The 243793-nt window shown below is 28.1% G+C and overlaps 10 protein-coding genes across 16 annotated transcripts; 5 read left to right on the top strand and 5 right to left on the bottom strand.

The window, feature by feature from the left end:
- Positions 1 to 1662: 1662 nt before the first annotated feature.
- On the bottom strand, positions 1663 to 10206 carry LOC114121804 (uncharacterized). Of its 5 annotated transcripts, none has more exons than XM_050199788.1 (11): positions 7577 to 7809; positions 6995 to 7347; positions 6227 to 6498; positions 6002 to 6149; positions 4247 to 4378; positions 4029 to 4175; positions 3589 to 3939; positions 3434 to 3531; positions 3071 to 3150; positions 2815 to 2947; positions 1663 to 1899 (listed from the first exon to the last, which is right to left on the bottom strand). In XM_050199788.1, exons 2-11 carry the CDS (start codon positions 7001 to 7003, stop codon positions 1797 to 1799), a joined length of 1473 nt encoding a protein of 490 aa, XP_050055745.1. In that variant the 5' UTR covers positions 7004 to 7347; positions 7577 to 7809; the 3' UTR covers positions 1663 to 1796. The 5 variants fall into 5 exon arrangements, with proteins under 5 accessions (XP_050055745.1, XP_050055747.1, XP_050055744.1 ...); XM_050199790.1 differs by having other exon boundaries at positions 7273 to 7347; XM_050199787.1 differs by lacking the exons at positions 6995 to 7347; positions 7577 to 7809 and adding an exon at positions 10071 to 10206.
- On the top strand, positions 7947 to 12075 carry LOC114121787 (uncharacterized). Its single transcript, XM_027984245.2, has 3 exons — positions 7947 to 8109; positions 10957 to 11109; positions 11182 to 12075. The coding sequence occupies exons 1-3, from the start codon at positions 8096 to 8098 to the stop codon at positions 12011 to 12013; spliced, it is 999 nt and encodes a 332-aa protein (XP_027840046.2). The 5' UTR covers positions 7947 to 8095; the 3' UTR covers positions 12014 to 12075.
- LOC114121785 (uncharacterized) lies at positions 12010 to 19109 on the bottom strand. The gene is made up of 13 exons (XM_027984243.2): positions 18897 to 19109; positions 18685 to 18807; positions 18381 to 18544; positions 16957 to 17154; positions 16413 to 16531; positions 15955 to 16145; positions 14140 to 14350; positions 13598 to 13851; positions 13207 to 13461; positions 13001 to 13145; positions 12789 to 12940; positions 12560 to 12727; positions 12010 to 12470 (listed from the first exon to the last, which is right to left on the bottom strand). Exons 1-13 carry the CDS (start codon positions 19006 to 19008, stop codon positions 12091 to 12093), a joined length of 2472 nt encoding a protein of 823 aa, XP_027840044.2. The 5' UTR covers positions 19009 to 19109; the 3' UTR covers positions 12010 to 12090.
- Positions 19110 to 19240: 131 nt separating this feature from the next.
- LOC114121786 (D-3-phosphoglycerate dehydrogenase) lies at positions 19241 to 25299 on the bottom strand. The gene is made up of 8 exons (XM_027984244.2): positions 24993 to 25299; positions 23983 to 24146; positions 20463 to 20528; positions 20245 to 20398; positions 20041 to 20173; positions 19866 to 19972; positions 19658 to 19798; positions 19241 to 19480 (listed from the first exon to the last, which is right to left on the bottom strand). Exons 1-8 carry the CDS (start codon positions 25134 to 25136, stop codon positions 19382 to 19384), a joined length of 1008 nt encoding a protein of 335 aa, XP_027840045.1. The 5' UTR covers positions 25137 to 25299; the 3' UTR covers positions 19241 to 19381.
- Positions 25300 to 41025: 15726 nt separating this feature from the next.
- On the top strand, positions 41026 to 46351 carry LOC114121794 (STE20/SPS1-related proline-alanine-rich protein kinase). 2 transcript variants are annotated; one of them, XM_027984260.2, is made up of 10 exons: positions 41026 to 41464; positions 43787 to 43899; positions 43974 to 44224; positions 44300 to 44465; positions 44568 to 44803; positions 44875 to 44989; positions 45070 to 45177; positions 45278 to 45378; positions 45855 to 46041; positions 46102 to 46351. In XM_027984260.2, exons 1-10 carry the CDS (start codon positions 41314 to 41316, stop codon positions 46177 to 46179), a joined length of 1506 nt encoding a protein of 501 aa, XP_027840061.1. In that variant the 5' UTR covers positions 41026 to 41313; the 3' UTR covers positions 46180 to 46351. The 2 variants fall into 2 exon arrangements, with proteins under 2 accessions (XP_027840061.1, XP_027840060.1); XM_027984259.2 differs by having other exon boundaries at positions 44300 to 44474.
- A 228-nt stretch (positions 46352 to 46579) lies between these two features.
- LOC114121796 (O-glucosyltransferase rumi homolog) lies at positions 46580 to 48686 on the bottom strand. Its single transcript, XM_027984262.2, has 6 exons — positions 48300 to 48686; positions 48025 to 48181; positions 47752 to 47953; positions 47374 to 47652; positions 47033 to 47265; positions 46580 to 46969 (listed from the first exon to the last, which is right to left on the bottom strand). Exons 1-6 carry the CDS (start codon positions 48388 to 48390, stop codon positions 46777 to 46779), a joined length of 1155 nt encoding a protein of 384 aa, XP_027840063.1. The 5' UTR covers positions 48391 to 48686; the 3' UTR covers positions 46580 to 46776.
- A 142-nt stretch (positions 48687 to 48828) lies between these two features.
- Positions 48829 to 60793, top strand: LOC114121792 (5'-3' exoribonuclease 1). The gene is made up of 31 exons (XM_027984256.2): positions 48829 to 49274; positions 49331 to 49462; positions 49530 to 50003; positions 50099 to 50260; positions 51961 to 52081; positions 52864 to 53018; positions 53095 to 53157; positions 53237 to 53361; positions 53424 to 53790; positions 53876 to 53987; positions 54061 to 54239; positions 54318 to 54490; positions 54553 to 54678; positions 54998 to 55118; positions 55181 to 55457; positions 55512 to 55663; positions 55724 to 55896; positions 55990 to 56182; positions 56241 to 56361; positions 56427 to 56641; positions 56759 to 56791; positions 57786 to 57872; positions 58494 to 58547; positions 58644 to 58712; positions 58781 to 58855; positions 58921 to 59094; positions 59176 to 59349; positions 59446 to 59927; positions 59996 to 60114; positions 60178 to 60287; positions 60351 to 60793. Exons 1-31 carry the CDS (start codon positions 49200 to 49202, stop codon positions 60483 to 60485), a joined length of 5028 nt encoding a protein of 1675 aa, XP_027840057.2. The 5' UTR covers positions 48829 to 49199; the 3' UTR covers positions 60486 to 60793.
- Positions 60794 to 64998: 4205 nt separating this feature from the next.
- LOC114121781 (LIM and calponin homology domains-containing protein 1) lies at positions 64999 to 118856 on the top strand. 2 transcript variants are annotated; one of them, XM_027984238.2, is made up of 15 exons: positions 65000 to 65460; positions 100432 to 100586; positions 101354 to 101499; positions 110906 to 111714; positions 112127 to 112644; positions 113813 to 113926; positions 114011 to 114122; positions 114210 to 114331; positions 114779 to 114932; positions 115368 to 115564; positions 116809 to 116864; positions 117431 to 117539; positions 117631 to 117839; positions 118309 to 118565; positions 118666 to 118856. In XM_027984238.2, the coding sequence occupies exons 2-15, from the start codon at positions 100440 to 100442 to the stop codon at positions 118686 to 118688; spliced, it is 2973 nt and encodes a 990-aa protein (XP_027840039.2). In that variant the 5' UTR covers positions 65000 to 65460; positions 100432 to 100439; the 3' UTR covers positions 118689 to 118856. The 2 variants fall into 2 exon arrangements, with proteins under 2 accessions (XP_027840038.2, XP_027840039.2); XM_027984237.2 differs by lacking the exon at positions 118666 to 118856 and having other exon boundaries at positions 64999 to 65460; positions 118309 to 118659.
- On the bottom strand, positions 118738 to 122170 carry LOC114121822 (CCR4-NOT transcription complex subunit 10). Its single transcript, XM_027984302.2, has 12 exons — positions 121696 to 122170; positions 121459 to 121609; positions 121199 to 121392; positions 120995 to 121123; positions 120810 to 120913; positions 120594 to 120745; positions 120311 to 120516; positions 120130 to 120242; positions 119802 to 120065; positions 119470 to 119713; positions 119150 to 119228; positions 118738 to 119076 (listed from the first exon to the last, which is right to left on the bottom strand). The coding sequence occupies exons 1-12, from the start codon at positions 121951 to 121953 to the stop codon at positions 119018 to 119020; spliced, it is 1953 nt and encodes a 650-aa protein (XP_027840103.1). The 5' UTR covers positions 121954 to 122170; the 3' UTR covers positions 118738 to 119017.
- A 5557-nt stretch (positions 122171 to 127727) lies between these two features.
- Positions 127728 to 142284, top strand: LOC114121829 (dopamine beta-hydroxylase). The gene is made up of 9 exons (XM_027984308.2): positions 127728 to 128234; positions 130347 to 130499; positions 130802 to 131065; positions 131520 to 131717; positions 131855 to 131939; positions 132029 to 132195; positions 134248 to 134430; positions 137422 to 137609; positions 140041 to 142284. Exons 1-9 carry the CDS (start codon positions 127902 to 127904, stop codon positions 140282 to 140284), a joined length of 1815 nt encoding a protein of 604 aa, XP_027840109.2. The 5' UTR covers positions 127728 to 127901; the 3' UTR covers positions 140285 to 142284.
- Positions 142285 to 243793: the final 101509 nt, after the last annotated feature.

Here is a 243793-nt window from a genome sequence, read left to right as displayed (position 1 = left end):
GTTGATTCAGCGCATGGTGTAAAAGAAAAATCATTAACAGAAGTGTCTGCTGTTTGACTAATAGTAAATGAATTTTCCTGAAGAATTGTATCAACAATATTTAAGTTAGGAGTTAAATAACATAAATTCAGTAATAATTATTATAGTACCTATATATTTATAATATATGTATTATGCATTATATAATAATAAATATAAATTTTAAAATACACCTACTTCCTGCATATGGTTATTTGAAGTTGAAAACAATGATAAGTCAATACAAGTTAATGATGGTATTGCTCCTTTCTTTAATTGCTTTCTTTTATAACATACCTGTAAATATTTTATTTTGACAAACATTCATATGTTTTTCAGGTATTAATAATTTGTTTATTAATTTATTTATTTTATTTACTGATTTTTTAAAATTGTTTTTAATATTCTCTGGACCTTATTAAGTACTTACCGTATAATTATTCAAACCAGAATTCCAACAGCTTATTATGTCGCTTTCATTAAAATGAGAAGCACATACGCGGTGGCTTTTTTTTAATTTCATGCCTAAAGCTTCCTCCCATTTAAACTTTTCCAACTCATCCTTTGGTACTCCAAAAGTGGTGTTTGCCACAGAATGTGGTGAACGTATACAACAAGACATTTTTTAGGGTTGTTATAATTTAAAGAATAAATCACAATTTTTTATATATTTTAAAACAAGATGTTATGTCAATGTGTAAATATCATATGATAAAAAACAGATTCCCGAATCCCAATCATGGCTACTAGCTTAAGAAATATGTAAATACTGTATATAATATACATATTAATAATAATAATAGTATAATTATACATATTTCTATTGTGGTCTTCCGCAATGCTATTTATGATCGCAGTCAAAACCATATAAATTAATTCTTGTGAATTTGTTAACCAATAGAGAGCGCTACCATGCAGTCAGATTTACTGTAAGCACTTTCGTGTCCGCATAATGCCTATACATTATCATACCTCGTCACGCAACCATACTATCTTTAATCGTGCCAATCGTGGTACTTGTACATCAATACTAATCAACCGAGAAAAAATTTAATATTTCAAAAATTACAATTTATAATAAATAATAATTAATAACAAGGGTAATTGTGTGGCAACGTTGCATTTAAACTTATGTGGAATCGTGTATTCCAAATGGAATTTGCAGTCGTGTATCGTGTATGTATATCACTTATCAGTGGCTCACATTTGAGGAATGGATGTTATAGCTGATGAAAACCACCATGACCGCCAAACATTGATAAATACCATAGACCTAAATTAACTGAAGATCTATTAAGATATTTATTAATTATTAAGATCTATGATAAAAACAAATTGAACTGCTGAGAAAATTAAAAGTTATAACTATTTATAACCTATAGGTACCTAAATATCAAAACTAAATTAAACTACTACATTATAAATATTAAATTATAATTATGTAGTAACTAGTAAAATTAAACTTAACTAAATTTCAAATAGAAAATAAAGTACTAAAAATTTGAGGAAAAATATATCTTTTGCCAAACCGCACCTAGGCTAGGCTAGTAGACTATAACTAGTATGGTAAACAGACGTTTCGCCCCCGTCAAAAAAATCAGTCCTCGGACGTTTCGTCCCGGTATAACTCCCAAAATAAAAATGTTATAAATTAAAAATAATATATATTATTGATTTTATTGTTAAAATTATATTACATATTTTTTTTACCTAATTTATGTCTATGTAAAAAAAAATACATTTAAATTAGAAATGATTAAGCCTTCGAAACTTTAAAATTATTCCAATAGTTCCATTCTTATTAATTTCTTGATTATTGCATCATAATCGATTTTTGATAAAACTTCATTTATCAGGTCATCCATAATTGACTCTGAAATACTTTAAAAGAAAAGTCATGAAATTAAATAAATAAATACAATACATTTTTTTTTCTGAGATAAATAGTTATAAGTATAGAAGTAAAAACACATCAAATAAAAGTTAAAATAGAATTTTAAAAAAGTTGTTAGAATAATGGTGGTTCTAAACCACCATTGTAAATACAAAAATTAAAATAAATGATCAGAGACGTTCCCAATAATTTTTTTGAGAGTATACTAAATCATCAAATACCAAAATATAAATATTTAATACAATAAAAATATTTTTCTAATGGGTTATAATAGTAAAGCCCGTAAAAAGCGTGTCATTAATATGGAAAACAGTTCAACAGATTTTTACTTATCTTCTTTATATTATATCTCGTCAATCTTTACAAATACTAAAAAGTAAAGAATATGACTCTTTCAGTCATAAACCCATAGATAATTAATGTAAATATGGGAAAATTACTTAGTTAAATTAATTTTGTTTTTTCCTTTGTCTATGATTTCAGTATATGCGGTATACTTATAATTTTGATATATTGTAAAAATATCTTAGAGTTAAAATTACAAATCTATTGAGACTTGAGAGCATACTCAGTACATCCATATTATTGAAAAAAAATCTTGAGAGTATATACGGCGTATATGTAGTATACCCTATGGAATAACCCTTTAAACTAACTTAGTTGTTAAGTCAACATTAAAAATGTCAAGTTATAAATATCTAGTACCTACGTTGATAATTAAATAATATATTTGGCTAAAAATTTAAATTTACGATAAAGAAAAATATTAATTTGACTCAATTAAAAAGAAGGTTTTGTTCTCGTGAATACATCAATTTTATAAATATTTTGGTAGACTTAGAATGTAAAGAAGATATCTTCCTTACATCATAAGTGTAATAGAAAATTATAAATATATTTACTTGAATAAGATATCAACATCATGTTTTTCTATTAATGATTGTTGTTGGAATTGTTTTTTGTATAAATAATTTTCCTTAGTTTGTTCTGGAGTTATGTTTAAAATCATATGTCCATTTTGAGAGAGCCTTAAATCTTAATAATATACAAATATTAGATTAATTTATTATTTAATTAAACATAGGATAATTAAAATGCTCTAGATTTAATTTAATTAAAATATTTCTTTATAAACTATAAATTAAACAAATTTAGTACTTTTAATAGGAAATGTTCTCCAGATGTTTTCTTGTACAATGTATAGGGCAACATTGCCGGTTGTTTTTAATTGATTTGACCTAAAATATTTATCTATTTAAATTATAACCACAATTAAGTATAAGCTAACAGAATTATAAATTATAATAAATAACACTTTTTTTAAAATAAATTCATTAATATTCTTGAACATGTATTCAAAATAAAAATAGTGATAATCAGAATAAAATATACCTAATTACAAAATAATGTAATTAATTTAACTAATATATTATATAATAAATTTAGATTCAATATGGTTAGTACTCAAAACATTAAAAATGTAAATCTGAGTACTTATATACATTACACACTTATACATACATTAATACTTTTGAAGTTATTGAAAATTTAATTGCTTCATTGGTATCAATGAATTTTTCATTCGGTGTCTGTTCAAAAAAAAAATTATAATTTGCTTCCTGAAATAAAATTGAAAGCTAAAAAATTATAATTATATACATTAAAATATATCTTACATTCAATTCTCTGAAGGGATATTCTTCAATTACAGTTTTGACATTGTCTAAATTATTTTTACTGTTCAAATTACTGTCTTTTTTTGATAAAACTTTATTTCTAGATAATTCAAATGATTTTTTTGACCATCCCTGAGCATAGTATGTTCCCAATTTTGGTTTATCTTGATTATACATACTTAATCGATTTGAATTGGCAGAAAACGATTGGGTTTTAGGTTTACTTAAAGCTTTATTAGAAAGCTCATCTAGTATATTACTATTATTATCACTATAATTGTCAATGTCTGTGTCTTTATACCCACATTCCTCCAACATATTCTCTAAATCTTTGCAATGTTGAACTAAATCCTAGAATCATAAAAATAAAATCATTTTAAATATATTTTTATCGATAATAGTAGTAATCATAAAAGCAATTTAACTAAAATGATACATACAAAACTTTCTTTCTTTTTTTTCTTAAATATTTCTCCATAAATATATTTTCCAGTAATTAATGATAAAGCTGATATAATTTGTAATAAATTTTTCATTTTATTTTGAATAGGGTTATAAATTCCAGCTTCCAAGGTCTTTGAACACATCTTAAAGTGGTATAAAACATTACATGATTATATACTAATATATTATTATAATTAAATTTATTTATAAATACCTTTATAGCACTAATTGCTAATTTATAGCATTTAATTAACTTAATTTGAAAATCTTTTCTCAATGTGACATTAGTTTTATTTTTTTTATTATACAGTTCTTCATGTTTTGATTCTTTTTTAATTTCAGAAAACTGAAAGAAAATGAAACAAAGATTTCTGTTATAAGATTAAGATTGACCTGTTACTCAAGAAGAAGAATACCAATACACAACCATTCATAGCGAGGCATTTATTACATAGATCAGCGGTTCTCAACCTTTTATATATAGAACTTTATAAAGGGAGATTGTCTTCGCATACTACCTATGAGCTTTCATAGGTTGAGAAGCACTGATATAGATAATCAACTTACTGTATGAACATAAATGTTTATGAAACAGTAATACAATATGAAAAATGAGAATTTAAATAGCTGCAAGAGATGGTAATCATGTCATTCATAAAAAAATATGGAGGTATTTTTTTTTTAAAGTAATTTTCCATTAAATTAGATTGTTGTCTGTCATCCAAAATTTGTTTAAATTAAGTTTTTTAATTCAAATGTTTTCATTAAAATCTTTGTTCCGAATTTCTGGTTATCATAGGCATCCTAAGAAAATAAGTTCAACATGAAAAAAACAAAATGCCGTTTAGTACTGCTCATTTTTAAAAAAATTTTCCCAATGTTTTATGAGACTTAATAGTATGTAAGAATTGATTATTTCTAAATAAAATTATTTTCAATAAAAATTACAAATAACAATTTTTTATTATAATTAGTTTGTTTGATATTGATTTTTTATAACTCCCTGGGGTGAGTGAAAACTTTATAGACCTACCACTCAAATTTATTATCACCCTGTCACACAAATTTAATAATTAAAAGTCTTTTTGAACACTGGAAATATAATTCAAAGCATATATTACTTCAGCAATGAATGTTTGATGGTATGCAAGTGTGGTATGAAACTAAACAATGTTTTATAGTTAGATTGCAAAATCGACCAGAAATAACATAAATACATATTATTAACCAATATTAGAGATGGTTATATATTTTTTTCTGGCCGCTGGAAAGCGTATGTTAATTTGCAACAACACAGATTTTAATATAAAAAAGTTAATCATAGATAAAGTTGCATGGACCCTAACTTAGTAGCCCACACAATAAATGTTGAGAGAATGAGGGGTTTAGCCAGTTGGGACAACAAAGCCATACAGGAACAAATAAACATTAACTTGTACATGATATAATTTATGTGATGATCAAAACTAATTAATTGGAATCCATTTAAAACAATTTTAAAAGGTGTAGCAAAATGTTGGTAATCAAAGAAAGACTAAACATTTTTATACATTTTTCAACATTATATTTTATCATATGAATTAATTATTTTATATTTATATGATGTATTTATTAGCTACAACAACCCAATACCAATATTTTAAATTATTTATTTCTATAGTAATTATTTTATCTTGGCCAGTATAAAAACATAGGTATCTACTAAAATAATAAATAAATAAATATTACCAACCTCTCCCCACTAAAGGTTCACTAATTTAAAATGTATCCAGGTACTGAATTAATTCCTCTTTTAAACTATTGTTATAATACATTAAGAAAAATACAGTAAGTAAATAGTTTACTTCATATATTTTTAATATTTTTTCTTAGTCAATCTAATTTTACTCTTTAATAGTTACATACTTAAGGAGTATAAAATACAAAAGTAATATATCAAAGTAATCTATCACAAATTTTAATTATTTACCAATGAGTTTAGATCAAATATATAATTATTTGTTTGCTGATCATATTCTTTTATTTTAATTCGTACTTTTTTAGCACTTTTTAAAACAGGTGGCAAAAGTGCATTTTTTAAAATATTAGAAAACTCCATAAATGTTTTAAACAAACGACTATAACAAAAACAAAATAAATATTGAAGTTAAAATTAATTAATATTAATATTAAGTATTATAATTTTAGTAAATACTTTCTAAGCCCATGTATATGATTAACATCATAAGGATCATGCAATGAGTATAAATTTACTGAATCATGTATGCTTGATTGACTATTTCTACATTTATTAAATGAGTGTTCACTTTGTTTAATGTCCGTGTTATTTTCAATAATGTTTGTTTTTTTGGAGTCTGTAGTTTTAATTGATTCCATATAAACATTCCAACGTCGATCATCTATTTGTTTTTGTCGACTACGATTGACTTTTTTGTAAGTTCTATTAAAATCTTCTTTGGAAATATGCTGAAATAATGACTCATTAATAATAATTCAAAATTTATATTGTGAAAATAATTAAGATTTGAAAACATTTAAATTTAGCCAATTCATAAATGTCAATGTACTTAATTTTAAAATTATATCATTCTACTGAAAACTGTTTTTTTAAATTTATAGATTTTATAATATTAGTAGATTTTAGATTTTTGAAGTGCATGCCAATATACAACAACATAGTAAGCTTATTGTCTGTAAAATATATTGATAATTTAGCAAAAATAATCCTTTGATAATCAATCATGCATCAACTGTTAAAAAATTATTTTGTTAAACTAAATAATAAAATACCCACTTTGAATTTGAAACATTCATCTTCCATATTATATTTTCAGGAATAATTTAATTATTATTTTAAACAAACATAGGTTGCACAATTTGGTAAGTGGTAAATAGATATTGTAAATAATTTAGATAGGTATTTAAAAATTAAAAAGATAATATATTTTTACAATAAAATTACTAGATTCATTTGTTGAGTAATAACAGAATATTCCAAATTTAATATATATTATGTGAAGACTTTAATTTTAAAAATCTCTTGCAATAAAAGTGTACATTTAATGAATTTGTATGAACCATTGATATTCATTTTCATCAATTGAATTTTTTTTTACTGTAAATTTTAGTTGGGTGAATTAATGTAAATTCTTAAATAATTTGTAAAATGTCTAATCCACTTGTTAAAATAGTTAAATAAACATTAAGGCCTATAGGCTATAACTGGCAATTAATTATTACTTTAACTGAAATGATGTTGTTGTCCGTGTCTCGTTTCCTTGGTAACAAGTAACAACAACACTTGACTGCAATAACCTAACAATTAAAGGAATTATTTAAAATTGTAATAATTTTTAACAATGCAATTGATATGCATCTAAGCAGGTGTCTGTGCAGTATAAACACAGAATAGATATAAATAGTAAATACTAGTAAAATACGATACTTTTTAATTTTTTTTTTTTTGTAAAATTTTAAAATGTAAATTACTATAGTCAATGCTTAATTCTATATTTCTATAGTTCTATACAGAGTCCAAACGTACATTTTTGCGCTATCATGGATAATAATTATACGTATTACAAATATTTATACTATCTCTATTGAGATAGACAAGATATACAATACAAAATTGTTACAAATTTCAAACTAATGATGAGTCTTGAGACTTGAAGTTATAATTGACTTATATAGACATTATTTACAACTCCATCGTATTTTCCTGTGTAAAAATAAAATGTTTTGCCCTTCGACAGTGGGATCAACGTAAAACGCTTACGCCGCGACGACTCATTTTTAGTGTTTTTACGGCCGAGTCCGTGCTCCAGTATACCTTATCTATTTCAGTGACTATCTCTCTAATCATTAAATCATTCATGATAAGGTATAAATTATAATCTTATATCTAAGGCCGTGTTATAAACATTACGATTTACGAGTAATGTGATTTAAAATAAATTTATTATTTTATAGTTAACAGTTAAAACTATTAAAACATTTTTTAGTTTAAATTATAAATAATCTTTTAAGTACAAAGGCTAACGGACAATTATTAAAAATTAAAATGAATCCATTAACGTAAGTACAACGTTTTTAAATGATTGTTTGACATTTATTTTCTTACTTAATATACCAGTTTTAAATTTTATTTCTTAATGTTAATATGTAGTTTATCCTACACAATAACTTGAATGTGTTATGAATATATTATCCATAGAAGTATAAAAAATAATATATTATCATTTATCAAGATTGGACAATTAATACCTAAACCAAAATTAAAACACTCTCAAGGGCCGTTCTTACTATGTCCGGTTAATATTCGGTTCTAGTCAGATTTATAATACTTCAATTATTTAATTTTAAAAATTTCAATTATAAATACCTATACTTATAACTATGAATTATTTTTGTTCTTGCTGTGCTGAATATTACGATTAAAACTAACCGTTATTGACAAAATCTTAACAACCAAAGAACTACTTACTGTATTACTGTACTATTTAGTTATCATGACAAATAATAATTTTAATAAATGATAATATAATAATGATTTAAATATAAAACATTTGATGTAATTGATAAAATTAATAATTCATACGAGGTAGAAAATGTCGTGGTATGTATTTGGAGTTTTGACAAAGGAATTATCTGTTTAAAGAGCTTGACATTATGTTAACTCAACTAAATAGCTATCAAATTTCTAACTAGATGTCTCCTAAGTTTTTTGTTTTGCCATTTAGCTGATACCCATAACCGTTAATATTCTGTATGTGAGCACCTGTTGTTGGATATACACAATTATATGACATGTAATTCACTGTTAGATGATTGAAACCAGCCTTTTCTAATTCTTCTGTTGTGTATCCATGCCAACAATCAGATTAGACAGTAGAACAATCCTAGTTTAGCTCCTAAACGATATTTTGGAATTTTTTTTTTCAAATTGTATGTTTTTGTATGCTTTATTAATTATTTAATGGTACTTTTAAAAAGTCGCTCAAACTTCCCTTAGAAGTTATGTTCAAAAAACTTCAAAATGTTCAATTTTTCAATAAATCGTATTTTTGTATTTAAAATACCGAAAATTTGTTTTTTCAATATTTCACCGTCTACCTATGTAAAATTATAAAAAAGCACATAATACACCAGGCGATGTTTTTAGTTCACTATGCTCACTCAGACAATTAAAATCGAAAATATCCCTTGACTTGTTAAGTAAATCCACCTTAAATAAGTCTATAATATATTATTATATTTATATTATACAAATTTATGTTATAGTTTATTCCATTATTACATCAACGATTTCAAATCAAAGTTTTTTTAACATAACTTCCAAAGGGAATTTGAGCAAATCTTTTTCAAAGTACCATTAAATAAAGTATACAAAAACACACAATTTTAAAAGAAAAAATTCCAAAAAATTGTTTGGGAGCTAAATTAGAATTATGCCTAGACGGTATTGCCTAACTTAATATGATTTTTGATTACATCCAATAGTGTAGATGTAGTCTTATTTTTGACTTTAATTAAAAAGCATTCTTTTGTCTCTCTAAATGTGCCTTTAAAAATCTATTTGTTAAGGTAAAATTAGTCCAGTATTGTTTTTATGCTTGACAAAAAAACTTGGTAAATTTAAAATAAAATTATGAGAATATTACATTCCATTTTTACGGTAAACCATACCTAATAAAGTATAAATATATGCAGTTGTGATAACTGAAAAGTATCTGTATTACTAATAATAATGTAAATAAACTGCATGTATAGGCTTGCCATTTGTCCAGGTTAATGAAAACCGAGTGAAAACAAGTAAAAATACATATGATTTAGGTGCAAAACTCTGCATGAAATATAATTTTAAAATACATTCTATACAAAACTATGATTTGACGAAATTACAAAAATGTGAACTTAAAATAAAATTGTTGTTATTTTAATAAGAATGATTTAAAATTAAACTTTGCATATTTCTTAAAGATTTAAAATAGCTTATTTTTTTATAATAATATATATTATATAAATATATAACTTACTTTTAAATCCATAAATGCTAACCTAATTTTATCTGTATATATAAATGTATACTGTATATTATTTATAATTATTTTTTTTAATAAATTTAATTCTTCCTGATCAAATTTAATTTTTATGTTACTACTTTTTATAGATTTTAATAAAAAATAAAAAATTATGATTTAATACTAATAATTTTTTTAATATTTTCATACTTATAATTATTATTAGGCCTGATCAGGGCCACTTTGGCATATAAAACTTAATATTGGTAATCCACGTGTGTGTAGATCATAAGTAATGCATAAAAGAAAAACCATATGTGCAGCTGTTAAAACAGTCTTAAATAATAAAACATTAGCAAATGGGTATTACTCGCTGTAAAGTAGGTGTTGAATGGGTTACTGTGATGGATATATTAAATTTGAATTCAATATTATATTATTATACACAAAAAATAATTCTGAGCTAAGATAGTCTATTACTTATTATATTTCATGTTATATTTTTGATAGTGTTATAAAATTGATTTATTTTACTTTAAGCTATACAGTAGGTTGAATTAACTTTTGTCAAAAACATTGCATTTGAGAATATCATTGTAGGTATGCAATTTTAAATTTCAAATATTATTAAAAGAAAGTTATTCTTTTGTACTCTCTTTGTCACAATGATCTAACTCATTTAAATGTAATTTTATTTTAAAAATGTCATACTTAATACACCATGACCGTGTTTATTTTTGAATTTTTGGTTATAAAATAACAAAAAAAAAAATGTTGTTTAAAAGTAAAAATATTTACTATTTGAAACTAAGTCGAGTATCAATATTATTGTATAATATTTATTGTATATATTTGTTTATAATGTATAATGTGTATTCATAAATTGTATTTTTTTTTTTAGTAATATGAGAAATGTGAAAAAACTCAGTGAACAAGAATTGCAACGACTGCCGAAAAGTTCATGGCACGATGAATATAAATCAAGTGCATGGATATTTGTTGGTGGATTACCTTATGACCTTTCTGAAGGCGATGTCATGTCTATATTTTCTCAGTAATAGCATTTTGTATAATTTATTAATCAAATAAAATTATTTAAAAATTAATAAATTGTTTTTAATTTTAGGTATGGAGAAATTACTAACCTAAATTTGGTACGGGATAAAGACACTGGCAAACAGAAAGGATTTTGTTTTGTATGCTATGAAGACCAAAGAAGTACAATATTAGCAGTAGATAACTTTAATGGTACACGGGTACTAGGTCGAATATTACGTGTTGATCATGTTAAAGATTACAAACCACCAAAAAACTCAGAACCCACTAACAAAATTAAAACTGAAAAATTTGAGAATGATGATGTTCAGATTAAAACTGAATTTAAAACAGAAATTAAAGAGGAAATTTTATCACCACAGTTTCAAAGAACAATTCGCACTCCAGAAATCAAACAAGAAGTTTGTACTCCAGAAATAAAACGAGAAGTTTGTACTCCAGAAATAATTAGAAGTCCTGATTATAAAAGTAATAGAGCAATTCAAAAATCTAAAGATAAAAAACGGCACCACAGGGATAAATCTAAAGAAAAAGATAATATGCGCTTTAAATCTCAAAGAGAAGGGTCAAGAGAAAAGTATAAAAAAAGACATGACAAAAGTGAACAAGATTCTAGGAAAGAGAAAAGTTATAAACATTCCAGACACAGTCAAAGTCAAGAGAAGGATTCTAGGAGAGAGAAAAGTTATAAACATTCTAAACATAGTCAAGAAAAGGATGTTAGTGTAAGTTCTAAAACTAAATCATCTAAAGACTACAGTAGTAGAGATAAATCAAGAGAAAGAGATAGAATGAAGATAAAAGACAGAAGAGAATATAATAACAAGGATTATGATGACAACTATAAAAGAAATAGTAATCAAAAAGATGACAGGAATTATAAAAAACAAAAAAAGTATTAAAATTCTATGTAAATATAATGTGAGTTTTTATCAAAATCAATACTTTTTTTATTTGACAACTATTCATCTATTATTATTTAATTTTCTTCACTTTTTCCAAAATTATTAGTTTCTTCCATTGTGGTTTGAATTATTAATGATTTTCTATTCATCTGTGGAGTTGACATACAACTTTCTTCCTTTTTTAAAATAGGTTTGTTCACATTAGCTTTCTTATGTAAGTAATTAAGTTCAAGAGTAGACTTCAATAAATCAACTTTAGGGAGTTGCAACGATGCACTTCGAAGATCGCTTTGGGATTTAGTTGCTGGCAGTAGTTCTTTATCTAATGATGCTAAAGATCCACGATGATTAAATTTAATCATCAAGCTTAAACGTCTAGCCTCAGCTTCTAAATCAGATAAATCTTCTTTATTGTTTTCTTCGACTCCTTTAAGAGATTCTACTTCTGATGGTTCTAAATTGAAAAAAAAAATAATAATAATTTTAGTTATATACTAATACTCATGCCATATTATACTATTCATTTCAGTTGATAAAATTTACCAGATTTCTCAGTATTAGTTTTATCTTCAAACTTGTATAGCCACATACAATGTAATAGACCATATATAGTTCCACTTAAAATTCCAAGTAAGCCCATTAATCTAAAAGATTGTCTTGTTCCATAGGATCCAATTAAAAGTCCTCCAATAAAACTTCCACTTCCACGACCTTAAACATATTTAGATATTTTCAGTTTAAATAAGTATTGTAACAATTAAAGTATTTTTACCAAGACTGAAGTGGGACATTCCAATAACACCTATAAGTGTTGCTAGAAGATTTTTAGGTGCAAGTAAAGCACAATATGTTGCAGCAGCAACCCACATTAAATGGACTGCCAAAGATTCAATTGCTTCGAATGGAAATACCCACCATGGATCTCTGTGATAAGAATATCAGATTATAAAATAAGTATTTTATAAATATTTAATGTGACCTTACTCAATAAATGAATAACCCATTAATCTAGCTGCATGTGAAAAGAAAGCTATAACAATGATATTGACATGTCCAATTTTTTTTGATATTTTTTCTGCACCATACAAAAATGGAATACTACTAATTGTTGCCACTGACACTGTGATTCCTATAAATTCTGTTTTATTATTTCAACTCATTATTTTATTTATTTTTTATATAAAACTTACCTAATAAATAATTAGAAGCACCCAATTCTTTAAGGTACAAAAATAAATACGACTCTATAAATCCCCAACAATTTCCAAGCATGAACAAAAAAAAAATAAACGCTGTTACATGTGGCAATTTTAAAAGTCTTAGCATGTCTTTTAAGATGTGATCTGCAGGCATTTTAATGCCTACCGGCATCATAAGTAATGTTACCATTGACAAAACAAGGAGTATATCATAGGTGTAGAATGCAGATGAATAATCCGTGTAACCTAATATTTTACAACATTCATCACATTTATTATGTTAATTTATAATTTAAATTTAAGAAGTCATTAATATTTAAAGTGATTAACAACATTAATATTTTTCTTTCATAATAAACCTATATCATATGATTTGTTGTACCTTTTTTTAAACTCATAGAATCAATTAGCCAACCAGTGAGAGGAGAGAACAATGCCATGCCCACGGTTGAAAATAATCTTTCTCTTCCAAACTGCCCACCATACCTTTGTATAAGGCTTAAAGCAATAGGATCCATTACTGTAACTGATGCGGCTAACATAGTGGTACCTATAAACCGCAGGCCGAAATAAATCCAAAACACTTTCTCGTTTGAGGGTTTGTACTCTGGTGGACATCGTTCAGGTCCACCTGTCCTATATTAAAAAATATATTCATTATTTTAGGTTCAGATAATGGAAACAAGGAACCAAAATATTGGATGTGACAAATAATAGTTGTATAATCTGAGGTCTTTTACTAGGTACCAGACTACTAGTATACTTTTTGTACATTAAATCAAAATATTTTAAAGTCGGTATGTATGTGGGCTACATAAACAATACACCTTTTAAACAAACTTATTTACGTAAGTAAATTTATACATGTGTATACATTTGGAAATTTGGAATAATATTACTAATTAGTAATTACTGTATACCTACCTGAAAATACATTTTTGAAGCATACAATCCGCAGCGAGCTCTTTTAGTTTGTTATACGTTAAATTTGTAGCTAACACCCTACCACCACATCGTAAATCATGATCTAGAAGTGCTGAAAAGTTCACTCCAGATGATACCAACATATCTGACGAAAAATGTTGACGAAAATCTGTAACTTGCTCGTCTTGATCGAGTTCTGGGAGCTCCATTCCTATTGTACATAATTTATGACACATGTTATACGTCATAGGCTCATAACTTTATAAGTTATAGGCATGTAATTGAACTAGAAACATATTATTTAGTACGTCCTTACTCATCGATTCATCAACGCAAGAATGAAAACGTGATATAGGTATAGGTAATAAATAATAATATCTTTATTTAGCATCTACTTAAAAATTAAAATATAATAATTAGCTGTAAGGTGGTGGGAGTGTACACCTGCCTCTAAACGTCTCAGATATTCCTAACCGTCTGCCGAATTATTTGCCATAGGTCTGTTAACTGTTTGTATAATCTAATAAACAGCTAGTGGTAGTCATATTGATGGCGACTTTACTGTGCAAGGCGGATTTTTGAGTCTCGTATTATAATTTAGTACCTATTCTATATAGTTGATTCATATCCTTATCCATGGACATCAAGTATCGACTTTTCTGAGAAGAGATGTATAACAAATGACAATACTATAGTGATCCACGTACCAAGTAAACGTGTATGGATGTGTACAGTAACTTTTGATATACCTAATAAATTAGACACAACATTTTAAGTGTCTTTTATCGAAATGATACAATATTAACATAGAAATTCGTGATAATTCTTTCTTTAACGCTAGTAAATCACGTTTAAAAAGCCGCTATCTGGGGTGGTTCTATTATAATATATATAGGAGAAACCCCATTGCTCTTGGTCATAATTAATATCCTTTCTGGTCAAGCGATAAGCACCGTTGTATTCCACGGTTTATGGGCATACGCGTCGCGCGATTATCCTACAATGTTATGCCGCTTGGATGAAGTACGTTCCATTACAAAATTCTTTAAAGACCATAATATTATATGCAGGCGTGAAACTGCGTAGTTTTTTGTACTTGACGCGTTGCGTTATCCGTTATCTCTATACAAAATAGTAATTTTACAGTTACCATACACCAACCTATAATGTCGTATTGGTTGTGATTAATATTTTACGTTTAATTACTATAGTACATACAAAGTACATTACAGGGTAGACATTATATCAGGACTAACCCATAGGCCATAACTATGAATAATATTGTACTTTTCTCCCCCTTGTTATGCACTAGAATGTGTAAGTCTACGTCAAAGACTCTTGCAATAAATGCAATAAATGTACAGTAATATTATTTTTATTATATTTACCGAATGTTATAATTTAAGATTTTTATTATTTTACCAAGGTATAGCTCTCAAAATGGAGTGATCTATCCATCATCCTCATAAAATAGTATTCAATTGGTCAGATGTATAAACACTATAAACTAGAAGTTATTGGTTAGCATAATGAAGAGATCTCTTCTAAAAATCTTATGTGTCTTGCAGATGAATTATAGTATTAATATAAGTAATAGGTACCTTTACCTACTTATTATATATTTAAAAATTATAATTCATTATAAAGCGAAGCCCCCGCTCTGTTCTAACACTGTATTCTTAGAAATTTAACCCTTAAAATGTAGTTCAACTTACGTCACTGAAGTACACACCGAAGAAGTCGAAGAATATTTTACATATAATACATTGCAATCTTAATATTGCTGATAGTATATAGGAATCTTATCGTACCTACCTAATGTTTCAGTCGGATTCATAAGACCTGGGTGCATGTCCAACACCACAAACACAGTGGCTTCTTTTTTGCTAGACGTATCGTTGATGTTGTTTAATCCAGCACCAATATTAGCGATTTCTTTTACAGTTTCATTATTCAATAAAACTCCCATTCTTACTTTGTTTTTCTTTGGTTCGGGTTTTTTTACACTGTAAAATGTCAATTAACGAATACAATAAATATCATTACCTACTGATTTTTTTTTTATCTATTTCTATTTTACAATTTATGCAAACTTATACTATTACACTATGTAACGCGGCTACCTACGCCTTAATTTATACTTTACTTTATAATTTTCATTTTGGTTTGCTATTATAATAATATTAGATAGGTACCTATTTATTAATTTAGGTTCTTACTTTATCAGTTCTTAACAATTTTATAAGTTTATCGTTCATGGTTACAATACTCACATTTGTTTAGTCGCATTTTTAGCTTGTTTAGTTTTTTCGTAAATGAAATATAAATCTGGGTCGTCTATTCCTGGTTGGTGATTGTTAACGGGTGGTACAATACAATTGGGTAGCTGTTGCTGAAAAGTGAAAAACACAAACTATACAAATTGATCTACCTATTCATAATAAATTATTTCCATCATGCGAGTAAATGTAGAGTAGAAGAGATTTTCGATTAAAATAAATATAATATAGGTAAAAATCTTTTTAGATGTAAGACGTCAGTTTATTACATATATCAATGTAATATACCTATCTACCGTAGTCTGTAAGTCTGTTCGCTATACCTATTCCCCTATTCATCGGGATAGGTTATAGCCTATATAGGTAGCTAGGTACATTTATTTTTAAAGTAATCTATTAACTAAGAATAAAAATCTCTAATAGTTCCTAAATAAACATTAATATGTAAATGTACATAACTACCATATTACCACCACAAACATCAAACGGTTAATTATGTTAAATTTATTTTATTATAGATATGGGTATATTTCAATACTTGTTGAGGATTTGTTAGTCCAGTGATAAAAGTCGGTGGTCTAACAGCAATACTTTGTTCAATTTTTGTATTCCCTTTATTTTCATCGCGCGGTACAGTGTAATCTCTCAACAAGCAATGATCATCACATTCATCTAAAACTAAATTGATTTCTTCAGCTTCTGGACATTCTCTGCTTGGACAAGGACTCCACCAAACCTGATACAGCATTAATTGTTTATCAAAATAAGAAAATGCCTTTAAGCTCTTATTTTGTATAGTTATTGTGCAATAAAAAATACATGTATATTAGTAATATACTGCTCTCCTAAAGAAGAATGCCTTAAGTTTTCTACGTATCATTTTGAGTAAAATGAATTTTTATTGGCCCATAATACTCCGACCTTCATAAACATAATAATAAATGTTTTATTATAAAATATATATATACATCTTAATTTTTTAAGTATTTATATGATATAAATTATAAATTATAATTAATGAATTCAATAGAATAATAGGCAATAGGTATTATATTAGTTTTTGCATAAATTTTTTTTTACTTTTTCTTATATAAAGTAACAATTATTTACAACTTTTTACTAAGAAAAAATAACTTTTCTTATAATAATATATAGGAACCTACCTTAAATTCAGTTATGTAGGTACATAATAAACTATGATAAAAACCCAAATATAATTATTAGACAGTTCTTATATCCAGTACTTTTTTACGAAAATTTAATAATAAAATATGGTTAAATGAGAACGAGATTTTCAAACTAAAATTCCATAAGTAAATAATAAATATGGATTATCAAGAAATTCTAACAAAAAAATGCGGTATTTTAAATTTAAAATACCTACAATCTGCCTACGAAATCTTTTTTGCTATTTTTTACCGAATTATATATATATATTATAATAATTATTTGATTACCGAATTGCGACTAAATTAGGTATGTAGGTATGTTGGTATATAATATAATATATTCATAATTATTAATTACGCCATTTCTGCGATATTATTTTTTTAATTTATTATAAGCATGATTTTTCTGATATAATATATTATTATACCTACTATTATTATTTATTGATATATAATTACGAAGAACATATGAAACTACAATACATAAATATTAGGTTTATATTAAACGTTGCTGTCGGTGAGCATTATATCATTAGATATATTTTTTTAAATTTATTGCATTCTTTTTTAGCAGCACAGTGATTAATATCTGACAGTGGGTATCTAAGTAATATATTCTACACAATGTTTTATTTTGTCTAATGAATTTTAGTCTTTTAGATTTAATTTAGAAAAATTATAACTTGTAATTATTGAACATAATGTCAATAATGTAATGAAATATTATTTTTTTAAGCACAATATCTATAATTTTATTTTATTTCTAAATTTAAAAGATTTAATTATTAATTACATCAACTTTTCCAGATTCTGGATGTCTCATGACATATGCTGATGGTATTGCTCCAGGTGTTTCCATTTGAGGTATTAATATCAAAGAATGATGAAATATAGCATTTAATGCCAGTGATATAAATAAAACTGGTTTATAATGACCAAATTTATCTACCAGAAATCCTAAATTCATGTTTTATAAAATACAATTATTCAAGTTCTATAATTCAACTTTAAAATTTACAATTTATTCTATAATATATCTATATACTCGTACTCGTTTATATAAAAAAAAAATACTTGGAATATAAATAGGTAGGTACCTGAAACTGGTGGAGCTAAAAATGTGGTTAATGGTAATGCCAAATAAACAATAGCTATTTCTTCTACAGACAAACCAATGCTTTGCATGTGAATAGTTAAGTATGGAATTAATGACGAAGTTGCTAAAAAGTAAATATTTCATATAAAAAAATCACTACAAAAGTTAAATATATATATTATTAATATTATATTTAACTAGTTCTAAACTTACCTCCATACATCAGAAATAAAGTAATTTTTAACATAATAAGATTATAATTAATATTACACTTTTTACAAAATCTCTGTATTGGACCATCTTCAGTTTCTTTTTTCTCAGACATTTTTTTGAATCTGAAGACTTTCTTGTAGTGAGATGTACTAATGTTTTGGAAATAAGGATGGATGATTTTTGAGGAAAAACATGGATGTGTTTTAAAAAAACTTATCTCTTATGATTTAATATTTTATATAGGTATGCTATTATGCTAATATGCTATTGTTTCATTGTTTGTTTGTACATAAACTATGATATCATAATTTACTATACACTGAAGTTAATTTAGATAACTGAAATAAAGTCTAATAAATGAGTCGTTTATTATGATAGTAGATTTAATGTAAACATTGTGTGTATAATAAAAGAACTATGGTTTTATAGTTATAATAATTAAATTAGTTGTTACAATAATAACAGTGTTAACATTAGCATTTTTATTATGATCCATTTTTTAATTTGTTGACCAATCCGCTTAAAGAATAATTACTGTTTGGGTTAGTCAATGCAACAAATTGTTGTGCAACTTCTTCAGCAACCTGAAATAACACACAATAATAATTCAATTATAACAAATTCAACATGTTTTAATAAATGTATTAACTAGAAATATTTTCTTATTCAAATTTTGATTATTTTATAATAACAAATAAATTAAGAATCAATTAAAAAATATAATTTTTATATGGTACAAATATTAAAGTGACACTATTTACTTTAATTTGTGCTTCAAGAGTGGAAGCTCCTAAATGAGGAGTGGCAATAACTTTTGGATGTGAAATAAGAGTCTTAAGTTCAGAACTTTTGGGTGGTTCTTCTGTCAAGACATCCAATCCGGCACCACCACATTTTCCATCCTATTAATTTAACCAAAAATTAATATCAATTAAAAATTTAAATTCTGAATAAAATTATTCAACTTACATTCAAAGCTCTTAGAAGTGCCGCTTCGTCTACAATACCACCTCTGGCTACATTAATAATCTTTACTCCTTTTTTACATTTATTGAAAACATCATCATTGATCAAATCTAATTAAAAAAAAAAAATGCTTAATATTATTTATTAACTAGTATAGGTATTGAATATAATTACTCACTTTTTGTTTGTTCAATCAAAGGTGTATGTATAGTAATATAATCAGCAATAGGCCAAATCTGTTCTAAAGTTAATAATTCTACTCCAAATGTTGCTGCAGCTTCTTTGTTGATAAATGGATCATATCCTACAGTCTAAGTATAAAAAAATAACAAATTGTATGTTATTTTATTTTAAAAATAAATTTTACTCTTTATTGATGTACCTTCATACCAAATGCTTGCATTCTATAAGCCACTTCACGACCAATTCTACCTAAACCAAGTATACCAATAGTTTTTTCCTTGATTTCAGTCCCCATGTAGAGCTTTCTATCCCATCTTCCTTCTTTTAATGATTGACATCCTTGAGGTACGTTTCTAAATGTAAAATTTAGGTTAGGTTAGGTTACCTAAAATAAATGTTTATAAAATATAAACTTACCGAGCCAATGACAATATCAATGAGCATGTCAATTCACAAGCACTATTTGAGTTTCCACCAGGAGTACTAAAATAAAAATAATAAGTTAGTACTATAATAATTATATAAACAAAGAAGACAGCAATTTTGAAAAGGGGTTGATAACTAATAACAAAATAGTGTTGACAGCTTAAATTTAATTACATAATATTATGTTTCAAAAATGTAAGAATTATTTTAATCAAAGTAAAAATACAGTTGTGTAATTTCAAATTTGGGCCTGGAAACTAAAATTTCAAAGATCCCTCAATCTTGTCAATTATCTAAGTGAGATTCGCATTTCGCATATATAAGTACTGAAATGATTTTATTCATTCTTATAATATTATTAAATGTTTTATTATTTATATATCAATCATATAGATTATAGACCAACTAGTAAATTAACATAATTAAATAATGTTATAAGAGAACATGTAACGTGTTCCAAAAACCAAGCAAACTAAAATACCCTACAGGCTACAAGCTACCATAACAATATATTCTATAGTCAATGACCATAATTCTGAAATTTAATTAATAATAATAAAAATCTAGCTGTATAATGTGTGTATATATTATGAGTGAAACTTTCATAAAACTTATAATATGAAAATATGTACCTATCCACTTTTGTTATTGGTAAAATATGCACAAGCATTAGTTTTTATTAAACATTTTTAATTTTTAGCAATAAGTCATCAGAAAATGGCATTCATAATATATTATTTACAATTATTTCTATAAATTAATAAAATTAAAATCAAATACTATGTTTTGAATCATTAACATAAATTGAAAACTGTACCAATGTTATTAAAAAAATATTTTGAACACATTAGTATTTGTGACTAGGGGCCACTTATAGGCACTAGATTTTAAAAAACTAAAAGGGTGCCTTGGTATCTGTTATGAATGTTACGTACCTATTTAATTATAATATAGTATGTTATTATTATAATATTATGTAACGGGTATTTGACGCACAACACGATAGCCAGTTCGAATTAAATATTAATAAAGTCTTAATTAGAGATTACGTGCACATTGTCGTTTCGTTCTTTCTGTTCTATCCGTCCATACTATTACCTATGTATAGAATTCAAAACATAACGTTTGGCGACAAAGATGGGATATAATATTATCCGGTTATGAATTATGATTATGAATTTCAACATAGAAAAGGGTCAAATATAAATAATGCTGATGCGCTATCTAGATTACCTATAAGGGGAAATATTAATGACGATTTAGGTTCAATAATGTTTAGTTGAACAGTTACCATTAACGTTTCACTAAATAGCAAAGGAAACAAGTGAAGACGTTGTTTTAAAATTAGTTTGCGAGCAAGTTAGGTCTGGTTGGGTTGACTATAAAAATTATGAGTTAGAACCATATTTTTGTAGGAGGTTCGAGTTATCGGTTGAAAATTAATGTTTAATTATAGGAAATAGAGTAGTACTCGTAGTAGTTCCAAATATATTAAAACAGCAAGTGTTAAATATTTTGCATAAAAACCATCCAGGTATAGTACGATCAAAAATGTTAGTTCGGTTTTATGTATGGTGGCCAAATATTGATAGTTGTATTGAAAAGTATATAAAATGCTGTTCACAATATCAATTTCATCAAAACGATAAAAGTAAAAATGACAAAATTTTTGTCCCCTGGCCAAAGTCAGAAAATCCATGGTGCGTATACATATTGATTTTTTAGACGTAAATAAAATGAAGTTATTTTAGTAGATAGGGAAGTAAATGGATAGAATGTTGGGCTTTAAATAATACGTCAGCAGTAAAAATAATCGGGGTTTTGAGACGTTTCTGTACCTTTGGATCGCCTGAAATACTTGCGTGCGATAACGGACCGCCGTTTGGTTCGAAAGAATTTAGTTTAATATACTGTAGTAATAATAATATACAATTTTTATTTGTTGGCGGAGAGAGGGGTACAAACTAAAAAAAATATATTAATTAAGTCATTGTGTAATGAAAGATAGTTAACGAGATTGAAAACAAGAATAGATGATGTATTATTATCTTATCGAAATACACCGTCAGCTGACACAGGGTTGTGTCCAGCAGAACTGATGTTAGATTTTAATCTAAAAACACAGTTAACAGTGTTTTGAATTTCATTACAATAGTTGGTTGCTACTATTGTTGGAACTAGAATATAAATACATGTAATAAATATCCAACGTTCTAATGGGTGCCCAGCATCTCACAATAATTTCATTGGTTGCCTGAGCCCCGAGCACCTATGTACATGGCCTATGGCGCCACTGCATTCTCTCATCACTCTTGGTTATATAACTATTATAATAACATTAATATAAAAATAGGATATCCTAACCCAACAACCTAATCCTTACCCTCCACAACATGTTAAAACAGGTTATAAATTATAAAATTTACTAAACATTTTAATTTTAAAATAATATTATAATGCATGCTTAAACAAATATACATACATATGTATTTTTATTGGTTTGGAAAATTAATTTACTGATTTAAATTATTTATAGTTGATAATAATATGTCACTTAAAAATAACACAAGCAAATCCAAAATATAATATTAAACAATATTAAATTATTAAAATTATTTTTCATTATAAAAACCATTTTAATTTTTAATTTAAAATATTATGATAAAATTATAAATCATTGTACAAAAATGATAATTTTATTAGTAATCAAATATTTGACAAATATTAATAAGTAGGTTAGGTGTCTATGTAATAGATTGTTATTAATGAAAAATTAACGCTTCAATTAAGCACATTAAACACTTAAGATAGGTATGTATGTTGTTACTATAAATTATATTTTTATCTTCAAAGACCAAAGCATGACATTAATATGCATCTATTATAATCTTTTTAATTACTTAATTTAAATGCTTAAAAAAATCACAACAATTAACATCAGAAACATAACTAAATTTTATCTGACACTAGATATGACTAACCACTTAAAAATATATTATTGAGATTATTAAATGTTTGTATGTAATAACTTGTAAGCATATTTGTACAATTAATTCAAGTGGCATTTATTAAGTTAATCATTGATAAATTTTAATTAATGTCAGTATTTAATGAATAAAAAAATGAAATGATTACCTATATTATATAAAATCTGTTATCTGAGTATATATGCAGGCACAGATAGAAACTAGCGAATTATCGAGCATATTAAGGTGGGTCAGATAAAATTTTAATCATTAAACTTAACTGTTCTAGGCCATTTTAAAGGGTTCTAGCCTAGTAAAAATTTGTCTTAAGTCAGAATTGAACATAACTTTTTATTGCAACTATCAAATTGTATAGTTTTGTATAGGTAACTATAAATATGAATATAGAATATATGAATTTATCTGGTTATTATATTGGTGCCTTAAATTGACAAACTGATATTACTCTCATAAATAAATAAATTATTTTCTCGATATAAAAGTAGTTCAATTAGGTTACCTATTCAAATCAACTTTGAACTTACTTAAGGACTAATATCCCTGCATCAGTTGCAGCGTTTAAATCAATATTATCAACACCTGTTCCAGCTCTCCCAATAACTTTAAGGCCATACTGGGCTCCAGCTTCTATTACTGCCTTAGTTACTTTTGTATCTGAGCGAACAACCAATCCATCATATAATCCAGCCTGAGAAAAAAATTTATTTGAACAAATTATTTATTTTTTTCATAATAATTAATAATTATTATATTTAAGAATAAACCAATCTAATTTGCTTTAAACTTATATTTAATAAAAATATGAAAATAAAAATATGTAGATACCTACTACCTATAATTTAATTGTATACAGTTTATACAATTAAATTAATTTATACTATTAACTATAATAAGGCTGACTACAATAAGACAGCACTACTTGTAGAAGACAACAAGAAACCACTTTACAGTAAAATTTTTTGGTACACAACAGTATAAATCGGAGGATCTCAATTATTTATTTATTTATTTTTTGTGTCATTAGTGCATAGGTACTACCTACATATCAAACACATACCTCAAATTACTAAAAATAGAACTACAAAAATTTCAATAACTCATTTAAAAATTATAAGGTAGTAAAATATTATTTTATAATTTTATTTATATTTCTCATACTAAAATTTAAGACTTATCTAATCTCATACTTAAGATTTGTCAATCTAAACTGAATAAAAAAAATACTGTTAAACATTTTACCTAAATACTTAAACTAAAAATAAAATACTTATTTACAATGCACCATCATATTACACAAAATATGTCCATTTCCAATTGATACCTATAATAGTTAAGCCAACTGCCAAGTTACAAATAAAATTGATTATTTAATGGACCACAAAATTGATTTTAAGGTATCATTAATCCAGTAGCCAGTACCTAGGCATTAATTTATTAAATGTATATAGTGATTGGTAACGTAACCCGGCATAAATTATAGTACTAATTACCACGGTACATATTGTAAATAATGAAATAATAATTAAAACGTTACCTTTAACTCTGCTATAAGAGCATCAGTTGGCAATTTGTATTTTGATTGAACTTGAATGCCATTTTTTTCAAGAAGTGAAGCACAAGAGGGATCACAGGCATCGCTGATGAGTACTTTTTTTATGGATACACGGGGAGTAGACATGTTAACAGATGAGTGTACGAGACAAGAATGAAGAGTTTTAAACTGTTAAAACTGTTTAACGAATTGTACGTTCAATGTTGTCTGTTGTCTCCAAGTGTATTGAATATCGAGAGTGAACAATAAAGTGGTCGAACTGGTTTGAACTGCACGAGTGGGTGAGTGGTTGTAAATCTCTACAGACGGCAGTTTTTGTCTTTTTTACGATCGAACAATTTCAATTGGTATTTCTTATCGAAGTATATTACTATATTCATATAAATATAGTAATAAACATAAGTAGGTACTAATTATTCGCAGTCTTAAATTTTAACTCGATTATTTTTATAATCACTTTTGATAAACATAATCTTTTTTTTCTATTGGTTTGGTCTTTGACCCAAGTATCATAATTATTTTATTACGATACACATGATTATATATACATATTGTTTCATATGGAACCATGGATAGGATTATTGAAGAAATGATAAATTGATTAATATAATATGAATCTAGTAAAATTAATTACCTACTATACACATTTATTGTATAAAATTGTAGGCACCTACATAATCAGTACAGATTTAGAATAAACTAAGCATTTTTTTGTCAAAGAACACACTTTAAAAAAATGTTTATTTTATGATTTTTTAAATTACTTACCTACCTACGTATATATAAAACATTAAACCGCTTGCTACACAGTAGTTTTGCCTAATATTTAGGAAATATATAAAAATTTAAATTGACATACCTAGGTAATTAACATTTGTCATTTTCCAATGATATTTTTATAATTTTTGTATATTTCTAAGAAACATTAAATTATATATTTTATAATTGTATCACTACAACTATTCACTGTATCAGTGTTGTTAAATATTTGAGAAACATTATTTATACTTTTATTAAATACACAATGTATATTTTTATTTGTAGTTTATAGTACAAAATATTTTAAATACAATTTTGAGATACCTACTATTTTCTATAGTAAAATAAGGAACAATTATTATACATAAATATTAAATACAACTGTATGAGAAAAAAACAGAATTATCATTTCAGTCAGATAAGGTTAACTTTTAAATATTTATTTTACATGGCACCAAAAAAAAGGTATTTATTACATAATTTTTTTTTTACTTCACACGCGTTATACCTGCAGATAAAATGAATTCATATAAAATCATTTTTTATGATTTTTCTAGTAATCTTAAAATTAATCTACTTATTTTACAATAATTAAAGAGAATATATTTTTGGGAATCTTACTATAATATATTTTTAACATGGGTTTTATATTTTATTAATATTTGACTTAGAAATAAAAATACCTAATAAATTGATGAAATTAAATAGATATTTAATTATTTTGAGCTAATATTTAGATTTAAACAAACACAAACTTATAAGTAAACTTCTGAAAAATTTTAAAATATATATTTATTATCAAAAAAGAGAAGTCAAGTTGGTTTCGTTCTACTGTACAGTATAGGTATCGAGTGAACCTCGGACATAGGTCACTATGATAAATATGTTAAATTTGAACATAATGATAAAATTCTGAACAGTCTATATTCTATAAGATATATTATCCTATTATAGTTTTATCTATAGCTATTTGAAGGAAAACTTAGTGTTAATATTTAACCTTAGATATAAATACAAAACATTTTATGAATTTTTAAATACAAAATTACTTGTAAATTTTCGCTGACATATTTCGTAAAAATTTGAACTTTAAAGTAAATGCTTATAAAAAAAAATTGCAACCAATGATTTTTTTTTATCTATTATAAGAACGACTTATGAGATACCTTGTATTAAATTTTCAAGTTTTTTTGGGTACCTAAAAACTTTTTATCGATACTTAAAAAAAAAAAATACTCAGAAAAATCGAAAATTTCAGCTGTCTATATAAAAGCTCAAAAAAGTCAAAATATTTTGGAAATTTTACCTTTTATAGATAAAAATATAAAAACATTTAGTGAAAATTTCAAATATTCAAAGTGATTGTTTTTGAAGTACAATAATAAAAAATATATATATATATATTGTCCTCTATATAATGCACTAAGGATATTCAATTTGCCACCTGAAACCACCCCTGAAGTTTTAAATTAAAGCATTATTTCAACAAAGCTACCATGTGCACAGACACAAAAAACACACAGTGTTGTAAAATAAATACATTCATCAATCCGTTCAAAATATAATAGATAATAATAAAATATCTTAAAATAAATAAAAATTATCTTAAAGTATGAAACCTAGATAATTTTTATAGTTTTGCATTTGCATTAAGATACTTAACTTTTGAAAAGTTGGGCAGGTGGGTCTTATTCAAAACTCACTGATTAAGAATCTAACCGAAAGTAATCTGATACACTTTCTATGATGAATGGATATAGTCATATAGAGAAGTTAAAAATGCAATAGAAGTGTCAGAAATGGTCAGTGGAACATAATATTATGTTTATTTAAATGGCAAGGAATCATGGCAAATGGAAAACCTATTGGTAGTATCGCGCATAAAGGTCTTTAGTTCGTTAAGCTATGAATGATGAATGATAGGTAAAAAGTATAAGTGAAATACTTTATTGCAAGACATAGTTTATAATTATAATATGAGTCACTAATTTTACTTTCAAATTTTAAATTATTTGTTAAACCTGTTTTAATATTTTGTTTCATTTTATTTTCTAAAATTTTCAAGGGAAAGTGATCATCGATAAGGGAGAATTTTTTTTTTTAATGAAAAAATAATTAAAAGGCAAAGTGTATGTATTTTTCTTAAATAAAAAAGTTCTATACATGCAGTTACATTATATTAAAATGTATACTGTTATCGTGGAAACTGGTATAAATGTTCAATGTATGGTAAATTAAATCTTTATTATATCAATCTGAGCTATAATACCTACCTATTATATTTATAACAACCATTACCTTATGTTCTTATGGCTTATACATATGTCCTATATATCTATTTACTATTTTTATGACTGAAGAAAAGATCAGTTATTATAATATGTAAATGTATTCTTTTCTTAAAGACATATTAATGAATAAAATTTATTATTTAGCAACACCTATACCACTGTAAGTCCTGCACGCGCCTAGCCTTATAGAAAATACGGAAAAATATTTCTGAACGAAGAGTCTGTCAGCCTAGCACACTTAGCAGATATTTAACAAGGAATCTAGCGCCAAGCATTTAAATATCATATCGTATAAATTTAAACTTCAAATGTCTAAAAAAAAAACTGTTGAAAAAAGTTTTAAATGACGATAAAAATCTCAAAAAGAGCCAAAATATTTTGAAAATTATACCTGGTAATTATTATTACCTGTAGATAATGCAAGTATAAATATTTGGTATAAATTTTTCAAACATCTATTCTTTTTCGTTTTTGAATTGCCACAAAATTGAAATATTATTTGATAAAAAATCGTTATTTTAGTATTTTACTTCTGAATAATGTCTAATTTCATCAAAATGTATTTTTCAAATGCTCATAAAATATATTTGGAAATTTAAGCTCAAATTTTTTTTTATCCTGACAGTAATAAGTAATTACTAATAAGGAACCTTCTATTAACTTTTCAAATATTAGATATGAATATAAATTTTTTAAGAATTTATAACTACAAAATAATTCACCAAAATTCCCTTTTCAATCAATTATAAAAAATATTGTGAATAAAGATTATTGATGTTTTATATTTGGTAGATTAACTTCTTATGAGAAACTTTGCTACCAGAAATTACCCTTAAAGTTTAAAATCGAAGTACTTTTAGAATAATTATTTTTAAAAAACACACATCATTATAAATGTAAAATTAATATTAAAATTCTTACTCGAAAGTTAAAATTATAAATAATATCAATTTGATTTCCTAATATATCACTAGACGGTGATCCATGCGGGCGTAGGTAAGGGGAGTGTTTTTGGTGTTAACACCCCCGGAAATTAAAGATAAAACAATTTTAAAATAAATATTGCAAATTTAATTTAATGAATAACTAGAGTCTAGACCAAAACCCCCTCTGAAAATAATTCCTACCTACGCCTATACGGTGGTTATATATGTTATGAATAAAACAAAAGAAAAAAAAAATTAAAAAATTCATACCTAGGTAAACCGTATTTATGCAAGTTCATAGAATTAAAAAATATATCAGCTTTCCATACACTAAAAATCATTTTGTAAAATTTACCCAATATGTTACTTTAAATTTTTACCACGTTTTATTCTAAGATTCTCCATAGTCCATTTGAAGGGCAATAGTTTTTTCTTGTACTCACGGCTTTGAGCACGATTTTTAGATTTTGAATGAAGTGATGAATCATGAATATATTGATTTTACAATTATGTGTTTTTTTTTGTATGTCTCTGTACAACATAACTTGTCGAAAGAATGCTTCACAATTTTTTATAAGCGTTTATAGTTCAAATGTTTACGAAATATGTTAAAATCGCGAAAATTTGCAAGTAATTTTGTAGTTGAAAAATCATAAAATTTTTTGTGTTTATAATTACGGTTAAAAAATTCAACACTGAGTTTTCCATAAGTTTCCCTTTAAATAGCTGTAGAAAAAACTCAAAACATCATTATAGAAAAAAATTAAGTGCGTTTGAATTTTAAAGTTTTACAAAATAGCGTAACGATAACGATTTATCGTGAAACGTTTTTAAATACTATTTGTTCAGATTGACATTTTCTTTTTCATAATTTAATTTTCAAAATATTTAGCCTTTTTAATGCTATTTAAAAGCATTTAAAGTATTCGTTTTTGTTTAGTTTTTTTTTTATAAATATCGATAAAAAATTTTTGGCTGAGTCAAAATACTTGAAAATTTAATACAAACGTTCCTCATTAGTTAGTCTTATAATGATTAAAAAAAATATAAGAATTCATAAGCACAATTTTTTTTTATTAACATTTGAAATTCAAATATTGACAAAAATTCATCGCGTGGGACGTCCTCAGATCTAAACATGCCGACTCGACATAGCAGAATAACTAAATGAAGTCTAAAATATGAAAATAATCAAATTTTTAAGTAATCAATGGTATTACTAATGTTATTAAGAAATTGTAAATTTAGTATGTAGGTATTAAAAATAAAATTGTAAATTTTATAACTTAAAAAACTAACTATCATAATACTAAATAACTTAGAAATAATAAAGTAAAACTCAATGTCAAGCTAGTAACCCACGTCCCACGATGTTGAAGTCTTAAAAAAACGTTATTATAAAGTTATTTATCTATTACACAATTTTATTGTATATTACTTTATAATTTATATGTCGATCCATTATTTTTTAAAAACCTTGTTACATTTTTGAGATTGGAATTTCAAAGTTCTAATACTTTTACGTACCTGTAAAAATAAATATATAAATGTAGGACATAGTTACCTTTAAAAATTGTATTATAATAATTTTTTTAAACTAGGTACATGATTCGACGGTAACGTTACAAGTTTATGACGCCTCAATGATGAATAATACTAAGTTATATAATATATAATATGTTATATGATATTATGGGAGTTTCTCAAGTGCGTCCCGAAATGACCCTTTTTTAATGTTCCTAGTGTATCCAGAATAAGGTATAATCCGACTAATCCGAGTGCGCCCCAAGAAAAAAAAGGTCATACTTTTTACATAGCCCGAATGCGTCCCAGTTCATTTAGAATTACACAGGATGCGCCGCGAGGAGGTGAACTGGCTTACACCCCAAAAATTTCATTTTTATTATTATTATCAATTTACTTAAGCTTATATTGTTAAGTTTAGGTGAGAGTACAACTTATTAAATAAAAAAAAATTTTGTTATTATTATATCTATATAGGTTGGTGTTAAAATGTTATTCTTTTGACAAAATGTTGTCAAACATTATTTTATTTTAAACCGAGGACGCAATCAGGCTATTCATTAAAATTTGTCGATAAGACGGCGGGTTGCACTTGGGCACTGTGATATTATAATATGTCGATTAGACTGCACTCGGGCTATGAAAAAGGTAATAATTAAAAACAGGATGCACTCGAGAAATCCCCAATTTTCTACCCACGTCTTCAATTAGACAAAAACAAAATATTGCTTTCATGGTCTAGGTACCTATACTAGTACTTATTTAGGTATAATAAATATGGAATTCATATTATAACTGTATTATAAGTACCTTGTACCTAAAGTACCTACTACCTACTACTAACCAAAAATTATATTATCATACTAAATAATAAGAAGTATAGAGGTAAATTAAGACAATATTCTTAGAACAAATAGTTAATAAATAATAATATAACCACCAATATTTGTTTATTTTTTTATTATAGTCTGTGGATTTACACTAATCCTAGTGAGTACTGGTATATAGTATTAAATATCATATAATTTCCTAAAAATAGAATAGTTGAATATTTTATTAACAGCTACTGAACTGTACAGTATAATATAGGTACTACTATATATATATATTATATATATATGAAAGTGAAACAAAACTGATCAATCTATCAACACAAAACTCAAACTATTGGACAGATCAAGTATTCACTATTCAGACTGAAATCTGGTATGCATATAGCTGTTATGATATAATATAACATAATGTAGGCCAGGTCAGCTTAAAAAAATAGGGGATTGAAATTTATAAAAAATTTAAGTGTACTTCTCGGTAAAAAAATTGTCGATGAAAAACTAGATATTAGAGTAAAAATACTTAAAAGTTAATAAATAATCCCGATGGAAACCGTATTTCGTTATCTCCTCAATAATGCTACAACCACTATAAATCGTACACGCATGCACATGCGAAAGTCGCACATCGCTGTCGCCACGTTAGCGTAGTTGTTTTACTCGGCGTGCATTGTAGTTTCAATTATTATTTTTTACTCGTCATAGTCGCCTGTTATGTTCATGGTGTTTGTTTTTTATAATAATAAATAATATTTTAAAATAATATCTAAACGATAGACCATTTACATCGTGAAAAAACAACTGAAGGATTGTGCTGACATTTGGCACACAGATAGCTATTTTGAGGTAGGCATTCGTTAATAAAGGATTTTTAGAAAATTCAACTATTAATGGGGTAAAATACGAGGGAAATTTGTAAGAAACCAAGTTTAATGGGAAAAGTACAATCTAACATACAATTAGGATAAATGATAATTCAAGTAGTATATAGTTGGTAGTAATCAGTTAATAATTATTATTTATTACGTAAGTTTTGTGAATTATAAATAATAATAATAATAATAATAATAAAAATACCTACTATTATACTAAATCAATATAATATTATAACATTTATAAAATTATAACTTATAGTTTAGGTATAACTGTATAAGTATCTATTTGACAATAGGTATATTTATATAAATTATATAATATATTATATTATACATAATATTATGATATACGCTATAAATAATAACATAAATTAAAATATTATAAATTTATTATTTTATTTTCAAAAGGTTTATTTGATGGTTAAGCACGATTTCGTACGTTTACCTTTTTGGAAACACGATTTGATCAAAATGACCTCCAAAACAACATGATTATTGATTACCTATAATTTTCTAGACGTTGACATTTATTATTTATTATAGTCAATTTTTTTAATTTTCTTAAATAATAACGTTATAAAAGAGTTGATGAATTTGAAATGTCAAAGTTAAAAAATTGTCAACTGAATCAACTGCAGAATTTACTGAATTGAATAGTATAAATTATATTAACATTTTATATAATTTTATAGTTTGATACCTTGGTACTTTTTACAAATATTTTATTTGGTGTATTTTGATGAATCAAATATTCATTATATTCGTTGATTGTGTGATAACTATCAACGTTTGTCGGCTACTCTGCTAATAGCTTTGATTGAAACGTTCTTTAGATAGTTTAGATGCTGATCTTACTTTTATGTAAAAAAAACGTACGCAGTGCTAAAAATAAGTCAATTAGGTAAATACTTATGTAACCTTATGGAAATCCGGCAACATTTCATGAAAATCTTGGGTACAAAAGTACAAAACGTTCGGATTACGGAATCGAGTTCTAACTTCTAATCTTATTTAAAATCTGTATTTTAAAAGTCTATACTTACGCTTTCTTCCTTTAAGGAACTTTTAAATTGTTGTTAATAATTTTCAAAACTAATTTTATTTAAAAGTTTAAATTTAAAAAATAAATCTGTACACTAAGCAAAAGAGATTATACTGATCAGTGCAGGCATTGAGGCATAAATATAAGTTTATAAATATATATTTAATTAACATCATTAAAATAATGTGTAGTTTATTTATATGATACTTCATCAATAATTTATATTGATAATTGTAAATTTTTTTATGAACCTTCCCGAATTTTTTTTTGTGTTTGATTTTAATAACACATAAATTATGAAAACTAGAATATTACATATTAAAATAAATTAATCCAATTTTCGAAGCAGGTTTGCAAAATTATTAATCATTTCTCCAGTGTAGGTATATTCAAATACCTACTGCGAAGTGCGATTAATTGACATGAAGGCTAATCCTATCACCCTTATCTTAATCATTAAAGCCGATACATACATATTATCAGTTACGAGACGGTTCAGTTCCGAGATATAGATATAAATAGAGATTATCGACGACGCGCGACTGTCCCCATTATCTCAATTACTTCATAGAAATGAAGTAATTAACTACTATTTTTATTTACACACCTGCTATTTTCATTTTCATTTTTTTTTTTTTTGATTTATCCCGTATAACACTGTTGAGTTACTCATAGTATTAGCACATAGATTAAAAAAATATGTACGTATGCCATACCAAAAATAATTTCGAGGAGACAAGGTTGACCTTCTAAACCCAGTGGTCCAATTAGGAAAAAATATTTAGAGGAGGGACCCTCTAATAAAAAAGATTTTTTTTTTAAAAATTATAACATGTTGGTACGTTGTACATTTGTACATGGTTTTAACTGTTTTTAGGTTATTTGTATTTCATCAATTCTGCAGATTTTAGTAATTAATAAATAACAGTAATAAGTAATAAGACAATTGAACATTATCCATTTATTTAAATAAATAGATATCTAGGGATATCTAATGTACCTAATTGTATACGTCTTTCAGTTTTTTCAAAAATGTTTAATGTTTTCGTTGTTGTCTATTGATACAAATATCATTTTCTATATTCAAAATACTTAAATTGTTGAATCTATCTTGATTCATAACAGTATATACGTGTTTGTATACGTCGCATAGTAGAAAACTAGAAAATGATCTCTCACAGGTCGCTATATATATACCGTTATATATTTATTATAATATTTATATATATACAGATATACTTAATGGAAAAGTAACAGCTTCTTGAAATATCTTGCAAAAATTTAGAAATACTTCACTATCATATAATGTCAAATGCTATTTAATTTTTTTCAAACTTAGAGTTTTTATTCAAAGGAAGCTTTGAGTGATTTTTTTCTGGGGGGCTAATTTTTTTACTAAGATTTTTCTAAAAAGTCATAACAAAATGCAAATTATTATATCATCTTTAAATTTCTATAAATGTTTTTTAATTTTTACAAACTTACACCTAGTATTTGGTAATTTCACTAGATCTATATAAAAGTATAGGTTTTTCATTGTATTCTTGCGTTTCCTTCATTTTTTTTTGTCATTTATTTTTAGTTAACAATAATTATTGGTAATTTGTATTTTGTATTATAATTTATAACTGTGGCAAATGATAATGTTTAATTGAACAATGAACATGTATTTTTTAAAAACGTTTGCTTTGACTTTTTACAAACATTTTTGTAAAAAATAAAAATATGACGTTATATTATTTAAAAACCAACACCAACTTAATTTTGAAATGACTAAAATGGCTTTGGGCGAAACAGGCCCTGCCCAATATCATAAAATAATTTAGGTAAAAAAGTACTACATTGCTTTTTTCGTAAAAATACTAGAAAAAAATAGTTATTATGCTCTGTCAATAAGCAATACCTAGCTATTGTTATAATAAGGCACCGTAGTTGCAATAAATATTAAACCGTAACTAACGTTAAGCTTAAACTGCGATTGTCCATTTATTTACACGCATAAATAAAAGTTAAAATATGTACCTAGCTAATTACTAATTAGTAAATACTAAATAACAATTTTTTATTATAACTTCTAACAGTTCTAACAAGTACCTAGCTAGTATTAGTAAACTACGAAAGACATCAATTTATGACAGTCGCGGACACAAACAATTAGATCTGCCTTCCGCAGTCCCATTGGTTTCAACACTGTACCATGGAATAGATGACTGTACTGCCGAGTCGCGTTATTGCTGTATAATTATTATCGAAATCACGGGCACGAAAAATAAACGCCGACGCCCGAAAACCGATAGGTGTTCAATATAACAGTACATTATTACATTAACAATATTCAATAGACCTTATCCTTATGTCTTAATATCCTTTAGGTATAAAGAAGTTTAGATATAATTTTTCTTTGTTTTATGATTTGAATCATGGCCACTAACCTTAAGTGGCAATAATTGATCTTCATCGGGTTCTATCAGACCTGCACAACCAACAATTAAATCGGCTTTAATTGACTTTAGTAAAGTCAGCTTTCGTTTTGGACATCGGTCACGATTAGAAAAATTTCTTTACGCAGGATTAAGTAGGTAAATAATTAACGAAGTAAATTAGGTTAATTAGGTAAATTAAGTAAGAGGATTTAGAGTTTAGAGTTAGAATAATAGGATATATTACTATATTTATGTACATTATAATAATAAAATACAAATATAATAACAATAATATGTTATTGTAAGTTCAGATATGTTTAAATATGTACTCTGATATTATTGCGGAAGATACGAAAACTCATCACTGATTTCACGACGTATTGAAAACGATACAAAAGTACAGCCTTCTTTGTCTACTTCGGACATTAAGAAAAAAAGTCACAATAGTCGAGGTGGCCGAACAAAGAATTGAAGATCCATCACTGGATGACTACATACGTAGACACCGGTCACGAAATGTACCACCGCTGGTATTATGCTACTATGATCGGATGTAACGTAAATGATTTTAACGCCGACCCAACACTCGAAGGAAGGCAAATGATTATTTGTGACATTATCTCGGGAGCGCACACAACACTGGTAATTATTTCTGTTATTTCTATTATGTCTGCAGGAAAGTGTACCTATCAGTGAGATTGGAGTTATGTCTCCCGCAGAAAATGGCAACGATGAAAATATAGAGAAGATGCACTTGCAACAGATTTCGGTCCATTTTAAAAACGTACAGGGACAGAATTCCTCATGTGTACTAATCGACGGGTTAGATGTCGAGATAATGGAGGAGCGGCATAAATATGTGGCAAATGCATCTTTTCTATATTTTCATCGTTGCCAATTTCTGCGGGAGACATAACTCTAATCTCACTGATAGGTACACTTTCCTGCAGACATAATAAGGTATCGGTAGTACTGCGTAGTAGGTACTTTCCGGTTTTCGAACTGGGATTTCTAATTTCCATCGAAATCTCCTCTAACTCCAACAGTTTTTTTAATACAGAAGTGTAAGTCCATGGTCCGTTTACTTCAGATGACTCCGTAGTACTTCTGTTACTAGAACTCGACAAAAATTCGTCGTCGTTCGGAAATAGTGAAACAGGAGGCAAAATTAATGACCTCCGATTGGCCGCCTCGAGAATAGCTCGTCAGTTAGCTCGGCCACACCTTAAAATCTACTGAAGCCAGTGATGTACTGATGTCAGTGATGTCAGCTGGTTGTTAGGAAGTTGAGAGATAATATTTTATGAAAAACTATGCAACAAATCATTTTACTATAAAAAACTGCATTTGACCGTTATGTATTAATGCTTACACAGTTACACATGAGTATATGACTAATATTATATATTTATATCAATGGCGTAACTTATTTTTTTGGCGAGTTGGTGTTTGTAAGGCAAAATATTATAAATATTTTTCACATTAACTTTATTTTCAAAAAGCACAATAAGAGATATATTATAATTAAACAAACAATATTGAAAATCAATGACAAACCATTCAAATATACCTCCACGGCGGGCTACACCTAATAATTATTACCTATAAGATGAGCATCTGATGTTGTCTGGACGGGCATGCGTACCATACAAAAATATCTATATAAAAATCCTTTCGGACTTGCAGAAGTCTCTAGTCCCAGATGGTAATCATTCGATATCCGTGTCTGGTGTCTCAACGCTTTCTGGCCAATTTGTACAACAATTTGATTCCTAAGCATTTAAAATAATTTTCATCTGAATATTTGAGTACTTAGAATAATTTCATTAGTTTACTCTAATAAAGTAATACGGTCATTCGACTTTATTCATTTACTGACATTCGATCGAATACCAAATGACTTGCAACATTCGCAAGGCAATTTTCAAAATATTTAAAATTTATATTCATTTTATGCTATTCGCATACCAACCAAGAGGCACGAACCTATATTCACACTATAATTTTACGGTTCGTCGGTATTGATTAAAATAATATCTCTAACAGGCAGCAAATCAGCGACGAAAAGAGATGATTTTTTTGGGGGGAGGGTAATTTTTTATGATATAAATTTTAAGTTATTAGTTACACTAAACGTCATTTTTATTTTGCTCTAACCAATATAAAAAGATTTTTGTTTGGGCGGTTACCCCTTACACCGCCTCCCCCGTAACTACACCACTGAATATTATAATGAAACATTAAATATTAAAATATCTTTAGACTGAAAGATCATCTTCGATCAGAATCATTTTTCGTATTAGAATAGTTTAGACTATACAATTTATTAATCAATTAAAAATTTGTATTCACTTAAAGATTGTGATAGATATAAGTACACAAAATAGGCTCAGTTTAATGATAAAATAATTATTTATATTTCTCATTAAAAAAAAAAAAAAATACAATTGCTTATGTTTAGAAAATATTTTATCAAATTCCTATTGTGATAATTAGAAATAATTAGATAAATATTATCTTGTTTCCTTTTTTTATAATTCATATTCAGTTTTTTATAGTCTTATTCATTAATTGAAATTAATTATAAACTAAAAAAAAAACTAAATAAAATAAAATATTGCAGAGGTATCAAATAATTTATGATATTATATTTAAAATTAATAACCTATGAATTGTGATCATAATTAAATTTATTATAATTTATAACTACCTAGGTACTATATTATTGTAAGTTGGTTAATGGTTTCAAATTTCTAAATGTTTCAATTTATTTAATATGCATTATGCATATTATATCACTTTCAAATTGGCTAAAATAAATGAAAAGAAATTGATTACTGATTACATATGTTATATTCATTATTTATTATAATTGATCAATGATCAATTTATGTGTTGCAATTTTTAACCATTGAGCTTATAGAAAGTAGAAATTTGCAAAAGAATTATTTTAACATTCATTTTAGATTTTTAGTTGATACTATATTACTATTTCAAATGTTCAAAATTAGAAATGTCTAATATGTCATTAACCGAGAACCTAGAATTAGTTGATAATGTCCTAAAACAATTGGAACGTGTTCCTGCAGGAGAAATTGGAGTTTTAACCAATTCAAAATGACAAAATATAATGGAAAAAACCCAGGATTTAAGGCTGTGACGTCGATAAGGGACATACTAAAGAAACAAAACTATAAAAAACAATTTGGAAATAAAATACAATCCAAAAGAATTAACATGTATGAAATATGGCATATGCATCTATCACGTCTGTTGATGTGGATAGGTCACTCAGCCGTTATAAAACGATGTTAAGATCGAATCACCATCATTTTAAATTTTTAAATTATATGTCGTTTCTAACTGTTTCTCACGAAGACAATTTGAATGATTCAGAATAAAAAAATTGTTAATATGTATTATTTTTAATACATTATATTATTTTGTTTTCAAATTTAATATTTAAATATTTTTAATTTTATACTTATTAACATCTGTTCCCTAATAATATATTAATATGTATATTATATAATACTGCCCATATGGGTACTGCAGTATAGCTGCTACTGGCCATTTCCTTGTACCTACATAATAATTATTATTTATTAGTGTTATTACTATTAATTTTCTACTTATATATTTATAGTTAATGGACGGTCTTCACTTGTCAATACTCAATACACTCCAATACTCTATGTATACGATATGCTATAAATGTGGAAAATTATTTGAACGCTACGTACCATAAAATTTTTTTTTAAATCATATTCCAGGGGTAGCCAATTTGTGGCACGCGATAAAATTATTATAATATTGTATAATTGAAGTATTAATATAAAAAATTTAGCAAAAAAAGGTAAATGAATCTATATTTAATAAAAATAATACATATACCTATACTATAATATATGGTTCGGCGCGGCGCTGTGGCAACATGACAGAGAATAAGTAACGTCGTAGTAAGTAATAAAAATAATTAAATTTTTTGCGTGCCCTTAAAATCTTTTCGCGTGCCACGGATCTGCCATCCCTGCTGTATACTTAGTTGTCCGTCCACCTATTTATGGAATCGAATACTAGCCACTAGCATAACCGCCTAACGAGAACTGTTGAGAATCAAATCGACTGTAAATAATATGATGCGTTGTACTCGTGTAGATAGGTACCTATATCATTATAAATTATTATTACATAATACAATATATTATTATTTATTATGTATTAGCTACATACACAATAATTTACACACAAGAGGCCTTTATTTAGGTGTGTTTAGGAAAAAGACGAAAACGCACTAACCGAGATAATAATTAATGTTATTGTAAATAAATACATTATAGGTAGGTATCTATTATCACGTGTCGATGTGTGCGCTGTGCAGTAGTTGTAATAAATTATGTTATAAAAAAAATTTAAGTAGGATATTATTATTACGCCGTTTCGTGTTAAACGAAATAATAAATTACACGCCCGTGGCTCGTCTAATTGGATTGGATTTGTCGAAAACACGAAAAAAATTTATCAAAAAATCGCATCGTGTGCGCGTGCAAAACGAATTACGAGACAAATTATTGAACATGATACATAAAAATAATTAAAAAGCGCGTTGGCGGGGGTGCCGCCGCTGTGGCGTGGGAGAGCGCCAGGGCGTCGCGACAACCGAGGACGGCGGCGGATCGGATATACGAGTTATACGACACGCGGCACGCTTTTTTTTCAAATTTTTTTTTTTTACTTATCGCGCCGTCGGTACGTTCGCGTTTTTGTCGTCGCTCATCAGCTACTCTCCCGTAAACCCCGCGGTGCAAGCGTGTGCGACGAATAACGAAAACGCGCGCGCATCAGCCGACCGTATTGCACCAGCGACCGATCGTACGTTTTCACTATTTCAGTCGTATTATTATCATTACCGTTTAGAACGCTATTGTACACGCGTGCGCGCACGTCGTCTCGCGACACGTAATTATTCACATTTCACAGGCGGAGCGTTGTTGTTTTTTGTAACACTCCTCGCGCCACGCTTGACGCGCTACACACGACCGACGATCGGCAGTTGAGCGGTAACTTGTTTACGATCGGCAGAACGATATCCGAACGCGAAACGTTTTACGCGCATATGGCTGTTCGAGAACGCATTATTATATAAATAATATCGTAATTAATTTGCAAGCACCGTCGTAGCGTAATTTTCGTAACGATACACAGACCCGTTATCGTTTGTATAATCTGTCTGTCTGAATGTATATATATATACGTGTGTGTATGTGTACGTGTGAGTGCGCGCGTGTGCGTACATGAAGTCATGAAATAATAATATCGTATTATTTATAAACGCGCGCGCGTCAACCGACGACGACGACGACGCCGCCGACGCCTGCATTGCGTGCGCGCTCCAACCGAGTTGGAACGACGTCGACCGCCGCCGTCGATATCACCGCAACCGCACACGACCAAGCCGCCGCCGCCACCAGTGCATTGTCGTCCGCACTCCGCCACACCAGTATTTTACCGTCCGCCGCGCACTGCAGACGGTGCAGTCGTAAAATGCCATTGCGCCTGTTCAGTCGGCGTCGTCACGAGTCCTACCGGAATATCAACGGCACCGGCACGTCGTAGTGCCAGCTAGCGGTAAAATGGCGACGCCGTCGTCGACGACCACTACAACGGCGACCAACGCCACCAGCAACAACGCCGACAACGCGCCTTTGGCAGCCGCCGCCGCCGCTGCGGCTTCTAACGTGTGGCCAAACACCCGAGACAGTTACGAACTTCGCGAAGTTATCGGTAATCATATTATATTCTTATCACGTAAAGTTGTTGGTCGGTAGTCTCTGATCGCTCTGCTGTAGCAGCAGCCCCGTAATCCTTAGTCCTCCTATCTTGTCGTGGGAGGTCGTCTACTGATGCTCCCCTCGAAGGATCGGGTAAGCGCCGACGATTAACACCTGGTCAACTTCCCACTGGCCGACACCGGTAGTCGTCATTATTTTCGTTTTAAATCTTTTTTTTTTAGGTTATATCGCGACGATTTCTAAAATATATAATAATAATTATTATTATTGTTTTGCGTTTTATTACCTCGGTAAACAGGTTCGATACTACAACGGTCGCGCAGTGTCGCACCGAAATCGACGATTTCTACGGATGCCTCAATAATGTGTCTGCCGACTGCTCCGTCAACCCGAACCCCCGTCATTACCTTGTCCACCCCCTCCTTTGAGATTTACCTCCACATGACCGCATCACTCGTTATTCATGTTGTACTTCATTATCTATCTCATCGCTTATTAAATTATCGTCATTATAATATTAATATTGAGTGGCATATCATGTGATAGTATTACCGAATACTGATTACCGTTGACCACAATGTCCGGTGAGATATCAGATTTTTTACCCGGTCAACGTGTTTTATTGAAATTAATTTGCTAAAACGTTAGTAGTAAATTATTCGAAAACCATTTTTTGATTATTGCTCCTGGAATATTATTCTGTTGAGTATTATTTTTGAGTATAGAAAAAATAGGTACAGTGTATAATATTAAATCGCCAATCCTCTCATCAAATATATCATAAATTTCAAATTGTTAGTTCAATATGATTGAGGATTGACCATAGTTTATTAAAATAACAGTTTTTGTATTTAAATCAAATAGCATTTTTACCAAAATATTTATTATTTTCAATTAATATTTAATTGGGTTTTGTTATAAATTGAATATAATACAAATATTCAAAAAAATATTAAAATTAAAATCAATCTTATAAATTTAACCTCAACTAAACATTTACAGAGCAATATTATGAATCCATAATATATTTTTATTATGAATTTATATTGTTTATTATCTATAGTATCTGTGTCTTGTTAAATCTTATTATCTCTAAGGGTATTTATACAAGTATTATTTACCATGATAATTCACTTTTATAACATAAGTAAATAAAATAAAGATACAATTTATGTAATATATTATAGTACTTTTAGTACTTCAAAACATTTTTATTAATAAAAACTAATAAATTGTTGAATTTGTTAAACTTTAAGTTATATAACACCAAATTAAGTTTATTTAAACACTAAGAGCAAATAATGAATCATTGATGCCATCATATTAATTTAATATTTTAGTATATCCGTCTGTTAGACATATAACAAATATCATTAAGTACCTTATACCTATATAACAATACTATTTTTTGAGGCCAGAACAGATTAGCCACTATCTATGCAAAATAACATTGTTTTAATTAGTATTCCTTGTATATTTAATTGTTGAAATTCAAATCTGAATGTATTTATTTAATTTCTATAAGCTGTATACCATCATACCAGTGCTGGTTAAATTTTTATATGTTTAAATAAAAATTATAAAATAAATGCACAATATTGATATATTATGTATAACAAAGCAGGTAGATAAATCAAACATACTTTGTCAGGATTTATGAGGAGTTTCAGTACCAAAAATAGTATTTTATTCAATTCACAATGATTTATCAAATTAATGATTTAACCAAGTCTTATTCGACTAGCATTTTAATAAAATTAAATTTTAATATTTCTGCATAATATATTGGATTAAATCTACTTATTTAATATATTTTGTAATAATTATCAATTTGAACAGACAGAAAATTAAAGTTAAGTTTTTTATCACTTACAGTGTTTTATTATTTTGTCTATTGGACTATAGCTTTTAAATAATAGTTATACATTTTTGAAAAACTTTTTCACCATTTTTACAGATAAATTGTTGCTAAATATAGTTTTATAGTAGAATTGTATATTTGTAATACAACTCATAATTTTATTAGATAATTATAGAGTATCAATTTTTGTTATAAGAATACATAAGTTAATATAGGTATCTCTTGAGTTCAATTTTTTTAAAAAAAGGTTTATTTTTTTTTAGAAACATTTTCTATAATAATATTACCTATACAATTTTGTAATTTTAATTTACATAAATATTTATGTATTTTTTGCCATGAATATAATTAGTTAATAATAAAAATTAATTATACTTATATCAGTTTAGTATATCTATTGATATGTTTTGATTATTTGTAAATTATATTAATAAATAATTACTTAAATTGTAGGTGTTGGTGCAACAGCTACTGTTCATTGTGCTTTTTGTAAGCCTCGTCAAGAAAAATGTGCCATAAAGAAAATAAATTTAGAAAAATGGAACACCAGCATGGATGAATTAACAGTAATGATTTGTTTTTATTCTATACTTAATGATTATGTTAATTTTTTTAACATTATTTTACATTCATTATTTAGAAAGAAATACAAGCCATGTCATGGTGCCAGCACGAAAATGTTGTAACATATCATACTAGTTTTGTAGTTGGTGATGAATTATGGTTAGTATTACGTTTGCTAGAAGGGGGGTCATTACTCGACATACTAAAACACAAAATGCGCACAAGTGATTGTCGTCATGGTGTTCTTGATGAAGCTACCATTGCAACTGTTTTAAGAGAAGTTTTGAAGGGCTTGGAATATTTTCATTCTAATAGTCAAATTCATAGGTATTCTTTCATACTTGGCTATATATACATTATAGAAAAAGGATTTATAATAATTGTTTACTGCTGTATTTATAGAGATATAAAGGCTGGCAACATTCTTCTGGGTGAAGATGGAACAGTTCAAATAGCTGATTTTGGAGTAAGTGCATGGTTAACGACTGGTTATGATACTAATCGTCAGAAGGTTCGACATACATTTGTTGGCACACCTTGCTGGATGGCTCCGGAAGTCATGGAACAGGTACACACGGTAAAAGCAAAACATTTAACTAAAATTAATGCAATCGGTAAACACCGACCGCTAAGCTCGAAACCCTAAACTGTCCGACAAAAAATACATTAGGATCACGGATATGACTTCAAAGCAGACATATGGTCATTGGGAATTACAGCCATTGAGTTAGCTACTGGAACAGCACCATATCACAAGTATCCACCAATGAAGGTTCTTATGTTGACTCTTCAGAATGATCCTCCTACATTAGATACTGGTGCTGATCAAAAAGACCAATACAAAGCTTATGGTAAAACTTTCAGAAAATTAATTACTGATTGTTTGCAGAAAGATCCTACTAAAAGGTGATTAAATTTTTGTCTCTTTCCTACTTAAGACCCTCTGATTAAGTATTAAACAATGTTTATTTTTATAGGCCTACAGCTACTGAACTTCTAAAACATCCAATTTTTAAGAAAGCCAAAGATAAAAAATACCTTCAATCAACTTTAATTGCTATTGGTCCTAGTTTAGAAACTAGAGTTCAAAAGGTACATTTTATATTATTAAGATTAATCCATTTATATTTATGTTTTAAATGAAATATATGTATTTAATTTATATGTAATAGGCATCTAAAAGACAACCAGGCACATCGGGTAGATTGCATAGGACAATAACTGGAGAGTGGACTTGGTCATCTGAAGAAGAATGTGATGGACAGTCATCAGATGATGAAGTAAAAATCTTGTTTTGCATTTATTATTACTGTTTGATAATTAATTTTATAGTATAAATACCTTTGTTAACTTAACAACTGTTTTGTGTTATTATTTTAGTGTCAAGAAAAACCATTAAATAAATTAGTTGAGGTCCCTCAATCATCTGATAGTGAACACGAAAGTGGCGACGAACACTTAAATCTTGTCCTGCGTATGAGGTTTGATTTTTTTTTTATACTTATAGTTAGTTAAATATAAATGAGAAATTTAAATTAAAACATATAATTTTCTTGAATTAATTTAAATCAGGTATTAAGTGTAGTCACTGGGCTACTCCTTTATTCAAGTCAAGTCATTCATGTGAAGTACTTATTTCTTTTAAACCATTTAGTCTAATGGTAAAATTAGTTGACTGATTATACATTTTAATTTATAATTAATAGAAAAACAGAAAAATTAATTTAAATAAATTTTATTTCATTTTTGAAATTTTATTTTGAATACTGGCTACATATATATATATAAAAAAAAATTATAGTATTTAAGTAATTATATAAGTAATAAAAATATTTATAGAATATTGATATTAAGTGCCAAGATCTATATTTAATATTTAAATAAACAATTCTGCAAAATTCAACAGCTATATCAAATTTTACACTCTTAAATATTATTAATAATTATGTTTTTTTAGAAACTCTAATCGTGAACTTAATGATATTCGATTCGAATTCTTATTGGGCAATGACACCCCTGATGGTATTTCTACTGAACTTGTGGGAGCTGGTTTGGTAGATAGCAGAGATGCTGATGTGATAGCTATGAATTTACGTGTGCTAATAGGTAATCAAACTCGAGATAGACCAGTTACCTTTGCCCTAGTAAGTATACATTTTTTATTTTGCAATGGAATTTTACTATAATTATTATTCATTACTTAGGTATCTGGCTGCAACAGTGATGAAACACCGGATGAAAAAATGCTAGTTGGTTATGCCCAGCTGTCTTATGCAGATTAAAAGCTTAGTTACTGAATGACTTTTACATCTGTTGTGCCACTAAAAAATTTAACTCTGTATGTCTTAAATAAAATTTTGTATGCATATATATATTTAAATAATATAATTTATTTTTGTACATAGAATCTTAGTTCAGATTTTGAATAAAGATATATATGCTTTAGCAACAACATACTTGTGTTTAGTAAATTGTGTTCCAGTGTACCACATTTTTTATAGTTGTTACTTAATTTCAAATAAATTGTTTCATTATTATGCTGTTTATTATTATTATTACTTACATCATCTTTTTTTTTCAAATGTTTTCATTTCAATATTTGTTTTGTTTCTGATGTTTGCATTTAAAAGTATCAACATTTCTCAAATTATTATTAAAATCAAAGTCAGTAAAATAGCACAATTCATTTTAAACTGTTATAATTTTTTTTTTTTTTTTGAATTTAAATTAATAAAACATTTTTATGATTTTAAAGATAAATACAATTTTGTTAAGTACAGCAGTCTTCATAAATTTCAAAAATTGTTAAGTTATATATATATATTATTTTTCATACAGAATGAAAATTTAAAAACACTTATTTTATACCCAGTGGAAGATCACCTATTAACTAGGTTAAGTTCATTGTCTAGTTTTGGTTTGTACTTCAATAATTTGGCATATTCTTGCAGCAGTTTTTCCCAATACCATGTTATATCTTTCATTCTCAAATGAGTTCTGATAAATCTATAACCTCGTTCTGAAATTTCTTTGGCTAAATCATCATGCTCTTTGAAAAATAATAAAATATTTCTGCAATATAAGGATAGAATAAATTATTACAAATTGTTAAATAACATTTATAGAATAAATTACTTAATATCTTTTTCGGACGCATTTGGATTTATTGGTACATAATGATACCAAGGTTTCATAAATTGATAGAAAAACTCTTTCCAGTCTTCTCCAACATGAAAAACAAGACTTTTACATAAAAAAAGATGTTTGAAACGAAAACTAGCTGCCACACCTCGAAAATTAAACAAGTATTTGTATTGACAATGGTTTTCTAATGATACTTCATCTGCTGGTGGAGCAAAAAGTGTATCCTATAAATTTAATATTAAATATTTTTCAAGTTGTAATTTATAATCAAATTATTATTATCATACAAGTATTAACTATTAGATAGATATTGTAATACAGTGTGTAGGTACCTTATCAGATTTCCAAGCTTGATTTTTTGTATATGCTGCATCAACTAGTTCTGGTTCATTTCTCGATAAAAGTATGAGTGAATCACGTTGTTCACTAGTTCTGGAACCTCGAAAAAATCCTTTAGAACTTTTGTTTTTCCATGGCCATTGTTCAGATTGTTTCAAAATAGATTTTCTCAAAGAATCCCATCGACCAAGACCTGATGGATGCAATTTGATTGCTGGTCCTCCACTCCAAAAGGACCATGCAGGGTACATTATGTCAGCATAATCATCTGTCTAGGGCACAAATTATCAATTTATTAAAACTATTGGACTGAGTAATATTATAAAATACATGATACATCAATAAATCAATACAAAAATTAGTACTCTCACCTTGCTAAAAGAAAAAACAGGTTTAGGATCCCCATAATGTTTTATTATTTGAGGCCAATCTCGTGTATTTAAAATGAATTCTACATCTGGAGTATTTAATTGAATTTTAGTTAAAAAATGTTCGATGCCTTCACAACGGGCTGGAAACATGCACTTTGTTTCTCTGTATAAGTCATGATTAAAGATCATATAACGAGTTCCTCTAAAAATAAAAATAATGATTGAGTATAAAAATTACAAATATAATTGACACTTGTACATTTTTATATTTACTTGTCTGCTGCGGCAGTTATCATTTCATGAGTAATGCCATCTTTAAATGGCTCAAGATCTTTCAAGATGTTTGGAAAAAAACATGTTCCATTCTTAGTTTCACAGGGAGTGTATTCTTTTTTAGCTTTGTTAATTTTGCTAATAATTTGGTTGGATACTAAATAAATGTACGAGAACAACAATTTCATAATAAATTAATGGCTTTATAAAAAGAAATCACATTTAGTGTGTAAAGCTAATATAATTAAAACTATTGAAGACAAATTATTACTTACATTTGTCATACATTGCTTTGGAATGACCATGATCATGTTGACATACAGTAACATTGAATAAATAAAATAAAACAATGAACACAGTGTACATAATTTAAATACATTCATTTAAACAGAAACGAGAAATTTTATAAAATATTTTATTTTTTTATTTATGGCGTATCCTTTTATGGATAATTTTTAAAGTCCTATTTTTAAAAAGTATTGTATTACTAAGGTCATTAAAATTATTTTAGATGCGTTAAATTATAAAAACTGCTATACATTTTTACTAAATGGTAAATTACTAAAAGAAATAAATTAACAAAAATTTTACTTCATAAATTAAATAATTATTTTAAACTCAAACTAAAAATAAAATCTTTTAAAAACCATTAAACAAGTACCCAACTAAAAATTAAAAATATTGTTATCATTATCCAATAGGTAGTTATCAGTTAAAAAATAATATTTAAGGTTATGTTTACAGTTTGTCTTGTTGAACAACTTGTCTGATGAATGAACCACTGAATAGTGAATGTAATCTTGAACTTCCGAGTGGCCGTGTCTGTAGTAGTCACTACAACTACAACTGTACAGTGTACTTGATAACTTCAGAAGTTTAAATCTGACGGTAGAATAGTAGGGTATACTGTATACCATAGTCTGTGCCCTGTGGTCTACTATCATGACAAAATAATTCAGTGTCATGCGTACTACAGTTGGCTCATACTACTTGTATTTCCTAATACTGTTTCGTGTTTAATATTTATATATTTTCTTTACAAAACTACTTGAGTCCATAAGCTTTGAGAAAAAATTTTGATTTTTTCAATTCAGTTTTGAGAAAATAAGTTAATATTTTTTATTTTTTTATGAAATAAAAGTTTTTGAATTAAGTCTTAAAAAGTTTTATTCAGTATGGGTGTACCAAAGTTTTTCCGTTACATGAGTGAACGCTATCCTTGCCTTAGTGAACTTGTTAAAGACTATCAGGTATTAATGTCTTGAAATTAATAAATTACTTCTATTGACTTATTAATGTGTTGCAGATTCCAGAGTTTGATAATCTGTACTTGGATATGAATGGTATTATTCATAATTGTTCACATCCAAATGACGATGATCCACACTTTCGTATAACTGAAGAGACTATTGTTAAAAATATTTTCCACTATTTAGAGGTTTAAGAATAATAATTATTGTAATCATAACACCTGTAATATTTTTAATACTTATTTTTTTGTGTAGGTATTATTTCAAATGATTCAACCACAAAAATTATTCTTTATGGCTATTGATGGTGTTGCTCCTCGAGCAAAAATGAATCAACAACGTGGTCGACGTTTTCGATCAGCCCATACAGCTGCTGAACAAATGAAACAAGCTATTTCGAGAGGTGAAACATTACCTTCAGAAGAACGCTTTGATTCTAATTGTATTACACCTGGTACCCCATTTATGGTACGCTTGCAAAGTGAGCTTGAATATTTTGTTGCCGACAAAATGTCCAACGATCCATTATGGACTAAGGTTCAAGTGATATTATCTGGACACCAGGTTCCTGGTGAAGGTGAACATAAAATTATGGATTACATAAGATATATGAAGTCCCGTCCAGGGTATAACCCTCATACAAGACATTGTCTTTATGGTTTGGATGCTGATTTAATAATGTTGGGACTATGTACACATGAACCATATTTTTCATTACTTAGAGAAGAGGTAATTTTTTTATTTTAAAAATAAAGTTAAAAAATGCCAACTGATTATTCATATTATGTAGTAATATATTATACTATATTTATTGTATTGTATAGGTCAAATTTGGACGTAAATCAAAAAAAGAAACATCTGTAGATGAAACACAATTTTATCTTTTACATTTATCATTAATGAGAGATTACCTTGGGTTAGAATTTCAAGAACTCAAAGAAACCTTACCTTTTGAATATGATTTGGAGTCCATTATTGATGATTGGGTAAATTTTGTTTATTATTTATAATATTTACATAGTATAAAAATAGTCCCAACAAAATAAATTTATAACAAGAATTAACATTTAATTAGTATTCTATGAATAGAAGAAAATGTAACTAAATTAACTTAAGTTGGTATAATATCAATATTTTTTTATTAATTCAGTTCCAGCGAAATTTAGATTTTATATATCATGTTTTTACTTTTTAGTTAGTATTATTTGATAGTATTTAATTATTTTTCTTCCTAAATTGACAGAAGTGTTTTGGAGTATTTGATAAAAGGTGACTACAACTGTATATATGCAGACCATAAGGTCTCCGTGGGAAAGACTCTTTCAATCAAAAACATACCCGTTTATGGTTGATTCACTTTTCGACCAAATTTAAAAAAGGTTGATTTCCTTTTCTACTTAATCAAAATTTTTTATTTATACTTCATGTTGTCTTATTGAAAATTATTAAAACCTATGTATAATATTTGTCATAAATTATTTGATCGGTGGTTGTGGAGTTCGATTTTGATTTGATAGCAACAACCACATAAGGGCTTGTGTAATTTGTATCAAAGCCAATTATTATAGGTATTTTAAAGAGTTGCTACCTTTTATAGCCAAGATAAAATATCAATAATTGATGTACAATTAATTGTATACATTTTGTAGATGGATTTATATTTTTAATAATTTTCTATTTTCTATCAAATAATAAAGAAAAATGACATAATTATTTATTATATTATGTTGTAAATAAAGACCTGAAGATAAGTATTATAACAAATAATATTATTGTCAAACTTTTTGTTTTGTCCGAAAAGAGAATCAACCTTTTTTCAAATTTGGTCAAAAAGTGAATCAGCCATATAGAGAAGGGTACGTTTTTGGTCGAAAACAGCCATGCTCATCTTTGTCTTGTAAATGGTTAACTTAACAAATTGTCCAAAGAATTCATTAACTCCTTTATACTTAATATTACAGTAAATTTATTGTTAAATTAAAATTTAAGAATATTTTAATTTTAAATAAGTACCTAAATTTTATTACTTTATTATAATAGGTAAATTTACTATAATATTAAGCATAAAAAAGTTAAATGAATTCTTAAGAAGATACAATTTACTGTAGTATATATTTGTAAGCCAGAGAAAATGCAAGGAGGTACAGTATCTTAAAATTTAAAGTGATGTTAGCTTATTTGGTGGTCAGTGGTTATATTTAACAGACAAATTCCCCAATCATACTTACCTCATATTTATCCTTTAATAATGCATTTATTTAAACTCTGATTTTGAAATTTTAAAGTACACTTTAAGAACAAAGATTGAAGACTATTTTTATATTATTTATTTTAGAGGTTGGTGAATTTCATTTTTTTTAAATTGGTATTATCATATACTATAATAAATCATTAAAATGATTATTTTTGTATATTTGAATGTTAATAAATTTAAATTTAAACAAGTAGCTTCTAAGTTATTACACTTTGTGTTCTAAGGAATATGTCCATGTTATTAAATTTTATTCATTGGTTTTTATTTTTATTTTTTTTTCATTGATAGTTAATTAAATCTTATATTATTATTGTTGGAATATGAAATGTATAAAAAATAAATTAGAATAAATAAAGGTAGTTCTGATCTTAAAATTAATATCTTATAAACTAAAAATTTATTTGCATTTATTTTAAACATGTTTCTTTTTAGGTATTGATGGGTTTTCTAGTTGGTAATGATTTTATTCCACATCTACCTGATCTTCATATTTCAAAAGGAGCTTTGCCAATATTATACAGAGTTTATATGGATATTCTACCTAAAGTAGAAGGTAATTTTGTATTATCAATTATTATTTTATCAACATTAAAGTTAACAAATTTATAATCTATTCAATAATTGATGTTGGTTATTTTTTGTTATCAGTAAGAAATCATTTAAGTACTTAAACTTGAACAAATAAAAGTTTTCAAACTGTTAACAATATTTTAAAATATTAATTAATTTATAATGTGATTTAAGTGAGGGTAAGGAAGACCCTGGATAGTAAGTTAGGGTGACCATATTAAAAAAAAAAACAGGACACTTTTGCAATGAGTAAAATAAAATATATATTGATTGTCAAAACATGAAATAATATACAATACTTAAATATATGTATATATAATCCTGCAAAAAACAGGATAATCCTGTTCAAAATAGGAATATGGTCGCCCTATAGTAAGTCAACAAACAAAACAAAAAAATTTAAATTGTATTTTTAGTGTATTGATAATAACTTTGAAAAATGTCGATGTTTTAATATTAAACAAATTTTAAAATATCTATTATATTATAAATCTAATGGTTCTATGGTACACTAGCTGTTATTACATAGAATTAAAGTAATTTTAAAATATAATATTTTTGCTAGTTTCTAATGTTGTAAGTACTCTATATTAACAATTTTTTTTTAAAACAATAGTTGATTTTTTGTATCAGTTTAATTGAATCACTGTTATGTTCAAAAAATATATATATATATTTATGTATTTTTATATTTCTAAGAGTTATCATATTTATATTATTGACATTTTTTAAAATTTTTAACAAAGTTTAATTGAACATTTAAAGGTTATTTGAATGAACAAGGAACATTAAACCTAAAGCGGTTTCAAAAATTTATGGAAACTTTGGCTAATTTTGATTACGATCAATTCAGAGATACTTATGCTGATATAAAATTTTTAGAAGGGAAACGTTCTGCAAATACTACAACTTCTAATAAAGTTAGTTTATTTTGTACTAATAATCAAATGTATAAAATTAATAATATGTTATATGAGTTAAAAATATTATTTTTAGGTTAATAATGATCCTGCTTACAAAGATGAATTAGCAGCATTAATAAAAGATACCGATAGAATTGTAAGAATTTTCATCTAATTTTTTTTTATTAATTGTAAATAGTAATACAATGAAAAATTTTAATATGATTTAATGTTAGCTTTTGAGTGATGATGACGAAGAAGATGAGTTTGAAGAAACTGAAGATGAATCCATTATGGCTGAATTTACTTTGCATAAAGAAAATTATTATAAAAACAAACTTGATTACAATGTTGTTACAGAGTAAGATTTATTTAATTTTTCTTTAAATCTTAATAAAAGTTAATTTAATTTATTTATTTAAGTGATGTTATGCGTTCACAAGCTGAAGGATATGTCAGGGCATTGCAATGGAATCTAAATTATTATTATAATGGTTGTTGCTCATGGTCTTGGTACTATCCACATCATTATGCCCCATATATATCTGACATTAAAGGGTTTGAAAATCTTAAAATAGAATTTGACTTGGGTCAACCATTTTTGCCATATGAGCAGCTGTTAGCAGTGCTGCCATCACTTAGTAAAGAATTGTTACCTAAACCTTTTCAAGATTTAATGACTGAAGAAGCTAGTCCTATAAGATTATATTATCCTGAAAAATTTGAAACCGATCTCAATGGAAAACAACATGAGTGGGAAGCAGTTGTACTAATCCCTTTTATTGATGAAGTAAACATATATTGTTTTAAGACATAATGTATAACAATCTTATATTACATAAATAATTAATAAAATTTGATTTTTTGTTTATTAGGAACTTTTAATTAAGTCCATGAAAATGGTAGAACATAAATTAACAGCAGATGAGAAAAGTAGAAATACTCATGGTCCCATGCATCTTTTTATGTATAACAAGAAAAATCTTGGTATGTGTATGTTGTATATATATTGATTAAATCCAATTTAATATTTTATTCTTCTCTTTTCAAATTAATTTAGGCACCGGTTCAATTTCTAAATATTTCCCATCAATTGAAGATAATCATGCCGAAAAAATAGCTATAACCCGTGAAGATATTTTTGTTGACATAGGTGATCTAGTTAAAGGCTTATATCCAGGCTTAAAACTGGATGTATATCATATTGGATTTCCATCACTTCATCTTATTCCAATTACAGTAAATTAAAAGGAATATTCAATTTGAATTAAAATGTTGATAATATAGTTTTATTTAATATTTTAAATATATTATTAGGCAAAATTACAAAGACGTAATGTAAAAGTATTTCAATCTCCTAGTTTGGGTGAAAATATGATAATAACAATTGATAATAAAGATGAAAATGATAATGAAAGTATACAACATATCGCTAAGGAATTACTTGGAAATACACTCTATGTTAATTGGCCTCACCTTGAAGAAATTAAGTAAGTTATATTTTTTGAATCTTTAACAATATAGATAACTAATAATTTCTAAACATTATTAGGGTTACTGCTGTTTCAAATACAACAGTAAAATTATCGTTTAATGAAGATGAACAATTGATAGTACGAGAAATGAGTGAATCAGATGTACAAGAGTTTAATTTGCTCGCTCAAGGCATTGCTAAGCTGTTAGTAATTATATTTATTTGATTAATTCAACCAGTGATGTTACAACCTGTTTAATTTTTGAACTTCGCCCAACACCTATTAGCTTGATTTTATAAATAAAAATTTAAAAACAGAATTTTAACACAGTTTAATAAACATTGTAATAGAATATTATAAATTGTATTTCTGAAATTTATTTATAATTTTTTTTAAAGTGAGCTTTGGGCGGTTTCATAAAAATTAAATAAGTTCTGTTTATTCTTTAAAATTAAGTTTCATATTACTATTAGAGTCAATCAGTACAACTGAATTAAAATTATTATAATATTTATGAATCAGGTTTATTACAACACGTGGTATTGATATTGGTAAGACTCATGTATTATTGCGTGGTCAAACTTTAAAAGGAACTAAATATGTACCAAGGCCAGATGGAAGTGGAGTTGATCTTATAAAAGTTGTATGTATTTTGTTATTAAAAAAATCTTTCTTAAGTATTGTATGTTTTTAATTTTTTAATAGTGGAATGATATATCAACAACAATTGCTTATCAAACATCCATACCTGGCTTGGAAGTAATTGATCCAAGTCTGAAAGAAAGTTATTTTTCATTGGAAGAATACTTTCCTCTTGGTAGTAAAGTGTTTGTGCTTGATGCTCCATTTTATGGTTGTCAAGCAGATGTTCTTGGAGGTTTTATTTCTTCACGAGTTAAGATAAATATAACACTTGAACCAGAACCCTACTTTTTTGATTTAAAAGAACGCCTAGAATCTGTTTCTACAGAACTTTTTTATGGTAAATTAAAAAGATTTTATTCTGAAACTTTTAAAAAGTAATTTTTTTCTTTAGCAAATACTGCAGCATCTAAACTTTCAATCAATTCTCATTTACTTGCTAAAATTACTGGAACAATATTCTTAACAGTTGAGACTTATGAAGATAGGAATGAAAAAAAAATGAATATTGGAATGAACCTTAAATCAAATAAACGAAATGAAGAAGTATTGAATAAAGTTAATGTATTTATAAATATTGTATTTATTTAAATATTTATTTTGTAGGTTGTTGGATTTACAAAAAAATTTGATAATGCTTGGATGTATTCACAAAAAACAATAGATTTGTTAGGTGAGTATATTCAAAGATTCCCAGAGTTAATAAATGTTTTAATAAGTACAGAAAGTGCCAAGGATACTTTTAAATCTGAAGATATGTTTCCAGATCCAAGTACAAGGTTTGTTTTATTATTTTTTTTAAGAAATCTGATAATTGCCCTTATTTAATTTGATGAAAATTGTACAATTATAATTTTTAATTGTTTACACAGAAAACAAAAATTAGATGATCTAAAAAAATGGCTTGGTGAAATGCGTTTACTAACTAAAGATAAACAAACTTGTGGATCAATGGAACCATGTAAAGTAGCTGCTGTGGAAAAATATATGGACGAATTTATCACTGAAAACTTAAAACACAAAAAAACTGTGACATTAAGTGTGAAATCACAAAATCTTTTTAAAGTAAATTAATTGTAATTAGACAATGAAGAAATTAATTATCATAAAATTTATTTTTTAGCCAATATCTAAGCTAGACAAATTAAAAGCTGACGAAGGAGCAGACACACGAGTTTTAGACCGTGTAGTATGTATTCGATCTTCATATCAAGTCCCTCTTGGTTTGAAAGGCACAGTAATTGGTGGGTTTTTTATTAGGTTTTGCTTATAAATAATAATATGCTTTAATAAACTGTATTTTATTTAGGTATTTCTAAATCAAATATTGATACTGAAATTGTATATAGTGTTATATTTGATAAGGAATTTCCAAATGCTGTATCATTTGGTGGTACTACTAGCCGTGGCTATAAATTGTGTAGAATGTCATTCATAAATTTATCACATGCTATACGTAATGGATTATATAAACCTTTGGTTGTAAAAAAGACAGTAAATCAGACTCCTAATTCTGAGAAACAGGTTTGTTATTTTATTTATATTTTTAAAGTAAAAATTGATTAATTGTTTACACGGTCTTACTATGTACCGTTAAATAAAATATTTGTTTGTAATTTTAATTTTATTTATTATTTTAAGAACACTCAACTAAGTATATGGGAGCATTTACAAGTAAGTTATATTTTTATATTTTTGCTAATTTATTACATTCAAATGTCTTTTAGAATATGGAAACACACATATTGACCTATTTTTACTAAAATATAAGAACATCATGTATGTTTTTGTAATATTTTAAGTTTTACAAAAGTATGAACATGCAATATTGCAATTTAAAAGTGTTATAAACACATTTAAAATTAAAATAACATGATAAATTGAAGTAAAAATATTGATAATAGCCTTACCTTTAAGTTAGATATTGGTCATTCACTCTAATATTAAAGTTAATATTATAGTTCTATCTATCAAGGTAATAATACACAATATAATAGTGATGTCAAAAACAATTTTTTTTTTAAATGTACCTAATTATATTTTTATAACCCAAATCCTAACATTTGAGTTAAATAACGTTTTTCTTTTTCATCAATATTTGAAATTGTATTTGAATTAAATTAATTATTGATATGTTAAATAAATTCAATCATTTTGAAAAAATAAATTAAATCCCCTTGATGACTTAAGAGTTAAAATTAAGTATATTGATTACATATTTTAAGATGAATGTTTATTATTGACATCTTGTTCACAAACCATTAGTGTCATGAATTATAAACCATTATTAAACAAAGTAGAACGGACTTTATTTTTAATAATTTCACTGTCAGTATCATCATATTGTTTTACATTTTGTATATTAACATTCTATTTCTTTAAACTTTTTAATTATATTATTATTTATATATAATGTATTTAATCTGTAGACTGTATTTATGTGTAATTTGTAAACTGAACTCAATTTTCCAATACAAACAATAGGTTATAGGGGATGAGTAATTTATTTAATGATTTACATGTTTATATATTATATTTATTATCTTACTGGTTACAAAAAATGAAATAAATTATAAAAAACTATATAATATCTGCTTTGTAAAATTTTACTGTTTGCTTCTAATATTTGTATACATACATTTATTAATAATTACATTTTTTGAAATAGTCAAATAGTAATGGACCAGAAATTAAACTTAAATCTCGAGAAGAAAAAATCACATTGGCTCCAAAAGAATCATGGCGACGTCAACAAGTAAAGTTTTTGTTTTTACAAAATTTTTTAGAAGTATATAAATGGAAGAATATGGATTACTTTGTCTATTACTTATACTTTTTAGATACTATTTATAAATTTAATTATAAATTTGTGGTATTTTTTAGAAGTAATAGAAGATGAAATTCTATTATTGTAAAACATTAGAATTTTTAATGATTATACTTGACTAAATAGTTGCATTCATTTAAATGATTTGAAATAATACAGTCAAATTATTCATACATGTGGCCTAATTATTAGATTGATAGAGGAAAATAGAATACAAATATTTCTCAAGAAAAAGTTATATTTCATGTTTTTTTTTTAAAGAGTTATAAATTTGAAATTTGAAATTATTTGAGTACTTTTAAATCATTATAAAATAAAAATTCAATGAAAAAATAAAATTCTTTGTCTCGAGCATAGTATACAAATTTACTCTAATGTTAACTATAAATTAACTTAAGTTTATATTCAGTGAATAGAATCATTAAAATTCTTATGTAACATGTGTGATAGAAAAAACTCATGTGGATACAACATTCTTAATTAAATAGATTATTCAGTTATAATGTATATAATGTATATCTTAATGTATAACATTTTTAATTTTTTTAGAAAAAAGAATCTCAAAGTCTACACAAGATTAATAAAATTCTCCAAGCACCTATTGTAAGGTTTTTTTTATACATATATATATATATATTAAATTTTATTGTAGAATAAAAAATACTACTTACATTTGATTATTGCTTGTCTTAAATTTAGGAAACAGTTAATGATAGACAGCATATTAATAATAATTCCATCAAGATACAATTGAATGCTGAAGCATGTGTTAGTATTTAATTTTAAAACATCTCAACAATAATTTTAATACAATTTTTTTTTTTTTTTTTTATTAGGAATTTAAGACAATGGCATTAAAGAAAATGTTAAAAATCCAACCGGAAGTTGATTATGTTCCAACTCCAAATAAAGTAATGATATATTTAATATTCTTCACTTTTTTTGCTAAATTTGTTATTATTATTTTTTTTTTTAGAATGAACCAGAATATTATTCAAATAAACCAGTAAATTATTTACCAGAAACTTCTCTTTGTGATTTAAAAACAGTAGAATCTCAATGCTCTAATTACAATATTAATGAACAAATTAATGAAAATGCAATTCCAAAACTTGACAATTCAACGGAAAGCATAGTTCAAGTAACTAATGTATGTGGTAGTTTAATAATTTTTTAGTAGTTTGACAATATTAACTAATATTAACATAATTTAATAAAATAAATTTTATAGGAAAAACCAATGGTTACGGCATTGGAAAAATATTATATACAGAAAGGTTATAGTCTTCCTAAGTATAGTTTTACAAATTCAGTAGATGACAATGGCTTTAAAATGTATACTGCAGAAATGATTATACCAAGTGGTGTTACAATACGAGGAGAAGCAAAACATTCATATATTGAGGTTTGTGTGCTTTATGTTATTTATGTAATATTAATATTATATTAATATAAATTAATAAAATTAACTTTACTTTTATCTATAATATATTTTTTCTAGGCATCTGAAGAAGTTGCTGCTCGTGCATTGGTTATTATTCAACAAATGGATGCTAACAAAAATAACGAACACTCTTCACAGAACAAGCCACCTAAGTCAGATCGAAGAGCTATGTCTCAACAACAAACATCAAATGTGTTTATGAATTGGATTACATCTTTCAATTCACAATCTCCTTATCAGCCACAACAACTTCCTCAACAACGACAACAACAACAAAAATTACAGCAGCAGCAGCAACAGCCACAACAACTACAGCAACAACAACAACAGCAACTACAGCAGCAACAGCAACAGCCACAACAACAGATATATCCACAAGTGCCCCAATATTTTGAGTACTCTTCACAGCACTTTCGACCACAATTTCAGCAGTTCCCACCTGGTTTTTCAGTTCCTGCTCAACAATCATTTCAAGTACCTTATCCACAACAAATCTATAGACAGCAAAATCCTGTTGGTTTCCCACTTCAACAGCAACAGTATGTTTCCTTATTATTTTTAATATTATATATAATATATTCTTGAAATCTAACCACATTTCTTAAAGGTTTTTGAACTATCAACAAGATTTGCAGTATTCCAAAGCAGTACCAGTTTTCACAAGTTTAGTAAATCCATCACAATTACCACAACCACCTGTTCATTGGCAACCCACCAACAGAAATTGTAAACTAATTTTAAATGTTATTATAATACATTTTTATTGTTAATGATATTATTTATTTTCAGTAATAAATAATGAATATCCAATGAATACTGTCCCTAACGCCTACCATCAACCTCAACAAAATATGAATTATCAACAATACATGCCAACAACACCGAATGATATGCCAATGGTAATAATCAAAAAAATATACCCATTTTAGTACATTCAATGTAAATATAAAATAATTTTTAAGAATGAACAGTACATGTCAAGTAACAGAATAATGATTCCAAGTCCTTCGAGTGCATTTTCACCTGCAGCTAATGACCAGTCCACATCCAATCGTAAAGTTAAAGTAGCTGCAAATTTTAACTCTTCACAACAATAAATGCTTGTTCTTACTTAATATACTAATCTTTTTATTTTCATATTCATTCATAAATTGGAAAGTAATTTGAAATTGCAGTTTATTTATAGGTATAATACACATTAATTGGGTATTTTAATATATATTTACAAAAATTTAATTTTAAAAATAGACCTAGCCTATTCCTACCCTGAAATATTAGGTTGATATTAAGCATTTTAATTTATGTATTTTATACTGATAATTTAATTTAAGATTGTATTATTGGGTTAATTATTATTTAAAACTTGATATGTAATTTTGTACTTTTTTTTGTATTTTAAAAAATATATAAAACAATGTCTTTTTTTTTGTAAATATTAAAAATGTAAAGTGTGAAATAAATCTCACATGAATTGATTTAAAAAGTTTTATTTATTATACCATCTTTATAAAATATAAATTAAATTAAATAGTGTTATTAGTGTAAGCCTCAGTATTCAAATACTGAAATAAATAACCAATTTATGTTTCACCCGTTATACAATTATATTAAATTTTGTCAATTATATCATAATACAATTTTGAATTTTGTAAGTTTTATCAGAATGAAAATTTAAAAACTTATGTTGAACTATTCAAATTTGTCTAAACATTCGTAAAATCACATGTACCTAATTTGTATTTATAAGATTTATTCTGGATTTAAAATTAAATGTTTTAGTACATAGTAAATTATAGGCTGATTAAAATTTAAATAAACTTAAATAATACAAATTATAAATATCAACTCTATATTTTAAACCTTAGGTTAGTAATATTAAGGCTATATTCAGGCATTTTGCATCCCATATTTTTCTCCACTTTTTAAGTATATTGATAATTTATATAAAATAATTAATATACAAAGTAATAAATGAAAAAAATAAATGAATTATTTTTTAATTCAAAATAATTATTACCATAATAATATTCTGTCATGACTGATAATATAATAAATCTTATAATATTATTACTGAATAATATATAATATAATATTATAATCGATTATTGATTAATGATTACCATCCTCAACTACTATTTAAATAATATATGATTCTAGTAGTTAGATTATTACCTGGGTAATGGGCAGGCCTTAGGTATACCTATCGAACCTTACTATGGTTACAAGTGCATTTTCAATTTTAATACATCTCCAAAATCAAGTTATTCGACTACAGCAGTCAGTGATACAACGAAATATGAAAGGGGTCAATTTTGGATTTCTGTTATACAGCACACTATTTTTTTTTGTAGCGTACTACGAAATACATCGGCATATGGCAACAAAATCCTTTTCTAAATGATAGCCTGTACGTAAAATGTTTGATCTATAGGTGCAAATTGGGGAGTGCTTGGAGCCTGGAGGTGCTTCGTCGAATTTTTGTGTGGGGGGTAAAATCCACCCACTTTGGTCAACTTAAATTTAGCACCCCCATAAATTAAATTCGAATTGCGTCTATGGCTAATCGTTTTGACATTTAAATTTTAGGTGAAGTGAAAACGTTTAGTGTGGACCACAACTACTTATATGATATAGGTATACTGACTACCATAATAATATTATGTATTACACAGTACCTACCTATGGTACTGGTGTAATTTGTAATACATCGAAAAGGCGACAACATGGTCTGTACTCTGTAAATACTTTGGTGGCAACTACAATAATAATATACTCGCAACTCGCGCAGTCAAGCGATGCAAATGGACTATAGGTTGTCTATTTTTACGCAAGTGAGTGTGTGCATAGGAGTAACGATAAAAAAACGATTCCACCAATATGTCGTCCATGGTGAAAAAGGTTTCTTTTGAGATACCTATATATTATTATTGTGTAGATGATGTACAGCGACAATTTATTTTATTTTCGTCCAAAATATTGTGAATTGTTCAAGAGCTGCCCTATAGCGCACAATTCGGTGTGTTACGTGTATACTGTACGTGTTATTTTTCCCTACAACGAAAAATAGCTAATGAGAACCACTGGTTTAGTTAAATTATTTTCACAATACTAATAATAATAAAGAGTTATGTAGTAAATACGTATTAAAACGCATAATATGTTTGAATGCATGATTGTACTATACAATTTATAATAAATCGTGGTTTATAAATATTGTAGGTATTTTCTAAAAATCATGAATAATTCCCATTATTTATCACAAAGGTTAAAATAGCAACTATGATCCGACTGCAACGAAATTATTTAATCGTGTGTTTCTTTACTAGACCTTTTTAGAAACTGATTTTTTCTCTGTATTAGATTCCTTATATAATCCTTATTCCTTCTAGGTTTAAGAGTGCGATTTATTACAAACAATTTAACCTATATCAGTATTGATATTACTTATTATTTATATCGTAGTCTGCAGATAAAATGGTTTTATATGTGTTAGTTAATGATTATTGTATTATAAATTCTTATTTAAACCAGAATAATAGTATGTAATATATAATAAATACAAAATAAAGTTAATTGTGCTTCTTAAAAATGGAAAGGAAAATGTAAATTAATCTTTATAAATTTCACCTAAATGATACATAAAAATTAAAAGCTTGACTAAACTATGCGTATATTATATTAGACATATCAGGGGGCCTGGGGGCCGTATACATACTTGGCCCAAACCATATGTTATTTTGGGTAATTCACTCAAATGAAAGCCACCCTTATATTGTACGTACCTATCGTTATCGTCAATAGGATCCTAAGAGAGGTAGGTACGACACATCGTTTTTCCTCTTCGATCGAAATATACACTGTGGAGTTTAATATATTATATTACTATACATCATACAACAAATTGTTTTTTCATAAATAGGTTTTCACACTTTACGATCGTATAAATAATAATAATCTAACAAACGCAATTTAGCGACATAGTTCGAAGGACGCATACGTCCACTTATGTAGTCATGCTGACGCACTTTTAAGCCCACCCACGATTAAAGATCTTTAATCGTGGGCCCACTACAAACAATATTTGGCCCAAGTACTGTAAATAATCAGAGCTTTAATTCATATAATATAATAAGCAATTATTATTTTTATTTTTAACATTTAAATATTATATAGAGCAATTTTTAATCTTCAAATGTTGTGTACTAGACAAAATTATTATATGATCCTCTAATTAATATCTACTTACTGAAGATATTAAATAATAACTTCATATTTATTTAAAATATAGGTGATATGCGCCTACAAAGGTATAGGTACTTCCTAATATTAAAATTTGGGCAAAAAGGGGAGGTTAGGGCAAAACGGGAAGAGTCATTTTTGGGTGAAGCGAGTTCCGTCTTGTTCATTAAAGAAGTTGCAGTACAAACGTTGAAACTCGAGCGTCTCGAGCTTAAATCAGCAAAAATGTAGCACAGACGAAAGTCTTTGGTTTGAACCAAAAATACAAAGGTGGGGTGGCAGGGATATGCATCTTTATTATTGATGTAATGATGTATAATGTATATAAGCTGAGGTATAAGCTGTTAAAATAATTGGTACTTGTTTTTTGTATATATTATAATATATACATTGAATATGCGAGGGGGAATCAATGGTGCACAAAGAATTGTCTTTTAAATTAATTTGTCTGAAAGTAAATGGCTACTTACGATAACCAGTTACAAAAGTTGAAATGTATCATCAACTGAAATTCTAATATTTTAAAATAGGTAGTAAAATATTTTCTGATATTACCTATTGTTTTCAAGTGTTCCATCACTTCAGTTGTGTCATATGTGAATATATATAAATAAAAATGAAAGTTCGTTCATAAAGTTACAAAATAAAGAAAAACTCGTCATCCAATTATGTACCTAATTATGTATATAAATTATTATAATATTTTCGGAACGAAATTAATTATTTGCGTTAGATAATAAAACTATTACTAACCACATTTATTCACACAGATAATTAAAAATTGATATTTACTAAAATACTTAAATACGGCAATTTAACGACTCAACGTCGAAATCTAGATTGATATGTGACTGACGGCTGACGCAAAAATGTGTAAGTACTACCGAGAGTAGTATTTTTTATACCTTTAACCCTATCTGCTATCAGTTATCGGTAACGATCATTAATTAAACCATGATTATACTGTATTTCAATATAATAGTCCATATTATATAATATGGCAAAGTTACTTTAATAAAAACGTATCCTGTTTTTGGAAATATTGGCCAACTTGTCTATTATACATATTATTTAAATATAGTTTTACAAACAACACATGTTATATGTCAAATATTTTACGAAAACCTAAACCTATAACCATAAAGCATAAAGCATAAATCACTAATGATGTGTTTATTTAAAATTATAAATTATAAATTATATTATGTATTATTATTACAATAATATGGATGCTGTTGGTGGACGTTGCCAAATTGTTTCCCGCGCAACGTTCGGAAAGTGTCCGCTAGAGAGCGCTAGCCGTTTCCGTAACAAGTCGTGTTTGCGACCTACGTTTGCCTCCGCCACTACTCCGAGAATCTTCTGGTCTTTCCTCCGGGCGGCACACCGGTGCGTCGTGCATGTTTGTTTTTGTTGTTTGTTGTGGCACAGTGTCTCGACGAACGCGTCGCTGGTCGTAGTTCCGTGTTATCGTCATGTAAATTTTTTTTTCACTTCGTTTCATTCGCGATTTTTTGTGTTCTTTTAGCTATTCTTCACTCCGACTCTTTTCGCCGTTTATTTAATCATTTGTCTATTGTATTAAAATTATATTTCGTTAATGCACACGCACATTTTACTCACCGAAAATATTTTACGTATATTTCGTGCACGCATATCGTGTTGAATACCTATCCGTTGTACACTCGCACACGGTATAGGCAGTGTGGTCCAGCCGAATGCAATTTGTCCAAGAACTGTCGAAGATCAGAACAGACGGAACCAAACCTTGTATAGCACTCAGCAGCACCTGTCGGCCGAGGAATTTAAATGCTGGGCTATTGATCGTATAAGGTATTATTAGAAGTTTTATTTCAATATTCCATTATAATTTATAGTAGGTATAGAATATAGATACTAGCACACGTCATTATTAGTATACGCTAAATCTGCACAGTTTTATACAACGATTTTTGCAATGCATCTGTTGCAGTATCATATTATCATAATTTATACTAAATTGTAGTAAACTCGTAATGTCGCCGGATCGCTCTGATGTCTAAAACCCCTTTGTTTATAAGATACCTAGTATACTTAGAAGAAAAGATACTGACGAATTCGCAATCTTTTTTGAAAAAACGTTTCCAATTGCTTACACCAATATCATTCGTTAAAATAATGGAGGCAGTAATATAGGTTAAATGTACATTTATTTTTCTTAGTAGTTCTCCCTGATAATATTTACCCACCATAAAAAAGGACTAACTGTCGAGTCTACAAAGGTCGAGGGTTTGAACTGTCATTGATTTGTAATCATCCAAGAGGTAATAGTGACATACGGTGAATTGAGCCTATGCCCTATAGTATGGTCGGTAAATAATTATCGCCGAATAATAAAAAATAAACGGAAAGGGTTATAGTCATAGAGTTAATGGTGCAAAACCTACGTGTAGAAAGCTATTAGTGGAAAACCAATTTGGAATTTTTACTTTAATTTTCGTTCGTACGCATTTGCATTATAGATCTAACTAAAATACAGTAGGTACCTATTTACATTTGAACATTTATTACGATTTATAAAAACTCAATCATTTATATCACGCTTGTTAATACCTACACAAATTAATTATTACGATAATATATAATACATTTTAGAAATTTTGAATCTATTCATTATAGGGAATTTTCTATTTATATGCACATTTTCACTACCTAATTATGTTTTAAATTATAATGACAAAAACAAAAAAAAAAAAATAATTTGTTATTTAGAAATTACAATATTTTATAGATCATATTTTTTTTATGAAGAATTTTTATATGATTTATTAAATTATATTATAAGCACGAAAAGTAGTAAATATTGGTAATAATATGAATCTATTTTAAACACGTACTTCGTCTTTCACGAATACTAATACCTACTACCTAATTTACATTTTAAAGTTAAAGTTTACAAATTTAGAATGGTTAAAAACATATTATTATTTTTCGTTTCAATAATTAAATAATATTTGTAAAGTTCAGTTAATTTAAATATAGGAAGCTATTAAAAATAGAAATTAAAAAAAAGTTTAGTTATACTCACAGTAAGAATTCTGAATTTGTTGTATTTTATGTGCCCTCGAGAATAAAGTGTACCTACATTGTTTGGTTTAAAAATTATTATTTAAAATTGAATGCTTCTCAAATTATCAAGAAATTTAAAATTGCATTTTAGTAATAACGGGATTTTATCTTTTATTAATCTGCTGCATTTATGTTCAGTAAATATTAATATTTAGTTCAGAATCTCATGAAGAATGGAAAGTTTTTGACATTATTGTTATTGACAATAATTGTCTTCCAATTATGTATTTGGTGTTTGTCCAAAAGGATATTGTTAATGGTGAGAGTTTAGTTTGAAAACAATTATGCGCCAAAAAGTTAGAAAGTGTATATCAAAAATATTTTTATTTTATATTACTTATCTAGGTATGATATTTTATATAAATAATAATCTATAAGTAGGTAGGTATGTAATATTATGAGCGATTTATTCGTGTTTGATACCTTTAAAAAAATGATAAATATAAAAGTAAGCTATCTGTAGATGTACATCTATTAGTTATTTTATTTTAAAATATTAAAAAAAAAAACGAATCAACGGTTTAGAAATAAGAATGAAAACAAATAGTCATTATAAATACATTAAGATTCTACTAGTATTAGAAGTCAGTATATTATCCCCAGGTATCTTCTTGAATTGACTAATCTCCAGTATTATAATGTGTTATAATCTAAGATGACTGATGGATTTTGCTGTTATTATTTATTATAACTTATATAAAGTAGCTTATAACATCCACTAGATCCTTTGTAATGCGTTTCTAAAAATAGTTTTGTAAGAAATATATATATCAATTAACAGTTTGGTTCAATACTAAAAATAATGTTTAAAGTTTAAATTAAAATATTGTAATTTTTGCTTGGTTAGTTGACTAAATAGTAAAATATAGATTTAAGTATCATTTTTATAATAAATACGTATACATTAGTATCGATTTTAATATTACATATAAAATATTTTTTTATGCACATTCTACCTAATTGAAACTATATTTTAAAATTTTTAAGTTTTCGACTAAGAATGTTGATAGATTACGTAATAGATAGTGAGGGATGGTTTGATATTACTACACTTGCAAAGAATTTCCAAATCATAATATAATTATGAGAAAATTAACGTAATTGTTACCACACATAATATATAATTTGTTGTTGTTGTTGTTGACAGTTGTAATTCCGATTGAAATAACTGTAGATACGTGGAATTCTTACCAAATATTCATATTATCAGCACTTTATGGGCATAATAAAATGTTCTAATTGTTTTGGATCTTATTTAGTTATTTATAGACAAAACACAAAAAATAGCTAAAAGCTTTAACAAGGTTCTAAATTAAGTGATGTTTAAAATAGCTAAAAAATATTGAAAATATAGCTTTTCAATTTTGTTTAAACTTTTTACGTTCAAATTTTAACGAAACTTGTCAGTAATCAAAATTTGATTAATGGTAGCATACATACTTCGTGCTCCATCGTTTCTCGGTGAGATAATTTCGAATATTAAAAATCATTGGTATTAATGATATTGATATAGATATTAAAATTAAGTATACCTATAGTGACTTATAATTTATACATATATATTTACTTTTATGTAAGTGTACAAATTTATAATTGTTTAAAATAGGCGTTTTAATGTATCCCCTTAATTTAAGGGCTTGTAGTGATGCTTTGTATACGTACAGTTACTATACTATCAAATATAAAGTATCACGATTTTAACAATGAACTATCATATTTTCAAATCATCGGATGGACCATTTATACACTATTTTAATGTGTAATTCTAACTTAAAATATTGAAATCTTAGTTGGTAATTATAATATTTAATGAAAATAATAATTAAAAAAAATATTGAGATTAATTACTTATTTAATTCAAAAATTAATATAATATATATGATATCGGATTGAAAAATTGTTTTTATCATAAGCCTTGTATTTATAGAAAGTAATATAGTTTGTTACAAAATGCAAAAACCTTTTTTAGGTATTTTTTAAATAACTTAAAAATTAATAATTTATTAATATTTCAAAAAATACCGATAGGGTTTTACTATTGTTTTTTGATGATGTTTTGTTTGTTATGTGTGGACATGATATAAGCACTCAAAAGTCAAAATAATTGGTTTAAGCCTTAAGGTATAAAAAATGTGCATACTAATATGTAACATAGTACCTATGTGAAACATAAATTTGTACCCTTTTATATTATATAAAAGGAAAGGTCTTTTTTATGTACCTACCAAGTTTCTGATGATTCTGACGACACTATTGCATTTTTGTACGATTTTTTTCAGAGAGTAGTTTCTGAGTATCCCAACGTTGTACATTTTTTCGTTTTTTTTTTGTCGTGTAGAGAGGAAGGGAAGTAGCCAGTAGGTATTGTATTTAAATATTATGGTCTTTGGCGAGGCAATTGAATAATTTTATAATTTTTTTTCACAAAGTTGTTAAATTATAATAATTATAGTATCATACATATTATACTATACATAATCGTAATTTAGTTTAACTGTGCTCTGGGGAATACAGATAGTGTTACGTATATAATATAAGTATGTGTTATTAATTATTATTATTTAATAAAAATATTTCTTATAGTTATGAATATACACGGCAATATTATATTTTTAAGATTTTTCTAAAAAAAAAAAACGTTATTCATAAAATCTCTTTTTTTTTTTAAAAAAAAAGACCACGAAGGATTCGAATAAATTTAAATATACTGTTGTATGTATTTGTTGATTAGTTATCAGCGACTACTATTGAATTAAAAATATCTTATTCTGAATATTTCTTCATATTTATAATAATATTAACAAAATAAATTACTACGTATTATATCTATAAAATCCTTAAAATAAGGTAATTTTGATTATTCTCTTCACCATGCCACTATAACTCATACGACTCATCGCAGTATTAAGATTTCACATAAATGTATAAATGTTTCATTTATTAACATAGCGAGAATTTACTTAATTAATGTATATTTTGTTGTTTGTTAAATTCAATGTTAATTTGTATAGTGTATACTTGTGATACCTATATAAAGTAAAACAGACACATATTATTTGTCATATTACTTTAAATAAATAAATTAAAAATATATAATATATTAATACTTAATATAATACTTAACTATTTTTTACGTGCTTTTAGTAATTATAAATATGACAATATAATGACAAATTATTTAAAATAAAATTGTTTAACTAAGGGAATTAGTATAAATAAATAGGTAATCTATTTTATTTGTTTTATTTCATAGACTATTATATTTTAAGCGACTTAATATGAGCAATTATTTAGCCTATATATATATACACTACTAAATTTATCTTGCGTAGTGTATCACGCGTATGGTTAAGTCTTTTGAGTACATGGTAATTTTATCTAACTGTTTAGTTTATAATAAAATACCTTAGTAAATAATGCTTCCTACTTAATTAATACTTAATACTTGTCGCTTACCTATATGTGAAATTCGTGATCTTATCAGCTTTTTTAAAAATAATTAATCATTTTCAAATAATTTTAGTGTTAATAAAAAGATTAGATCATTTAATTCATAAATATTAGCTTAAGCCCTAAGTTAAATTTTAACAATAATATATTGTATAAATGTACAAGTTTATTAAAGCTATTTTATTTATATGTACGTAACATAATTCACAAGAAATTTAAAAAATACTTCTTAGTGAATATCATTTTAAAGTAAATTAACTGGGGAATTTTGATAATTAACTGTTAAACGTCCTTATTTTAACAGGGATAGGTTAGGTTAGATAATGTTAAATGTTGAACAGTTATTTATAGTGTAACATCAAAATTTTACCAGCAGGTGTTATTTTGTGCTAGTTTCTCTGAAGATTTCCGCAATAGGTCATAATCTAGTTGGTTTTATCATTAATTATTTAGTGAAATAGTTACTTTTATATGTTATAATTTATATTTCCTGAAATTTGGAACTATACAATTGATTTAAAATTGTATATTTTAATAAAATTAATAAATTCAAAAGTACAGAACAATACTTTTGCATTAATTTTGATTAGAATATTGTATCTAAAAATAATTATCACAGAAAATAACGTTTTAGTTATTATTTTATTAGTAATTTTATTAAGTATTCATAACTTGATACAGTTATTATTAATATCTGTAGTGTTAAATGATTCTTAACCATAAATTTTTGATTTATTTTAATATAAGAAATATTGTATCTAATGCGAAAACAGTTGTTTACAAATATTTTCATTATCTATAATATTAACGGTTACCTATTGTTCAAATAAATAATAATACAACATAAAAAATTTAAATTCATGTTTATTGGCTTACATATTGTAAACATACTAAAAAAAAATAAATAGTTCGGGGAATTGGTTGAAATGTTGGCATTTACGGGGAATTATACGTCATAATTTACTATAACATATTATAGTATATTCAAAACAATATGAATTTTGTTTGTATATAATAAATACGAGTTTTAAATAAAAAAGAGATGTTACTCGAAGATTTTATATGATTTGTTCATAGTCAGATCATATTGGTGAAAGTATTTTTCGGAGCTTTTTGCATTGTTTTAATGTCTCTATTGTTTCTCGTGACGATCGTCTAGAGATTGCTTATCTCATATCTGTATTCTTTAGTTTATTTGGATCTTGAAAATAAATAACGTCTGCGTTTAACGTTACCGTTGTCTGTAGACTTATATCGTTTAAACTTTAATGACGTGCGAGTAGGTATACAATATAATAATGTGATACATAATATTATATTATACTTTCTTAAAATCTCGGTGGCTTAGCCGGATGAATTATTGTAATTAAAACTAGATACACGAGTAATGTTGCAGTTTTATCACCCGTCATCGTGATAATATTTATTATTATTACATATTATAATATGTATATTAATATCCAACGTGTAAGACATATTCTCGCTTACTCGTACTTACTTGAGACGGTATTGTGTGGCATAAACTTAATACTAATACTATACCTGTACCTAGAGCGGTTTGCTTGGTATAACAACAACAACAACAAAAACAGCGGTAACAATCACAACAACAATTATTGTAAATATTAGAAGTTTAAATGACAACTGTAAATGTGTGGTGATCGGCATGCCGCGCATTAGAGTGCAAACCTTATAATATCGTATAGACGTATTATGGACACCAACGCCCGTAAAATAAACAGGATAATTATTATTATATCGCACCGTGCGGCGGCGGCGGCGGCGGTGGCGGTTGCTGCGACGTTCGTGTGGTGTTGTGTAATACAATCCCGATGGCATTTGGGAAACAAAGACTGTCGGAGAAACATTCAGGTTGTGCGCGTTCGACGAAAGACGGAGGTGAGAGAGAACGAGTGTGAGCTGGCGAGAGAGAGAGGGAGCGAGCGAGCGCCGCTGGTCGGATAAAATAGGTGCTCTCCGGTCTGTCTTATCTTTGGCGTGCGCGTGCAAGTGTGTGTGTATCCGCGTGCGCGTGTATTGGCCGATGGGAAAGAGGGAGTTAAAAATAAAATAAAAGAGGAAAAAAAAAATACCAATCCAGTTTTAATAATACCGTCGCGCGCGGTGCCGTTTGCGTGTGCCGTGGTGTTCCGCGCGTCTACTTTAAGTATATACAATAAAAGCGTGTAGTTAAATTGTCGCTGCGGCTGGACGCCGTCGTCGCCGTACGGGCCGCCGCGCGCCGACATCTGGCAAGCTACTTTTTCCCCCTATAGTTATGTCACAACGCCGCCGTGAGAACGGTCGTGGGCGGAGGGAGGTCTGCGGCGTATGAAAAATCACAACTCGTAGCGCGAAACGTATACGAATAACACATAATAACATATACGATATACCTGCGGTCATGCACTTATGTATATATATATAAGTATAATATTTAAATTTTAACTCATTTCTATATATAATTCTATTTTGCCACGTGATGAGGTATATAATATCTATGTTATGCGTCGAATAAGTATGCGGTGTGTGCGGTATCGGCCTTGAGCGACAAATTATTATCGTTTATTGGGCACAGCCGAAATAATAACGTCACTACTATGTACGATATTACGTTATACAGCCACACGGGTTTATGTCATCCGTGTGTCCGACCGAAAATTGTTCACAGCGCGAAAACTCGCGATTTTCATCACGTTGACCTCGCGCCCGTAGTTTGACCGCCAAACGTTTGCGCTTAATGATATAATTATTATGATTATAATTTAATGTCGAGTTAAGGTACGGCCCCACTGAACGCGATTTTTACGGTTTTGGTATGGTCACAAAGCGATTAATCGCGCAGGGAAACAAGCTATTTTGATTTTGACGCGATAGAAGCGATTTATCGCAAAATGCAAATCCCAAAACGCGCTCTGTGTGGCCATGTCACAGCTGCAATTCTATAGTTTTGAAAAAAATCGTAGAATCGCTAAATAAATCGCTCGCATCGCAAATCGCGTTCAATGTGACCCTACCTTTATCCGTTGACAGATCTGTTTTTTCGCCTATGTCCTTCCTGCATTGTTTGCGCTCGCCCATAACATCAGAGTCATCAAACACCTGTGTTACAGTCATTTCTGGAATTTAGAAATCAAATTGTATAAATTAAAATAAGTAAAACCTCTAATACAGTATTATCCATCAAGTTATTTAGCTCAATATATACATTATATTATATACATATATTACAATCTAATACAATGCTCAAATTAATTATACCTAACTACTGACCCATCAACTACTACATCAACCAAACTCTTGTGACTCTTGTGGCAAACTCTTATGATGTTTACTTGTGATTTATAATAATGTAGACGTGTAGGTTAGTAATGTAGTACGTGTATATATTTTGTTAGGACAGTTATATAGGTACCTACGTCAGTTTTCAGAGGTGGAAACATGTATATATATTCTGTATTTTTCGCGTACTCGGATAATAAGAGCGGAACGAAAGGCGTCAATGACTTATCCGGTCTTGCGGAGTTTTATTATTATTACCATATTATTATCATTTCGGTTTGGCGTTTCGACCGTGTATGCCATTAGGCACTGACTTACTGTTAACGTTGTCGCGAACATTATGTCTATACTCTCTACATAGTGTTATTATTTATTACTATAGAAGCAGAATATAATCTTTCGTTTGTCCAAACAGATTATGGAACTACCATAATACGATGATATTATAATACCATGGTAATGTATCAGTGCGCTCGAATAGCTGTAAACAGTGTTAGGTATACAATATCTACCTACTACAAAAAATTTCCGGACTCGCGGTTGATGGCGTGGTGGTTTTCGAGTTCAGCAATTTATATTGCGTAAATTATCATCGTGGTAAACGGAGTTGGTAATGATGTATTATAATTTATATTGTGTATAGGTACTAGATATGTATTACGTTATCTTTGTGGTTAACTAATATAAGTAATAACCAATACGTTGTCGCTAAGATTAAAAAGTTTCAAACTTGTGTCGACTGAACTATAGTTTTGATTGGAAATTATTTAGTTGATTACGTTTTCATATTTGTATGGAATGGATTTTAGTGATAAATGATCATATTATTCTCTATTACACAATTTTAATTATTTTTTACTGTTTATTTATATTTGTTGTAAATATTTCCTATGTACCTACAACTCATTTGTGTATAATATTATACAATATTATAACGTAGTTACTTAATACTTATTTGTAAACAGATCTAAAAAGTATAGTATGGTATACTAGTTATCGGAGATATATTAAAAACGATCTACCATACCTCATAAACAAAATTGATTTGAAAAAAGTAATAATTAGTGGGTTCTAGATACCGGTTTTGTATATCTAAAAAAATATCTATATAATAATGATGCTTACGATAGTTGGAAGTTTAATACACTCTATAAGAACAAACGTCATCTTCACATCTGTATGATTTACTATATTTAGTCTTTTATGTTATATGCTGAGAATACCGAAGTGGCATAATTAGAAATAGTATAGGTAGGTATAACATATATATAATACTTATATTAAAATATAAAATAATAAAAGTTAACCATAGTATATACTCTATTGTAGTAGTATTGAGTATGTTCTAAAAATCTAATCTATTTCAAGATTTGTTTAAGAATTTTTTTTTTTACAATAGTATAATTTTTATTAATATTATAATAATATATAGCTAATGGTTGAATACTTGAATAAAAAGTTTATATTTGAGTCAATTTAAAACATTTATGTAATCCAGAATTCTGTCAATCGATGTTTGTGTTTCAGTTAGAAATTTAAGTATCTACGATTTTAATAGATACTTATGATATTTTTTGCATAATAATATATTTATTTTTATTTTGACCGATGAGTCATAATGTAGATTATTACTCATATAGTCACCAATATTCATTACTATGAGTTATGCACTTGTACTACCCACAGATTACCACATGAAAAAATAATAATAATGCTTAATAAACTTGCAGGATTCAATATTAATTTATTAAAATATACAACTTATTTTATTTCTCATCGTTAAAACATTTAAAACTATATTTATTTTTATTGTGGGATATTGTTCATTACATTTTTATGTTGAAATATATAAATATAATGAATTACATTATAATGCGTTAATGTACTATATATTTTGTTGTTTATATGTATATATATATTTAAGATTATTGGTTATAATTAAGTGATTTTTGATTTGAATCTTGTTCAAAATAAAAAAAACTAAAAGTAAAAATAATGTGTTGTGATTGCGTCTAAAGTATACCTATTTAAGAATTTCAACTATAGCAAATGACATTTTATCCGTGAAGTATTAACATCATACATTATACTAGGTGTATAGTATGTACACATTGTACAATATATTATAGTAATTAATAATTATATACATTATGCTTAACCTACGTGGTGTTTTAAAATTTCTTAGTTGTATGTTGTTAAAGTAATACCTGCGTCAGTTATTATTCATTAAATTTTGTTTGTAACAATATAATTTTTATATAATTGATGCGATCTAGATAATACCTACTTGTCATAAGGTCATTATTCATTTTTTTTTTTCAAAAACCTTGTCAATCATTTTATTCAATAATATCAATATTGTCAATAATCACTCATATAATAAAATATATAATAATATGTATGCATCACAACGATTGATTAAAGAGAAAAAATATTATACATTTTTTCAATTGTAAATTACCTACTTAGAGTCTTAGATAAATAAATATTTTCAGAAATATTCCTTAAGTGTTATTTAAAAAAAATGAATATTTATATATTTTAATTTTTAAATACGTTTACGTCAGTAACACACCTCTAATTGTGTGGGCGCGATCAAACTTTCCGCGTACGCATTTTTAACTGGTATATCCAGGCTTCGATTTTTTGTTCTGATAGCTTGTTAATAATATCAATGAAACTCGTAGAAAAATATGTAAAATACTTAGTTATAAGTATAACTAATTTTATTTGTTTATGGTTGGTGAGCTTCTCTTTCGAGTGGGTTCAGTGCAAATGTATCCCATATCATATATGTTCTTGCATAATATAGCCCGTAAGTGTATACCGACCAGAAATTAACACAAGTCCAGTACATCTAATAATTATAGTCTATTAGTCTGACTTCTAAGTCTTTTATTAACGCCATTCACGCTCATGAAAATATTCCTACGTATTTATTTATATTATATTTATTATGTTTTGCGGTTTCGTCGAACGATTGCATTTTCTCTATAACTGTTCCGTGTCATCATTTGTTACGTTCAGCAGCATCAGAGTTCGTTTTAGAATTATTTATTAGTTCTCCGGTAGCGGCGACAGCAATACTAATAAAAAAAAAAAATGAAAAATAAAATACAGGGGAATCCATCGTCGTCATATGACAAACAACAACAATAATAATAATAATAATAATAATAATAATAATAATCACGTTTTGTGCCTTACAAAATATTTTTTGGCCACGTCCCGAACAAAGTATTCGTTATGGAGGAGAACACAGTTTTAATAACGAAATATTACGCGTGTATACCAGTAGTGTATAGTATATATATATGATTATATAAAATTTGAAAGAGAGAAAAAGACCAATAACCGGAGGAGGATTATTTCGACGGAACGCAGAGCACATGTCACGTTCACATCACGGCACATTATCGCGGAGACGGGTCGACGGCCAATTGACATGGCTACTAATCGAAAATATCGATCTACACACCTTCGCCATCGTTGAAATCATTATTATTATCATCATCACCATCATCATCACTATTATCATTGTTGTGATGTACGTTGTCGTCGTCCTTGTTATAAACGTGTGCGTGCGTGTATTGTGTGTTGGATATATTCTGCAGCATCTTGTACGGTAGCGATGACGGCGGGAGGCGTCGGCGATTATAGAGGCGCCAAATATCAGAAAAAAGCTTCTCTTTTGTGTATTACAATATGTAAGCATAGTACCATTGATCGTCCTTATCGGTACCTATATAGTATATGATTGCAATCTGAAGTTTTTGAAAGAATTTGGACCTGGACGGCTTCGGATTTGTTATACTTGGGGCTGTGTATAATCTAAGCCTCTTATTGATTTTAGTTGTCGTCATTTACTCGTCATTGACATAGATGTTTGTCTATACTATATATTATACAATATTGATACACTTAATACGTCGTCTGGACGAATTTAAATGAGGACAATAAAAAATGCGGCTGTTATATATTGCATATAAATAGGTACACGCTATGTACCGGTCTAATTTTTTTCCATACGGTGAAATTTGTCACATTTCATACTCGAACGCATGGTTATAAATACATGAAATTCGAGTAGAATTGAAACATTCCAGCAATGCTGTTTATTTAAATAAAATCCATTTGCGGGAAAAGGTAATATTGTTGTCAACGATGTGGTACGCGATGCTGGCTGACGTTTGTATTTAAAATTATACATTTTTTGTGTAGGAAATTTAGACTAGGGTGACTCGCTGTAATGATTGTGTACATAAAGTTGGGCGTTGGTCACTAATTTTCTTTTAAAAATTCATTGAATGAATTGCAAATAAATTGATCGTTTATAAGAAATTCGATAAAATTAGTCTGTACAAAAGGAATTTAATGAAGTACTTCACCCATACAATCTATAGGTTTAGATCAGTTGATTTAAATATTAACTTAATTTAGATTTACGCTTATATTCAATTTATTTTCTGAATATAGTATAGTTGAATATGCCATTATAATTACAATAGGAACGTATCCGTAAATTTTATCTGTTAGTCGTTAGCCCCTCATGAGTTAGAGTGGTGGTTATAGACTATAGTAGTACCCTTAGGTTACTTTAAATTTTCATAATTTATTGTATTATCGTATAGTTTTTTAATATAAATTAATATAGAGACCTTATTTATTTTCTTTTAAAAATGAGATAACAATTTTTAGTTAACAATATAGTAATATTACTTGTGTAACGAATATAATTTTAGAATTGGACTTGCACAATAGTTTTTGTTTTGTCTTTTTAATAATTAATTTAAATACCATAAATGTAATTATCAATAGATTTAAATTATATTATTTTAATCCTTACTCTTGTGTTACAATCAACTTTTAATAAGCAAATGGTGACCATGAGACTATCATAAAAATATTTTTGCAATAAACAGACGTTTAAAGATTTATTTTTTGTTATTCATTATAATAATAATTTTTTTTTCTTTTTAAGAAAATTGGTGTAAACTATATATAATAATTAATAAGTATATTTTGACGTGGTAACCAATTATTTGATGTTTTGTTTAGTTAATCGCTCCTATATTCTGCAAGCTAAATTTTAAAATTACAAGTTTTTTTTTTTTTTTTTTTTTTAATAAAATAGTAAAACACAATATAAAACAGGAATTGTTACCTATTTGAATTATTAATAAAACTAGAATCAAATTATTATTGGTACATGGAATCAGATTAAATAATATAATATTAGGTATTATGTATACATATTTTATACATATGTATGTATAAAATAACATTGATATATTCTCTTATACTTGAAATATGATAATAATACATTGAGAAATATTAATAAATATGATACTAAAAATGCAGTATTATTGTTTTTAAAATATATAGTATGAATTTGAATGTCTCAAGTTGTATTTTTCCCTGCTGTATAATTATATAATATTGTTATTTTTTAGAAGGCAGGTATTAATAATTATTTAGTTTTGTTTTGAATTATATTGATTAATAAGAGTGAAGAGAGGATTTAAATGAAAATTGCATTTTTACCTAAATGTATTAAAACATTGATTTCTAAACAAACAAATTGTTTTGTACATCAAAGAATTTAATAACAAACTTTTATCTTGTAATTTTGTAATTTTTAAATATATTTTTACATTTTGAGGACAGTTTTGTAAGTCTTATAAGAACGGATACAATTATATAACAATTTAGTTTATCTACATCGCCCCTTCCTAAAAAGAAACAAAATATCTACTTAGAAAAATATTGTTTTTAGTTTATTTATTTTTCTTTATATATTATATTGGAAATAATATGTTAGTTATAATAAATAATAACTTTAATTATTATACGATAATTTTACTTTTTTATTTTGTTAGATGATGAAAAAATGTATAGAACATATCTTATAATAATGTATTAATATTATTATATTATTATTATTACTATTATTATTATATTATTACATTTTATTATTAAAACGATTGTTCTGCTTGTTCTGTTATACAGTTAGTCGTGTTGAGATCCAATTTGCTATCAAAAACCACCCTCAAAATACAAACAGATACAAAAATAAATTAAATAATACAAATTATTTTAAAATCAATACATTTATTGCTCTGCTCAGAATCTAAAATGTATATTATTATAGGTTTAAATTTATTTAAAAAGGAGGAAACATGTATTTAATACAAAATTCCTTATTATTAGAGCAAATTTTGTTTTTTTACGTCAGAAGAATTCACATAGCTAAGAATTTCATACAAACTGATGTGGTTCTGAGTGATACTTATTTCTTATTCCGCTATTAAGAGGAATCTTCGGTTCTTTACGCCATAAACGATAGACGTTCAATATTTTGTACTAATTGGATCTATACATTGATACATATTGATTATATTGTAATTTACATGTATAATTATATGACAAAATAAGTATCAAAAAGAAGTACGATTATAAAAATACTCCATTAATATAAAAAATGAGAAGTTTTCTTTTTGAAATATTTTAAATTAATGAATTTCGATTATCGTATTATTTTATAAATTACCTACCTAATCTAATGTTTCAACCAAATTTGATTTAGATTCAGTAATTCTAATTTATTATTATATGGAATAAAATACTAATGACTTATAGACTTTATGTTTAATGACGTTGTTGATAAAAAAAGTCAATGAATATTAATGGTTTTCTGTTGGCCTACACTCTATTTATGGATAGACTGAAGTGAATAAAGCGAAACGATTTTTCAACTAAATCCGTGACCTTCCATAAGTGTGATTTATCTAATGAAGTGACGAACTCTGGTGAAATAATTAACTTTATAATTTTATTAGTCATTTTAACTTAAATTTCTTAATGCATTTTATTGTCAGCTATTATTAGTGTGTATTTCATTGATCACCATTAGATTGTTGTTATATTTTGTACATTAATACAGTGTCCTTTTTTTTTTATAATATGATGTAGATAAACATATTTTGTTTTGACTTTTTTCGGTTTCGTGAGATAAATGCGACTTATCAGTGTCTAATGATTACCACAACTGTTAATTGTTGAATTTACAGTTTATTAGTATAATAATGTTTAAATGTTATGGTTTATGAGTTTTGACTTATAACGTATGCAGATCCTATATTACGTATGAGATCGTAAATGAACGTTAGTTGACAATACGTATATTCGTAATATTGCAATAAAATATAAGGTTTGGACGATGGGTATGTGTACGTCATTTTACACAGGATACCTATACATCGCTATCGTCAAGGTATATATATATATATGTATTTATATTATGTAACGCAGTGGCGCCGAACTAAAATTTTATTGGGGGGGCAAACATTTTTTGTTGACCACCCCCTCTTGTGTGATACACTGATACCTTTTTTATTTAAGATAGCCGTACTTCAAAAACTTTAATTAGTATAAAAAAAATATATAAGTATACATAATTTATCCTTATTAGTGACTAGCAGTGACGTGCGCAGGGGGTGGGGTGATGAGGAATATATCCCCATATCCCCCATATGTTTTTTTTTAGTCTCCAGACATGATTGGATTTTGGATCTTTAGTTCACCATAATAATTAATGTAAAATAATATTTTTATTTATGACATCCCCCCCCCCATACCAAGTTCCTGCGCACGCCATTGGTGACTAGTGTTTATAAACAAAACATGTTATGTATTTTATACATAATGTAATGCCTATGGGCTGTGTACTGTTTTTTTCAATAACTGGTTCCATAATTATATTGGCTTCTTATATTAATTCTAAATAGTTTGGTATTAAAAAAACTAAAAATAACTGGTAAAAACAACATTTATTTATGTCTATGAATAATTTTTAATTAAATTTGTGATAAATTATAGTATTAATGTTATAAATTGAAAAAAGAAAACATAAAAACATTGTTTAAATCAAATATAAATAATTCAAGTTTATTTTAATTTTTATTACAACAATAATTTTCTGAGAACTGAGCTATAAGATGAAAATGTTTTAATAACATCATATGTACTTATTGGTATATCTCTCTCGCAAGATATTAACATAAGACTTTCTAGTCGGTCTTCACACATTGTACTTCTCAAACGTGTTTTGATAAGCTTGAGTTTTGAAAATGCTCTCTCAGGAGATGCACTTGAAACTGGCAATGTTAAAGCAATGCACAATGCAGTGTAAATTGCAGGAAACACTTCTTTCAATCCAGTAGAGTGACAAACTTTAAAAATTGAGTTTATTGTTTTCTGATCATTGTTGAATTTTTCTACATTTTCAGCTCTATATTCATCATCTGTATCAGTCTCTAAAAATGTGTCTACACTATTATATCCATGTTCATGTAATGACTGAGGAAGATGAACTATATTTTCAAAACTAAAATATGAATTAGCAAACTGTACAAATTCACGCCTTAAATCAGAGGCATTAAGAAATTTTCCATACACATGAGCAAGCCCATCAAATGCATCAATAGGTAGACTAGATGCATTTTCTGCTACTTCATGTAATCTTTTTATTTGAAAAGTGATAGGTCCTTATACAATGGTGTTGAATCTTCATTAAATCGTTCTGTTATCTGAGTAATAACAATATCTATTATTGAATAATATGTTTTTATTCTAAAGTTATCAATGGGGGAATTTAATTGTTCATCAGCAGCTATTTCACCTGGCATTCTTTTAATTTTCTTTACACGACTAATTTCTAGAGAAGTAAAAGAGAAGTCATTGAGTTTAGAATTAATAAAATTATCTTTGTCGTTTATAATGTTTTTAAAAGATTCATCACTGCGAAGAATTTGTATTTGAATGAATATGCTTTGAGTGTAATTTATAGCACCCAACAAATCAATATCTTTCCCTTGCAAAAATTTGGTAAATGGATGAGTGATATTAAATATTTTTTTAAAAGTTAAAGCTATTAAAACAAAACGTTCTGATAACATATAATTAATTAAACTGCTGGCTTTTACACTACATACACGATCAGTGGTAAGATCGTTTTGGATAAAATTTAATGTATCGATGATTGAATCATAAGTGTCTAAAACAGTATCAAGTGCCGATAAATGAGATGACCAACGTGTAGTATCTACTCGCTTTAATCTACGCAACTGTTTACCAGGGTATCTTTGTTTTTGATATTCAGAATAAAATCCAACTCGTTTTTTACTGCTTCCAATAAAATCGTAAAGCGTTTCTAAATTTCCAAAAAGTTCACGAGCAACCACACAGGTACTAACTGCATCTACAATTATAAGATTAAACCTATGGGCCCAACACCAAACATAAGTAGCTCTAGGATTTTCCTTTTTGATAATTGCTTGAAGTCCTTTATAGGCTCCTCTCATCGATGCAGCACCATCATAAGCTTGACCAATCAAGTGTTCCTTCCAATTTAGGTTCATATCTTTGCAAATATTGTCAAACATACTAAAAAGATGATTTCCAGTTGTGAGTAAAGTTTCACGAACTGCTACTAATCTTTCACAAACTATTCCTGATGTTTTATTTATATATCTAAAAACCAATGAAAGCTGTTCTTTACGTGATATGTCAAAAGTTGTGTCTAACGAAACACTAAAAAAAGTAGCACTTAAAATTTCTTGTTGTATCACATTACGAATATTAGTAGATATACTTTGTATTAATTGGTTTTGTCTTTGCCATGATAAAAAGTTATGTGTTTTTTTCCCTTTAATTTGTACTTCTGTAATATATGAAGCCAAAGCTGGAGAATATTTTGCTAAAAGCAAAGCTAGATCTTTAAAATTACCTTTCAATTCATCTTTCCATCCTTCTTTATGTCCCCTAAAAGGGAGACAATGTCTAGCAAGAAATAAAGTCAGATCCACTAAATGGCTAACTATTTCTCTATTTAAAGCAACATTACACCTATTTTGTTCTATTATTGATGGCAAAAGAGGAAATGAAGCTTCTTTGTACATTGCTTTAATTGACGCTGTTATATGTGTTTCAGAGGTTTCATGAATAATAATTTTAGTAACTCCATTTTTCCAGTTTGAAAAGCCTTCACGTGTCCAACTCTTATTTTCACGATTTCCAAACAACGCACAGTAGAGACAAAATATTTTATTTTTTCTTACAGAATAGGACAACCATTTCCTGCAAATTATTTCTCCACTTGGTTGTTTTTTATAATACCAATTTTCATGAAACGAACGACCCAGACAATCTTTTGGAAAACATTTATTTGGTAATTCATTAGGGACAGGCTGAGCTGGCCCATTTTTGAAAATATATTCTATAAGATCAGGATTAATTTTATCAACTTCACCAAAAATAGAAGGATCATTACCAAATTCAACAACTGTAAAAAAAAAAAAAAATGATTTTATCATTTGTATGTAATATGTATACTAAAATAAGATTTAATTTATGTAACTGTAAATAAAAACTAACTATAGAGGCCGATTTTTTTTATACAAGTTAACATTAAGCTTCCTTACAAATACATACATATAAAAGTCAGGCACATTAATTATCATTTTGCCGTTCAATCCTAAAAATAAAATCATAGTGCCAAAATCTCAAAACTGTTTTAAATGTGGTCAGTATTTACTGTTTTGTATTATTTTTTTCAAATTATAAATTTGAATAGAACGCAGGAAAATATAAAATATAATATAATAAATATAAAATATAAGGATAGTATATAGAAGCCTGAAAATGACTTTAAAATACCCTTTGAAGGTTTGAAGATTTTGACACAAACAATTAACTTGAAATAATGCGCCTAATATATTATGTAGGTACATACAAATATGATAATAATAATGAAGAATTTATAAATTATAATAGTTTAAAATGTTTAAATATTAAGTCTTACGGTTTATTTCAATTGAGTCTTTTGACAAAGTTTCGTGATTACCCGGATCAAGATATACATTTTTGTCAACTGGTGTCTCAACATCATTGTCATCAACATTTAATTTTGTATTTAAGATATGCTGAGTTTTTGCCTCTTTAAACGTGATGCTTTGCTTAACTGAAAAATAAATATAAAAAAATTATTAATTTTTCCAAAAAGTTTAAGTAATAACTTGCTAATGACTAATTGTAAAATGTTTAAATTATAAAATAAATAATCAAACTATTCAAACTTAACCTAGCATTAAATATTATACTTATTATTTTTTTATATTCTTCTAATCCTACATCTTAAATTGTGATTCTTACTTGAAAGTTTAGATGTACATTCATCAGCTTCACTAGTATTTGCATTTACATCATTGGCGGTATTATCTATAAGGTATTAAAAATAATTGATTATTTTGCATGTTATTTACATTATTTAACATCTACAGAAAAAAAATATGAATTTAACACTGTTTATTATTTGCCAGGTAGGTAGTGAATAACTAATAAGTGTACATAACACGTTAGATACCAATTCAAAATTATAAAAACTTTATACAAATAATATAAGTACCTTCATTTTTGTGTAAAGATGTTGTTGACTTAAAAAAATTTTTAATACTGCTCATTGATGAAATATTTTTTTTCTTTTGACATGCATCCAAATGACGTTCCCAATTTTTACTATTAATACTTCCCCTTTTTTTGCCACAATTGCAGATTAAATAATTGTCTTGGTTCATAACTGGTACCTATTTAGTTTGATGTTTAAAAAATTTAAAGCAAGATATAAAGATACTAAAAAAATGTGTAATTTAACTTTCACTAAGATATTTTAATTCATTTTAATGTTTTAAATTTGTATTAAATACCTAATAAAACAATTATATTAATTTTTGAGCTATTTTAAATATTTTTTAAATGCAAAAGATAAAATATGGAGGAAGCAATTACATTTTTACTGGAGGCTATGAGTAATTTGATAAATAACCAAACAAATTTTATTTTGAAAATAAAAATGAAATGATTGATATAAAAATATTCATATTTTAGAATATGAAAACATCTAAGTATCTTGAAACTAATAAGATAATATTTAAAATGGATACCTATGTAATATATGTTTTCTGGTAGATATATTAGATAATTAATTATATAACATAGGTATCTAGTTAAATCTTAAATCTAATATTAATAATTTGTTTATTAATTATTTATTAATACTATTAAGGAATAACTATTAATTATGAATCATAAAAACAAATAAACTTACCTTAATTATACTTTGAAGTTTGAAGAGATTAGACTCTAATCAGGCTCTAATAAGAGAACACCAAGTTACAAACAAAATATGTAATTTAAAAAAATGACTAATACTTTTAGTACGAAGTACGATATAATAGGTATATTAGCTTTAGCCTTTAAACATTAAAACATTATAAACAGTGCCACTTATGGCTCACTTTTTGTAGTTAATAAATTAAACAAAAATGAAACCATCTATGTAACTATTGTAACTACTAACTATCGAAATTGAAACACATGAAACAGTAAATAGATCTGATTCTGAACTCTCAACTCTGATAGGTACTTTAATATTTTATATTTACATTCACACTGCTTCGATTTATCGATTACAATGGATGGAGACGGAGAAATATGAAAACCCATCGATTTCTATTTATAACATTATACTTATCAATAATAAATTAATAATATTATACACAGCTGATTTCAATATAGTATAGATATCTGTGATATTATACAAAGCCTGATATTAATATCCACATACGCATGACGCATGGCAGTGATTGCCGATTGGTCTTTAGATCTACGACTTACGAGTTTATTGGAACTTACTAATGTAGTCGTCGCCGTAGTCTGATTACGATGTTGCGAATAGGCCTAAGAGATTAAAACAAATAGTACACTACCTACATATTATGTTATTTATCAGGCAGTATCGTTGTTTATTCCTTTAATTATTCCTGCTACTTATAATTATACATTTATAACTTAGGTAGGTACATAAATATTTTTTTGGGTACCCACGGACCCCACCCACCCAAAAAAAGGGGGGGCGGTCGCCCCTCTTGGGTTATAGGTTCGGCGCCACTGATGTAACGTAAGAGATTTACTTTTGAAGACTGTCTGTTCGGGGAAAAAAATTATACGCAATTTTTTACGTTTGCTGCGAGAACTGTCATCGCACGAAAGCCACTTGTTGCGTTTTAATCTGTACATGTACATCACACGGAGTGGATGATGAAAATTGCGTAAATACGTAACACGGATAAATCGGAGTATTATTTGTCTTTTTTTTTTCATATTATGTACATCGTTCTCTATGATCAGGGGCGTGATTGACTTGTGCGTAACTATTTATACATATACATAATATTTTCCTTATAAAGTTTATGTACACACGACTTGGTGGCGGGTAAACTGTACATATACATATAAACACGAGACGCGAATATGGTGCACGGCACGCCGTTACCCGAGAAATATGTGTGACAGTACGAACGACATCCTCGTCTGGTGGCCTCGAAACGAAACCGGTTGTGCCGTATATGTGACCCGGCCCGCGTTCGCTCGCTGGCTTTAGCTCGCGAGTTTGCCGGCTTGGTAACGGTAGTGCTGCTCCGTTACCGGTCCATGCAAATATCTTATGAACACATTTTCTCCCCATCACAACGGTAGCCACCATTTTAACGCCATACATATTATACACATTTTATTAGATGATCGATTTTTTATTTGTTTTTATTACGATTCTCGTTGTTGTGTGTGTAAAGTGTAGATTCACTGGCACACACACACACTTATTTGGAATGTTATGGTGTTCTACACAAATAGGTATACATAATTCCTTGCACCTTGATTAATAGGTTATTATACACTATATAGGGTCCAGGAATTTAAAAAAATCTAAAACCATTGAAATAAGCTCTTTAAAAAGCGCGCAAAAACTTCACTGTAAGCACTTAAACACTAAAATAAGTACAAAATAGTAATTCAACTCTTTCTATCTAAATCTTAAAAAAATAGGGTCTCTTTTCGTAGAACGTGATATAAGTGTCTACAAAGCACTCCACTATATTTTATGATGACAAGCTAAAAAAATAAGCAAATACTTAAAGTTCCTAATCGTAGACAGGCTGGACCTGTGTAACCATATGGTTATTAAATATTTATAAATATATTGTATGGGCTACATGTAAGTAGCTATATTATACTTTTTAATGTATATTATAAACTATTAAGTATAAAGACAATAAAAATATTATACCGTAACGTATCGGGTGGCATAAAATACGTATATTATAATGCATAATGTGTATTGTGTGTATAGTGGAACAATGAGGACGAAAAATGATCAAGAACCGGAACGTCGCGAATTATATACGTGATCGCTGATCTAGGCTGGTGGTGGAGGTCTGGTGGCGCGGGTGTATTGTGTATATGGGTATGGAATATCATTAAGCAGTTTGTGACAGAGGTGACCGATTTTTCTGGTTTAAACGCCGACAAAATGATAATAAATAATATTTGGCATTGTACTTCTGTCGTGTTGTGTTGTCACCACTTCTACCTCTTACCAGTCGCCACCATCATAAATTCATAACTATCGTTTGCTTGTCGCCGGACGAACGGGTGCGAGAAATCGTAAATATTTTTTCGGCTTACAAACTGTATTATATGCGCTGTACTGTACAGTGTACATCGCCGCCATCGCCACTGGACCGCGGAATGCGGGTCAAACCGTTCGACGTGTTTCCGTCATTCCTACAACCGATTATTAGCATTTATTATTATTATTATTATGGACTGCAATCCGCTGGACGACTCCGCGTGTGTATATAATATTATACACGTTTGTATATATTATTTAGTTGGTAATATTATTATAATCGTTATTATGGCTGGAGCAATGCACACTTCCCCGGGTGTATTATATTATTATGCATATAATGGGGATTTGTATATGGTCGAAACGGCATTTTTCTGGAGTCGTTTATCGTAATTTGTAGTGCCTACTATCAGACTGTTGCTGTTGATGATAGGTAAACATTATGCCGGGGGGATTAGCACTAGTGGGGGCACGCTGTTGCTCTGTAGGAGTCGTCTCCCGGTAGGGAAACAGCGGTAATCTTCACGATAGCGGGCGGTGTGCTCTGCCGTGGTTCCCCTTCTCCATACCAATGTTAACAATTTGTAGTCCTACACCGCGCGTGCGTAAATTATTGGTAATATTCGCGTGAAATGGTAATTTTTTGATGTTTGTATTCGTAAATCACGCGAGAGAGACTAAAACTCTTCACGAAAAAGCACCACGTGCTTAAATAATAATAATAATAATAATAGTATCGAAGAATATATTATATTATTATGTTCACTTCTCTTTGTAAATTAGCGCATCGTATAATATATACATTGCACGTCACTGCGATGTTATACTACAAGTGTTATTTATTATAGGTATAGGAAAAATACAAACCGATGATATTAATTGTGTTTTAAATAATTTGATCTTTGTATTAAATTATTAAATGATTTACAATACTGAGCTATATTATTAGCTAATACTAATAAATGACCAATATATGATATAAAAAATAAGATGTCCAATTGTTCTTGGAAGGAGGCGGTTTAGGAAGTATTTTTGCGGGTTTAAGTTGCTGAACTTTTAGTGATAAAAAAAAAAAAAATAATTGTTTTGTACCTTATACAGGTTACACTTTACTATATTATATCAGTATGTCACGATAATCATGACATTATATTTCACTTCTAATGTCCGAAGTACAGAGCGTTTAGATATTACTTTGGAGATTTATTTATTTTTTAAATAATCTATCTTATGGATTAACCTATAGATAGTTCTGGAAAGTGAATAATGTATGTTTTATCTTATATATTATCTTATTATATTTTTACGTATTGCACTTCAATTTTGTAGTCGTGGTTATATGCAATTATTTTTTCAAATATTTAGTTACTCAATATATTATCATATATTTATCTATTTAATTTGTAGACTTAGCTACGACGTTGTCTTGTTATTCATAAGTTATTATAACCGTGTGTAAATATTATATAGTACTGTTAAACTTAATACCTGCACAGGTATATATTTATACTTTAAATAATACCTATGTGTTAAAAAATATTACATTTCACATTATATCATGTTATGATTATTTTAATGACTTGTTGTGATGACGGGTCTTCGGTCATCATGGTTTTGCTATTCAAACAAATTGTACGTATTTTAAAATGTAAAAAAAAACAACTATCGTGGAACCAAACACGCATTGATTTATTATGCACGCAAGTGTACGTATTTTAAATATTCATAATTTCTGGCGAATGGCACACACTAAGTGTACTGTGTTCATCACTGACCGATATATTTAACGATTCCGATTTTTTAAGTAAGGGCCCCGCCATGCCGTTCTTTCGTGAGCGGTGTTATTGTTGTGTATAGGTAATAACGGAAATAAATTCGTGCTGTTATTTTCTTATGCGATCGGAAGCGGGGACCTCCGTAAGTTATATTATTATATTTGGTTATAACCATATGGATGTAAACGAATCATCATTTGCGAGTAATGCCCGACCGTATTTATAATTTTTTTTTTTATATCTTGGCCATTAAATGCCTCTCGCACATCTTACCTCATGCAGATTCTTCAAAATGTCCTTATATTTTTTGTTTAAATATTAGCAAAATAGTCATTATTTTATTTTATTGATCAAATTATAAAACAAATATTAAAAAAATTGTTTTAACAAAATATTTTTCTGCTCAGCCTCTTAAATAAGTACCTGTCGGTACTAATATATATTATATATAAGTATAATAGGTATTGACGATATTGTACATAGCTATCATATCATAATATTATTTCCTCAGATGACTGTTGTTGCAGTTTTACTCCTTATCGAAACTCTATGTCCTATGGTGATGTTTGAATTACCTTATTACCTTATCGAATAACAAATAACAATGTTAGTCCTACCATGGCTCTAGTATTGAATTATCGCGTCTCCCTTCGCACACTATAATACGTGTATTAAATTCGAATAATGTAATGATATAGTGCTTGGTCGTTGGCGAAAAAACTAGTTTTTAATTTTGTGATGTTGAAAATGAATAGTTATGACTAGGAGCAGAAGTAATAATGTATATGTACACATAGATTGATTATATATCAATACCAAATGAAATTCTTCGTATACATACGAAGGACGATTTGTAATAAACTATGTACCTACTTCATACTTGTACATATAATATTATCATTAATTCACGTTGTACCTACAACTTGTACATAGAAAAATAAACTTTTTCATATATTTACTGATTTTTTTTCCTATGCAGTTCTGTATGTTATCATTAATTTCTTTATACACATTTTATTTCCCGTTAGCTTTTTTTTTACCTTTTACGGAGAATGATCGATGTATGACGAACAAAATTAGAAACAATGAACGCAGGTCAGTATATAATATAAAGACAAAATAGCGGAATATGAGTGTCAGTTTGTCATCACACGTAAGATATGCGTATTGTAAGTACTATGATCGATGTGTATGTAACAAATTTGAAAAATAAGACTAGTTTATTCGTATTAATGTGGTTACAGGAGTTAATATTATATATATAAAAAAATAATGACCGAGTTAATATTTAATACCTAGAATCCAAGACGCGACTATTATTTATAACGTCTATTTTTTTACTATAGTTTTATTTACGGATGATATGTGTTTATAAAAATCGTCTCGAAGGTAATTAATGTTTTGATCTACGGTTTCTATAAAAAAGTGCTTACTTTTGTGTTCATCGCAAATTTTGATAGTCATTCATATTAAGTAATCGAATTCGGTGACTGAAAAAAAAATTTAACCGTTACAAATTATATTTTACTCATCATATATTAAATAATATTAAATAAAAAGAATAAATAAACAAAATAAAATTTAATGTAAGAAACCATTTAATAATGATTGCGAGGTTAATGTTCTACAAAGTTGTGATTCAAGTACGTTTAAGTACAGTAAAGTGAAACATATAACAATATTAAAAATGTAAAAAAAAAAAATTTGAATAGTTTATTATAGGTACCAAATAGAAATTATTTACACAGTAAAATATCGTTTACAAAAATCATTAAGAAAATAAAAAAAAAACTTTTGGCAAGATGATTAATGTATTAGATACAATGTAATTATGATGTAATACTAATTTATTCTAATATAGGTAGTAGGTATACCGACTATAGACTATACTCATAGTATAAATTATATTTACGTGTATTATATATTTTATAGCGATTAGAAAATTCTAAGTTTTTCTGTTTTCTGTGAATAGTTGATATCTTAAATAAATTATTATTATATACGAGTACATATACCTATTCTTACTATAGTTCTTTATTGAATTTTTATGTTTCTGTACATTGTAGTTACAAAATACTTAAAGTTAATGCAAAAATGTAAAATAAAATATTAATTATTTGATAAATTAAAACTAATAAAAAATACCTACATATTCAATACATGTAACTATTAATATGACGAGCACACTATATAGTTATTGGACTTAATGTATAGCAAGTATTATCAAGTATAAATCTGTAATCATTTTATTAACAATCAACTGCCAAATCGGTTATTATATCAATTAAGTATGTATAATTGATGTTTGGCGTAGGTGGATTTTAACGAAAAAAAGAGATCAGATATAAATTATTACAGATTTATGGACAAAGATCTGACTAATGCCTTGGTTTGCATTATTAGTCAATAAAGTTTTAAAGCATTAAAGCAACATGCTTATCAATCATCATACTTGATTAAATATTTAAATATACATCTGTAACTAAAAATTAAAATTAAAAAATATTAAATAAATAAATTTAATATTCATATTTTTATTATATTATGTGTCGATGTGGTATACTTAGTTATTTAATTTATCACAATAAATTAATTATCATAATATTATTAGATATTTCTTAAGCACCGTAATTATTATTATTATACTGCGGATATGTGAATTAAGCTATAACTATAATTTTTTATCATGTCTGACGTCTTTTAAAACAGGTGAACTGTTATTATATTAGCCGGATTATATTATGTTTGTTGTATTTAATCTTGTTAAACGGACTTAATTCTTTATCTATGATTACATCTTTTTTACGATAAACCATTCTAAATTTAATAATACATTATGTGTTTGTATGAATTAAATTTTAACTAACCTATTAATAAAATGTTTCTCAGTAGATGAACTTTAATATTTTATTCGATCTATAATTAGAAAAAACCGTTTTACGTAATTAATAATGTTATAATTATTGCATACACATATTACGTATAGTTATTTCATTAGGTATTTATTATGCAGGTAAAATTTTTATTATCGATATTAATATTTTATTAGGCTAAACTATTTAATAAATTATAATTGCATGGCTCAATGACATCTTAAATTATGCAAAGTGTCTCAGGAAACTATTAGGGTTGGAAATATATTACAAAAATCCGCGTCGTGTAATATTGTATTCATTTGAGTCCTGATAGATCATACTTTAGTGTGCTATAATTAACACACTTATGTTACTTCATTTTTTTTTTCGTTTCGATCAATAACTGAAAATGAAAAACATAATTGCAACCAAGGTCTGTATGCCCATATAACCTATATATTTACCGACGAGCTTGAATCGTGTCGTCAATAAAATCCTTTACGATTATATATTTTATATGCCCTCGAATAGGACTCATATAATTGCATCGATGGTCAGTGGAAACTCGACTTTGACCTGTTATTATTTATTATTAGCAAAAGTACAGTCGTTTGTTTTCCGATGGACCTTGAACGACAGTCTAACGTCACAGCCATTATATCGGCTTGGGCACCATGTAATTTTTAAAGAAGTGATGGATCGACTTCGTTTAATTTTCTATCAGAAAACCTTACATCGAGCCAGCGCTTTGGAGAAGACCGACCGCGACGCGCTATTGCTTTTATTCGTATAACGACTATAACGGGATAATGTCCGCGTACGCTAAAACGTTCGTTTGCTGAGTGTTTATGTATAATGTACTGTAATAATACACAATTGGGAAATTCAAATTTTATACTTATGTACGCATATTATTTTATTGTTGTTTTGACAGAGATGCCTCGAAAAACGATGACGACGGCGGTACACACGCCGATTCCGTTTTTCTTCGATAGTTTTGTGTTTTTTCTATTTTCATTCCTTTCTTGTACCATCATTACAATTATTATTATTATTATTATTATACATATACGTATACATAGACCTACGGGGCTTCACGTCCTATACCTACGTCCTACCTATTGGCGAACACCCGAAAACCCATCGCACCGGAACGGAACGGTAGCACTGACAGGGTTTCTCATTTTGTCGTCGACAAGGTCAACCACACGGCAACAAATATGTATTACGAGTATAAGTAATACACGTCCGATCGCATTGAACTCTTACCACACGCACACATTTAATAATTTATATATATACAGCACACATACACACACACGCACATCGCATGTCATTCGTATAATGTGTTCCACAAGTTTATGATGTACTATTATATTATATTATTGTTATTTTTATTATTTATTGCGTTTGCCGTTTCACGTATAAAACCTATTATTTTGTTTTTTATTTATTTATTTTTTTTTACATAACTTTTTTCCCGGTGGAAATCGACTTCCGGATTTGACAATGACGAATATAACGACTAATGCGTTCAGTAGTAAAACGAACGAAACATTGAACGAACATTCACACTTTGGTTTTTCGTTTTTAAATTGGATTTTGCTTTTCTTGTTCCCCGCTCCTTCTTTGTATTATAATAACTTACAGCAGTGTTTGCCATCATCGTTATGACTTAACAACGTGTGTCACGACGTAGCAGTCGTTGTAAGACCACGAATCCGATAAAAAAAAATTAATAATAATAATAATAAACTGATAAACGGTTTGTTGTTGGAAACGAGGCTATGTTATAAAATCTGTTGCATGTAGCCTACAGTTGGATTGGTGTTAAACGGGCCGTTTAATATAATTTCACGGGCACGCTAGCCTCAAGAAAAATGTGAATATTTTCTTTTTTTCGTGCATTTCCGTAAAAATTTGGAAACGAGGTCGGTTGTTGTTAGACATAATAAAACGACCCGGTAAGCAGTCTTCATTATACAAATTATTGTATACATTTCAAACAAACTTAGACCACATTATACTCTTGTTTAAAATACACCTAATTTGTACATACATCATTATTTTTACAGTAGGTATATATTAGTATAGTTATTTCTACTAATATAGGTATTATTCTTGTTTTAATGGTACACTGGTACGGTCTAAGTAATTTATTGCGTTCCTTACTTGTAACAATTGGTTTTAAAGTTTGTTTAACAGCAAAGCAGCACAGGTGTAAGTTAGTAATGACTCGATTGGGAAATTTTGAATTAAATCGGATGTTGAATAATAAACTAAAATACAGTTTTGTCATTGCTGTTGATTCATTATGGTTTTAAAAAGCGAAAGTTAATGTAATAGTATAATCATTATATGCCATTATTATTGTATCATAAAAAAAAAAACAAAGAAAAAATCTCACGTTATTTTTCGAAAACGATTACAAATCGTATTCAGAGTACCTATCTATTAAAGTATGAGATGTATACGAATAATAAAATTATATAGAACAATATTTGGGTGTTTTCTAAAAATTATCCTCTATAACTTAATAATACTCGTGTAATATTTCGAACTAATGATGTGTTCCGTAAAGTATTTAAATTGAAGTATTATAACTGAAGTCAAATTATCATCATTATTATAGGTATATACTTTTAGATATAAATTATTATGGAAATTATTCCGTTATCTTTTAAATTGTTAAGTATATTTAATAATATTTCATAAATTAATTTTTATAGTATATTCTGTTTGTATATTATTATGTTTGCTATTTATTTTATACATATTATATTGTATATATAACTGAGTAATAAGTTAAAAATTTTATTTATTTGTTATTACTGACAACATGACTTATTGACATGATATTACATGACTAGTTTTAAATGTTACAAAACATTGTTTGGATTAGGTGTATTTAATTTGTGTGTATGTAAAATGATTTATCTATAAGTATATTAATACAATGTCATAAAATGAATACGTAGATTTTTAATTAAGAAAAACTCCTTATTAATATCAAGCTTGCATGCACTTTTAAGTTTTATTATTGTTAGATAATTGTAAATGATGCACTATATGACGTGCAAAATAGGTAAAACTTAAAGAAAAGAAATACTCAACCACGGTAATGTTGTTGTCGTATATACCTATTAATTATGTAACGAATCTCATTAAGAAGTTATTAAAAGATTAATATTTAAATGTTGATAGTGGTCGCGTAATGCATCATTAACAGAGAAAGCAAAAAAATGTAGGTACTAGGATATATATTACATTATATATTTTCCTTGGATTTAATATCCTTTTTTAGTTGAATTATCATGACTAAATAGTTTGTTTTAAGGTTATTAAAATTTTTTAACAAGACATCACACATCTGCTTTTTAAGCTTATACATGTTAGTATATAAACTATAAACATATAAAATATATAATTAACTTTAATTACAATTTTAATAAAAATTTTAAAATATTAATTTATAGTACCTAACTTACAAGTGGTTTCATGTCAGTACCATTCTTAGTTGTTGCGAAATTTTATGGCAAATAGTTTAACGTGAAACAGAACCAGTCTTATAGTTTAGAAACTAAATAAATAAATAAAGAAGATTAAAATATTTAATGCATCGTTGAATTTTAATTTTTTTTTGATATACCTAATTTGATAACATTTTTACTGTATTAAAACCAGTTATTTTTATATTTATTAAACTTGGAATTTTTGTATATTAATTATTTTAAATAAATGACAATACTATACAGTTTATACAACACAAAAAATATTGTCTTTTATATCGTGCAAAAATTCAGTTTCTCTATAATGACTGTAGTTTGAATGGTTCATTCTTATGTGGAATTGATTTTACAAACAATTTATGTGGCATTTTCTTATAGAAATTGAATTCATGTTTAAAAATCTCTATTTAAATCTATAGTTACTGTATTGATTGAACAGTTTGTTTTTGAGATAATTTATTTCTTAAATTTGAAATGGTCGAAAATCAAATTGACGATTACTAATAAAGAATTAAAGTATCTAAAAATGTAATCATATTATATTAATATTATGATTATTGTAACTCGTTTTTATAGCAGATATATATCTATGTATGTACTGTATATTATTATATTATAGTGGAAAATTAAATTTAAGATATAATATTAAAAAAATAAGAAAATACTGTAAATTTTTAATTGTTTTTGAACTGTTTAAAATTATGATTACAAAAAATAAAAAAATATTTTTATTTTATTAATCTGTTTTGCCACGCGTTGGTTAGATTTAAATTTAAAATCATCTATATTCAATCAAGCATAAAATTTACTACGAGGTGTTTCATTAGGTAGAAATGTAGGATGCAAATAAAAGAAAATATACGGACAGGATACGGTGGTTGGGTGTTGGGCACTTTGTTTTTGTATCGCTTTCTTCACCTTGGCAATCAGCATAGTGTCTTTGACTTTATCAACTGTTTTTATGTTTTAATATACAGTTTGAATACAAGAATAATTTATCGTATTTTGAAAAATTTAAAAACGTCAAGAATACCTATAACAAAACTTATTTATTAATATTAATTTTTAAATGAATTGTATATAATATACAAATAACTATATCATATAAAATATTTTATTAAAGTGGATTGTTCACTATGTGTGTTGCTAATTAGACACAGTTTATATAGTCTGTTTACTATTCAGTTCAATATAATATATAGTTATTTGTCGAAGAATACATATTAAATCGTAAAAAATAAAAACAAGTGAGTTATATTATAGTATAATATATACTAATATGTAAATCAAAATTATGAAATAAATAATAAGTCAAGTTAATAGTTATTAATTTCAAGCCTTTAGATTAAATATATATAGTTGTAAAATAATGCAATAAGTTTCATTTAACTAATGCATGATAACGTATAAATAAATTTATAAATGTACACAAGTACCTAGTACAGTTATTTAGTTTTTGATTTTTGTCGTGGTTTTCTAAAACTGATTGAATTACGAAAATTAGTTAAATCATCGCTAATTGTTTTTATTTTCTATTGTTTACCAATATTTTGACAAATTCCGAATTTATTAAACTTTTAGAACACTTCTGTAACATACAAATTAGTTTAGATACATTTTTTGGTAATTCGGTAAAATATTTATTATTATTGTAGTTATAACATATTGATTAAAAGATTTATATAGTAACACATTGCCAAACTATAAAAAAAAAATTTAACTGGACTAGGTAGGTACATGTACATTGTAAATTATATATAACAATTAGGTAGTAGGTATAAACTTCCCCTATCATAACGATGCAAAATATACATAATATGAGAGATTTAAGGTTTATTACTATATTTAGTACTTACTAAAACTACAAATTACATGGATCATGGAGAGTGACAACTGCATTACATTATCTAATATAAAATCCTCTGGTTCAAATTAGTGATGTTGGGTTGTGTTATTATCACTGTAAAACGCTCATACTATATGTGATTTCGGTGCGTTATTGCAAATAAACCGTATAAAAAAGAACGTGACCAATGCATTTGAGTTGACAGAACGGCTGTACGTATATATTATAATATAGAAATATATATATCTTAAATTGTATCTACACGAACAGCTGAATCCAATTAATCAAGACACTGCGCGAGGTCTTATATTATGTACGTATATAGGTACTATATCGTATATTATATAAATATTATATGCATGCGTGCGGCAAATAAAACTATATATACCTATCCTATAGGAACATTCACGTTTTTACACCCACCGAATGTGTTAATGTGTTAAACTGTGGTAATTTATTTATTTTTTTCAATATAAAGAACTGTATAATATGACGTACCTACATCATAATAATATAATACAAGTGGTTTGAAAAAAAAAATCGTTTAATTCATATATCACCCGGATAGTATATGTATATATCACCTCTGTGTGCATGGGTAGGTACCCAAGTCTCGACGGTGTGAAAAAAAAAGTCGTCTAGATGATAATTATAATAACTGTATATAATTATAATAAAAAAAAAATAGTTGAATGTGCATGTAAACGATGTATATATGTATATTGTATACTGTATATAAGTATGTATACTATAATATATATATATATTATATATCCAACCGCAGCACTCGTTGACTGTACGACACATACAAGGTTGTCGATTCGATGGCCCTCGAGGTAGCAAACGAAATTTATCGAGTGGTCTTATACGTCACGGTATATATACCGTTTATATATCTACATATATAGGGCCAACGTGTCGAGTGTCCCGAAGCGAATGACATGTACGCGTCGTGTACAGGGTATATTTAGCTCCTATACAATATATATCAGCTATTATCTACACATGAAATGACCTGGAAACAAATTCAAAAGTGCGTAAATATAGTCAATGCGTGTGATGTATATGTTGAGTATTATATATTATGCTTACGCGGAATAGAGAAAGGCTTTGGACTTTTTGTAATGAGTTTTTGCTGCAGTCAGTATATAAGCGTACGGCTACCGGCTACCTAATATACCTGGTGTAAGTACCACTAATATGCATATCCATGGTAATTCATTTGGTGTGGCCCTATACGACGGGTTTTATGAGCGTAATAAAGGGTGGCTTTTTAAGTCTGCTTACTCCCATTTTTCCTTCGATTATTTATTTAGGTACCTATTCAAAATATGGTTTTCAAAATTGTTATGTATTATTTATTACAGGGCCATATTTTAAAATATTTGAATTTCTTATGTCATCATTATTAAGGCGTGTTCTTTGGTGATTCATACTTATTTTTTCCATAACTATCAATATGTTTTATTTACATTTATCTAGTATACTATATCTACCGATTTTTTTATGAAAATTTTAATGTCGGTTATTCCTAAATCTAATTTTTAACGAATTATTTCTAAGTTGTTAAATTTTATGTGCTTATTAAGGTTTAAGTATAATGCTTAATACTTTATAATCATAGGTTAGACAATTTTTTTAAAAAAATCATGCAACTATCAATTACTGCTCTGCTGCTCACTAGGTGTCGACTAGGTACTTCGTCATTGAGAAGTAAATTGTAAGAAATGTGTTAAATACTTAAATTTGAATTTAATGGTGATTCATTTTGTACGATGAAATACGAGTTAAAACAAAGATAGTTTTTTTTTAATATTTGGTAACCATAAGGTTTAATAATATAATAATAGGTAATACAAATGATTTAGAAATTTAGTAATTTAAAAGTATATGGTCTTAAATTGTATTAAAAATTAAATTACGAATATCATAAAATTGATAAATGTATTATTAAAAAAAGGAGAGTGACGCTCTCTAGCATGTTGGGTAAATCGCCCTGTATAAAATTTTTGTGTGCAAATCTTGTTTTGGATCGACGTTAAATTGTTTAATATGATGCAGTGAATATTTTAAATTATTCTTGTTTGTTTAGCTTGTTATGCTATCTGCATACTTTGAAAATAATATCTCATATGTACAGTACTGAGTACATGGTTGTTTATTATTCATATTATAAGTTTTAACTAATAAGTAACAACCATATCTGATGTACAAACGTGTGTTTAGAACGCGTAGTACACAGGGCGGACCAATAATTTTTCGTTTGCTTCTATGTGTTGATACTTGATTTCATCCAAATGTTTTGTTGTAGATTCTCAATTTAAATAATTAAATTTTCGTGGTTATAATGTATTATGTACCATGTCACATGCGTTTCATTTAGAGATTACAAATTATTGCAATTTCAGCATAATATAATAAATTGTTAATGTATGGTTTTATTATGTGTTTATAGGTGATCCGATGATGTCGTCCATGAAACCGGCTCCACTGCAGTTTGTCAAGCTGGCACCGTCCGATCTCTATCGTTCGGCGCAAGACCAGCTGAACAAAACGGCTGCAGTGGTCGTCAAGCCAAAACCAAAAGAATTTGATGCTGACTGGCAATCGGTGAGCTGCTGTTATAATATTAATTCATTATTATGTAATAAAAACTGCTTACAATTTAATGTACCGTTGTAGCTTAAAAAATGATAAAAATAAAAATAAATTCTTACAAAACTTGTTAGGTTTTCAAATTAAATTTTATTAAATAATATATACATATCTAGGTAGATATTATTAATCTGAAAAATGTCAGTTAATTAATAATTTATAAGTTCTTATTAGTTTTATTAAACTCGATCATTGTTTAAATTATACGATCTCATTCTTAATTTAAACATATAAAACAAAAATCAAGAATATCTGGTTATTATAAATAAAAAGGACACTGAAATAAACATTAAGATAGTACCTATTGGCTTTTTTTCTTTTCTTTTTTTTTTTTTTAAAAAAATATGTAAATTATTCAAGTTTTATTATTCTAAAATAAATATATAATTTATTTATGTATATTTATAGATTAATTTATAATTATAATATGGTCGTTGGTTAGGTTAGGTGCTATGTGTATATATGTGCATCTATGTATGTTGTAAGTATTCTAATTTGTTGTGGAATGGCAATATTGTATGTATTATAAATTTGTAAATCTACTTATCTTTTTTATATTATGAAAGTGATAGAATCACGATATTCAGTAGCTCTGCAGTATAATAATAGCGGTAATATGACAACTAGTATTGTAACAATTATTGTTGTGCGGATCGTAACGAACGTATATATGTATATAATATAATATCTAACTATTACACTATTATTATATTTATTCACAGGACTTGGACAATTGGAAAAGTAATAGGAGAAAACAACAGGAGCACATCATTGAGCGACTAGTTGAGGTGAAGAAATTTGAAACGGATAGGTTGGACGATGGGTTCCGGAAAAGGAGTAAAACGTTTAACGAGATGATACAAGAAAGGTAAGGGTAACCATAACTGGTCACATAATTTCACGGGTAAACGACACTTTTGAATGTAGCTATTTCATATTTCCAATTTTATTTTATTTTACTTTTTATACGCGATATTAAAAAAAAAAAATAATATTATTGATAGAGAAAAAAATAATTTTTTGAATATTGTTAAATTAAATCTATTGACATTTGCATAATAATTTTATAAACAATACACATTTAATAAAAGAAATCATTTAGTTATCTATACCACCGTAGTCGTCCTAAATTGATGTTTTGTTTCGTAATATTTTCTACTTGTAATCGAAGTCAACATATTTATAAATGACTTGCATTTAAAATATAACCCTTAGAATCTAAAATAAGGATATGACTGAACCATAAAAAAAATGATCAGTGATGTGTAATAAAAAAATCTAAAATAATTATATGCATGCAAAATGTATAAAATCTATCCTTCGAAAATAAGTTTTATGTGCTTAAATCATATAAATGTATGCAATAACGTGCTTTATTTCATAATTTTGTTTTGTTTAATATTAGGTATATGTCCTAGCCGCAGTGAAAGTATTTTAAAATTGTCTTTATTAAACCGTAGGTTTATTTATCTTTGATGACTTATTTCATGGTTATATATTAATATTATTTTATACAATGAAATGTAAAAGTAAATCGGCTTTTAATTGACTTAAATAGCTATTCGGTATAATGTGTGTATGGGTTATGTTTATGTATTCATGAATTATGTTATATTTATTCAATGATTATTTTATCCAAATATTATTTGGAACTCTATGCAAGAAAACCATAACTACATTTCAACAAAAATATGTTAAAAATATATTTTTTAATTACTATATTTATGTTTTCAATAATACATCATTTTCTCAAGATATAAAATTAAATGCTTAATTATTCGTTCTAATGATGAATTGTTAGTATGTTAGAGATGTGGTCAAATAATAGAAGACTAGTTGTAAATCACGTCGATTATATGATTTAAAAATTGTTATTCTTCAAATAATTATTATAACCACAAATACAAATACTTTACGTGTAGTGGGATTTAGTTAAATAATACATTAAATATTTAATGGCTAATAATTTTTGATTGTGATTAATGATTATTGATTAATGATATTGTTATTATTATTTAAAAATATCTCGCTAAAAATATTATACAATTGTTTATTTTAAAAAATTCTTTGGCATTTATAATGTACTACAGGTATGATTTGTTTATTATAATTAAAATAATACAGAACTTGAAATTTTTAAAATACATAAATTAATTTCGAATTTATAAGATATTTTCTAGAATAGTATAATATAATGACTCATTGAATGCATTGTTATTATATAAACATAAAACATAAATAATTATAATTTATAACTAACGATTATTGTAGTATTACATAAGCTGCAGCTTAGTAAATATTATGTTAAATACATTGAACAAAAATAATAATAATAATAACCGACAAATTGAAAGTAAACATATTCATAATACATTGAGATGAAACTATTATTTGTCCATTTTTTTGTTAAGTTCTAAGTCTTATCTCAAATGCAGGCTGTAATACGGAATATCATTTATGCTGTATGTTGTATAAAATAAATGTAGATTGTAGTATACACAATTATTACACATACATCTTATATAGTTATATATATCTAAATTAATTTTACAACGAGTATATAATGTGTGTGTGAGTAATGTGCTCTAAAAGTAGGTACACTACCGATTTTGATTTTGATTTTGCTTATGATTTGGTTCAACTTAAAATATTGGATAATTCATATCTAGATTAAATATATATAAAATAAATATATGAGAGAGAAAGAATTACCAGATTTTGGTTAAGTAAATAAATAGTTTAGTATAAATAGTTATTAATAGTTTAGTATAGCATTAACTCAACGGGTTATAAGTTATAATAGCCAAAGCAACGCGTGGCCGGGTCAGCTAATATATATATTTTTTGAAAATATCTAACCTATACATAGGAGTAATTATTATTGTCCAATGATACTAGCGTTGTTCAGGTCGAAAAATGATCCATTTACGTTCTCTTTCTATTCATTTTAAAAAGTGTGAAAAATAACGACGTATTGTATCTCCAAAGATATGAAACGCATATTATGTATGTACTTACAATTAATACACATGTCGGAAAAGAAGAAATACATGATACATGTAACATGTGTAATATAACCACCATGCGATTGGTATCTAACTAGTACCTGACTATCGGATATAGCCATCTAGGAGTCAAATGTCTACACGATGTAGGTCCGGTAGGAAATAATATATATTATATATTATCAAATGTCAAATGCAAACGAGAAAAATCGGTTCTTGTTTCGATTCTGCATTACTAACACAAATATAAAAATAAAAGCAACAGTTATTATATATATCTTCGAAATTCACCGCAGGTATATGTAATCGTGGGGATAGTAAAATTTCAATGATGAATACGTTATATTATGTGTGTATTGTGCAATATCCCATTTGATATAATATATATATTGTATAGGTACTGAGCTTTTGAATAATTTCCATATAATTTGTTTTTTTGTTATTATTCGAAAACCGAAAGCCTAAGGGCAGTGTGTATATTATATAGATATAATATTCGTACATTATTTAGGTATTTTAGACGTCGCTCAATCTTGGACGCGAGTAAATCATTTGCATGATTATTATTCTATTATGATGTAATATTATGGACAGATTAATGGTATTGTGTGGTATCTATAGTTTTACAAAATAACAAAAACTGAGTAATTGTTTTGCTGTACAGGTTTTGAGTGAACATCGTCATCGAGTAGGTCACTGTAATTGATGCGTTAAAGTTAAATTTTATTTTAATGATAAATATTACACAAGTAAAATGTTTTTGAGATAATACAGCTTGTCAGTATTTAATTAAACCTATATATGTATACATTTATAGTTACAAAATAACTTGCGAGTTTTTATGATTTTCCAAAATTTAAACTTCATACAGTTACAAAGAGAAGTTGCTACTATACTTTCAATATTTTTTAATTTTTGTAAGAACAACTTATGAGGAACGAATTTAATTTTAATAATATTGATTTGCATACAAATATTTTACTATAAATTTATTGAAAAAATAGTAAAAATCTAGTAAATTTAAAATATCTCAAAAGGTCCAAGACTCAAAATATTAAAAAAAAAATAATATATAATAAAATACTTTTACCTTACCTAAAAATGTTAATATTAGATTTAGGTGAAATTTTTCAATTTCTATGGTTATAAAAAAAAAAACAAAATAAATGTTGTCGAAAACTAGTTTTTCTCAAATATTTTTGTTTTTTGTAATTGTTTATAAGTACTAAAAACCACACTCAAAATTAAAAATTGACGATATACTGGGACCTATAATGGTGAAGCCAAACAAAATTAAAATACACGTCAATACATCATTGTAAAACCAATACATTTATTGCTCTGATTTCTTTTCAGAATCTAAAATATACCATGGTGATTGGTGTCACACGTGTATATTTCATAAAGGTCGACCGTTGCTACTGTGTGTCAGTGTTTATATTAAATTATAATCATTCAATTGTATATTGATCGTAAATATATTTTTGAATATTTCATGAACAATTTTTCATTCGGACAACGGTATGTTGTTATATTGTGCTTTAATACGTAGTGTTTGAATGTACATATAGATACAAAGATCGATAAAAAAAATAAAACTTTTGTCGGTGTTGTTCTCGTATATATCGTGTTCCAGGTTATAATTATTTATATACACCTAACATTTTTTATCGTAACACCATTGATTATCAGTTGTAAAAATATGTGCATATAGGTATTTTATTCGAGGTCGTTTTTTTATTTACTTATCACTATCAACTCAGACGGTTAATTCAGATTGGTTATAATATTATTTACAAGATTTTCTCGCTCAAGTTTACAATATTGATTAATTATCCGTTTTTAATATCTACTGCTGCAGACTGTAACTATGCTGTATCTATTTTTGCACGCGGCTATCGAAATAATGCATTTTTAATATTATTAATATAATATTAACTTAATCTAATATTAGGTATAATAATTATCGTTACGTTTTAATTAGTGTTTAATATTATGTTCTATGTTGCATTCTTTGACGTTGAAATATTATAATTTTTATTTTTAAATGCCTTAATAATGTAGTATAAATATGTATGGTTTATTACACATTATTATAATTATATTGGAAATGCAAAAAATATTTTATTTGATTGATGTAAGCTATATAATATAATTGAACGGGTATATAATCGAATGTGTGATTTTTGTTAACTGGGACAATGTACAGCTAATGACGACTAGGAAAAAAACTCCGTTCTAGGTATAGAAAAATGTATACTCGTAAGCATGTTTTTTTTGGAAATTTACGCAAAAAACCGGTTGAGTAGATTCTCGTGAGAATCTACACTATGGTTGTGTTGTACAACGATAACGTACTATGCATGTTAAATCACTGTTACAGCAGTAAAACTATAAGTGCAATGATTACAGAAGTAAACAATTACCTACAATGTATACTTTATCAAAAGTCAAGTTTGGAATTGTTTTTTCAATTTTTAAATATTGCATGAGAATTTCTTGTATTTGTTTATTGACGCAATATCGCATATATATTATATTAGTTGTATTAGTCATTATTATTACTTTTTATGTAAAATATATGTACCTATTCGTAATACTGATTATATTAGTGTTTGCGATATTCAAGTTATTGAATATCCAATAGTGTATTGAATTGTAAAAAATATCGATGTTTTCATTAGCATACTATAGCATATACAATTTCTATCGTTTTAAATTAATTTAGTTTAATGTTGGTGATTTTTTTTTGGATTATTTTCTAAAATATATTTTATGTTAATTATTTTTAAAATTATGTAGGTCGATTAGAATAATAATATTTGAATTTTAGGTCGTTAAAACTTAAAAACTCGATTGGCGGTAGCTAGGTATATAGTATATATATATCTATATACCTGCACAGTCGTATATAATAGTGGACGTGATTGATAAATTAATTAAACCAGCATATATATAGTTGATTGGAAATATAGTTATTATATTACATTCGTGCAAAAATTCGATCTATTTGTATCTTTACTCTCGCGAGGACAGTAATTTTGTTAAAAAAATAATTATTATTGTTCGGAGTTCAACGAACGCATTTAACCTATCGGTGATACTTATAAAATAAATGTAGGTATATACACATGTATAAATATTATCGATCTTGAAAGTTTACCGTAAAATCGGTCAGTACGTTCGACCTTGGATTGCCGATGGGAAAATATAGTATATGGAAACACACAAATTATTATTGTATCTAGTCTTGCACACAATGTATTTAAATTAAAATCGAACTTTTATTCCCAGTATATCTATGTCTTCATTTTTCCATGGTTTAAAAAAATAAAATAAAATAAAATATATATGTATATTGTATTTATAATGTATAACATTAAATAATATAACATTCAAAAAATTTTTTGGTCTTTTAAAACTTTTTTAAAAATATACTGAGTTTCCAAATAACACTTGCTTAAAACTGACGTGTATAGTGTTAGCTCCACGCAAGCGTTACACTCCCCAGGACAATTTCCTTACGATGATTCGAGTAATGTACAAATCATAGAATTTCTCTCTTAAAAGAGTTGAAATTTAAACTATTAAATTTAAATAAAACAATTATTTTTATATTTTAATTTAACTATTATTATTAATTGAAGTTATTTACATTAGTAAACATTTTTAATTTTGTCGTAGATTATGTAATGTATACATTTTAAAAAGGGATAGTTCTGTCACAGTTTACATTCAGCCTTCAAAATTCTCTGTATCTGTATACATTTTCTCGATAGAACTATATGTATACATTGTACGTATCTCTCTGTTTGTCTGCAGCATGATTGGAACCTTTCAATATAGGCAACTAAATATATCCGCGGACCCGACCGATGCGTGATTGTGTAATAATTCTGCCGATATATCTCAGTCGCATATAATATTATATGGCCGTTTATGGCAATCATCCGCGTGTATTGTCTTTCTCCATTTATTATCGTCTGATCGAACCGTGAGCACGCGGGCTAGGCTTATAATTTTTCTACCACCACTTATAGTTCGTTCATGAAACTTTTTTTGTACCTATCGTATATGTATCATTATGGTAGTATACAGATATTTGCTGGACGCGTATACACAACATAATATCTAAATCGAAATCGCGGCGATAGAGGCGTGGAAAAATCGCTGTATTCATACCTGACATGCAAATAATATACATGTATACACAATTCTTCAACTTTTGGCTGTATATATCGCGTATACACAGGTACCTATAGATATTTTTTCCGTCCACAATACAATTATAAAATTCTCCACAAATTATATACACTCATCCGGTGTGGTATTATACACACGCACCACTCTGCTGATCAAATAACAGTATAGATTATCGCAGAACACTGACAAATCATTGTACGTTGTTGTGTCGATGACCTCAACAAAGAAAAGGGCATAATTTTGGTTTTCAAGTCTCCGATGATGATAATTATTGCAAAATCCATCAACATTAACCATTAGCATAATTAAAAAAAGATAGAAATCGAAAAACCAGAATTTAACTTTGAAAAATTTACATTAATTTGTTGTATATTTTTTTAAACATGAGCATTAGTGTGTATAGGTACGCAGCTGCTGAAACTTAGTATCATACTAAAGTTTTTAGTTGTAACCAAACAGAAAATTTAAAAAAGCACAATTCTTCCAGTTACACATGTATAGTATTATGTAATGTTACATACATTATGTTAAATCCGTCGAGTTTGAATGACTTCTATATAATATACATATTATATTATATTATACTATTTATACTACCTCGGAGATCGTTGCTACGATTGACGTAGTCTGCAGCGAGTACCGACCTCTTATAATGATTATGATCTTTGAGTCCTACGTTGGTGTAATGTTTATATGTATATTATAATATATGGTCAATTGCGTGTGGTTCTACACGCCATCGTCTCCTTTCTGAATTTTCTACGTTCTTACGTCTTTTAATTAGTATTATGTATTTTTTAGTTCTCATTCATTGCGTTTTCGTAGTTTTTTTCTCGTCAAAAACCGTCAGCCCGTGCACACACACGCATTTCGACTGTGTAAACTTATGGCGAAATGGTCGTTGTGCAGCAGTTTTGCAGATTAGATCGGTTATTCGATTGCAATACGCAACAACGAAAATCGAACAAGAACGGCTAGGTATAGCCTTGTTTTTATTTTCAATCTCATTCGAATGTATATATTATTATTATTATAAATGTTCGTTATTATGTCGACGCGTGTATACTCGTATACATAATAAACAATACCGCAACGCAACTCTATGCCTCGCATATCCTATTCTTGTTACCGAGTGATTATTCGAATAGAGTTAATCCTCTCGGTCCGCCCTCTGGCCGTGACACTTTCCACCCAATATAGGACATATTATTACTAATCCAATTTCATACGAAAATCGACCAAAACGCGACTAAATACTGTAACGGTGGTGACTTATTTGGATACAGTCTAAATAGTTTAGTCCATTAGTGTATGACGTTTGTATATTTTTTATTGGCCCAGATCTATGTATTTGTCGTTTTACATGATTTCAATATGTTAAAATACCACTTAAAGAGAACTTTTCAAAACTAAATAATTTTAAGGATGACGTATAAGTTATCTGGTTAATATTTATTATTTTCTTCCATCGGCCATAGCATATATGTATTTACTAAATGTTATAAATGGTTTTAACCAGTTTAAGAAACAATGTGTCCACGTAATACATATTTCAGTGAAAAATAACTTGTCAAATTCGTCAATAAATTATAGTTATGTAATAAATTTAAAAAAAATATTTACTTATAAATTAAAATCCATTATCAAATCACCATTATTCAGATTTGTCTTTATATTCAATATAATTTTGAATGTATTGGAAACTTGGAAACTAACGTATATAAATAAATTGTTTCGCGTACGATACTACGATTAACACATTACTAAAACCTTTTAAAATATCATACAGAATGATTTTCGTTTTGTTTGAAAAGTTTCTTTTAAGTTTGTGAAAACATGAAATTTAATACCTCCGGTTGTGATATTTCAACAATATATACATCGAGAAGAGAGATTAATTAAACGTCTTCAAGTCTCAATTCTGCGGTAGTTGTTGAATATAGTCAATTGCCGGTAGCTGTTTTTATGTGTTAACCATCTGCAGATAATGTCAATAAGTTCAATTAGCGCGGTCGGTGCTTTCTATATATATATATTTATATACAATATATTTTCTTTGTGTATAATACATCTGAAATCGCCATTATTCGCGACTATTTACTCTCAGCAGGAGATCAGTATATAGCTGTATTAGATAGGTATTTATATTTCATTATTACCGAATATTTTCACATCTTTACCACCTTAGTCATTGCTACTAATGTGTCTATTGATTGGCGAATTTCGTCGTCTTTACGCACGGTAGGTAATATCTTTATACTATTAATATAATAATATATTACCCATGTGCATGAATGACCCCGCTTTCTTTCCGTGTGATCAATTATATACATATAGGAGCTGTTATATTGAATAGGCGCCTCGTGCGTATAGATCGGTCGGTGGAAAATTACTTTTGGACTGACGTGACAATCAATATATGGTGGATAGGTGGGAGAGCAAAGAAGCACTTTTTTCTAATTTAATATAAAAGCATCGCGGCTGCGACGACGATATTCAGGCTAACAAAAACGATAATGGGAATTAAATTATGTAAAGTTGTATTATTACATCAGGACATATGCGTTGCAGTGCAGTATACAATGGGATGCCAATTAAAGTGGCTAGGTGAAAGTTGTATTATGATATATCCAGGATTATGAGAGAACTGCAGTTCACAAACCAAAACGACTCACGTTCTAATAATAATAATAACGAAGTACAAAGATACACATACACACATACCACATAATAATATTAAACATAGTAGTATTTATAATGTACTATACTATATTATATAAATATATATCGGTCAGTGCGTTGAGCACAAAACGACGAATGTTAATATATATTATAATAATGTGCTGTCAGGGCAATGTGAGTTTCCAAAACGAGTTTATGCCGCCACTGTTATTACCTAAATGTTTTTTGGGAACACGACTTCACTAAACACGTTAACGCCCTTGTTAGACTTCGTACTTTTGTATTTTTTGTCTGTTGACTTGTCTCGATCAAAAAAAATATAGTTATACACAATTAATTTTTTATTAATCGTATATTATTTATACTTGAATGTTGTCTTTGCAGGGGTAGAAGCGGTCGATTGAGGAGTTTACCCGCACTATATCAGGACGACGACGACGGTAATGATCTCAGCGATCTTGGCCTGAGCACGAGTAAAAAGAACTGCGTCGACGACTATGATGAAGATGAGATGCAGCGGAATCACACGACGGAAGATGACCATCACAGTCATTCGAAGGACAGCAGTTCCGAAGAGCGAGTGCTGCACCAGTTGGATTTCCGGAGCGAAAATTTGGCCGAAGAGGATGAAGACGTATTCCGCGGAGCCAAAGAACCCGCAGCTGTGGCTGTCAAAATGGCGACGGTGCAGACGATTGCCACTGTCGTGGGGCCGGCGACTGAACCGGTTGTAGTCGAAAACGGATACGACAGGGCCATCAAAGACTACGTTGATTTCGCTGAATCCAAACGGACTTCCGTGGCTAAGTGTGAAGAACAAACGCTACCGTGTCGTAAGCCCGCTGTGGCCGAGATAAGACGTCGAATGTCAGCGCCCAAAATCGAGGAGAAAGTCATGTTACTCAAGACGCGATCGCAATCTACAAAAGACTTGAACTCCGCCGCCGGTGAACTGCCCAAAGTGGACATTGTCAAGCGCCGGGAAATATTTGAGAAGATTTGTTCAGAAACAAAAGCTACCGATGTACAGCATAATGTCGCGGCTAGACAACCATCACTTGTGAAAAAGAAATTTCTCAAAGAATCACCGACATCATCGCCACCACCGGCAAGTGTTGCCGCTACTGTTACGGACGTTTTTCCGGAACAAATGGTCGAAGACATAATTTATTCGCCCGAATCGCCATTACCAGGTAAAATTTACAAATATACGCAATAGGTATTTTAATATGTATTTTGGCATTTATTGTTTTTATACTTATGTATAAGTAATATTTTTGGAGTTAAAAGATGAACAATAATAATAAATATAATATAAATAATGTAGGTACCTATGCACTGTTTTTTATACAACTGTTCGCAGTGAGATTTAAAAATTGGAAATAGTTTATTTACTTGTATATAGTTAATTATGACTTACGTTTAATTTTTAATATCATGCCAATAATATTTTATTAGTAAACATCTAGTAAACCTATATTATATTAACAAATATAGAGATATAAAATATATACTTATACTAATTAAGTATTTTTTTTGCAATTATTTAGAGTATTAAAATGTCAAACCTAATAGTAATATATATAACGGTGTTTTCGTTTTTAGAAACAGAGCCATCGAAGGTTGTAGAGACGCAAGACGAACAGCAAATGACGTATAGTAGCGAGGAAGAAATACAAATACAACATCGTGGTCTGGCCGTTGACTCAGAAGTGGAAAGCGAAATTACTGCAGTTTCGACCGAGGAAGAAATGATGACCGAGGAGGAAAAACCTATAGTAGCGCTGGAGAAAGAACGTGTTTGCATGGTAGAGGACGAGTATCACCATCACCTGGATCACATCCGCCACCATCAGCAGCTTTCGTCCCTTTCCGATCTGGTCAGCCGGCACTCGATCGACAGCTTGGACCAGGAGTGCGGTCACACAGCCGAAGACCCGGATGACGGCAACTATCCTGGTTCATGCTTGAGCGCCGAAGACAGTGGCGTGCACACCGAGGACATGTCGAGTTGCGTGAGCCAAGCCGACGATGAGGAACGGTCCAACTTGCAGCCCAGTCCTGTGCTGCTGCAGCAGCTACCGAACGTCGTTCAACAACACGTCGATGACACTTACAACATGGTAAATATATATAATATATGTATATACTATAATGCCATAATATTGTATGAGTTATAATATGTGATTGCACTATATTGCTTATCATTACTGGTGCTTATTGCACTATAGTGTGTTGTATACGGGACTGTATAGTATATAATACTATTTATAAACGAAAAATAATTCCAAAATGATACTCAATGTTTTGGATATGCTTGAAAGTTTTTTTTAACATTTTTTTATTTTATGCATTTTGAAGTATAGTATATTATTAAGACATTCTTGTAAAAATACTAAACACTAATATTTAGGACATTGACATTTTTTTTTTTAATGTATAAAATTTGTAATGAGTGGATCTACTAGAAAAGATTAGTTACAGATACTCGTACATTAAACAACAAACAATTATACATTAGAATTAAACTTGCCGCGGTGTCCTTATACTGCAGGTTAGTATAGGTTAGGTATAAAACCAGCGATCTTCAAAAAAGCACAGATTTATAATTTCATTCAATACTCGTATTATTGTGCACTTTTTTGTTTCAATTTATGTGACTAATAACACAAAAATATTAATATTATTTTTATTATTATTAACTCGTATAACATACATATTGGTATATAACTTTATATTTCCCTATTTAAAAAAAAAAAAAATTTACCATTTTGATTTAAATAATTTTATTGATGGAAGATATGGACCATAATGTTTCTATAATAAGGAAACCACGAATCTTAGGAGCTTAGAAACTGCTATTTTATACACCTAATGACGCACGTGCTTTGTAACTGTTTAATATAAGAACATACCTATATACCAAAACCTCCACCCGAGTTTCTTACATATTATACTGTACTATATTATAATATTATATTCACCGCATCACGCGGTTTAACGGATCGCTTACAAGATTTGATCGCAAACCGTAATGTCCCTCGATTGTTTGGGTTATAATATTGTAACCGCAAATTTTTTAAGATTTAGAATATTTATATATAGTAGATCAGTAATAATTTACGATTATGTATATAATAGGTTCGCTCGAATTACGCTCTCGCATGTATATTGCAGATCATTTTATATATATATATATTTTTTTTTGTTATTGAGTAAATTCTTAACCACTTTTCCGGTGTATTTAAGCTTACGAGATCAGACTTTTGACTTATGCAATGTCTTCTTCAGGTACTTGAATTGACGCCCGTTAATGCACTGGAACCGCCCAAAGAGAAACCACCGCCACCACCCGTAGATGCGTATCCTGACGACGATAGCCAGGTACAACTTCCGCTGGAACCCGTAAGTATTAATTATTATTTATTACCTATAATTAATATATACGATACTGAATTCTGTGTGTTGTTATTGCGTAATGATGCATAGGCTGTGGATAGCTTGGAGTCGGCCAAACGCATAAAGAAAGAAATGTGGATGAAACGTTCCAGTTTCCTTGGCCTGGAAGAATACACTAACGGTAATTCCAGCTACGAGCACGGTAAGTCTCCGATAAAATAATTTCGAAATGAATTATCTCACGTACCGTGCTCTATCTTATGCTTCTGTTGTATATTCTGTGTTAAAGATTTGGAAAATTTGAAGTCCAAACCGCCAGATTTGACGTCGTTTCTGGAAGAGGAACGTCGGCTAGAAAAACTTTTGTACAATCAGAACAAACCCGAACGACAATCACATGATACCACCAGAGTTAGTTAAATTTATCGTATTTGATAATATTAATATTATAAACGATAGTATATAATGTAAAATATATGCTGGATGTTTCAAGGTTTTTCGTGCGACATTAGAATAAAACAAAAAAATAAATAAATAAACTATAGAAATATAGAATCCATTTTTTGTTTAAATAAATCTTCAAATACTTATTAATTAAGTATCTAATAAAGCTACTATACGTAAATACTCTAAATTATTCTGCATTTGAAGAACGCTAATTTGGTTTTCAATTCTTACTCACCAGTGTGTGCAGTTCTTTTTCGAAGTTAATAACAAAAACGTGAAACCTATATAAGAAATACCCTTTATAGTGACATATTATGTCGTAATCACGATTATATTGAAACTCATGTTTATAATATTTATTATATATTATTATGACCTTTTGTCTGAGTGTAAAAAATTACGACGTTGCAGATTTACGAGAACGTCAACAGCATTCCGTCGCAGAACGTGTATGTAGACGACGGTGGCGACAGCGAGAGTAGTCAGTATATGAGGGACATATTACAGGTTGAAGAGCAAAGTCGATGCAATCAATTGAAGAACAAAGCAGCTCAAAATAATATAGGTAAACGATGGTTTAAACGTTTTCGTCTATATATTACAACCTATCTGGTATTAGGAGTAATAAATATCCTGTACTTACTAGTTACTACAATATCCAATGGGGTTAAAAGCTCAACGGATAGGACTATATTAAATAAAAAAAAAATGAAAATAGCCTGTTTAAAAAAAAACATAAATTATATTAGTATTATATTTTATTTTTTCATATTTTTTTCATTGGATTTTTATGCTATCTGTTGGTTTTTAACCCTAAATATTTTATGGGTTGGATATTTCAGCACAGAATATTTTGACTTAGAAATTTGTAACCAATATAAGTACTATGATCCCTTCATACGCCATAATAGATACTATTTTAAGAACTGGAGTATTTAGTCATAAAAGAGAAATACAATATTTGACGTGACCAAACTTATTAAATGTTTTGTTTCGGTAGGTGAAAAATTAGTTAAAAAGTTAAAAGAACTCGAAGAGGATCTAAATAACCAAGAGTGCGCTCGGGTTGGATCGGCGCATTGGTTACCGCCACCCACCCGTCACTCTATGCAAGACATCTCGTCAGCAGCCTCTGTCGCGAACGCTGGACCAAAGCCACCAACACTGGACCACACTCAGTCCATGCCAAACTTGGAGGTGAACATCGTTTGATATTATTTTAATTCACTCTGGATTTATTTTGTCGGTCTTTATAAATTACTCCTAATCGCTCCGGTTATAGACTTTTTCTATAGAATTATAATTTTTATAACGTTTTTTATCCTGTTAATTATCGCCTTAAAGAACAAATAGAAGTGATATTAAGTTCGTGCCATTATCTACTCGTATATGAAACATTTACTCCTCATCTACCATTTTACCAGTCTTATCTTTTTTTATAACTTACTCAAAACAACTTAAATACTTGATGAAAACAAAAAACGAAAAGCTATTATATTAAGCTATTAAAGTTTTCTAAAATTTTGCATAACATAAAAAAAAATTATTATTATCCTAGTTATAAATAATATTCATGACTGGAATATACGCTGTTCAATAACATAATCATTATTCATTAATAATGATATTATAAGTTATAGAGTATTGACTTATTTAATAATAACTTAACTTCACTTTTTGAGAGTCAATATACATTTCCAGTGTTGTCGAAAAAAAATGTTTGTTGAATTCTCTAACTAAAGTTGACCCACCCAAGTTAGGTTAGGCTTATCCGCTTTGTTTACATAACAAAACGATCAACGTTAAAGTAATATTACAAAACATGTTAAAATAATAGAATTGCATTTTTCTCTCGCAATAATAACAATAACATTTATACATATTTTACCAAAAATCAAATGTATATATAATTTATACTACAAAATTAATAGCGTTTGTATTATGAAGTCCTTTCAATGAATTTTTTATAATTTAATTAATGTAATTCGATGGCCTATTTGTAGATAAATATTAAAATACATATACATAGATACAGTAGAAGTATAAATATGACATGCTAAATTACTATTATAAACCAATCCTCATATTATAACATTACTATATTAAGTACATTGACGAAGGTGGAACCCCCACACAAAAATTAAATTTTCTAATTCCCACCTTGTACTGAGTTGTACGGCTATAATAATTTATTATTGCGTTTAAAGATTTGTTTTTTTTTTCAAATATTTATAAATTAGATATTATTTTGGGAGTAAATATTTTTTGTCATTAATCTTTCGTCTCAACCATGGAAAAATAAAATACATTTTTCTGAAGGTATATAACAATAGAAACAACTCAAGTAGGTGTACTCGAAGCGTCCACTCCACTTATTATTTGTGTAGACATGTAGATTCGTTAATTATTAATCAAACATTGTCGCGTTTGTGTATTTACAGCAACAGCAGCCTGCTCATAACACCAGTCAACACCATCAACCCGAAGATTTTACATGGTGCGTATCATTTTCGTTTTTTTTTTAAGCTTTTTACCTATTGATTAATTTAACACTTTGGTATTTCATAACTTAATACTTATAAGATGTAAACCCGATACGTATACGTGAAAAACGGCAGGAATACTTATTTTATCACTTTTTTTTACCATTTTCGTGTCGAGCACTTTACATTTTATTATTGTGACACTCGCCGTTGACAAATGTTGTGGTTTTTACCTCGCGCTAAAAAGCAAACAGCCAACGGTTGTTACAAATTAAACGAAAAACGTGTTAGTACACGATACTTACTCAAAAAAATTAATGTTTAATATTTCATACGCTCTACAACAGTCATGCGTTGTCTTGTGTGAATACTTCTAGTTGAAAGTGGAGGTTTTGTTGTTTGTTAATCACAATTTGGAAATCACATTTATTGCACGCCGCGATCATATTATACAATATGGCCATGTTCACAAGCGTGAAATGAAATACTCATAATATTAAACATACACTATTCATAATTATATCAATTGAATCAAATTTGATGTTTTTTTTTAATACATTTTGATAAAATGATGTTTCAGGTCTTCTCAGAACGGTTGTCCCAGACCGGTCCAGCAGAACGTCTACGCCAAAAGAAAGCCGATTAATAATCAGTCAGAAAAATATAATTACCAACATTGGCTTATTCAAGTAAGTCGAATCAAATTTCGTAACATTCACTGGAGTGTTTAAAGTTTGTACGAATTATAATATTGTTTGGCATTTATCACTTTGCTTTTAGGAAGCAGAACACCGTCGTTTAGTCGATCGGTGTAACCGCCAAGTGGTGCCGCCCGGCGCAATTGCATCAAATCAACCACGATCGCGTACCAGACCGGCTTTGCCGCCTCCTCCACCGCCGGCACACAACAAAAAACCTTTGCCAGACTCAGTCATTAACACGTTGACTCAGCGTGTGCAAGACCGTCTATCGTTCAACGATTTTCACAGGTGACTATTCCGTTTAATATATGTATACTTTTAAAAACAAATGTACGTTACCGGGCTCTATCTGAATTTCTAAAATTTCCAGAAAGTTTTTGTATGTTTGATTTTGAATTTAAGTGTTTAAATATTATGCAAGAAATAAGAATAAAAGAATTAAAAAAAAAAAAAAAACAATATTTGTTTAGATGTCTTGAATTTAACTTAAAAATTTCTAAAAATGCTATTCTTAGTTCAACATTCTTGACTTATTAAGCTTAAAATATGTATTCTTCAATTTTCTATGAAACACTGTAAAAATCTTAAAATATTTACTTTCAAAAAATGAATTTCTGAATTTAGCTTTGAAAATACACAAAAATAAAAAATGAAATTTAGAAGGGGGCCATCGTAACGTACACAGCCAACTTTTGTCTCTAAAACGATACGAAAACACTTATTTTACGATGGATTCTGTTGGACGCGACTTTTATAGACATGATCACATTGCCAGTGATGCTGCTCCACAAGAATCAATGTTGAGTGTCAGTGGCAAGAAAAAGTGTTCGCACTGCTCAGTGGAACTTGGTCGAGGCGCAGCCATGATCATTGAGAGCCTACAGTTGTTTTATCACATTGAGTGCTTCAAGTGTTGCGTGTGCTGCGTGCAGTTGGGCGACGGCTTGATGGGAACTGACGTACGAGTCAGGAACAAAAAGTTGCATTGTCACAATTGTTTTTCGAGTGATGATGGTACGTCTTGTTTGTTAAATGTTAATCACACCTACTTTTAATAAATAAGTAATCAAGTGGTCGCCGTGATTATAATATTTTGCCATTGATGTGTTTGCAGGAGTAAAATTCAGTTGCGTATAGGAAGTACGTTAAGTGAAATAGTATTTAAAACATAAAATACGAATTCAAGTGTTAAATTTTTAAAAATATTTTATTTATGTATAATGTAATATTTTATAATATTATAAAGAGAACGAAGGAGAGAGAGAGAATAAAATTGTATTTTGTTGTTGTTGTGTTTTTTTTTTTTTTTAAGTGATGTAAACAAATTTATTTTTTCAATTTTTATTGATATCTATACTATCATATACTTACATATATAAAATAAAATATAATACATGCAAGTATGTTATTGTTGTTATTAGTAATAATATAATATAATTTAATAGTAACATATAATTTTATTTTACTTATCGTTTTGCTTGCGGACAATTTTGTTTTATTAAGGTTATTGCAATTTCTTTTTGGCCTGGAATAGATATTAAGAAAATATTTAAGAAACTTAAACAAAATTTACCTTGAACAGTTTCGTATTTACTTACCTAATCGTAAGTGAATGTATAGGGCCAATATGACAACGTGAACAGGTACTGAAACATGTTCGATTTTCGATAGCCATATCTGAAAGAGCCACAATATTATACTTTTTAATAAAATAATAATAATATTAAAAAAGATTATACTCAAAACACTTGTGAAAATAAAAAAAAATGTTGATTGTTATATTTGTGTGATTTAACTGTTGTGTTTTACATGTATTTCACAAGATAAATATTTCATTAGAAATAATTTATATTATAATATCTGTATGGTTTGATTTAATTAGATAATGAAACACATAGCATTTTAATACGGGACTTACTTGTTTAAGTAATTCTCCAGCTTTATCAAGGTCACCCCTTAGTGTTAATGCTACAGCTAAGTTATAATAAAGAACAGCCTTGGCAGATTTCTGTTTGTCTGGTTTCCATTGTTCAGTTCTAAGCTGTTCATGTATTTCAGGTTCAATATCATCAAAAGCATTGGATTCTTTTAACATATCTATTGCTTCATTTGGTTTATCTGACAATATTAGTGCTTCGGCTGCATATAAATGACCTAAAAATCTATGAATAAAAAGCATATAATAATTTGTAAGATAACAGACCAAAAAGTTACTTTAAACTGACAATAATAAAAATTATATTAACTTACTTATGAACTTTGTTAATTTTGTCAGACTTAAGTAACTCTTGTGAATACTTCAATGCAACCACTGGATCTCCTAGACATAAGGCTATATATGCTCCAGCTGATTGAATGCAACCGAAAAGATAGTCTTTGTGTGGTGTATTAATGGGAGTGTGAGAAGGTGAACAGTCAATAGTATCATTTTGAATTAATAAAACAGCATTACGAATACATAATGAGCCAAATTCAAGACTTGGCATTGGAATGGATGCAGAAACTGCTTCACAACTAAGGTTTGAAAAATAATTAAATTTAAAGATTTTGCAACACAAAATTTGTTTTAAAAGCTAACCTGTATTTTGTGTCTGGAAACAACTGTGACTTCAAAATGATTTTCCTGTGCTTACCAGAGCCAACCACACCTTCAATATAAGGTTTCTTGAAATCAAAATCTCTGTCATTGCTCTAAAATCAAATGATATAAGTGCATTTCCATATTTTATAGTTAAATTTAATTAAGCATGTCAACTTACTTTTTTATGAGTCATAATACAACATTCTGCTAATCTTAACCAAAGCCTAGGATTCATGTGATAAGTTTGTACAGCTTCTATTAGACAGTCAAATGCTTCTTCAGGTTTTCGAGCGTGTAATAAACTTATGCCCAAATTGAACATAAGTTCAGTTTTAATACTTGCACCAATTATATGAAGTGGTTGACCTGATAAACTACCTTCAGCTACTCAAAATCAAATATGTATTATTGAATAAATAATTAAACATTTACAATATTTATAATTGATTTTTACTTCATACCTTGAGTAGGCTTTGTAACATCAACAATATTTTTTTGGTGTTGGACAATTGCTTTGTAAATAGATGTGAATGATAAGGTAGGTTTTTTAGCATAATGGTACAAACAAGCCACATTATTATTTATTAAAACTGAAGAACATTCTCCAGTTTCTCTGTAATAGAAATGTTGATGTACAATGAAGTTAGACTTAAATTTATTATGTGAGAAATTCTTACATAAAATCGTCTTTTACAGGAATTTCTTTCAAAATTGCAAGTGCTTCTTTATGATTCCCACGAAGGTATTCTAATTTTCCTATTAAAAACATTGTAATAGAGTCCTGGAAAAGTATACAAAATAATTTGTTAACAATTCTTTTTTTTTTTACTTATTTATATAACATAATAAGCTAATATTTTACTTGTTTTTCTTTGATTGTATTTAATTGTTGACTACATTCATCAAATAAATTTAGCTCCATAAGAGACCTAACTCGATACTGAATAAGACTGACTCGAAATGCATCAGTAGCAGCATCTAAATTGGCTTTCTATAAAATTGGAAAAATTAAAACATTTTTTGAAAATTTGATTTAATTGTAATCCAGTCATAAAATATATTATACTTTTTCTGTTTTCTCTGTTTCGGCATGAATAGGACCTCCTTGATCTGCACTACCAGTTAATATGTTAGTGGCATTATCTGTTGATACAAATTGACTTTCAATGTAAGTAATCAATTTCAGTGCTTCTGCATGTTTATTAGTATCTATATGTAATTGGACTATCAGCAAGCATACTTTATGAGCCAAACTTTCCTCTATAACAAATTCAATAATTATTACATGTGAACATAAATTAAATATCACGTGCAATAAATGATTACCTAGAGATTCTATAAATGAGTAAACTTTGTTTATCATAGCCAGTGCTTTGGTGTAATGTTTTAAGTGGTATAAAAACACAGCATAGTTATAATAGTAAATGCAGTTTTCAACGTCTTCTAAAGAATCCAACTGTTCTAGATTTAATTCCACCTGTAAATAATGACATTATTGAAAAATAAATTAAAAGAAAATGAGCTATCTCTTACTAATCAAATGGTTACACTACAATAAATTACCTGTTTACAGACATCTATAAACGACTTTTGAAATTTGTCGGCAGTACACAGACCGCTTTCATAGAATTCAACGATGGCTTTATTGAGTAGTACTTTGGGGTCATTGGGCCTCGTTTCTTCAATTCGTTGCAGATGTTCTAAGCAAGATTTGTAATTTTTTTTTTCATATTCGGCCAATGCTTGTTGAGCCAAATCGCGTTCTTGGTCTGTTATATTGGTAGCGGACGCTTTGCCGTTCGGTTCCTGTTTGTCAGACATTCTTCTCTCGTCGTGAAACTTGAAACTATCTAAAAAAAAATTATACACTCCCGATGTATATTTCTAAGCAGTAGAACGTCCGTTGTGTAACTTCGGAGCCTAATAAATATGAATACGAATACTTTTTTTTAAACGTTTCAAACGTTTCAAATTAAAATCTAAAAATTTCAGATTCTAGAACTAGATTGACAATAATTGTTTTGTCTTTAATCAAACAATTCTGTTATCACAACAATATAAACAACTTTAATATTATTGAAATCGTGGTTAAAGATAGTACGTGGTACGGTTATGGTTATGGTTTTAGCTACAGGACAATAACAATAATATGGTTTTAATTATTGATTTACGTGGCGCGCTCTACCCGTTTTAATAGAAAATAAAATGTGGTTCCTATTTCCTATTCCATTGACTACCTATTATGTTGAAGTGTTTTAAATTTTAATGCCACAAAAATTCTATGTAAAAAATTTAAAAATTCACAATATTTTAAACACGAACTAGTTGGTGATTTTAATGTTTTAAAGCACGGTCTTAGAAGATCTGGATCTTGTAAAACCGTGTTTTATATTATACTATTTTATGTTATCTAAGTAGTATCATCATAAACAATGTTCATAACTGAAAACACTTAACACAGATGAAAAAAATTACAGCGTATTAGTAGTTCAGAAATTTCTCGACAGTTTCAGTATTCATGTTTATTGGTAAGCATCTTTTAAAAAACTTTTAAACTTAGTAGGAGAGTTAGTCCCCAATATTATGTTTTATTAAATCTTGGATGATGGAACCTATTTTCAGTTTAATATATCCTATGCATTGGGTACAAAATACAAATTTAGAACTAAGTATTTTAAAGTTAACGGCTAACAGGGGTACATGCCAGTGACGTATTTAGAAATAATATGGCAATATTGGTGCAAACTGCGAATGGTGTCCCAAGGAATGAATCATATACCTAGCACCTCATTCGAAATGTCCATTAATTAAAAATACAATTTATATAAGCATAACATAATTATAACATTTATAACTTAGAAACACCAAACACAATAGTGTCTTTTTGTACGAATTTATTTTACACGCGTTACATTAAATGAAATGTATATTTTACTAATTAATAAATATAATATATCAAATAGAAACCAATTAAATAACATAACAAAAACATTTATTTATATAACTAATACAAGATTAAGGTATAACTAATAAGGTTTGTATATTGTAAAAAATATATTATAGAGTAGGTACCTATCCTAATTTTCTACGAACCATATTACACACCGTAGCTCGTAGCAAAAAATGCGACGTAGAAATTTTTTTGCCCGCATCTACAACGAGCGACGTTTGTGCTTACTGCGACAAGTCAAAGAGTCGTGCGAAACTTGAATTGAAGCAATGCACTCGATTTCGGTTGCACCAAATTTCATCATGTTAGCTGTTGAAATATTAGGCATGGAACAACACAGTCTTCTGCACCGATTGCAGTCGAAATTTTGAAGCGCGAATTTGAAATTCACCTCTGCCAGGCCGTCGTTTGGTATCTCGACTTCTGCGGCGGTTTGTTCCATCATTGCCGCGTTGACCATCGCAATATAACGCCGAAATTTTGGTCCAGCGCAGTTATAGCCAATATGATTTCAGGTAATGTCTGGCAATCTCCAAGCAATTCAGTCGACAACTGCTGCACCGAAACGGCAGTCCATTCCGCGGCTGTGTCACCATCGCCAGTTGTTATAACCTTTATGTTGGGCATCGACACATACGGTCGGCTGCTCGTTGAACGAGATAAATCGTGACTTTTTGCGACTGCCTATTAGACTGATCGTTTTGTTGTTTTCATCATAACTGGCTCATTCGGCTCAATTACTGCAGAGACCTTTAACGGCGATAGAATCTTGTGACCTGAGGATGCGATATTCTCTATGGCTTTTATTTCGATACTTTGAAAATAGAAAAATGATTCTGTGTATTTTTTGTAGCAACAATATATACTGAAGACGATACTGTGCAATTTGATTCCGACGACATTAAATTTATTTCAAAACTATGTAGTTGACAATAGATGTTTATAGTTTTTGCAATGGAAATACATTTTTTTTTCAAATCATATGAACAATTAAAATTCTTTTTTTAATTAAATTGTATGTTAATACACCACTTTTTAGAAAATTATCTATATATATAATATAGGTATATAAATGTTTGCAGGATGGATATAAATGATTAGGCAAAATGATATAATATACAGCTTTTAATTTAAGTTGTAATTATATTAAGTATGTTGAATTAAGCATTTTCTATTTAATATAATATGTCTTTTTCGTAGTAAGTGACATGGGTGTCTCCAGACATTTTTCTAGGGGGGGGGGAGCAAAATTAATTTAAAAAATAAATGAAGATTTTTTCATACATTTTATTATAGTACATTATTATGTTTCGTCATTATTATGATTAGGTATTATTATTATACATTATTCTTTTTCATAAAATATAAATTGCAATCTTTGTGGACATTCTTTACCTACCAAATTGTGTCAGTACATTTTCAATAAATTTTCTTTATCTGTAGACATTGGTAGACTTATTTTTAGAAGTTAATTTCTCATTGGGAATTTTACCAATTGCTGTAAAAAGTGAAAATAACATTATTCTGTCGGGGGCAAGTGCCCCGTTAGGGGGGGACTGGGGACGCCAATATGTTATATAAACCTATACAATATTATGACTATCAAAAAATTTACAGCCGTTAATTAAACGAACAGCAATAATGTTTTAAGCGATGCTGTAATAACTAATAGGTATCAATGTGACAATGTAGGATGGTCATAAATACATCTTAAAATGGTAATTATTAATCGGGACTTTGGAACACAACTTTGATACAACACATAAAAACATAAGGCAGCTAGTAATCGTTGTACTTGTGTTAATACCACAATATAGAGAACCTAGATAATATTATACATATTATAGTATTATACAAACAGGTTCTCTACCACAATAGATTAAATACCTATCGGTAAACAGTGGTAGGTACATACCTAATTTAAATTCTAATTTATACTAATCGTATTTAAAATAAAACCATATAAAAAAAAGTTTCGTATAATAAATGTAATACGAAAATATGATTCTTTCGAAATAAAATTACTCGATTATTGTACTATTATATATTTATAATATTATAACCTTTCATTTTCATGATGCGAAAATTTTATGCGGCGAACAATATTGTAGTTTCACGGTTTTTCATAGTCGAAGTACGCGTCAGGAATGCGGACGAAATAACTGCAGCAGCCGATGAAGATCTGTAATGAAATTCTTCAAGGGATTCCGATGTGTTTTATATTTTACCATTAAAATATGATATATATATATATATAACATACTGCAGCCGCGTTGTATAAGTAATCGATTTCTCATATCTTAATATAATTTATGGATAGTTCGCGTATGGCATAAAATATATAATATTTTGTACATCAACCAAATCATTGGACGTCGATCTCTCTTACTCTCTCTCTTTCTATTGATTCCACATACCTACTTTAAAGTTTAAAGTGACTCAAATTGTTCGTAAACGTTTATTTTTTCTTAATTTAGCATACCTAGAACAATATTGAACATTAAAAACTGCGTGAGCATGATTGTCAAAATAATTAACTAGCATTATATTATTACTTATAAATTATAATACATCAACTATATAGTGGCTATATAGTACTAAATAAACATTTATATAAATGTCATATAACTAAGGATATTTTTGATAGTAATACCTACACTGATACTGATGTAGTTAGGTATATTTCATCATAATGATGCATGCACATTAGAAAAACATTTTAAATTTTTGACACAAAATTAGCAAATATCACGTGGAATTGTATGGAATATAATTTTCAAATCTTATGGTCAACATTTACACATATGGAGAGTAAAAGAATGGTGCAACAATTTTAAAATCCATTTTAAACTCTAAAATATCGTCCTTAGGTTTTTTTCTTATCCTAAAATATGACATTAATGTTACAATTTTACTGTTCCAAAATATGATAACAGAAAAGATAAATAAAAAAAAAGTAGGCAAGTAGGAACTACTCTCCTGTACATAAGGTGTCGAATGAGTAATTTTATGGGTATGTTAAATTTGAATTCAGTGATATATGATTTTATATGAAAAACGATTCTAAACGTATATACCGACTGCCGGCATATATCGCTAAGTATATTTTTCAGTAGAGTCAAAAATGTTTACATCGCCTCTAATGGTTGAAGATTATTGAGATATAGTATTCGGTATATTTTCAAACGTGGCTAAATTATAAATTTATACTACTTTCTAAATTTTTCTGATATTTCTAAGAACAATCCCTGAATTTTTCATAAAATTCTTTATCGATTCTTTTATTTTTGTTTAGTCTACAAGGTACAAAAAAAAAAAAAAAATGATATTGCATTTTGTCGTATATATTTTCAATAACTAATAATATATTAAATATTATTTTCTTATACTTAGAAAAAAGAAATAATATACCACGCATGGTGGCTCAACTAGTCTACACAAATGGAAACCCTATACAATACAAAAAAAATATAAAAAAAGGATTCAACTTATGTGAACTAAAATTAAATCCATACGTAAGTCACTCTATACCAACTTATAAAGCTTGAAAAAACAGTTTCAAGTATTTTATTGATATACATTTTATTAAAATCGATCCAGTAATGTCTTAGAATCAGGCACACAGACTTTTACAACATACACTATATGTATTCATGTGCTAGTGCCTAATATTGCGATTTTTGATTTAATATGAAATATTTATATTATTGCTTATTAGTGAAAATCATCTTTCATTGAAATTATAAATAATACTTATACGTTTTGTGATATTAATAAAAAGCATAATATTATATGCATTTTCAGTTGCTTGTCATTGTTTATTAAACAAATTTTCATTGAAAACTGAACAAAGGTATTCTCGTCCAAAACTGAAAGTTTAGAAAATGTTCAATACACCATTATTACTTGTGCACTACGGGGTTAATATAATAATAGGTATGCTATATTATAATATCAATATTCACTATGATAGAGTTTTATAACTTATAACGATATTTATAGAAAACAATCATCATACGTAGTTATATACTATGTACACTGAGTTTGGTATTTAGAAGCGTTTGTAGAATAACAACAAGTTTATCTTTCAAACAACAGAATATAATTAATTATTTAAGTTTATGTGATTGAAATTAGTTGAACTAAACACAGTTGCAAAATGCAATATGCGATCATAAATCATAATATATAAATATATTGCACATAGTTTATGAACACTTTATTTTTGAAATGTATTACATGATATTTTAACGGAATTTTGGTCTTTATGAATTATGATTATAATTATTCTAATTCTAATATGATTGATAAATTAATTAATCGACAATTTCCAAAGAATTAACTTTAAGTGTACATAGGTGATCGAAAAAGTGGATATTAGCTTGTTTGCTATGTTCTACGCTTCATAAATACCTAATTAGGATTTATCATTAAAATGTAAAAATATTAATAGTAGAAAAATAGTCTTTAAACTATATTATAAAAAGTCGAGAAACAGCTTAACAAATATTTTAACATTTGCAAAAAAATTTAAAAGTACTTCCCGGTAATCCGAAATTAATATGTATTCTGATATCCGCCGCCGTCAAGACGTGACACGACGTTTCACCCACTCCGACCCCAACTCGGAGAAGTCACCACTCTTTTGGTCCGGCCGGCAGAGCGTCGCCGTCGATGAGTCGGACTTTGCGTGACCGTACAGAGCGTCACGTCGTCGTCCGCAGGTCGCGAGAGTGCCGCTTATCGTTTAGCGCGCATCAGTCGCACCGTCGACACGGAACAGTCTTACACGTAATATAAATCATATTTTTTGTTCGTTATGAAAAAGCGGTCCGCTTCACAACGGTCGTTCGGCCACCGATGGACGACCGTCGTAGCGGCCGTCGTCGTCTTTCTGTCGGCCTCATGTTTGGTTGGCCACGCCGGGGCCGAGGGACGTCGCGTGTACACCGCACCGCTGGACGATACTGGTCGGACGGCCGTCTACTGGACGGTGGACTACGGGTCGCGAACCGTCAAGTTCGAAGCACACTTCCCGGGCAGTGGCAGCCCGTTCGATTGGTTCGCGGTGGGCTTCTCGGACCGGGGAAACCACTCTGGGGCCGACTTTTGCGTCATGTGGGTCGACTGGAAAGGCGTCACCGGCATGTTGGTGAGTGTTTTCAGATAGGAACACGTTTACGATGATGATCAATAATATATTATGATACACAGTTCCTACACAAAAGTAAGTAGTCATCTATATTGGCTAATCATACACTACGCAGTAATGACTTCTCCTCTACACTAAATGATCATCTTAGCCGGGGCCGGATTTAGGGGAGGGCTAAGCGAGCTGCAGCTCAGAGTCTCTCACAATTATATGATATTTTAATAAGTAATAAAATATATTTTATTGTGTATATGTATAAGGGGCCGGCATAATTCATTCCGCCCATGGGCCAGCATATATCTAAATCCACCCCTGAAAGAAAAGAATTATTCTTAGTTCCAATATAAGCTTTTATAAAATGAAAGAAATATAATTACTAACCTACTATTATATAAACATATTATTCAAAAATAATTATTGTAAATTAATTATGTAATAATTACGACTCATAATGTTATTACAAATTCAGTAAAAAAAAAAAATAATAACAATAATATTTCAATGAAAAAGAATAATTGTGAATAAATAATATTCATACTTTTTAATTGTTGTAATAAAAACTCTGTAAATTACATAACATTTTAAAGCTATTTACAAAAAAATATCAATATAAATTGAAAAAAAAAGTTTTTAAATAGAATGAAAACAAAACATATTTTGAAAAATATAATATGAAAAAAAAATAATACACATATTATTTAATATATATGTATATTATTGTATATTATAGTATACTTTTAATAAAAATTTAAGTCTCAACGATTTTCATTATTTTATGTACAGTATTATCAGTAAAAAAGGGTAACAAGTAACAATATAAAAATTATATTATTAATAAATATTAAATTAATCAAAAATTTTTAATGTTTTTAAAATCTCTTATACATTATTGATTATATTCATTTAAAACTTATTCGATTATGCTCAAATTTTATATACACAATTTTTATTATATTGGAACATAATTAGGGGAGGGGGAATCGATCACAAAAATCAAAAATGTAAGTATTTAAAAATAAAGATCACCCTACCAGACCAACTACACTATATCATGCGTTGTTTACATGGTTACCGACTCATTAAATAAAATACAACATTCATAATTTTTTAAATGTTGTTGGAATAAATTGTGCTTATTTTATCATAAAAATACTTTTGAACAACTATATAGTTGTCCTAGTTACCTATATTTAAAGAATAGAGATATAAGATAAGTTTTTAAACTTTAATATATTATGTTTGGTATTAACATAATTTATATGTAATATATCTTAATAATTTCGTTATCTACTCATTTCTAATAAAAATTTACATTATTGCAACTGTTTATAAATTAATAGTTCATTATTATGGCCCATGTGTGGAATTGACCGAAAATAAGAAAGACGATACGTTAAAATATTCGATAGGGATTAAAATGAAGAATCCTTATTTTTATTTGTTTTATTAAATTCAATTAGGTATGGCTAATTGGTTAGATAAAATTACATACTATATAATATATAATAATAGACAATAGTATAATAAGCATTTTCTTTTTATTGTACATTATAAACATTTATAGATAATACGTATATACTATTTAGTTTGATATTTAGTATCAAAGTGACTGTGATGAGTATTTAATCAATAATATAGGTAGATATAAAAAAGTTTTAAAAACGGAATTATATTTTATAAGTAGGTACATAATGTATTTTGCTCTGAAAGAGTCATTTGTAAAAAAAAAAATTTCAATCGTATCTTATACTTTATAGTGTGAACCTTATAAGGAATTAAAAAGATTTTCAGAATTAAAATCTGACAATTAAAATAATGAGAAGGTCAGAGTATTTGGAATTAATAGATGAGAAAAAATAATTATATTTTTAACATATAGAGCTATAAGGTTTCTTTTTAACATCGCCTATTTATGTATGCATATGTATAAATGCTACATTATTGTTAATATTTTAAAGTTCAAGTTCATTTTATTCTAAATAAGAATAAAAGTATTTAAAAAAATCAATTCAATAATTCAAAAACAAATTTTATAATTAATTGTTATTTTTTTATATTGATAAATAATGTGGGTATAATTTAATAAAATACACAATAATATTTTTTATGCAGGATACGTGGACCAACGATGCTGGAAGAATTTCTGTAGATGAGCGACAGGATTGTGAAGAATTTAACGTGGCGCGATTTCACGGAGGTGGGACTGCTTTGACATTTACTCGAAAATTTGATACATGTGATGACGACCGCGATTATTTAATCCAAGTAAATAACAGTTTTTACATACTCAATTAATCTTATAACATGTAATAGTATATGGACAATTATACTTGGAAACAGTTAATTTTTTTCATTCATAAGGTTTTATAAATTATTTAGTTTAAATTTGAAACTTAAAAGTGCATACTACCAATAAACTAAGAAAAAATATCTTTTTTCGATAAATAAGAAAATAGAATTGATGTTAAAACCATGAGTTTTCACAATTAAAATAAGATCCAACTATATTTATAATATAGTACGTATGTATAACAATCAATAATATGAAAATTAACAATTATATTTAGGATGGTACTACTCACATAGTGTGGATGGTGGGTGGTGGTCCATTATTTGCAGTAGAAGGGTTGTTGGTGTCGCAGGCCAGAGCTAAGGGTATGCAAAGAGTTCAGTTGTTAAAACCAGAAACGCCACAAGTCAAATTGCCGGACAAAGTGTCCAAAATAGATGTGCTGGCATCTAAAGTAAATATTCCCGCTGAAGAAACAACGTATTGGTGTCACGTGATGAAAGTTCCTCTGGATTTATCGTTCAAACATCAAATCGTTAGGGTAAGCATCACATGTTAACATACTAATAAATATATATTAAACATCACAATCCACTCCTCGAAACTTCTAAATTCTAATCCAAAATTTAACCAACAATATGTGTTGATATTATTTACAATGAAGGATAAGTAGGTACCTTTTTTTTCCTCTCGGTTCCAGTAGGTATTCCAAAATCGTCAGTAGACTGTCAGGTATAACAGTAAAAAATGTTTGCCAAATCGGTTTGTTAGTTTTCTCGGTTAGCGCGGTCATAGAAAACTCCTTACAATTTTATACAATAGTATAGATAGATAAGCACTAAAAACGACGTAGGTTGTCTTCTAAGCTCTTTTGATTTTATAAGTAATACCTACTTATGAGTGTTTTAGCTCTAAAATCTAATTTTAGAAGCAATGTATAAGTATAATAGTCGATCCGCAGTGTTTATTTATTTTACATTTTTATTTGAAAACAGTTTGAGTCGGTTATTGAAGAGAGTAGTCGAGGTGTAGTGCATCACATGGAGGTGTTCCATTGCGAAGCCAATGCTAACAGTCGAATTCCACTTTACAGTGGACCTTGTTTTTCGGAAAAACGGCCGTACAAGACACAAGTGTGTAAAAAAGTGATGGCTGCCTGGGCTATGGGTGCAGCTCCTTTCGTGTATCCCGAGGTAATTTAAATCAAAAATTCCACTTATTTATGTATACAGGTATACTTGAAACTTTTCCACTAGACTACTATTTATAATTTCAAATATTGATGCTAGCAATTTTTAAAATATGCTCTATATGTATTTTACCGTGATAGGAGGCCGGACTACCCATTGGAGGTCCTGATTTCAACAGCTATATCATGTTGGAAGTACACTACAATAATCCCGGATTAAGAAAAGGCAACGTTTTTCATTTAGATTTTCTTTATATTTTTCTACCGCTCCTAAACTATGGTTTTTATTTGTAAATTATATCTGTGATGTTGCAGGCATGGTGGACAGTTCTGGAATACGGTTGTACGTAACGCCTAATGTGAGAAAATACGACGCAGGAGTGATCGAACTGGGCTTAGAGTATACAGACAAAATGGCTATACCACCTAAACTGGAGGATTTCACGTTGAGTGGATACTGTATTGCTGAATGCACGGCTGTGGTAATAAATAATATATATTACTTATGCTATGCATATTTCTACTGTTTTAATGCGTTTTAATTTTAATATAATATCTAATTATTAGAGCTTGGATTTTAAAGCATATAGCTGTATGATTTTTTTTATTTATGAAATAGAAATCTAATTTTTATACATAAATTCGTCTCACGTCATTCTGATTCCAAATAAACCAATTTATTTTGGCTTTTTTTTATATTGCTTTTTAAAATTATTTCAGCTGTGGATTTTTATATATTTATTGTGCTATTGTAATAAAAAAAAAAAAATATTAATAAGTAATGTAAAAACCCAGAATGCGGATAGTGGATTATAATTTTTTCGTTATCAGCTTGTTTATTAAATGTATTAAAAGTAGGTATAGATTGCTAATCTGCATATTATAGCCCGCAGTATCTACCTATACGTATGCCTATAACATTGATATCGACTATTTTAAAATTTAAGATTTAGTGCTGTTATTTTAAACCTCTTATATGAAGTATGCACCGATCACTTCAGTGGATATACTGAGTTCGTTTTCTACGTATAAAAATATTCTGTTGGACAATAGAGTCAGTACCACTACTGAAGATCTAGGGAAATACATGGTAATTCTTTTTTAAATTTAAATTAATATTTTAAATTATTTTATTTATTTTTATAATTAGTTCATGTTAATTTTTGGTCACAATTTTTCTTGCTTATTTTTAAAAATAAATAGGCTTCTTTTTGATTTTTTAAAACAATCATGTGCTTTTTTAGTTGCTTATTATGCTTTAAAATCTTAGCTCTTCTAATTATTATATCGATATTGTGTAATGGGTACATTTAATATTTTAGTATTTTACACGATAAAAATGGCGGATATTAGGTTAGAAAGGTTGCATATTTTCCACCATTTTGGTCACACATAGTTTGGAATAACTTATATAGTATGTATATAATATGTCATATGTGATGAAAATATAAGAGTAATGATGCTTATTATTGCACATACTTGTGCTGGTTTAGAATAAGTTAAAATATATAATGTTAACTTCTTCATAACTTAAGTGAGTATTGGGTTATCAACAACCGTACAACATAATGAGCTTTAATAAAATTCAACTTCAAAATAAAATTATTGTTTTAAAGCATTTAAATAATGAAAGGTTATCATAACTTTCTACTGAGACATTGTAGATGAATATTATTTTTGAATAAATATTTTAAATTAATTTCTGTTTATATAGCGCGATCTAGTGATTGAATGTTGCCATATAAAGATGGTTTATAAATTTATAATTTAAATATCTGAGAAATTCCGCTTACTAGTAGGTACAACAAACAATAATTTAATAAAAAAAAACAAATCTGCAATATAATATATAAAATAAGTTAATATAGTGTTACCTATGTCAAAAAATATTAGATGGCTATAATCATTGGATAACATATTATAATATTATATTTGTATTTTACTTTTAGTTAATTTTTTTTTATTATAATATCAAATTACTCATGATAAAATATGTGTGAATAATTTTTTTCTTTAACTTTTAAATTAACTTTTTTTATTAACAATAACAATTTTAGTAAAAAAAAAATAATAATAGGTAATCAATGAGAAATGATAGATATTTAATATGTTATATTGGTTTTATTTTGTTTGAAAATAACATAGATTATAAACTATTATTAGTCTATATTATAATAAAAATAAAAACATTGATACAAATAAAGTAATATTTTTTAGTTAGAAATTTTTTTGTAGGTAAATAAAATGAAATAATTTTTAAAACGTAAACCAGAATTTTATGGTAATATACCTAGTTAATAATAAAACCGCTAGATGTCGTTCGAATATATAATATTACGTTTTAACTGTCTTGATATAGATGAATCATTTGATGAGATGGAACATTCTCAGTAATAATATTAAAGTAATATTATATCTTATACTTGAAACTTTTTGAAGTGTTACAATTAAATAACGGTACTCAGACACTCAGTACATTTAGATTGGTGAAAATACTTATAATAATTTAGAACTAACTCTTTTTGAACTTTTAGAGTATCCCTTCGGCTGGTATTGAGATCTTTGGTTCGCAATTGCACACTCATCTTACTGGCACCAAAATCTACACAAAACACGTACGGGATGGACAAGAATTGCCGGAACTTAACAGGGACAATCATTACAGTACTCATTTCCAGGAAATTCGTTTACTTCATAAACCAGTGCGAGTGCTTCCTGTAAGTTATGATTTTCATATTAAATACGATATCATAAGTGTACCTAAACGCATGCGGGAGGCTGGGATGTAGCTAAAAGTTAAACAACGGGATCTTAAAGGTTTTCTATCTTTGAGATTTTCCATCAAAGTATTTAATATTTAAAAGAAAATATTTTCAATATTATGCATTAGGCGAACAAAATACTAAAATAATATCGTGCAATTATATTATTTATTATATATGTTCATATTTTCTAATTATAAGACAGCTTCATAACATTTTTATGTAAGAAGCCAATATATATCTTACACACGGGTATGTATAAATATAATGTAACATGAAATAATGCACAAAATGCAATTTGTAAGTATAGGTAGCCTCTAATCTATTTTCAATACCTAACCATTATTGGTGGCGGTCTGTATAGGTACTCTGTGTAGTTAAATAGGCGTGTATAGGAGGTATCTATAATATTATATTGTACAGGTACTTACTAGTTGCTACTATTTTCTATCTTTAAACCGTCTTACGGGTTATCTGTAGGTAACCGCGATGTATATAGTTGCTGCGGTCGTCTAGCGTTAACCGTACGAGATGAAAATACAATGGCTCTCGTCTTATTGATAGGAATTTCGGCGGCGACCGGGTTAAATGTGCAGCTCCTATAATACCGGCCAAGGTGCTGGAAAACATTATAACAGTGTGATTATTAATAATAATAAAAATAATAATTATAAATAAATACGAATATAGAATAAAGCGCCCAGCGCAAACACCCTCGGGTTTCGCCGGTGTGCGATCCAATCAACTGACGACAGAACGGCGTAATATATAATTATATCGTGTTATACACATAGATCGGTACATATTACATAGTCTATTCGTCGAATTTTTTCCGTTTTAATTAATTATTAACAATGCCTGAGCGATCAATAAACCGAAATCAATCGGTCGTCGGCGGCTTATTCTCATCGCTCATATATATATATATAACAATAATTGTATTATACTATATTATATTTAAGCATAATATAATAGACACAGGAAGATTCGCAGCATTATAGCACTGTTTGGATAGCTTAATCGATGTGCTATAAGATGGGTGGGTACATATATAGATTGATTCACCAAGTATGCTTACCATAATTTTTTCTTCGATAAAGGGATTAATCAAATTATGGTTTTTAGAATTTCTAAGAATACTTACAAGAATAATAATATTTTCTAATATATTTGAATTTTTTTATGTTATTTAAGAAGTGTCTTGTACGGTACAAACTTTATTATTTTTTTTAAAAAAAAAACAACCTTTTTGTTGTAAATTGTTAAGCAAATGATTTTTTTTTTATTTGATTAAATTATAGGTACATCGTTTCTAATTTAAAATTCAAACGAGTAGTTTCTGAATTATTAAAATGTATATAAATAAAGTCTAATATTTAAAAATAGTTTTATAAACATTATAAATATATTATTATGTAATATTTAACGTAATATTTATTATATAAACTTGGATAATTTTTACAAATTATAAAATAGTAATACATTTCTTTAATTTTAAAGTTAACATAATATTATATTATAGCCCCCTATCTTTCAAACCAAAACTCGTATTATAATATAAACCTATTATTATCTTTATTATTACACAAACTTAAATATTCAACTTAAAAACCACTCGTTTAAATTTTGAATTAGATCTATCAATATTTAAAAAGAAATATCTGCTTAACAATTTTAGAAAAAATGGATGATTATCATTAGTTAGTATCAATTTAGTATCACTACAGGTAACTCAATGGCATACAAAATACAAATCTAAATATTTTAAAATATACGATAATTAATACTTAAAAATTCCTGAAGTTATAATTTGAATTAATTTATTTTTAATGGAAAAAGTAGTGAATCACTCTGCATAGTGTATATAATACTAACATTAGCCAGCGGTGTATTTGAAATTTTACTATAGGTAGGTGTACTAAAAATATTTTTAAATTGTTTGTAATAGAACACTTGATAATATGATTATAAATTAATTTCTTGAATTTTTCAAACAATTATTTATTACCATTGTATAAGTTTGTATAGTTTCACTATAATTACCGGTAAAATTATTTTATACATACATATTATAACAGTATTGTATTTGCTATAGATACCTATGTATATAATATAATATACCACGGCTAATGGAAACGTTTTCATGATTACCCAATTTAACGAGTTGTATGAGAATTAGGACAATAAATAATAATAATAAAAAAAAACAATAATCCTAATGGTGTTTGAAACACGAAATGTCATCAAATAGCTAATTGAGTTCATGCAGGTAAATATGTGATTAAATTTAAAGTGTAGCGGTGGTTGGTTTAAAGATCTATATACAATATTGCAGTAAAAAATGAAAACCTATAATAGAGGTAACTATTACTAAGTTGAAAACTTAAAGTCAAACACCTAACTAAAGACGTAGCACAAATTGTATTAATTGACTGCTGCAAAAATGTAATAATAATTAAATATTATTCAATATGACTAAATTATAATGAGTGGGGAGGATAGTACAAATAAATTGATTTAGTGCAATAAAATAATTATTTTTTATGCATGTATTTATTTTTATTTGTAATTTGTGATGCGTGTACAGTAGTTGAATACTGTTGTAAATATGAATTAATTATATTTAAGTATTAGAGTTTTATATAGGTTATATTTAGGGATAGATAGGATTTTTAATTTTTACTTTTGACCTCCATAATGCACCAAGGATATTCAATTTACTACTGGAACCACCCCCTAAGTTTTTAATTGAAGTATCATTTTGATAAGTTATTGTACACACTATATTCAATACATTCCAGAATCTAAAAATATTAGTGCTTTAAAATTTATGTTGGTATGAAAACAGGTTTATGAATATAATTAATATTAATATATTTTTTAAATAGTGTACCTAAAAAGTATTAATATTGATCTAAATACAATAATGAATATTATTATACATAGGGTGATGCATTAATAACTACGTGCCATTATAACACCGAAAACAGACAAAATATTACACTCGGTGGTTTCAGCATTACCGATGAAATGTGTGTCAACTACGTTTATTACTATCCAAAGATAGAGTTAGAAGTATGCAAGAGTTCAATAAGTGATCAGAACCTCAAGAGCTATTTCAAATTTCTGAACGAGTGAGTATTCGATTTCAGTATTCACTATTATATTATGTAATAATATATAATATTTACAATAATATGTAAATGTATAGCAGAGTTATCTATTATTTTTCCATGTATGTGTTAAAATATGGATAGATACTTTAATTATTATTATAAGAGTTTCCAAACTCATTGAAAACCTGTAATAATATGCATTATATTATTACATAATTATACTTTGATTGGTTGTTATAATATGGACGTCTTCATTGCATGTCGTGTTTTATTATAGATAAACCACATAACTGTTTTGTCTTATATTTTAATAAGTATTCTACTATATAAAAATAATCCATAAATACGAATAAAATGTTAATATATTGTTAATGACAGTTTCGTGTCAACAGAAACGAACATGCGGTACCATAGGCATTTATGAAAGTTATACTTTGAATAACAATATGACTATGAACATAATATAGATATTTTATGAGTAGGCCAATTTTCTATACCTTCAAACCGAAGTTATTAATTTCACTCGGTGTAAGTTGTTGAACGATTGGAAAGTCAATGATCGTATTTCAAAACATTTTCTCTTAATCAGGTGCGGTTTTTTTCATGTGAATCAATAAAAAAAAAAATACACGTACCTATCTACGAACATTATAGTAATAATGATATATATGTTCTAAAATTCAGCTGTTTTATTAAATGTAAAAAACATAAATAAAGACACAAATTTTTTGCTAGGAATGAACAATATACATTAATAGAGTGTTTGGTAGATTTCTAACTTTCCATGTGGATTTGAATTTTGTGTCTATCATAAAAGTTTGGTGTATTATATTAAAATGATTATAGATATACTATTATAATTAAGTATAAATTGTAAATATCTATTGAATATTATACTTTATTTTTGAATATTTTGATAATTTATCGTGTACTATTATGTATATTGTATATTTGTATAGCTTTAGTTAATATAAACAAAATATAATTATTATGCAATACGCAATATAATACATTGCTGTTAATGCATCAATATAATATGTATGATTATGCATTTACTTTGCAACTCTGCACCAGTACAGATATATTATGAACCATTTTAGTTTTGAGAAGCTATTATTTTTAAGTTTTTTACTTGATTTTTATTAATTTGTCCACGTGATAGTTGTTATTCAACGATGATTATAATATTATGAACAAAACTTTTCACTGTTTTAAAAAATATTCAGCCGTCTTTGCTAACTGGAATTTATAGTTAATTACTTGAAAAAAATGTATTTATTCGACTCGGTATGCTAATTAATCATTAATGAATTAAATTGAAGCATATAATATGTATCTAAAGCTAAATAAATGTAATGACATACATAATAATAATTGATAAATAATAATGGATATTTAATAGTACTTCATATCTACTACAATTAATCTATTTGATTTATAATTATTTTTATTATTATATTATATATAATACCATCATACTCGTTTTCATTTTTGATTGTTTTGTGTTATTGATTTATTTGGTTAAATGACTTAAATGTTTTAGTTCCAAAGTGAGTCCAATATGTGGCGAATACAACTTACTGTATAGTACAATATTCTTTATATTATTATTATTATTAAATAACGTGTTAACTGTTAAAAGTCTATTTCAATTGATTCATATTAATTTCATAAAAATATAAAATGTATAATATGATGCGTGCAAACAAACGCTGGCAAGATTAATATTTACTACATTTATTTCAATAAAAATGTGTATAAAATGAATAAAAACAAATTTTAAGTTTTACGTATAAAGATCCCAAACATAGAATTGACAAATCTGCCTCTCAAATGTACCCTTTTTATCCCTTAATTTTTACTTGAAATTTCCAACACAGCGGATGAAATTATAATAGTTTTTAATCGTATACGTAGTTGAGTATACGACGTACCCATGGGACATTACTCATAGTGCTGGATTATGATACTTTGCAATCCAGGGTTGTTGATTAATAAAGAGCAAATTGTCTCACGGTTAGTTAAAGTAGTACTTCTGTATTTTAAGTTCCTTTTTACAAATTAAATATAATTATCTTTTTGTGCCGTTGCAGAATTGAATGCAGTTATTATAATATAATGGTTGGAAACAAACTTAAGGATTTTGATTTTTTTTTCATTCTCTCTTCTCAGAAATGAAATATGTTTAAGGAATAAATTACAATTAATAACCCACAAATAATGTGTTCACCACACAATGGTATACTTAGCTTTTATAATCGTGTATCGTGCATTTAATATTAATAAACAACTACTATAAGGTTGTTGTATATATTTTATAACTTGTATTTGTAATCTGCTGCATCCACTTTGGTGTTCATATACAATAAAGACGATCAAAAATAAAATAATAATATAAGATTATAATGTGTTAGTATACATAACACGACCTGCTGTTACGTGTTCGCAGATGGGAACGACAGAGGACGTCGCCCGAGCAGGCGGTGAGTGTCAACTACAACGAGCCCGAATGGACACCGATGCGGAGTCAAGTGCTGCACCAGGTATACGAACAGAGTACGCTGTCTATGCAATGTAATAGGAGCACCGGCGAACGATTCCCAGGCGACTGGGAGAACAGGCCGTCCACTAAAGTCCTGTATACTCTGCCGCCGCCAGCCAGGAGCTGCAGTGGAGTGCCGCCATCCTTATAATTTCGGTGTCTTTTACTCTTGTATTTGCACATTAAAATATTATAATTATTACATAAGTAGATACTTGAAAAACCCCTCTCTATGGGCAATACCCTCTTCGACCTCAAACGATCGATGTGCCCATTCAATGCGCGATCAATGAGGCATTTAACCGAAAATAATTTTTATCATTCATAGCGTTTAATAGTATATAATATAGTACAAAGTAAGCTTAAAAAGTATTTTGCTAATTACAGCAGTAAAAAATACGTAGATTGGTTGTCTTTACAAATATTTAAATATCTAAAATAATACTGAAATGTTAGGTTATTATTACTTTTTTTTTTTGTGAAAATTCGATGTCATAAATAAAAACGAAGATTTAATAATAATATTAAATTTAGTTTTCAAATCATGAAACTTAACAAAGGAAATAACTGTGTCTCGGATTATTATAAATGAATAATCATCTCATATGATATTATATATAATTGCATACGTTTCATAACTTGATGTTTATTAATTATATAATATTATGTTATTACTATATTAACTATCTTTTTACATTTGCGAAGTCTTAATATAAATAATATAGATTATAACATCACTACATTGTAATATAGTAAAAGGTAGCACCTCATCAACTTCATCACCCTTTTGCCCTTACAAAGGACTTCTCTACGAATACGAAATATATTTTATGGTTGTGCGCCCTTGCATTTAATATCTATTATATACTTATTTTACCTATTTTTTTTATTCACCATAATATTTATGATGTGTCTATTTGACATGACGAAGAAAACATGACAAAATATTTCGATTCCTACCCATGCATATAGAAATTAAATCGAACCTATTTTTTTAAACTAAGTATCATGACTCGTAACATTATTTCGTTTTTTGACAGTTCGAAAATGTTTATAAAGTTCATTTTACCCCCTTCGAACTTTGTGAGTTACCGATAATTGCAGTGTATAATGTAATATACATGTTGTTTTTAAATTTTGATTGTAACGCAAAGCTTTGCAAACATCGGTGTAGTGTTAATATTATGTCTTAGTCTAAGATTTGGATAATGACCAATGAGCAATGAATTAATTTGTGTCCTTTAAATTTAATAAAAACTTTTTGTGTGAATATATTATTTCAAGTAAGTAAATTTTAAACACAAACTTTATATATAATATATTAAAAAAATATTTAATAGATTTCCATACATTTTCATTACATTTTGTGATAAATGCACAAATAAACGTATTTAATGAAATACAAGTTTTAGTCAGTATTAAAATTATAAACAACATATTATACAATTGGGATAGTTTAATTGTTCTGATCTACTTACGACTGCAAAGTATAATATATGAAAACATTAACTTATAACCGTTTAATTTATTAAATGAATAATATATCTTAAATCTAAATATTTATTTTATTCAGTCTATAAGATGTTTTATAAATGTTCATAAATATTAAATTATTTAAGAATATCATTAAAAATTGATTTAATATTTAATAGTCTGAGAACATTTTTCTAAAATATTCATGAAATGATGAATTAAAATTAAAACTTAAAAGCTTATTTTTACAGAATCCAGTACACAAATATGAACCTGAATTTTGTCAAATATAAAATTGCATAATGGTTAATATTGAATAAAAATTCATTTTCTTCGAAGTCGAGGGCCCATATAGTTATGAAATTATTGATGATAATAACTGTATAATATTTTATGATAAAAAAAGAAATTATCAAGCTTGTATACGTTCAATAACAAAATATAATAAAGGTATTAAAATATTTTTTTTGTACCACGCTAATGATTATATATATATGTGTAGTTTATAATACTGGTATGCACCTTTATATGCTTATCTATATTATAATAATATTTAATGTGAACTATCATAACACGTATGTACTTATAATTATAACATATGTTATTCACAAATATTTTATAAACAGAAACTGAATATTTGGTTGTATAGATATATTAATATATAATAACATAACATTATTTTGTTGCTTTTAAAATATTTTATGACATATGTGCGAAATATACAAAAGCAAGTAAAAATTATAATTTTTCATTGAATTAAATATTGTTAAAAGACATAACATCTTAAGAAATAGCTTTGAGAGTACCTACATAACCGTGAAAATAAAGTATTTATAATTTTGCTTTGATAGTTCCTTCTCTTTAAGTGACGGTTTTGTTAATTGTTTTGTAAGTTTTTTAAGGCATTAAATCATAATATAGTCTATAGTCAAGAAATGCCGTTAAAATATATTAATATGATATTAAACATAAATTTAACATAATAAAGGCTTTGAAAAAAGTTAACAATGTATAACAGTTCATAAATATTATTAATAACTATAATAAGTTTTAAATATCCAACTGGTGTGTTTGCCATAGAAAAGTAATTTCAAAATATAATTTATGTTAATTTTATTACTTTTGGCAATAATAACGTGTAATTACTTTTTTTTTCAAATGTCATTATTTTTTAAGTAAAAATCCATGTTTACGACGCACTCTGAAACACTGTACAGTTTGGTAGAGGATAAAACAGAAAATTTGACCAAAAGCACGCTTCAAAGACTCGTATACAATGTGTTAGGTGTGGTTTAATCTTTTTACAAAGCTCAAATCTATCCGTAAAAAGTTTAGTGCTGAGAAAAGAGGGAGAGGTAAGAATATATAGCACGAAATGTCACTAAAAATCCCTAGTGACCAACCTCATCAAGAGTTAGCGTGACATTTGGCGTTGTTTGACTTTCACAGTATGCCAAACTTCGGTCAATTCTACAAAGTTTATATCAAGTCGTTTCGGTGTTTTCAAATTTGAACTACAATAAATAAGTAGGTACCTACACAAGAGAATAAAAATAAACTCACAGCGTATGTATTATTCAATAGTATATAATTTTGTGTGAGACAAATACAATCTACAAACAGAATGTAATAGGTGGAAATCTAATGGAGTAGTGGGGTGGGACTTTTAAAGGATCGAGTATTCGAGTCCTTTGCGTTCAGCACCCCTATTTATACTCTTATATAAAATACTTGACGTTCGACTTTTCAAACGTAAAATTTTTTGCTCCTCGATTAATGTTTGAGATCATTATAAACAACCCAACTATTAATAATACGTAAAAATAGTCGTTACTGTATAGTTACTCGTTACCGCTAATATATGCGTATATATAATTACAACAATAATTACCTATTTATAAAATAATGAGTTATCAACAAGCATATAATATGATAGCTGCACAATACGCTCTGGTCAGTTACATGTCTAAATCAAGTTTTAATTATTCTAATTATGCTATTTTATTATCAAATCCGCCGGAGCTATATTTTTCAAAACTGAAGTGACCAAAAACTAATACCATTGATTATAAATACTATTTTTAATCAATGCTAATTCATATTAATTAGTTGCGACAGGGGTGGTATCTCGTGCAGTATATATATATATTGCACGATATCTCACCCTTGTCAAAAATACATGTGGGTAACTGAATGGGATAAAGTTACGCGGTCAAATGACTAAAACGTGTTTGGGATGTAATTTGCTGTTGAATACAACTCGGCGATTTAGCGGTTACTATAATAATGTATACTTTTTTTAGATACACTATAAAGCCACCGACGTTCTATAAACACATAATAAATTTCAACGTTTTACGCTCAAACCGTATTATTACTATTTTAACAGTACTTCCAGGACGTGTTTGTGCTTGTTACTGTGTTGAAAAATATTACTGTGAGCGTATTTATATCTTGCACAATACGTTTTGCAGGCGGTTTTACGGCTACAAATCCTTTGGCCGACCATTGAATTTCATTGGATATTTATCGACCTAACTGTAGTGTAGTTTTTGGTTGTTTGTTTATTTTTGAAAATATATTTCAACCGTATATTTATAAACTACTTAATTAAAATCCATTCATTGATATACGTATAAAATCACTAATAATAGTATTTAAAGTATATTATAGATGAGCAGAGTAGTTGACCAATATTTCGCGGAATATCCATGTACATTTCACTAAGCTTATCTAAATAATATTAAGTATTCGTATTTAATACTACTCAAAAACTTGGTCGAAATTCAATTTTCATGTATCACAATTCTTAGAAAAAAATTGTGTATTGCAGTGATTTCATATTATGTAAAAAAAATTACGTCAATACTTTTTCAAGTTAATGAGTGTTTAGAATTATTATTCTAAACATAGTAAAGATATCGCATTTAAGCGTATTAAGTGTTAATGTTCGATTAAATATGTCATAACTGTGATTAACTGTATAATAGGTGTTCTTTTTTTACTTTGGTATTATGGTTAAAAGTCTTTACAAATGTAGTGGAATTCTTTACAACCATATTTAATTAGTATAAATGAGCCAATGAGCGCGTTAAAAAAAAAATCATGTTAGATATATTTTAGTTATTTGTCAGTTATAATCTTGTTATAGTATTATAACATATATAATCTGTACTCTGAATTTCTAACTTCTCACATAGATTTGGAACAACTAAATTATATAGTATACAACATAAAGGGCATAATATAAATACACGAGGAGGTATTTAGAAATAATTGTTTTGAAAGAAACAGTTGATGCAGAAAAAAGTTATTAATAATAAGTTACATTTTTTCAATTTTTTTATTTTTTAAAATACAATTTACAATCTGGTTCTAGCTAGAACAATAAGTAAAAGAGATGAGTGAGTTTATGGCTTGAGAAATAATGGGTTAAAGAAGCCTTCCAGTAGGCCTAATAACATTATTACGTAAAGGCTCTTTGTAAATTACTCATATTATGTATAGGTTTATGCGTTAAGTTAAAATGAAACATATTATTGAAAAACAAATTTTAAAACTATCATTGCATATTCGCATCACTATAATTGAAAATAAAAAAAAAATGAAAAATGATTAATGCGAATCAAGTGTAAATTAGTTATTTATATCATTGAAATAGAAAAAAAATATTTATTTAAATTTAAATTTAAATTCAAAATAAAATCTACTAGGTACATTTGATAAACATAATATGTTATTTCCGGAAATAATAGTTCTTATGCATGTTTACAATAAAATATAATGCGTTTTATATGTTTATAGGTTTTTTGTGTAAATTTGTCGAAACATTGAGGTACTTACGGATTAACGATGTTCACTATAGGTACGTCGTCATTGTGTGCCAGTTTCAACGCATACCACATGCAATAATTATGTTAGCAGCTAATGGTAAGTAACTACCCATTTACACGATGACTTAATGTTAAATAATATTTTTGAGTAAAACATGTATATTTATGATGGTTCATGGTTTTAAATCATATTGTAACAATATAGACATAATTTTTTTGTTCAGGCACGATTTATAGCGGACGTCATTGTGCCGTGTACGTTTGAATGTTAAATAATATTTCAATTATTGTGGAAATCATTACACAGACAAACGATGCGAATTCCACTTGTGCGGAAACATCTCAAGACTCGTGTTTTATAAAATGTATATCATTTATAGTAGTAATAACTATAACAAGCAAATATTCTTTGACAAGATTATGTTTGTTAAAAATACATTTCCTCTACTTATTAACTATTTTAAATTTTAATACATAACACATTATCAATAATTGTTCAATCGGTGATCGTTAATCTGTGATTAAATCTGGTATGATATTCCGACCACTTCGTATGATAATCAAATATTTGGATTCATACCAATTATGTATATATATTTGTTGTGAAGTCAAACTTCATACACTTCATCGTTTGCCGTACATTATATTGTTATCATGGAGGGTCTCAAATCAAACATTAAAAGGCAAAAAGCACACTAAAAAAAAAAAAAATATATACTGAAGTTTAAATATCAATGAAATATTTATTTATACAATAATTAAGGTTAACATTTTTTAAATTATATTAATGTACAGGAGGGGATAAATGTCCGACTTGTCCGGGAATTCACGATGGTTTATTTTTACTGTATAAGACTTATAAGGTTATACCTACAAAGTACACATAAGTGTCTATGTACTTTGGGAGTACCTACGACACTTGTTAACTCGTCTCATCAATGGTGAGTAATAAAAACTTAAATTACAATTTGTACACTGAGGTTCCAAGTTTTAAAGTAGTAACATTTAAACTGTACCCTGATTTTTTAAAAATTAGATGTTTTTTTTTATTTTTGGGATTCATCTAGTATTTATGATTTATACAAAGTACACGTGATTCTTATTATAGTGTATATAAACCTTTTTATAAAATGTAAATAATTTGCAGCGATCAAGTATTGTAATTGGAAATGTATAATGTATATTGTATTTATTCATTTATTTTATAAATATTTTATTATATTTATGTTTTAGAAGCATAATAATTTATGATATATTTTTAGTTGTCTCAATGTTTGAGTTTTGTTAGTTGTTACTAAACTTATTTTCTAAGATTATTTATTTTAATATTGGCTATTCGGTTTGTATTTTTTGTGTTTTGTTGATTTACTATCAGCTATTACCAGATCAAATAGATACCATACAGAATTGCTTAGGAAAAATTAAATAATAACAGTAGATTTAATTTGTTTTAAAATGAGAAAGTATATAAAATTACGTATAATGATTTTTATAGACTATAGTATTAGTATTCCAAAATTAAAAAAAAAAATCTGATCAAGAAATAATGTTTTCTATTTTTCCCCGTTTCACAGCTTTTAACCCCTTAGGGGAAAAATCCTTTCTTAATGGGTCTTTAAATTTTAAAATGAAACTACCTACTGATCAAATTTTATACTCATAGCTCTAGTGGTTATAGGCAGGTGATGATGAATTCATAAGTTATAACATGTTATTTCATACATATTTATAGATAATACTAAAATAATAATAAAAAAAAAAAAAAAAATGAAATATAATATCTCACATCGTTATGTATAATATTAACATAATACTATGTAAATCATTGTAATTGAAACTTAAAATAATATTAATTAATGCATATTATAATCACAGATATCACATTTTAACAACACTTTTATGTATTTAAAAGATTAATAAAGAAATACGATGTCATCACCAGGTCAATATAATTCTATCTTTTTATAAATAATAGCCATGCAGTCTGTCCTCAACAGCCTAATTCTCACGAAGCAGCTGGTCTGGCTACTGTTTCCGACACACATCTCGTTGAAATGTTATCACGATGGAGTGCTTGACATTATTTTAGGTCTTAAACCTATTTTAAATAAGTTAACTCTCATATTCAAAGGTAAAAAGCTATTGGTTTATTTATCATGTCATAAGATTCTCGAACCAACTTTCTGAACTTATGTAATTACTTTTACTAAACAACTTATAACAAATTTAATAAATTTAAAATATTTTATTACGTACTATACCTATTTAATATTTTTATAGCATACTTTCGTTTTAAATAATTAAAATAATATGTTATGTTATAACTTTACAAGACTGATATCGTCGGTCCGCATAGTACCGTTATACCGGGTGAATATATATATATATATATATATATATATTAGACTGAATGGTGGGCGAATGAAGCTATAGTTGAGCGTTCGCGACTACGAACTGGCAGAAGGTCGCGCGGAATTGAATTATTTCGGGCGAAAGGAGAGAAAGAAAAGAGGTCTCTGGCGGCGGCGGTGGTGGTGACGGGGAGGTCCCTTTTGTCGGTGTTTTATAAGATTTACTCGTTTTTGAAACAGGGCATGTGTGTATATATACACACAGAGGAGTAGCAAAAAGAACGATCGTTCTTCATTTGTCACGGGTCCGTGGCCACTGGTCCCTGACCTCAGTGTGTAGTTATGAGCTTGCATCTGTGTGTGCGCGCTTGTGTACAACCGGACCGCTAATACATCATAGTCCTTTGGGAAAAAGCTCTCTCCACCCCCTTGTCCAAGATTCCGGGGCTTGCTACTATACTTCTACTACTACTACAACTACTGCTCCCTTTAACCAATCAAACACACGTCGTCGCCTTTGCACCTCGATTAAAGTATACGGCGGCGTCGGCAACCGACCAAGATCGATTGTGTTAAAAGCCTGGGTGTGTTTTATTTATGGCCGTACAGTTTATCTTGTTTATCCGCGTGTGTCGATGATGGGTGAGTTTGGGGGGGGGAGAGGTCTTGAGGGCCATTATATGTGTATTCGCGTATATTGACCGACGAACATTTTTTTTTTTTGCTGAAAATCAACTTTTTCACACGAAAAATCTACGCCAATATAGAGTACATTATTGTGGCGACTACGAATATTGTATATATATTGTCTATATATCGTCTCTATATCACACCCTCCGTAAGCTGATTTTTGGTAATGAATAATTCAACGTGCGGCGATGGCAGATTCCTGAAAACACACTTTCACACATAGATAGATTATTTATTATTTTTTATTACTATAGATACATACACATTATAATACGATATTCGGTAATCAGCTTTATGAATTATGAGACACGTCATAAATCTCCGATAAATGATAATGTTCTAGTCAATAAATGTATAAATGTATGTGTACCAAAGAAGTTGACACGCAGGAATCATAAAGCAATTGTTGACTTTTAACGTATATCTTATAGAATGTGTATTTGTTATACACAATAATAATATTAATGCGATTAGTGTAGGAAATATTATCATAGTCGTGTCTCACTAAATTAAGTAGTATGCTTTCGATTCTGCAGCATTCAATATAATATATTGTTCGTTGTAATAATTTTATAATCTGTTCATAGGCATTTTATATTGCCACTCGGAATAGTCATAGGTAGTACGTAGGTACTATAATAATAATATATAGTTATTATATTCATTCACTTAACTCCATTCGAAGGTGTAAAAAAATATCTATTGGCTATATATATTATATACATAATAAATTTCGTCAAATATCAATAGGTCCAGACCGTTTTAAAAAACCAAATATTAAAACGTCAATTGTGTTTTCAAAATAATATATTATAATATGATCGCTCAGCAGTAATATTCAAAAAAGGAAAAACAATCAAGTGTACTTTGGTTATTATTATCGAATCATCCAACTACTTAACTGCACTTGTAGACAATTGCAAAAAGTCATATCAATGTTTTTTTCCCCCACGGTAAATTAAGTTATTCTATTCGTATACATATGTCCAAGTATACTACATATATATTTGCATTTTACGTATTACATATATAACATCGATTAAAGTTTGCGCAAAGTTTTTGTTTGATAAGTTTTTATCTATGATAAAATGTCAAACTTAAATAAAATTTAAACCATAAAACATAAAATCGACTATTTTAAACTTAAGTTAATGAATTGTAGCATTATTATGTTGTACATCTTACCTTTTTTTTCTCGACAAATTAAATTTACTGTTATTTATTGTATGCGTGTCGTTTTTAAGTGCAGTAAATTTATAAAAATGTTTATTTTTTTAATAGATACGATATGTGTATTTTTGTTTTAACCTAACCTTAACGTACAAAAGTCGAAAAAAATATTTTTGTTACGTAGTATATTTTATGTAAAATATACCTATAAACTATCTTTCTCAAGAATAAAAAAAAAAAATACTCAATAATTATAATATGTAAAATTGAATACAGTACATAAAATATGTATTGTGAGAAAATTGGACTATATTTGCGGAATCGTGTTGATTTTAATAGTCACTGATAAACACGACTCTACAAAATCCATATACCTATATATATATATACATACATTATTTCGCATGATTTTAAATGCAACGTTGCCATATTATTAATTACTCTTGTTATTATGTTAAACATAAGTTTTATGGCATGACATTATGATGCTATATTGTATACAATTATAATTATATTAAACGGGTAATGAGTAGGTAGTTATAAAATTCATAAAAAAATGATCAGCTATTAATATTATACAATTTAAAAAATTGTTATAATAAAACATATTATATAAAAATATAACAACGACACTTTTATTCGTTATATCGTTATATATACGTTACATAGTGTACAGCGATTTTGACGCGCGGTGAAAACGCTCGTCGCTCGTGTATCGCCGGAGTACAGCGCGTCATTTTGACGCGCGTTACCGGGTACCACCGTTGTATAATGCTTACCGCGCGTCAAAATCACTGCTCGGCCCTTACAATAATATATGATTTATTTTCAGAAACGTTGAATTTAAAATTTTGCTTAATCGTGTCTATATACATATATATATATGTTGAATTTGCGGAGTCGTGTACATACACACGCATACATAATACACCACGTTACAGTTATCGAAAACCTATCGACAATACTCGAACTACGTTCGTGTGCGCTGCTGCAGCTGATGCGTTTTAAATGTTCAACGAATTAGATGCAATTGAAATGTTATATACATGTATTATTTTTCGGTGACATGGAAATGAGTGTACAACAATCGGTCACTTGAAAAATCTACTTCCTTGTAAAATAAGGGCATTATACTTATATACATAATATATAATACATTGTATATAACGTATAGTACCTACTACCTATTATGAGCATTTAGTCTGCGTGTCTAATCGCCTTTATTACATATGTATTACACAATAAATTATACACATAAAGGCGGTCATTAATATTAGTTAAAACGTATTTATTTTTTTAAGTTTTAACTTAATTAGCCAACTAATTATCTAATTAACTGAATAATTTAATTGTTCAAACGATCCATTGTAACAACTAAGCTTTTTTCAGTTAATTTAATAAAAATACTACATAATATATACATAGATAGATAACTGAAGTACTTAGTTAAAACCAATTGTTGTTCACTGTATATGTTTAAATACATTATAAAAATATATTAATATATACCTTGATTAATAATTTAGTTGATAAGAAAGTGCAATTGCTAAAAACCATTATAATTACGTGCAGTAATGCAATAAGAAGGGACCATTATCCTGTAGTATCAGTAATATGCATTTTAAACAAAATATTTAGTTATTTATTATTATTAAAGATTGAACTTGTAAAATGACATGGGCTACAAATTAACTTATTTTTAAATGAGTTAAGTTTGTCCTCTTATTAATTTACAACTTTTAAAGTTAAACACATTATTAGAGTTATTATCTGAGATTCTTGGAGCTTGACGATATTTAATTGAAATTAAAAGTTAAGTTTATTTAAGTTTATTTTAGAAACTAAGTAAGATGATAAATATGTATTGATATTACAATGATTTTTAGTCAGCTCATACTTTTTGGAACACTTAAATACATTAATCCTCAACTTCAATATTTGTTCTGATAAGAAAGGGAATCTAGTTTGAATGAGTAAAATGGGTAAAAATGGAGAAAAAGTAAAAAAAATTGCTCATAGTTGATAAAAATAAAAAATAAATTAGAGAAAAACGGTTATTTGTATGTAAAACTATTTTTCAACAAAATCGATTTTCTTGTTTTGTTGCAACTTAAAAATAAATAACTGTAGACTTTTGAATTATTGTTCACCAAACGTTTGAATAATCATTTCTATATCATTTTTAAACTTAAACTAAGCACAAAGCAAATAAAACCATTGTAGTTTAAGTATCTCGTGAGAGATAATCTAGATTTAGGCAACCGGCAGTCTTATAATCTGAGCAAAGTACACAATGATGCTCGACAGTGACTTTGGCGGTAACATATATATTATATTTTATGTGTCACACAACGTTCGTTTAAGCTTCGATTTGTACAAAGTCACTATATATACATACATAATATGTATTATTCGTGTATAATGGATACGTATGTGTGTACAAAGGCATTGAATAATTCATGTAACACGACGGCGGGGTAGGGGTATAAGGGGTGGTTTATGAAAAAATTACTGTATAGCAATGATTTGTACTCCATTTCCGAACGCTTCCGCTTCATTAACAACAACGACGACGTCATTGCGCACAATTGAATGCGTAACCACCGCCGCCGCTAAGTCGTCGACGAAAAAATAACAATAAAATACTACATATTATAGTATGTATTTGTTATGCACAGGCAGCGTATCAAAAATATGGCATAATAATAATATGGGTGAAACGCCACGACTGTCGTCGGTGGGTCGAACGAGTTTTTAATTGTTAACAATGATCATAAAAAAAAAAAAAGTCGAGTGCGGTGGCGGTAATAAATCATTAATGGTCCGATATAATAATAATTATTGCTATATACGTACTTACAAGTACACGGGGGGAGAGATGAGAGCGAATTACACTTGCATATTATAAAATATTGTAACGTGGCGGCATTATAATATGTATAATGTAATATACTATGTATATATTTAATATAAGTTCGTTAAACACGTGTTTCGAAACGGTCACCGCAGATGGTTGCGTTTTTTATTATTATTATTATTATTATTCTTTATAGTGTTGTTCCGTACGAACGACGTTTCATTGTAAATACTTTTCGATGGGCCACCAACGCCGCCTCCTCCGAAGTCAATACGCATAAAATGTATACCTATTATAATATTATTTGTCGAGCGGCAGCCACCACCGCCGCCGCTACAATACTGCTGCGTGGTCAAGAGGCCACTTCGGTGGCAGTGTTTGAAACCGCGACTGTATAATAGGTAGGTATATATGCCACTCGACTGGGGTATAGTGACTAACAACCCCTTTTTACGTTATAATAATATACATATTATGTGCAATAGAACACTTTTTGTATTTTCCTGTTCTCGTATAACGATGATGTATATATATATGTATACATTATATATAATTGTACACAATTTCTGTTTATTCGGCCGGAAAACACATTGACAATGCTTTCGTGCGCATAATAACAATCATTGTTTTATATACTGTTTTTCAATACGAGTGTACTGAGTGTATAGGTAATAGCAGTGTTGTCCGTATAGTATCGAGTTTGACGTTTGCTGTTGAGATCAAAAACAACCGATACAAATCTGAAAACATATAACATAAAACCTTTTTTACATATTATTTTAAGTGTTAAATGTTAATATTATGTCAAATTATAGGTATTATAAATACATGTCTGTTAAGTTTAATACGGTATACTTCTTATAAAATATATAGTATAAGAACTGGATTGTGTAGTGTATTTTGAGTACGTAGTGAATATCTACAAATTTAATGTGAAAAGCCACGAAACACTGTTTTTTTTGTTGATAAAATCACATAATGTACAGTACTTGACGAAGGAGTAAGTTTTCATATTCAAAATTTAACATATATGATCTAATGCGATGACTAATAAATGTAAATGCATAAAAATGTAAAAAATTTCAAATTTATATTTCTTATTGAGCGAACAGCCACTTGTTGTCAGTTTTTAAAAAAAAAACTAGTTTTAGGTATTTTTCACAGTGTAAATTAAATGCAATCATTTTCCAAATGCAATATTCAACTAAAATTAACGCCACAGTATCTTTTACAATATTAATAAAATGGAATATCTCCGAATTTAATGTAAAAAAATACGAAATACCGTTTTTTTTTAAAAAATCACATTATGTACAGTACTTGACGAAGAAGTAAGTTTTCACATTTTAAATTTAACACATATGATCTAACGTGACGACTAATGAATCTATATTACATGCATTAAAACGTATAAAATGTCAAAATTATTTTTCTTATTAAACCCTTACCCCTGCATAGCCACTTGTTGTCAATTTATTTAAAAAAAAACTAGTTTTACACGTTTTTCACAGTGTAAATAAATTTCCATCATTTTACAAACGCACTATTCACCTGAAGGGAAGGGCGCAGTATCTTTAAGAGTAATAATAACATGGAATATCTACAAATTTAATTTGAAAAGCCACGAAGTACTGTTTTTTTTTTGAAAAAATCATATTATGTACAATACTTGATGAAGGAGTAAATTTTCAAATTCAAATTTCTCATAGGTATATGATATAATTTTTTTTTTTTTTTTATTATTTTAAAGAATATTTACTATCTATAATGCTACAAGGCATAATAAGTAAATTTGAATATACAATAAATTATACAACTTGGAACATATGAGGAGGGAGACCATCCAGTGGTAAGACCCAACGTTATTATTTTTTAATTTCTTTAATTCAATTAATTTATAATAATTTGTTAACCGCCAACCATTAGTAAAGTACGACACCATTTTCCCTTAAGAAGGCGTGGAGGATAACTAAAAAGCTAGTTGAATGCAATTTCAGAAATTCAAGGTTTTGAATGAGACCGTAATTTGAATGAAATCTTTTATAATGTTTTGTGCTAATTGATTTAATATTTCTAGTTTGAAGTCAACTTGAGTCTTGAAGTGTGGAATTTGATACGTACTATGGCGAAGACAAGATAATGCGGAGAGTGATGGATTGGAAAGTTTGGAGAGTTCGTTTTAGGGATGGTTTTGCGCAACCTCAGATTTGGATTGCATAAGCTTATTGCATAATAGAACTTAATAGGGATTTGTAGATGGTAACTTTTGTATTCTAAAAATTAAAAAATATATTTATATCTATATATTTTTTTTAAATAACTTTTGGAGTTTTGTAGATATAAACTTATCCATTACAAATTAGGGTCATGATATATCTATTTTCAGATGAAAGCGGAAAACATAAATTGATTATCTTGTGGAGGGTAAAATCATTTTCTATCCTTTGGGATTTTGTCAAGATATTGACGTTTAATTGAGAAACTTGTATTTCGAAGTAAATAGGTTATAAAATATATAACCTATTTATCATTTGTTATTTTTCTAATTGATTAACATTTATCGGGTTCATCAAAATTATGAGCATAAATTTTATAATAAATGATAATTAATTATACAGAACTTAAGTGCTTTCTATACTAAGTCAACAGAGAATTACGTTAAGCTATCTTTCAACACTATTTAGAAACATAACTTATGTGAATTAATTTTATTAATTTTTTTGTTGTATCAAAAGACACAATAATTCCAATAAAACATGACTTAAGTTTGTTCATTATAAGAGTTGTACTTTAAATGAAAACAAACTAACATTAACATTAACATTCATTAACAGAATAATACTAAATGTGTCTTTAAACAAACTCATATTAGAAGTATAAATTAATAATTATCTAAAATACAGTTATTTTTATAACAAAATTGTTGTCACATAAGTGATTATATGATAATATTTGATGAGTTACTACGTATTACAGTGTACCTTATGGCTTATTACATATTTTAGCATAGGCCGTGCGGTCGGTCTATATTGAGTGAAAAATTTAAGAAGTTCTATATGTATAATCAAATTGCAATTTTAGGGTTTCAGTTTTATGAAATCGAATACGTGACACAATCCGCTCGTGATCGTGTTATTTTATATTATTATTACATTTTTATATCCCACATCACACAAAGGCGACAAAATAAAAAAAACCTGCGTAAAATATTATCCATCGAGGGTGCTGTACAGTGACGCGTCGTCGTGACTGATGCGTTTCGTGTCATATGGTCATGTCACAGTGCAAAACATCGCATACAACATAATAGTTTGTACGACTACATAATATATTTACGGTCATCCGTGCGCGATTGTCATATTGACAGTATCAATTAGTAATCATTTCTGTCACGCGGTTTTTTTTATTTTTTTTTTTTTAAAAACGCCACTTTACATCCCTTTTAACTATTGTATACATTATCCATACTTCGTTTATTATTTATATAACATTTGAATAATGTGTTTTATCACTTCCGCCAGATCTATTTGCTGCAGCGTTCGCGTCCAACGCATTTCTGCAGCGCATATTGCACACACGATATTAGGTCCACCGAAAAGGATTTATACATAAACACAACATATACAACCCGTCACTAAACAACACCATCAGATGCACACCCATGTGAGTGTATAATATTCCTACTCGTTTTTGAGATTCTTATCGCACCGCGCAAATGTATACATTTTATATAGTACAATATACTGCAGTGGGTCGCCGTGTAACCTGAACTATAATATCGACAAATTCCCGCCGGAGAGTATATTATTATATGGCTGATCATCTGTTACGGACTAGGGTAAATTGTGTATTACTACTTCTCTCTCCCTCTCTCTCTCTCTCTATATATATAATATGTATAATATGTATAGAGAGAGAGCTATTAGATGTACATACTGAACACTGGGTGAAGGAGGGAAGGATTTAGTGTCCGCGAGCGCTGTTATCGAGATTGTTGCGGTTCGTTAGTTTTGTTCCTTTGTCGGTTTCTCTTCGGGGATCGGGGATGTGTGTGTGTGTGTGTGTGTATGCGTGTGTATGAGTAAGGGGAAGTGAAAGTAAGACTTGGGGGATTGCGTGGCGGGTAAAGGGGAGGACGGCGGTTGGTTATTCTAATTTATTCCTTTTAGCTCGGCGATCGCGCGGAACCCATTAATCCCGGAGACTTTGGGACAGCCAGAAAATCCACCGGAATTGGTTGCAGCATTTTTCCATCCTCGCCGCCGCATAGACTATTTTCCTCGTATTTTCTCCATCCTTGCCCCGGCCCGTTGTCGAACATTATTAACCCGTAAAAAGTTTTGCGTTCCAAACGTACACACACACACATATATAGTAAACGTATACTTTTGAACGGAATTGGTATATTCATTACTTGTGTGTGTGTGTATCGGAATATATTACCACGAGACTGCAGACAAGCTCCATTAGCTTCCGGTTTTCGAAAAACGAGACCGAATTGTCCTTGTCCTATCGCTTTTCTATCTCGCACGCACAGTATAGAAGGGGCTGGCACTATATAAATATATATAAGTGCGCGTTCGTACTGCCATCACCATCAGGTTTCTTTTAACTCTCAGTATAACTGCAGGGCTGGTCACAATAAAACTCAGGGACGCATAAAATGCTCAAATCGTTTTCCCAATATGAAAATCACTTTAAACGGATCACTTTTAGATATTTATGCGTACGTACGTACCTATATATATATATAACATAATGTACTATAATAATATGTTGTATTGTATGTAATATATATTATACATTTATACGTATATAACTCTTTCTTTGCAAGACGATTATTGTATCTATTTTGCATGCATCGTTTGCTGTGAACTATATATAAATGCATATTTACGTGACGCAAACCGCTAAAAATGACCGTCGTTAAGATGTTATATATTTTTTTTAAATACGTATTCTTGTATAAACTATTATACCCGGGACTTTATGTAGTTATTAGATAACCACATAAAAACTATAAAAGCAACAATAGTATGAAAGATTTTTTATTTAAGTATTTAGTTACCTACGTATATTCTTAAAAGTTAATAAAAATTCACCAGATTAAAATATATATGCTACAATATAAATTAGATATTGTGTAGTATAAGATAATTAATAGTTGAAATATAGTTAGATAGTTTTATGGATGCTGTTATGTGAAACTGTATACTGCAATATAATATTATGATGATATAATACATACATAAATATTTAAACATACTAATATATTATATAATATAACCATTAAAAAAACCGCGAAAAAGCATTTCTGCAGCATGCTTATATAGACGCAAATATACAAATGTCTAAACCACACACGAGCTATGTGTATAAAATTAATGTAATAAATAATAATATAGTTAAAAATGGGCTTACAAAAATATATTATATAGAAGAAAATATCGTGAGTGTACATGTATTTGTTGCTGATATTGTTTAACTTTTAGCGTTAATATTATTATAATTACAGCTTACAGGATTATGATTCATTTAAAATATGAAAATATCCATTATCTTAGTCAATTTTTATGCTTTTTATGAGAAAATTTAATTTAATTTATTATTTTAGGCGAATTAAGTTTTTAACTATTAATATACTATACAAATAATATATTTCAAATAAATTAGCTTTTATTAAAGATTTTTTACTGTCTATTCACTTATACAAATCCTCTTTTCAATAATTTGCACAATCTATAGCCTCTTTTAAAATATCCTGTGTCTATAGCAAGACGTCTATTAAATATAAGTAGTGCTAGAGTTTTGTGATTTTTTACAAGATTAAAAATATTATCTACATTTAAAGAGAAAACGTCATTGCAGAGAGATTACATTAATGAAAATTATATTTTTCGTGTTTTCTTTATACAGTTAATTTATATATTTACATAAAAAAAAAAAAAATAATAATAATAAAAATAATCATTCTGTATACGCTCTATATATAAATACACATTTAAATTTATATTTTATAAGTATAGTGTGGTATAAATTTGGAACACACAATTGTGGAAAACCACATCAGAGTGCCGGAAAGACGCGCGTGCGGTGGAAAACAATATTGCCGGAGGTTTAACGCCTCCTCCCCTCTTGCATGGGATTTATATATTTATACATATATATATTATATATATAATGGCGGTATAGAGCTGAGCACCGACCGGCCAGGCACTGTGACAGCAGCGGAAAACTGAAGAAAAAGAGCTTTGGTTTTCGCCGCGGGGGCGTCAGACCGATACCACTTAACCGTCTATAACACTAAGTAGCTTAAATCTTTTACGAGAAACATACACACACACACACGCTTGCGTGCAGTTACTATTATATTATATAAAAATTGTCTACACAAACACACACACATTGCTTTCTGTATACAAGCTGCAACGCTGCGGAATCATCTACCCACCACGTTCACTATACGATGCGACGGTAAAAAGGGTGTCATCATCCCCTTTTTGCGCACGCATACATGTACTCACACACATATATACATATAGTGTGGTCTATATAATTCATAGGATAACCGAGATTTTCGACGTTCTTCCGTCTTTTTATTGTTCTTGTGTGTATCGCCCCGCAAAATAAATTGTGCAAATAAATCAACGGCCCGTTGACGACTATATACACCCGTACACGCACACATATTATGCGAATACACGCTCAATACGTATAGTATATATATATATACAATACAAATATATGACTTTACCACTCGGGCGTGTACCCAACGCATATACGCAAAAGTCGGGGCACGCGCACTCATTCCTCGAAAAACCTTTGAATGTCATCGCGCTTCTATGCAATACATATATATATGGTGTTTATATGCTATCACTGCAGTGAGCTGAGTTGTTTTACGCTCCGGAGAGCGTATGACAATAATTTTTCCCTATACACTTGTATACCGATTTATGACCGTATATACTATAATATTATAATATTATATATTAATATGACGTACGCACGTGATTTTATATACTATACTTTGTAAACTCGTTTGACATTATTATACAAAACATAAATAACATCAACTGCTGCACTATATATTCATACATTTATTATTATATTATTTATAATGTGGTATAATGGATTGCAAAAAAAAAACCGTCTTTAGAGGTTTAGAACGGACATTGATAATTTTCTACAGAAGTCTGATTGCCGATATGTTTTTGTTACAAAATCAATGATTTTATTTATAAATTTCACACGGTTGTGTGTTATATCGTACCTATAATCGTATAAAAAATGTATTATATGCACTCTTGTATAAATTGTTAGTACATACAGGTACCTAGCATATACTAGAGTATATAGAGCAGCTGTTTTGAGTTTTCCATATAGCTGCCCTAGTCTTATGTAAATAATATGCACTATATTACAATATTATATATCCAAGTACTTAAATTTGTTTGAGGTTACAATCCACCCAGAACTTTGACCTTAGTACGCCTTCGGTTGCCTAAGAAGCAGTATTTTTTCACCGTTCCGTATAAAGTAATATTATTAAATATCTGCTTATAATAAAATGTAACATATTTTGTAATATATTGCTGAAATGATGAACTATCATAAATATGAAAAAGTAACTAAATCTACTCAAAGCCATAATAATTCTAAATCAAAGATGTATTTAATAGATTTTTGTATTGTTATACCCGGATATCCATAATATTATTGTTCTATAAAAAACATACTTTGGTTTTTAAATATTTTATGAATTGGAACAAAGTGAATTGAAATTATGCACGACACATTTATCTCATAATATATATTATACATAAATTTATTATAAATAGTAGGTAACTAATGAAAGAAAACTTAGTAATTATTAATTAAAGCGAAATCGCAGTAAACTTTAAATTACTTAAATACGTTTCGAGTGAATATGTTATTATGGTGTGATTACTAATTAGAATGTAAGGAGAGGCTACCTCGTTACGAACAAATTGTAATGACACTCGGCAAGTAAAAGATATTTGCACAACGACCCGTTAGCGTGTTCTGTTTAACGAGGATTTTGTATCGCACCCCATGCAGTTCGTATTAAATAAACCGTCACGTGCACTTTGGAGTATAATTACATTATTTTATTATGATTGCCTCACAGACACTGCGCTGTTGTATATGGTTATGAGTTAATATCACACCTATCGCACAAAATAATAATAATAATAACAGGTATATTGCACGATTATGTGAAAGGCTAACGCGAACATAATTGCTTTTGATCAATTGGTCCACTTTGAATGTTTATTTGATGTACCATGTACGCCTTTAATATATTATTAAAATATAAAACAAGAAAGCACTAAAACAGTTTTACTAAATCAAATATTAGTGGGTAGGTCTACTTATAATAGTGTAATACTGTAATATATAATAAATACATTATATTATACATATATATAATTAAATTATATTTAATTTTTAATATGTATAGATTTAATAAAAATGTTGTGATAGCTTGACTTAGATACATCGATAAGATAGTATAGGAATTTAATTAGATATACAGTAACATTTAAATAATAATTTGTCTTGGAAGAGAGAGAGAAGGGTACGAGCTTTATTTTCAGTACATTATTATATATTTTTTCATCTCTTCTCCGTTTAATAACTCTGATTATCTATAGTTTGTTAAATTTATATGGGCTCGAAAATGTTTTACGTATATTATAGATCAGCGTATAGAGTTTATCCAACGGCTTATTAACAAAGTTTTTGTATAGTTACTGAAAAGTTAATTTCTATAAGATTCTGGTGGTTTGGTATCAATATTAAAGTTGTTCGAAAATAGCATGCGAATCAACAAAAATGAGAAACTACTATACCTTACTACAATTTATATTGTCATACTTGGAATTATCATTTTTGTAATTTAATAAAAAAGACTAATTCATCATAATCTTATATTATTAAATAGTGTTGTTTTAAGTCGAAAACAAGAATATTTTTTTGCAAATTAATCTGAGAGAATTGTTTGACCATGAGAATTCATAAATTGCAATGTATAAACTAATAAAAGTACCTAAATTGTAATAGTTGCAAATAAAAGATAATAGTAATACATTCTATTGAAGTTTAACAACCTACTGATATTTAATTATAGCAATGATAACTGAAAAAGTAATATTAGATTAAACTTCTATAGCTAATGGGCATACATAAATATATATTATTATATTATCCATATGAATGTATATGACATGAATTTAATTATAAATTTAAACTTAGATACTCTAATGATTGTTTCCCATGATTAGTGATAAGTCATTATTTTTCAAAACCCGTTTTAATGACATGTAAAAACGAATATAACGTTTCATAAAATGTTCTAGTTTAACTTCAATATTTCAAATAATTGGTTAGGTTTTTATTTCACCATGGTTGAATATTTCCTGGAGTATTTGATTTCCGAAGTACTGCAATTATATATATTAGAAACTGAACGTAATAGCGGCTCATAAAATTAACATCTATAAGATAATCCACCATTATTTTTTTTTTTTTTTTTTGATCGTAATAACTAATACGCATCTGAGAATCGAACATTCAGAGGATTATACCAATGGAAAAATGATACACATACCTGTATTAACATTACAAGCATTAAAAAATAATATCGTCATAAAAAAAATGTTTTCAGCATCACTGGTGCAGTGTGTTGTATCATGCATGATATTTAAACATAAACATTATTGATATTGAAACTATTAACTAGGTTAAGTAAATATGTATGTAATTTTAAGGCTTAGTCAATAAGTTTTTATTGATGTAGCATAATTTAAACTAGGTTAAATAATAATAGTATATATGTTATAGGAATAGACAAATTGTGGTCCTTCAGTGGTGATCGTTTGATGCGGTAACCTGTGACACTTTTGGACAAAACAGTGAATTACGTCTTAACCTTTAATTATCGTTGTGTGTTTTAAATAGTGCACTATACGTACATGTACGTCTGAAGCGATCGGCTGTATATACATTACCGTCTATAAATGAGCGCATCAAAATGTTTTTGTAACGTTATGACTTATGAGTAAAACGATTGGAATCAATAACAGATAATATATCGGTAAACGATAAACGATTAAAAACAGATAACGAAACAGAAACAAAAAACGATTAAAATTATTATCGAATAACAAAATAAAAAACGAAAAACGATTAAAATTAATATCGAATTATATGTAACGATAAACGATTAACGATTGAAACGTAAAATAAATTGCTACGGAAAAAATATAAAACGTTAAATTGTTCCAAACGTTAATAACGGTGAACGGAAAATGTTATAAATGTTTAAATTTGTATATACTTTAAACAATCAATTTCTTATAAGTTATAACTTATAAATACTTATAACGTTTAAAATTTAAATGGCCTACATAACAGTAAACAAAAATATTTTTTTGATTCAAGCCTGCTATAAATAACTATTCATAGAAACGATTTTTCATAAATCATATAGGTAATTTAAAAAACTAACGACGTGATAATAACGATTGTTTTGATATAGGTAGGTAATAATAGTTGAGTATTGGATTGAAAGCATACGAATTTTAAATAAAAAACGATATTGTTTTAATGCAATTTTATTTTGTTGTATCTTAAAACTGTTACGGGCCGCCAGTTGTAAGTCGTAACCCTTAGGCTGGGAAATAATTCTGGAATACACCACCTTTATACTACACAGCGAAATACGAACAGTTTGTATTAGGTAATAAATATCAATATTTTATGACTGTAATATCAATTAAAGACTTAAAATATGTCCACAAAAATTATAAGCAGAAGTGTGAAGGCATTTTAACGTTGAATTTCGATGATCCGAGAAAGTCTACACGTATAAAAACTAAAAATACGAATTACTCTGTAAATGTATAGAACGGTCCTGCAGCGTATCAGCACTGTGTACACACGTCACACACTGTTCACTGTGATGCCGTATTATTATGTTTATAGAGCGTACGCTATACCTATATAAAATACGATAGATACAGTAATATATACCGTATACACGAGGACGGAATAAAATATAATATATCGGAATCGGATAAAACCAATTTCGTCCGCGGGTCGATGATTTCCAAAATCGTTTCCGGTGTCAGTTCGAATTTGAATAATTCATCTCGAAATAGCCTATTGAAAGGGAGACGACCTTTTCTTCCTTACCGCATGGTGTCGTCGTAATATATATTATATATTACGTACACTGAAGATTTTTTTTTTGCACCTTTCAATTTATCGACAACTTTGGTCTCTAAGCAGTCTAAGCTAAGTATTATGTTATGCACATTATATGTATTGTACTGTGTATAAATCAAACACGCGTTGTTCGCATATAACATGGCAAATGCCTGGTTTTGCCGTATTATCACACGCGTAAATAGTATACAAGTACTTTTAGTTTTTTAAGTCTTAACTATTTAAAATAAAACGTATACATAAATTAAATGTGTAGTATTCATGTGCTTGTATCACACTTATTTTCCTCGACGAAAATATAGCAAAATTATAGCCAGTCGATCATACTTTTAAAAGTTGCATCAAAAGATTATATTGAATAAACTTAGTTAGAGGGGCTAAGCGAGTTTTCTGATCTTACTAAAAGTAGGTAACATCAAAAAACGCCATCAGTATTTTGTGAATGTATTATGTATGTAGCTAGTATACGCGTATTAAAATTGTAAATTATATAAACAAAGTTGTTGCAAAAGTCTAAAATGTTATAGATAGTAATAACTTATGATCTTATATGAGTGAACTTTTAGTAGATTTTTAAAAATAACAGTAAAATCTTGTCTACAGCACTGAATTGGCGTATTTATTTTTAATTATTGAAAAAAAAATAATAACAATCATAAACTATTATATATTTTGTCTGTCGCATTCAGTAACATAAAATGTTAATCATATAGATTAGTTTGAACGTTTTCTTTGAAAAATTTGTTATGCTAATCGCGTGTAAATCATCTGACTGTTTTTGTACTGGGCCCCAGGTATGGTGATTAGTCGATTAGATATTATATCAATGAGATGTGCGAAAGAAAGATTGATATAAATATATTATATTCATAGAGTTTTATTCGTTTCCAAACCCTAGCCATAATAACTGCAGTAGTCTGTATCTATAAACTACCTATATAAAGATTAAAACTATTTTATTCAGCCAGGGCGTAGTATACCCTCCGACCTGATCCAATTATTATATACGTGTCGAGTCATATTATGCTCGCATGTCCCTTTCGCTCGACGTCGGAGATGGTGGCATCATTCGCTGCCGGCGTAGAGGTGTATACGCGTAGTATATTATAATATAATATTATGGGCCGACAAATGGGCGGGCGGGCACTGGTGCTAAAAACACTTTATGAATACGTAATAAACCCGCGAGCCGAGTCTGTTTAAATCTAATATTGCCTCACGTCGTATTATAAATGTATGAAGTATAATATACGCCTGGTAGATATATATAAAGCGCGTTAAAAACACGGACCGAAAAGCCGAGGTGTATTGTGCACGGTTCCCACATTACTCGTATGTATGTATATATAATATAAATTACGGTGATGATAGCACTACTACTTGGTCATTTAGAATTCTAAACATTAATATTATATATATTATAATTTTTAATCCAATCAAAACAACCGTGTCGTTCAGAACCCGGGGTGTGATGAATAATGCGTGTTATATAATGATGTATTATTATGGTACTTATCGCAGGTTGTGAAACTAAAATTAAAAAATCGATGATCCATAGTCTACAATACAAATAATAAAAAGTTCTGTAAACTGTTCAACTGCATTTAGATTTAAAGACCGCTGATATCGTTTCAATGTATAACATCAATGTATACGTTGGTACGTATATTTATTATCACGCGTAGCTAGAATTAAAATTTATCAATAAATTTAATACAGTATAAATATTATAACACTGTACATTTTAGTGCCTTAGATTCTAAGGCTTAGAATATAGATTTTAACGAATTCTTATAATATTACCTAAAATGAGATTTTTACAAATTTTAAGTTATGATTTATGACTAAATAATACTATAACATAGCTAGAAGAAACACAAAAATAACTATTCTATTATTTTAATAATAAAACTGATTTTTAAATGAATTTATTTTTGGACTGTTCAAATGTTTTTAGTTAGTAACACACCAACATATTTATGGTTTTACTTGATATTCTTTTTAGACTTTTAACTATAGGTTCCTACTATATTAATTATTTTAGAATTATATAGTAGCAAAGTAAATATATCGTAAAATATATTTATTGATATAGGCTGACTGACTATCTTCGTTTAGAATTATTTTTTGGTGTGTGATTGTTAATCGTTGAATTCGAATTTAAACTATATATTACAGTGATATTTTTAGACATGGAACATTTAACACCAACTGCTCATCATAGTGGTTACCCCTTCCTTTTTTTTAATTTTAAAACATTTAATTGTCATTTTATACATAAGACATGTATTTATTTGAACATTTTATCATGTTTTTAAAATTTTTTTTTTGTTATATTTTTACTACTCATATATGATATAAAAAGCTTAGTAAAAAACATTTGGAAGATTAATAAGATAAAATGCGATGTTATTAAGTTATAATATTATGCGTTTTCAAATTGATGAAAATAAGATTGTTTACAATGCAGAGATATCAAATTTTAGTATACTAGATAATATCAAACGCTTTTAGTAAATAAATATACACATGTTATACAAAACATTATACAACCCCTGAAAGAGAGGATTTACTAATTTGTTATATAGTATTGAGGGGTGATAAAAGTTTCTATTGTTCCATTATTTCAAATTAGTCTATTCCCTTAGGCATTTTCGACAAACCGAATTAGTGAGTCTTGAGCGATTGTATTTAAAACAATTTGTAAATTAAGTGTACGTTGTACGGCCATATAGTAAAAGTTCTTATAAATGGATAATTTTAAATTATAGTTTTTTATTGTGCAATAGATTTATTAATTCATAGTTTGTATTACCGTAACTCATAATGCATACACCGTAATAATATTATACTATATAGTAGTAAGTAATAATGATACTCAAATATCCATCAAAATTATATTTTTACCTTAATATTATCTTTTATAATTTTTACTAAATCTAATATGCGTGTAAAATATTCAGTTTTTTTTAATACACTCGATACATAACATTGATAAGAGCTAAAGTTGTAAACAACTTAAAAATCACAAAAATCTGACTGATTAAATTATGAGGATTCATGTGTCTATTTTTCATTCGGACGGTATGTTAAAATGAATTTGTTTTACAAAATCTAATAGTGAATCTAAATTTATGTTAGATTTTTTAAAGTCAAATTACAATTGTTGTTAAGATTGTTATATGTATTAGAGTCGATTTAATTTTTTTAATGTATCTAAAAATGTATGAAAATCTTGATGGAGTAAATAAAATAACGAATAACTGTATTTGGAATAGAAATTTTCATATGAATTTATTTCTCTATAAATTTATAAAGTCCTCTAAGAAACAGGACTCGCTAAAAATACGACTGATTGCAATGAACCTATAAATAGTGACGATATAGCTATAATCGTAAAAATCGTTTAAATTAGTATAATATTTTTATATAATATCCACAAGGGAGTCAACGGCGGTCTCTAATACACTTTGAAAAAGCTTATAATATAATATACTTCACGACGGTCTGCAATAACGCACGTAACGCACATATACACCGCACAGACGTCGATTCTCGGTCACCCCACACACACACACACATAATATTAATGTCAATGCGTATAGTTTATACAGTATACACTTATACATGAATATAGCTATTAAGCCATATCGTGTATGTATAGAAGTCGTGGGATTATATTATTATATATTATATTCGCGAACAATGTACTCTTTTGCGGCGGCGTCGGTGGTGGCGGCGGCGGTCTAGCGGGGTAATGCATGCGAAAACTATATCGTATCAAATTAGGAGCATTTAAAGCGTTTTCAGTGTCCCATAGAAATTAATGACCCGTGTTGGCTGAAGAAAAGGGTGGTCATTGTTACCGTGACTAATTTTCACTTTCCGTTCGCGGATGGAACACAAACGCGAGAGCGCACGCGCGATCAAACCCCCGCGCCGTCGTCTGGGGTGGCTGCGATCGTATTATATATATAATATATACAACTACATACACTATATGATGAGAGATTATTATTGGCTACGGCGTGCGTGAACGTTATATGGGTTTTTGCGTCGAACCACGGCGAATCGCCTAAAAGCGTCTCTTTTGTGTGTATATACCGTACAACGATGGTATTATTATGAATGTGTGCACATAGAAGATAAAGTACCGATGTGACGTTTATATGTTCTTACACTCAATTATTATTATTATTATTATTAGTGTATAAGAATATTATTTAACTGTTTATACACGTTGCAATGATATTTATTTAATATACAGGTAATGATAAATATTCTATACACCGATTTAATATTTTTTTCAAACGAATTAAATAAAAAGAAAAAGTGCCCATGTCAATGGACACAGAAATCAAGCGAGTACAATTTTTAGTTGATATATTTTTTTGGTAATGATAATAATAGTTCAAAAAAAAAGTACAGTTTCTAACCTTAGCGAATATCGTAAGCGAATGTTTGATATAGTTAATAACCAATAGCTAAAATGTATAATTTATCCTTTAACACGAATCTTCAGGAAGCAATAGTTGTAAAAAATATAATATAATATAATAAAATTTATAATTGAAAAATTAAATTTAAAACAAATACAAGTATTAGTAGTTACCTAATATAAAGTTTGCCAAATTAAAATAAATATGAGTGATAATATTATTAATTTAACTGTATAAATAAAGTTTTGTATAAAACAATTTACTCTTTTATTGCTTTATCATCACATTGTTTAAAGTGCATTGATCATTGATCATAATATCTATAGTCAATATTCATTGTTTTAGTTAGCTTAGTATAATTTCCTACACTTATAAGGTAATCTCAACAATTACTAGGAAATAATATAAAACACTAAATTGCATTATTGCTTAGTCATTATTTCCTAATTATCATCAAAGCCAGTACACATTATATCAATTTAGTTAAAATAGTTGTACCAGTTATTCTTCCCATCATATTTCGTTCAGAAAAATGTTAACTTTTAATTCCAGATAATTATGGTACGTATAACTTAATAATATAGATCATAAATATGTTGAATAACTATAAATAATCAAAGAGACAGGTGAGTTATTTTATTTTAAAAGTATATATCTTAGCCATAAAAATATTTAGATATTCTTTGTTTTAAAATAAAAAAAAAAAACAAAATTTAGATTTTAAATGAAAATACGCGCATATTCTAATGGAATTTAAAATTGCTTAAATTATATTGATAAATAAAAAAAAAGATAGAAATAGATATTTATTGATTATTATTTATTATTTCATATTATTTTAAATAGGTTTTCTATTTTTTTTTTCTGATAACTTTTCTAACTGCATCGCTCATTAATATAGACTATAATTTTAAATCAAAGTATTGGTTATTACTCTATTATACATAATATACAATATAATAGTTTAGTCTGATGGCCGTGCTTTGAGTAAACTTTGAGTATTTTCATCGAAATAAAATCAAATATTAAATTGTTCAATTTAATGTAGGATATAAAGTAGTATAGAATAATATAGTTTTAAATTTATAAACCTTTTATATTAACAATATAATATTTAATATTAATTTATATTAATGATTTCAAAACAATGTTTAGATGTTTAGATTATATGCTGGCTGCGAATTCGCGTTAAATTACCAGACAGTTAAAACATTTATAGAGCTTTGTCCACTCATTTCTAAATATAAAATATATAATACACGAAAGTAAATTAGTGTGGCTTAATGGCACATAATATATTAGTATGTAAATACTGTTGAATGGTCATGATGGATAAACATATTTTGTGTTTGTATAATCATAATAATAACCAATAAAATAATGTAATTATTATTCGTAACATTGCCAGCCACGGCGTTAAAAAAATGTTTTAATGGCCATGATAATATTGGAACGGTTACAGGTATTTAGATTATTTATTTTTTTGTGCAACGTCCATAATATGCACAGGCCGCAGTCGACAGTATAGTGCAGTACACACTTATTATGCGTTTATACATATGATAATAATATTATTGGCATCGGAGTCTAGACCGTATTATATACACTGTGTATATGTGTATAATGTGTATATATATAATATAATGGATTTTCATAATATATATTTTAACTGGGTAAATATGGACATCAAAGCAGTTCTGCATTCATAACAAACACACACACACACGGTACTCGACAGTCGTCATCGTAGCTATTTAATATTTGAGAGGAAGCTATGCACTGCACTCTCGTGGTAGATATTATTATAATATATTATACATATTATATATATACACGTGCCCGTCGTGACCATTCGATTCGGTAACGTTCAGCTGGTGTGTGTCGCATAAATAACAATAAATGATGCTAAATTCGTGTGTCATATACTCGAGTATTTTATAAAATATAAATAGGCACGTCGTCGTCGTCGTAGTCGTCGATGATGGTTGTAACCCCATCAGATAAAAGGGATTCGTTACACACCATACACAGTACACACACGCGCGCGTTTAAACTCACGTATTATATGCACACAAGCGTGCATTTCTCTTATTCTCGGCGTTTATAAAATATAATATATATTTATATTGTAATGTGTTGCCTGCACGCTTCTGTTAAGGTTTTCGCAGGGTATTGGCGGACTTTTAAAACTTCCGGCTTCGTCTCATTGCTTATGCCCCTCTCCTTCCGTTCGCGGAGTCAGTGCTGAACGACGCCGGCTTCCGGTTCTCGTTTCCAAAATGTTGTTAAGGCCCATCCGGGTCGAATATCGTCCTTTTGTCGTGCGTTTATCGGCTATGCACGCGCCTCGCGCAAAAGGGTATTTCGTATTAATAATGCGAATCTATATTATATTATAGATGCCCACAAAGGACAAAACTGCCGATGTCCGAAAAGGACCGTTTTGTGTACGTGGCGTGACGACGACAACTGCAACGCTGCCGACTGTTGTCTCCGTCCAACGGAAACTCTGATACATTATATTATATTATATACACACACAGTCAAAGTGTTATACATATTTGACACGATGAGTATATTGTTTCAGACGTTTCCTGTTTCGAGACTTTCGTGCAGTACAACTGAAAGAAAAAAAATATAGCACAATCGGAATTCAGCAGAAATAAGTTTTGATAAAAGTTTTTAGAGAAAGTGATTGTTTGTGAAAACTCCATTATCCTCTCTTTTCCTCTAGAGCACTATACTTAACACACACACGCACACATGTATATATATATATATATAAGTACGTTATATACCTACACCTATAATAGATTTGTGGTATACTTTATACGGACTATGTAGGTACCTACATATTGCAGACAAATGCGTTTAAGTGTTGTACGTCTTGTACCTATACAATGTTTAAGTATAATGTTATACTACAGTAATTGAGTAATATATACAATATACATACACACATATATATGTATATATTATAAGTGTGTGTTATTTCACTTTGTGTTAGCACTTGACAATAGACTGAAATTTCCGGGTGTTATCGTTTTCAATATATATTGTGATATATTATACAGTAAGAATTGCATGAATATATTATATAGGTTTACGTAATCCCTTTTTTGCAGCTAACAAAATTTAATCTCAAAAGCGAACTTATCGCGTGGGTGGACGGGTCCAATGCTGACGTATAATATAATGTATATGACACTATAATACTTAAGTGTAGGTTCCACTGTGATAAGAGATCATTGCGTTATTCGTTTTATATTTCATTAAAGAAACGTGCCAAATAGGTCGTAAGTACACACACAAAATATATATGTAACGTTTTATCCCCGAACTCAGTATATAAGTAATATAGTATACACCACTGTAATTATTATCATTATTCTCAAACTGAAATTAATTCTACGAAATTTGTTTCGTGTTTATTAGACGTGCACTGACTTCAGTCTATAATACTAGTACGACGATGGCTTGAAAGCCGACAACGTTGTTTTTTTCAAATATTGTTTTTTGTACTACAAAATACATTATATACGAGTAATCGCATTACCGCGTTCATGGTACATGCTATATTATTGAATTATATATTAAATTACATCCATGTCATTGTCGTGCTGTTCTCTAATTACTACCAGGACACGCGTGCAATATGCGTGTATGCTATATAAACGCAATTTCAATTAATTTCAATCCACGTTTTGCGCCCACCCGTCACCCGTGTGTATATTATTATGGTTTCGCGGGAATTGAGAAATATAGTAACAGAACCATTGTGATCTAATATTAAAATAAAATACGACTATTTATCTTGCATAAATTTAGTGGATGCACTTGCGTGAGGTGCACATAACTTTTTACGCACGTTTCAAAGAGATTCATGATATATTATATATATATTTATGATATCACATAGATATATAATATAAATTTCCGAATGACTATTTGAAACTCACGCATCGAGAGTATTATATATTATATCTATATAGTATATACGTATTAAAATCGCGAAATATATTATAGTTAATTTCGATAAAATATGTTCAATGTTTCGGTATTTTTGATATTATCAACATGTTTTAAAAATTAATTTAAAATTTAAAAACACTGTATATTGGCCTCAAATTAGTATGGAGGTATTATCGTCTGCCGTTTGGGAGTAAACAAACAATGGATGGGAACCGAGATGCGTCGACGGTTTTAAATGTTGTCTATACGTATTTAAGATAAAATAAATTCCAGTTTATTTGATTTAATTTGTATTGTTTTACTTTTGTACATATAAAAAGGTCCAATAAGTTAAAATAATATTTTTTAATTTATTTAAATTAAATGATGATGGACTTTTGAATGTTTATTAAAAAAGGAAAAGTTTTGTGTAATAAATGTTAAACACAAATTAGATAATATCTAATTAAAAATATATATTTTTTATCAGATTGCAGTTAATAAAATAAGGTCACTTAATTGTTCACAGCCTACCTACGGGTACCCTGTAGTTGGTCTTAATCTGGACATGATTTATTACATTAGTACCTATTTACTTATATAAAACATGTATCTATGACTTTTGTATAAATACATTTAAAATGTACAACTACGCTAACAATTTTCGGCACAAAAACAATTTACGTATTTCGTTTGGTGTTACATTTTTTGAGATTCTTAACATCGCAATCGCCAAGATGCATGCAATTGGTGGGGTATTACTCGTTTTCAGCAGAAAAGGGACATCATGTCCCTTTGCTGTACACTATAAATAAATTATTCAAAGGTAATAATATTATATTAAGGGTTGCAGGCGTTGTAGCTCATTCAATAGAGTCCTATTCACATGATACGATTACTGCGATATTGGTGACAGTTATCCGGTTTCTTTGTCGTTGGTACACAACTCACAATCCATCTGCAAGACAATACAGTATATAATATATTAATAATAAAATATGTATATTATACCATACCTGATAATTGATGTATAATATAGGTTACGTTCAATTGGTTGGTATGTTAATATCATATTATCTAGAAATACATCGTCGACGTGTTACTCGTATACTTATCGATGTACACGAATCGTATATTATATCATGTGTGACTTTCCACGTATATATTACCATTAAGTCAATACATATAGGTACTTGTGAGTGTACGGGCATACTGTATATTATACGACTTAAGTGTATATTATTTTTATAATACAGTGCATAGTATCAATCATAGACGCGTATGGGTTTGTGCGGTCAGCTGTCCTATTTGTCAGCCACCGCGTGGAAATATGTATTTTATTATTTGTCTCTCGTAAAAAAGAAATGAAATCACGATCGATACAATAAAGAAGCTGTAATCAGATATATTTATTCAATATACGTAGGATCGGTGAACTGCGGTTTTCCACGGTCAATATTGGTTACTATATATACCTATACATTATACATGATGGGTACTTATTACACATGCACATACGCCACGCCGCGTATATTATGACGTACATGAGACGTCGAATGGTGTGGTACAGTATATACACTGCTAGATATATTACATAATGTTATGTACACGGATATTATAGGTAGGATTGCCTATAACGTGTACACGATTCTACACCCCGACCTATAACGGTTTAACATGATTTACGGATCGTATATATTGGATCATCAGAAGCGTGTTGAATGCATGATTGTTTTTTCTCTCCCCTCACACTCTTCCGAATTCATATGCGTATATTATTATAATATAGCGTCTCCCGACCAACAGTCTTATAGTTATATATATGTGTAATACCGCGTATAATATGTATCGGTAGGTAGGTTTAGCAGCGTCCATAATATACGCGTTCGTCTCGCACTCACTAATCAATTAGTTCTATAAACATACACACGCACACACGTACCTACCTTTATATATTATATTATTACATTAACCAAATGTCGTTCGCTTTTCATACAATAGACCAGACGGATAGTTATAGGTACATAGTTGGTTTTGTTAACCTTAATTTGAACTCCTCGTTATAGTATATATATTATACTATAATATACTAGTATATGTTATAGGTAGGTATTGTTTACACGCGATAGACGATATAATACAATATATTTTAACATTATTACATTAATAATAAGTGATAGCCGATGGATAATAATAAATAAAACAAATTAAAAACGCGTTTCAGGGTGCCTATAATATACACTTAATATTTTACATTAATCAAACGAATTAACATTAAATGCCGCTACATGTAATACTTTAGTGTATATGCCTGTTTTGAGAAAGCCAATAAAACCTAACTAAAACCTTCGAGCGCAATCAAATGTATATTATAATACACATCGAAAACTGAAAAGTGTCTAATATGTTATTATAATATTATAGAGGTATTAGATAAGTTCTATACTCGAGTACTTAATTTCAGCTAGAAAATAAATTGGACATTATTTTGATAGCATAATATAGATTAGATAGAATAGATAGAATTTATTTGTAACACACGTGATTAGTTTATTTATATTAACTTCTGAATAAATCCAATATAGTTAAATTGATAATAACTTAATGTACTTTTCTTAATTATAATTTAAACGAGTTATTTAATTACACCATAAGAAAAAATGTAAAAATATATAATAATTTACAACATTGTAAAATTTCAGTACGAAAATATGTTTAAATTATAACATTAAAATATTTAAAAATGAAAATTATTTAGGTATAAATTAATATACATTTTTCTATTGCTCATCTATTATAATTTATAGGTACTCACTAATACCTATTATGTCTCATATATAAATAAAAATTAAATGTTTTGGTGTTATTGTACAGTTATTATTCAGCACTAATATAGAGGTTACAATATTGATTATTAATTGTACAGGGTTATATGAATAGGTATAATATAATATTTGTTGACTGTTGTATTGTATTATGCAAAATTATATATTATTGGAATCACGGGATACTTCACGTGAGTACTATGTATTTTTCTTACACAGTTATTATTTTTTTCATGGTACCTTTAGATTTTAATATGAGCTCATCGTGTGGTTAAAAAAGGTATCTATTGATGGATTTTTTTTTACTTTGCTTTATATTTGCTTTTGTTAAAAATAAGGACTATGTAATCAAACACAATACTGGTATGTGCGTTTAATCCTAATAACAGATTACCAAAAAATAAAACTACATAGATATAACAATGTATAAACCGGAACAAATGGTTTTTTCCTTTCAATGCAGCCGTCAGAAGTCGGTAGTGTATTAATATATGTGTGTGTATACACAAATTAAAAGGTAGAGGCGCCAGCGTGTACGGACAAAAAGACTGTGCGAATCGATAATCTCGATTTATTTTTTTTCATTTCTGATCAATATAATAAGGGCGCAAACTATAATATGTTCGCTAATCGTGCTAGAGGAAGTGTTTTGCCTTATAGAAGCCGACACATATACACGAAAGGCGTGTCTCGTTAGTGGGTATATTCTGGACATCGTGTCTTCAGACTCTGGACCGCAGTACCTGCATCAGTCATGTATATCATATATATATAACGACCTCACACAACGCGAGGTTTTTTTAACTCAACATAAAAGGCCAAAAAAGTAATACCGCCAAAATTGAGGTTATATTATACTGGCCAATAGTGTTTATAGAAAATGGGAAAAAATAAATTAGGTCTGTTATTAAATATGAAATGGCAAATTGCTCTATATATAAGTGGTTTTTTATATCACTATACAATATACACATACAACATGTTTTGTTCGAAATAAAAGACGTTTAATTTATAAATATTTATTATATTAATACCTATAATATTAACTACTTTTAAAATGGTAAAATTAAGTATTGAAATTTGTAGCCTATTAATGTTTATAGGTACCTACCTAATCTATGTATTTACTGTATTATATTTATGTATTATTGTTAAATTTTAGAGAATAATTCCAGGTAAAAAGTTAAGCGGAAATGATACATAGAAAAAAGGACAATCGAAATAAAAGACACACAAAAAGAAATTTCTATGAAAATAGTATTCTACATTATAGCAGTAAATTTGATTTTTTGATTTGTAATATTACGATAATTATTAATAATAATAATATTTCCTATATTTTTAATCATTATATGTATGTTTATATATACAGAAATTAAACATACTGTTTTTAAATTATTATTAAAAATTATTATATCAACTTTAATAAAATGTTTTTTTTTTCTTTTAATAGATTATAATAATAATAAAAGAAAAATTAAAAGTTGAGGTTTTTAAATGTTTTTTTTCACATATTAGTTAAACTTCAGGTTTAAGTGTATTATTGTGACGTACTGACGATATGCGTGTTGCGTATAGCAGCAATTCTCAAACCTTTTTTTCGCAGGGCCCTTGATATGCAAAAAAAAAAAATTCACGGATCCCCAAAAACTTTAAATTCTAATTTTACAACTCAAACAATTATGAATCAATAAATTGCTAAAATACAAACTATATACAATAAAATGTAACTTGTAACAATTTAACTAAAAATAATATATGTAGGTACTTAATTCAGATGTGCCCACGAAGCCCTAGCTAGGTCTCCGCGGATCACAGTTTGAGGACCGCTGGCATATAGTATTAAAATATATATAATAATAATAGTAGTAATAATAATAATAATAATAATAGTTAAAACTAGTTATAAGATATACCTACGTGTATAACATTATTATAATGTATAAAATATGTTTATAAATGAACCATGAGATTGGTAATTTATCACGAGATCATTTTTACACGTCTGTTTTCTTAATATTTTACTAGAATGATTTTTTAAACCCATTTTGTCCGTATTAGTGTAATAACACTTATAACTATACAACCATTTTACAATCGAGCAAGCTATATAATCATTATGTTATGTATATATGTGTATATCAGTTATTTTTCTGTTTCATGAAATCGACAATTTCATAAATTCGGCGTTACATATATTTAGTCGTTTACGTGTATAGCTTTTTATGGTACACCATCCCTACCAACGGATGAAAAATATATTGTGTGTATTTATAAAAAGGGGTCGCCACCGCGACTGCCTTTATATATATATGTCACTAGCTTCGCTCGCTGCAGCATCAGAGTATACTGAAGGTATGCGACGAGACGGTGCAGAGCGTTAATTAATCTCCGTCCGATGACGGTTATATTATTAGGTTGACTTAATGAATTCCAAAATCGCCTCCGGTTTAGGATCGAAAAAGCTCGCTAATGAAAGCACTTAGGGGGTAACCCTTTCATAATAATTATCACAAAAACGGCACTCCTTCCCGTACACCGCGACCTCCTCGCCACGCAATCGGAAGTTACGCGACCACCGCGGCCGCCTCGTCCTGGACTCGCGACACCTTTTAAAACGATTTCCGTCGCGCTCACGATGAGATGACGCATATACACGCCTGATACCGTATTTATATAATAATAATAATAATGAATACGTGACGTGGCTGTGTAGCTTTTCGCGCGGACGTCCAATGGTAATCGATCGAACGGGCCGAGACCACGCCCTGCAACCCGGCCCGGTATTCGTGCCGGTTGGGCGTGTGCGTGTAAAGCACTCTTAAATAATTAAGTCGGATCGTCGTCGCCGGAAAATAATGCGAAAGAGATGTTTTCCGACGGGCGAGAGGCGAGTGGTGCGGCAGGGACAGCGGCGCCACCCGGCGCAGGTTCATTCGAACCGAGACCACGGTAGGAGGTGTATAGCGACGATGGCGAGGATGAGGTCGATAATAATAATAATACAGGCGCCGGGCGATATGATAAAATATATATATAGGTATATGCGGTGGTGTATATTATATATAGTGGGAAAAAGGGTTAAAGCTCGCGCATAAGGCTCGCGGGGAGTGCAGGCAGCGGTCGGTGTATTTGTCGCCGCGCAGAGTGGAGAGGGTGAGCCCATTAATCATAAAATGTTTTTGGCGCGCGCGTTACGCGGAAAACACAATAAGGGGAAATTCGTGTCGATCCGCGTGATAATAAGCACCGCTAGGGACACGTCTCTCACTTTATCTCTCTCTCTCTCTCTTGTTTACTGCTATATCCGAAAACACTTCGCGCTCTATACATTATATATTAATATATTATATAGTGTTATTATTATCATTATTCCTATATAAATGTGTATAATATCAAACCCGGGTGCAGTGACGGCGGCGGCATTGTTTACGGCTAATGAGGCCGTTACGAGTGGAAATGGACGAAAAATAAAATAAAAAAATAAAACACAACCGTTTTTAGCCACTGCGTCATTAGCGATGACGGCCATCGCCTGTACCGTAATTAACTTGTGTGTGAATTTTTTATACACACGTGGCCGCGCCAAAGTGACATGTCGAGTTATTCGGCGTGTATGATGTAAATATAATAATAGCAGCTGTGACACACGGGTTTTAATTTGATATATATCCATAACTCCATATAATAATAATGTATTTTCTTTGTATAATATAATATGTGTACGCACAGACCACTGCAGAGTGCAGTGTATTATTATCGAAGATATAACATGTTTTTAACAATGTATATAGTTCAAATGTAAAATTTTCTTCCTAATACGTCTTTGTACGATTACTCTAATTATGTTTGCAGCAGTAAACGAAATAAAATATTTATCAATCTGCAAACTAGTGTAAAATATTATATTAAAGCGAGTAATATTAACATGTAATAATAACTAATATTTATACATTATACGTAAAAGTTATTATGGTCTCTTTAAAAGAGACCAACATAATAATATTATATATATATTATTATGTAATAATATGTATATTATACTCATGAGCCAAGTATATAAAATAAAATATTATATACCAACTATAAGTTGAAAAATAGAAACGTTTGACTAAAATCAACTTACTTGGAGTGAGAACGTTTAGGCATATTATTGTGTTGGTCATCTAGTGATCACTTAATCTAGAGCTTGTATATAACGAGCCAACGATTTTCGAAACTTAAGATATATTTTATTATAAGTAGATAACCGAGGTCTTGCCAAATATTGTATTACAAATAACATGCAACATAATAAGTAATGTAAACTCGTTTCGACCAATAAAGGCATTGTATAATATAATACTAAGCTTCAACTATAACAACACGTGTACGAATTATAGCTATTCGCGCTGGTTGGTACTAAAAACTTTCTGAAGACGCGACAACGAGGTGGTAGTTGATTTATGGACCTCAGGTGAAAAGAGGAAGTTACATGTAAGAAATCCCTTCGAAGAGCATGTGCAGATTTACTAAAACCGTTAAGTGTACGGCACCTTCATGCCTCACACTTAGGTACACTTCATAAAACTAACTTGTGTTAATTAAATAGACAAACTATTTTCAATAACAATTGATTTAAACAATTATTTTCGAATTTACGACTTGAAAAAACAAAAAGTAGGCATTCTACAAGTTGTTGTACTCTACTATTTTCTATTATTTATTCGTACAATCGTACTATTTAAATTCATAATAAACTAGCTGTCGCCAGCGTGCTCCACCCCCGTGAATAATTGTTAGTAAATTTTGGGGCTCTTTCTTTGCCTTTTATGTAGTTATTTCGATAATAAAATGCTATAAAGTGTATACATTTTTATAAATATGCTTATAGATAATAAAAACAATTTTAATATCATTATTCTTACACCCAACAAATATATTATATAATAATATTATAATTTTGTTAAATGAATAATAATAATTATGATTTTAAACAAAAACATTGGGAATAGCATCTGAGGGGTTTCGCATTATACAGCCAATCAGCGCGTTACTGACTTACTATACTACTTTTCTATTGGTTATTATTATTGGATGCGTTTTAATATATCTCAACTACTCGAGGATCAAAATTAAGTACGTCAGTCGAAGTCAGAATGCAGTGATCTATATACTTCAAAACCCGCAATACCATTCCAGCATCGATCCGTTGTAACACCTCATATACGTCGACTGCAATAATAATTGATTCATCGCCGATTCTACATACACCTTCTGAGGTGGGTCATGGGTGATTGCTTAACTATAAGAAATTTAATACTAAGCAATTATTTTAATATAATATTATAATACCTATACAATAGTATAATACATATACGTCGAAATTCAAATTAATAAGTTACTCAAAACAACTTATTTTGTGTAATTTATTATGTTCCTTTTTCGAAATAAATTATATAAATATACATATATTGCTAGACTATAGGAACACGTAGACATGTTTTGTTTTTATCGATACCTACTATAAACGCTTAAAGCAAGTCCCAATTTTTTTTTTATCACGCATTCAAATCCACACTGTTCAACGTATCGTCACCAAATGTTTTACTGTTATACTTGACAGTTTGCTAAGGTTTTAGTACCACTTTAACTTGACATTTTCAGATTTTTTTGTATCTAAACACACTATTTGGTGGTGTGTAATAGTGATTACTAATAGTAATCACTGATTAGATATTAATAATATATTTCTGTAAAAATTTGAAAATGTCAAAATTTTAGACAAGTTCCCTAACAAAAGTGTTATTATAAAACCTCCAGCAAAATGTCAGGTATAATAGTAAAAAATTTGATAAAGTTACGTTGAAGGGTGCGAATTTATATGCGTGAGAAAATATCGGGACTTACTTTTATAGTATAGACTATATAGATAATCTGTACATATATCTAATAATTAATCTCTTAAAAATATCTAAATTTATACTTTTTTCAACCAATACATTCATTTATTAAGTTTCTAAGTTATTGAATACTTTTTGAGTATATTAATTAATAACTATAGTTTTAAACCTTTGGATTTTTATATGATATACAATTTAAGTTTTTAAGTGTTTTTTGTAACAGTACACATTTTTTAATTCATTCAAATAAAAGACAGCCATTTTAATTTAATACTTTTTAGACTCCTACATACTAGACTTAAGTTCTTATAAATAAAAAAAAAATATTTATAGATTAATTACTAAAATTTTTCAAATCATCTATCTCTTAAATCTTTCAACATGTTACTGTGGACTTATTTCTTTAAATACACTAAGTTAAATAAGTCAAAAGTTTCACGTTTGAATTTCAGATTATGATAAATTGATATCAGTCCTATTTAAATGGTATAAAGATATTTCACAGTTTGAATGTACCTATAAGTTTGTTAAATATACTTATAAAATTTCAAAAATTTTAATTTGGATAATTTTGTTACTAAAGAAAAAAGAGGGTGGACATTATAATATCATAGTATATATTCTACACAGAAATAGACACGAAAAAGTTTTTATTATTTCGACTGAATATAAGACAGCCAAGGAGTGGAGTGTAATAATGATGTTATACACTGTAAAGCTTAATAATTAGACGTATAAATTCGTGTTCTGCGCTAGTCATTATACAGCGGTATTGCAGTTGACAAAGTACACGACGGCGGTGGTGTAGCGACGGTGGTGTGGCAATCAGTGGCAATCAGTGCACGCGCGCCTAGACGATTCCCTCTACTATAGCTGCGTTACCCACTCGTCGAACATTTCACCTGCGACCTGCAGTCGCTTATTTACGTATTATACGCATCTATATATATCTATAGTGTATACTTATATATATATATGTATATGATATATATTCTATAACTAACTTAACTGACACAGTGGCGCTGCATACAGTGATATGCGTAGTTGTGTGCGGGCGTGTATATATAATACGAATATAATAATAAAAGTATAATAGGACATCTGAAACTCCACAAAAGGATGTTTTAATTACACGCCACCGTTGATTGAGTATACAATATACGCATATTCCTTAACCACGATCTGTGTATATACATCATAATAATAATAAATAAAGGCGACGACGTTAATGCAATAATAAGCTCCACCGTTGGGTGTACGTGTGTACGTGTATGTATATATATTAATTCACGATTGACAACACGTTATACAAAGTAAAATAATATAATCTGATAAAGAAAATTATTTCCGCAAAATAAAAATTAAGTTGACTGCGCGAGGTCCTGTAAGACTAATCGCGAAAACTATAAAATATATTAACTATGCCTAATATAATTATATTTAATGCTCATTATACATCTACAGGTACACTATATTACGAGTACTATAATTATTAGTATATTACGTTATTATGAGCACTTACATTGTGTATTTATGTTCACAGTTATCAGTAGGACTAGTAAAGATGTAATTTTGATTGTGTTGATTGACTATTTTAATGTCAACCTATTTACAACGATAGGGACGTAAGTATAGATATTAATGGGGAGGGTTTGGACTTTAAACTAATAGTAATAGATTGAAGAGAAAAACAAATAAAGTATAATATTATATTAATAAAATACATTTTTAGTGCTTAACCAAAAAATTCTTTTTGTCATTTGTAGTAGGTACCTACTTAGCCCATACGTTAATTTTTTCTTCTTATGATTATTTATTTACTAATTGGAATTTGATTGAATGGGGGAGGGGGGTATTTGTACCTACGCCACTTTACAAAGATATATAGTTGACATGATGAACGACAATATTCTAAAGTTTAGAAATCTAAACGAACGTATTATGTTTATACTTTATATACTTTGAAATATCGATAAAATGAACATAAAAGAATTAAAACGAATATATTGACATATTGTACATTTAATGAATAGATGGTAGAAAAATAGAAAAGACGAAGATTACAAAAATAAACTGAACAGCAATAAAACAAATTAACAAATATTTGAAGCACTTAAATGAATAAAACGACAAATGTGTTTCGGATTGTGATTACGTATTTATAATTATATATTATTATTTACAAACTAAAATATATTATATTAGCGTCAACTGTCTACATAATGATAATTAGTTATTATACCCATACTTTTTAGAACATTATGTAAAAAGACGAACGATGAATTCAAAAATTATAGTGACAAACATTGCAGTTTTCCAAAATTATTATGATAGTTGCTCAATATGCATATTAGTAAAAATCAATTTTTCCACCGTAGATAATATTATTTTTAAATTAACAATAGTTATATTAAAATTATAATGCAGATAAAACATAAATAAAATTATAATTAAAAAAAAAATACGCATATTTTGTTTTACAGTTTTATGTTTTATTTTGTTTTTATTTTTGTTTAGGCGAAACCGGTATATTAGAATTGGTTAATTAAATTGTTCATCTTTACAGTTCACATGATCTATTTTGTCTGTTTTTTAGTATAAATAATATAATAATATGTATTATTATGTCCTCCCTCTTTACAAATCGGTCTCAATACGAGACTGTTACAAAGGTGGTTACTAATTAAAAAATAATAATAAAAATATAGCTCATCCACGAAATGTATGTATCTATTTCATATTACAACATATTATAATGATGTTACGTATTTTCGTAACGAATGTTACGATATATTATTATAATATAGGTATCGTATATAATGTATAGTCATACACCTAGTTGGTTAACGTTTCAGTAAATATAATCATAATAATATAAACATTATAAACGTCTTATTACGCAGCGGAAAATATATTCTGTATTGTTTCACCTCTGTTAAAGAAGCAATGTAATTTGATGTGTGAAAGAAATAGGTAAAAAAAAATATATAATAATGATCATCGCGATAAGAATCACGTAAAAATGTTTTATCTTTATTATACGTAGGTACTATAATATATAAATATTTAATTGAACAGCAATTAATTTTGTAATATTCGGGATTAATAATTTAAAAAAGTATGCATTCGGGATTTCTATTTATATATGTAAATAATGAAAATATCGACATGTGCAACGAATAAATCAGTGACTTAATTTTACATCTTCTTAGTATAGAATAATAAAATAAAGTTATAATTACAATAATAGTTATTCATATATTTATTTTATTTTATTTAAATGTTGACAACATTTTGTTTTTTTTAGAATATTATAACATGGATTAATGTCAATTTTATTTAGTTTTTTCTAAATTTTATTAAGATAAATGTATACAAAAAAAAAAAATCAAAGTGCATACCTTGATCGGAACTATACTCATTTATGTTTACCTTTATGGCTTTATACCGATACATATATATATATCATTGCCTTTTATGCTATTATCAATAAGCATAAAACGTCATATACGTTTAGGTAACTTATGTCTTTCACCCTATCATATTCAATACAAAATATACTCCAATAATTCCTTTATAATAATATAATATAGTATAGTAGTGGTTTCCAACTTAACTCAAGTTATGGATCACTTTTGAAAACTATATTAGCCACTTATATTAGTAACTTTTTAATATCACTTCTTTTTTTATTAAACACATAATTTTATTGAACTGTAAAGTAATAATAAATCTAAAAAAAAGCTTTATTGGACAGGCATTATCATTATTGTCTAAGTCTATGTAATAAATGACAATTTAGTAAATAAAAAAATATCAAAGTTATGATAAAGTAATAATATCTTTTATTTAGAGATAACGATATAATATGGCGAAATCTAATTTTATTACTATGCAATACTTTTATAGAGATTACCTGATGTGTGAAAATCACTTATTTTTGCGTAGTACTTTGATGTATAAAACACTTATCAAATCGACAAGTACATTTATTTGTTTTGAATTTTGTTCTGCAGTGCCACTGTTGAAAATATAAAATTGCATAAAAATCCGTGATCTATATATATAGATTAATACTTAATAATTAACAGTTATCACAGACATTATATTTAACTCTAAAAGTTTAAATTTAATATGAAAAATTATTTTTTATTAATAATTATTATACTACGGATTTTTTAAATAGCTAAGTGTTGAAGAGAAAATTAATTATAACTATAGTTATATATTTTTTTAAAAATTAACTCTTTAACTTTTTAGTGTTCAACTTTCATAATTATCAATTATGTTCATAGTTTCGTACTACATAAGTACTTAATTTATATTTTCAAACAAATTATTTCACAAACTTGAATGTGTTAAAATCATAAAATATACCTATCATTTACTATAAGACAATCAAAAATGTTATTGTGACTGGCCAATTTATCAAATTATAAATCGCCTGATTTATTAAGTCAATGTCATAAATGTGTGTGTATTTTAGATTATGACTAACCCATTCAGGCATTTCATGAATTGACTAATCAATATCATCATTGCCTGAATTTACGACATTGACGATAACGTATAATTTAGGTATGTTAGTATAATTATACGTATTATATCTACATCAAATATATTATAAGGACGTCATTGTTTTTTGCATTATTTTTTAAAAATAAAATTATAACTTATAAAAAAATATTGTGATGATGTTGGTGTCGTTAGACTTAATTTAAGGTGCATGTTGAATAACTAACAAAATGGCAAGCATTTGATAAAATACGTATAAAAGCAACATTTCGGGAGCATTTACGATGTATGTATACTTTACTATTTAATGTTAAATTCACGTGTACATTAACGTTGTTTTAAATGTTTTTGTAATATTTTATACTATGTATTTACTATATATATAGGTACCCCGGGTACTTTTACACATTTCTCTGGTGGCAGGCGTATGGCTTTTATATACGATTGTGATTACGGTTTAATTAAATTTATTTTCGCAGTACTTTATTATTATTTTTTTTTTCAACCGCTCCCTCCTGTACTGAGCCGCCGCCAACTGTACATAGAACATTTCCTTTCGACGTGTAAATGCGTTTTAAGGGCTCACAAAACGAATGTTTACCATCGGCAGTGATCATTAATAACGCGTCCGCGGCACAATGGGTGCCGATCCGGTAGGCGATGATTAGGCGACGGTCGCGCCGGCAATACAATGAACTTCGGGTTCATTAAATGCGGTTTGTCAGGCGACTCGTTGCCGAAGTCTATTATCAAATCGTCCGGATAATTTCGTTAATAACAATGACAGAATGGAAAAGAAAAATAATAACGATAACGATAATAATAATAATAATAAATATGAAAAAAGCCGACTGTGGTGTGGCGTTTGACGTAGTGGCGGCGGCGCGAGGTGTGAGGTGTATATAAAGAAATAATAATTACGCGGGCGCGCGCGCGCGCATGTGTTAGTGTGTTGGTGGGAAGGTATAGTGAGAGTGGAGAAAAATCGTTCCGTAAATGAAAAGCTTTGGTTGTAAATGAGAGAAGAAAAAAACGAATCGCAACTGACGTTTTTCTCACGGCACAATTAGCTTTTTGAAACGCCCGCGTTGTCGCGGCGGCACTACGGTTACGGCTTTTATGATTATTATTATTAATAATAATTTTTCGTTATCGGTTTGATTGTATTGTATTGCAACAGTATTCAACCCTTGACAGAAAATAATAATAATAATGATAATTATGGCCACTATATATTTTGCTGTTGTGAATAATTCGGTTGTAAGTGCGTGCGGTGCAAGTAGTATTAAATATAATTTGTTCGATACATTTTTTAGCGTAATAATGCACTATTTCGATCGTGGTTTAAGCCGAACGGCGTAAAGCCCGATTCACAGCTACCTTATTTGTCGTTTCGTGTACCTACCCTATTGTTCGTATCGTGATTGTAATCACTAACCATGATATGACGGCAGCTCAACTTTTGTACACTACATGACAGGTGGTGTATATCTGTGAACCCGGCTTAACTGCGAGCGATACAATTACTTTAAATTAGTGACCACTTAATTTGTGTAGGTATCTGTGTAAATAATATTGTTATAGACACTATAATAATATGAAGTATGTCACAAATATGCGTATGAATGGAAAATGCGTACCAAGAAATCCCTTTTCTCTCTTGATACGTGTAACGTATAATTTCACTAAACTTTTTTATATTACAAACTGAATTCTACTCATGCGCAGTTTTGATTTGAAATACAATTATTTATATAATATAAACTAATATTTTAAAATTTAATAACTTTGTGAAAAAAAAACCGTAAAATAACTTGCCGAATAACCATAGCATTTGAATATAATACGTTCTCTGCCCTCCTATAACCTCAAATAAAAAAATGAGCGACTCGAGGAGGTATTGGAAACAACCCTGTGAAAAATTCTATAGTATTGCCAGAAACTCGGTAAGTAAAAAAGTCCTGTTCTTACATATACATATATAATGATAAAGATTTATGACTTTTGGTTAGCCATTAGGTATAATAGTTTTTCTCCTAAAATAGTAAATACCTACTTTTATGGTTAATTATTTAATAGATTAAATAATAATAAAACAATAATTTACAAATATAACATCCCTAGAAACTGATTAATTTCATTTGTAAACATGCCAAAATGTACCTACATAAATATTGATAAAATGGACAATATTTTATTCTATATTATATTATAGGTACTTATACTCACTTGGAGGAAGTCACGAAATTCCATTTTATTCGGTTGTCCAAATTTATATTTTATGTAATAGGTAGAGGTACAATGTAACAATAATGTTAAAAAAGAATAATATATATATATATATCAAACCACCGATTTTGCGGACGTTTTCCCCGGGGAACGACGTACATACGAAGTTTATAGGTCTTTGAAGTCAATTGTTTTACACAATTGATCAAACTAAAATGGAAAAAGGGACGTTTTCTTTTATAAAATAAAACTGGCAGTTGAAAAAAAAATAAAAAAAAAAAATAGAAGAAAAACGAGATTTGCTTAAGTGGTAAGTTCTTTTTATTGCCACCACCCGGCGTGGGTTTAACGAATCGTTTTAATTTCCATTAGAAATGCGGCTGGGTTCCATTTGTTTTGTACGTGGGCGTTGTGAGATGAGGGGATAAAGTGAAAATTCGGCGGCGATAAACAATGGAAACTCGAATATTAGACGTCCCGTGGATAAATAAACTGCAAGGGCATGTTGTGGCATCAGCTTTTCAGTCGAGTCGTCTTGTAGAAGATATTATTATTGTACCTCACTTCGGAGAGGTCTTGGCGTGTAGTGGTCACGAAGGGCAGCAATGCAATTCACGAGTGGGTGTAGGTCGAATCGAAAAAAGTTTTAAATGGAAAAAAATGATCGATATTATATATACCGTTACGGGCATTCACTTCACTTCGTCAAATTTGTCCAAAGTACATTATATATAAATAGCGTACCTTTACCTACACTCGTACGGTGCCCTCGGCGGGTTTAACGTTTCAATTGATTTATTTTTCGACAAACTCGCGCGCTCGACATCCAATTTTCTTCGTGTGTAGTATCCTATGTATGCGAATATATATATAAACTTTTACATAGTATACATAGGTACCTACATATACGCCAGCGTGTTTGTGCGTATAATAATATATATACGTTTTGGGGCACGGCATATACACGCGGAAGTGGTAGTGACGAGGTGGGACGAGAGGATGGCGACGCGAAAAGGAAAAAAAGGAAAGTTTTTGCCACGAAAAACGCACTTTGTTTAGTGGCCCGTAAAAGCCCCCGCGCGCGCACAGAGTCGAGGATTTTTATTTGGACGTCTCACCGTCGTCGGCGAACGTAACTCGATTTGACTATTGCGAACGACACAAAATGGGTCTTTCTCACATACACACAAACACACACATTCCGAGTACACGCATTATATATATCCTCCGTTTTCTTTCTCATATGTATGTACTATAAATGTACTGATCACACAAACACACACACACACACACACACACCTTTAAAACGATTTATGCACTTACTAGCTATATCATGTATATATATCCATCGATACATACACTTATATACTTATATAATACGCATGTGCAGCGTCAGCCCGCCCGAGGCAGAGATATCAATAGCGTTTCGTTTCATACGTCATTTATGCGAATACATTCGAGTAAGTTGTAATTTCAATTGCTTGGAGTTCAGTTATACGTATAATGTATGCATTTATATGTATGTGTACACACAATATCGTTTTGTATTGTACAAGTCGTATTATGATATATAAGTGTTTTCTGTATACAATATTATTATATAGGTTATGTACATTTCGCCTGTGAGAATGAGAAATAAACAACGACATTTATAGATTCTTTGACAAAACAAGTTCAACAAAGTGAGATGAATACGAAAAATAAGTAATAAAATAACTTGTACCTCACCGTAATCTGTGTAAGTCAGAAACTTTTTTTGTTGAATGGACTTACTGCTACTTACTAGCTACCTATATATGTGTATCTATTAAAAATAAATACTTGCAAATATTACGCGCTGCATAAAGTAACACTTATACCATGTCGGTGTAACAAACCAACGTATATTTATATAGTATAAGGTATTGGATATAAGCTATAAAATATTACTCTTATATAGAGTAACATGTTTTATGTACCAACAATCAACGACACTATAAATGTGCCTTAATAGTTAATATTTATGATTATTTTTTTTTTTAGTTTCTAGTATTTATGATTTGAAGAAAAAAAAACTCGTTTGTTGTCAGATAATAATGGTTTATGAGCTTATGACATCGCGTGGAAAATAAATACAACGAAGCACAAAGCTTGATATTTATTTTTTTCGTCGAAGCCAGCAATAACATTGATAGGTAAATAATATAATGACCGATGAACGACTTATAAATAGGTTTTTGAGCGAGTCGGGTAGGGGATAGTGAGAAAGGGCGAACGATATTATGTGTATATACCGCAGAGAATAAAAAAATAAAAAGGAGGAGCCCTTTGCTCTACACCTGTCAGTCACTTTTGTAGTGGTCTACCTGTCCAGGAGCCGTGCACGCTGTTTTGATTTCCCGCCGCCACCCGCAGGTAAATAATACATAGGTATATAATATAGTATATATAGGCGTATATAGTTGCTATTATATATACAACAGCAATTTCGTATTTTGTTTTATTATTATTTTCACTCGCCGCGGAGGGGCCGCGTGATAGGAAATAACGCAATTAGAGGTCGATCACAAACCATAAGTCCCACCGCCGACCGGTCACAAATCACCGGTGAACACACAAATTCACAATTATTTATTGACCGTATATACACAGTGACGGCGTGACGATAACATTTTGAAACCTATTGACGGGGCGTCGTGGGCAGAGGGAACCCAATCTGTTGTCTATTCGACTATTCTCATTCCATACACCAACTGTACGCAATATTGCCCTTCCTCCCCTCGCGTGCAGTTTTTATTTTCATTTGTCACAAATCACGATATTATTATTGTAAAACGTATAAATATCATGATTGTTATACGGTCGTTCTGACGAACATGCATTATAATACACCCACGCGCGCATATATTATTTTATATTATACAAACATGCATAATATATATGTATATAAGTACGCACTATACGAACGGCGGTCATTGTTTCGTTAATTTTTTTCGATCGAACGAAATAGCGGGAGCGTGCAGCGATTTTCGAGTTATAATAGTAATATAGTATAACGCAGTCTCGTTTCGTTTCGTCATAAAAAGTAAAATAAAAATATAAAATAAAATAAATAAAGCACGGAAAAAAACACCGGCTCCGAGGGTGAATTCCATCCCTTTTATATTCGCATCCGGACATCGCTTGTCGTATTGGTTTATTTCATTTAGTCCGGATGCGTTCGTTTTTATTTGCCGTAAATTGTGCCAACAAAACGTTGCCTGCTATTTTTTTTTTTTTGTTTACTGCCTCTAGTTTTTATGTGTTTTTTCGTTTTTTTTTTTTTTGCTCCTTCTCTCTTGCTCTTCATCCACTCTCCTAATATGCACACACGCACCGCTGTTGTTCTATTATCAACGTTTTTATTTTATCGCTTTTCCGAGTTACAAAAAAAAAAAAAAGAGCTCAAAATAAAATAATAATAAACATGTATACATATACATCAAACGCTGCACGAGGAAATCGAGCTTTTCGGCGGCAGAGAACGGACGAAAAAAAGATTTACGAAAAAATAAATAAATAAAAGTCGGTTTTAAATTCACCATTCATTTTTATTGTTCTCTTAATTTATAAACACACACATTTTTGTTTTGTTTTTTTATTATTATTATTTATTTATCTAAAGGAAACCGCATCGTTGAATTTTCATTAAGTTAACTATATGGCGTAAACAAAGCGAATATAATAGCTGTAAAACACTGCTTGTAATATACTCCATTACTATTATTCAGTTATAATAATATATATAAAGTCATTTCATTGTAGTCGTAATACTATCAAATACGACAATAAAATCAATTTTAATTCAAGACTTGTATATAAAGAATATATTATGTAATATATACTTTTTAAACTTGTTTTTGAACGCTAAAAACCAACTACTGTAGACTGTAGTCCCATTGTCTGTCAATACGCCAATAACTGAAAATGTCTATAAAATTAATCCGGAATAATATGTTGTGCGCTTATTAATCCGGAAGAGATTATCACAAATAGATTACTAATCTGCTATTAGACGGATTTCGTTGTTGTAATATAACACGTTAAAACTGTTCGGTCCTATTTTCAGTTTAATAGGTACATTATTTGCCGATTGTTCAACCAGAAAAGATCTTAAACGAATAATATGACCAATTTCAATTTTTTTTTTAAATTTACCTAATAAATAATAATATATATCATGTAACAATAAATTATTGACGGGTATATAATAAAAAGATTATTAGGATTATTAAAGGAACTATATTAATTATATTTTATGCAATTATTATAAAAGTATGATTGTACTACCTTCAGAAATTAATTTAATACGCTCATATACTTCTATGACACATTAGGAAAGGACTTAGTATTATGCCATCTATTAAATACAATTTACAGTATAAATTAATGGAGTAGGATGGAGGAGTTGCAGCCGTTCTCGATATTTTAGGAAAATTTAAAAATGTTTTTGTATTCTGTGAACGTATTATGTAAGACATATCCATATAATACTGAAATTGTAATTTTTATGAAGATTTGAGAAAAAGTATAGAGTTATATACATATAATTATTCATAGATAATCATCATATCACCAAACTTATAAGTGAACCAAATTAAGATACTAGCCCAACATAAAACTAATTAACTGCCATCCTCAAACGATTCGTCACTGATTTAAATTACATCAAAAAACGTGATCATGGATTTATAATTTTGGAAATAAATGATATGGTATCTACAATATAGATTGAATGGTGATATAAAATTAAACTCTTATTGATTTTGTAAATAAGTAATGTTTCATATGCATTTAATTTTCTTTTGATTAATAATTATTGGAGCCTGGAGGGTTAATATATATCTATATGAGTATGAAGTATGTATTGTTATATTTTTTCGGAAGATTTACCTATGTCATATGCCTATGGTATATGTATAAAACGATTATGGTGAAACGATAAACCGATGGACTATTAATTTTTGAAATCCCAAAAAGCGATTCAGCGTAAACGCCTTCTACCGCTTTGCGATTAAACCCACCCTGTCATCATTAGCTTTGGTTTGGTAACCGCATTAGTTTTAGTTTAATTTTTTCCTTTTTTCAATCTTGTGCCTATACCTATACGCGACGATAATATAATATTTTTTCCCGGTCATTGTATTGTTTAGTTTATATTGAGTGTTTAATCGAACTTGGAATGAATACCTATATATATATTATAATGGATAATGATGAAAAAAATCCGAAATCCAATTTCTCGTACAAATAAACCATTAAAAAAAAAAATTTTCCGCATCACGGACGGTATTATAAAAACCGTTTTTGTTTGTTTTATAAGCCGCCCCGCATGGCGGCTTAGCCGACAAAAGGAATCGTATATAGGTACTATACCATCATCACCCCTCCGCCATGAAAGGCGTGATATTATGCCGTACCCGAGAAGTCCTTTATTATTTTGTGTTTTTTTTCCACTCTACGCGGGACGTAAATCGTTTAACGTCGGACCTTACTCGATTTATTCTCTCTCTCCCTCACCAATTTATTATTTTTAATTTTAATTGATCCACTTTCGGTATAACAGGTCGTTCGAGACAAATTACGATTTCCCGTATACAAGGCACAAATTACGATCTATATAGTATAAACTCATATACACTAATACACACGAATGCTCGCAGTTAACAATATTATAATAATAAATCTTCGGTGGCATATTATATAATAAAAATACGTCGTACGCGTTCACTAAATACGATAGTTCGAAGACGATAATAGTATAAAACACAATATTAATATACATACACACTCGTAATGCACGTTACAATGTGTGTGAAGTGAATCCTACAGCAGCTCGAATTATATTATATGATTATTATTTCCAATGGACCGATATAATATAATGTAGACTCGTGTGAAAATATTGCGTTATCCTCGCGATGCCGATACGATATCATTATGACTGTACAATATATATGTACCTATATATATATGTAAGTCAGGTATTAGTACGTTTAATTACTATAACGACGACGAGATGGTCGATTTAGATGTATGTGGTATAATACAATCTCTGTATGAAAGAAGGAGGCGCAAACACTCGAAAACGAGATGGGATTCGGTCTCTCTCGCGGGTATTGAGTTTTAACGCGACTACCGCGCGCGCGTATCGTTTCCACGACGTTATTATAATATATTAATGCGTGTCCCAATGGTTACGCATAAGTTGTATATCTATACATATAACAATATGTACACACAAACGTACAACTGGCGTATTATAAACAGTTTGCGGTATTGAAATCGATATAAATGTAATATTTTATGATTAATCATCATTATACTATTCTCAATAAAATATATGACCTAAAATAGATTTATTTTGTTATGATGATATTGTGTGTGCGTGGTTTTACGTGCATTACATTATTATATAGGATGGGCCACCGTCTTACTGTCTTGCCAGACCACAAGAAATCCTATTAGTGGCGCGTATTTGCAGTGCATATTATTGTAGGTATTTTATACATCATCGGGGCTTGAATTTTTTTTTTTTAAATCAATGATATATATATTATATGTGTTCGTCATATTAATAAAATATGTTTTTAAATTTAACTTTAAATATGTGCACGCAGTAAAAAATGTATATTCAATTTACTGCAGGTATTCAAAATATAGATGATCATGGTGGTGTACTGGTGTATGATGGCTTTTTATTTTTAAATTAGATTTTTTAAAATTTTTTTTAATAAGTTTTTTGTTGATTTATAAACATAATATATATATATCATATAATTTTGAATTTTAGTTATATGGATGTGAATAAATAAGCGTGAAATCAGTTTTTGAAGGTTACTTGGATTCCTAAATTTTTAAGAAGCATTATTCAAATGAATTAATAACTTCTCTTACCGTATATCATTCATCATACATAGACACATTATTGTATATATTAATGTATCATTCACGTAATATTTCTTATAAATATATACCTGAGTGATATACAAATACACGATTAAAAGTTAGGACATCATCAAAAGCTATATTTTTAAATTTTAAATTATAACATTAGTTATTAAAATATTAATAGCTACAAGTTGTTAAAATTTTTCGAAAATGTGTATTAAGCATTCAAATATCAGACCAAAAATATTATTTTATTTCACATTTTTAAGATAAGTACTACTAAGTACAATTAGTAGTACACGAAAATGTTTAGTCTACATGTATAAAATAGTATATTTATTCGTGTTATCTTTTGTTTGAAACAAACGCCTAATAAAAACATTTTTTTTGTAGCTCTTATAGTGACCATTTTCTTAAATCGATTATTTTAACGTTAATGTATTTTATTTGCATTAAAATGAATAAAAGTTACATGGGCTAATATTTGTTTTTTTCTTTTCAAAATAAAATTTTAAGTGTATTTTAATCACGTTACTTACCTAATTTTTCTTAAAAACGCTTTTATGTTTAAAATTACATTAACGTTTTTAAAAGTAGTGAATTAATGTTATTTTTTTTTTTTAAATAAAAATACTGTAAAAGTTTATTTTACTGTAGGTACCTACTTTATTCTTAAATATATAAATTTCCCGGACGCATAATATAACGTTGTGAAAAAAATAATGATAATGGAATAACTTTTTTGGTACCACAGAAAACAAAGATAGAATAAGTTTTTTAAAAAAACCTCGTCGATCGAATGAAACGAAACAAGCATTTGACCCAGTTAAATAGCGTGTTCTGTAATTAATTCTTACAATTACCATAATGAGATGGGACATATAATAACCGAATTTACTCCGGAATTTATCGTCTTTGCTTATCCTATATTATATATATATATATTACAAAACTAGAATTCACAATGAATTTTATATAAAAATGTCTATAAAATGATGTCTTAGACAAACTAATATTCACGAATTTATAAAAAATATATTATAACAAAGCCTATAATTTTTATACCCTGTACTTATACCTAAATTTAAAAATGTATGTTATAATATTAACCTATATAATGTATTTTAAAATGTAAATTCATAAACTTTTAACGGTATTATATAGTTTTAAACGAACAAAAATATTTTGAATATGTTTAAATTTAATTCAATAAAACGGACGTATTACAATTTTGTCTTCTATTACAAAACACGTATTTTTAAAAATTGTAAGAAAAACACGAATTTTGTAATGTGATGCAAGTACATAAATACATAATAGTATAAGATTGAACAAAGACAAAAAATTTTGGTGTGACCATCTTCAAAATAAAATATACATAAAGGTATCTTTTGTACTATACAATGTCCCTTAATAATTATTTGTAACACACAAATAGATGTTTTCTGGAATTATACCCGAGTAATTTTTGTTTAAAATAAATATACACCGGCTTGTAATTATACGTATTTGTCGTATTATTTCAATGTTTTCTATTTTTTACCCTCCGAAATTATATTGTTATTCCCAAACATCTGCTAACCCACGCCGAAAAGCAGTGCAGGATAATAATAATATAATGTTGCAAGTCACGATACCATATTAACGTTCATTTATTCATGTTATAATCTATGGTATATTGAGAAAATCGTTTTCTACTGTTATTATTTGTGTTATTTTAATTAGTCCTAATAATAATAACATTTTTATTTGAACGTGTATAGTGAGTAATGGTAAATTAAAACATTGATGCCATATGCTTAATAATAATTTGGATTCTCAATAACGATTTTATTTTATAAAAACGCATAAACCTACATATTATAGATTTTATTATTTAACCAACATAATAGTAAGGTACAATAGAACTTATTGAATATTAAAGATCATATTATAATAATAAATTAGTATTTAATAACAATATCATGTTTAGTGCAGAAGTATTCATTATTTTGTTAAGTTTTATATGTAATAGAAATGGCCAGATCATTATTGAGTACAAGTTTTAATTAAAATGTATGTATAATATGTATCTTATATTTTATAGAAATTCGTAAGCAATAGATAGTAGTAAAAAGAAAACAAAAATTTTAACCATTTTTAAATAGCTCAAAAATAGTCAAAATATTTTTAAATCATTACTCATATTATATAGGAAGTAATACCTATAATAAAGACTTAATAAAAATTTCAAGTCTCTATGTTATACGTTTTTAAAAAACAACAAAATAAAGAAATGATTTAGTAAAAAAACTCGTTAGCGTATAAATATCCAATTGTTTTTAATTTTTTTTTTTTTAAATTAAAGTTAAGAAGGTACTAGAAAATTGTTACAATTACAACCTTTTCCTCCATAGCACCAACTAGTTCCAATTTTCTAATAGAACACACCCCAAAAGATAAAATTACAGATATAAAAAAAACACACACATTAGTGTCAGCTCAAAATATAAAAATGATTATTGTTGGTTAAAAAAAGTTCAAGAAGTTTTATACAAGGAAATAATACATAAGCGCATTATTAAAACGCGTATGCACATAACAATGCAATACAACTATATTTATACATTACTAACTAAATGGTTCAAAAGTTCTAAAGTGACGAGACAATAACAATATAGCAGCACTAACGATGCGCATATTATATTAAATAATTTAATGTAATAGCAATGCTGCATTCTATAATCTCCAGAGCGTAAATCGCAAATTTGAGTTTCTATAGCATAAAAGTATAAATCTATAAACTAATACTTCTATTTAAACAACCCGAGTGTAGAACTTATTCGTGTATCTGTTAAGTCTATCAAAACTAAAAAAACTTATAAATAGCATTAGAAACTCGTGTCTCGTTAACATTTCACGTTCAAAAAATAGTACTTAAAACATATATTATATAATAATTCAAAACATGGCCGAATTATCACCGAAAAAAATATAACTTGATTATACTCGATTAAATTAATACGAATATTTTATTGAAATATTTAAGATAAATTTTATCATTATTTTGCAATAGGTACTGCAAGTAACAATATAATATTAGTCTAAATTGGGAATGAGTTATTATAGTCATACGCAAAAGAGTTGTCAATTTACAGATAAAAAATTGCGTACTTTGTGTAAATGAGTATCAGCAACTCGCTTACCAACCTGGTCAAGGTTTCTTTATCGTTTGACAAAAAAAAAAAAATAGTATTTAATGGCTTATTAGAGCTTGATTTTTTATTTTGTTTGTACCTATGTCCTATATAAGCATTACAAACTCATTTAGATTGCATAGAATGTAGTATGGTTATCACTAGACTTTTTGATTAGGTGCTATGTAGACTGATTTACAAAATAAATTTATTTGTTTAAAAACTTTTATTGAATAAAAACAAAAACGAAATACTTAGAAAAATAATAAAATAAAGATATACTTAAAAAAAATGAATAATCGTTTGTATAATATAATATTTTGACAGTTAAATTTTTTACTTATTTTAGATAGACTGTGGCGAAGTGATTGACCATATTTTATACCTATTTTGAGGGTGTCACATTTAAAAGGTTGTCAAATAATGAGTCAGACCAACCGACTGATTTCGCTATCACTAGTTTAATCGGTTCTGCACAATGATAGTATAACGCTATAGTTTAACTTCTGTAGTCTCAAACGTGACAGTGCTAATATCATGATTCATAACAGTTGAAAATCACCACCAATGTGTTGACAAGACGCGCAAAATAGTCGATAGTGAGCTAATGGGCATGAGTCTCACCTAAACTTAATTTTTCATACACTAATGAGTTTTTTTAGGGCATTATAAATACCTCAAAACGACTATTTGTTGTACATAGGTTACGTAGGTTATACGTAAAATACACGCCCTTAACGAAGTAGATATATAATATAATTCGAGTGAACGTCGAGTTTATTTAGAGTTTTCAACTGAATGCAATAATTATGTAATAATTATTAGTATAATAATATTATGTCGTTGATTATGAACTATGATAGTTGTGACTAGTTCATGATTATACACATATTGTTTTAATGAGGTCTGATAATCGATTTTCGAGTATTATCGTTAACCGGATTATAGGTCTGCTGTAACCACGCGGACATTATATATATATTGGTATATTTTTTATATAGTTGTATATGTAGGTGGGCAATAGGTAGGTAAGTGTACATTTTGTTCAATCATTTAGCGCCGAATAGTTTTTTGCAAACGCGTTATTACCGCCACCATTTTTATATTATAGTAGTATGAAATCTTCGGACTGGAATTTTTTTTATTATTACTTTTTGCAAATAGTATATAATATACTGCAGTATACCAAATCGCTCGAGGTGTTTACACCATGCTACCAATTCTACCACCAACCTAACCATGTTATTTTCAAATGATTTATAATGTGCGTGAGTTCCACCACACCATAGTCAGAGATTTGTGAGAAGTTTACGGGTACGGGGGAAGGCTTAGCCCGTTTAAATAATTTTCAATCCCACCCATTTTGTATTTTTCCTTTAATGAACATTATATTTTAAAGGAAATTAATTTAGAGAATTTAAGGGAACGATATATTTTCATTTAAATATGAATCTATTATGGAATATTTTATTATTGAATAGTTTGTACCTCATGTCGATCCATCTTTTGGAATATAAAAACCACATATTTTATTTAAGGTTTTTAATAAAAATTATAAATTTTATCACATTTTTAGTTGTTTGTTTATTATTTTAACTGTACTTTATATGTTTTACTGTAGTAGCTACCTATTGTTGTTTATAGTAGTATTAACTATGTAATGTACTAATGTCCATTATTGTGTACGTAATAAAATAAATATGGTCAAAAATGAATGGTGTTGTATATAGGGTGGCGTGGTTTTGCGAATAGTTTTGAATATTTATATAAATAAAAGGTTTGTTTAAAAAAATATAAACTACCCTCTTAACAATTGTACTAAATCTCTGACCATAATGACATATGGAAATATGCGTTTATTATATTTATTATATTATAAAATATTCTAGGTAAATATATGGTATATCATTATTGTTTATGAAACCAGATACAAAATCAGAGAACAAGAAAAATAATATCAAAGTCGATGTAATATTATAGTAACACGTTATAATATTATAATATGATATCATAATATTTTCCAAAGGATTTAAAAGGACCGCATTAATTCACGCAAGATAATTTTCAATTGATATAGATAACTTAAAAATATCATTAAAAACATATTCTATAGTATGATTTACCTACTTGACACTAAGCACTTACAATATCGGCAAATACAAATATAATAAAGGAAAGTTTAAATTTTGGTTTTATACACTACGTGTAATGACCGAGTATAATAGTCTAATACATGTTATTATGTATTGTTAGAACTGTTAGAAGAAACTTTCACCATTTAACTAAAAGTTTATCTTAGCTTAATCGAACATTCATGATTTATAAATAAATATATAAAGAATATTTAATATACTAAGAAACAAAGAAAAAATATGAACAGAATATAAATAATAATTAACGTAAAAATATATTTATTGGTACTTACATTTTTATTTAAAAATAAAAAGTCATAACGAATTTATATCGATATACCGATGATTATCGATTAATTCATAGTTATATCTGTAACGTGATGGTTTTACTGACAAGTTTTTTATTTAAAATTGCATGATTAAGAATTTGAGATAAAAAGCATGATATCGTCTGGCAGTATCTATAATTTGATTATATATTACACGCTATTCACAATATGGAAAATAAATACGGATACACGTCGTGTTATAGTATATTATACTACGCATTATAAAAATTGCAAATAACAGTTATCCACATAACAGTGAACAAAAACTAATAGTTATTAGTGAATAAAGAACATTATTACTTTCTCCTCGTCGAACTATATAATAGAATTAATTTTCTAGTCTAATATAATAAGTGGTTTCTTGTTTTTTGTTGCAGCCACCGAGAAGATTACCGAATGGAATTTCAGAATTATTACACATCGTGTTTAAGCTGCAGTACTGAGTCTGTACTAAAAAATGATTAAAAATCGAGTCAATACATTTTACCATGGGTATTGACTCGATTTTTAATCATTTTTATTTTCACGCCAGACTTATTATATTATATTTATTTGTTATTACCAACGTGTGTCTGTATAGGTACTTAATTTAAAGCATGAAACCGTTTAATGTAATTTATAAACATTGTTATTTAATACTATTTTATTATATATTAATAATCTTATCGAAAATGGTGTGACTTATATTACTACATAATAATATAATATGTTATAACTTTATTACAAAATCTATGTAACATAAAGTGTAAGCAATATGAGCACAGTACAGATACAGTACGAGGGTTGAAAAAAAACGTTACTAATAACTTAACCGATGTTAATCTTAAAATGGTTACGTAATCATTTTCGTCACATTATATTATTATAATAAGAGAGCAATACATTATTTTCTTAATCGTTTCTTTGGAACTTCATTCACGTATCAAATTATTATATTTGCACGCTAAATTTGAAATTTCTATGTAATATACTTTCATGTAAACACGATGTATTATTATTTTTATTAAAATAGTAGATTTTGATAGGAAACAATTGTTAAATAATGAACTCTACAGTATACACCTGCTAGCTTTTTTTTGAACCGATGATGTCAAGACAACTATATTATATTCTCTACTCCGTGGATAGTTGTTTGCAAATTCCGGGGCTGTTTCTTTGTCTTATAGTTATTTCGATTATAAAATGTTATAAAGTGTACATACCTTATACCTCTGCAAGATAGTAATAATTTAAGATGCTCATAAATTCTCATAAATATACTAATAAATAATAAAAACAATTTTTTCTCACATTAATATCATTATTTTTACACTCGGGAAATATATTATTATATAATAGGTAATATTATAATGTCGTTAAACGAATAACAATAATTATGATTATTAAACAAAAACATTGGGCCTAATCTAACCTTCTGTGGGGTTTCGCATTATACAGCCAATCAGCTTTCTACTGATGTACTATACTGCTTTTCTATTGGTTATTATTATTTTTGGATGCGTTTTAATCTATTTTAACTACTCGAGTCCCAAGATAAAGTTCGTCAGTCGTAGTTAGAACGAAGTGATCTATACTTCAAACCCTGCAGTACCGTTCAAAGCACCGAGTCGTTGTCTCATCTCATATACTTCAACAATAATAATTGATTCATCGTCGATTCTATATAGACATTCTGAGGTGGGTCGTGAGCGATTGCTTAACTATAGGTACAATTTAAACAATTATTTTAATAAATTATAATACATAATATATGTACTTCGAAATTAAAACTAATAGGTTACACAAAATAAGTTTTGTGTAACTTATTATGTTCCCTTTTCGAAATAAATCAAATAAAGATATTTACACATACTGTTACTATAGGAACACGTAGATATGTTTCGTTTTTATCTATACTATAAAAGGAAGTCCCGATTTTTTGTTACGCATACAAATCCACACCATTCAACGTAGCGTCATCAAATGTTTTACTGTTATACCTAACAGTTTATTGGAGATTTTAGTACCACTTTTGTTTGGAAAGTTGTCCAATATTTTGATATTTTCAGATTTTTTTTGTATCTAAACACACTATTTGTTGTGTGTAATAGTTTTTAGATACAATTAACATATCATTTCTGTAAATCTATGAAAATGTCAAAATATTGGATATTTGGTGACGATACGTTGAACGGTATGGATTTGTATGTGTGACAAAAAATCGAGACTTGCTTTTATAGTATAGATTAAATTGGTATTTTAAATTATCATTTAATAAGATTGAGAAAAACTGTTCTTCGTGTTCTTATTGTTTATTGTTTATATATCGTATTTTTAAAATAATTTAGATAACATGTTATATGAGAATTTTATATTTACGGTACATATTATATGAATATAATAGTGCTTTACTATTTACTAGTAACTGGTATAAGTGTATAACTATCAACTACCATATTCAAATAATCATTTGAATTGAAAGAAAAAAATACCATTAAATAAATAACTATTCTAAAATTATATTAATGATCACATTTAAGTTTAAACAATATATTTATGTATACATGGTCGTTATTTACAAAATTAAACCTATATGAAAAAAGTGGTTATTACATAGTCAGTAAAACTTCGTTACAGTATTATTTTATTTAGTTTACAATGGTAAAGACCAAATATTTTGAATATTGCATGTTGTCTACTCGTAGTATAATACCGTGTATCAACATTGTATTATCCAATAACACTTATCGTGAATAATAATGAAAAATTATAATTGCGTATTACACAAATGTATACAATACACTAAAGTACATAATGAGTCAAAATATTGATTTAAAGTTTATTCAATAAAATGTAGATTTTCCATGTTGTTGGTTTGTAAGATGGAGACAACATAGGTAAGGATCGATGTCCTTTAAAGTCACTTAGCTGTCACTTCATCAGGGATAAGGCGCATGGCTTATGCAAATCACGTACCCACGTGCACTTTATACGTAACATTTTTTAAATATTTCACAGGAACATATTTACTATTGACATTTTTCGGTTTTTAAGGTGGATACAAATAAAGCTTTTTTATAACATCTATATTAATACAAAAAGTATCATTTAAAAATTAAAAAACTAAATTATTTTAATTTAGATGTGCTTCAAGATTTAAAAGTAGTATAGATCATGATTAATTACATGCATATGTGTTCTATAATAAAATATTATCGATGAAAATATTAAATATGATTTTAGAACTCCGGATTATGTAGATATATATTGTTTTACATCATTATTTTGTTTGATTATGAAATTTACGCTCTTCGGTAAATAGTGATCAAATTGTTCATTGGATTCCGTCATTACTTTACAATAATTTTATTGTTATCATATTTTGGAATTTTTTTCAGTTGATTAAATAATATTTCCTTTAGGGTTTCACAATTTTTTCCTTTGATTAAAAATAAATTTTAAAAGTTAAGATAGTCACTTCAAACTATCAAATTTTAAATATATCGTAATATAATATATTACTTGAATAAATATTTAAAAATAATAAAAATATTAATAATAATATAAACAAGAAATTAATATTCAAGAAAAGCAATCACTTGTTATTAATTAATCACTTTAATGGATTTTGTTAAATTAAAACTTAATTTTTGACGATAAATGATAATTCATAGTATACAATAAGAACAATTCCGATCAAAGACTGTCTAAATTGTTATAACCATGGCTATAATATAATATTGAATTTGCGTACATATTCCGTTTTTCCTTATTTGTTTGTTTTTCCGGATGATAAAAAAAAATATTTTGAAATTTTGAAATTTTACTTCTTTAAAGTATAAACTTAATTCTCGTTACTCTAAAAATCTAAAATCAAATTTTTGACAAACAGTTTATTAATACATATTTAATATTTAGATAAATAGGGTAGTAGCCCAATATTTTGCGGTTATTAGTTTACTAATCCCTATAGCTGTACCACTCCGCTAATCAAACTTAAAACACTTATTTCATAAACCACTTATCTAAAACTCGATTTTTATGCATCGAGGAATCACAAAAAATATCCTGATATTATAGTAAATATAATAAGAATAGTAAAAAATATTTTTAAAGTATATTGTTTTTTAACACTTAAAATGTTTTAAATAAATATTTTCAAAAACTTTAATGTGTATCTCACGTTTAATTGATCACCCTGTAGTAGTGTAGTGTATACATAATATAATAAATGTATAACAATAATTTGTGAGTGCATATTTTAACATTTTCTGTATAAACATTTGGCTGGTTCTTAGTTCACACAGATAATATACAAATCTGAGCTTTAAGTTTAATATATACCTAACAGCTATTATACATAAGCAGCGGGTAATATATTATATTAGTATTCAAATTGGATATTTTGACTCGTCTAAGTGTATACAGGCAGCACGATGCACTTGAATATAATATCTCTGGTATCAGTCAAGCGGCAGCGAAACTTTGCAGGGAAAAGTCATCGACGCCGAGGCGGCCGTGTTGCGACGGATCATGTACCGTACAGTCATCAGGCTTGTTTGATATTAGTTTTGAAATGTGTATAATGACTATAATATGTATAATATAATATATTTTATATTTTTACAAGACGTCGTCGTACGACATCGTTGAGCATAATAATGTGTTATATTATATTATAATGTATATATTATATAGTTGGCGGTTAGTTCTCTACCACCACCGTTTTCCGTTATTTCGTTTGGACTGACGACGATGTCGACGCGGCGGCGCTGTCTGGAAAACGGCGATAGGTATAATATACATATATACACATCATCTGTCTATATATAATGATATTGCACTACATTTAAATATATATATGTATGAAGATATTTATTTTATTAGATATATATATATACGAATATGTGTGTCTGTGTGTGTGCATTCAACGGCTGTGGCATCACCGGGATTTGTATATTATATATAGTTTTACAACAGTGTCGGCATGAATGTTTAATGGCGAAAATGGCAGTTTGAATAAGGGTTTTGTTATTCATGGTTTGGGAATAAGAACGGGTCCCCGAACATCCTATACCTGTACCACTGCCGAGGCAGCTATATGATGGGATGAGAATATATATAATATATATATATAGGTAGGTATATCCAATATATATACATACAGCTCACCCGTATATTATTATTATTATATACCACGAGCGCGTTAAACCACGGCCGATCGAAAATATCATATTATTTTGCTTTCCGACCTTATATACCCTTTCCCTCGTTGCATCTATACGCGCCCTTCTGCCTCGCGTCCCCTCCCTCCGTTCACATCTCTTCGTTTTTTTATTTTTTTTTTCACCTCTCGTGTTATATGTATATTTTTTTCACACTTTACACATTGGCACGACGTGTACACGTGTATAATATATATATATATATGTATATGTATCGTTGTTACATCGCTGCGCACGGCACCAGATCGACCACCACCGCTGCCGCCGCCGCCGCCGCCGCCGCCGCCACACGCCTCATTTTGACATAAAAGTGCGATTATTATTCGTCACGTGCCCCAGATTACTTATAATATACGTGCGCATATTATTATTATGCCGTTGTCGACGCATATATGTATATTTTATATATACGTATACAACATACGAGAGCGAAGACATTGGACTGGAATAATAATTAAAAACGAATTTCAAAAATTCTCCTTAGCGCTCTTGCTACTGCGTAGACTTGCAAGAAATGAGCGGTTGTTGATTTATTTATTTATTCCGTCAACCTCGCCCCATATGCATGACGTCTAAAGCTCATACTTATAATACGGTGCGATTTAAAAGTATTTTTGATTGTTTGATGTCTGTACTAGATATATATAAGCTATATACTATATAGCACATTATTTATGGGTTATCCTTATAGGCGCGAATAGGGTGGAGATTGAATGGCTTATACCACCCTGCCAATGTGAACAATATTTTGACTGAACACACAGAAAAAAGTAACGATGACATAAACTTTTTTTTTAAGTAACAGTTAATAATATTGTTATCAATGACCATTTGGTAAATTTATTTCACATTGAGACAATGTAGTATTATAATAATAATTGTCGTTTTATGTGTATTACATATTCGATTAATAGTTAATCTTGTTTTTTATTAATTTCAAATCAAACTTATATAATCTACAAGTATAGGGTATAGACGTATAGTCTTAACATTTTAAACACTTAATCATAATTAAATAAATATATATACAAGAAAATAATATACTTGCATCGGGGCTTAAACATCTTAAACCAAACACTAATAAATTATTAACAACAGAATATGATTTAACATAATATTATAGTAGCAAACTTTTAACACAATATTAAAACTTTAAAATATATACAAATTCTTGCAAATATCACTTCTAATAACATTTATAGTAATAAAGAATATAAAATGAATTAGGGAACGTATTGGTATAATTTAAATCGAATTAATTTTTATATTGCTTTTTATAATATATGTTTAATGTCAACATATCGGTAAATTACTATGATGTTGCCAATAATGGGCCTATAATATCTTTTTACTTATGTTATGTTAACATTTATTTTTTTTATTATTCTTCACTGTATAATACATTTTTGATAGTTTAGATTTCTCTCATAACGATCGCGCTGGTGTTTTTTAGAAAAAAAAATAGGCGCGTAAAGTATAATATTAAAGGTAAACATGTCATTTAGCATCGAATAGCTTATAGACGTTCTAGGTATATTATATATATATATTAAGATGTGGTGTTCACTGTCGCAAGAATTTAGCCTAATTGACGTTGACTGTTACAATCTCGAATGTTAATCAGCACCCGGAGCGCTGCACTTCCGGAATTCGTAAAGCGTTTCTCGAATGGTTTACCCCGAAGAAATAAAAAAAAAAAAAACGAAGACGTATTATATTTTTTTCAGTGTAATTATTTTTTTATTACCCAAATTAGTGGTGCACACGACGGCTGATCTTGTCCGGTGGCCAGTAATTTCTGGATCTGTACGTACACCCCGCAGACCATGTATAATAAAATATAATATGTATATAATAATATGCGCATATACAACCGTTGGGCCTAATGCGATTTTAAGCACCTAATTTGTGTTTTGCTACCGCTTCCACTACAGCTATGTCCTCGTCATTAAACACCGCGGATCGGCGGGTCGTCGCGGGTCCTCGTTTATATATAATAATGTGCCGGTCAGTGTCGTCCGTATCGGTACACTTGATATCGTCACATGAACTATAGGTATATTATAATATACCGTCTGTAAGTTATTGTCTGACGAGAATATTATACTTAGGTTTCCGTCCGTTATGTATTATTATATGTTGTTATGTACATTTGCGATTGTGAACGCGCCAAAACATTACATTATTGCCATCATACGCGTAGCGGGTACGGATGCGTATAATCTTATATTATATTATAACAATATGAATTCGTATATTATGGCAAATAATTAACCGAAACAATTGAATTGAGCGCGAACGAGTTTTTCCCGCTAACGACTTACACGAGTATTTGACATTAAGTCATAATTTAGTACTTGAAATTTCCTTTGAAAAATTAAAAAAAATACGTTTTGAATCGTTTTAGTTAGGTTAATTATTATCATCAAATCTTAATTTACAAATCCCGAATAAGCGATACAAAATGCTAACGTCACTGCAAAGTACTACATAATATTTATATGATTCACATAGAACAATTTTATCCTGAGTAGATATAGCTCCAACGCTATATCGTTCTCTCCCAAATTAATTCATCATGCAACATTGTTAATTTAAACAGGAATAGCTGAGCGGTATTTTTCAACATTAAAAAAAATTAAATTTGAGGTACGATAAACACAGAACTATTAGGTATTAGTAAAAACAATAATAAATATTTTTAATTAATTTTTATTTCGAAAAAGGCTTGATGTTAATGGATTTGCTTATTATACATTCATTGATAATTAATTTTTGATAGATGAAGTAATTGACAAATTAGCTAGCAATAAAAAGAAAACTTGATTTTATTTTATAATTTTATGTATATAACGTTATACATATAATGTAATACAATTTTCAATCCTACCCCCTAAAAAAAAAAAAAAAATTGTAAATACACCACTATATGTGAATAATCGTAATTAGCGGAAATGTCTGTATGACTAATGTCAAAATACGAGTGTGATGCTCACATAATTTATATTTATATAATCTTTCCTGTTCAGTACAGTATGTATATATAGTTCCTTTAGTTTGAATAATTACCAAAATTCAAAATTAATCTTCTTTTTTATGTTGAACTACAAAATGTGTGTTCGAAATTTGACTCGGTCGTTATAGCTCATATATAATAATATAAGCAAATGGTAACTCGAGATGTTACATTTTCATTTCATGATTTCAACTACTCATCATAGTTTCATAATTTATGTCTATGTACGCAATGTGTTGCATTTAGATCTCTATTTTGTTTCATTTATTCTGTTAGGACAGTTTAAAAAATATTAACTAACGTTATATCAGTAATATTATTATGTAAAGATCATTTTCTAGCGAATTTTAACAAACTAGAATAATTTTCTAGACTATAGTCTATATTATTTCAAATCAGTTTAATTAATTTGTAATAATCAACTTATGTTCTATGTTAATACTAACTTGCACCTATAAGTCAGCTACCATAATTTAATACGTTTCTTAATAACCTATTACTCTTCTTATTATTGAAAAAAAAAATTAAATTAATTATTAAACACATCTTTGTTGTTTGGCAAATAGTACTCATTAGTTTCGGTGACCTTTTATACATAAAATGTGTTTGTATATTATGAATATTTTCAGCAAAATTTATCTCCACGTTAAATTAAATTATACATTCATACTTTCAATTAATTGTGTTTAATAACATCTAATAAATTTTAAAAGCCATACGCCAAGGTCTTAAAAAATCATGAATTGAATATTATAAAGTTTTTTAAAGAATGTCTGCACGAAGTTTAATTTATATCTCCTAACGGAATTTTTAATGTATTTTCATTCATTTACTGGCGCAATATTTCCAATTACTTTTCAACACGAATATTTTTAGTATACTCATACACTATACTGTCTATCTAACTACAAATTATATATTTATCGTTTTGATAATAATTCTTTTTTTTGAACATATAATATCTCAAGAAATTCCAAACATACTCTGTATTAACGAAATCAAAGATTGCCAAATGGTACCCAAACAAGAATAGATATTCGAATTATTAGGTAGGTACACTCAATCCGATTCTTTTACAGAACTTATTAATATTTCAATTTTAATTTAACAACGACATTATTAAAAATAATAATTAACTTTTAAATTATTTATTAATATTGAAAAAATAATATATTTTTACATTATTGTTTTTAAATTGTAACTCTACGTAACTATCATAATAAAAACAATACAAATTAAAATATTAAAATATTAAAATATAAAATATCATTTTTTCAACTGTTCATTATTATAAATAGGTAGGTTTTAAAAAATTTATTTGAACTATAGTACAATCTGCACCCCACTTTTTTAAGTTAATTGTTATTTACGCATTAATATTTCTGTCTTCAGTGAAGTTTTACACACGATATCAGTATCTGATTAACCCATGATTAATGTGATATAATTAATATATAGAAGATACGGTATTAAATTCAGCTAATCTAATCTTTATGATATAACTGTAGAAAGTAAATATATAAATGTATTTTTTAATTAACTTTTTATAAATTGTTTTAACTTATTGCTAGTACAAAGTGGACATTTTTTAACTTTTGGAAAACAATTAATATTTATATAAGTTGTAACTGACGTCATTTATGATTATTTTAGTCAAATTAGTTGTAATAATAACTAGGTAAGAATTGATTAATAGATAATCTAGCACTTTAATTTTTCTGTGTAATTCAAAAAATATATAAAGAAAATAATAAGGCCAAGGAATTCCTTAATTTTGGTGATATAATATATTTAAGAGTATATCCTTGAAATTTTCGATATCACGTTTTTTTAAACGAGAAGGCATTGTGCTTACATCTTTTTAGGAACATTAAATACATTGTCGGTACTGCTAATTACTGATAAAAATAAAATATTACATAAGTAATTATAGAGTTTTATGAAATATAATTAAGTCAATTAATGCAGTTTAACATTATACACATAAGTATGTTGTATATATTATATAAAATTCGTACATGTACACAGCAGACGTAATCCATTATTTATAAAAACAAGAAAAAAGAAAATGTTTGTAAACACGTAACTGTTCTTATTTGTGCGTATAATATTATTCTATATTAATTGTTTATGCATTTGCCTAAATAAGGTAAATCTTTATACATATAATAAGACAATTACTTTTGTAATAAGTCGTTCATATAACCTTAAAAACGGTTGGTCATAATGACTTCATTAACAATGAACAAACCTAATTTATTTTATTTATATTATGTATAAATTATCTAATTTATTGTAGGCATATATGATAAACGTATATTATGTGTACAGCTGGGCGTATAGCAGAGACAGTAGCAAAGCTAAGCGTAAGACGAAGGGAAGTGTGTGTAGGAATTATAAATGTATCAGTTATTACTTATTGCATTAAAGAAATATCTTACAATTTACTGTAATTATATTTTTGATTTAAAATCTGTATAACTGCACGACAAATAAAAATTAGGTTATTATTCTACCTGCTATTTATTATTTCAAAATAACCTTAAAGAAAACTAACTATTAATAAATAAATTAAAAAAGTAAATATAAGTAACGTAACAGTAATATATAAGATTTGTTGTAAAGTCAACACAAATTAACTTGTAATTTGATAATTAATCATTACATTAATGAACAAGTAGATGTATTATATATTTATTGTATCATCAATAAAAATTAAATTCATTGAACGGCTATCAAATATTACAAATCTTTTACCATAATATAATTAACAAAAAAAAATAAAGCAAATATTTTCAAAATATTATTCATATTTATTATAAATAGTTCTATTTCATAATTAATTATTAGTTAATACTAAAAGAAATGATTCAATTTTCATTGTTATTATGCAAATATTAATGTGTCGTTTTATCATTACAATAAAATATTGGATGCCACATCAACTACGCACGATGTATTGTAGTCTTAATACGGTTTTCTAATTATTACCATATAATTGAAAACTAAACCTACAGAATAAATAAGTTTTACAGTATCACAAGGACTTTTTCTTGAACTTGATCAGTTTTACATAAAAGTAATAAATACAAATATATATTAAGAAACTACAATACAATACGATATTGGACGGAATGGGTAAAGTTGAATTTTTGCTTGTTTACTTTTTTGAAAAATTAAAATGTTTAACCTTTTATTTTACCCTTATATAGCACATTAAATTTGTTTGAAATTGTATCTGAATTTTTTGTGTATGAAATTCATTTAAATTATTATCTTAAACAATTTATATAATTTTTGTTTATCTTAAAAATTGTTTGATGGTAGGTTAAATTATTATACACATATTTAAAACATTTTTAACAGATTATTAATTCCTATTTTAAAAATGTCCATCTTCCATGGTGTAATTTGTTTTATCTCACTCTTGATCAAATAATTAGATAAATAGTTATTAATACAATTTTATGTAAACGTTTTTGAAAATAAAATTATGAAGTCAAAGTTGAATTTAAAAAAAGGGGGGACTGGAATAAAAATTGTTGTTTTGCTGCGTATGTACTGAAAAGAATAAACAGGTGTAATCTACATTATTAATTAGTATTAAGTAATTAAAAAAAAAAAAAAAATCAGAAGTAAATTCTTGGTCATTCAGCCGAAATATTTAGCGTATTATCAGCTTAAATGGTGACCATACTGTGTATTTTTAGTGTTAAGTATTTGCAACGCGCAGCGGTTATATATTTTTATAAGTACACGCTACGCGTGGCATAAGTATCATTTTTCACGACTTTTCTCGCTCGACGATTTCCATAAGGCTTCTCCGTCGCGGCCGCCGCCACCGTCCGACACTAGGCAATCTGCTGCTGCTGCTGGTGGAGCAATATCATCCCTCTGTCGGTGGTGTCTCGTCCACAGATTTGCATGCCAAAATGAACGGATTCTCCGAGCCGTGACGGCGACGGCGGGCCCTTTTTGATTGTCAAACCCCTTTGCTATGCTAATGTCCGTTTCTCCATTTCCCGTCATACACACGCACACACCTCGATGGCGACGGCCGTCGACTTCTTTATATATAAATATATATATAATACACACACATTCATTTCTTCGCCTTTTCCTTTACCGTGTATATTCGTCCTAAACAACCCTCTCTGTATATCGTTTGCCGTTCTCGTCCACGAAGTATTTGTCGCCTCCTCGCAAAATATTTATATATACATAATAATAATATATACACCTACATTATACGTATATTATGTATGCGCTTAAAAAGCTGCCGAGGGCTTCATGTTTTACATTTTGATTGCCATTTTAAAACTCTTTGCGCACACAAACCGTATTATGTATATATGCTGTATATATATTTATATGTATTGAGGTGGAGTTTCGATCCACCACCCACGCGTAAGGGATTCATCGGTTTTTCTCGTTACACGCAGTGGTCCAGAGACATATTATATATTATATAATGCATATTTCGAAATTCACACTCTATATATTAGGCAATCCATTACCGTAGGGTCCTTGTCTCTCCCTTCCATCTCGTCGAATATCTAATATTAGCTGTATAACCACCAAAAAAACATCAATTCAAATGCTGTCAATTGTTCATTTGATGTTTGCTTATGCCAAAGTCAGTGATTATTTATTGAGTTAACCGATTTTAATTTTGAAAATAAATTTGAATTTGTCAGAACATTTTCGAAGGATATTGCAGTGAACATATTGATGATTTTTTATTTTAGATCTTTTTGTATAACAATTGTGTGAATAAAAGCAAAATTAACATTTTATCGAGGAACTATTATACTCCTCCGCTGTGCCGACGACAATGACGCTCGTCCTTTAAATAATAACTACTTTATATATATATATATTGGATAATTTTAAAACATGTTATATATATGTAACTATAGGTAGTTACTATCTTTCCAGGTCGTCTACTATAAACGACTCACAACGCACGTGTATTTATCATTACATATAATAATATACAATTTCGTACAATTTTGTCTCGTCGATTTCATTATATTATATAATAGTCTCTTTTCTTTTTTTTTTGTCAGTGACTGTCCCACGTGGGGTATACGAGGGCAGTTGTATATGATATTAAGTGCGATTACATTACGTTACAATATATATAAATACATATAATGACATAGGACGAGAAGGATGGCACAAGACGGTAAAAGAGAATAAGCGCTCGCTCGCGTGTGTGTGTGTACGATCCGTAGTCGAATCGGTTTAAAATGACGGTCGGAAACAAATCGAGTCGGAATAGTCGTTTCATTTACGGAAAGACAATAATAATTATTAGGACGTGGATACCAAACTCGGTCACCACAAACATGGCAATTATTTACCTATATATATATATATACGTATATACGATGAATGTACGTGTGTGTGTCTCTGCTGGTAAGTATGTACGCTTATATGCTGTGTACACGTGTGTGTGTGTGTTTATAGGTACCTTTACTTTAGGCCCGCCACCATAGCACAGTACCATTGATTATATACCGCAATTATTACACAAGCCCCTGCTGTATGTCTTTTAATGATTATACTACTTGCCTCGTCGTCTGCAATCCCTTATCATGTAGAGAGATACATCTCGTTTGTACGTGACGCGGAGCACAATAATAGGTTTTTATACGTTGTTTTTTTTCCCTTGAATTTCCCTTCTACATTTTATTATCATTATTATTGTTATTATTTTTGTTTCTGTTTTTTTTTTATCTTTTCTCCACTCCTAAGTACCATTAAAATGTATTTTAGATTCGAATTATAATTAAATATCATTCTATTTCGGTGGTTATTATAATAAACAGTCAGGACCCAGTGTAGGAAATTATTTTCGTTGTTATTATTAGGTACTTGTGCCTATTGTATTTTCTATTACTTTGTCGACGAAAAGTCGTAGATATATAAACGAACTATCACAATTCGCAAGTAGTTTGTAATGATTTCTTAAAATATATGATTTATTTAAATGCGTATTTTTTTGTATTTTTCACTTATTACTCTAATTTTAATGGCTCAAGTAAGTACGTCTAGTCATCTTACATACTTGTATCATACCTACTTCAATTTTATTTACTCGTAAATAATAATTTAAATTTAAGTAACAATTTAAAATCTTATCTACAGTCGTTCTCTATTTTTATTCCTCCAAATAATACAATTGAAATCAATGCCTATGTAAAAAGTTTTAGGTCAAACTTTCTTGATAATACTTTTATAATATTTATTGGTGACTTTAATTAACCTGATATAATATTATATGGTAAAATATTAACCATAATCATGATGCTATTCTATTTAATCTTTACTTCTATAAGCCTAAAATGTTGAAACAAATTATTACCTTAGAAGTTTGATTCAAACATAACTTAATAGCTTTTTAAAAAATAAACGCCCACTTGAATACAATTGATTAAGTTCTTTTAGTCATATTATGTTAAAGTTTTCATTGATTATTTTAAATCTTTAATCGATAACTTTCGGCGCAATTAGATTTTAACACCAAAGTAATTCGACCGTAAAACTTATTTTCCTCAATTTATAGTTCAGTTGTAAACTTCAAATGTTACTTTTTAATAAGACAAAATGACATAAGGAGTTGGAGATTATTAATACGATTGTAATATGTTGTGTCTAATACATTTTCTCGTTTACGTACTTTATATAAAATGAAATCTAAAAGTTGTCGCTTTCGTTATATTATATTATAATATAATGTAATATAAAAGTTCAGACCATCATTTTACTTCTTAACATAAATCTTTTTGTGGTTTTATCCTAAACTTTGAAGTATATTACTTACTATTGTTACTAAGTAACTGTAATCAATTTCGTAAGACCGATTCATACCTATATTACTTCATAAAATATATGTATGCAAATTGATACAAAAAAAAAAATTGTGAAGCCGATTTGGTGTTAAGTACATGTTGAGTGTATTTCGCCATTCTGTAGATTAATATAACATCCATTACAAATGTATTAAATTTGAATTCAATAATTCATTACATACGAAATATAGTTTTCAGATTAAAATTATTAAAATATTTGATTAAATTATAATTTTTTTAAATTATAGTAGAATAGTTATACAGTAAATTTAACTAATTTTTTCAAAAAATAATCACATATTATATTATATTGTATAGAAATTAATATAGATAATGTTATATTTTATACAATATTACTAGATATCTACTTATAACTTATTATGTTCCCTTTTCGAAAAAAGTCAAATAAAGATATTTACACATACTGTTACTATAGGAACACGTAGATATGTTTCGTCTTTATCTATACTATAAAAGGAAATCCCGATTTTTTGTTACGCATACAAATCCACACCATTCAACGTAGCGTAATCAAATGTTTTACTGTTATACCTGACAGTTTACTGGAGATTTTAGTACCACTTTTGTTTGGAAAGTTGTCGAATATTTTGACATTTTCAGATTTTTTTGTATCTAAATACACTTACATACTATTTTGTGTGTTTAGATATAAATAACATATTCCTGTAAACATCTCAAAATGTCAAAATATTGGACATGTTCCCTTACAAAAGTGGTACTAAAACCTCCATCAAACTGTCGGTATAATAGTAAAAAATTTGATGACGATATTGGTCGTTGAGCGGTGTGGATTTGTATGCGTGATAAAAAAATCGAGATTTACTTTTATAGTATAAATACCTAATTTATATTCATTTAATTTTAATAGCTAAGAATTTTCAACATAAAAGGTGTTTTATTTAGAAGTACTTAAAATTATAAGTGATTTTTAAAATTTTATTTAGAGTATTTTGATACTTAAAATCAAAATTTGAATGAATTTAGATTATAAATAATAAGTATTAAAATATTAGGTGAGTAGAGTATTATAGTAGACCAACATTTTTTGGAGTGTCTCTGTATACCTACAACTTTATTCCGCTCATCTAACCTTTAAAGCTTTAAATACTTATAAGTTATAAATTACAAAATACATGTACTAATTTTGATTTTTATACATCGAAATATTCGAAAAAATGGTTCACATTAAGAGTATCAAAAAATATAGGTTTCCATTTGAATATCTTAAATTTACCATCATATAAGTCCCCTAAAATATTGTGAAAAAAATATTATAATTACTAATCATTTTAAATAATATTTTTAAATGATAAAACTTTAATGTTAAAATGTTTTCATTATTGTAAATAATTTTACTTATAATAAAATGGCTACAATATACCTACATTTTGAATCACCCTGTATAATATATAAATATGTGTTGTCAATTAAATGCACTATGCAGTTGGGGCGATAGTTTTATTTTCTAAACGAGTTTAGATTTTAATTCTGCTGTTTGAAATGATTGCGATATTTAAATATACTGTAATTCAATGTATATCTATTTTGGCGGAACAAACAGTGTTAAAAAATTTAAACCCGTTTGAGAAGTAGTGTACCTACCTATATTTATACGTAAGTAAATATATAGCTAGAGGTGAAGGTTCGAAAAACCTGTCATTTTAAAAATCGTTTATACTTCAGCGAATTATACGTGTTATTTTTAACATTTTTAATGTAATTACAAGTATGATTGCATACATTATTTGTTTAAAATTCTTCAAATTTATTCCTGAGATTTTTCCTCAGTACGTTATTCATATAATGGGAATTGTGTTTACGGTAAAACAATTGTCGCATAATATAATATAAAAAAAAATCATAGCTTTATGAATTATTATTTATTTTAATAAACGATATTATTTTACATTACACCTAAATGTTTGTCAAAAATATCACCGGAATCGTATTCGTTGTTGTATTAATACGTATAAGCAATAAAATATTGCAAGTACCTATATTTCCTTTTGCTTATATTACGTTCAAAGAATACATGTCTTATATTACATCACACGGAAATTTCGAAAGCATTTTCTGGTTTGAAAACTTGAAATCATTCAATATAGAAAACTTAAACGAAAAAGCAGATAAAAATATTTAAATTTATACGACTTACTATATATTTTATTATTATGTTATGCAAATCAATTGTGTCGAATCTTTCGAACGGTGTACTGCAACGGTTCATTGCGCTTCTAGTTTATTCACGAACGCTGAATCTCTCCACCCTTTACTGTACAATATACATATGTACCATATGTATGGTAACAAAAATATAATATGTACGTACAAGTCTCCAACCCTCTTGTTTACCTTTCTGTTGTTGGAAATTACAATTTTACGATTTTGATACACGTCAAGACCAGTGTGCAGTCCTGTCTTCTATGAAAAAAAAGCAGAAACTATACTTTTACAATAATAATATAGTATATTGATGCTGCTTCACCAATCAAGTGTAAATATAATATTATTTATACAAAGTTAAAGGATGAGTTTACCATTTATTTTAGTAAAATGTTCTAAAAAAAAAAAAATGTTAATTATGTTATAATATACCTAAATAATTTTAAATAAAATTTAATTTGGGTACGGTACCTAACTATAAATTGAGTCACACATTTTTAAATCATTAATTAATTTAAATTTTAACGTAGCTTAATAATAATCACTAGTCTAACAAAAAAAAAACTATGACATAATATTATACGTATACATATTGTTATAGAAAAATGTAAAATAATTAATACACAATATTGATTGACAAGAATCATTTATTTAAGTACCTATAATAATATGCTTTTTTTGAACTTGTGGTCTGTTTTATAGACTTCTCGTCACTATTAGCTACATTCAGTCACTTGGCCATCTTCACTAAACAATTATTATTCTACTATTATTCTTCGTGAGCATATTTTGGTGGTACTATATGGTAATGTATTTTATAATTTTTTCCAAGTCAATCGCATTATAGTAATACAATAAACTGATGTATAGAGATTTTACAGAAAATGTTCATATATTGTGTAGTTAAAATGATCAAATAATCAATTAATATAACAATTGACACTTACATATATTAAAATATTATATAAATTCTATATCATAGACACGATATGAACAATTGCTGACCAATAAACAATAATAAATTTTTAAATACGCTCAAATTTCTACTATTAGGTAAATATTTTTGACGATTTTCATCAAAAATTTAGGATTACTATCAAGCTTAAATTACACTGATATCTGTTACTGTTTTGTAACATAATTATTAATTTTAAAAAAATCAAAAATTTAATTGACTGTAGTTTCGCCAGTATTTATAATCAATTTCAGTGTTTTTCTAGTTTATTTATTTATTTAAAATATATATTATATACCTATTATATTTTTTTGAGTTTTTGGAAAAAATGTTTAAAATGGTTTATAGATTATTCACGAAAAATCCACATTAAAAATATTAATTTCCACTGATATTCTTAGGATGTTACGGGACTTATAAACAAACAGTAGTATTTATATAGGTATAAGTGTATAACTGCTGTTCCTTTAGTGGCATAATTTCTTTGTGAAGTTTCTCTCGATTCCCATCTGTTGTCAATTAATATTATAGAGATCGGTTTAATTTGTCAGATCAGTATTTTTAAAATTTGTATTAATATTGCTCTATAAATTATATCTTATAAAGTCACGAGTTTGTCTGTTAAAAATACTTTGGCCACTATAGATTTGTTTAAATCTCTCTTGGCTGGAGTGTCTAAAGACCTCTTTTAAACCCATCCTGTTTACGTTTATAATTATATAATATACATACATGCATAAAATACATGTTTTGTTTTTTTAATATATTCCATTTTATTGTAATCATTGTTTACTAGTAGTAGTTTATGAGGAGTGTAGGATCTAGAGCATTACACTTAGACACAAATCTATTCCCAACCATAATCGTAGATTATCAAATGTGAGAATAACAGTGGGTAATCGTTGTGTGTAAATGAATGAACTGTAAGTATACACCTTTATATAATATTATATAGTATTAATATTGCCGCGGGGTGCGATTTTAATAGCAATAATCGTCAATGGATAACCAATAAAAATCCTGGGAAACTATCGAATGACTCGATAGCCAACACAGCCACCGACATCGCTGCAATATAGGTGCTTATAATTATATAGGTATTAATGATATATTATGTATGATATTATGTACCAGTTGTAGTCGTCATCGCGGCGGTAAAATACATACTATTAAAGCCATTTTGATACAGCGCGCGTTTATGCAATCAAATAAAACGGAAATGGAAACGGAAAAAATCAAATTAAACGCAGTCTGCGCCGCCTTAAATATATCCGCATCTATATATTAAACTAAAATATTAAAACATCTTCCCTGCATTTTAACTGAAATCGTATACCCGTCTATGTATATATTAAATTATAGAATATACCTACCTGCAACGTATGGGAAAAGACACAAGGACACCGAAAATTCGTATCATTACTACACACGACCGCGATAATACGTTTTAATATAATATCATACCGTGGTCGTCGCCTGAGCCGGATTTTTTGGAGTCACGTAGTATACATTATATTGTATTATAGTCCTCGTACGCATATAATGAAACTGTAAATTAAATATCATTTCATTTCGACTCGTCCCACTTATATAGCGCATAGGTAGTCATACGTATAAGCACCTATACATCTACCCCCGTAGTCGCATCATCTCGTTGCTCATAGGTACATCCCGCAGTGGTCGTCTTACGATTGTAGTTGTACTCCGTGGGCGTGGATACATGAATCGATTTCTATGTAGTAATCACAGTCGCTTCGCCTCCCTTATTCATGTCAGCCCGTCAATTATTATAACCCTTACGACGCGTAAGAAGATCGGGTTATAATATATATATATACTCGTACTTCCATAAGGGAAAACGTTCTGGCGACGGTCGTCATCATTGACGTCGCGCCACAGTATCATTACTACACCCCTGAATATAGGCTGAGACGCTGAGTAGAATGAAAAAATAAATTTACACCGAATATTATGTATAAGGCGTTAACGAAACTCTGTATGACATATCTGTATATGTGTATTGACGATTGTCGATTATTCATTTTGATCATATTAACGAGAATTAATTATGAGATAAGTTTATTCATGTCGAGCAGTGGAAGTGCGACGTGTGGATCTCACCACTCGAATAGGGTGTTGGTATTTATATTTATAACTATAGTACTTATAACAATGTAAGTATCTATATTACAGTATAACTATCAAATTAGTATTTAAATAATATAAAAATGTTATCTATAACCTCTGATGAAGACACACTTATACCTATACTTTTAAGTATATTCGTCGCCATAATACTATTGTGATAAAATAAATAAATTTAAAATTCGTGCGATTTGTTATTAATTTTTATCATTATTCTATAGCATTAGGAGAGTTTTCTAAACACGTTATAAGCCTACTGTAAATAAATCAAAAAACCACCACAACCGACAACACTGACAACGGCTATAGTCATCCTCAGGCGCATCCGCTGCAACTGGTGCTCTTCAAATTATATACCTTTGCTTACACACATCTATATAGGTATATTATCCGCATACACGTTGAGTCGTTATATCATACTCGTAACGTGTTCGTTTTCGTCCACGCCCTTATTATTATATATTTTATTTCATTCAATCTTCTTCATATAGTAATATATTATTATTAAATAGTATTTCATTCACTAATAAAATATAATTCATTATTCCTTCATCCAACACTCATTCTTCCCTTCACCGATCATTCTTCGAATCATTCCTCCATCACTATATTTATTTTTTACTATTACGCATTATTATTGAAGTTTTCAATTTTTTATAGGAACATCAGCTAAAAAACTGTAACGGAAAAACATAAAATATTATTGCGTATTGAAGTGTTAAATTATTGCAAATGTATCACATGATTTATAAATATTTTAATTTTAAAATTTAAATAATTTTCAATCGAATACGCAGTGATTAAAAAAACGTTTTTTATGATGTTTTGTAAAATAATTACCCAATTTTTAGGTGTTCATGGTTATTTTTTACCTTATTATTTTTTATAGGTGTGTTAGATAGCTAGAAGATAATAATATAATATGTTACATATATTAATTTGAGTTCCACCGTCAATAAACCGAAATTAAATGCTGGAAAATATATCATTCATCGAAAAAGGTACCTACCTATAATAAGTAATAACAATTATACTATAACATAATGACGACAATACAAGAATTCTATACAACCCTTACATAAATTATATATAAATAGGGGTTTTATATTATCATTGTTGAGCTGAAGATGTATGTAATATCCATCGGGCGCATAGCAATAATTTAACTGCGGCATGGATAAATATACGGTGGTGATTCGTGATGCAGTTGTTCGGAAGAAATCGAATAGCGCATTAACCAATTAAAAAAAAAAATCGATGAAGTAGGTATACATTATATCCATTGACAATTGTTATTATAATACTACTGCGGTCTTCTGGGAGGGTGTATACACGGAAATTATTGTTATTTCGGAAACGCATACGTACAATATAATATAATACTTATCTGCGGTCAATTTGTCTCAGTCTCACACAGCGTGCACGCCGGTGATGAGCATTGTCTTTCTCTCCCCCCATTCCGACCAAGTAACAAATACACACGCGTAGTACATGTATATAATATTATTAGTCTATAGGTACATAAGTATATCGATTTTTTTTTTTTTTTAAATATCAATTGTTTTGTCCATAGAACCGTTAAAAAGTGTATCCAATACCCCGTCATTATAAACCTCGTACGTTTTTTTTCGGCTCTTTCATTCACATGCGCCATCTGCCAAATCATTAATGCGCGCATGGGAAACTCGAAAACCGATCATTATAAAATTATTGTATACGCATTATATACGCGCGCGCGAGATGTATGTTATTTTCACGTGTGATGGGTATTTCATTATACGAGTATTACACATTATTATTATATACTCGGATAGATACGTGAGGGCATCGATGTATAGATAATATTTCTTATATTGCCGAAAACGTTTATTATTGAAAATCGTTAATGTCCATACACAATCAACTATTAATATTAAAATATAATAATTATCAATAAATCGTGCGTCATAATATTTTCATATCCATTGCCGAGCTCTGATGCAATAAGTCTTTATAGGTATAATAAATAGGAATAAAATATATAGGTTATTTATTTTTGACTAACCAATGACCACGTATTATATCCTTAGCCTCAACAATATTGGCGCATGGTATAAATGAATTATGTTATTTTAGAAATGTCTAAAATTATACTCTTAGGCGAAGGCAGAGTTTTTCGAAGAGGCCGAGCTTTAAATCGTCTATTAATAGGTATAGTTATAGTATTTAAAAAATATATTGCTAATTGCTATACTTATGTCTATAACATAATAATTATTTTCTCGTGTCTGATTTTGAAAAAATCTTCACTTTTAAGTAAACTGCGTAACAATAAGAATATCCGCTGTTGAAACAAATTAAATTTAAAGACTTCGTATTAAACACGATGAACTACATTTCTATATAAATGGTATTATGTTTATATACATGCTTATAGTATATAGGCATATTATAGCATACAGTAACGTGTATCTATATACAGTTATGCATAAGACATCTGTCTTGCTTTACTTACAGGAACCGAACGCGCTTTCACCTCCTGTGAGTTTCCCCTCCTTCGCGAGAGTGCGATAATTGCAGATAAAACAAAAAACCCAACTTTAAATCTTACATAATCATTTCCACATATATATTATATTATATACTATGTCAGTATGTTAATAAAACGTTATGCACAGTGTACGTGTGCGCATGAAATAAATATTATAATTGTTCGGCACAATGATATGACTATTACAGTTCTTGTATACAATGCCAATAATTTTTGTGTTAAATTATGAGAATCGGTGAGCATCTATCGTGTGTGAGCGTAGATAATTATATGTGCTAAGAACAGTGCGCCGCTCGGTTACCGACTTACTATTTGTTTGTAATATTAACTATATATTAAGTATATTTACATTAAACATCACAAGTTTTGAGTGAGATAATACTACTACAGAAGTTGGTGTGCTACGTAAAATAATAAGATTGGACCATAATATTCAATAAAAATATGATAGAGAGAAAATTAACGAGGTATTTGATTTTTGAAGACGATTCCTAAAATTCGTTTTCACCACTAAAATAAACCTCATATTTTATCGTTATTGTTATTTTATATCCACAAACGGGTCCACTCAATTTATGACATAATAACTTTTTATATTTATTTAAAATTTTAGATGTAGGTAATATCATAATATTCATAATACAACATAAATCTAGTTTTAAAAATTGATTGATAATATTGATATAAATATATAATACATTGAATTTTATTATATTTAATATTTTACGACACTAGTTAAAAAAATAAATTTATGTTAGATTGCATTATTTAAAACAAAAACGTTAATGGAGAAAAAAATTTCAAAATTATAAATTAAGTAAAAATATATCTCCAAAAGTATAACATAAAATGGAAGAAATATGCCTTAAAAACAACAAAAATCTCAAAATACGCATTTATGTATAAATACAATTTTTAAAGTAGCTTTATGAAAGCATGAAACATATTTGTTTCGTACTCTGCTGTTTTTGTGATTGTGCAAAACAAATATGCAAATGCTACGATTCCGCTGCCCTATTTATCATGATTCATTTTACGTAGGTAAATCGATATGGGCCTGAGCCCTGGTTCAATCGATATTATTGTTTGTAAACTATAATGATTAATGATATTTCTGCAGTACCATAATACAACGTTTATGTAATTAATCCGACAACCAGGATTATACAATTACACATACATATAGTATTACAGTATAACGCACAAACTGTTCACTGGGACTGAAAGCGATGACTTTTTGTCTTTGTCTAACAAAATCACAACATTCAATGATCTAATTAGATCGGCAGATGTATTCTATTTTCAAAGTAACGATTGATCTAATAAAGCAATAAGAATTCTAAAAATCGATTTTAATTTTTAATCAAGTCTATTTTTGATCTTTCTTCTTTTTTTTATTTTATCTCTAATAAATCATAAAAAATCAGAAGTAAAATTTGACGTATTTAAGTTTTCGAAGAAAAATCAAAAAATGTAAAAAATTTTGATCCTAGTATACATGTCGACAAATATTTAAAGCTGTTTTAATAATTCCTATCACTATGGTTCATTGGAAATAGAAGACATCTAAATACCAATGTTGTTATGAGCGCGTGTTTTAGATAAAGACAGGAAATCACCGCTTTCAATACCCTTAAAAAACTGACTAGTACCGTTACTTATTTACTATAAAGCTAAGTACAAATTGTAATATAATGTTGTCTTCCGGTGTCCGGTCACCCTGAGACTTAATATAGAGAATTCTGAAGTAAATACCTTATGTCACTTACTATAATGAATATAATATATTATTTAAATATTACCATAATGCTTGCTTCGGTCGACCACGATTAATATACCGTTTTATATTTTAAATTCGGATAGAGTTATAAAAAAAAAAAATCAAAAAAATATATTTAATTTCTATTGTTCTCCATGCCATTTAATGTTCATTTAATAAGTATGCAACGCAATTTATTTTTTTATTTTCGTTTAAACGTATTAAACCGTTTCCATAATTTACCTAAAGCGATCTTTGTTCCGGCTGGCCGCGTAAATTCTTACTCCACTTAATTGGCCCCACAACAGTTTTTTAGGAATTAAAATGGAATATCTAATAAACATTTAATGAGCTCAGTTGCCACAGTTAACAACAACAACAACAACAACAACAACAACAGCAATAACGATAATAATTATAACGATATAATAATATAGGTGATAAAATAATCTTCATGCATTATTCATCAAGCATCTATTTTATGATGGGGTGGTATGGTGGCGCAGTTTGTATATATTATAGTGAATATAGTGATATTATATACACTATACGTTAATTATTATATTGTAACCATGTTTTTTTAATTTTGTATGTACAACACAATAATATCATTCCTTTTATTCATTTAAATATAGGATAATCAATTCATCTCCTAAAACACTGTTGATGCGCGTCAACACAGGTGTGTTCTATATTCTATACCGTATAATGTCCTATTTATAAATACCGTCGTCCTCAATTATTTGCATTTTGCAGCGTGTCGTGCTCGACGAATATTGTAAAACTATAATCCTGCTGTTGAGATGACTGAGTCGCGTGCTTTGCGTTGTTAAAATAATGTAATCTTTTTGCGGGTGTTTAATATTATAGTGAATGAAACGACGATAAGAGTGAGGAGTACAATATAATATAATGTCTCGAAATCGTACTATTACGTGGTATTTATTTCGTTTTTTTCCTACTTCGTTTTACAAAACGAACTATATATTAGATGGAACGAGGACGGTATAATATAATATAATATACAAAAAAAAAAAAACTATAATCGCATACCTATTTTTTTTATATTTCATTATATGTATATATATATAACATATTACACAGTTATAATATCGCTTTTCATTGATGGCAATTATTATTACCTACTATTCGTGCACTCGTATAATGTGTGTACGTACTAAGCACTTATATATCCATCGTTCTGTGTAAACGCCCGAGGCTTTACAGAATAACCACTAGTGTTCGAGTATTAAGTATCCGACTATATAGGTGTATATATATAGAATTATATATACGTTTATTATATATTTTACGATTTGCGCGCGCGAGTTAGTGGTGAATGGGAAGTCTGTCGTTCGTGTGCGTGTATAATATTTTCGTACAGTGCAGTTCTCTATAATTTTGTCAATGAAACGCTACAGCGGGCGTACCTTTTTTTTACCCCAACAATAATAATAATAATAATAAAACGTTTTAATTCAAAACCGTATCTCATGTAATACGTATTTATTTTGTTTTTCAGCCCATTAAACGACCTCTTATATACAGATCACCGGCAATCTCGGCTGCAGCAACGCTGCTGTCTTATAGACGGGCCATTTTTTTTTTTTTTTTACTCTTGATAGTACCTACCTGCTGTAGCATGACCGTATATATTATATACTCGTACTTATCCTTTTTGCTAGCCCCCGCAAAACTACCCCTGTTCAATTTATCCCCCAGGGCCGAAGTCGTCAAACACCTTGCACCTCGTACGGATTATATTAAATAATACAGGTAGATACACATAGGTATATGTTATATATATCCACCTACACTACTACACGCTTTAGTCTCTACCCAACGTGTATCACCGATATACGTGTGCCGTAAATATGGTCATTACTATATTTTATACGTCGTACCTATATAATAATAGTATCCACATACTATAAATAGTATTATTTACTATAATGTTTCATCATAACACATGATATAATATAACATAATATCATAATATTTTTGCTTCCACTATATAAGTAAGTCGGGTATATAGTTACCTAAATACAAATGATACAATACTAACCTAACCTATGTACAAACAACGTACCTAACTCCCACACCAGCCCCATCGAGGAATTTTTTGGTATTGATTATTAAAATATTTTGATTTCCATCTGTATGACAGATTTTAGAACTTATTTGACCATATAGTATTTGTATGATATCGAAAATTAAGAAAAAATACTAGAGACATATCTATATAATCAACTAATTATTTACGATTTAAATTTTATTTTGGTTGATTCGAGTAGGTATTCTTTTGATATGAATATTTCCAATATTTCTAAGTCCTCTTCTTCTGGAATATACAAAATAGGTTAGGTTAATTAAAAAAAAAATACCCATACAGGTGGTTAATACTTCGAATATAGGTGCTCAATCATCCCACAACAGTTTTCGAAAGATTATATTATATAACTCGTACATAATATATATACACGCATGATGGTAATTAAAATATTTCGAAATGCGATTTGTATTTTATTAATACACATTATTTTTTTATTCATAACAATGCTAATCATAACATTGGTAAGTGTAACGTAATTTAAGCTTTCGACAAATGTATTCATATTTTATTATTTTTATTATTATCCGGTATTTATATACATTGTAATATACTTTTCCGTGATACTCGTCAATAACACTTTTTTACGCTTACATGTATTACTACATCTACTATACTTTTAGATACAATCGTATAAATTACTATGCTCGTTATGTATATGTGTAGGTAAGTATAGTAAGTACCCAGTTATTGTTTAATACCAAATACTAAACTATACAATTATTATGAACACGGCAAAAATCGAATAACCGAAAAATATTATGAAAAAGCTGTATATATACGTAGGTACTAACAAAAACTATAATAGCATCATGAATTTTTTTAAGGAACTCGAATATTACTCGAATATAAAATATAAATTAATATTGTACACGCTATAGGTGCTTATATTTTATCTGAAGCATTTATATTTATAGAAATTTATCAAATGTTATGTTTTTAATTTTTATATTGTCTTATAGTTTATTGTTATCAATTTGAAAAGCAATCGATGTTGTATATAGTGTAATTTTTAAAACATATCTAATTATCTACCACATCATATGCAATGCATTATACATTTATACTACATTACACGATGTTGTTAATAGATACACGCATGTTACTTACTATTTTATATTGCCTAATAATTTCAAATAAAAACTGGAATATCAAGCAAAACATATTGTAATATAACATTATAACAGCTATTTGTACAAAACATAATTTAGTGTGTGCACGTAATAATTCAAGAATTAAATAATAGATTACGATTACATATTAATTATTTATGCATTCGTGTTGTGTCAACTATTTTCGTGATCACATGTAACCTGAACCACTCTTGAACCAAGTTACCATGGTATAAAACTGATAGTTCATAAAATACAATTATTTAATTATATACTTACTTAATTTATAACAAACAATGACCACGTTAAAAATCAATACAATTATTTTTTTAAATTTATTATTTAATCAAATATGTGTCTAGAGGTATATATTATAAATTATAATAATAGTATATTATATAACATATGTTTATAAAAAAATATTTAATTCAAATAAATTATCAAAATGCTGTAATTTAAATTGACATATGATATTGATAGATGGTTTTTTAATACTTCGAAACATTGTAAACATATTGTATAATATATTAAACGTTATGATAAAAGCTGTGGCTGTATTATAATTATATAAAAATATTTACTTATTATTTGATAACTAACGTATAGACCTATAAAGTATACTTTATTATGAAATCCCAATAAAATTAGAATTGTAAAAAATGTACAATATAATTAATGATTAAACTAAAAAGTATAAACAAGCATAAATTTAAAAAATATAATTTTCATTCAAATGAATACACACGTTAGTAATGATAGTGATTAATATACTAATAATAATGTTTATGGTAAACAAAACGATGATATTTATGCTGAATAGATATTATTATGATTAAGATTTGGATAATATAGGTATATTATATTACCTTAAAAACTAAAAATTCATTCAAATATGTATACCCAAAAAATATATTATTTTAATATGTAATCACACGATTATAGATACATCCGAAATAATTATTTATTTTTAAGTATAGATCACTCCATCAGTTTTAATACGTCCGTAATCAGCAAAAATAGTAATGAGTAATAACTAATTACACAACTAACTCATTTGTTAGTAGTTTTTACTATGATAATTTATTTATATCTATTATAAATTTTATAAAATTTCTAAAATGATGATAATTTTATGGGTTTACTTGTTTTATCCTATGCGTCTCATCATATACATTAAACACTGTTTTTTTTTTTTTTTTTTTTTTGCTTTTTCAACCCATATAATAAATAATAACCATGCGTGAAAACTGTAAACGACTCACGTCATATAATACTAACAATAATAATGATAATATTTTGATAACGTCTTGGGGTAAAAGGGAAACGCTACAATATAAGTAGTGGCGTACCTACATATTACGAGGTTATGGCGTGTCGTATTGCGTTTTTAGACTTTTAAAAATACAAATACCTATATTATTTCGGTTCACTTATTTATATATATATATACATTTAGTTGTCCCTGTATTATATGTATATATATATTATATTATGAGTGTTCACACGCACACACATACACATTATAATATATACAAGTTGCAGCAGATGTTGTACTCAGTGCGGGAGTAATTAGCTCAGATTACGACCCGATAAAAATACGTGTCCGGTCAATTACCAGCGCAGGTTCATAATAAATTTCAAACTTGGCCGCGCACAATCATCATGCAAATTGAAAACGTTTTTTTATAATTTTGTTTTTACTTTTTGTTTTTGTTTCATTTTTTTTTTTCTTCGTCGAATCCGAATTCGCGTCTTACCCATTATACACGTAAGCATACTCCCTGCAGACTGTGGTCACTACAACACTCCTCCTGCTATTTCGCTTTACTGAAGGTTCACACTGCTGTCGATCGTTTACACAGTAGCAGCAGGCCGCAGCAACAGCAATAATAATAGTAAAACGACGTTACAGTAATAATAATTACAAGACATAAATGTATAATAACACGCGGAAACGAGTGTCGCCGCCGGGCTAAACGTCGGTACAAAACAAAATTATTCAAATGTTATAATACACGCATACTAACACACTTATTATTCCTCACGCTCACACTCAAACACACATAATTTACAGCGGGCGCGCGCGTGTTCTAAATATTATATCTAATTTAAATTTTGGTATGTTTTTTCTTCCCTTCGTATATATTGCAGGTATACTAGAACACATAATTTAGTAAAACGATACATTGGCCACGCGCTCTATGCCAACCCACAATCGTCAACACTGTCGTTTCATACAATGCAACAATATATTATTATAATTTTTCGTTTTAGATGCAAAAATGATATGAGTAATCTATATTTAACTGTGTGGTATAATTATCTGTCCATTATTGCAAGCAATATCCGAGTTGAACTAAATTATTTGATTTCGTAAGTTTTTTATATCCTAAATTTTATAGCATTACTAGCGAGACTGCGAGAGCAATATTAAGAGTCGATACTGATAATTAAAACTATATATTATATTAGTAATTTATTAGTATAATATTGTATTATAATTAGGTACGTATAGGTATATTTATAGGTGTATTTATGTATATACCGTTGTTTAAACTATCTTTTGGAGGTTTATATTATAGGTAAATGTAAATTTTACATTTGAAAAAAAAATCACTTTCTACTTGTATGTTTAAAATATCAGTTATACATATGGATATGCAGTAAAGACATATTTATTCACCATTGTTATGATTATAAATTATTGGTGTAGATTAAATTATTATTAATTATTAATTTTTTTGTTTCCACAGTTATACGTCAATATTATTTTTATGTCCCCTACAAACAGCATAAGTATTTAAGTAAGTATAAGTAGCATAATATTATTATTATCAACGCCGTAACTGGAGAGGGGATCCAGGGGTCTGTACCCTCCCCCCGAAATTTTTAAAAGTAGAAATATTTTTTTTATTATTAAACAATCAACTATTATGTAAATTGAATATTTTAATGACGACATATGTTTTAAATAACGATAATAATCAAATTTTATATTTTTAATGTAAAAATGACAAATTTTCAGTATCTATATATTTGAAAAAAATGTTGGACCCTCCGACATTTTTTCAGTTACGTTCTTGATTGTTATTATAGATGTCGGACGATTCGCGTGTGTGCAACGCTGAAAGAAGTATAGTATGAATCTGTTTTAAACTCGCATTTCGTAACAGTTTTGTTTTTTTTTATTGTTATTATATAATATATTATATTCTCTATATGTATATATTTATCTATAACGCGTTCACCGCTTCGATGATGGACAACAGTTATTGAACCAAATGTACACTCGGATCAAAGAATCATTACAATACTGTTATTATAATATACTTAATAATAATAATATAAGTATATACATTGTTACGTTGGAAATATATTGTTTATAGTATGTACTACGCAATTATAGTTCGTATACCTAACCTATAATACCTGTATAACTGAATAATATGATGAGATCTTCTATAGTGTAACAAAACCGCGGCGGCAACAGCAGAAGGAGTGAATATAATATAAAATTACTCGTATGTATAGTGCCTTGCAATAGAATATATTCTCGTGGATCTATCGTGATTAACTTTCGAAGAAGTCCGCTTTATTTTAACCTGCGGCGCACGCCATTTTTTCCTATGCTCTTTAATTTCACGTAATTAATACTTATATGTACCCAATAATATACACACTGTATACGTTATTATAATATTATGTATTGTGTGTATAGCTAGTAGTATTACACTACGACGCACTCATTACGACGATCGCTTCCAGAGAAAAAACAATACGAAACGGGTGCCAGGGAAAAACAATATATATTTTCTTTTGTCATAACATCAACAATAAAGATAATTTTATATTATAATTCGATATACATAGGTATGTTGTATGACGTATATAATAGGCGCACGAGTGTAGGTACTATTTCTCTCTGTGTCTTATATAGGCACGCAGTTAATTTTTTCCTCGTGTCTGTTTTACTATATTATACCCATTAATTATAAATTTGTAATTTTTTCTCTTATATAATAAAAAAAAAATGAAAAACGCCATAATGATAATTAACGTGATCACTGTTTATATTAAGTTATCGGATTTCCGTCATTCGTCGACCGTATTATAATAATATATATCGGCAGTACCTATCTACGCACGTGCGCGTGTAACAGTTGTTTGATTGTTTCACGACTTGTTGTTATTGCTTAGGTAATAAATACAGACTTAAGTCTCATTACACGCATAATAATAGTATATACAATATACATAGCTTTATAGGCAGTATATACTATTTAGTATTATAGGAATGATGGCCAAGACAATTATTCCATGCAATCGCCTATTTTATACACGCAATTTATTTAATCCACATTTAAAAGCATTAATTATAATTATGTAAGTATGTATTATAGTAGGTACCTACTGTTATTGAAAAATTTTAATGAAAATAATTACCTACCAGTGTTAAGTTTAAAAATGTATAATATAAATACATATAGGCAAATGGCTAGAGTCTATTATGCGCCTGTCACAGCGCACAGTTATAGTTATTTGGACGTTATATTGATTGATATTTTTGTACAAAAAACATACATTTTAAACTCTTAATCCAAAATTTATAAAATTACTTTTTATTAACTGTTGAAATAATAGTTTATAGAGTATTAAAATACATAGCAAAATTAAATTCACATTGAGATCGGATAATCGACGAATGCTTTTAATGTCAAAACTCATGATATATATATTATTTAAAACAATTAGGTTATATCAATAATGGATTTCAATGGACAATAATATTATAACATGTGCCTGTAAAATATATGGAAAAACCTTTATGCTTACAATATTTATTAACTTTAACTATTGTCTATTACCATATAAATTAGACTTTTAGACTAGAGAATATAAGTAGATACATTAGGTACGTATTTGTGCACCTATATACAGTAATATAGTATACTTATAAGTTATAATCACAATTAAAGATAAGATCATCTTTAAAAGTGCTTATAAAATATATATTAAATGTACCTATATACATATTACATGAGACGTTTTATAAATGGTTGATTATAAGCGGCTGTAACAAATTCGTGCGAATAAAATGTTTTTGTTTAAAATTTGAGTTAATTAGAAATTATAATCATAATAATTATCCATGATAAAATGTTTATTTTACACTTTAAATACCGACAATATTTTTAATGACTTTGCAAAACGTATACCTATGTTATTATCACGTTTTAGTAGTATTATTTTTATAATTTTTTTAGATTAAATTTGACTTTGATATAAACAATTTTTAATGTTATAATTATGCTTACATTGTTTATATATTATATTTTAATAAAGTCGTTAACATTCGTTATACCTATATATTTATAAGTAATAATAAAGATTCTTTTTATTTTATTATATTTCATGGGTTGTGAAAAAATATGGTACAATTTTATGAATACATAATAAACTAATACCTATGTGTATTTAATAAAAAAAAAAAAAGTGGGAAAGTAGGAACTACTCACCTGTACAGTATAGCTGTATAAATGTGGAATGTAAATTGTCATTATAAGTATCATAATAATATTAATAGTATATTATGTAATATTTAATTTGTGTTCAAAGACCGTCTGTCAGCCTAAATTATTAAGTATATTATGATATATTATATTGATTCTACCATCATAATAAGATAGGTTGAATTTATTTTTACCGAATACATTGCATTTGAAAATATATTTATGTATACAATATAATATAATATGTAAAAGTTTTAAGTCCACACGATTTCATGAATAATATTTTTGAATTACAAAATAACAACTGAAATCTTTATTTACCGATTAAATTTCTAATTTAATTGACATTATTTTTAGTTAAAATTTACATTCTTTTTTAAACTTTTTAGTTTAAATATCAACTACTTTATGAATACTACACTAATGAAGAAAAGGGTGAGCATGCTTGTTGAATCCAAAAAGTTATAATACTTATATGTAGGTAGAACAAAATGACTAGAAAATATGATCATTGGTGTACTATATAAGTACATTATAAATCATAACTCCAGACTGTATAGTGTATACTATACGATATAATAAAACAATATAAGTTTTTATTTGTAAATTTTGAGTTATAAGTTATAACATATATTTTCAATTTTAAATAGGTTATACTATAGGTAGGTATATAGTATTTTTCTTCACTTTTTATGTTATGAATGTTTAATTATTAAAACTATAATTTTTATTTATCAATTTTTACTACAGTGGCAAAAAGAAACTGAAATCCTGACGCAAATAGAAAACGATAGCCGTCCGGTCTATCTTTTTATTTCAATGATGAATATTTATTTATTTTACTAATATCTTTCAATATTGGACAAAATGAGTATAATAATTAAAATTAATATTGTCTATATTTTGTTATTTTAATACAATATAGTATTAATCGTATTTTTAATTTAAAATTAATAAATATTAAACCAGCTGTCATACAATTAAAAATAAAAAATACATAAACATGGAGGTATAAGGTATAACTTATAGACGATTATTAATAATTATTAGATTATTAAAGTACAATTTATTCGACCACGACATATTATTATTTATTAGGTTGGTAGTAGTAGGTACAATATTATTTTATAAGCCCATTACAATGTCAATGTGGTTTGGTGTGGAAACGTTTCTAAAATTATAATAGGGGGATAATATATAATATTATTAGTTATTACTGTCGGCGTTCACCAGTAAACATAATTATATTGTGATATTATATTTTCATAATGATAAGCACATGATTTTATCTAAAGTTGGATTTTTGTGTCCACTTTTGCGGAACAAGATCGCGTGTTTGTGGACTACTGGGCAAATGAAACAAAATATAACCGGACGTGCGGACAGGTCTTGCCGTAAATGCGGTTGTGCGCCTCCTGTTTTGGTCGTTTTAACGACACGCAACGTTTAAACATATAAAAGTACCAAACTTCATCAAACGGTAGATCCGGTGTTCAGTAATAGAACTTTAAATAATATATAAGCTTGTATCGTAGTTGATTTCGTGCATACCTACTTAAGTATTAATTTCTTGTTTGTGCTTTTTTACAGTACATCAGTGCCGCCTGAGGTTTATATTGTAAATGTATTATAAATATTTATAATAAAGAGTTTTAAGTGATGCATATCGAAATGTATATATATACATAAAAATGTAATTTAAACAGCTGTAAAATTAAAATTGTATAGAAGTATCTACAAAGTATATTAGAATTAAAATATTTACAAAAAAATTAAAATAGTCAATTCACAATTATTGGTTTTGTGTGCAAAATCACAAAATCTGTTAATTATGCAAATTAATATTAATTTAAAAGAGTTCTTAATGGCTATTACAGTTATTTTTATTATATAGTTGTCAGGTATGCAAACAATTACTATAACTGATAATTGAATGAATGCATTTAGATATATCTTAGCTTTAATAAATATTACAATAATTATGTATACATATTATAAATATGTATAATACATTTCATGTTAAGCCTCGTTTGTTAAAATATACAGGGTAATTTGGAACACCCAATATTTGCAAAATATTATGAAGATAATACACTGCTTTAATTTTTAGAGTTACACTTGGTGTGTAATTTTGAAAATGACGCATGCGATATGATATTAAAATTTTGAATGGCGTTTATTGTGCAAATAAAACGCTCTTAATTTAAAAACATAAGTTTCTAGATCGAATATAAAATTGTTGTCAGTATTTTTTTTTTTTTTTTGTTAACTATTTTTTTATGCTTGCTTAAAGAATCGTTAAGCTTTAGATTCGGCGGAGACGCTAATGTTGTATATTGCTTTTTTTTCATAACATTACGACCGCGAACTGTAGCCACAACTGTCTCATTATGTCCGCTAATTACCAGTCCATCTAATTTTACCCGCTCTTTACGACGATTTCGTATATCCGGTCGTCAAAACCTGTCTAGTCCGACGTGTATAGGTCGTCGGTATACTTGGTATTTTATTATATATGTATACATTTTATTTTTTATTCATTTCACAAGCAGTATAAAGTATAAACGCATATATATAATAATAATGATATTGTTATAATATAAACTAAAATCATAGACGACGTACATAAATAAAGGTCGTATACTGCGAATAGGTACCTATGTACATAAATAAAATATATAATAAGTATAATATAATAATGGTCGCCTAATTGCATGCCAAACTGTCATTTCAACGAGTACGACAGCACAATAATGATAATTGTCGTCCGTAAGATACGTTCATCCGCTATTCAAATTATGTTTACGAGACAATAATAATAATTTCATAATTTCTGAAAAGAAGTTTATACGTCATAAAATGTTATGACTTTAATACTTTATGAGTAATGATTATAATGGCATCACAAATGCTACATATTATATTCAATAACATCTAAGTAAAACCATTAACTATATTGTCTTATTGAATTATTATACCAATAATTATTGGCCTACGCGCTGAGCTGTTATATTTGTGCTTATTTTTCGAAGTATATAATATCATATTGGTGCATATTTTATACGTTAAGAGTGTTATGACCGTAATAAATTTTGTCGATCAACTATACACGAGCTTTGGGGTACACTTTCTTCTTGCAAAATACAATAATAAATGCTAAGATCTTGACGTGTTATTGACATTGGTATGGTATACTACCACCATTCGTGTTATGTGAAATTACAAATGTCTAAATAAAACATTATATATGTATTGTTACTTGTTAGGCTGTGTATTGATGTCAGATCGCGTGGTGTGTCTGAGATTAGATATTAGTATTTATAATAATATTATATATAATATATATATTATATATGTACGTATATACTCGTATATAAGTAATGTAGCGTATATGAGTTATTTAATGGTTATGTGTGTATAGTGTGTAGTATGTATACACATTATAAGAAATACTGAAATATATATCATATCATACGTATAGGACTACCGAATTCCAGTTCATTCCTAGAAACGTTTTCGATTAATATGTCAAAATTCGTCGAGAGTGTTGATTTAACGTTTCCGACGGAACTGAAAACGAGTAAAAGGTTTCATTCAAAATGTCTAATACAACATATTTTCAGACGAATGTGAATGTTTTTTTTATTTGCACACAGCACATAGGATAATAGGTATGTAAGGGTGTGTAACAAAGAAAAATGTTGAAATTATAAAGATTAATAACAATGAACGACTTCATGTTAGAAAAAAAAATCACCTTAGTTTAGGAACAGAAACATCAAAATAATTATGATAACGACTTATTGAATTAAATTTACGTGTTTCACAAATTTTATAAGTAGGTAGGTAGGCGTATTTCATTATTGTATATTTTTGAGAGCCGAGAGGTATTTTCTTCTTTTATTTTGATAAAATTATAAAGTTAGTTTATGACTCTATATAGTCTAGTTAATTTACGTTTGAAGGCACATTATATTTTTAATGTCCGCATTTTGAAATCTCTAGTTTAAAACGTTGACGATGACTGTATCTAATTTTCGAAAAGCAATTCATTTTAACCTTAATCACTGAAGACATTAACACAATTATTTTACTTCGATTATATTACATTGGCCCTACAACATTCATATTCTTTAATTGAGGATGTGTACACGATGGCCGCAGTGGCGTGGTGTGGAGTCGTCATGTGGTGTAAGCAATCACGAAATATTTTATTTATTTCTTTTACAGAACGCATGAATCTATGAGAAAAAGATAATTATAATATTGTTCTTTTAAGTTTACCGCACTCACAAATGGTAAAATTAACATTTTTATTATAAAAAATAATTAAAATTAAAAATATTATACAATTTTTTTTTTAAATAATTGATTATAATCACTAAATAAAGAATATCGACTATTGAGTAATAAAAGTTTAAATTTAGAAGTCAATGAATGGCGGTGGCCGATGACAGTCCCGGTGTCGTATTAACGCGTATAAGAATAAATTTAATGATGTCGATTAAAAGTTAAAACCACGATATGAAAGTAACACAATTAGAAATATCTTATAGCCAATTCCACCATCCCTCAAACAATTCTTTACATCATTGATTATAAAAAGTATTTATAATTAATGAATATAATATGCTATGTTATGATGTATATTTTACTTTTCTAATTAATTAATTTCTATTATTTTCAGTTTTATCATACTCGCCATTCTATTCCGGCTTTCTCTGCTGCTATTCTGAGATGGGCTTGCAGGAATCCTAATTTCCTGCTCAATTCCACACCAAGATATCTTAAATTTTCTTTAGGTATAATTTTTATTCCATTCAGGATAAAATAAAATGATTCAGGTATCTTCTTTTTCTAGTGAAAACCACTGCCTCCGTTTTGTGAGCCACCAGCCACCAGCCCATTGTGTTCCAGTCATTCGGCCACCGCCTGCAATAGCGCTTCGCACTCCAATGCTCCAATGTTTCTGTCATACGACCAGTCGTTATGATCTCCGCATCGTCTGCAAACTCCACTAACATCGCGGACATCCAGACATCAATGCCTATGCAGATAATATATTATGTTTAGGAGGTCGTCATACAAAATATTCCACAGGGTGAGCCCAAGGACCGAATTCTGCGATATCCCACAAGTAATATTTCGACTTTCTCTGTTTCCGTAGATTAGTTTACGGTCACTCAAATAGCTCTGTATTATTCGGGTTAGATATTTTGGGGCTCCTTTTCTATCCAGCGCTTGCTTTATTTTTAACCAATAAGAGAAGTTGAATGCGTTGGACACGTCCAGGGTCACGGGCGCACAAAACCGTCTTTTGCTTAATGGTTCCGTGTTTGACACCTCCACCATCTCCGTCGCTTTTGAAATCGCATCCACTGTTGACAGTTATAATGCTAAAGACTAAAATAGATACCATTCAATTTTATTAAAATTCTAAAATTATTTTTTTTTTAATAACTAAGAACATAAAGAATTTCCGTAGTTTGTAATGGCTGTATTTATAAGATTATATTACTACGAACTATGGTATATTTTAACTGTTTTTATCATATTTATAATCTTTTCCACTTAAAAAGATAATTATATGGCCATATTAAATACCATATAAAAATATTATATTGCTTTAAAATTGGTTTCAAAAAATAATTATATTTAAAAAAAATTAATTATTGAAGTACCTACCTACTAAACATTCTTTTAGGTGTATTTAAACATATTATACATAATAAATAATTTAATTCTAACAGGATGAAGCGATTCATCTTGAATGGGCTTGCTAAAAATAAAATAAATTGGGCCTATTGTATGTAAAAGAGTACTTTACAGTTAATAGCTATTACGCCTTAGCGATTAAATATATTTTAAAAAAAAATCAGTAATCGTGTTCAAAATTAACTGCTAGACATATTATTTTAAATCCAAAGAACTACAATATTCATTATTAACTGGAACAATTAAAATAGAATACATTATTCTGTTCAATGATTTTAAATAATTACGTTTTTCACCGTTTATTTAATTGTCGGTATATGTTAACCCCTGACACAATATGATAATCATTCCGTATGCTTAATTAATTGTTTTAATTTTCAGTATTTAATTTATTTGTTATCCGGAGGTCAGTTAAAAAAATACGTCCCTGCGTTAACCTAACTATTTTTGTGTATTTATTTTATAAACATAAACACTATGTATATTATACTCGGTACTTACTGCAACAGCCTACTAATTAAATCCAAAATTTAATGACCACTGGTGAAATTTTCTCATAATAAAAACGTAATAGAAACAACAACTGCCGCACAATATATTTAATTGACCGTTCTACTCCCCCGCCTATTGTTATGTTATCCGTAGATACTATTTTTACGACATGTGTTTCATAATAAATTTTACATACATGCGCCCGTTCAATGTTATATTTAATTTAATTATCTACTAGTGAGCAACTGACCGACAAACTGTAAATTTCTAAGTTATGTCACAAATTCAAAATGATACCTACAGTATTGTGTACATCGCTAAATATGTTATTAGAGTTTTAGTTGGCTAGCAATTATTATAGTTACGCCGCCGCGCACCGCGCCAAATATAATTTAATATAGCTTTTGTTGTAGCGCTAACCTAAATCGCTCAGTACTCACTTTCGTTAAATATACCTAATATTATTATTTTATAGTAGTAAGTACCTAGTAAACACTAGTAAGTGATTGATATCAATAATTCACTGATTTCATTGTTAAAATTGATGTACGTATATGCGAGTCGCTTTGTGTCTATAACACATGATTCAAATTTGTCGTCAAGTTAACTTGAGGCAGACAATCTCTCCTGTTTGTTTTTTATCTTTATTCATTTAAACTTCATTAAATTTGTTAATTTATATTTTTTTTTTCTTATAATTCTCTTTAGGATTTAGAGAAATAAAATCAAAAATGCAGGAAAATAGTAGAGTTAAAGAAAAATTTAAATCAGTTTCCAAAAACTATATTTAAGTATTATACAAATTTATAGATAAGTACCTTGCATAAAAATACGTCTAAATAAACGTAGTATGTGCATTCCTTTGGACATCAATTTAAATTTAGTATTTATAGTTGTAACCTTGTAAGTGATTCATACTTTTGCCATAAATTTAACGTATTTACTCACTGATATATCTTTATTTTTATATATATTTTAAGTTTTTGAATTACACGCCTAAGTTAACTACGTATCAACTGATGATGCACTGTCTCACACATCAGGCAGAAATATAGCATCTTTTCTTATTTAGTTATTTATGTATTGAATAAATAATCTGGAAATTTAGTATCTCGATTGTCATCAAGTTTTGATTCTATTAGGTTTAGAGTAAAAAAATGCTGAAACATTTTCTAGATATAAAAACATCAATTCTTAACAATATTAATCAACTATAAAATGTTTATTTCCGAATCTTTTGATTTGTTGTCTTTGCTTAATCAATTTTGTTGTATATACTATTGTCTATTATACTATACTCACTATACTCATACATATATTCGTCTTAATTTATCGAATATCACTTACCTGAAAATTTTGCATGTCAGGTACATTATTTACTGCAATACAAACAACTTTATTTTGCCTAGTGCAGATATTTTCTGTTTCTTTGAGTTTAGCCACGATGGTAACACATTGTCGTTGTAGTATTTCCGATTTTGTCCTTGATAGATTCGTGGTCATGATCATCACTTTTTTTTATAATATTATTACTGATTCCAAAGTTTTTAAAAATGCTTTACATATTTTATTTTATGGTTTTTACTTTACCTAAAGCTAACGTAGGATTTACTTTATAGAATATTTTAAATTTTCTAAAGCTAACTGCGATTATCTACGTTAGGACTTAAGACTCAACTACGCGTGTCATCGTCATGGTTGTGTAAACACTATTGGAACGTCATTTCAAAATTCCAATACGAAAATAAAATAATTTGTCGACCCATTTTATTACCTAAAATTATTGGGATGAGTTTAGAACACAAAAAGTTATAATAATCTTAGGCCCAATTTACATTTTCTCACATTGTTGTAACCAAGTATGTGGTTGATACCAGGTATAATAGGTTAATTTTCTTACAATATTATAAATAATATACAATTTCAAAAGATAGTGTATGCAATTTTAATTCACAAAATCAAAGACTATTGCGCCAAAATTAAGTATATAATTCATCAAAATAATTGCAAAAATAATAAGCAAATCATTTTTTTGACGAATTTTAGAAATAAGTTAGGCGTAAATGGTGTCTCGCCAACTTTGAAAATTAGATTGCAAATGAATCTTTTTGTATTATATGATTCGAAATCTTAAATATACATATAAGGTAAGGTTACTGTTATAAGTTTTCTATAAATCAATATTTTTCAAGCAGCTTATTTCATATTTTAGCAAAAAATCTAATATAATTGTTACCAATTATTAAGTTATATAGACTCAAAACTCATAGGATAATTCTGTGAAAAAAAATGGAAGAAAGTTAAATAGCGTCGTCATAAAATGGGTACATAAAAAAGGCCTGTTCTTTTATATATTATATAAATATAAGGATAGTTACCAATAGATATATTATTAACCTAACTTTTATTTTTACAAGTTGAAACAATAATGTATTATCTTAATGTTAGTATGAGTATTTCTTTGGATCATTGTTAATATTGAAGATCAGAATTCCACCAATATAACGATCAAGGACATTATCCACCTGTCACTACTTCTACATCAGCTGTTATCTGAATTGTCACCTGCGTTAATTATTTTTATTTCCTATATTCTATTCTGCACTTGTTTTTGAATAAATAAGGTTTTGCTCTTCAAAAAATTATTTCCATATTTATATTTTTATACATTCTTTCATAGGATCCAGGGCTATAAAATATATTAAATTATTCTATAGTAATTTATAGCCTCACAATTTTGCTAAATGATTTTTTTTCAAAATATAATATTTAGTATTTACCTTGATGTTATTAATTTTTAAATGTTAATTAATGAATAAATTTAATGCATTTGCTTAAACATATAATAATGATTTTTAATTGCATTTTTTTTTTCAATTATCTAATATTAAATATAAGTAAGGATATATATGGTATTAAGTATTATTGTGTAAATTAATAAATTGTATATATTTGACCTCGAGCAATCATTACATGAAATTAAAAAAAAAAAACATAAATAGCAATCAAATGTATTATAATTTATAATTAAATTTAATCATGACAATGCTCATTTCACACTCAAGTGAATTGAGTAGGCATATATTTTTAAAAGTATATAGTTGAAACTAAAGAATCCAATACTAAATATAGGTAGTCATAAACATTTTGACTCCATTAGACTTTATTTTGTATTTTTAATATCTGATTTTTATGCATTCTAAAAAATTGTTTAAATCTATTTAAATAAAATCTTGAAAGAGTGAAAATTTAGATAAGTTGAATATTATACTGATCCACATTTTGTGAGTCAGGTATGCCTGTATTCTTTTAATTAATTCATCTAAAATTTAAATACTTATGACAATATGACCTATAAGTTATAAACTATGAATTTTTTTTAGTTCTTTATAAAAATATGTTTATGAAATTTAAATTAAATTTAACGAAATATAAATTATAATAGTATATTACATAGGTATATTTATGTAAGTAAACGTAAAAATTATAATTAATTCATCAACTCGGGTTACATTTTTTTTCATTTGTTTTCATTTGTTCATTTAGTTCTCTAGATTAAAAATTATATTTTTCAGTATAATTAAAGTAAACTATACATATCTACTGGAAAATAGGATTAGTATTACGATCTTACCATTAATTACTTATCAGTTATCATTTTCTCTTTTTTTAGTTCTGTGGTAAGATGGTAATTTGAACTACAATGGTTGAACACGTCATAGTTAGTTTTAATTCACTTTTTCAACAATGTATATTTTTACGTCATCATATACTAACATATTATTATTCAACATAATATGCATAATATTATATTATTATCTTATATTCCTATATGTATATACCTATAGTGGGTATAAACATTCGCGTCTTATAAAATATTTAGCTATATTGTATTTAGTTATACGTCTGTAATAATAATTCCACAATATGAATTATTATAAATACTTGATACTAAAAATAAATGACATTTATTTATAATTTAAAGTTGAAAAAATATAGGCTAATTATTTAAAATATATATCTGTACATAAACGTAAATACCAGTAATTTCGTTTCA

The sequence above is a fragment of the Aphis gossypii genome, chromosome 2 (assembly GCF_020184175.1).
Source record: "Aphis gossypii isolate Hap1 chromosome 2, ASM2018417v2, whole genome shotgun sequence".
Classification (NCBI taxonomy): domain Eukaryota; kingdom Metazoa; phylum Arthropoda; class Insecta; order Hemiptera; family Aphididae; genus Aphis; species Aphis gossypii.
Note: the sequence above shows the minus strand (reverse complement) of the source record. Positions and strands in the feature narration are given on the sequence as shown.

What these genes read in the sequence shown, in the direction of transcription:
- LOC114121804 (XM_027984277.2), bottom strand. Translation starts at nt 6,853, where the DNA reads ATGGAAGATGAATGTTTCAAATTCAAA. An exon ending in TATTTGATCTAAACTCATTG is followed by an intron (nt 4,379 to 6,001) that starts GTAAATAATTAA and finishes ATTTTCTTTCAG; the next exon opens with TTTTCTGAAATTAAAAAAGA. An exon ending in GAGAACATTTCCTATTAAAA is followed by an intron (nt 2,948 to 3,070) that starts GTACTAAATTTG and finishes TATATTATTAAG; the next exon opens with ATTTAAGGCTCTCTCAAAAT.
- LOC114121787 (XM_027984245.2), top strand. An exon ending in GTCATGTCTATATTTTCTCA is followed by an intron (nt 11,110 to 11,181) that starts GTAATAGCATTT and finishes TTTTAATTTTAG; the next exon opens with GTATGGAGAAATTACTAACC.
- LOC114121785 (XM_027984243.2), bottom strand. Translation starts at nt 19,008, where the DNA reads ATGTCTGAGAAAAAAGAAACTGAAGATGGTCCAATACAGAGATTTTGT. An exon ending in AATGTCCCACTTCAGTCTTG is followed by an intron (nt 12,728 to 12,788) that starts GTAAAAATACTT and finishes AATATGTTTAAG; the next exon opens with GTCGTGGAAGTGGAAGTTTT. An exon ending in AACTAATACTGAGAAATCTG is followed by an intron (nt 12,471 to 12,559) that starts GTAAATTTTATC and finishes TTTTCAATTTAG; the next exon opens with AACCATCAGAAGTAGAATCT.
- LOC114121786 (XM_027984244.2), bottom strand. Translation starts at nt 25,136, where the DNA reads ATGTCTACTCCCCGTGTATCCATAAAAAAAGTACTCATCAGCGATGCC. An exon ending in CTCTTATAGCAGAGTTAAAG is followed by an intron (nt 24,147 to 24,992) that starts GTAACGTTTTAA and finishes TTTTTTTCTCAG; the next exon opens with GCTGGATTATATGATGGATT. An exon ending in CACTTCTAAGAGCTTTGAAT is followed by an intron (nt 19,799 to 19,865) that starts GTAAGTTGAATA and finishes TTAAATTAATAG; the next exon opens with GATGGAAAATGTGGTGGTGC.
- LOC114121794 (XM_027984259.2), top strand. Translation starts at nt 41,314, where the DNA reads ATGGCGACGCCGTCGTCGACGACCACTACAACGGCGACCAACGCCACC. An exon ending in TCTAATAGTCAAATTCATAG is followed by an intron (nt 44,225 to 44,299) that starts GTATTCTTTCAT and finishes CTGTATTTATAG; the next exon opens with AGATATAAAGGCTGGCAACA. An exon ending in AATCTTGTCCTGCGTATGAG is followed by an intron (nt 45,379 to 45,854) that starts GTTTGATTTTTT and finishes ATGTTTTTTTAG; the next exon opens with AAACTCTAATCGTGAACTTA.
- LOC114121796 (XM_027984262.2), bottom strand. Translation starts at nt 48,390, where the DNA reads ATGTACACTGTGTTCATTGTTTTATTTTATTTATTCAATGTTACTGTA. An exon ending in CAAAGCAATGTATGACAAAT is followed by an intron (nt 48,182 to 48,299) that starts GTAAGTAATAAT and finishes ACATTTATTTAG; the next exon opens with TATCCAACCAAATTATTAGC. An exon ending in CTGTTTTTTCTTTTAGCAAG is followed by an intron (nt 47,653 to 47,751) that starts GTGAGAGTACTA and finishes TTTGTGCCCTAG; the next exon opens with ACAGATGATTATGCTGACAT.
- LOC114121792 (XM_027984256.2), top strand. Translation starts at nt 49,200, where the DNA reads ATGGGTGTACCAAAGTTTTTCCGTTACATGAGTGAACGCTATCCTTGC. An exon ending in GAGTTGATCTTATAAAAGTT is followed by an intron (nt 55,119 to 55,180) that starts GTATGTATTTTG and finishes ATTTTTTAATAG; the next exon opens with TGGAATGATATATCAACAAC. An exon ending in GCAACCCACCAACAGAAATT is followed by an intron (nt 60,115 to 60,177) that starts GTAAACTAATTT and finishes ATTTATTTTCAG; the next exon opens with TAATAAATAATGAATATCCA.
- LOC114121781 (XM_027984237.2), top strand. Translation starts at nt 100,440, where the DNA reads ATGATGTCGTCCATGAAACCGGCTCCACTGCAGTTTGTCAAGCTGGCA. An exon ending in TAATTCCAGCTACGAGCACG is followed by an intron (nt 114,123 to 114,209) that starts GTAAGTCTCCGA and finishes TCTGTGTTAAAG; the next exon opens with ATTTGGAAAATTTGAAGTCC. An exon ending in AGTCCATGCCAAACTTGGAG is followed by an intron (nt 115,565 to 116,808) that starts GTGAACATCGTT and finishes GTGTATTTACAG; the next exon opens with CAACAGCAGCCTGCTCATAA.
- LOC114121822 (XM_027984302.2), bottom strand. Translation starts at nt 121,953, where the DNA reads ATGTCTGACAAACAGGAACCGAACGGCAAAGCGTCCGCTACCAATATA. An exon ending in TGTTACAAAGCCTACTCAAG is followed by an intron (nt 120,517 to 120,593) that starts GTATGAAGTAAA and finishes GATTTTGAGTAG; the next exon opens with CTGAAGGTAGTTTATCAGGT. An exon ending in CTGGAGAATTACTTAAACAA is followed by an intron (nt 119,229 to 119,469) that starts GTAAGTCCCGTA and finishes TGGCTCTTTCAG; the next exon opens with ATATGGCTATCGAAAATCGA.
- LOC114121829 (XM_027984308.2), top strand. Translation starts at nt 127,902, where the DNA reads ATGAAAAAGCGGTCCGCTTCACAACGGTCGTTCGGCCACCGATGGACG. An exon ending in CTCCTTTCGTGTATCCCGAG is followed by an intron (nt 131,718 to 131,854) that starts GTAATTTAAATC and finishes TTACCGTGATAG; the next exon opens with GAGGCCGGACTACCCATTGG. An exon ending in AACCAGTGCGAGTGCTTCCT is followed by an intron (nt 134,431 to 137,421) that starts GTAAGTTATGAT and finishes TATTATACATAG; the next exon opens with GGTGATGCATTAATAACTAC.